At 41.1% G+C, this 223,663-nt stretch overlaps 6 protein-coding genes across 19 annotated transcripts; 3 read left to right on the forward strand and 3 right to left on the reverse strand.

Annotated features, from left to right (window-relative positions):
• Positions 1-4,623: 4,623 nt before the first annotated feature.
• SLTM (SAFB like transcription modulator) lies at positions 4,624-28,215 on the reverse strand. 8 transcript variants are annotated; one of them, XM_063412741.1, is made up of 21 exons: positions 27,924-28,215; positions 27,191-27,278; positions 20,483-20,556; positions 20,005-20,190; positions 19,503-19,550; positions 18,483-18,510; positions 16,668-17,136; positions 16,058-16,107; positions 13,733-13,851; positions 12,017-12,166; positions 11,817-11,926; positions 11,650-11,729; positions 11,163-11,254; positions 10,782-10,945; positions 9,525-9,699; positions 8,825-8,949; positions 8,141-8,311; positions 7,041-7,355; positions 6,476-6,626; positions 5,582-5,733; positions 4,624-5,277 (listed from the first exon to the last, which is right to left on the reverse strand). In XM_063412741.1, exons 1-21 carry the CDS (start codon positions 28,113-28,115, stop codon positions 5,169-5,171), a joined length of 3,048 nt encoding a protein of 1,015 aa, XP_063268811.1. In that variant the 5' UTR covers positions 28,116-28,215; the 3' UTR covers positions 4,624-5,168. The 8 variants fall into 8 exon arrangements, with proteins under 8 accessions (XP_063268811.1, XP_063268806.1, XP_063268807.1 ...); XM_063412736.1 differs by having other exon boundaries at positions 11,569-11,729; positions 27,924-28,214; XM_063412737.1 differs by having other exon boundaries at positions 11,569-11,729; positions 20,492-20,556; positions 27,924-28,213.
• A 9,173-nt stretch (positions 28,216-37,388) lies between these two features.
• On the forward strand, positions 37,389-82,167 carry RNF111 (ring finger protein 111). 4 transcript variants are annotated; one of them, XM_063412872.1, is made up of 14 exons: positions 37,389-37,659; positions 47,082-47,977; positions 56,773-56,899; positions 58,569-58,732; positions 61,409-61,606; positions 62,470-62,789; positions 63,592-63,847; positions 66,447-66,798; positions 68,383-68,508; positions 69,125-69,251; positions 76,601-76,693; positions 77,603-77,698; positions 78,547-78,674; positions 79,220-82,167. In XM_063412872.1, the coding sequence occupies exons 2-14, from the start codon at positions 47,101-47,103 to the stop codon at positions 79,335-79,337; spliced, it is 2,982 nt and encodes a 993-aa protein (XP_063268942.1). In that variant the 5' UTR covers positions 37,389-37,659; positions 47,082-47,100; the 3' UTR covers positions 79,338-82,167. The 4 variants fall into 4 exon arrangements, with proteins under 4 accessions (XP_063268942.1, XP_063268946.1, XP_063268943.1 ...); XM_063412876.1 differs by having other exon boundaries at positions 78,571-78,674; XM_063412873.1 differs by having other exon boundaries at positions 63,595-63,847.
• Positions 82,168-82,638: 471 nt separating this feature from the next.
• CCNB2 (cyclin B2) lies at positions 82,639-87,594 on the forward strand. The gene is made up of 9 exons (XM_063412878.1): positions 82,639-82,793; positions 83,695-83,823; positions 83,903-84,028; positions 84,437-84,607; positions 84,728-84,886; positions 85,188-85,424; positions 86,219-86,359; positions 86,904-87,014; positions 87,326-87,594. The coding sequence occupies exons 1-9, from the start codon at positions 82,680-82,682 to the stop codon at positions 87,425-87,427; spliced, it is 1,290 nt and encodes a 429-aa protein (XP_063268948.1). The 5' UTR covers positions 82,639-82,679; the 3' UTR covers positions 87,428-87,594.
• A 1,363-nt stretch (positions 87,595-88,957) lies between these two features.
• Positions 88,958-167,049, reverse strand: MYO1E (myosin IE). Of its 2 annotated transcripts, XM_063412871.1 has the most exons (30): positions 165,769-167,049; positions 165,555-165,704; positions 144,548-144,557; positions 135,786-135,929; positions 133,088-133,177; positions 132,112-132,206; positions 125,556-125,643; positions 123,819-123,908; positions 122,902-123,033; positions 121,512-121,646; positions 120,250-120,382; positions 116,699-116,895; positions 115,413-115,493; positions 114,942-115,028; positions 113,613-113,699; positions 112,423-112,590; positions 111,625-111,710; positions 110,558-110,639; positions 109,668-109,774; positions 105,726-105,824; positions 101,925-102,069; positions 98,634-98,748; positions 97,781-97,950; positions 97,496-97,641; positions 96,853-96,999; positions 96,197-96,354; positions 95,673-95,765; positions 93,225-93,432; positions 90,520-90,689; positions 88,958-90,038 (listed from the first exon to the last, which is right to left on the reverse strand). In XM_063412871.1, the coding sequence occupies exons 1-30, from the start codon at positions 165,861-165,863 to the stop codon at positions 89,962-89,964; spliced, it is 3,585 nt and encodes a 1,194-aa protein (XP_063268941.1). In that variant the 5' UTR covers positions 165,864-167,049; the 3' UTR covers positions 88,958-89,961. The 2 variants fall into 2 exon arrangements, with proteins under 2 accessions (XP_063268941.1, XP_063268940.1); XM_063412870.1 differs by lacking the exon at positions 144,548-144,557 and having other exon boundaries at positions 165,543-167,049.
• A 4,994-nt stretch (positions 167,050-172,043) lies between these two features.
• Positions 172,044-190,187, forward strand: FAM81A (family with sequence similarity 81 member A). 3 transcript variants are annotated; one of them, XM_063413019.1, is made up of 11 exons: positions 172,044-172,183; positions 173,546-173,678; positions 174,197-174,556; positions 175,849-175,916; positions 177,230-177,503; positions 178,284-178,402; positions 183,416-183,545; positions 184,836-184,942; positions 186,010-186,145; positions 186,519-186,714; positions 187,097-190,187. In XM_063413019.1, exons 4-11 carry the CDS (start codon positions 175,870-175,872, stop codon positions 187,234-187,236), a joined length of 1,149 nt encoding a protein of 382 aa, XP_063269089.1. In that variant the 5' UTR covers positions 172,044-172,183; positions 173,546-173,678; positions 174,197-174,556; positions 175,849-175,869; the 3' UTR covers positions 187,237-190,187. The 3 variants fall into 3 exon arrangements, with proteins under 3 accessions (XP_063269089.1, XP_063269088.1, XP_063269087.1); XM_063413018.1 differs by lacking the exon at positions 173,546-173,678 and adding an exon at positions 175,083-175,158; XM_063413017.1 differs by lacking the exon at positions 173,546-173,678.
• Positions 190,188-195,828: 5,641 nt separating this feature from the next.
• CA12 (carbonic anhydrase 12) lies at positions 195,829-220,418 on the reverse strand. The gene is made up of 10 exons (XM_063412832.1): positions 220,202-220,418; positions 217,500-217,520; positions 211,245-211,424; positions 208,583-208,725; positions 207,667-207,762; positions 205,569-205,632; positions 204,955-205,112; positions 203,999-204,125; positions 199,621-199,705; positions 195,829-198,937 (listed from the first exon to the last, which is right to left on the reverse strand). The coding sequence occupies exons 1-10, from the start codon at positions 220,362-220,364 to the stop codon at positions 198,853-198,855; spliced, it is 1,122 nt and encodes a 373-aa protein (XP_063268902.1). The 5' UTR covers positions 220,365-220,418; the 3' UTR covers positions 195,829-198,852.
• Between the last annotated feature and the right edge of the window lie 3,245 nt (positions 220,419-223,663).

Raw genomic sequence — 223,663 nt, forward strand, 5'->3', positions numbered from 1 at the left:
CATTTTGGTCAATGTCAGCTCCTATCACTGTGAGCTGTCTTTGCTGGAGAGTTCTCTCTAGAGAAACTGAAATTGGCTGAAATTTGCTGAAATCTGCCTTCCCCATTCCTTTCCTGGGTTGTAGGATTACTTGTGTTCATGGAGAAGCTTCATGTGCTGAATTGGGCAATGCCTTGTTTTTCATTGTTAAAACCTTTAAATACTCAGTTAATTATCATTGGAAAGTCAAGATCTCAGGCTTGCCTCTATAGCATAGAAAATCGTGCAACATCATAATGCTATTTTTGGGAAATCCTAGGGGACAATTCAGATGAGGTTTCAGCAGTCAAAGTAACTGAAAGGTTTGCTAGCTGGGTCTCAGCAGTGCTTATGAACAGTGTAACACTGCAGAAGTCAGAGCTGCTGCTCTGAGCAGTGCAGACAGGCCTGAGGCTCTGCCTGTGGAGTTTTACCCTCAGGGCAGCAGGGCCGGGGCTGTGTCGGTGTTGCTGGGGCCAAAAGGGAACGAAATGGGGTTGTTTGATAGAGTCAAACACTCAGCCAAGTGTACAGAGACCTTGGGGGTGGACAGGGACACAAACTCAGCCAAGTTTTGTTATTTTTTTTAATTACTTCCTTTAGTGCTGACCCAAATTCAGTTTAGGTCCCATCCACGGTGAGTGACACCCATTGTGAAGCATATGGGGATTGATCTCATAGTGTCTCATGAGCCAAAGCCTTTAGCTGAGACAAACTGAGGTTCTCCATCACAGAGCTGGATGAAATCATGGGATACTTGGTCTGTATTGAAGTTCATGTTCTTTTTCCTTGTTGAAGCCTGTAGGAAAATTTGGATGGGCTTTTTGAGTTAAAGCTTCAGCTGTAACTTTGAAAAGTTTAATTTATGCTAAGCAGTTTTGAAAATTTCACCTGAGTTTAGCATTTTTGGATTTCTTCTGAATGTGTTTCCAAAAAAGCTGGGATAACTTGTATTACTGTCAGAAACCTTGTGATGGCTTCTGTTCCTGTTTACTGGCCAAAGAAAAGGTCAAAATTGTAATAGAAGGAACACCAGTGTGTCTTAAATCACTTCAAGAACTTAAATCAGCTGAGTAATGGGAACACCCTTGGGTTTGCTCATCTTTTGTTTTGGGGAACTTAAAGATAACTAGGAAAACAGACAATTTTCTCTCTAGTATTTTGTTACCAAGCCAGCAATAGGTCTATTAATTTTAGGGTTTTTGTTACTGAAGATTAACGAGAGCCAAAACCTGGTTTATCTTAGTTACTGTTTTGTTTACAATTGAGTTTTAGTGAAGCCCTTCACACAGAAAGTTTGAAACCAGGTCCTCTGTGAGATAACAGGATGGGGATTTGGGCCAATTGCATGGGTAGACATTACCACTGATTCTATTAACTATAGGAAAAAAGTATTGCTGTGCAAATAAAATCCTCTTTTGCTCAGAAAAGCACAGTAGTAGGTCATGTCTTTAAGACACTGCAGATGGATACAGTGAACCAAGAAACCTGCTTGTGGACTTCAAACTTTGTAATCCAGCTTTTGCATTTTTTATCATCAATAGTTACAATAATTACATGTTTGCACTCCATATACTTGGGTAACAGCAGTATGCTTGTATTTTTGGATTTTTTACATGCTTTCTCTTAGGGACTGGCAAGCAAAAAAAATGTGGAGAACCCCTTAAAAAGTGACCATAGGTACAATGATTTTTTCAAGGGACAAACCTATTGTAGCAAGGGTTTCTTCAGCTATGTTTTGATAACTCTTGAAATCACCATTGCTGTAACATTATGCTGAAATCAGGGAGTTACAGTCCAGACATTGATGGATTAAGCAGTTTTGGATATACTTTGTTTTGCAAAACCAGCCCCAGTTAATGCAGGTTGCTGTCACACTGTACTGGACAGGTCATGGCACCTGTGAATGTTTTTCCCTGTTTTTGCAGTGTGTGGTCACTGTTTACAGGCTGAGCCTCACAACTTTGAGAGCAGTTCCTAGAACTATAGGAGCATCAAGTATTTGTGCTGTGCCACAGAAATCGAGTCTGTTACATCTTGCTCAGTATTATGTTAATTCCTTATAGCAATTTCTTTATAAGGGAGTGATAAAACTGCCAGCAGTTTCCCCACAATAACTTGATAGAGCTTTAATGTTAAATTACAGAGTTTTGGTTTATGTTACAGCTTTCAGCCAAACAAGTTCTTATCAAAGTTTGTTTTTTTTAATAATTTTCAGTTATCCTTATATCTGGTCACAGCTGCATAGCCCTTATTTGTACCACTTGTGATAATCACCTTTTACACATCCATGTAAGCACAGTGAAGAACTGACTGACAGAACACACAAAAATGAATCCTACAAAAGTCACCCCAAGGTCTCCAGTGCTGAGTCAAATATTTGTTAACTGCCTTGACTGGGTTTTTTACAATGAAATGTTTTTTAAAAAAGCCCCACACACAAAGTGTTAGTAAAGTTCCAAAATACTTCCAGATTAGTAATGTCTTCAAGATGCCACCAGAATTGTGCAATTCCTGTGTTAAATCAGCAGTTTGGCTGGGAGTCTTTTAGTCACCCAATGCTTACCTAAATCTCTAAATCCAGTCTTAAAAGGAAATGCAAAATAAAGCTGATGCAAGTTGACTCTGGCTTTACCAAGAGAGGGGAGAAGTAATTTTTTTAACTTGTATTTTAGAGGTGCATGACACAATTAAAACTAGTCATGCAGTAGCATTTGTACCAATGTATGTGAATGAAATACTTTTCATCATGTTACACCATTATCCAACACTGTAATGGCATCTACAAGTTCAACTACTGAATGTTTTGCATTTTAAAAGCCTTAATTGTTTATATTGTATTAATGTGTTTTTAAAGACTATAAGGAAATAACATTTTCCTTGTAAATTGTTAAAATAATTTTGAACGCAAATAATTTTCAGAAAATTCCAGTTCTGTATCTTAATACCCCTTTCTGTTTGTGTACCACAAAGCTGTTAAATTCTGTTAACCTTTTCAATAGTGTCTCCTGTTTTCAGCCTCTCTCTAGTTCAAGGTCTTTACCCAACTGAGATTTATTTTGGTTAACAGTCTTCTGAAACTCATTGTATGTAAATAAATTTAAGTGAGCAAACTTAAATAAATATTTCATTTAGATACTTAAGTTCTTTCCTAATAATAAAGGTTCGATGATACACTTAAAAAACCCAAAAAACAATAACCCAACAAAAATTCACTCTGGGAAAGAAAAGGATAGACTTGTGGTGCTCTTAAGCTTTTCATAAATTCAAAGGTTTCGGCAATTTGTTTTCAATCAGGTTTCTTCCCCATTTTCCAAGTTGGTTTTAGTATTTTAAGTGAAACAGCTACATCTGCACCATCACATTTTTAATTTAATGAAGCTTTAACTGTTGGAATGCACATCTAGAGTTTTACAGGGAACCAAGCACATCTCAAGTTTTAGTTTTGTACCTCTCTATAGCTTTGTCTTTTAAGGTTATAAACTTCTGAATTGCCAATTCAATCCATTAGCCACTGTAAATTCATCTTGGAGCAGATCCTTGTTTTGTGTGTGTCGTCACACCTGATAAAGCACAGACTGCAGGCAAATGCACAAGTACTTCTGAAAATGCTCTGGGAACTTGGACTTTCTCTTGGAAACTCCTGCAGCAAAATTCAGTACATTGAACTTTAGATTTTTTCTTTCAAGGATTGAACAAGACATATTAAATATATTAAGATAAGTGACACACTTGCTGAGACAGTGCATTTCTTTTGTTTAAACCTAAGTATTTGTCAGATGTGGATATCCATACAGAACTAATCAGAGATAATGCTGTTACACAGCAGGTTTCTCTCTCCTCCATCTCTCCTGAAAGGCTACTTCCTCAAAACCAGTTTAGTTTAACTCATTCTCTGCTCTCAATTCCCCTGGAACTCTGCAGGTGCTTAGCAGTTCTTCCACACAGCAAGCAGAAAGCAGCATCTTCTTCCTGCCTCATGCCTTAAGAAATGTCCCTTAAATCCTTCTTTCAGAGGCAGTCTGGATCAGTAAACACTTCCAGCTCTTATTCAAGGACTGTTTCCTCAGCTCTGTGTTCTGCTGGGAGTCCCCTGTTCCTTTGGGTAACCACCCCCCACTCGGCTTTTCCACACGGGATCCATTTGCTTTTCTCCCTTGCTGAAAGCAGAGTTGTGACTAACCCTGACCGTGGCTGGGTGATGAACGAGTCCTGGCCTGGCTGCCTGGCAGTTCTGTTTGGGCCTGGTCCAGAGAGGTTTAACACAAACCAAAAGGCTCCACAAGGAGCAGCCTTCAGCTCAAGGCCACATCAGTGAGCAGCTGCAGAGTCCCCAGGCAGAGTCTGTGTGAAGCCGCAGCTGTTTCAAACTTCCACACAGCTTTGCTACACACAAAGAGCAAACTAAAATTATTTCTTTGGGCCTTGCTTGAGTGTTTTGCTATTTTTTGGTTCTAATCTATCTTCTGAGAGCTTCTAAGTTTTCAATTCAGTAACAGTGAAGGAGACAAGTTTTAGTTAGAACCTAATGGCACCCAGGCTTTAATTTACCATAACAACTCTGCCTTCCTTCCCCAAAGACTGCTTTAAAGACTTACTAGAAGCTATACAGAATATGAATGTTTATTTCAAAAGAATACATTTGCAAGAATACACATAAATGCACTCAATGTAACAGTACCTTCTGCAAAAATAGGTTACATAATACCCAGTAATGAAAGAACAAATCTTATTTCTCTACAAATTAGAAAGCAGAGATAATAGCCTGGACAACCTTCAAAATGGAGGTTATTGTGGATGTTGTGAGAAGTAGCTAACTTTAAAGCATGACACCACAGAGATAATGTTGGCAAATCAAACTACTAGCACACAGCTGCAAACTATTCTTTTATACAGAATTAACAAATATTTTGGTTCCAATTTCTTTATACATAGCTCTAGTGCCTCAGGGAAAATGCTTATCAAAGATACACAAAAACTATCCAAAATTACAACGTAACTATTAAAATGCCTCCAAAATTGAGAGGAAAATAATCATGTTAAATTAAAAAAATTTAACCAGGATTTCCAGACAAGATTTCCTGTTCTTAATCAGAGAAAGTTTACAAGAGATTTCAATAAGTTATCTTGAAACCAAATAGCTGTAGATCTTAGAATCTTCGTGGAGGTCCACCTTTAAATGGCTTAAATCCTGAGCCACTTCCCCTCTGCATGGAATTGCCTGTGATCTGTACAACTCTATTAATGGGTGAAGAGTTACTGGAAACAGAAGTTTTAAAAAAAGGGTTACGATACATACCTAAACTGGTACATAGCTAATAATGTTCTAACATCTCCTATCACTCAACTGTTAAAGTTCAAGTCTCAAAAGAGACTTGAAAACGTGCAGAAAAGAGACTTTGCACAGGTCCCTCACTGCTGGGCCACGCTGCCAGCAGCTCTGCCCTGGGGAGCCCTGTGCTGGCCGGGCAGGGGGGCTGTGCCCACACTGCTGCACTTCCCAAGGACACCAAAGCTGCCAGGGGCTCAGCAGGGAACGGAGAGCAGGGAGAGGTTTCTGTACCTTGTGTGTGGGGCCATCATGCCCCCTCCACGGCCGTCCCCCATCCTCCGCGTGTCGTGGTAGCCGCTGCCCTGAGAGCTGGGCCCGTGCCACTCTTTCCTTGGTCCGGTTTCGCGGCTGTGGCGTTCCACGACGTGCCGGTCCTCGTAGTGCTGGGGAGAAAGGGACAGTCGGGCATTCGCACACAGAAGGGGCTGTTCTATCTACACGAAACAGGCTTGGCAAGAAAGGTAAGCTGACAGCTGACAGAATAAACACAGGTCTAGCCCCTTTGAAGATTGCAGTCCACAGGCTGCTCAGACATGTTCACATTTCACATGTTCAGAAATATTCCTGTTTATTCTACGTAACAGAAACTTAGCTGCAATGACGAGTGTGTGGGTATGCAGGCAGTGAAGTTCCACAGACTCACACTTTACTCTCTATTCTGTTCTGATCTCATTATCACTGGCACAAAACTCAGGAAGAAGAACATTAATACTTGTTAAATGCTTCAGGATTTACCAGTGAGTTTATCTGTAGTCTTTAAAGACAAGTCTTGGAGAAAGATTTTCGCTCAGTATCACATTACAAATTACAATTATAAACAGCACTGAAAGTACCAGGCACTGTATGGTTAAAACCCTGAAAAAGTGATGACAAATTCTCAGAAGTTTAATCATCTACTCTCTCAGGTATTGTTCTGACCATAAAGATGGCAGACAAAGAGAACAGGGTAATTTTTCTGCATTTCTTGAGCTATTAAAAAGGAACCATTAACATAAAGAAAACTAAGTTGAAAATATGCAGAATGCTTGTGAATCATTTTGATGATGCTGTATGGCCATTTTTCCAGCATGACTCTGCCTTTTCCAGCCTCTCCTTCAGGCACACAGACACACGAAGGTGACTCACTTGTCCTCCGCCTCTGTCTCCCATCACGCCCCGTTCTCCTTCCCTGCCTCCGTAGCCGGAGGCGCTGCTGCGGCTCCCGGGAGGCGCTCCCCTCACGTGGCCCGACACTTCCCTGCCCGACCGATCCGGCCGATCGCCTCTGTAAAAATTGCTTTCATCAAAATTTTGGTTTCAGTATGGTTGAACGGGTACCAAATCACAGCACATGTAGACAGCAGAGATTCCTGAGGTTCCTAGCAACCTGCAGCTGACTTCTTAGAAACATTCTTTTAGATCTATGTGGCTTTTAAATAACTAAAGCTCATGTGCTACTCATTTACATCTGCATTCTACACAAAAGCCTCCTGAACTCTGTGTTACTACTCATGATTACGAACAGACTGCTGGGAGTTAACATCCAGTTCCTAGATGAGATTTAGCATTTGATAACCTACATATTTCTTCCAACACTTCTCTTTAGGAGAGGAGGGTCTATTCTCTCTTTAGACACTAATTCTTGAGGAGTTGCTTCTATGGATGAACTCTACAAGAATCAGTTCTTTCAGTGGTTAGTCAGCACATTTACCTGCCATCCCGTTTGTCTGTGCTTATGCTTCCCTCGCTCTTCCAGTTTGTTTGCCTGGGCGGGTTGGAGCCGGTCTCTCTGGGATGTCGGCCGTGTGGTATTTCTGGTCTGTCGTGAATTATCACCGTTCTCCTTTCATCCCTGTCTCCTCGCACCTCCCGTCTGTCCGTGTCCCGCAGCTCACTTCTTGGCTGTGGTGGTTCATTTCTTCTGGACTCGCTGAAGCTCTTGGGATATCTCTCAAACCCTGGCTCTTCTCTTCGTGCTGTTGGGCGAGTCTTTTTGGCTTCACCTTGATTTACAAAACGATCTCGCCTAAGTTGTTAAAGTAGGAAAGAGACATTTGTTTGTTTCCCATTTTCACCTTTCTCTGCCCATGTAAGCACATGCATAAGGATAAAAAATATCACTCATCTTTGTATTACTTGTTTGTTATTATATATGTGGAATAGAAATCAAAGATCCTTCCCACCCTAAATTGTATTTATTTCTACAGTTGTAATTTTGAGCTTGAGTTCTAACAGCCAGTTAAACATTTCTTTATGCATTCATTTGTTCCTATTGTGGTCAGTGTAATTTAAGCAACTATAGGGCTGCCTTTTTGCCCAGTATGAAACAGTGGGAATGCTAGATTTCTAAAGTAAGAATTGTATTTACAATTCTAGTTCACTGCAACCTAAAAGAAGAATTCCAGAAGCTAAAATTATGTGGTCTTAGCTTTACTAGTGGTTACTGGAGATGTTTAATGAAACTGTGAAATTGCATCTGGAAACAGCATTTACTGCACAGTAAATTACACAGGTAATCCACTGGAACTTGTAACTAAACATGTGAAAGAAGAAGGAATAATCCCAAAAATCCTTTTGAAATGTCTCACAAAAAGGCTACAAGGTAGCTAATTTACAGTCCTCAGAGAAAAGCAGATTAGAATCCATTATAAAAGTGGCCAGTCCTGAAGACACAAGAAAGTTCAGGACAGTACTGCAATTCTACTACACCAGAACTTTGTAAAGCCTTTAGCACCGTTCAGTTTTGAACAGCTAAGAGTTAAATCCACAGAGATGCTGGCAGCCAAAACCTGTTCCATTATCTAAACTCACCTATCAAAAGAAGATGATGGAACAGAGGAACCTTCTGGATATCGGCCTCGTTCTCGGTGATCAAAGTCATTGAACCTGTTCTGCTGGCGGCTGTAATCTGAGCCATGGCCAAAACGTGCATCTGTGTCAAGAGCCATCTTCTTACTCTCATTCCAGTAAGGATCGTCTCTCCTTGAGCCAAAACAAAGGAACCCTCATCAGTCACACGTGGCCAAACCAAGGCCAAATACGCAGAACAGTTGAGAGTCAGTTGTCTATTTTAGGAGATGCTCATTTGACCTGGAAAGCCACTGACAAAGGTAGACTCTTTAAACAGTGGTGGACAAAATCATTTAAGAAAACCTAAAACTAACCATCCACTTAGCAGAAATATGAATTCTTAAAGTAGAAGCTAGAAGCTTCAACTATTAAGGCAGAACAGCTTTTCTCAGCAAATGCTCTGAATTGTGGGTTTTTCACACAATAAGAATTAATTTGTGAGATGCTTCTGTAATTTCAAAGCTCCCCCCTACAGATAAGGAGTCTTTCATGTTTGTCATAAACTCACGTCAAACCAAACAAATACCAGAAATCCAGTTCTTCTGTGCAGACCTGCTTCAGGTACAAATGCATTTTCAAGTCTGATACAAGGCTTGTAGCTATTTCTTTGTATTATGTAGTGCACAAGCCCATTTTGAGCATTACCTGTGATCTACATCCCGTGGACGTTTCAGAGCATTCCTCTTTTCCTGTTCGTAGCGGAGCTGCTGCTGCTGCCGCCGGAGCTCCTCCCTCTCCCGCGCAATTCGCTCCGCTTCTTTCCGGCGTTCCTGCCAGGAGAGGAACCACAAACAGAGCACGTCTGTACTAGAGATACCCAGAGAACAGTCAGCAAGGATACACTTATCCCTTGATGGTTTGCTGCTAAAGCTTATCTGATAAAATTCATCCTCGGGTACCATCTAAGGTTAAAGAGCACAGGGAATACTGCTCTAAAAAAGTAGACAACAGATCTGGAGATGCTATGGGCTGTTACATGGAAATGCCTCCAGCTAATTTCTTGTATTACTACTGTGAAACACTTCTTGAAGTTTGCAGTGGTATTCTATAGGAAAAATCCAGTCAAATTATGAAAGAGTGGTATAGACAAAGCAATCTGCTGTACTTCACGTTTGGAGACTGACTTGTATAGCTGCTACAGCAGTAAGCATTTTACATCAAATTACTCCCCAGCAAACAAGCTGAAGATTTCTGCTGTTGTACATTGTGAATGATGTAATGTTTGGCTGGGCTGTATGAAAGAAAAAGGACTGTGTAGCAGAGGGAAGAGCAAAATTCCCCGCAAGGGCAAACCGGGCCGTGCTCCAGAAAGCTCCTGCACAGCCCAGAGCACAACCCCGCCCACCTGCTCAATCCGAACGCGCTCTCTCTCCAAGCGCTCCCGCTCCATCCTCTCCCTCTCCAGCTTTTGCCTCTCGATTTCCAGTCGCTCCCTTTCCCTCTGCAGGCACTCTTCTCGCTCGTGCATTATCCGTATCCGTTCTCGCTCGCGCCGCTCTCGCTCGGCAATTTCTCTTCGCCTGAAGGGACAAACAAAAAAAAGAGGTAGCAGAAATTCATCTGAAAAATGTTGTCATCCAAAACTAGTATCACCTTAGACACAGACATTCAAAAACTACTTCAGAGTAAGCTCTTCATAGAAGCCCTTGCACCAGAAGTCTACTCCTTTCAGCCCCAAGTAGCCAAAGTGGTTTTAGATTATCTACAGAACCATTAGCAGACAACTGATAGGAAAAGTTATTTCAAAAATCATTCCCTGATGTATTTTATTCATAATTTGGATTTCTCATTTGTCACATGGCACACGGTAACAACAGTATTTAGTAGCCAAGAATATGATTTGATCTAAGAAATAAATGCTATTTTAGCTCTTGTCCTCTTCAAGCTAACAAAAAATTTACTTAGAGTTTTCTGTCCAAAAAGTAAGACAGACAGCCAATCAGGACCACTCTGAGTTGCACACAGGTTATTAGAATTGTGAACAGCATCATTCTGATTTCTTCTTTTTACCTCCCATAATACAGGCTAGAGGAAGCACAAAAGGCATTTTCTCCTTTAAGCTTTATACTTGCTCAGAATTCCTTTGTTTAGGAATTGTTTCCCTTTGTTTAGGGAAACCCAGCTAACCCAGCTAGCTCATTTAACTGCTCTTTGCAAGGTTTTGGCTACATGAAAACAACAGAACAGTGTAGCCGTTTGGTCCTTCTATTTAAAGGGTCAAAGATTGTATTATGCTTGATTTGTCATTTAGATATTCAACATTTTCTATTTTAAAACAAACAAACAAATCCCAAACACTACTTTTGGCCCTGTCTCCTAGTCTACTTCTCTCCTTTCCAAAAAGAAAACTGGCATGCAGCAACACTTATGAGATACACCCCCCATTGTAACGAAATCTAAGCTGTGTGTGTACATATATAGATACTAAAAGATTACACAAGAATTTTGGGAGTTTGTTAGTTCACATAAAGATACTATTAGAGTCCCAGACTTTAACATCTGGTTAGAAGGCTTGACAGAATGCATTCTGATTAGATTTCTAAATATAGTATCTGATCAATTACTGTATAAAATAGCCTTTAGCAAAAAGTGGAGTTACTACCTTCGCAGTTCAACAGCTCGTCGTATTCTTTCCAATCGAACCATGTGTTCTCGCAATCTCTGTTCCTTCATCTTTTCAAAAGGCAAGATATCCTTTCTACCCCTGTATTCCCTGAATTTCACTTTATCTTGAATAATACGCTCTTTGTTCCTCAATATCTGTGGCTATAGATAGAGATTACAATGGTTATTTCAGAAGTCTCATTCATTTAGGGAGATTTCTGGATGCTACGTTCAACTATCATTAATGACTTAGCAATCCCAAAGCAGGCAAAGCTGCTATCTAAGCTTAACAGTTAGTGATAGTTTATTGACCCTCAAATATCAACTACAAGGCAGAATCAAATCAGGTAAGGATTGCATCAAATCTATAGATACTTACTTTATCAAACCTTCCCCTTCTAACTGTCCTAGTGTGGCCTTGGTCTCCTTTTGTTTGGTCTAAAACTACAACTTGACCTGGACTTTTACCACCTAGTGAAGGGGGGAAACAAAAAAAACAAAAATGAAAGAAGGTTTAAAAACACACACACGTAACTATTTGCCAATTAGAAATTCTCCTTAGTGAAATTTCTAAATCTCTGAAGTGAACTGGTACTGGTAGAAGAAGCATACCAGCACACACCTGTAATTAAATATTAGTATCAATATGGAAGTAATAAATGTGTTATGGGAGTCTAAAAAAGAACAGGTGTTTAACTGTCTGGTTTCCAGTAAGAGCAAGAACATGGCCTCAATACAAGTCAGACACACAGATTAACAGGAGGAAATATGGCTATATGGCATACTTATTCTTTTCTTTTCTTCAGTTTTTTTAGTGGATTCTTGATTAGGGCCACTTGTTCCATTATCACTCTTCTCATCTTTACCTTCTGTTTTCTTGCCTTCTTTACTTTCTTTTTTTTCAGATTTCTCTGATTTCTTTTCTTCTTTTTTGGTTGATGGAGTTCTTATTAGGAAAAAAAGACACAAAAATCCAATGAGGGAAATTCAGCTTAGAGGATTTTCACCTTTCAGAAGATGTGAAATTTCTTACTTGCTGGCTTTGTCACTTGATGCGGTCTTCTTATCTCCCACGCTCCTACCCGAACTAGACTTCTCATCACTTTCCTTCTTCAGTTCTTTTTTGGAGGGATCACCTTTCACCTAATTTTTTTTTTCAAAAGCAAAGAGATTAATACATATTCTTGTAAAAGATGGTCTATTTTGGGAGAATCCTCGTGTTCTGAAACCTACTTTCTCCACAGAGATCTGCTGTCCGTGCAGCTCTGTGCGGTGCAGGTGTGCGATGCACCTGGCCACCTCCGTGCTCGAGGACATCGTCACGATGCCGTAGCACTTTGCCCCCGGGCTCCGTGCGTTTGTGACCACCTTTGCACCAAGCACCTATGCAAACAGGAAGATTCAGGTTCTGAGAGAGACACTTCCACTAAGGAAGTGATGGTATTCCAGTAATTTTACCCTAATGTCTAAGAAAACAAAATAAACTCACCCCAGCAGCACCATAATTCCCACCCCACTAGAAGGGCTGACTGACACTCCCAAGCTCTCACAAGCTTTGAGAACTTTATCCCAACTTGCACATCAAGGCAGATTAATGCTAGCATCCTGTTTTGAACAGCCACCTCCTCGTGCCCATTATCTAAATGCTTCTCTTCAGTTATTATCAAAATTCATTCACACAGACACCACTGACCTGAATCTGCTGTTTCATCTCTGACAGATGAACCGCCACAACAGAAGTCAGCAGCTGCCAATTAATGGCAGGAAGGTATAAGCAGTATTATGTAGGAGTTAATAAGGGAGCCAATTCTTCAAAGACATCTAGCAAGTGTGGCAGTTAAGCCATTTTAGCATTCAGCTCTGACTGATTCATTCTGCTTCTTGAGAAGGTATTAAGCTTTGTGTTCCTCCTTCTTGCTAGAACTTTTGTAGCCACTGGAGTCAGTCTTTCTGACACAGTCATGCTCTAAAGGCAAGAATTTAATCTTTCTAGCAGACTGTCACGGTACAGTCATTAAATATTTCCCAATCAATTTTAAAACTGGGAAGCTACGTAAATATAAGTACCAACCAGCTTTTCAGTGAAAACAGCCAAATAACTGGAAGTTTCAACAAAATATACTCTCAGGTGTCTACACCTGTGAATGCATTTAATAAAATCACCTACTAAATTCATTAGAAGACTCAGATGTGCCATAATCAATACACATTCTTGATATTCCCAGTGCTCAGGTTCTAACTGGTTCAAAAGATACAGTAATGCCATACCTGCACAGGCTTACAGGAACACTACAAATTCACACAGTTATCAGCAACTCCTTTGGGAAAATGAGAACCCTGGGTTTAGAAGACTGCTTAGCTTTCAAGATTTCCACACTGTTCTATGGAATTCTTATGTTTCAATTAACCAAATTTGGGAAAACAGACTTAATTTAAGCAGACTGTAAAAAAAAATTCATTAAATCATTGAAAGAATCCCTGAAGGATCATGCACTAAATGTTACATTTTTTACCAATTCCTCCCATTCGTAAGCCTTCAGAACACGTCTGAAAAACTGTCCCCCAAAGCAGGATGTTCTATAAACACTATTTGTATTACAATTTTATCAGTTAGTACATTATCTTGCACTCATGGTTAAATGCAGTTGCTACAAAGGAACACAGCCATCATTATTTAAAATGCAGTCCTGACCAGAGTATTCAAGTATTTGTGAAATTTCTTTTGTACTTATCTTACCTCCACAGGAAGAAAAACTTCTTTTAAAATGAACATATAGTTCTTCCTGTAAGCATACACTCTTACTGCTGCAATATGGGGGTTTAGATGGCACTGGTCAGACATTTTCTCTCAAACCTTTATTTAAATCAAGTATTACTCAATTCTGTAAGTGAATAGAGGAGGGGGAATAGACACACACCACACACATGGTATCACACCCCATGAAATACCTTTCCATATTTGCCAAAGAGATTTTTCAAGTCAGCAGCTTTTGTGTTGGAAGACAGTCCGCTAACCCACAGGTTTCTAGTTGAACTTCCACTGCTACCACTAACACTGCTCGTGCTTCCTGAAACAAGTTTTACAAAACAGCCAAAAAATTAAGGAGACAAAGGTACCGCAAATATTTAACTAAAGTGTTGCTGAAAAAAGAAACTTAGCCTGTTACCTCTAAGTAATTGTTTATCTGGTTACCTTTCTTGAAAAGACTTCTATAGAAAAAAAAATACATGCCATAAGATTTCATTCATTTAACCATGTATTGAGACCAACAGCTTGGCTAGCTTGTACCCAAAGGACAGAGACAGAAAAATAATACAAATCTTGGTTAAAGGCATGCTTACTCCTTATTTGGGTATGTACATTTAGCTTCAACATCTGGCTCTTATCATTAGCTACCATCCATAAAAATGGGGTGGTTTTTTTCACACAGTAATTGTTCTCCATCATGATGTCTGTACACTGCTCAAGTTACCACAGACAGCAGAAAGGCAAATACAGGAGACTTGGATAATTCCCCCCTCCAGAATCATGTGGTCAATTCCCACAACTTCTTGAAGTATTGGCTTCATCCAGAGCAGTGTTTTAAAAATACTACTGGATGTAGAACTGGATACAACCCACCAAAATTATTCCCACATATTAAAATATTAAATAAAAAATATTAAATAAGAAAACATTAAATAAAAGCTGGAAAAACATTACGTGCCTTAAATATTCCCCCCACTCCATATATTAGGTATTTTTGCAACAACACAGCAATAAGAACTCAAGAGATTCATGTAATTCCCAGAATTCATTCCCAGTATCTTTTAGTCTTCAGTTATGTAGTTCAGCCTGTTGTCTGCTGCTAAATGTATGAACTGCTTTGGAATAGTTAAAATGTAGCCAGTCCTACAGGCAAGACCAGAACTAGATCTCCATCTTGACAGCTGGAAAATCTGAGGATGTGCAGAGTTTTAAAAGGTAATTTAGCCATCTTGAGAAAAAAGGATAGTTTTGGTTCTTCAATGCATCGAGATTAACTAAGAGCAAAAGGCAACACATCTCAGTTATGGTCATACTAATGTTATCTTGATATTAGTTTAGATACATCAGGAAGAAATAAATTCTTCCCTGTGAGCCCTGGCAGACTGCCCAGAACAGCTGTGGCTGCCCCATCCTTGGAAGTGTCCAAGGCCAGGTTGGGCAGGGCTTGGAGCAGCCTGGGACAGTGGAGGGTGCCCCTGCCCATGGCAGGGCATTGAACAAGATGATCTTTAAGGTCCCTGTCAACCCATAGCACTCTAGGGTTCTGTGACACCCTCAGAACATCCATAAATACCAATAAACAGCCACTAGCCTGGCTTTGGCTGTATACATTAAGAAAGCCTTACAACAGTTACTATTACAGTTATCACATATGCTACAGAAATGAAGACACAGCATATCTGCTCTCAGTTTCATTTGTAAGCACGTAACTCACGAAAAGACAAATCTACAGAAGATCTAATTATGTCTGCCACCAAAATTTCCTCTCAAATTCATTCATCAGGTAAAGTTTCATTCATCCCTTAGTGTTATGCCAAAGATTCTGTGACAAAGGTTTTTGGCATAGGTTTTTGGAGTAGGTAAAATAAGGAGGCACATGAGCTTACACAAACACATTTGTTCAACCATGAAGCATCAGAATAACTGGTGGCATTACTATGCTCTTGAGCTCCACTCTTCCAATTCACAATCGTAATACATGGAAACAGATGGAAACTCCAAGGCAGAAAAATAGGTTCAAATTTAATACATTAAAAAGACACAAGTGCAATTTTGCAAGCTTGCATCTCAGCTATAGTACTTGGTTGAGAGTTCAGTTTATTTAAAAATAAGCTAGAGTTACAAACATGACAAATTTCATTTGCATTACATTTAAGTACTTGCAATTAGTTTTTGCTTGTTTTGCTGTAAGTTACAGCAGGCTTATCTGAAAATTATAGCTTCTCATTAAAACAAAGACTTGGGAAATGTTAAATAGAATTTGCTCCCAAAAGTATTTTGAAACAGAAGAATATATTTTCGTCAAGTCTTTAGAATAAGTATTTTTGATCTTATGACAAACCTGGCACAAGGAGAAACAAAATACATGGACATATACATATAGCAAATGATTCCTGTACCTCTAGTATAATTTACTATAGATAGCTGAGTTCAATCACATAAGACATTTTGTTATGTGGCAAGCAATTTCTCAACCAGGAAAATATTTAGTTCAAGACAATACCACCCTAATTCATAATAGTTACCTTTATCATCCTTTGATGTTGTCTTGCTTTCTTTAGATTCCTTAGTAGAGCTAGAGAAGCAAATTAAAAAAATCAGAAGAAAGTTGAAACTACAGAATTTGGTGTTGCATTTTATACTACTAACACTAACAGACAAGTTAACATTTCAAAAAATAAAAATGAAAAAGGGCCAGACTGTATATTTGAACAAATGATTCCCTTATGGATTCTTGCACTGATTTTCCCCAAGATGCCTGAAGATCTAGATTTTCTGACAACTCTATTCAGTGGATATATGGCAATCTTCTCCAGATTTCAGGACGGGGACTTGACTTCATTTTGTGTTCTTAGAACTGATAGCTGTTCATTACCATCATCACAAGGACATTTAAAAAAATCGTCAATTTGAAAAAAATAAATAAATGCTGACAATTCGACAATGCAATCAGTAGGACATAGTGTCTATACGAAGATCTTGAATTTTTAAAAGTAACTTATGGCGGTCAAAAAACCTACAGGCAGGAGCATAGGATACTAATTATAAGATTCTTGCTGCTACCCCCTTAATGTAGAGTGATCTTATTGAATGCTGGTACTCAGTATCGTAAAGAACTGACATAGAAAAACAAACCTCTTTGCTTGACCAGAGGCCCCAGTAGACGAGGGACCTTTCTTCAAAGTATCCTTTTCTTTGTCTCCAGATTCTGCTTTCTTTGAACCTTCTCTGGCTTCCTTCTTGACGGGATCACCCTTCACGCAGTCTTCCTTCTTACCATCTTTATGGTTCTCAGTCATCTCATAGTCCTTGCCTTCCTTCTCCAGGCTCTGTGAAATGGTATCCTGCACATCCTTTGGCTTACTTGCTTCAGAATCTGTAATTTTCACATTTTTACCTGTTTCTAGGAGGTCATCACCATCAAAATCCAGAGTGATGGCATCTTCGGCCTGGATTGTAACCGATATGTTATCATCCTCAGCTTCTTTCACAGACGTGTTAGCTTCCATCTCTTCATGAGCCGTGTGATCAGCCTCAGCTAGGCTTTCTTCTGAAGGAAGAGGTTTAGATACTTCTTGTGTACCATCACCAGAACCTGCTTTATCTAAGAGGATTTAACAGGAATAAATATGGCAAAACAAGAAGTTTAAACAATTTCATATGCATAAGCTAGAATAGGACCTAGAAAATACAAAGCCAGTTATTAGCACTGATGGAAGGTTAGAAAAAACACAAGGTGTATTAACACAAATATAAATCCTTTACCCAGGATCACTTATTCTTCATGGCAAAACACATTTTCTAGAGACAAATACCAAAACATTAGGAGGGAGAACATGGTTCCATCCTGGAGATACCCGTTCTTCATAAGAAGTATCCATTTTCCAGTTTAGGCGTTAGCATTCCAGAAGAACATAGTTGCTTTGGACGTTCACAGTTTGATTTAATCTGTCTTTGAATCTTCCTGGGTCCAGAACTTCTAACCTTCCCAAATCCGAAAGAATTACAGTCTTGGAGAATTCCAGCCAGTCTTCCATGACGGTGTTCTCTGCTCTTTTCCTGTCCAAGCAGCTGCTTGGCAGTCAAGTGAGCTGTACAAGGCTGCTGCAGAACATGGATGGGTGAGCCTTAATCCAGAGTTCGTAGACAAATGGTCCTCAGTCTTCATCCACTGCAAAGAGTTTCCATCTCAGTCCCACAGAGACATCTCCAACCGTATTCTTGGATTTGCGCAGATGAGACACTTCGGCCATGGGGTCCCTCGTAAACGTGGAGTCTGGAGTTTTGTCCTGTAGCTTCAGTAATGAGTTTATTCCATCTTGTGTAAAGTGATGGTGTTCCATGTCCTTTTGAGTCCACAAAATGTAGAATCCTTATGACTTCTGTCCAGGAAGTCTGTTTGCCCAAATGCATCACATTCCTTCTACAGTTTCACTAATGAGCACAGCTTTTAAAAAATGGTAGCCACTCCACAGGTTTTCCAACACTTGTTTTACCATCCTATGTACAACTGGTATTTCTAAGTGACAGTAAGCCAAGCATATGCTGGTCCATACATTTGTGGGGTGCTCAACTTCAGTGTGAGAGTGCAGCATTTCACTCAACATCAGTTACTGCAGTGCAAGTTGGAGGCTCTGGCATCAGCACTTACCGTGTACTAAAATCAGTCCTTGAATACTATGGGTTTTTATTAAGAATCATAGTATTGCAACGGTGTTATACATCCACCACAGTAACTGATAGGTGTTGTAATCAACTCTTAAGAGTAAAGTAACTCTTAGGAGTGAAAAAAACTGACTGCAGTGCTTCCAGGTGCTGAGCTCAATGAGGAGACAACTGACACTTAGTGCTGGAGATAAGCCTAGTATTAGTAGAGATTGAATATTACAAGAAAAAGTTGCCTGCTCTACCAGAGTAAGACCTGTGAACTCTATTAAACTTTAGACATACCTTTCTCATTTTCTTCATCTTCCCCGTCCTGCAAGAAAAGGAAGTCAACACTAAATGTCTCCTATTTTAAAACTTCAAGCAGAACATTTTGTATATTTCATAGAATTCCTATTGTATGAAGGCAACACTGAACACTGTTTCCAAAGATTATCCAAGAACCAAACTTGTGCACCTCCCTTGTCAAATCACTAAAAAATTTTATGAAACTCCTTTATTAAACAACTTGGCATTTATCTGCAACACTTGTGTTCACAGTTGGTTGGGACATGCAGATATTGTCTTACCCCCTTAACTCAATGGGACATTTCTAAACTATTCCATGTCTTACCAAAGCCTTCAGAATGGATGTCAAGCTGCTGATTACTGCTTTCAGAGAAATGCAAGCAGTCCACCATTAGCTTTAAAAGCTCAAGAGAGAAGTCAGAAACTAGGTAGCATCCCTCGAAGTACTTAAAAATGAAACTCTGATTTTAATAGGTCATTACTTATTTCTCATTAGTTTTACTGTGCAAGAGATGCTGTATGAGATGTCACTTTACAGACACCAGTTCCATGTGACTCAGAGTGAAATTCTGAACTTATAGATATCAGATATTAGTATTAACACCAAAAACCTACACAACCACGCTCAGTTCTGCACTCCCCACATTCTCTGAGGGCAAACTTCTACATTAAACAGAAGTTCTAAACTCCTGTACAAGCTGTAGATACTACAACAGCATCTGGCATAGCCCTCTGGTATGTTTGTAAGAGTGCAAAACATATTCTTTGGGAAGTCTATGCACTGAACACTTCCAAATTGTAGACAGGAATTATGTCTTTAAATAGGTCAACTTGCTTGGTATCGCAATTATCTGCATAATTAAAAATTTGAATAAAAGCTTCCCAGATTGTTTACCTTTATACTCTTACACCATCTGACTCTAACATGAACACTGGAACAGAAAAACCAGTCTAAAGTCATCTTTTCCAACTAAACAGACACAAAAATCAGCTTAACAGAATGGATTTAGAACTCACATGGACAGTTGGAAAAGTGTAATCTTCTATGTCTGGACCTTCATTTTCCTATAGAAATAGAAAAGGGACTAGATAAGTAAACTATTTATAGAACACTCAAACATTCAGAGGGTCAAGAGATTCCATTAGCTCAGTAAACATTTAGGTGGATACACACTCGACAATGTGAACATCACTGAGCAGTTTCCTGATGTAAAGAATCTGAACACTGAACTGAAAGGCACAAGTCAGTGCTAGAACAAGGGACAAGGACCTCTTAGGAACTAACTCTCTATGGACTCTGGTAGAATTTTAACAATCAGTGCCACATTTGTTTCAGGACTATTCAAATACAAATCAAGGCAAATAGAAAGAAAAGAGTAAAGTAGAGTAAAAAGAAAAAACTCTATCTTTTAGAGACAAGCAAGACAAACCAAAAAAGTAGCTCTGACTTCCTCGTAACAAACACTAAGAAAAATGTTCATTTTGCTGATCAAAATTCATGTAAAATATAGCCAAATACCTGACTTTCAGAATCCTTCTCCGCATCTTCTGCTGTCTCCACTGGCTCCAGGTCATGGTATCTTTTCTTTTCTGCAGATGGCAGTCCTTTAGAATTCAAGTTCTCATCTTCAACAGATTCTTTGAAGTCTTTCAATTCATCATTTCCATCTTGATCACTTACATCTTGAGTCTCCAATTCACTTTCCTTTTGGTGTGAACACAAATACTTGGTATAACTAAAAGTATTAGCTTTATCCTGAAAAAAATCACTGCTAGAATCAGTGTTTCACTGCTGGATCGGTGTCTCACGTGCATAATAAAATTCGTATCACGTTTTTAAAAAACCCCAGCTTCACACCCTTAGTCATCACACTGTGAATTACAGTAACAATGTTCCAAATTTCCACCTAAATTATCACAAAGAAACTTGAAGCTTTTTCATTAACTGAAGTAAAAAACTGACCTTAAATACAAAATAGGAAAAATTTTGTACATACTTTTATTACCTTGACAAAAGAGTCCTCTTCTACTGCAGTATCACCAGTCAATTCATCAGCTTCCTGCTTTTTACCTGAAATGATGGAATATGCTGTGACTAGACCTGCTACGTAGACTACACTTTTAATACTGATTATGTGTTTGACCTTACTTTATTATTCTCTACTTGTTCTAGTTTAGCTGCATTGTTCATAGTAACATAACCCTCCAAAAACTGAGTAATTTTTAAGATAAGGAGATAAAATGTCACCTGAGTGAGAATGAACAATCAGTGCTGTTCAATAAACAAGCATCCACATCCAAGTTAGTGATCTTAATACCCATCCTTGTATTTTGGGTGATAATGGAATTCAGGAGAACACTGAACTAGAAACTAAACATTTCTAGAATTACTATGGTTAACTAGACATCATGACCTCGGAAAGGTCTTGCTTTAGAGGATAATTAACATCACCAAGAAATTAGGTTAGAAGGAACCTCTAAAGGTCATCTAGTCCACTCAATCGCCTGCTGAAAATTACAGTGAAGTTCCAAGGACATGGAATGTCTCAGGGCTTTATTTAGCTGCATCTTTGAATATCCACAAGCATGGCAATTACGAGACTCTCCAAGCCACCTTTTCCAGTGCTTTTCACTGGAGGATGAAGATAGAAGAATTGAGTAGGTGAAGCACTTCTGCTTTCTACATATGCTTTACTGTATTAAGGGCCTGTTCCATTGAGGAATTCTGTTCTTCCAGCACAGGCACACTTTTCTTTATTAGAGATGTCTCTGTGGGGACGATGACTAGACACAGTTCCTTTTAGAACCCACGGCATTTCTTTACTCTTCTGAAAAACGAGACCTAAGAACACTAGATAGAAACATCTCCCCACAAACACACCCTCTGAAGAACGCTCTGTCTCGTTCTGACTCTTTGATTCAGTCTATCAAAGATTAGCCTATGCAACAGTTTGCACTAGCACAAGGTACAAAAGCAGTTCTGTTAGGAAATGGCTTTACTCTATCTTCTCCTGAAACTCAGTGTCAATTCAAATGCAAATGAGATGGCAGTCATAATTAGCACTTAATGCTTCATTTTTTGGCATTGCATCTTCTCTCCTCCCTTCAACCTCTAATGAATGGCTAAACCAATTTTATAGTTATTCCAAAGGAATATTAAAAGAAACCATAAGCCAAAGTTCAACACAGTATGGATATCTCTGCTAACTGAAATACTCAATTTTTTCAGATATTAATTTCCGTGGTTTTTCATAGGCAGTTCTGAAATGCATTTCAAAGCAGGAAAGTACTAAACTAGAGGGCAAGAAGAGACACTACTGTTATGGTTTTGCTTGGATTCCAGTTGCTTTTACTCCTTTCTCTGAAAGGCAGCACTCTGACCATACTCCTAGAAAAAGCACATTGCTGTATTCAGTCCAGGCACACACTGATCTCCAGGAAAAGGCACATGGCAGAACCTATTTCTGTGACTGCAAAACGTGAGAATTAAACTTTCAAATCTAAAATCAGTGTCACTGATTTTACTTCACTTCAAACAAACAAACAAACAAACCCCACCAAAAGTCCTGGTTTATACTTGCAATGCAATAGATTTGTGAGATTTTGGTGCAAAAAGCCACCTGCACAGGTATGCTAAGGGAAGGCAGCTCTTCTCAGGAAGAGGACTTACACTGGAAAGGACAGTTTCTGATGTGCATCACAGCTGATGCCTGGAACAAAAACTAACTCACGTTTTGTGTTAGCTTTTTAGCATTCTGTGATAGAATCTACAGATCCCAGGTATCTTCAACATAAATAAAAAGCAATGAGAAGCAGCAAGGATTTCTACACACATTCCACTGCTTTCTGTTTTACCCTGTCACATTTCAGTTCGTTTGTTAAACCTGAAAGACCAAGTTTCTCCTGCATCCCATATCCAGCCAAGCATACACAAAGACAGGCAAGCACACAGATGCTCAACACATTTAGCAACTCTCCAGCACAGACTATCATGAAAGCTATTTAAATAATTTATTTTGCCTGAGGAGATATGGTTGGTGGACTAGAACCGTGACTTTATAGGGAACAGAAAAGAAAACCAAACCAGTAGCAAAGCTGCCTCAAGTTAGCCCCAAAATTATGCAATAGCATCTAGAGAATTATATTTTATTGACTGGTCCTCATAAAGAGCAAGTTACAGCATCCAGTAATTAAGCTGTTTTATCTTTTATTTGCTACTGGATTAAGTAATTATTTCATTAACCCTTCTTTACTATGTCTGTTGTCTTTGTAGCAAGTCCCATTTACTCTGAGTACCCGAGACATTCCAAGGCATAATGAGACCTGAACAATGACCTTCCCTTTCCAAGCCAGGAAATGGTATAAGTTTGCTCTCCCTCTCAAGTTCTGTGCTTCGGGTCACTTCGCTCTGGTTAGAGTTACATTGCTCAAAAGTGGCATTTCAAGGTTCTGATACAGTTTTCAGATGTTGGTACAGTAACTTGCCAAAAAGCCAGTGTCCACAAAAATTCAACAGTTGCCTTGATGCCTTAAGTTCCCAAGGCATCAGTCTGACTGACATTCATCTACAGTGGGCTAGTTAAAGGCACGCTTGGCTCTTAAATTCACATAACTAAAATCAGATTGCACAAAACGACTGTTCTCTGACCTTACTAAAGACCAGTGCTGATCTGATTGAAGGGTAAGTTAACAGAGCCAGAACACCTGAACCTTCTGCAGGCAACAGGCACAGCTGGTCTCGAGTCACACGAGTTGTCAACACCTAAATTTCTGTACAGGTTTACCAAGCAGTTGAAAATGTCAGTGTACATGCCACATTCATCATGCATCTGGGTGCTTAACAACACAAACACTCATTTACCTTGGAGTGATGGCACTCCTTTACAAGCCATGCTCAATCCCTTTTCTGACACCAGGCAATTGCTACACACCATAAAATTGCAACAGACTATTACACAGAGAACAAATATTCTCCTTATAAGTAAGTAGAAGAATTGGAACATCTTTAAAATGTTGGTTTTATATTATGCCGGTTTAGCTTTCATTTCATTTACAAGCCTTACAGCAGCACAAGTTTATTCTATCTATTCAGCCCTCCATGTGAGAAATTCAGGCCATCTGAGTGTTTACAGAATTATAGAAGAGTACTCTGGACAACTCTAGAACTAGATATTTGCATCCCAGACAGAAGCAGAGTGACACACTCATCGGAAAATTCTGGAAGAATTAGTGTTTGTATTTCTTCTGGTATTCCTGCTGAAACTCCCAACAGGGTTCTGTCACACCTAATGTTAAAGATTCATCAAAAACATGGGATAAGAGGTAAATCCTTACAATAGAATAAACTCGCTAGAGCATTAAGAGGTCTAGTGCAATTTGAGAAGTGTCATTTGCCACAATATTAACAAAAGTAAACAGTCCTTTTCTAGTTCTGAAATGGTATAATGAGGTACAGGAATATTTAAGTTTTCTACTATGTCTAAACCATACAGTTCTTAGTTGTTCATTGTTTTCAGAAAGAAAGGACTGTGAAAACCAAGTGTACAACTTAGTTTGCTTTGCTTTGTTCTTATATTTAAGTAACTAAACAGTTTTAATAAATAAGCCAAAATTATTTGGGCAATAGTACAAGCCAGCCACGGTCAGTTGTCAGCCTTTGATCCAAGAAACAGTATTGTCAAACAGGAAATTCAGCTGCAAACTAGAGTGGTACTTAAGACACAAACTAACAGGTATCTAACTGCCCTCAGAAACTTGTAGAACAGCAAATAAACATCTTTGCTCACATTAATTCTCCGAAGTTAAAAATGATCAGCCTAAAATCTGTTCTTCACCCACACTAATTCCAGAACTCATCAGGAAAGTAACTCTCAATAACCAATTTTAATATTTCAACATTCAACAACATTCTTGACTGCAGATCCTTCAAAGGAGCATTCATATCAGAAACATTTGAAAAATATTTCATACTAGTAGTCAGGTAACTTCCTCTAGATATCAGACTAGGCAGCAGAATGGTCAGGCTTGAAAAGATTAGCTTTTTTCAAAAACTGTCATCTTTTTCCAAAAAGAGAAATTCTTCCAAAGCTACTAAATGCTAGGGTGGAGAGGCACAGCTGAGGCACTTAAAAAAGGAGCACTTGGCATTTGCTCCTTTCAAACTTTAATTGGCAAAGCCAACTGATCTTACCTATATACCTGTATAATCTTCTGATCAGCTGCTCTGCAGTTCTTTACCCTAACTATTGATTTAAAGTAGCATCTGGAAAAAGTGTTAAATTTGGACTAACTTTGCACGAGGATGGATCAACGATTCTTGCTGGAGTACAGAATCCTTCTGCAAACATTTTGAAGTTGTATGAAATAAAGTCCTACTCTTAGTCTTTTGAGTATTCTTCCCCCTTTTTGTAAACATACACACACAAAAAGCAAGGAAAGACAAGTGTATTATTCCCTCCCCCACACACAGCCCATTCCCACTCTAATTTGGCCTGTATCAATATCGCAGATCAGGTTTTTGTAATTGGCAGTGCTAGGGAATCAGACATCGCTTTTCCCACAGCCCTTAAGAGCTCCAGTAAAACTGGTTACAAAGACCTTCAGATCTAAACCCTATGGCCACCTGACACACTGGGTGTTTTTTTTGGAAGAACAACCTTCCACAAGGCCCTCCCACTGGCCTCCCCTTCTGGCTGCTGTGAGGTTTAATCACCACTTCCACTCCCTGGCCTTTCCTGAAGATGTATTTTCTTTGTAAATGAGTATCTCATACTCCTACCCTCCCTTGTACAGCAATAATAGCACAGGGGAAAATACTATAGAACTAGTAATGTCATTAATTTTACTGCTGTCCAGCAGTAAAATAATTAAAGACCCATCAGTATTAGTCTGAAGCTGTAAGGTGGGAAAATAAGCATTAGCAAAAAGGCCTAGATCAATCTGTCAGCAATATCAGTAAGGAGGAAAAAAAACGTCACAGTGAGTAGTTAAAAATCAAAAATTATATTATTTCATACAGTTAGAAAAACCAATACAATAAAAAAATATTTCCCCTAGACTAAACAGTGAATTTTTCATGTTCTACCATGAACTTCCCATACTTCTGGTACAAAATTTGTTCATAAGACTTTTGTAATCTAAAAAGTAATGAAGAAAAACTCCTGAGCTTGCAAAGCAGACTGATAAGAACTTCACAAACACTGTGCTTTCCTTTGAGGTTTACCAAGAACGCACATGTCATATGTATGCATCAGGATCTGGTGCACAGGAGGGGTGGCAAGGAAGAGCACCTGAAGCCCTGCCTCAGGCAGCAGCAGCACTGGTTGGCAAACTACCTCAGCAGAAGCAAAATAGCTAACTACCCAAGGAGCCAGCCCAAGAGCATCATGCATATCATGATGTTAGTTTGGAGACTAGGAGGAGTAAAAGCAGCAGATAAGAGAAGTGTTTGTCACAGCAGAACATGGAGCCATTTAGATCTCTAGATGAAAAATTGTGGAATAGTTTCCTTGTTTAGTTTCCATGCAGTTATCTTAATCAGCAGTTACCTTTCTAAAGCAGGGCATAAAGTAATGTCATAGAAAAAAAATGAAACCACATTTGGAAGCTTATTTCCTTTCACTTTTCTAATGTGTGAGAAGTGCAAAGAAGTTATTCAAACTTTCTAAGCAGACAGATTTTCTTACTAACTTCACCAATCACAGTACCACACTGACTGAATAATCACTTTCACCACAACACTGAGCCCGTGACAAGAGACAGCAGTGTAAGACTGTTCATGTCCGAAACAGGGCCCTGCAGAATGTTCACATGTGTGAACATTCTTAGTGTGTCTGTTCAATGAAGAATGCTGAGCATAAAGCAGACAGGTCCTTTCCCAGTACTAACAGATCACAGATGCTCCCAAAACAACTGAAAACACAAACCCAAACTAAAATTCCCCAGACGCCAAACTCACAAACCAGTATTTAAATTCTGAGGCAAAAGAAAACAAAGCTGAAAAATCTGAAAAAAATCACTGCCCAACAGATCAGCACAAAATCTAAATATTAACTTCTCACAACAAAAACACTAAAATCTCTTAATTAGACATTCCACTGTGAGGCTTCAATGCTTATTCAGAAAACTCATGTTTATAAATCCTGTCTTAGTAGAGAGCATGCTAATACACCCACACCACACAGTCCTCTTCAGGGAGTGATTGCCTAGCACGTATTGCTGGGCCCTCATCACCTCCAGCACCTGCCCATGGCTGAAGAACCTGTGCTCTTACACAGATCCTTCAGGACACCACTGAGCCCCCAGCAGCTCCTGCTCCACCCTGCAGCTGTAACACCCCACATCCAGGACCTCTGAACACAGCACACACCAAACCCCCAGCTCATGTACAGCACCTCAGCACAGCTCTCAGGAGCTGCGGGCAGTACAGCCACTGCCTCACAACACACACCTCTTAACCCTGTCATTTCCCATCTATTTATATTTCCCTCGATATATACTGCTCCAGCATCCCCACACATTGTCTACATACAGTAAATGAAAACAGACATGCATTGCAAGGGATGTCTTATATGACAGAAGTTATAAACAGTAAAGTCACAACTGCACCCAAACTACAGACCACTGTCCTTCTTTAAGGTGATACATGCAAAAAAAACCCCACTAAAAACAGTGTACGAATATAAAGTCTATCAACAGGTCCTAACCTTTGCCTTTAGTTGGTTTCTTGGTGGGTGTGTCAGCTGAAACACTTATTTCAATATTATCTGGATCACCTCCTTCCTCTTCAATAGCCTAAATAAGACAAAAAATACAGGTTTTAATGGCTTTCAGTGGAAAGCTGGACAGTCTGACCTCAGCAGATAAGCCAAACAGTTCTTTCGGCATCTCAAAAATATTTGGTAAAACACTTTGGGTTAAACCTTTCAGTTAAAGCAAGGGAACACTAGTGATAAAGGCTGAGAGTTTCAGCTGTTAAAATGACACTTTGGAAGTACATCTTATCAAGGATCCACACGTTTCTCTTTGGAAACGTAGCACTAGCAAGCCACAACGACATCCATAATAGCATTAAGGGCAGCTCAAAAACAGGACAGCAGGAAGCAAAAAGCCCCCTCAGCAACAACCTGCTGCGGGGCTCGCCCGACGAGCTCCGGCGCCCGTGGCGGCGGGCGGGCCGCAAGGCCGCGGGGCGAGCTCCGCCAGCCGGGGCGGGGAGCTCCGCCAGCCGGGACACCGCGCCCAGCCCGGCCCCGAGGGGCCACACAGCGCCGGGGGCTCGGAGGGGCGGACCCTCGCTCGGGCACCGGCGGCACGGCGGGGACTGGTCCCGCCCCCCACACCGGGACGGCGGCAGAGCCGCCAGCGCCCCGCCCCCGGAGCCGGCCGACAGCAGCGGCCGCCGGGGCGGGCCGGGCAGGGCCTGCGCCCAACGCTCACCTGCTTGAGCCGGGCGATGAGCACCGTCTTCACGCCGGTGATGTCCAGGTTGCGCCGCTTCAGCTCCGACTTGAGGTCGATGACGCGCAGGTCGCTGATCCTCTTGCTCTCGGTGGGCGGCGCCGCGGGCGCGGCGGGAGCCGCAGGAGCCCCCGCGGCAGCGGCGGCGGGAGCGGAGGCGGCGGCGGCCATTTTAGAGCGGGCGGGCGAGCGCGGCGGCCGCGCGCACAATGAGCGCGGTGCCCGGATGGAGCGCGGCCGGCGCGCGGCGCTGCGCAGGCGCGGAGCGGCGCACCTGGCCCGGAGCGCCCGCCCCGCCCGGGGCCCGCCCTGCGCCTGCGGAGCCGGGCCCGCCGTGTCCGGGCACTGTCAGCGCCCCGCCGCGTCCGGGCTGCACTGTGTCCGGGCTGCACTGTGTCCGGGCTGCACTGTGTCCGGGCTGCACTGTGTCAGGGCCACTGTCAGCGCCCCGCCGCGTCCGGGCTGCACTGCGTCCGGGCCACTGTCAGCGCCCCGCCGTGTCCGGGCTGCACTGTGTCCGGGCTGCACTGTGTCAGGGCCCCGGCGGAGTGCGGGGGGGTCCCCAGTGCTGGGAAGGGCAGCGGAGCTGGGCAAGGGTCTGCAGCGCCTGTCCTGTGAGGAGCGGCTGAGGGCGCTCAGCCTGGAGAGGAGCAGGCTCAGGGGTGACCTTATCACTCCCTACAGTTCCCTGACAGGAGGGAGTAGCCGGTCGGGGTCGGTCTCTTCTCCTAGGAACAACGACTGGACGGGAGGACATAGCTTCAAGCTGTACCGGGGGAGGTTTAGGTTTGAAATTAGGAAGAATTTTTTCACAGAAAATGTGATTAGATGCCGGAACCGGCTGCCCAAGGAGTGGTGAAGTCACTGTCCTTGAGGGTGTTTAAGGAAAGGCTGGACGTGGCCCTTGGTGCCATGGTCCAGCTGACACTGTTCTCAGCCACAGGGTGGACTCGATGATCTCAGGGGTCTTTACCAACCTAACTATTTCTGTGATTCTTGCGTGTTCTGGCCACTGACTTGTCTGAGTTTGGGAAGTGAACATTTCATCTGTTTGTGTAACTGTTATTGGAAGTATTTCAGAAGCACAATACTAATGTTTTAAATTTTTACCAAAGTACCTCTTCTTATGATTTATTAGGCTGTACTTGTACCAGGTAATGGAAGATGTTACCTTTTAGTTCCATTTCATCCATTTTCTATAGGGAATGCTTGAAGTTATTTGGTCAACAACAGATGTTAAGCTCCTACTAAATCTTCAAATGTGGCAGAATTTAAATACCCATAAATTGAAGTCACAACAGTCCTCTTATTCTGTCTCTTCATTCAGAAATGAGATATAGATGAAACTGAAAAAATGTTTGTTTTATTTAACAAATCTTTTTTAAACAACCTTTTGTGCAAATTAAGTTCTGAATCCTGAGATTTGTTACACTGTTCTCTTTTTTTTCTATTCGAGGTGCACTTGGAAGTGCATTTCATAATTACCTGAAGTAATACTTCAATTAAGTAAAGTTGACAAAGAGTAAAATCTATGTGTTTAAAAGGTAGACATGCACAGAAGTCTTAAAGTACACTTTGGTAATTGCATGCATGTCTTAGCTATGGTATGCTGCTGTTGCAGTTGATACCAATATTTTTATAAAAAGAATAATCTTATAGTAAGAATACATATTTTTGATTTCACTGTCTTTTGTGACATTTGTATTAACATCAAATATAATAGGATTGACTTTGAGGTTAATAGATGAACACTAGCTTAACTTTGGACTACGGAAACATTTTTATGAGTGTATGGAAAAAGACCTATTTTATTTTCACATAACCTTGAATTCAGCAGTGCAGCAAAACTTTAATCAGGGCTGTCAGATTTACTGTGGTAAACTGTTGTGCAAGGACACCCAAAACCTACTGTGTGGGTTCCAGTATTAGTGAAGGCAGGTTTAGTGTGTCTCATTTCTGGAAAGAAGATGAGAGGGATAACAAATACAGCACTGGCACTGGTTGTTGGGGATTTATGGACATACCTGAACCTCAGTGTTTGTTGGTTGAAGTCATGTAGATGTTAAAGCTTTACACTTAACAAAAATTCCCCTCCCCAAATAAAAAGCAACCAAGAGAGCCAAAAGTGACCTTACCTGGATTCTCAGTCATGGTCCTGCCTCAAGGCACAATAAACTATTATGAAAACAACCTCAAAGGATGTTTGCATAACCTGTTCTTAAAGCCTTAAACACAGATTCCACTCATTCCACAGGCAGTTTTGTCTAGTCCTTAACTCTCCTTTTTCGAATGTCTAGATTAAATACCTTTTGCTGCAGTTTAGCTGATTTATTCTAATATGAACAATGTTCCCTTTCTTTTTGCGACACCCTTTGACACAAATTAGGACTGTTACCATATTTTTGTTCAGTCTTTCTCTTTTGGGTTGGTTTTTTATTAAAAGCACAGATTATTTCTTTTAATCAGTTCTGAAACGCCTGACTTTTTGTTTTTGTACCCCTCTAGCTCCCACCCAATCCTTTCACAACTTCCCAAATTTATCTTGATGGCAGCTCTTCTGATCATGCATCTCAGCAGAGTGGATGCCTTTTCCAACCTCATGGACTTGATGTGTTCTGCTTGTGATCCACTCTGCCTAGTGGCTTCTTTTCTGCAAGTTTATTACAACAATTACTCTTTCCTGAGCAGTTGATTTCTTGCTGAGTGCAGGACTTTGCTCTGGTATTTGTAGAATCATCATCCCCCTGTTGAAATGATTTCAAACTCTGCTCTTGCTTCTCTTTGCAGCACCTCCCAGCCAGGTGTCAGCTCCAGGTTTATAAGCGTGGTCTCTAAGCCTTTATGCAAAGAGCGTACAAGGAGTTTTGTTTGATGTAAATTTAGTATTTGTGCAATTTGATACTAGACTGTTAATAGTGATCCTCAAAGTGCAACCAGTTTTGCATCAAATTGGTGGTTTTTCTGTACAGATGAAATTTCCGTATCTTTCTTATGAAAATGTCAGTGAAACAGAAAAGCCTTACTGAAGTGAAGATCTTTAATTTATGTCTGTAGAACCAGACGTAAAAAACTAGGTTGGTTTGATAGACTGTCATGAACAAATCATATTGGTTGTTATTTATAATTTTGTCATTTTTCAGGTATCTACAAATATTTTTTAATTCATCCAGGAATTTTAATCAAGTTGACTGAATTCTAATTTCCTGTTTGTTTGATTGTTGTGTTGTTTGTTTTGTTACCCTATAAAACCCACTCGGTCCTTTACTAATCTCTTGAAACATTTGCTAGTTTTCAAAATAATTGTTATTTTCTACCATTAGGTTCTGAAATTTGTGGAAAGGTTTGACTAGGAAATGGTAATAGATGTCCAAAGAGGAGAAATGTTTGGCCCAGATATTAGTATTTAAACAAGTACAGGCCTGTGCTCCTGTAAATAGTTTTTTGTCTACTTTGTATGTGAGACAGCTGGAAGTGGTCAATGTCCTTAGATTTGTCATGTTTCCCCTGGGCTTTGTACCTTTGTGGGGTTTTTCTGTGTAGATTATCCCAGTTCCAGCTTTGCTGCCCAGTCTGTTCCCAGCCTGCCTCTGAAGCCAATGCAGCAGCAAACACCAGCCTTTTCATCTCTTACATGGCTTAATGCAGTTGGTACCTGAATTCTGAAGTTAATTAAAACTGCAGTTCTAGTATGTGTGGGCTGTGTAAAAAACAAAGGGATATTCAGTGTTTTTAAACATAGAGAAGTAGTTCTTGCCTCTTTTTGTAAGGAAATGTGGCTAGAGCATTCAGCTAGAATCAACAGGCTGTCCCAGTTTCCTCCTCTTCACACAGCCACCCATTTGTCCATATCCCCTTCTGAAAAAAGGGATGTTGCTTCAGGAAAAGGGGAGGGGTTTGGGGTGCTGGCAGGTCACCTCCAAACACAGTCTCTGCAGTTAAACAGAGCCCTGTCTCACTTGAAACACATTTCTCTTTTTTATTGCAAAGATTTATATGCGTCTCTGCTTTACGTTATTTCTTTAAAAGCTTTTTCAGTCTGTTTGCTCTTAACTTTAGTTAACAACAACTCTAACAAGCTTTTGTTTGTTTGCTCACAAAATCCAAGTTTCTAGTACAGACTTTTGGATCTCTTTGGAGCTGACTACATGAAAAGTAGTTATTGCAGGAATTTATGATGCAGTGACTCAGTTCCTTTTTCAGTCTAACTGCTTTTAAAAGAGTGAGGCCAGGCTGATGCTGGATTAACTGAAATAGCAGGAAGAATCCTTTTAACTTTGAAAGACACTGAGTCTTGTCCCAGTTCTCATGTTACATTGCCTGGTTGCTACAATTTTAAACTGCACTATTTCTCTCCACCGTAGACAAAGCAAGAGTAACTATTTGAGACCTTTCAGTGAATGCCTGACAATAGGTACACTTTGAGATCAAAAAAATCACTGGTAATTTAATATGTATCACTGCTATAAAAAAATAGCATTTTCCACTCTGAATGTGTAGTTTGCTTTTTGATGTATTATTGATGTACTGCATGATGAGCAGTCAGAGGAGGTTGTAAAAATGAATTTCTGATCTCTCAATTGCTCCTCTTATAAGTTTTCTAGACAACAGCAGGAAAAGAACATAAATCCAGTTGTAAATCAAACACAAATATTATCCTATATTTTACCGCTGAAACTGTACGTACATGCTAAGAAATGGCTATTGAATTTCTTAGTGTAGAGTCAGATCATTAAATGCAGGATGCTTTTGTTTGTTTTAAACCTTATTGCTCTAAAAATAGCCACTGATTCATCATTAAAACACAAAAATATATTTGGCCCCATTATTGTACAAGCACTGAAAGAATAAATAGGAATATCTCATGATCTTTTTACTAAGAGCTTGGTGACATACTTGTTTTTGAGTAAGAAAAAGAACTATTAAAAATACTGTCAACAAACTAGCTATTTCCAAGTCATTATATACACCACACCTTCTTAATTATATGGCAACTTAAATACTTAAGCTGTCAGATAATCTCAGAAAGATACTGTGAGACCTTAGCAGGGATTTGCATAATTTCTGAAGTCATGTGTTGTGAAAGTGCTGTTTCTAACTTTACAGAGCCTTATCAGGCTGTACCACATGAAATCAAACTAGTGACTGCTGGGTCATTTCTTTATCAACATACTGTAATGCAGGGTACTTTGTTTTTCCATAGATCTTAGAAATATAAATTACCTGAGTGGTGCATGTTATTTTCCAGAGGTTTTGAAAACTCGCATTCAAAAATTTCCATCAGAAAATGTATAGCACAGGCAACCATCAAGTTTTATTTTTTGATTCTGCAAATGATCATTCTTTTCTTGTTTCCTAGTAGCAATTTTTTGTAATATAAGTATTTCTGGAGTTTTTATCTCTTCCCTATTTCTCCCATTTTCAATGGTAAGATCTTCATCTGGGCTCACCGGAGCTATCATCCAGGTATCAATCCCAAAGTTTTTGTGATCTAACACAGAAATGTTCCTGTATTATCTGTATCATGCTCACAACATGCTACAAGGGGCTTTACATTTTATTAATATTACTGGTAACTGTAGGTTGACTTAACTCGTGCAAACATTTAAATATATGCTTAAGTGTGGTCGATGTGAAGTCTACACAGTACATGTGGTGTAAGTGTCAGGGATGGCCTGATGATACCCTGCTGCACGTGGCAGCTCCCCCGAGCACTGTGCGTGTGACAGGGCCACACTCCTGTCCACGGCAGGAGTTCTAGAGGTGGCCACTTTCCATCCTGTCCTGGCCACCACAGGCCTGAGCCAGCAGGGCTGGGAGCAGAGGCAGCCCTTGGTGAGAGCGTGCAGCCCGGCCCTTGGCCCCGTGCCCGGTGGGGCTGTGGCACCGTGTTCCAGAATCACCTCTGCAAAAAGCTGAGCCTTGCTTTCCTTCTGAGCCAGCAAAGTGCTGCAGCAGACCTGCGCAGAGCTGTCCAGCCTGGAAGCCAAGCTGCTGAAGGTACCTCAGAATAAGGGGGTTACAGGTTTTTGTCTTTTTGCCAAAAATGTAAAGTGCAATCTCCTGCTGGCTGGCGTGTTTTGATCTTGGGTAAGATCATTTCTTCTCCATGTCTTTAGTTCTGCCAGGCCCTGGGGTGTGCATATAAATTGTTTTGTTCAGCTGTGGTTAGAAGAAGTTGGAGAGTTCAGTATGAACTGATGACACCATAGCCTGAAAGCCATTCTGAAATTTGTATTCGTGATTTAGAATTGTTCATTTAATCTTTTGGTTTTCTGTACCTAGGAAGTGTGAGAAAGGGAATGTTTTGGTTTGTTCCAAGGAATCAATAATCTATTTTCAAGAGAACTGTCTGTCTCTGCAACATACTAAGATAATGGCAGAAATAACTTACATCACAGGGCATAGATAGAAACTTGGTTTTTTAAAAATAGTGAATAATTCTGGGCACTGAAGTATTTTCTACATCACTTTTCTTTAAAGATCAGGTTAACAACCAGTCAATAATGGACAAACTAATTTTTATCAAGAGTTTGTTTAAGGGCAAGTGGCCCACAATTTACTAGATTCTTGTCAGCTGGTGGTCCATATTGAAATAGGTGTTAAGAAATCTTAGCCAATCCAGATCCTAGAAATTCTGCCTTTATGTTACAGAAAGGTCTGCAGAATCATACACAGAGCATTCACAGATCATTTGATCGCTGTGACTTTGCACTGGGAGAAAATCAAGACTGCATTTGCTTTTTAATTTGTGAACTGAAAATCTTAGCCACTTGTTTTTAGTTTTGAAATGTTCCTTTGCATGCCTTACAGTTGTTGACTGTACATTTTTTCTACCAAGAACTATCTTTCTGTCACCTTTGGCACAAGTGTTGCATTATTACGTAAATAGGTAAAAACGTAACTAGTTGGTGTGGTTTTTTATTGGTATTAGTCTCTGCTCAGCTTATTCACAATGCTCCATCTCATTTCTTAAAGTAATCCAGCCAAATTTTATTAGCTTCCTCTCATATAATCTCTACTGTGTTTCCCTGAGTGTCCCACTAAGATTAATCTTCGTTGGATACATATTTAAAAAAAGGCTGCATAAAGTAGTTGCAATATTACATCACGAATAATTTTTGCAATGGCACTGAAACCTCTCTCTCTCTCTGAAAATTATTTAGACTAAATTATTATACAGACATTATTTGCTTTTTCATGTCTACATCATGTTGTTGACTGATGGTCATTTACTTAATTACATTGGTAATTGAAGTTCACATCCAGCTGCCTTTTACCTGACAAATACCCAGAACTTTTGGTCATTAACATTCAAGTGCACATTCTTTGTATTTGATGCTTTTTCACTTTGCCTCTATTAGTCCTCAGGGTCATTCACTTCTTCCCATATATTGTCTTGATTGTTTTTTCCCCGGCTGATTTTTAATAAGTATTCCAACTTTGGTTCTAGTGCTTAATGGTAAATATTAAAATTGCTTACACAGTCAAGCCACTAGTGACCTCCATGGAGTGATATGACCTTCCCACTGTCTGTTGCTGTCTTCACGTTCTCTCCAGTTTCATTGGTTATTTAATCTGGGGCTCAGTGTCTTTGTTGACTGAAATTAGCTGGATGTGACATGACTTTAAAAAAGAAAACTACCTGACACCACAAGAAATAGGTAGAGAAAGGTAGCAAGTTAATGCTGGATAACCTGTGTTACTGCCTTTATTGCAAACTGAAATGAATTATTGCTTTGCCCAAGGAACCACATGAAATAACCTATGATCCTTTTTCCCACCTTCATTTTATGTGGGTCTCACTTCTGTCTTCTCATTTCACACATAAAGCTGAAAAAGTTTTTATTTTCATATCATTTATGTGCTATAGCACTTTTTGCATTTTGTGCACTTTTGGACATATATTGAAGTAGAGTCTAATTTCCATGTTGTTTTATCCACTTTTGCTTTAAGGGAATTCCATTCAGAAACTCATGCCATTAACAGTGTCAACATGCATTTTTCTCCAGTGACCATTTCTTCTGTAATGATGCGTGCAGGTTGTTTAGCTCCTCCGAAACACGTAGGAGCTGCTGTTTGCCGATGACTCGGCGGTGCGGTGCCTGCTGAGTAAGATCAGCTCCTGGTGGAGCAGACTTGGAGCCTTTCTGCTCCAAAGCCTCGGGGTTGTGTAGCTGTTGGTCAGAGAGGATACGGCCCTTGTCTATCCAGTGTTTCAGCCTGGAGCTGGAATGTGTACCCTGACTGATAAGAGGTCATCTCTGCAGAGAGACAGCCTGGCCCTTGGCAGTTGAAAAGTTAACAAACGCTCGGGCTTGCTGCTGTTTGAGAGCCTTCCCAAAGCCGTGGTGTTTGCTGTGACACACGGCCACTGCACGGGACAGGCTCCTTACAGTGTGTACAGAGTAATGTAGAGGGGAAAGGCTCACCTCATCCCGAGCAGTGACTGCATTGTGTTGTAAAGGCAAATAAATTCTATTTCTAAAGAACTGGGATAGAGAGTTGGGATTTGTTCGCATTTCTTCGCAGCCGCACCTGTCACTGGCTCCAGGACAGGCAGCCATGAGACACTGCGGTGTCAAGGGAAGACAGCGCTGGGCAAAAATTAATGTTTTGGACAAGTCCTAGAAGGGGACATCATAGAAAGGGTCAGGTTGGAGGGGACTGGAGGGGACCACAGCGCGTCCCCCTCTGGTCCGACCTCCCTGTTCAAGCCGGGTCAGTCCAGAGGACACGGCACAAGATTCAGTTCTCGGGTACCCGGACAGCCTGCTCCAGTGCTCGCTGGTCGCACAGTGAAGAAGTTCTTTCTCAGGTCGAGTGGAACTTTCTGTGCCTCAGTTCCTGACCGTTGCCTTGTGCCCTACTGCTCGGCACCACCGAGCAGAGCCTGGTCCATGTTCTGACGACCCCACTTTAGGCATTTACACACAACCGCGTAAATACAGCAGCAGCGAAGGCAGCCAGGGCCGTGCTATCCGTCCATGAGCCCATCCCGACCGGTCCGGTCCCCTCGGGCGCCCGCCCTGACCCTCTCCCGTCCGGTCCCCTCAGAAGCCTGCCCTGTCCCCCTCCCGTCCCCTCAGGAGCCCGCCCTGTCCCCCTCCCGTCCCCTCAGGAGCCCGCCCTGTCCCCCTCCCGTCCCGTCCCCTCAGGAGCCCGCCCTGCCCCCCTCCCGTCCCCTCAGGAGCCCTCCCTGTCCCCCTCCCGTCCCCTCAGGAGCCCGCCCTGTCCCCCTCCCGTCCGGTCCCCTCAGGAGCCCGCTCTGTCCCCCTCCCGTCCCCTCAGGAGCCCGCCCTGTCCCCCTCCCGTCCGGTCCCCTCAGGAGCCCGTGCTGTCCCCTCCCGTCCGGTCCCCTCAGGAGCCCGCGCTGTGGCGGCGCCGCCGGCAGGGGGCGCGGCGGGAGGCGGGGCGCGCGCCGGCGCGGTGCGCTTTGCGGGCGGCTGTAAAGCAGCGCCGAGTGTCGCGCTGCGCTGGGCAGGGAGCGGCGGGGGCTGCGCCACAACAGAGCGGGGCCCGCCCGGCGCAGCGGCGGCACCGGCACCGGACCGGGGGCAGCGGCCGTACCGGCACCGTGAGGACGCTGCGGCCTCTCGAGCCGCGCCGGGCAACGCCGCGGGGTCACTGCGGCGCCCACCGGGGCCGCTTCTCCCCCTCGGCCCTGCGCAGGGCGCCGGCGGCACCCGCCCCTTCCCCCGCGGCCTCGCTGTCTCAGGTACGGGGGGCGGCGGGGACCCCGCGGGTGGGCCCGGGGGCGGCCGGGGCTCCCCGCTTCCCCCGCCCTGCGCCCTGACGGCAGCGGTGACCGGCGGGGCTGTGCGGCGGGTGGGAACTTCACGCAGAATGTATTTTTCCTTTTTTATTCAGCGCCTCGTTGACGCACAAAGCAGTGTCTTCACTGCGGGCAGCCGCAGCACTCTCTGGGTTTTGTCACAAATTTGTCACAAATTTTCCCCTTAGGGAAATGAGTTTCTATTTCTGTGCGTAATAGGGCTTGTTATGACGTCATTTGTTTTGTTTGCGAAGTTAGTGTTCTCTTAACCCAGGTTAAAAAAATCACTATTTTCAGGTATTTTTTGCCTCATAAACAAGGAAGTAACGTTCATTCAGAAATGTAGGCCAGGATCTTCAGACGTACGTAGACTTGTCACTGTGGCAATGGGCAAGTGTTAAGGGTATGTACTTTTTTTAAGTGTCTGTGTTTCTGTGATTAGGGCTGAGCATGCATTCGTAGAATTTTCATGTTGTTTGACTGAGCTCTTCCATGGCTTGAAGTGATTTTAATAAATCATAAGCAAGGCCTCATTGCTTTAGCTGATTAAACAGGACCCTTAATTCCTGATACCCAAGTACTTCTCTAGAAGAGGGCATAATGCAGGAGGTATGAGTTTGCTGTAATTAGAATAATTTGATTCTAATGCAGTTATTTCAGAAACAAAGATTTGACCAAAAAGATAAGAATTGACTGCTCATTGTGTAGATCTGGGTCTGCCATGGTGTCTGTATTATAAACTGTTAAAGGAAAGCTGGGTCTTCAGGTGCAGAGTAAGGTCTCACCTTGTCTTTGTTGTAACTTGTAGAAAATTCCAAAAGTATATTACTGCTGGATACTTAGTAGAAAGCTTTTTCAGGAAAACTGGTATTTAAATAGTTACAATGCTTTGCCACTCTTAAAACCAGAAATTGCATCTTCTTGTTGTTCACATGTCCATAGTTCTTGCTGTCTGAGCAATTTAAGTGGTTTTGCACTTACATTTTTGGACAAAGGGAGGTCTTGGGGCAGGGAGGGAACAGAAGCAAACCCTGTCAGACAGGATGATTCTTGCTGATATGCAAGGATTGATAGGGAAGGAAGTGATCTTGGTTTATTTGACAGAGCGAATGTCTGGTCACCTGTTTTGTGCACTCATCCACAGTACAGAATCACCTATGGAATTCATTGGGTGGGAAAGGCTGTAGGAGCATTTTATCTTTCATTTTAATTAAATAAAAGTATATAATGCAACAAGCTTGTTTTAAAAGTCTTGAAGTCTCGCATATTTAAATAATCTGGTGGTTTTTATTGATGGTTGAAGCCCTGGCAGCTACAGATGAGCTTCTATCTGATGTTGGGAGCTTGAGGGTGGGCAGCAGCTCACGGGATTCATGCATATTTTGCATGTCCTTTCAAAATATGGATGAGAACATTCTGACCTTTCAGAAATATCTTTTATGAAGCAATGGCTTTTGTAAAAGTGTATTAGGAGTGTATCTTGACATGTCTGTGACTCTCACTTTATCTTTGAATTAGTAACTTTGTTGACCTATATAACCAGATCAGTTATAGGAGTTGATTCTCACTGGAGGTGGCTGTGTTGCAGTAACATTTACCTGACAGCAGTTGCTGCCTTCTTTTTCGAAGATGTACAATCTTTCATTTCTGTTGTTTATATTTCCTCTAATGGTGAGGACATTCTTTTGAGAAGATAGAGGTGATAGTGCCCTCCTCCATAGCTAATATATTATAGAGGCTTGGACGTCAAGCAATTAAATAAATAGGGCAAAATTGAAGGGGGGGTAATGATGGAATGAGGAATGGGATGATTTAATTCACATGTAAACAATGGGGATAGAACACGGAGATGGATTTGCCATGGGCAAATGTTCTTTAAAAGGTTTCTCACAGCTTTCCTGATGTGCAACGTCCTTCAAGTGAGTTGTCAGCAAAAGTTTGGGTTGGTGAAAGAACCATTTCCTTTTCTTCCTTTCTTGCTGCTCCATAAGGGTTCTCTGCTAGGCCTGAGCTGAGCCCACCAAGAAAAATACCAATCTGTACTTAACCTTGAAGGAAGTTCACTAGTTAAAAGACTTCAGCTGTGGATACATTTTGTGTTTCTTACAAGAGAGCACTGTAAACTTTGGAAGCAGATATACTGACAAAACTTCCAAGACTACAACTTTGAGTAATTACCCTCTCCTTAAATTGTACATGTATCCTATACAATATTACTCAATATGCATGTTTTTTAACCTTGCTGACATTCAGACAGCCAAACCTCTACAGATCTAGTGATAAACGGGATTATTTTGTTTTATATAGTTTATGCTATTTAGAAAAAAAAATTGCTCTAAATATCTTCCTTACTAAATGTTAACTAAGTGAAATCTGAGAAGGCTGGTTCATGGCTTTACTAGCAAGAGGACAGTAAGGGCTATTTGCTTCTGTCATTATTTTTTTTTTCCAATACAGTTTAGTCCTAATATTTGATTGCTGTTAGGTAAAATGTTTACTTTTGTCTCTGCTGGATGCAGAGTGGAGAAGTCTGCTGCAATGTCCTTTCCCCTGAAACGGGCAGGTCTGCTCAGTTTAGGATCTATAAAATCCCCTACTTCTCATAGGTTTCCTCAAGAACAGCATAAAACTGTCCTAATGGTTAATTTCACAATTCTCACTTGAAAGGCTCTTACTAGCAGCTGTGGCAAAGATCATGTTTCACTTTGGTCCTCAAAGCTTAATCAAGAAGTGTTTGCAAAATGACACTACATCAAGAAGAATTACACGTACTTCAAAGTTCAGAAACGCCAGGGTGACTAAGAAACAAATTTTAAAATAATTTTTGATGGCTGTGTAACTCAGAACTTCCCTCGCTGTCTTGGGAAGCAAAATTCCTAGTTAAGATCTTAAGTTCCAATAAAAAAATTGCATTTTGTTGTCATTTTATAAAACTACAACTTTTTATTCCCGAGTTCAGTGTTGTTATGTTTGTCTTGGAGTTCAGTGAAGCCAAAACATTCTAGATTGCCAAATCATAGTGCTTCTATCTTAAACCCACGATTTACATGGTGTTAATGTAGCTAACTGATTTAAGCCTAGGACAGAGCAATGGCTAGAGTGAAGGATGTGCTTGTGAGCACCGTATTTGTCAAATACACCTGCTTGCACCCATTGTGCAAAGGCAGAGAGATTCCTTGTCCAGGAGGGAGTGTGCATGGTCTGACTTTGAGATGGCTTTGTAAAGGTCAGTAAGGGTAGGACTGTACTTGAAATAACCTTGTTTCACATCCAGAGTAGACTTTCTGAGCCAGTGATGGTTCCTAGAACTGCCTGCAAGGAGTGGATAAGCCTGCCTGCATCGCTGTGGCTGTAGCACCTCTGCAGAGCACAGACAAACCCTTCTGTCTGGGCTGGACGTAGGGGACGGGCTTTGGGAGTCTGTAAGCAAGAACCTGTTTCCAGAATATTGTCACTCAGTTAGTAACTCACACTATGGATGTTATTCTGAAATACTGTACCTTTCTGTAGGGCAGAACATCAGTATTCTGCTCGGAGAATTCTCGAGTAATTTCGTCATTCAGAAATCGAATCATCGCTGCTATGTCTGCATTAAAGCACAGAAAGGAAATTGAGAGTGGTTTGAAATGGTATTTCATATTGTCCTGTAAATAAGGATACATCATATTGATGCAAACACGATGGAATTTCAGATTACCTTCTGATTGTTGCTGTTTTATAAAATGCATAGCTCTTTAACTTATCAGTTGCTTTATTTTTTGCCAAGGATTAATAGACCAATATATAGGATGCTAAAATTTAGGCATTAAAACAAGCTTTAAAAGAACCCTGTTTTTCTAATGAAGTGGTAAAAAATGAAGAGCAACCAAAAGTGAAGAAGAATGCAATAAAATTTTGAAATCTGATTGCACTTGTTTTCCTGATAGTGGAGCTGAATATTAGATGTTTTTCTTGTCGCTTACTCTGCATTGTACAGGCATACAGCTTGTCCCTGCTTGACAGAAATGAAATGAGTAAGGCAGGACTGCTTCTTTTAGGAAAATGAAAGGGGTTTTTTTTTGTGATCTGCTCAGTGAGTTCTTTATTTTGTTGAAGCAGCAGGGCATGGTAGCACTGAGATTCAGTCTCCATGGGATGGAGTTGAGGGTCCTGCGTCTGAAGTGGCTCCTGAGCCTTGTGTCAGCCTCCAGTGTGGCAGGGCAGGGCAGGAATCAGTCTTGCTCGGCTGCCTGCACTCGAGATTGGAAAGCAACAGTGCTTAGGTTTTCTCACTTTGCTGAAGGCCTTGTATGAATTTTATAACCTTTTTCATTTTCCTGTTTCTTGATATATCTAATGGAAAAGCCTTGCTGAAAGAATAAGAATACATCTTTTTAATGAGAGGAAGGAAAGGTTTTTTCATGAATTTAACAGTACTAGTATTAGCTTGTCAGAGTAAAAATGTTAAAAGTAAAATCTGATACAAGCTGCATATCAGGGAAGGGAATTACTTTCCAAATTTAGTTTGGAGTTCAGTGACCATATGCAAAGAAAATTAGTTAGAACTGAATAAAAGGACAACAAATGCAAGGAAATTTTTTCCTAGGTGTTAAAGGGAATTATATTTCAGAATGTGGCTGAAAATACATTTTCTGGGTAATGATATATTAGGTCATATGTATTCATCAACTAAGTTTATACCAAAAAAAATGAGTTATATGTATGTAATGAAGCATTTTACGTTTAAATAGTGCTGTAATGCTACATACTTTGTAATTGCTTATAAAGAAATTAATTATTAATGACAAAGTCCTTTGTTCCATCTTACAACTCAAATGTGTTTTGCTTTGATATGTGATCATAAATTTGGTGTGAAGATCTCTTTAACCTTGTTTTTTGACTTGGCTATTTCCAGGGACTTCCCAGGTTGCATGAATTTTTTGCACAGCTTTATGTTTTGGAATGATTAATATCAGTGGTTTTAAGTGGTGAAAAGAGTGGATAAAAGTCATGTGCACTTCATAATTCTAAATAGTCACATACTTGAGAGGGGAACTTAGAATAACTATTTATAGTTTTCAGGTAGCTGTCTCAACAGCTCTTCTCTGAGTTGTAATGGCTTAAAAGAAGATAGTAAATCAGAACTTGGAGAGGAAATTTGGAGGGCTAAATCAATAGGCAAATGTTTTGATTAGGAAGGAGGAACACTAATGCTGATTGAGCTTACTTCATCTTGCTGCTTTATGGAAAAGCTTCTGAGGACTACTTTTAATTAGAAGTAGATATTGTAGCAACTTCTAAATGTTTTAACAGCAGATTATCTCAGTCTAATGACTTAATTATTTTCATAATATTTTTGTAGTCCCTCTTAAATTTTGTCTTCTGTGCAGAAGAAAAATGGGTGTTTATGTCTAACCACTGAAGATACTTAAAATGGATTGAAATCTAGTCCAGCTTTTGTCTCTTTTTGGTCAAATTTTTTGTTTGGCAGTTTGCAACAGCATTTCTAAATAGTGAAGGAATGGATTGTCATTATTGATTACTGTCATTCACTTCAAAACCACTCCCGTTTAAGCTGTTGTGTGAGTTTGTAGTCCAAAGGCAGCAGCTCTGCTGTGAGTAAACAGTCTTTCAGCTTCTGTACTGGTTAGCAAAAATGAAGAGTTCTTGATAACTTGGTTGAATTTCCATGGTTGTGAGAGTAAAAATACACAAAATATTTGAATTTGTGTTAACTGGCTAGTGTATGGAGGCTGCATGTTGGAATAAAATTAAGCCAGTAAAGTTTCAGCTGCACTAGTTTTCACTGTGTCATAATTTCAGGGTTTTGTCATCTTGCAGTAGTTTGAGGTTTCTCAAAGTGTAAATGTCATTGCACTAATTTTTTTTTGCTGTAACTTAAATATCTATATCTGTATTTCAGCACAGTGGCCTCTGCACTAAAGTAAACAGAGCTTATCCAAATATAATCCCATTCAGCATGCAGCATTTTCATACTGATGGAGATTCCTTCACTTTAATTAAACAATAAAAAAGGGGGATAGCACTCTAATGAGTAGAAGAGAATCCTTTGTAAATCAGCCCCTGGTCATGCTCACATAATGGGAAAATGTTCAGATTTTCATGTCTTAAAAAAAATTAAGGGGTCAATTCTCTTTGATTCTGAAGTCACCATGTTAAAAGGATGGGCAATGGTCATGTGTAGGCTGGACATGTAATACATGCTGGCAATTTATGACTGTATTCAAAGACAATAAGCTTTCTGAATAAAATAATGGTTTTCCCTCAAAATTGAAATATTTTGTGGATTTTCTAAAAAAAACTTGTGATGGAATACACAAGTGTTATTGTGGGAGGGTCTGGGTTGCCTCTGGACTGGGGTGGAGATGGACTAGACTGTTACATTTCTGTAAAACAGTGGTGCATAAATAAGAGCTAAAAGGTGACCTTGGGAGGATCAGTAAAAGGGCTATGTACTGCTTGTTCTCTGTGTGCTTGTGGAAGGTGTGAATACTGTATTCCTGTCCTTATTAGAAATTGGATAAAATGGAAATCTTGGTTTTCATCTCTTCAAAGAAAGATGGTGCGTGTGTGTGAGGGTATGGACAGGCACGGTGAGGGCTGTCTAAGAGCTGGAGCTGAGAAAAGTGCACAGCACAACTCCACAGCTTTAGCAGTCTTTGTTTTCTGGGTAGACTGTTTGCACTCCTAGGGTTTAAGTTTTTTCTAATTTTGCAATTTCTGTTTTTTCAGCCCTAAAGAAAAAGGTAGCCTTATACAGTACATTCCACTAAAACTTACTGCTATAGAAAAGTAATGCTTTGATGAAGTAAGAACCCCTTGTGTACACTGGCAAGAGGAGGTTTATTCCAACTGGCATGAATATAGCTTTTGAGGCATGTCTATTGGCTATAATTCCAATAGAGAGCAGCAACACTTTCTTATCAGAGAATACAGGCCTCATATTTAACAGTAATTGTTACAAATGTTCATAGGATTTCCAGTGAGAACATTCAGATGGGGCTTTTCAGCTGGGGTTCTAGGTTCTGAAAGGTTCTTGATCTCCAGAAAGGTCCTGTCAACTTACAGCTTCTGTAGGTGTTAGTGCTGCAGCATCGATGCCTTTTGCAAAGTTTTTATTCCCAGTTACATCACATGGAGTGTAGTAGTTGTTAGTCACTTATGGCTATGGAGAGAACACAGGCTGCCTGGGATAATGCATCAGTTTATGCCCACTGCAAACTGAAATAAGCAATTCTTTAGGATCTGCTAGGAACAGCTAGCTCAGAGCTGCTCCTGAAAGCATCAGTTTATGAAACATTCTAAAAAATTCTTATTTAAATCTGTTCTGTAGTCTGAGTCTTGTATTGATCTATGACAAAATAAGTGAGAGTGTTAAATATTAGCACTGTATGTAAGGATGCATTCGCATTTTGAAGAGTTTGCAGATTCAGGAAGAGGATTATGGACCTGAGTAGGCAGAGCTGCTTAACCTGTCACAGATCACAGAATCATCATAGAATGGTGTGGGTTGGAAGGACCATTAAGACATCTACTGCCAGCTTCCCTGCCATGGACAAGGACACCTTCCACTAGACCACTTTGCTTAAAGCCCAAGTTTTCCATGAACTCTTCCAGGGATGGGGCATCCACAGTTTTTCTGGGCAACCTGTTCCAGTGTCTCGCCACTCTCACTGGGAAGAATTTCTTCCTCATATCTAACCTAAATCTGCCCTCTTTTGGTTTGAAGCCATTCTCCCTTGTCTTGTTATTACATGCCCTTGTCAGAAGTCCTGCTCAAGCTCTCTTGGAGCCCCTTTAGGTACTGGAAGGTGCTGTAATGTCTCCTTGGAGCCTTTTCCTCTCCAGACTGAACAACCCCAGTTCTCTCAGTCTGTCTTCATAGGACTGATGCTCCACCCCTGGGATCATCTTCATGGCCTGCCTGTGGTCTTGCTCCAGCAGCTGCACATCCTTATGCTGGGAGCTGCAGAGCTGGATGTGTTATTCCAGGTGGAATAGAGGGACAGTCCCCTCCCTTGGCCTGCTGGCCCCACGTCTTTTGAACCAGTCCAGGATATGACTGACACTGTAGGCTGCAAGCACAGTGTCAGGTCATGTGATGATTCTCGTCCTTTAACACCCTCTGAAGTTCTCCCCAGAGCTGCCCTCACTCCTTTCTCTGCCCAGCCTGTATTTGTGCTTGGGATTGCCCCAGCCCAGGTGCAGGACCTTGCAGTTAGCTGTGTTGAACTTGGTAAGGTTCATGCAGACCAACCTCTCAGGGCCCCTCTGGGTGGCTGCTGTTGCTGTTTGTGGATAGCTCAGGTGTTTTTTGTGGCTTCATACATATTCCCAGCTCTACTGCTTAGGCAGCCTTATTCCACTTAGGGTGTTGTTGCACATGTTTTCTTAAGCAGCCTTTTGGTGGTTCAGCACAGCTTGCTGTAAGCTGTCAAGTATCTCCTACAGCCTTATTCAGCTGAGGCATAAAACCCCCTGACATTAGTTACACAAGAGAGTTTCAGTAGTTATCACAGTGGGAACCAAATTGTTTCATCATTTCCTTTTGGGAATTTAAACCAAAGGCAGAGAGGTCAGATGAAGCACATTGAACATGGATCTATTACTAAGGTTACTGTTGTCTGTGTCTTTCAGTACAAAAGTATTTCTTTGAGGCTAATGTTATACATTGGCAGCTTTATATTTTGGCAGGGAGGGGAACCTGCCTAATAGCAACTGCATATGATATGATATACTCAGTTTCTGTCATAGGGTAAGAGTCAAGAGTACATGGACTGAAAATAGCTTTGTACACTGTACTGCTAATGTGATGGATGTTTCATTCCTTTTCATGTCAGAAAAGAAGGATGAATTCTAAGTAACTGACTTTTGTAGCTCAATTGACACCATACAACCCTGTGTATTGTGTTGGAAGTATTTACTGTCCATGTGTTCTGCTGCAAGGAAGATACAGGCCTTATTTAATAAGCATGCATTTTAGTTGATGGCTATGGGAGCTATTCAGCCAAAATTCAGGTAACTTCTACAAGCAGTAGCTGTAGCTGTCATGCTTAAGTATCAGTAAAGCAGATATCATTGGTTTTACAGGTGATGTAGACCAGTATTTGCTCTGTGAAAGTGATAATGTTTTCACTGACCATGCAAATTTTTCCCTTCAATGCAAATTATAAGAGTTCTATCTTAATGAGAAATTACATTGTCAAGGAGTATTTTTAATATTTTGAAGCAGTTATATTTTGGTTACTGTTAGTTTGCCATTCCCACTGGGGGATTAGTCCTAGCAGTAAATGGGTTTTCTCTTATTTTAGCTTTTGAAAAATCTAATGCTTCTTTTCTTGATGCTTATTCGTTTTATTTTCTAGGCCTTTCTTAAATCTTTCCATGTCTAAATGGACTCCTGAATGTAATATAGTTTATACTCTAAAAGCGGATATGAAGAGTGAAGTTCCTTCTGATGCACCAAAGAGACAGGAGAGTCTGAAGGGGATCCTCTTGAACCCTGAGCCTATTGGGGCAGCCAAAAGCTTCACTGCAGAAGTTGAGATGATTGCCAGTAAAGTAGGGAATGAGTTCTCTCACTTGTGTGGTGATTCTCAAAAGCAAAAGGACATGAATGGCAACCATACAGACCAAGAAAAAGGTATTGTGGTGCGAAAAAAGCGCAAGAGCCAGCAGGCTGGTCCTTCATACACTCAAAACTGTCCTGATAAAGAAAATAAAGGAATCTTGGGATTGAGACAGCATCTAGAAACACAGAGTGAAGACAATGATTCCTCTTTTAGTGACTGTATCTCTTCACCTTCATCTAGCTTGCATTTTGGAGACTCTGACACAGTAACATCTGATGAAGAAAAGGATGGTCCTGTGAGACACCCTCAGGCAGTGTTGAATACTCCAAGTAGAACTCACAGTGCAAGGTCACAAAAGTGGCCTCGGACTGAGGCAGACTCTGTACCTGGGTTATTGATGAAAAGGCCCTGTTTTCACAACAGTTCTTTGAGAAGACTTCCATATAGGAAGAGAGTTGTGAAAACAGGTTCATCACAGCGGACACAGAACCAAAAAGAGCGAATTTTAATGCAGAGGAAAAAGCGGGAGGTGTTAGCTCGAAGGAAGTACGCTTTGCTCCCCAGCTCCAGCAGCTCCAGTGAGAACGATCTCAGTACTGAGTCTTCTTCCAGTTCATCTACTGAGGGAGAGGAGGACTTGTTTGTGTCACCTAGTGAGAACCACCAGAACAGCACAGCTGTTCCTTCAGGTAAATTCCTGAGGTATTTTGTATTAGTTATGTTCCATCGTGTACAATAGACTTTTTTATAAGTTCTTGGAGCACTTTTTGGTGAAGTTAATATTGCAGATAGACTTACTGCAAGTACTGTGAACATTGCAACATAAATTCTTGGTGGGGGAAGTACATTCAGATCTCACAGTAGAATTATAGCAAATTAAAATCTTGAATGTAAAAGTTCATGGTTTCTAAAGAACTTAGTGGAAGGTTGCTCAGTCTGATGAGTCACATGCTGCTGAGTTGATCCATTTTTATTTTCTAGGCATTGAATTGTGTTAAAAATTTTAGCTTTGAACTCATTGTGGTAATAATTCTATTTTTCAGAATGCAGAAATATCTACTAATATTTAACTGCACTTGACAACTTAGAAAAATATGGGGAAAAAAGCCCATTGTTATAAGAGCTGAAATACGAGTCAGTTGAAGGTAGCTTTAGTAGTGAGATAATAAGAGAAAAGTATTTTTTATATACCAAATGTTTTACCCAGATAGACTCAATGCAAGGCAGTTGGTTTACAGAGTTATTTTTCTAATATGTCTTGTCACAGTATCTGAATTCTTGAGTGCTTGGAGGAAGACTTTTTGGGGGTGGATTTTGTTTGGTTTGGTTTTCTTTGGGTGGTTTTTCCTGGTTTGTTGTGGGTTTTTTTGTTAATTGGCAGATTCCTTTCTTGTTAAATTTGCCAAGTGAAAGTAGTTGTGCATTCTGTTTTAGTTCAGCTTTTTAGAGAGCATGGGGAAGTAGATAGAACACAGCATGGTGTTAATCTGTGCAACCATGTGTTTTATCTAGTGACAAATATGTTTTAATAAGTGAAACCATATCTCAGGCTGTGCTGATCATTCCTCTGAGGAAATGTGGCTGAAAATACAAAATACAGGACAGGTTTAAAAAACAGTGTGAATGCTCATGTTAGGGCAGGATTCATGCTTGAGCAGAACCAGAGTACCAAAGTCTGGATTATTGCTTGTTACTCGTTGCAGTATGAAATAATTTCTGTGATGTTTAAGTACAAGAAGTAAAATCTTGTAATGCAGAAGTCATGTTACTTGTGCAGTGCTAGGGCTGGGCATATATAACTCTGAAACAGAAGAATTATTGCACAGCCTTAATTATCTTGATGCATATTTGTGGGAATAGAAACTAATTAGGCCTAAAAAAGTTACATTTGAATGCATGTGTAACCATATTGAAGAATATGTTTTGTAAATAATAAATGTGTGAGGATATGCATAAATTCATATGAAAAGCCAATTTGAGAAATGACTGTGAACACATTTGTTTCTAAGTTAATGGTTTCTCACAATTTTCAGAGAGGGTGGAGTTCTATGTAACTAAAATGATGTAGGATCAATAACAACTCTCCCCACACAGATGTGGAAAAGTCCAATGGCTTAGTTTTTAAACTACTTGAAGAGCACACTAGTTAATGAAAGTGTTTATTTTCATCTCATGAATGAAAAAATTGATTAGTTCTGCACCAGTTAATTGTAGATTAGAATACTGAGATGACTTGTAGCTGGAAGAAGGTCTGCTTTAGAGATTGTGTCCTGTCATGCCTGTACTCCAGGACCAACACTTGCAGGGAGCTGAAAAGCAGTTCTGGCCTAGTGTGTGTGAATACTGTGGGGCTTTTTCCAGTGGAAATAGATATTGATGGAAAGTTTTTTTGAGCATTTTGTTTACATTGCAAATATAATGGGAAGTTGAGCAGACATCCTCTGTGAAATTGTCCTATTTTTAGCAAGATAGAAATGTGATTAATGTTTTTCGCAGCTTTGTGCTGTTATATAAGGCATTTCTGGTTATTGAGTTAATTAGGACAGAAATGGGGCCAGCTGGAAAAACAGCTATGCAACTTTTCAGAGTAGTGAGCAAGGGTGATGGGTTTCTGTGTGAGAAAAGGCTTGGATTGATAGTAATGCTACATGAGCTTGTTAATGTTAGGGGAAATTTCTGTGCTCTAAATTGGCACATACCTGCTGAATTTACAGTGTGCTGAAGGACAGAACTCCTGCTAAGAATATGAGGCCTGGGGCATACGTGTAAAGATGCTAGAGGACAGACTTAGGATAGGAGAAGAACAATAATAATTGGAAAAAAAATACAGTTTAAAAAGATGTGGTAGTAACTGATTTTTTAAAAAAGCAGGCTTCAAAGTGATGTGATTAGTCTTGTAGCCTACAGAATAGCAATTTGTATTAAGGATATTGCAGAAAATATTTCTTCTCTTTGAATGCTGATGTTTAACCAAAGATACAGCACATTTAAAGAATTAGTAAGTTAAATTAGTTTAGACTATTCTGAAAACCATTTCTGATTGTTGCAACAAATGAAAGAAACAGACCTTTTAACCAAAGAAGTATTTAGTAAGTTAGTTCTTACAATTAATAAAATTAACTTGGCGAACTTCAGAAAAATCATATGACTGGATATGTGAAGGGGGGGTCGTTTGTTTAACGAAACAAAAAAACCAATGGCATTATATGGGATTTTTCCTCCTGTTCTGTTAGGGCTTTAGCTATTCTTCTGGTGCAACTTTGTGCTTTTGGGGTGTGAGAGTGTGAACAGCACATCCTGACACGTGGGACTAGATGAAATTGTACGGAGTGTGTGCCATGAAGGCATTGTTCTCATTACCCGTGGGATGGCAGCTGAGGCTCCTTCAGGGCACACAGGAGAGGGGGCATGAGGCCAGTGTAAAACCAGCTGGGTGCAGGTTAATGCTCCTTGCAGCTGAAGGTGCAGGGGCTTACAGGGGTGTGTGTTCTAATTGCAGTGTTGGGCTTGCAGTTGAAATGACAGCTAGCAGCAGCATTTTTGCTGGGAAACTTGAATTTTGATTCTATGTTTTGTTTAGGTAGTGCAGAAACCTTTCTTTAACCCTGTGTACACACCAACAGAAACTATCCTCCTCCACCCTTGCCTATGAAAGATGGCAAAATTCAGCTTTTGCTCTTGTTGGATCTCTTCTGTTGTGATGCAAAAGTTCTGCTTCTGGATCTAAAGGATTGGGGCTGCCCTTGGGAGGCAGTCTGTGGAGGGAAATCTTGGAAAAGCTTAAATTGGAACAAATTTTTAGCCTTACATACTCTGATTTGGCAATAAAGCAGAACTCTGGAAAACAGCGAAGTGTTGTTAGAAAAAAACAAGCTGTGTAGAGTTTTGCATTGTCATAAATTGTTCATCTAATAACTTATGATTCCTTCAGGGTCTGACATGTCATTTTATATTTCTGAACAACTAATGCTAGACAGGTTTGTCTTTTCTTAGAACGTAATGCTGATGAGAAGCTGCTCCAAATTTTGTTCAAAGCTTCTTAGAATAAGACAGTGTTAATTCACTACTGTCATCATGATTCTCTAACATTTGTTGTCTGTCTCCCAAAAAAGCATTGACTATAGACATTCAATACTTTGCAAGCCAGGAGCTAGTGGAAAATATTAAGCATATACTGCTTCATGCTCAGATTATTTTAACAGGTTTAAGATAAACAGGTATTAAGTGGAAATGAGCTGCCTGTTGTTAGAGTTGATTCTTTTTCAGTTACTTAATCCCTCCTACAAACTACAGCACCCAGTCCTTTTCTCACATCAACTGATACAGCTCATAATTCCAACCTTTTATTTCAATAGCATTAGTGGATAAGGAAGTGTATAAGTATCCTATTTACCATGCTGCTTACCGGAGAGGAACTGAGAAGTGGTGAGGAAAGAAGCACCTGGCTTTGTGAGCAGTGGCCATTAATCAGTGTTGCTACATCCATCTGCTATGAATTGGGGCTTTAAATAGCTACAGTAATAGAAGTTAGTGTGGAATTCACTTCAGCCCTGCTGCAGCTTTCTCTGATGAAAAGAGGCTGTTTGTAGAATTGGCTTCCTGCGGCATTGCCCATAGGACTGATTTTAGTGGAAGGTTAAGAGCAGTTGGTACAGGTTTGAATTAGCATGGCTTATAGTTTGACAGAATCCCCTAAACTGTGGTTGACTGTCTTTTCCACCAGGGTGCAGACTCCTAAGCAATTTGTGTGCTTTGGAAAGGTTTTCCCATCATGCAGAGCTATTGGAAAATATATTTCAAGTAAGTCTCAGGTACAGAAAAACTGTCGTCACACAACCCTGAGGGAACAAGCAGGTTCTTGCCAGAATGCTGAGAGCACTAAATCCTAGTTACAATTAAGTCTCTCTTTTCTTAGCAGGATTTTATGAGTAGAATGGCACTGGATTTCTATAAGTACAGTCAATGTAATACAATCTGTAAGTAGCATAATACAAACTCTACTCTACCACTAAGTAAAGATTTCTCATCACCTGGACCCTCTGCAGATCAGGTCAAATCTTAACATGGTTTGCTTTATCAATATAACACTCAAAATCTAGACTCAAAAACCATATAAAAGAACATGGGTCACTCACTCAGAGGAAGCAGATGATGACAGAGGTGTCCCTTGTCACCAGTGAGGGGAGGGGGTTGCATTTCTGGTCCAGGTTCCCACTTGGGGCTTGTAGCTGCTGCATTTTCTGGCAGTGCTCTGGGTGCTGTCAGGCTGCCCTGCGCTGTGGCAGGGACATCAACACCACCTGCTTGGCCTCCTGCCTGGGACCTTCAAGGCCGCCAGGGGAAGGGAGTGATTGTCCTGGCGCCCAGGAATCTTGAGACATCTAGGGAGGGAAAGCACAAATGTGTTTGGGCCGTGTGCTCGGTTCACAGGACCTTCAGAGCCTGAGAACGAGCGCAAGGCCACAGATACGTGACCAGCTCTGTCCCAGAGGATGCTGCTCGTGCAGTGGTGTTATGCCAGCAGGGTTAGTGGGGTCAGAGAAGGGCTACCAGCCATACCTAGTTCAAGGCATGTGAGAGGTAAAGGAGACAGTACTCACTAATGCTAGCAGCATATAGTTTTATTCATTTCAAGCTGAATTACTCTCCAAGTCATTATCTTTAATTCACGAGCATAAGTGGCTGTAGAGGCACATAGTCCCACATTCAAAAAGGGATTCAGCTCACTTATTGACAGCTGTCCATGAGCAATGACTAGACAAGAAATTGTGCTCTGACATCTGTGACATTGCTGTGGATGCTGGGTGCTGTGAGAGCTTTTAGTTAAAATTTGTAGCCTGAATTTTCTGCTCTGACTGCATAGTTTTTTGCCTGCTGCAGCTGGCAGAGAGAATGTGTGCCTGAGTGGGCTCTTGGTGTGATCCAGTGAAAGCCTGAAACTCAACATAAGTCATGTCTGTCACTGGAACTTGACTGTTGACTTTAAATCTCTTCTGGTTTCACTTAAGATAGTGATCAGACTGTCTCATTTGAAATTGTATATTGTAAAATTCTTTTATTATCCTACACATAATATTCAGACTGGTTAAACTCCATGTTAATTGCAAAACAGATGTGAAAATACCCTGTGAGAGTGACAACAGTCAGCCAAACATAAATTTGGGTATTACACCAGTGTAATTTATGCCTTTGGTGGGATACTTAGGGGGATGACGATTGATTAATCTTGGAGTTATTCCATGGTCTTTGTTAAATAGTAGTATAATTATATATATTATACATGTTATACTGTGTAAAGCTTAGTCTCTTGCTTACAGCTTCTGGACTATTAAAGTATTTCATTGTAAAGCTTGCTTCCCAGCAAGTACTTGGTCTATCAGTGGCACATAGCAATTTCTGTTGTGAAGTAATCTTAGAACTTTCTAGGGAAAAATATGTCAGTTACTGATCTAAGTATTGGACTTCAGAGTCCAATATTAAATTTATTTTATTATAAAACTTATATTCTGCTTAAAAAAGCACTTCTTAATGATAGATTTACTGTCTTTGTGAGGTAAGGCCTGGCAGAGAGTGTGTTTTTACTTTTAAGGGAGGATTAGAGTTTTACACATGTTCAGATTTGGACTCAAGCATGTGCAATTTATCCCTTCCCCTAGATCAGCTCAGCACTAGGTTTCTATCATAAAAAAAGGCTTTTAAAAGAGGGGAAAAACTTATGTGAAGAAGTTACTGATTATTTTTGATTAATAGTAACATTTAAAGCTTAATTACTAATGGCTATTGAAAGGTCTGAATGGGAAATTAAAAACTTGTAAACTGAAATTTGTTGCTTTATGTGCACTATGAAATATTATATGTAGATGTGAGAAGGGAATAAAGCATCCCAAATTCTGTGGAAACTAACAAAATCCTTGCTGTGATTTTCAAGAGAAGTTTTCTTTTTAAGTAGCTCACTTGAAATGCAGACTGAGTCTTTCAGTGGCGGCCCAAAGGTTAATTTACTCCCAAATAACTAGAGTATAATTTGCTTGCTGTGTTCTGTGATTCAGAAGATGACAGGGAGATAATGTGTGCCTGCAGGAGGATGATTTTCTATTTGTCTTGTAGCCATAGGTATTATTCTGAAAGTTGTACAAAATGCATCTCTTACATCTGTGTAACTGTTTTGCTGTCAACAGTCCAGAGACTCTTCTCCTTGAAATGAGATAACCCTCAAAAACTGCAGGAATAGTATCGTTAAATCTCTAATTATCCAGATTTAGCTGACTTCTTAGAGCTTCAGTCATTTAGGTGATGCATTGATTACTAAAGTATTCATGCTTTAAATTTTGCTTGAAGTTCTTTACAGACAGATGACTGGCCAGTGATTGGTATGTGCTAAAAGAAAAAAGTGAATTATACCTTATCATGTATATTGTATAAAATAATTAAATATTTACATAGTTTAGAGGAGTTGTTTTTCTGCTTAGTTTTGAAGAAAGTATTGGTTCCTTGTATAGGAAAGTATTTCACGGCATAAAAACTTCATCAGTTTGTGCTTTTGACTTAGGAAGGTGTTTTTAGAAGCCTGAACAGTAGGAAATTCCATATATTTGAGCTATGTCTGTGCTATATCCTACTTGGAGCAACTTAGGCTGGTTTTCTAAAGATTTTCTTTGTTAATTTGGAAGTCATAAAACCTGTTCATTTCTGATGTTTTCTACAGTCAGATTTGTGTAGGTGGTACAATCACCTCTCAGCTAAAGGTGTGCTTAAAAAAAAAAGGATTGAATAAAATGAGCTTTCAGACATGGAGAAAGGTATCTGAATTGTGTAGATATTCAGTTAAGGATTCCCTTTGGTTTTCATGGGCTAAGCTTGTGTCAGAATTTCAGGAGAGGTGCACACTGGGTGAATTTCAGTATAGATCTACTTGGCAGATGATTCTGTCCTCAAGGAGAACTTGTTTGTTTTCTGAAGTAACAAAACCATATTTAAGCCTAAATCTTTCTACTTTTGCATCTATCATAAATTTCAATAAATATTTCAAATGAGCCTGAGGATGTGTGGGCTCTGAGGAGTGCTCCCAAACTTACTCCATTTCAGAGAAGTGCAGGTTTGGCAGATGGAAGGAGGAGCTGGGGGTTTTTCCCAGTGACCTTTCCCAGCTGCTTGGCCGGGTAGTTTTGTCTGACAGCAGCTGAGATAGTTCAGTGTAAGGAAGCTGTTGCTTGTTTGCCCCTGATAGGCACAGTGTTTACATTCTTCTGGATGTGGTGATGGCTTTAGCTGCTGCCTTTCACTCCCAGTAATTGTCTTTCGGTGTTTTCAGTTTGGGAATGTCATTTTGTGTTTTTAGACTTTGCAGTATTTTCAGTTTTTCCCAAAATTTTCATGCAGGTTCTGAGAGTTTATTTTGTTCCACACCACTTCCAATTGCTAGAGTTTTGTTAGTACTGATATTTGAAAGCATCACTCTTTACATCTTCAGCCAGCAATCTTTCTGGGATAATTATGGTCAGAAACAAAGGCCATTGGGTCTTTCTTCAAAGCAGAAAAACTGATAAAAATAAAAATGAATAATCTTTCCCACTGTGTAATTCAGTAAAGCAGCTGAGAACAATCAGTCCATACAGGATGGAAGTACTGACTTGAATGAGACCAAATTCTTCAAGCTATTCCTTGAAGCAATTTTCCAAAACTAAAATGATAGTTTGCGATTTCTAAGCTATACAGCTCGTTTTTTAGGAAGTTCTTTTCTCCTCAGTGAATAATCCATAGCTCAGTTTAAGTCTAAATATCACAGACTTGTCACTGCCAGTGTTGCAGCTCTAGAGAAGTATTTTATGTGTCTGCTTGTTAGGCTGGGACTGTAACCATTCTTCCTGAAGTGGAAGTTGTTTCCTAAGAAAACCTGTCTCTTCTGTGGGGTTTTGGTTGTTGTTTTTTACCATTCTTAGTTTAATTTTATCTTCCTCTGTCTAGTACAGATTGTGAATGCTACAAAAAGTCTGGATACAAAGGTGTTTATAGACACCAAGGGATTTTATTACAAATACATGATTGTTGGATCATTCTTCTGTTGTCAATGTTTAGCCTCGAGACTGATACCTATAAAGACATTTATAAAAAAAGCTATTAGTGACAACAAACCATGACTGCTTTGCTAGCTTGCAAGTTTGTTCTGTTTCTGTATTAAATGACTGAATTTTGTTGATGTTACAGATAATAAAATTCAGTGCTTTCAGTGCTTGTAATGCAAGCTTGCATACCTACCCCACATTCAGTCTTCTGTCTCCTTCCTTTTGCTTCAGTGTTTACAGCAGAATAGCTCCCTTTAATAATTAGGTCGTGTATTTGACAGTTGCACCTAAGGTTTTGACATGCACCGTGGAATTCTCTGCCTACATGTATTTTAAATCTATGAAAAATAGTCTCTTATAATGACAGTTGCTGAGTGAATAGATGAAGTCTAGAAACTTTCTTCTTCCTTTTTCCCCATCAGGAAGCATTGATGAAGATGTTGTGGTGATTGAAGCATCCTCCACTCCCCAAGTCACTGCTAATGAAGAAATAAATGTTACCTCAACAGACAGTGAAGTGGAGATTGTCACAGTCGGTGAAAACTACAGGTGAGATTTGCATTTCTTTGTATTAATGAAGTTTTGATTGTCTTCAGGTTTCTCACGATGTTTTGTGCCATTAACAGCCCATAAGGTAATGTCACTGGAATTCTAACCAGAATGCACGGTATGCATTTTTTGATTTAAAAAAACCAAACCAAATCCATAACAAAAACCCCCAATCCTAAACCCCCAAACACAGTAAAGACAAAAAAACCCAAAGCGCAGCTTTGCCAAAGCTTGAGAATTGAACTAATCTGGAGTTGTTGAGGTGGCTGTATTAGTGTGATTGATGTGCAGAGTTTGGGGAAAGCAAAGCTGCACAGTGAGATCCTAGAGAGAGCATGTGTAGGCTGAGTTGACTGTCTAGGGATTAGCTGAGCATTCCTCAGGAAAGCAGCCTACTTTTTTGAAGCTGCTGCTGCTTTATATGCTTTCCTGTTCTTCCAGGAATCTGGAAGTTTTGTTCCATGTTTTCAGATTTTACAGAATCTATTCAAGTGGACTTCCTTGAAGAAAACTTTGAATTCAAACCTATGTAAAGCCAGATGCTTTTGAAAAATAAACAGCTTTGTATATTCCTGGCATCAATAAGATACTTTTCTGTAATAGCCTTAAGACTTGAAAAAATTTATTCTTTCTTCCCTCACCTTCTGTAGTGCTACAGCCAAAACAGCAGTAGCTCCATGGTGATGTGTGCAATGGATTTTGTTTGTTTTTAGTGAAGTCATTCCCTTTTCTTCACATTTTCCTCTTCTGAATTTCTGAAGTCTGAGTACATTGTTTTTCCCAACTGGAAAATGAGAGCCACTTAGTTTATGTAAATACTGGAGAATCAAAGGTTTTTGGGAATGAAATGGTAAATACAATACTGCAAAAAAATTGTTCCCTTAATTAAATACTGTATGCTCCAAGGAGGATACACACTCCAAAGATCATTGCCTTGAGAGTTAGGGTTTGCATGGCTGAACTGAACAGAATGGGTAGTGTGTGTTAAAACATACAGATAAACCCATCCCCTTCCTTAGGTATGGTCACAGGCTTAGGATCTCCTTTCCTCACACCACATTACTTTTCAGTTTAAGTATCACAAAAAGCTGTTCTTGTTCTCCAAAGAGAGGAAGCAAAACAATATTGGAGGGAAACATCCAGAGATTTTGCACAGTCAAGACATTTTGGAAGTTTGAAGTATAAAAATGATCCTCTGAAAATACTCTGTCACAAGTTAACATGCAAAAGTACTTAATGGTTACCATTTTTTATTGTCATCATTTAGACCTGCTGTTTCAGACTGCACAGGAGTAGTATAGGATTTGGAGACTCTTCAATTACTATTTACAAAGCTAAAACAACTTCAGCTATGATTGCTGCTGCCTGGCCATGGTTGTAGGGTTTTACATTGATTTTTTTTTTTTTTTTTTTAAGATAGCTGCATGTACGTGGGACGTGCATTAAAGACCTTTAGCCTCTCCATGCTGGGCATTTGCTGTTAGGTTCTCTGGTAAAGGCTGCAGTAGCATTTGTTAAGTGTGTTTGGTGAAATGGAGTCACGGGGTATCTCAGTGTAACAAAATGCTTTTCTAATAGTAAAAAACTCCAAGTAGCTCCCCAAACAGGAGGAGAAGAAATCAATAATGGCAAAGGCAGGCCAGTAGCTGAGGTGTTGGCCTTTGTTCAGGTCCCGTTCTGCGCTGGGACACTCGAGGTCGCACTGGGGACAGAGCTCCGGCTCGCACGCTGGCCGGCCCGCGGAGCAGCGCTCCCGCAGCAGGATCTCCACTGTCATCCAGCCCCTCAGGCAGAACGCCGCCGAAGTCGTGGACCTCACCGTGGATGAGGATGGTGAGTGGAACTGGCAGAGAAATCTCTGCAGGAGCAGCATGGGCAGTGTAAGGGTGCTGGAGTTAATGGCATCAGATATGAGGTACCCTTCTAGGAGGATATCTGATTTCCAAGCCCGTCAGAAAATCCTCTGGTGCCCTTCCTTTCAAAATTTAAAGTTTAGCCATTTTCCATGGGTCTTTTAGATCTAAAGATACAGTTTTTCTTCCAAAGCTGCCTTGGGTGTGTATCTGAGGGCTGACTCACCAGGCAGAAATTACAGAACAGGTTGGAACTACTTCTTGAAAAATACGCACTTACTTCAATACAGCACTATAAAAGGAAAGTCTATCATTGCCTATGCTTTGGAATAGTGACTGTTCTTTCACGCCTTGAAGTAAAAATAACTTCTAGAAAAAGAAAAAAAGCCCAACCCTAAACTGCTAAAGTGTATTAAGTTTCTGAAGCTGTAACCTTTCATTGGTTCCTAACATTAAAACCTGCTGACACTAAATAAGTCTATTCCTGCTGAAAATTCTAAGAGCAACTTATCAATTATCAAAAAATTGGGAGAAGGAAAAATTGAACCTCATGTACTTTTTTGCACATTTATATTTGCAGATCGTGGTGGTCTTGGGGATTACTTGGGTGTATGTTATTTGTAATATGAACAGAAGTTTGGTCCTGTTGTGGCTCTGTCCCTGAGTGCATTGCAAGCTTAGTATCTTGCAATATCTAATTCTTGAAGTTGTTGTGGTTTTTGGGAGTGGGATGGACAGTCAGAAAGGCTTGAGAATAAGTTTTGGTTGGTTAATGGATTTTAAGGTGGAGGATGAGTTGATGTACAGATGATTTTTTTTATGGATTTACTGTGAGATATCCCAACAGCTCTATTGTTAAAGGAGTGCAGGATAGGTTTCTATTGCTTTAATTTACTCTTAAAATCCATGTTACAGGATTTAATCTTATATTCAGAAACCAAGTTATTTTTAAATTACACTTCCATAATGCATGTGTGTTAAAGACTAGCTGTTTCTCCTGCCTTCTAGAGGAAATGCCTAAAATGAATCTTCCAGGATTTAAGGAGTACTATTTTTGGGTTTAGGCATCAAATTTCATATATGAAGTAGTGTAAAACGATCAGACTTCTGAATTAACACTGTAAAAGGCAGCTGTGCAGTTTATCCCAACTTTACTTGTTTTATCAAAGATACTGTTAAAACTTGGCTGGCTGCTCCCCTGAGCATCCTGAGGATCCTACCTCCTTTTATCTTCCTGGATTCACGTCTGGGCAGTGTGTTAAGAAATTTAGTTTCTCTTAGCCAATAGTTCATGATGGACCAAGCCCCCTGTTCTTCACTGTTTTAGGCAGGGAAAAATCAGAAGTGTTTCTAGGGCTGGTGGGGAACCTGAGCCTGAGGGAGCTCAGGGTGGCCACTGACCTGAGCACTGGCTGATCACTTCTCATTGCAAGCTCTACATGGACTATGAAGTTGTTCTTGTTTTCTAATTTTAAACATTCATATATTTCACCCAAAATGTTGTCCTTAAAATAAATAAAATTAGTATATTGGAAGGCCATATTAAAAGTAAGAGGGATTTAAATGTAGATATCAGGTCATGGTTTTTTAATGTGATGAGTTGGAAGAGTTGCAAGAGAAAAGATATATTTATTCCTCTGCTCACTGAGTTGCTGATACTCCTACTAGATGTAGAGAGAAATCTTGAAAACTACTCATATTTTATTTTGAGAATTTGTGTAAGGGATGTATTTGAAGTTTTTTGATGCCTTTTTCTCCCTGTGATATTCATGCAGACGGTATTTTACTAAAAAAACCCTGAGCTGTTTCTGATAATCTTCCCTTTTATGGTATCTTATGTTCTTAGTCATGTCATTGCCTTTCATTACTTAAGAGAAATTTCAAACTTATAGTAAAGTCTTCTTCAAAAGTAAACTCTAATTATGCCACCAAGTGTGGTTTTAAATTTTAACTTGTTCACAATTATCAAGTAAAGAACAAGACTCATCAAGTGTTTTGGATTTCCAGGATATTGCTCACTGTTAGCTTTGCAATATGTAACATGAACAGGTATGTACCTTTAAGAGAAGTCTCAAACATTGATAATCTGCTTTTAGCATGTATTGAGACTAGAAACCAAGCTTATCTGGCTAAAGCCTTTAGTACTGTGCATCTGGGGTGATTGAAGCTTGTAAAGTAGTACTGCTAGTTTAGATGTTATGCTGTTCTTGGTGAGTGATCTAAAAGTTTTTCTGTTGTTTGTGGGCAGTAAAAAGTTACAGGGATAATACTTAATCATAGAGTAGTTTGCCTGTGGATTCATGGAGGATATCAGCAAGTGTTTTTGTCATAAAGTACTAAAATAATTTAATCTCCTTTATAGTAGGGGTTTTTTATCCAGTAAATAAAACTTAAATGTCAGATTTGGTTGAGAATTGATTATATGTTAATTATTAAAACTTGAGTAGATAAAAAAAACATGAGACAGAAAAAAAGGTAATTTTAATTTTATTTCCACACACAAGCCTGTCAGGTTTTTGTGTTCTGACTTTCTTAGCTTCTGGCAAGGCCAGAATGGAGTATGTCTTGTAAAATACTTCAAGAGCAGGAACAACAATAAAAAAGCCTCAGCAGCTTTTAAAGCTTAAAGAACATGAAAGCTTTTTTATTTCACTAGAGCCGACAGTCGTGCCAACCACATCAGCTCGAGTGGAGCCGCAGGTCGTGAGTTCTGCTTCCACCACCAGCTCCAGTACGTCTACCTCAGAGCAGGCCTCTGATGCAGCTCCCAGCGTGTCCAGCAGCCAGCCCTCTGCAGCACCAGAGAGCACTGCCAGCCTCCCCAGTGGCAGCACTGCTGGGACCTCAACTGCAGGTACAGGATAAGAGCTTTGAGCTGTTGCGTTGCCTCTGAGTACAGAGGAGGTGGAGGACGTTAATCAGCATTCTCTAAATTAAATGCCAGTGAACTTTCTGAACAATACTGAACCTAACAGTGGTAAGCTGAGAAGACAGAAATATTAAAAAGACCATTGATTTCTCCATAAAGATAGAGAAAATTTGCTGGAGCTTTCTGCTTGTGCCTTTGGAATGACTTGGGTATACCTAACAAACCACATCCGTACTTTTTGAGGAGGTGGAATGTAGTTCACTGGGAATTAGGTCTCTCATTGCAGTGTGTTACAGAGGTGTTATTTCAGTGTGTGTTGTAAGGAAGTGCAGGATGTATCTGGATTCCTTGAGTATATCTCCTGCTGTGGATAACCCTCTGGGAGCACATTTAGCACACAGACCTGCAGAGTTGTATATACAGGGAGCACTCATGACATCCCTGAAACAAAGCTGCCCTGTCTGCAAGTGTGGTGAGGGACAATTAATGTGAGTGGACCACAGTTGCACAGGAATTTGAGGTCTCTGCACACTAACCACAGGAACAATTTTTCCTCCTTTCCCTGCTGATGACATGCCTTACATTTGTGGAATAAGGCAAATGTCAGTTCATGTCCTCCAGCTGTTGCCCTGAGTACTTCCACCTGAACCATTTAGTTTTGCTTCATTTCGCAGGTATAGCTAAGTCTTACTTTTTGTATCTAGTTTTTGTTATAGTCCAGATCTGGTTTTCAATTGGTTAAATATGTAATTGTGAGGTACAAATTGTTTTGTTTCTATTTAAGACACTGCTTTACAGTGATCAGCTCTACTAATTTTTTTCACTTCAATATTAACTTTGTCTTCAAGATGAAATGAGAAGAGCTGCATCTAATTCGACACTGGAAACTGGCCCTCCGGCCATGCCAAGGCTGCCATCGTGCTGCCCCCAGCATTCTCCCTGCGGAGGACCTTCACAGACTCATCATGCTTTGGGGCACCCACACACCAGCTGCTTCCAGCAGCACGGCCACCACTTCCAGCATCACCACCACCACCACCACAACCCTCACCCCGCTGTCCCGCTGTCTCCTTCGTTCAGTGACTCCAGCTGCCCTGTGGAGAGGCCTCCTCCCGTGCCCGCCCCGTGTGGAGCAAGCAGCAGTTCTGGCTCCAGTTACCACGAGCAGGCATGTTTAATCCTTGTGACTCAGTCACACCTCGTGATTTGGGATTTCAAGTTGTTCCAGATAGCAGAGAATGGGATAAGGATGCTGAATTAAAAATTGCTCTCTTAGTCTGCATCAGGCATTCTAGAAGGGAACTAAAAGGAAAAATTGAGCTGTAATATATGAACACAAAACCCTGAAATTTTACAGAAAGACATAATCCTTCAAGTAATCGTTTACAGCTGACCTCTTCATGGCTGTAAGATGAGTGACTGCATAGCAAACCAAACATAATTACTTTGAAATATTCTGCCTATCAGAGCAGTTTTGCAATGCAAATTGTTGAGCGGCTTTGAGGGAAGAAAAATACCAAGCCTAATGTTCTGTATATGAAAAGTATAAAAGAGTTGCTCCTCTAAAAGCATTGTTTAAGACTTTTGGTAATTAAATCATAACTGTAAAACAATATAGTCATAAGAAAGAACAGTACTGTGCTAAGTTACAGTATGCAGAACTATCAATCTTATTTATTATAGGGGTTTTTGTTGAGGTTTTAGTTTGGTTGGGGGCAGTGGGGGTTTTTGGTTGTTTTTTACAGAACCTAGTGTAAGGAAGTTAGTCTCTCACCAGATTCATTAATTTAGGAATAAGAAATGTTAACCATATTTAAAAAATGTTCCAGACTCAAGCCGTAAAACGTCAAAATTTGGATCCCAGTTGCTTGTGGTAGTAATTTTCCTTTTTTTGAAATCTGATGCTTAAATTGTGACTTTGCTTTCAATGTCTGGAGAGTGGCTTGAGAAAAGCTGGTTTGTTTCTGCAGCAGGCATTGCCAGTGGACCTGAGCAGCAGTGGTATCAGAAGCCACGGCAGCGGCGCTTTCCACGGGACATCAGCCTTCGACCCGTGCTGCCCCGGCTCCTCGTCGCGCACGGCGCTCTACGGGCACCAGGCGGGCGCGGGGCCCAGCCAGGCACTGGCCATGGACGGCTACGGCTCGGGCATCGTGGCACAGCCGCAGCCACAGCCGCCGCCGCAGGCCTCGCTCTCCTCCTGCCGCCACTACATGCATTCCCCCTGTGAGTAACACTGCTGTACTGCTGTACTGCATGCATTCCCCCTGTGAGTAACACTGCTGTACTGCTGTACTGCATGCATTCCCCCTGTGAGTAACACTGCTGTACTGCTGTACTGCATGCATTCCCCCTGTGAGTAATACTGCTGTACTGCTGTACTGCATGCATTCCCCCTGTGAGTAACACTGCTGTACTGCTGTACTGCATGCATTCCCCCTGTGAGTAATACTGCTGTACTGCTGTACTGCATGCATTCCCCCTGTGAGTAATACTGCTGTACTGCATGCATTCCCCCTGTGAGTAATACTGCTGTACTGCTGTACTGCATGCATTCCCCCTGTGAGTAACACTGCTGTACTGCTGTACTGCATGCATTCCCCCTGTGAGTAACACTGCTGTACTGCTGGCACTGCATGCATTCCCCCTGTGAGTAATGCTGCTGTACTGCATGCATTCCCCCTGTGAGTAACACTGCTGTACTGCTGTACTGCATGCATTCCCCCTGTGAGTAATACTGCTGTACTGCATGCATTCCCCCTGTGAGTAATACTGCTGTACTGCATGCATTCCCCCTGTGAGTAACACTGCTGTACTGCTGGCACTGCATGCATTCCCCCTGTGAGTAATACTGCTGTACTGCATGCATTCCCCCTGTGAGTAATACTGCTGTACTGCATGCATTCCCCCTGTGAGTACTGCTGTACTGCCGACACTGCATGCATTCCCCCTGTGAGTAATACTGCTGTACTGCCGACACTGCATGCATTCCCCCTGTGAGTAATACTGCTGTACTGCTGTACTGCATGCATTCCCCCTGTGAGTAATACTGCTGTACTGCTGGCACTGCATGCATTCCCCCTGTGAGTAACACTGCTGTACTGCTGTACTGCATGCATTCCCCCTGTGAGTAACACTGCTGTACTGCTGTACTGCATGCATTCCCCCTGTGAGTAATACTGCTGTACTGCATGCATTCCCTCTGTGAGTAATACTGCTGTACTGCTGTACTGCATGCATTCCCCCTGTGAGTACTGCTGTACTGCTGTACTGCATGCATTCCCCCTGTGAGTACTGCTGTACTGCTGCCACTGCATGCATTCTCCCTGTGAGTACTGCTGTACTGCCGACACTGCATGCATTCCCCCTGTGAGTAATACTGCTGTACTGCTGTACTGTATGCATTCCCCCTGTGAGTAATACTGCTGTACTGCTGTACTGCATGCATTCCCCCTGTGAGTACTGCTGTACTGCCGACACTGCATGCATTCCCCCTGTGAGTAATACTGCTGTACTGCTGTACTGCATGCATTCCCCCTGTGAGTAACACTGCTGTACTGCTGTACTGCATGCATTCCCCCTGTGAGTAACACTGCTGTACTGCTGTACTGCATGTATTCCCCCTGTGAGTACTGCTGGCACTGGCAGCAGGGAACACTCCTGCCTGCTTGCATTGATCCCAGAGCTGGCCTGGTAAAAACATGGGTTAAGAAATAATTTAAACAGGGGGCTTGAACAGGACCAAGATAAAGTTAAAATACTTTCTTGCAAGCAACCATAATAACATTGAGACTTCAAAACTGTATTTACTATGAAAATATTTTTCATCTCCTTTGTATTCTAGCAGTGGCTTTTTATTTCATTTCCCATGGTCGGTTCCTTGTCCCCACAGTGAGGTCTGCTTTAGCAGAATTATTTGTTTGATGGTGATTTTTTTTTTTGCATTTTATTGTCTCTGTAGAATAGTGGAAGGAGGGGGATTGAACTTTTAAAAATGAAACAACAAATATAAAATAATATTAGAAGGGGATTCTGTCCTTCTGTTCCTCCTTCGTGAGACCCCACCTGGAATAGTGATTCAGGTTTGGGCTCCTCAGCACAAGAAGGACAGGCCTGTTGGAGTGAGTCTGTGGAGGACCATGAAGATGCTCAGAGATTGGAGCACCCCTGCTCCATTGACAGGCCAAGAGAGTCGAAGTTGTTCAATCTGGCAAAGAGAAAGCTCTGGGGAACCTTATAGCACCTTCCAGTGCCTAAAGGGGCTCTAAGAGAGCTGAAGAGGGACCTTTGACAAAGGCATGTGGTGATAGGGCAAGGGGGAGTGGCTTTAAACTGGAAGAGAGTAGATTTAGATTGGGTTTGAGGAAGAAATTCCTCCCTGTGAGGGTGGTGAGGTGCTGGCACAGCTTGGCCAGAGAAGCTGTGTTTGCCCTTTCCCTGGAAGTGTTCAGGGCCAGGCTGGATATGGCTTGGAGCTGCCTTGTCCAGTTGAAGGTGTCCCTGTCCATGGCAGGGGCTTGGAACAAGGTGATCTTTGAAGTCTCTCCCAACCCAGACCTTTCTATGTACCTTTTCCAGCTGGTATCACACAGGTTTGGTTTCCTTTTTGTGCCAGCAATGGCAGACAGGATGCTTTTGGCTGCAGAAAATGTAGATTCAAGAAACCTAGGGTATATTTATTAAAAGTTGCACAAACACATATTCCCATGTTGCCACTGTTTAAACTGGTGTAATTATACTAAAACACCTGTGTGAAGATAGTTCTTAAAATAAATTTAAAACCTGCAACTGACCAAATTAAAAGCACCTGATGTTTTCATTGCAGATGCTTCCTTGACCAGGCCTCTTCACCATCAAGCTTCTGCATGTCCTCACTCTCATGGAAATCCTCCTCCACAGCCACAGCCTCCACCTCAAGTGGATTATGTTATCCCTCATCCAGTGCATCCCTTCCATCCTTCAATCTCCTCCCATGCATCTTCTCATCCTGTTCCACCTCCGCCACCAACTCATCCCTTGGCCAACGCAGCTGCTCCGATACCACAGCATCTCCCTGCCACACACCAGCCAATCTCCCATCACATCCCTGCAACAGCACCTCCGGCACAGAGGCTGCATCCTCACGAAGTGATCCAGAGGATGGAGGTCCAGAGAAGAAGAATGATGCAACACCCAACGTATGTCACAAATGTACTCAGAACAATATCTAAACATATAATTCATTTCCCTCAGGTTTGTAAAATGTTGCATGTGAATCTCAAACTGTTAATTGCATGGTTAGGAGCTGTTAGTGTTAAACCATGGCAAGAAGTGTCTTTACAAATCGTCAGAGTCACATGAGCGTTAGGACCGACCCTGCTGAGTTACATTTCTCAGTGGTGTCTCCAGGTAAGGCACAAAGGGGACATGGAAGATAAGGGGAGCTTGTTTCTCTTGCCCATTACTCCGGATAAAAAGCAAGAATTCCTGGACAGCCTGGAGAGTACATCATAAACTGGTCAAATGTCTCTTGACAGCATGTTTTACCTTGTTGATGCAGTTAAGATTCTTTTTATATAACCAATACTTAAAATAAAATGAACAAATTGTCATAAGGGACCATATACTATGTTTCATTCAGATTAGATACTTATATATCGTTACTATGTCTTTTGCTTTTGAAGAGGAGGAGTCTGAGAATTTAAAGAATCTGTAATTTAAAGATGTTTCTTTTAGATTAATACCTAGTTTAGGGAAAATGAGTCTATATGATGTTCAAGTTTCATGAAACCATGGAACTTGTTTTGCTGTGTTTTGTTTTTTGTCTTTTTTTAAATTAAATTGTGCTCTTCCAGATTTTTCCCTATAGTTACTTGATAAACTGCAGGGAGGTGAGACTACAAGTATATTCTGCTGATAGGTCTGTTCCAATGTTATCTGTACCACTGCAGAAAATGAACTGTTCTCTCATAATTTATACGAGCTTGACAGATTTCTCTGGAGAAGTGTCACTTTACAGTGATTAGAATAGTTGGCTGTTAAGTACATTTTTGCCTCTCTAGACATGTAAATTTACAAAATGTCTGGTCTACCTTGTCAGGTAGTTTAAGGTGGTACTGAACCTGGAGAACATATGAAGCTTTTGGTAAAATCTAAATTTTTTGGTTGAACAATAAACCATCCTTTCTGCTTTGAAAGCAATGTAAAGAAAAATCCTAATCCATTTATTTCTGTGGTAAAGTGGGAAGTGGGAAAGTAGCAGAAATCAGTCAGTAGGAGTTCTTTTTTAAATCCGTAGTTGTTCTGTACCAGCTGGCACAGATAAAAACTGTGTGCCCTGTTTACCTGAGCTATTATGCAAACATGTTTCAAGGAAGATGTCCTCTGATTAGTGTGTTAAGTTTGCCCTAATTACTTTTGGTGATAGTTTTACTAGAAATAATCTGCAGCAGAGCTGTGAATGACACTGAATCTGAGCATGAGTGTCTCATGGCCCTCCCTTTCCTACCTGCCCTTTGAGGTTAGGTCTAAACACTTTTTCAGTCTCTGCAGTCGTGGCTGCCAAGTGAAGGGCAGGTCACTGTAGCTGGCTGTGGCTTTGAATGCAAAATCTGTGTTAAAATTAGTTTGTAACTTATATCTAAAGTAGAAATTAAAATACTCCATGCTGAGTTTCTTATTTTAAAGGTGCTGTAGTTGCTTGGTCTTTAATTTCTCGGTTATGGGTGTTTCTTCATACAAAAAGTATGTGAAGTTAACTGTGGCTGTTCTTTGTTGTTTAGACGTGCTCATGAGCGGCCTCCTCCACATCCTCACAGAATGCACCCCAACTATGGTCACGGGCATCACATCCATGTGCCTCAGACGATGTCTTCCCATCCTCGACAGGCTCCAGAGAGATCTGCCTGGTGAGTGATCTGACACTGTTGGAGCTCTTGGGACTCTGGACAGGAGACCATAATGTGCTAGTAATGCTGACTGGTTTTAAAAGCTGCTGCGTGTACCTGGAGCTTAAAGTTTGTAGAGCTTTGAAATACTGCTTTGAGTACTCAGTATCTTAAATATATTTCTAGTGTTTTTTAAGGTGTTGTAGTACAAACTAGTATATTCTCTCCCCTCTTTAACTTATTTACAATTGCATCAGGCCCACTTATGAAGCATGCATTTATGTTCCACAATATATTTATTATTAAAAAAAATATTGTTGGCCATTAGTGAAGAGATGCATGCATGACAACTGCTGTTCCCACAGCGTGTGCTGCAGAGAAGACTCCACATGGATAATATTACTGGGCACAGTAAATGTGGAGTTATCTCGATTTTTTTCATACTAAATCTTTGCAGTTGTTTTAAAAATAACCTTTAGTAATGATAGGAGGATTTTTTAGCAAAGTTTAAATATGGCTTAAAAAAATATTTTACCTAAGGCTGTTGTTGTAGCTGTGCTGTGTTGTAGGCTGTCCAAAGCAGTGGGATTGTACCAAGCTGTTCTTTAGTGTAATGCCACTCTCGTTCGTGTGACAGGGAACTAGGAATTGAAGCTGGTGTGACTGCAGCTACTTACCCTCCAGGGCCCCTGCATCCCCACCTGGCCCACTACCACGCACCTCCTCGACTGCACCACTTGCAAATAGGGGCTCTTCCTCTAATGGTAAGGACATAGCTTATGGAAAATTATGGTCATTGGTCATTTTATCTTGTTTATCAGGAAAATAGATGTGTACACATTGCTGCAAAGTGCTTAACTGAAATGTGTCACTGTGTCTGTCTGTGTGTTACTCCCAGCGAGGGAGCTTGAGCAGGCCTATTGTGTATTGAGGAAACAGTATAGGGACATCTATATATTTCTAACTTCACCTCTTGTAAAATGAAATGTACTTGAACTAAATTGTCACTTGCATTGCAATGCATTGACCCTCTGCATCTGATTTTTAAAGTTCAGATTATTCTTTATTGAGTTTTGGATTGTTAAAGGTACCAACTTTGCACCCAACGCATGAGAATTAGCACTGATTCTTTCTTTTTAAGGTGTGTATACACACAACTAGAATCCCATCTAGAGATTTGATTGTTTTCAAATGATGTTTATTATTCATCAACCTAATTCTGTGTGATAAAAGTATATAACTTTGTAGCATGAAGAGTTATAATCTGCAAGAAGTGTGAGGGTAAGGTCATCCCCTGTTACATATAATTTTTTAATCTACAGTAGAAAACAAAAACAAACCAGTATATCTTCGATATTGAACAGAGTATTATTTTTGAAAGAATGCTTCTGGGTTTAGTTAAAATTTTTCTTAATTTTGTTTAATGAAAATTCACAGAGAAACAAATTTAGTTTGAGTATATTTAGTGTTTCTGTATGGTCAAGCAATAATGTTTAATCATCTTAAAACTAGTTAATCCAATCAAATTTGTGATATTCATCTGTAAATTAATGCTAAAATTATAATTTAAAAAAACCCCTGCAAGTCTCCTCCTTTCAAAACTCCTCTGTTAGTAGCCTGAATTGACATTTTGGGCTTGAAGTGTAAATTTACAATCAAATTGTCCTAACTGTCTCCAGTCTGGTCTTGCATTGCGTGTTCCTCACTCTCTCACCACCAGCCACGATGATCCTTCAGTACCTCCCTGATGGATGAGGGTTGGTCACTCGTGGCTGTTGCTCACATACTTAGCACAGACTTTCTCAGGAAGTTTGTAGAATTTGATATTTTACTGTAGCCAATGAGATCCTTATTGCATAACCTTCTCCTGTGCATCATCTCTTCAAATAAAGTTTTTCTGCATTCTTCAGTTAGGTGTCTGCTTTTTCGAGTGGATGAAAGATGGCTTTACTCTCTCACATTTATTTCACGCTTTGTGCTGTAACAGGTAACATCAGCTGCTTTAGATTCCCTCTAAAAGTTCAGGGAACTGTAACTGTGTTAGGAGACAACAAGTTAAATCTGGGCCTGTTTTAGCTCATTTTCATCAGGGCTAATAAGTCATGTGTGGGTTTTACTTCAATTATCATTGTGAAGTTTCTAGAAACTTAGGAGTTCAGATAATCCTTTTATTTCAGTGTCATGAGAAACTTTTAATTGTATTTTAATTTTAATTGGGATATTCCTACAGCTAAAATATTACATAAGCAAATAGTTGAGACCCCACTCTTCATCTTTTTAGCAGCAGAGGAGAAGAAACCTATGATAGAGAATGTTCAGAAGTATTTCCTGAATGTGTGATAAAATATTTTAGGGATTTATGCCCTTCTGCTTGGTAACTGCAGCTTCTAATTGGTAAAAGTGGCAGATGAAATAAGGATTTTTAAGTCTACAGAAATTTGTGCAAGTGTTTATGTAGGGGCATTTGATCCTTACAACAGTAATTAATGAGTGCTGAGTGAAAGTTGAGTTTGTGTTTTGGGGCTTTGTACACACTGCATGTGTACATGTTTGTGTACATGTTTCATGGGGAACAGACTGCTCTGAGCAGCATTTCCTCGAGTGTTTGGGGTCTGGTTTGGACCTTGCTGTGATCAGATGCAGCTCTGTGACTTTAAAGTTGTGTAGTTTTTGACTAAAATGAAGTGTATTCACACACTAGAAGAACATGAAGACAGGTTAGAGCTCTGCTAGAAGTTATATATACAATGAGTTCAAAGCATTGAGTTCAAAGCATGCCTTTTGAAGACTCTAAATAAGGAAAGTCACAAGTTTTGTTCACACGTGTGCGAGAGTACAGCGGATCTGTCAGCAGAACTTATTTTGAATACAGATCCAGTAGTCAGTGAAGTTTTTCATCTAACAAACTTGACTGGATTTGAAACAAAAGTGCTGTTTTAGACAAGAGATTATTTGCACCTGCCACCTGTTTTTCCCTTTGTAACTTTAGGAATAGGGGTGGGGGAAGAGAGGCTGAACTGTGATCAGAGTCCCTCTGCAAAGGTGTTAATGTTCAAAGGAGTGCTTTCTTCTTCAGTTACAGAGGGTACTAAATAGAGATTTCATGAGTCATATTTTTTGATGCAGATATCATAAACTATTCTTTTTTTAAGACAGGGTTGTCTTTTAAAGCAGCTGATGCAGTCACTCAACTAAGCATTTCATTAGTAGTGAATCCACTTTGTGAAATGGCTTGCAGCACAATTGGCAGTGTGCCTTTTTTATGTGGAGTAGTGAAACCCGTTCAAACTAGCACCAGACTGTAAAGGACACAATGGATTATTTGGGCTTTAATGACATTAGTACTCTGTATCACTTTCTGACTTAAATTAGATGCAGATAACCCAGTCTTCATCTACTCAGTGCTGGAATGCAGACTGCAGTTTTAATCCTCAGGGAGACAAAATGATAAAGATGTGTGGGGGAAGATAATCAGTGTTCAGCAGCTTTGACAGTCCAAACAGAGGGTTGGGGAAACAAAATCTTCTCTTCTGCTAGTCTGGTTGAAAAGACTTGTACCTGTTTAAGTGTTGTTTCAGGAGGAGTCCTAGATTAAAAACAGTTAGGAAGAGCTTTCTTCATATCTTTGTATCCAAGGGTCAGGCTGCTTCCCTCCTTGATTTAATGTAATTAGTTTGTGACCCTGGCTTAGACTTCATGTTTGTTACTGTCTTAAGGCCATGTATGTGCTGAGGAAAGAGCTGTCAAATGAAATTCTGGACAAATACCCATTCTGCTAACTGATCATTTTTAGGGACACCCAAGTGAAGATCAGCATGTGGCATAACTAATGGAACGTTAGACAAGAAGGATGAAGGACACAAAGGCTTTTTATCTGTTTCTCTTGTTTTTCTCTGATACCAGTGTTTGTTTTTAGATGCCACTTCTATTTCTGTTTACTCAGGGTTCCTTTGGCCGCTCCTTTGGCACTGTTAATGAAAGGCTTCTTCACTTGGGACTGTTTACCACATGAGGGTGGGCAGGGTGGCAGTTTCTGTAATTTGTTGTGGAGTATGGTGTCCAGATTCCTGACTCCAGCTTCTTCTGCCATTTTGAGTAATGTCCTGTTGAATGTGGATTTCAGGGGTGAGGAGTGGTGGGGGAAATTATTTGGACTATGTAGTTTGCTAGGTATGCTGTAATAAATAGAGCTGATGCAAGCTTTGAGAAGACTCCTTAATTTATCTGTCAACCTGCAGCATTTCAGTCTGGGGGAGATCTCTGGATCTTATTTAAAAAAAAAAAAAAAGACAACAAACCAACCAAACAAAAAAAAAACCAAAACAACAACAAAAACCCAAACAAACCCCAAGCAAACCTAAAGTTTTTTATGGTACTTTAATATCTCTCAGGTATTTCACATCCAGCTTTCAATGTGCTGTGGCCCCTTTTTCTTCTACTGCAGAGCCTTACTGTTTTGTTCCTTTCCCTGTGGATTGATTCTAAGCTTTTGAGGCTGACTTTACTCTTAGTTGTGAAAATCCTTAGGGATTTGGAGGTGTAAGCCAGTAGGTCCCAGCACGTTATGGTAGTTGTGTGCTGGTCAGAATAATATTGCTCAGAGTGCAGTCGTACAGGAGTTGCAGCTCAAAGAGGTGCAGCTGTTCTGTGCTCCAAAAGCCAACAAGTTTCTGTATAATACCTGAACACTTTGTAACTTAATGTGATGTAGTAAGAGTAGTTCAGATGAACTTCAGCTTTGAAATAGCCTTGATTAGCTGCATCAATAGAATTGCATTTTTAAGAAAAAGCTTATAGGTTTTTTTCTTAATGTAAACATGAAATACTGTTCTTTGGTTTTTTGTAGGGTAAAAGCTATTGAAGAGCATTCATTTTATATTCCCCTAAGGCACAGGTAAAACATTGGATTTTATCTGTGCAGCAGATGGTACTTCATTGGGTTCCTTCACCCAATGATTTTTCTGTGAAAACTGCAGCTTTTCCCTGTTTGTATTTGGCTTAAGACATTAAATGATGAGTTTTACTCCTCTTTGTGTACTGATAGTAGCTGAGCAGTTAGTTAACTGCAAAGGCTTACACTGGGGATTTGTTCTAATACATATGAAATCATACTTAATGTGAGTCATGGAGCCTGGGGTGGACAAGATAAGCAGAACCATACAGAGCTGGAATCTCTCCACTGACTGGCAGCTGAAAAGCAGAAAGATCCTGCAAAGATAGAGGGTATTTAAAGGAGAGTAGCAAGGAAGAAAGGCTTCCCTGAAGGTTAGGTGCCTCAGACTGTTGAGAAAGTTTTGTTGTAAATGGTTCAGACTTAGCCTTGAATTGTTTTAGTTGCTGCAGATTTTTGTGGTCATGGAAAGTATCAATAGAAAGTGCAAAACAAGAAACAAGTGATACTTGTGCAGTTCTTGGCAGATTTGTGCTGGAATTTGCAGGTCCAGAATATATTGCTTTAAAGAATATGTTTTAATTTGACTGTATCCAAAAGAATATATACAAACACTTAGTGCAGACTGGCATTGCCTTTAATTGCTTACATTCTTCATTAGCTTTAACCTTTTCCTTTCTTTCTTGCATTCTATTTGAAAACTTACTGAAAACTAACGTCCACTTGTATGTGAAGCTCTTCAAGAGTGCTGAAGTCTTTTTGCATTTGAAGCTTGGTGTAACTGTCAAAGGGATTTGAGTAAGACTGTTCTTAGTTGGGTATTACTGATAGTTCTCTCTTAAAAGTCTTGTCTCCATCTTGTAGTCACAAATGTGCTTAGTTAAGATCTTGCTGTGTTAGGAGACTACTTATTCTGCAGATGTGAAAGAACTGTTTTATTTTTTCTTTTGTTCTTAGAGATGTTTTGTCAGAGTAACATTTTACCTGACCAGAAATGTGAGCTGTGCTCTCATTTTATAAAAGACCCTGTACTTAATGTGTGTTCAGGTAATTTTGCAGAGGTGTTACGCCATCCCCAGCAGGATAACATGAAGGCCCATTTGGTAGCATGAAAACATTGTCCCACACAAGATTTCTGTTGTCTTGAGTTCAGTAGTTTGTTGTGGTAGGTGCTCTGAACAGTTTTTGGGTTTGTACTGTTAAATTTTGTAGGTTTCTCAGTCTCCAGTAGCAGAATTTGTTCCAAATAGAAGACCTATCCAGGTGCATGTCTCTGCAGTTGGTAAACTGACTGCTGAGGCAATTGGAACTATAATTATGGAATTACAGCAATACATCTGGTACTTTGTACCTCTTGTAATGAGGCAGTATCTGCACTATCAGAGGCATTGTTTTCCGAAAGACTCATTTCAGATCCTGGTCAATAGGAAGCAGGCATTGAATACATCTTCTGAGACTTAGGTTTAAGTTTTGTCAGGAGTTCCTTCCTCTGAGTGGTGGCCATGGATTCCCAATGCTACAATACACAATAAATTTTTCTAAATTATGCTAGACAGATCTATGTCTAGTGAAAACCTGGCACAATAAGTATGTTCATAGTGTGAGTGAATGACCTAGTTCTTTAAATGCGTTTGCTGTAATTGGAAGCTGAAGTACAATTACACGCTAAAATGCAGAATGAATCATAAATCAGTGATTATCTGAGATTTCTTACAAATCAGCATGTTTTTAATCTGTGCCCCCAAATTCCCTTAGTTATAGCCACAGTTCATATTGTCAAACAGTAAGCCCTATGATACCAACAAATACTACTTATGTGAAGTATTTTGGTATGCACATTAATGTGCATCTTTGGTTTCTATTACTCCAGTTTAACATTTAAAACCAGTATTGTGGCTGTATTTGCAGTGGATGTTGGCACTACATTTCACAAGCATTGTCATTTAACAAGCACCACATAAAGTGCTTTAAAATAATCAGATTCTGCCTTCCTTTTCCAGAAAAGAATTATTTAGGGCAGAGGAATCTTGTCTATCCTGTCAGCTTTTAGGTACAAGACTGGAATTGAAAACTGTAGAAAGGCAACTTCTTGGTCTCTTATTTAATGTGGGTAGCTTTGTCTAGGTCTGTGCTTTTCCACAATGCATTCATTGAGTTTTACACCTTTTTATATGTTAAACTTGGACATGTCTGATGGAGAGAAGAAGAGCAACACGTGAATGTGTGACTTCATGAATAGTATCTGGGATATCTGATTTGTGGACAGCCTCAAGAGATGAATGTTGAGCTGTCATATACAGCAGTAGAGACATTATCAGCTGATAGCACAGAAAGGAAAATGGTACTCAAGTATTTCGAAGTGAATTGCTGCTAAACAGTCTTCCTGTCGGTGTGTAAACCAAATCTGCTGATCAATTTGTGGTTTTTTCACCTGTTCATTAAAAATTGGGATCTTTCTGACAAGAAGTCAATACCATTATTCACTCATCTTGCTGGGGTAAAAAGGGAATTCAGCAGCCTGCTGTGGAGGTCCCTGCTATATTCACTGTCCTTCAGCTCTACTCTATGAAAAGTGCTGGTGCTTGAGGGGCCTGTGGGATATAGCACTGGACACTGGTCTTTTGTTCACTGCTTAGATCTCTTACCGTGCAAGGAGGTTTAGTGGATGCTTGAATGCTGTGTAGAACTGTGACTTTAGATGCGAGTTTTGAATGTTAGTTTTTATTGGCCTCTAAATTGTAGGTGTGTCTGAAGATGTTCCGTTCTTTTGAGGCAGGAGAGTATCAGCTGCTTTCTCCAGACTGAGTTTTAGCCTTGTTTCTTCTGTGGTACCAAAAGCTTACATTTGAGAATCTGTAGTGAGTCCTTTTCATAACTGCATGTGTAGCTGTTAGGTTACAGCTGTTAGCTGTTTACAAAAATAAGTAGACATTTATGGTGGTTTATATCTTGTAGACTGAGGTTTTGAGACTTGGGCACTGTAATGCAGATGTGGAGCGATTACAGGAGAGGATCTAGTCTCACTTCTGCTTTGCTTCTGATTTTGTTTAGATGTGTCAGAGTGGTGTTTGTGTTGTGCTGTCAGTTGAAATTGTATGCTCAGGCTGAGGAGTGCAAAAAGTGATTCAATGAAAGCAAAAGGAATTTAAATTTTTCAGAGTGAACAGTAAAATACTGAAGCTGTTCTGAATAGGTTTAACTGAACGTCTGCTGTTTGAATAGGTACCAGACATGGCGGGCTACCCTCACATCCGTTACATTTCATCGGGATTGGATGGAACTTCATTCAGAGGCCCTTTCAGGGGCAATTTTGAGGTTTGTAATAGCATAAAACTAGATATGTGTCAAAATGTGTCATGAGGGAATATGGGGGGGTGTATGATAGAGATAGTCCTATATATAGATAGAAAAGAACCATAAAGAAAATGCTCTTTACTTACAGAATGCCCTCACCATTGTGGAGTGGGACAAAAGCATTTTGAAAAGGTGCCCTGTGGACAGTGCAGGTTAGGTGGCAATTACCTGACAGTACATCTTGCTCTGCCCACCAGCCATCAGTTGGACTGAGTAGTCCCATGACATTCTGGGAGAAGGCAGTGGTGTCTCTGAACTGTGCCAGGATCCTCCAAGTGAGGCTGAAACTTGGCCACACTAACAGTGCTGTCCTGTGTATAGTGCAGGAATTGAATTGGAGTAAAGGAAAAAAACCAGGAGAACAGAAAAGGTATCAGATGCAGAGAGTTAATGACCTAGTCCACTGAAAACCTCTTCAGTGACATCTCATGGTTCTAAGAAACTTATTGCTGAAATATAAAAATAAATCAGTCATTGTATTTCAACTTAATGGTTTTTTTCTTCAAAGCCTTAATGACTGTTAGAAAGCAAATATTTACAAAGCATACTTTAATTGCCTTTTCCTCATTAGATACAGAAGTATGTGTGAACATACTGATAGACATTCCTAGCAGACAAACACTCATTTTTTGTAGTAAAATAGTATTTCCCTAGAGCTTAAAATACCAGACCATGTTGTGTGGGTTTTTCTACAGAAGCCCATCACTTTTCCCACACAACATACTCTTTTTGGCTTTGCTTATATTTAATTCATTCAGGAAATAAGAGGTTTTTAATTCTAAAAATGAGAATGGGTTAGGATAAAATAATACTTCCTCAATGTAGTTGAAATAATAGTTTTTACACTGTTTATTCCTTCATGATTTTTAGGAGCTGATTCACTTGGAGGAACGACTAGGCAATGTTAATCGTGGAGCAACACAGGGAACTATAGAAAGATGCACATATCCACATAAATACAAAAAGGTGAGGATTTCTCAAATTGTGGCCTGTCTGTGATATTTCTTTGATCTTGTAATAATGTAATGGTTAGCTTAAATCTGCAGAAATGTCAGCTTCAAAGAGGGCATGTTTTCTGTATCTTGAAATTTCAAGGATTATAAACAAAGCTTACAATGCCACTGGTTTCACAAGGAAAATTTAAAATTAGTTCCTTAGATAAAGAGCTACTGTGACGTGATAAACAGAAGCAGTTTGATATGATTAACTTGTCCAGCAGTTACGAGCAGCCTTGTGAATAGTGAAATAACTGCTGGAAATAGCAAACAACAGGGTTCAGTGGTAGCTCTCAAACTAAAGCTTTGTGTTTGCAGTAAACAGTTCATGGTCTTAGCTGCTTGGTATATATCGATTTAACCTTTACTTTGAACACATGGGGAAGACTGAACACCAGGAAGTTTTGAACTGGGGTACTCAGTTTTGATAACTGAGGTTGTCTCTCAATTGGAGTTCAGTCTATGATAGTATACAATCCCATCCACATGACACTGTTCTTTCATACTTGGTAAATAGTGACAAGACCCTAGGTTGAAAGGATTTTTGTTTGCCTCTACATGATTGAAATTAGGATAGTTAATAGACAGTAAGTAAAAGGACTGGTTGCAGCACTATGAAATTAATAGTCCAGTAGGCTTTTGTAATTAACAGCAGTTAAATCTGAAATATCTGGCTTTTGCTCCAAGTGCTGGTTTTTGATTAATTTTGGTTCAAATACATTTTAATAACGATTACAAAATGTTTTCAAAGAAATGTATTGAATATGTATCAAAACAGATTTTACTCAGTTTGTCAATAATGTCATCTCTACTAATAAGGTAACAACTGATTGGTTCTCACAGAGGAAACTGCACTGCAAACAAGATGGGGAGGAAGGAACAGAAGAAGACACCGAGGAAAAGTGCACCATCTGCTTGTCTATATTGGAGGAAGGTGAAGATGTCAGGTAAATAACACTGAGTATCAGAATTTAATGGTATTGTTCTCCCTGTGACACCACACTTGAATCTGGTGCACTGTTTGCTTGCAGTACTGCTTAGGTTAAGAGTTCCAGGTAACTGCTGTCATTGAACTAATACAGTAAAACAAGTTGCAGTGGAGAATACACATTGTTCAGTCTGTATTGACATTAGATAGAGTGTAGGTTATTCTATCACAGTCTGCTATAGTTTGACTGCCTGTGTTATAACATGAGCCCAAACTGATGCCCTGAATTAATCAGGACTGTCAGTGTCCCTGAAGTAATGCTGCTTAAACTCCAGCAGGTTTAAATAGTCCAATAGAGCAGAAGGCAGTCGATGCTTGACTTCATTGCCCATATCCATTTCTTTTGGAACTAAACAGAATGCCTGTGCAGCTGGAAAGGCTGTGAAACCTGTGGGGAAACAGCAAACAGACCTCAGTAGCAAAGCCCACATTGTGTTTTTTCCAGTGGGTTTGTTGATGTGGAAATGCTTTATTAACACTAATGTTTTTGTGTTCTGATGACAGGCGCCTTCCGTGTATGCACCTTTTCCACCAAGTGTGTGTAGATCAGTGGCTGATTACTAACAAGAAGTGCCCCATTTGCAGAGTGGACATTGAGGCTCAGCTGCCCAGTGAAAGTTGACACTGCTTTCCAGAACTCTTGTCCTCCCTCTCGCTCCCTCTCATCCTTCCTGGTACTGCAGTCAACCAAAGATGGCATGACTTACCTGCGCAGATTTGGAACATTGACCCAGAGTGCTGGCTCTGCTATATGGTACAACTAATGCTAGACCTACCCTTCATGTAGAAGACAGTTGAGTTTCAGTGTATTTATAAATTTGTTTGTTTGTTTTACTTTTTTTTTTTCTTTAAAGTCATTACTGTATTTTTGCATGGTCCCTTGTATTGCATTTGTTTGCACATATTATGGGCTTTGTGACCCCAAACTTGCAGGCGAGATTAGCTGCTTTAGTAAGTAGAATTGTGTGGTCTCTTTTTTGGTTTGTTTTATGTAGTATCAAGCTTTGAAAGTATGATTTCACTCATTACTAACCTTGAATTCCTTAATTTAATCGATCATATATATTTTAGTTAAAATGTATAAAGATCATCTAGAAAAGGATAATATTATGTATTGAGACATTCCTTAATTAGGAAAAAATGGCTGCTGTATATTTACAAGATCAGTTATGAGTCAAATAACATCCTTAATACTGGGAACAGAATTTGAATTATATTCAGTTTGACTGATACATATAGCATACTCATCACCAGAGTTTTTTGTCTGATTAGATTTTTGTGTTTGTTTTTAAAATTTCAGCACAATGCAGATATATTTGAATGTCAATATTAAACATTTAGACTGCTGTTCAGATTGTATTTATCATTTTCTTCAATGTCTAGAAATTTGAATCCCTAACTTAAATATATGCTGCTGTGAAACAGCTCTTAGTGAACACTAAATGTTGATTTCAGTTAGCTGGATTGTAGATACTTGCAGATTGAAAGAATTATTAGAGACATGGAAAAAGAGCTTAGAATCTGTTTGGTCTTCTGCTAACTTAAGTTGAAGTATCTGCGCACATTGAGGGTTGGTTTCTTTGGGGTTTTTTTTTTTTTTTTTTGGCTGTGTTTTTTTGTTTATTTGTTTGGGTTTTGTTGATTTGTGTTTTTTTAATATAAAACCATTCAATAAGGACTTAAAGCTGCAGGGTTTTTGTTTGGGTTTATATACATGAATTCATAGAATTTCTAAGAATTCCAGGCTTGTCTTGGGATTTTTATTAGATTTAAAGTTAATAAAGTTAGCTAAATCCACTTGTCTCTTGTTTTTATTTTTCATTAGTAAGTTGAAAGCCTGTAAATTCCTGTAGAAACTGAGACACAAATTGTGTGGTTCCCTAGTTTTTGCCTTGATCATAGATTCCTTCTTTATAAATTACCAACAGTCCATCACTGATTGAAATATTTTCTATAGTTAAGATTTGCTGCATAATATAGTATATAGAATTAAGTTATAATGTACTAACATTTTGCCTTTGAAGGAGGTTTTAATTCCTATCAGGATTCAAGTTGCTCATCAACATTCTTTCACATCTGATAGATATAGTTTATTTAAATGTGCTCAACATTGCAAAATGCAAATGTACAAAAACGTTGAGACAGTGTTACTGTCATTCTGGAAAGGATGTTCCTTGGGGATCATATATGAACATGTCAATTTAGCTTGCATTAAGCCACCTGCTTTGTAAGTGGATTGAATAATAAATACCTTCAGTTTCTCTTGTCTTTGTCTTTCATGATCAGATTACATGTAAAATGGTTTACAGTAAACGTAGAAGATAAACTGTTATGTTTACACTAAAAAATCCATTTATAAATATTACCTTATCTAATTTGATGCCTGTTTCTGTATGGTTAAAGCTGCTTCCCTTTATTTTTTTTACCTGTTAGTAGTAGCATTTGCGAGTACAGTGTCTATTGCTGGCAACAAACTCCACACCTCTGGCACTGAGGCTTTAAACAGAGAGAAATTTTATTCCAGCATGTGAGAGAAACTGACCTTTCCAAGCTTAATTGTATTGCTAAAACTGAACTTAAAACCACTTTGCGCTTGTATGATGGGGGATACGGGAGAGAGGCAGCACAATTGGACTGCTTCAAAACCTGACTTGGGTTTATGTGAAAGCTTCTTGAACATTTTGACTGTAGGAAACTGAAAGTGACTGCAGAGTTGAAGCTGCATTAATTTAGTCATTGCTAAGAATGAATAAAAGTAACTGAAGGACTGAACAGACACTTTGTGTTTTCCAGTGACTTTGAAAAGAAGTTAATTGACCACTAATGCTTGAGGACTGATGATACTGGTTTCTAAAAGTTTCCAAGAAGGTACTTGAGAGATATGGGACAAAACCCCCAGGGCCTCTGAAGTGACTGAGACCCTGGGTCTGTGATAGAATCTATTTTGGCTTCCTTACAGGACAAAGAAGCACAGGTTTGGGGGATTTTTTTTTTCTTTTTAAGGAAATATTTTATGGGTCTAATTTGAGTGCCTGGTACTAGAGGTATTTTAGTGATCCATGAATTGATTTGTTATATAATAGCTACTGATACTGTCTTGCTTTTTAATGTATGCATAACATTGTAATGTGATGCTGAACACTTAGGTATTTGTCAGGAATCAGTGTTCTGATCTTAATGCTATTGCAGGGGCTAAAAAGCTGCAGCTTACTTCTGTTCCAGAAGGTTGTGACTTAACCATAGTTTAAGGGAAGGAGAAGGAATAGGCTTGTCATTTTGAAAATTTCCACCACTTACTGTGCTTTATATGCTTAGATGCATTGCCTTAAGTTTTCTGCAGCATCTTTGAAAATAAGATTCTCAACAGTATGCATCAAATTACTTTTCATATAAAATTCCATTGTCAAAAGAAATCCTTTTGTATGCAATAAATAAAATGTTAGACTGGTATCATTCAAAATCTGTTTCTTTTGCAGTTTTTTCCCCCTTCCCTTGTTTTGCTCTTGAAATCTTGATCTGTAAACACTTCTGTTTACACGTATTAATTACTGCAGGTACTGCATAAGAAAAACTCTTAGGGAAGGATCAGCGTTTAGCTGAAGTTAATTATCCTGCTAAATGGAGTTATCTGGGACCTTCAGTGCTGATTTTAAGAGACTGGAGAAGAACTGTAAGTAAACTTTTCTGTCGGTGTAGGCTGAAGTTCCTGCATCCCGAGACTCGTTATGAGCCCCTGGTGCCTCAGGGCCGCTCCCCGCGGCCCCGGCGGCGCTCGGGTCCAACCCCCGGGCCCGCGCTCGGCCCGGCCCCGCCTGAGGGAGGCTCTGCCCCGCCGCCCGCCGGAAGCGCCTGCAGCCGTTTCCTGCTGAGGCGGGGCCTGTGCAGGCGGACCAATCAGACGCGTGCATCGTACGAAGTTGTCCAATAGTAGCGCAGGACAGGGTTTAAAGGGAGCCGCGGCAGCATGAGGGAGCGGCCGTCGGTTTGGCTGGGAGCGGAGCGGTTCTGTGCGGAGCGGCGGCAGCGGCCCCCCTTCGTGTCCGTGCCCATGGCGCTGCCGGTGACGCGCCGTGCCCCTGTGAGTACCGCCACGGGCGGCGGGGGACCGGGGGGGCCTCAGAGGAGCAGCCCGGGGGGGCCTCAGAGGAGCAGCCCGGGGGTCGAGAGAGGGGCCGCCGGGGGCCAAGGGGCCGCGCCGTTCTTTACCCTCAGGCGGGGCGGGGGCCGCGGGCTGGCCGGGCGGGGATGGGAGTGGGGGCAGTTCTCGGCCCTCAGACCGGCCGGGCCCCCCCCGTACCTCGGCGGGTGCGGCGGCGGCCGGGCCGAGCCCTGCCCAGCGGTGGGAGGGGGCTCCGTTATGGGCAGCGCGGGCGCTGCTCCCGGCCCGGCCTGGCCTTGGCCGCCCGCGGCTCCCCCGCAGAACAGGGGGGAGTGTGGGGGTGGGAACACTAAAGCTGCATTAGGGGGAGGTGTAAGACGGGGCTACAGGAGCCTCTGTTCTGTGGTGATTGTCTAATGGTTTAAACTGAACTCTACGAAAAACATGAAGCCTGGTGCTCTCATTTCTGCGCATAACAAAGAATATTAATCTGTGTGTGCAGCATGGCTTTTAAATTTATATGGCCTATCGGTAACAAGGAATTTGGTTTATGCATCCTCTGGGAGGCGCTGCTAGAGTTACAGAGTGTGAATATAGTAGAGTTAAATAGGCAGGTGAGCACTCTGACCTTAAAAAGCTAGAGAGTATGAGATAGTTTGTATTGCTTAATTTTACAACGCCGTTCACAAGTGCAGTGCTCTGAACCTGGAGAGGAGGCTTCTTCCTCTGAGCGTATGTGACTGGCTAGGAGGTAAAAGCTGGTTGAGTAATGCATCACAGGCACGGAGGTGCACAGGTACAGTGGTGGTAGGTCTGTAGGAGTCAGGTATTGGAAAGTTGTTGGTCTCTGACTCAAACTTTTGCAATTTTATCATTTTAGATCGCAAGAGGGATGGAGAATGCTGTGTCTGACCTTAGAAGTAAAGCGAAAACTCACGGGACTGGCAAAAGGGCTGCTTTAGAAGAAATAGGAAATAAAGTTGCAACAAGAGGAACACACATATCTAAGGTAAAAGAACATTTGAAATCTCTGTATGGGAAGAAGTTAGATTGCTGCTCTATACTAATAATAATTGTTTTCACAATAGAAAACAGAATGCCCCAAAGCATCCATAAAGCCTGTAAAAGGATCTAGCAAGATGACAAATGGAACTGTACTGTCTAAAGCTCCAGCTGCTGTAAATCAAGCAAACAAAGAAACTGATGTTCCAAAGGTAAGAAGTTATGATACTGTTCCAATTTTAAATCTGATTTGCAACTTTGAGCTCTACCTTCACAATAGTTTATCTGTGGCTGTATCTCACTCCCCTGCCAAAAAAGCAAAGCCTCGGTACTGAGGTTTTGGCTTAATGCAGGTTGCACTTCAAGGCTGACGTTCAAGTGGCAGAATGAGCTGGTGAAGTACTGCATGAAGTTTCTGCTTTAGCTGGCAATTAGTAGAACATCTTGGGATTCTATCTTTGTGCTGTCAGTGAAAACTTCCTGCACTGGAGCCCAAGCTTGGTTTCCTCTTCCATCTAAAGAAATTGCATTAGTGACTGGTGAAATATGGAAGCAAAGGAACATTGAAATTTAAATGGTAGATCCATAAGATGTGCTAACAGATATGATCTGTTCCTTAGGTTCTGTCTCCTGTCCCTATGGATGTATCAATGCAAGAGGAGGATTTGTGCCAAGCCTTCTCTGACGTGCTGCTCAACAACGTGGAAGACATTGACGCAGAGGACTGGGAGAACCCCCAGCTGTGTAGCGACTACGTCAAAGACATCTACCTGTACCTGAGGGAGCTCGAGGTGAGCTGGCCCGGGCTGCGGGGGCGCCGCGGGGGCTGACCGCGCTGACCTGCGCTGACCGCACTGACCGCGCTGACCGCGCTGACCGCGCTGACCGCACTGACCGCGCTCTCCCCACAGCTGCAGCAGTCGGTGCGGCCGCACTACCTGGACGGCAGGGTGACCAACGGGCGCATGCGCGCCATCCTGGTGGACTGGCTCGTCCAGGTGCACTCGAGGTTCCGCCTCCTGCAGGAGACGCTCTACATGTGCGTGGCCATCATGGATCGCTTCCTACAGGTGAGAGCTCCTTCACTCATGCCCAGTACTTAGTCAGTTACCATGTTTGTGAAGGGGTTCAGGGTTTCCAAAAACCTGACAATCTACAAAATGTGCTCTGTGTTTAAGAGCTGTTACAGTGCAGCATCTTAACTCTGCTGCCTTCTTTGAGCCTGTCATTATACAGACACCTTTGACTAGAGTGAAAACCTCGTTTATAGGAATGAACACTGTCATGCTGGGATTCTAAACTGATAAATATGAATCTAACTATCTAGAGTTTGACACTTCAGGGCCTGCATTTTAAATGTCTGTGTTGCAGAGTCATCCAGTACCTCGCAAGAAGCTTCAGCTGGTGGGTGTAACAGCACTGCTTGTAGCTTCAAAATATGAAGAGATACTGTCTCCTGACATAGCAGACTTTGTTTACATTACCGACAATGCCTACACCAGTAATGAAATTAAAGAAATGGAGATGACTATTCTTAAAGAATTAAACTTTGACCTGGGGCGACCTCTTCCAATTCACTTCTTAAGAAGAGCATCAAAAGCTGGGGAGGTTGGTACTTGTCCTCATTTTCTGGCACTTTCCTGTATCGCTAAAGCCTCTCAGGATGGCTTCTGGTGTTTTTATCATGTGATCTTACCTCCTCCAGCTTAAATGCTGGATGAAGAAATGCTCAGCTCTGAAACTCCACCGTGTGGAGTAAGAAGACAATGTCACTGTGGCAGCCAGTAGTATTTCACATTTCTATTTACTGAGGCCCGTGTTCAGCCTTAGTGGCAGCAATTTTACTGTTAAACTGAGAACCCTTGCTTTTAATCTCTTTAGTCCTGATCAACAGGATACTTTATTAGTGAAACACTAGCAGCATTGCAGTTCTTTGTATCTTCTGGTTGCAAATATTGTGTTATTTAAGAATCAAAAGAGAAGCTTTCTCTATGGCCCAACCCTTTTTTTCTCCTCCTCAGTAGTTATATTCAAATGACTGTCCTCTCTTGAAGTGGGCTTCAATTACCTCAGCAGACCACTGGGTAACTCAAATAAGGTTTTCCTTATGTTATTTTACACATTTCCTCCTCTAGTTTGCATTACAGAGGCAGCATTAGTGTCCCTAGTTGGGCACAGCAGTACCTGATACTGCAGTTTTCTGTTAAAATCCCTCACTTGACTTGGTGTCTGAATTCCAAATGCCTGCTGGTCTTGATTTGGAGAGGGATGTCTGTTAGAAAGGATGGTCCCTAAACTGTAGTGAAGATTTTGCTATTTTTGGTTCGTTCTTGAACACAATAACAATTCTGAGTGATTGTGCTAAAGTGGAACTGTGGATTAACAAGCTCTCAACCTTCCAGGCCGACGCTAAGCAACACACTCTAGCAAAATACCTGATGGAGCTGACACTGATAGACTATGACATGGTTCACCACCGGCCCTCAGAGATCGCAGCTGCTGCGCTCTGCCTGTCTCAGAGGGTTCTGGGGCACAACAAATGGGTGAGCATTTTAATCAAACTCCTTCTTCACTCAATGGAACTGAACCAATAAAGAACATGAAAAATTGTGCTTATGTTGGTAGTAGTGCTGGTGCTGGAATGGTGGTTGGACAGACTGATGCATAGTGGCAGGTAGAAAAAGGAATGTACCAGTAAAAACTCAATTCTTTTCTGTGCGAATACTGGGGTACAAAAGGATTTTTCTCATGAAAGCATTGAATTACTGAAGGCTACGCTGTAAGTAAAGCTAGATTTCCATAATTCCTGCATTATATGTAGGGTAGTGAGGTTGTGGACCATGAGTAGTGAGCTGTAATTCAGCTGCTAGTTAATTTTTTTATGCTCTGTTCAGTCCAGAAGCATGGTCCTTGAAATTGATGTGTTCAGACTTCTGCCCATCAGGTTACTCTGGATCTGTCATTTAAACTGACAGCTACGGTTTCCAGCACTTGAATCAGCTCAGGGTGTTTGCTGCCTGAAGTGAGCGTGCCTCGAGCAGCAATTCCCCCCTCACAGATCTCAAGTTTGTTCCTGTTCTGCTGCAGGGTACAAAGCAGCAGTACTACACTGGCTATGCAGAAGACAGTCTTGTGATGACCATGAAACACATGGCCAAGAATGTGGTCAAAGTAAATGAGAAGTTAACAAAATACACTGTAAGTATAACTACTTAAATCCTTTCTCTAATGTTTTAAAAATAGCTTTGCTGCATATTGTGGCTCCTTAGGTAAATACTCCCTATGTTAACTTGAAGCATATGCTGTTCTGACAAGCCTCTGAGAGGCTCTTGCACTAATGTTAACAGCAAAACCGTTTAGACGAATTGTGCTCTTGCTACTTTGCAAAGTGGTTCAGTGCAGCCTTATTGGTTTGCTTGTTTTCCAAGCAAGCAGGCAAACTGACCCAAAATTATTTGCTTAAGGCAAAAATACTGTATGTGTGAAACTTGTACCTGTGTTCTCTGCAGGCTATCAAAAACAAGTATGCAAGCAGCAAACTACTGACCATCAGCACCATCCCTCAGCTGAACAGTGAGATCATCAAGGACCTGGCTGCGTCACTCCTGTGAAGCCCTGGGCAGCCAGGGCCTGATGGGGTGTGCACTTTGTCTCTCTACTGCTTTTGTACATAGCATTCCAGCCTCCCACAGACAGTTCCGACTCACACAGAAGGTGACATTTTAAATTGCTTTGTAATACAGCTTTCTATCTAAAAATAAAACTCCTTTCTTTTAAATCTTGAGAGTGTGACTCTTTAAGGTACAACGTACACATTTGCAGTCTAGTGTCCGAGTGGAACATTTGACTAAGTAGGTGATTGTTACAACTTGCAGTTAAATGGGCTTGATTATTCTCTATGGCTGTTTCCAGAGAGAATCTCCAAGCTTCATATATTGCATTATATTTATTAACTTATTTTCACTCTAGGCTTAAAGAGGAGGCAGACAGTGCATAGTTTTTGTTGTACCTTAAAGAACACTAAATCTACTTTTTTTCAGTGCCTTGTTCCAAGCAAGTATACTGGAATTTATTTCTTTGTTTGGAGTTAGCCACCTTCAAGTTGGGGAAAGATGTAGGCTGTCTTTAACAGGTATTAACCTTGTAAATCTTTGTGTTTCTGTGTGCTTAAAATAAGGGAGCTAAGGTAGAACAATTGGACATCTCCTGTAATGCTAACAGCTGTGCAGGGAATACAGGTGGAACTGAGCCATGAGACCTTTTGAAAGCAGCTCAGCTCTTGAGACCTTCTCCATGTCCTGAAAAGAAGCCCCTTAGGTTTTTCATTACCTGTTTGCTTGCCCACATCTTCTTTCCCCCCCTCGCTGCTCCAATAAACCTCTACCTGGGATTATGGAGTCAAACACAGGATAAGGCAGTTCTTGTCACTTCCTTCCACTTTGCCTGCTTTTGTCTTTGTTTCCAATCTAAGTGTCAGTACCTGTATGCTCAGGGAATACAAGCATGTAAGTAATGCAACTTTCTGTCTCAATACCTCATGTATGTCTATTTGTTAAATTAATCTTGTATGAGTAATGTTAAATTAGACCATTTGATAGTCTCCAGGTTATCCTGAACTCAGTGCCTCCCTTCCACACTCAGCTCTTCTATCATTGCTCAGCATCTCCTCTTCATGAGTGTGCTGGCTCTGATGTAGAAGGCAAGAACACAATCTACACAACTCAGTGCTCCCCTGGGACAAGTAAGCCTAGCACTTGCTGCAAATAGTGAATATTCTGAAAAATGTGCTTCATTCCTTGGAGTGAGGTCCTCATTTCTGGCTCCCAGAAATGGCTTCTACAGAAGATGGAGTTTGTGTACCTAAGTTAGGCAATGATTTAGGAGGGAGGGATTCAAGATTTCTAGCTACATCTTAAAGCTTATGCAGCTTTTTAATACCAAGATATGCAGGGCTTTTTAACTGCTCTTGACATGAGAGAGTGAAATGCACAGCACTTCAGCTGGACATACGGAAAATAATTTGGTTTGGAGTGAAGGAAAGGGTTTTTTCTTTAGAAAGCAGTGGAGTAAAATCCTGAAGCCAGTGTTGTGAAGGGATCTGTTTGTATATGTGGGAACAAACTGTACAGAGAACAAACCTGTTGATCATTCTGTGTTTTATTTTATGGAGGTTCAAAAGGCAAAGCAGGAATTTTCAGAACTGCGGGGCAAGCAACAGCCACACTGCTGGGGGAGGCAATCAGACTTGGGCAGTAATACCTGTGCTTTTGCTATTTAAAAGGAGGAGTAGTGCATATCTGTAAGTACCTGCCTGGCATAAAAATTCTAGCAGTACTACTTCATAAGAACAGTAAACTACTGCATTATACATTTATACATGTTTCTATCATAACCAGTTTTTATATACAGTATATTTCTGTAAATGTACAGCTCGCATAACTCTGCATAATCTCTTCTATAACAGGTAGAGTATTAAACATAAATCCAACATGGGCCAGCCACATTATAATATAAATCTTGAAGGCAACATTGTTTAGCATACAGTACTATGTAATTTTCTGTTTTAAATTCTTACAGTGCCTGTTGGAGTCCCTAAACACACCTGCAAACACAAACCAGTTCCATTACATCTCTGTACAGAATTAAATAGACCATCACAGTAGTTTTTTAGATGGCAATATCCCAAATGAGCCTAAATCTTTTTGACATGTAGCAGCAGCATACTTCTTAACATGTTCTCCAGAATGATCTGCATTAGAGGAAATGTGCATTTAATATTATCTTCAGTAGATAATTAAGAAAGTTGATATTCAGCTGAAGGCACTTATTAAATACACCCCTTCTGAAGTCCCTGGTTCCAGACTGCAAGTCACCTGTTTCAGGAAGATGGTAGGTTTGAGCATTCTTCACTTACCAGGTGTTAAAACCAGGTTTTAAATATAATAAATAATTGGTCAGTTCATTGCTGTATGGTGCTGAGACAAAGATCAAAGTCTGTACTGTGGGTAACTCTTCCTGCTCATACACAATTTACTGGTGAAAATACTGCTGAGAGTGGCAGACCTTGGAAGAACAATGTCCTGAAGGCAAGGGAAAACATCTTCAACCACTGGTACCTTTACACCAAATTTTCTCTGAGAGTCTTTTAAATCTTGGTGACGTAATTGTTGGGGAACAGACCTTGTTTCCCTCGTAGTCTTCCCGTCCACCAGCCAGAAGGATCTGTAACAAGGACAGCAAGGTAAGAAGGAGGGAGGCTCTGGAAGCCTTTCTGTGTACCTGGTGCAACCTTGCAAAGCTGTGCTAATCCAGAGAGAGCCTTCTTGGGAAGAAATGAGGGGACAGGATTTTGGAGTGTGTTCATCTTTTGACCACATCATTTTGCCTTGAGGAGAGTGCTTTAGAGACCTAGAACTGGAATTGGTTAATTCCATTTTGCTTCTTGTGCTACAGCTTGGTTTAGGCTAATTTTCCTCTAAAGCCAGTGACAGAATTACTGTCTCACTGAGTTAGAGCCCTGCAGTGCCAGTGACAGGTCTTTGGTCTCTGACATGCTCTTGAGTGAAGGGGTTGGACTGGAGTAGAGGTTTCTCTCGCCCTGAGCCATCAGGGAAATCTGCCCGCCTAACAGAAGATGCAGTGGGGTGGCTCTGGGATCCTGCCCAGCCCTCGCAGTGTCCCCACGGCCCTGCTGTGCCCGTACCTTCCTTGACGATGTCGATGACGTCGTTGGCGTTGAAGCTGAGCTCGTCCGTGTCCTGTGCATCGTACGCGTAGAGCGCCCGGCACTGCGGCACCTGCGGCTTGGGCTTGGGCTGCGGCTTGGGCCGGCCCCCGGCCGGCGGCGGGCGGTTCGATGTCTGCCTGCGGACACTGCGGACAGCGGGCGCGTGGGCCTGGGGCTCGGGGCCACACCTGAGCTCACAAACCCCTCTGAATTCATTTTAAAGAACATCACAGAACAAGGGAGCACACATCTTCCTGAATGTCACAACCATTAACAGTAGCAGTGCGAGACTTCCCTCTGAAAGGGACAGAGTCGCCATGTGTTTCCTGTGGAAATGGATGAGTAGGAACTTGCCTACAGCAGTTCAACTGCTTAGGAGATATTTAGTGTCCAGGCTGAAATGGAAGCGAATGTGCACATGCAGTTCATGCATATCTTGGTATCTACACAGCTCAGGCTGTGTCTCTCCCCTTGCCCCACTGTCACCAGTGATTTAGTTTTTAGCATTGAAAACAAAGTTCTAGCTCACAGGTTTGCTACTTTACCATTCTTGTGACTAAGCTGTAACAGAGACTCGCATCTCTTTTAAGTTGCCTCAGATTCCAGGGCCATCTATGGACTTGTTCTGTTACAGCCAACTCTGAAGCAGCAGGGGAGATGCTGCACAAACTGTCACAGCTGTGACCACTCCAGAGATTAGGAGGGGGAAAGAGGGAAGAAATGCATTTTGCCAGCTCATCAGCTAATAAAGGCTGGAAGAGAGAACAGGTATTAGACTCAGTATGTCGGTTTAAAATTAATAATATATGTGCTGAATGACTAAAAATGTAATGATGTGGAGGAGAATGAACTGTGATCACGTCACATAATGCCAAGATAACATAACACAGCTTTTGCAGAACACGGTTATGGTTACTTACATGAAAGTCCTAGGCTTAATTTTGTCAATACACCTCTAATTCTAACTTTGTAGTCAACTGCATCAGAATATAAGATTTGAAATACGGATTATAACAGCACTTCAGTTCTCAATCAGTCTATGAGGAGAGAGATTTTTCTCCTGTTCTTCAGCATCTCAGGATAGGAGACGTGAAACCTAGATCTATGTATGGAAATGAAGGAATTCAGCACAAGACTTGGAAAAATAGCTCAGCTTTTGTGCAGCTACATTAGAGCCTACAGTATCTTAAATGAGATGTTTTGCTGCTGGGAGGAACCTGCTGCTTTGAATCTTGGTCTTGTACTGGATTATTAGTACCACTGCATCCTTCTTGGCAGCTTTGCTAAAAATAAACTTAATTGCACTCCTTAAAAATGATACCTGCTTATATATGGCTGTGGTTTTGAGATACTAAGTTCACATCTCTTCTAGCTCGCAGCTTCCTTTTGAAAAAGAACAGGCACAGAAGTGTGTCTGAAATCCACTGGTGAATACAGTTACGTTGTTTCTTTTCAGTGTACTAAAGGAGCTCATAATGCTCAGGAAGGCAGCCTTGGGAATGTCACTTTCCTTAGGTTTGTTACTGCTGCAGAACACCTGGCATCTTTGGTTTTATCCTGTGGCCTGTGTGGTTTTGTTGTTACATGAACTGTAGTCTCAAGACAAAGTTAAGTCTAATATTAGTAAAAGAGTTTAGGAAGAAGCTGACGTGATAAGAACATTTCACCACTAAAATCCAAGGAAGTTATTACAAGATGGAAATGTGTTGTTATGTGCTGATGGGTTTGAAGGTGGTAAAATAAGTAGCAGTGGCCACTTCTTTCTGATTTCTTTCTTATTTGAAGATTTAACAAAAAAAATGCTCTAAATATGCCTGAAATAGCTTATGGCTGACACTTGGCATAGTGGGGTAAAATGACTGCCATTGGTACAACTGCAAAGACCTCTGTACATGCCTAACCTTGCTTGAGGGCTCCACATTTAGGAACTAGAAAGCTCCTAAGGAACCCTGTGCATTTTCAATTCTCAAAATCTAATCAACTGTGAACATTTATGTTACTATTTGATAACTGTGAGGTGTGTAATGCTCACTAACACTGTAACTAATCTACTTAATAACCAGCCCCTTGGATCACACAGCAAAGGAATGGTCAGGCCAACAGGGCAATTTAGTGCAGAACACCTGCAAAGGAGCTTGTCTGCTCACTGACAGCTGAGACAGGGCTGCTTGTACAGAAAGTTGCTCTATTTTTATAGTTTTATATACTTTTGCTGGCTCCAAGAACCCCCATTCATGCACATCATGGGAGTCATCAGCAAACTGCTGCTTCTAAATTAAACTTTCTTTTGTTTCCTAGAACTGCTGAGTAGGCAGCAGTCTTTGACAATTAAGTGACACTCAAGGCTTCCACTACAGTAAAGCTCTACTAATGTTCTACAAGGGAGTGCAGTAAGGGCTGAGTTAAGGTAGAAACTGTTGGGTCACTGAAAACCCCTAAACTTTTTTAAGGCTTTCAACATTCAGATTTAAGGTATTAAACTAGAACTGCTTCACCATTATTCCTATGGACTTAGGACGGAGTATGTTTTGGAATCTGATGGAATGGATGATACCTTTGAGTACAGCTCAACAGCGCAACCTGGAGATTGATGCACAGAATACATCAGTCATGGACAGTTTGAGTGTGTAAAACTATTTGCAAAAATGGATATCCTTTTAGGAATCAGTGTAAAATCTTACCCAGCTGCTCCTTGGTCAGGTACTTTCAAGAAATCCAAGCTTTGTGGCTGCTGTGAAATCTTGCCTGATCCTCCCGACATTTGCCGCGGTAAAGCCGGTCGTGTCATACTTGTGTACAGCAGGTTCTTCTGATTGGCCCATTGACTTCCTGGGACCTGGGGATGGGCTGCAGACTGAGGGGGGTTTATTACTCCATTCTGCTGCTGCCCTAGAAGGAAATGAAGTGTGAGTGCACGCAGCCCAAACTCCAGCTCAGTAAAGGTAACCTGTGATGGCTCAGCTGTCACAGAGCCCCACCTATCAAGGAACCCAAAACCAAAATCATGTTGAAATGTTGATTTATACCCAGTTTCTGTCTGCTGACAATCTGTTTTGGGTTCCCAACTTCATGGACTTGTGCTCAGATTTAAGACTTGTGCCCGGGTGTTCCAAGCAAGCACGAGGATTAGCTCTCAGCTGAATTCTAGTTTAGCTAACATGGTAGCACCAGCTCCTCTCTAAAACACGACACAACATTTTATCCAGATAAGAGTTAATCCAAAGTTAGCCAGAATTTCTTCTTTTTCTTTTGAAGTTCAAACTCAGTCTACCACATACTCTAGGAATTTGACTGTTTTTATTAAGTCACTATAAATACTTGTCTCTTTTCACAAGCATGTGGGGCAGGTCTTTGGGCTCTTTTATTGTTTTGTTTAAAAATAATGCCTTGATGCTATTTTGATAGTTGAAAAGGAGTTTGAATTTTCTAGGACTGACATGGTATATGCCTTTAAATAAATAATTATGCCTCCAACTTGAATTTAAAGCAAATCCACCCATGTCTGAGCTACTTGCAGTATCAGGGCCTAAAGTCTGCATGCTTTACATTCCTAAAATGCCTATGGAACAAAACTGGAGCTATACTTCCATTAAAAATCAGTTTCTTCCATTATCTGGGTGACCCTCTCCTCTGCCACTGTGATTCTACCTGCTAACCATCAGCAGAAGGAGCAGCTGTGCACAGGAGAATTCATAATCACAGCGCCTGGGAAAACCCTACTGCCTGCAACAGCTGCTCTTTGCTTCTGACAGTCTCTGGTACTGTGGCAGAACTTAAGGGTCATAAACTCCTGTGTAAACCCCACTCTGCAATCCAAACCAGCACAGCACATACATTATGGTGATATAAATAAAGTTTTGGGTTATTCTGAACCTGTATGGAACACTCTGTTCAGTTACTGCACCACTGACTTCAAAACAAGATTGAAAATAGCAGAAGCCAGAGAGAATTGCTTGGGAATTTCAAGGAGAAATTTGCCCAAATCATGACATGGCTTCAAAATCCTTGGAAATCTGGACATTTTAACTGGAACTCTTTTGTCACACCTGTCTGCAATTTTGACTTTACAGCTATGTGTGGCTACTTTCCAAGAGAGTTTAACATTCAAAAAATATCCAAAGAAACAAAAAGCCATGTTACTGTAACCTACAGAGGTTTGTGGGAAAGCCCTCTACTCACCTTTTAAATGTGACAGCCCAATGCCTGAGGGTCAACACAGCGCTTACCTTCAGCACTAACACTTCTAGCTATAAAACTGCTGAAAGAGTGTTTGAAAATATAAACCAGACTGTCCGTGCTTTAACTGATGCTGTACAAATACTATCTCTACTGACAGGTCAGCTCTTACAGTAATTTCCCACTTCACTACCAGTTCTGGCAGATCACACAGCCCTTAGTTTGACTCATACAGCTGTGAGGATTTGGAATTGTCTATTTAATCTGGTAACCCAGACTGGTCACACCCCTAACTTCCACCATTAGCATTGTGCTTCTCAATAAACAGCAGCTGACTGAAACAGGACTCTTTGTTAAAAAGAAAGTACTCTGGCAGTGTAAGTAAAAAAAAACCTCTTGGGAAATGTTGGGTCAATGGAATATTGTTCTCCCCTGTGAGTTCACAAGCAAAATTAATCATATCTGCCCGGGGCAGAGGTGGAACACCCCGATGACATCACCCCTGCAGAAAGAGCCAGGCTGTTCCCTGGCACAGCCGCTGTGTGCCAGCACTCAGGCACACGGGAGCTGTAACATGTCTGACAGGGCAGGACAATGACACAAACTGCATTCTGTGCTGTGCTGGCCCTGCAAAGCATTGTCTGTGGCTCGATAAGCACACAGCTTGTGCCCTGCACAGTGGAGAAGGCCACAGGGTCAGGTTTACATTCAGTGGCTTATACCAAGAGTCTGAACAAGTCACAATCCACGTCAAGCAGGACAGCCCCAGGGGAATATCCAGCAGGACACTTCACAGAATGCCTACAAACAGATGCTTTCCAGGCAGGATCATTGAAACAGAAATTTAAACTGTTACCATAATTTTTTTTTATGGGTAAAAATTGCCTGATGACAGGAGAAAACCAAAAGCCTTCATCTGGAATTCTGTTTTGCCCAAGCTAACAAGGACTTACCTGGAGGAGGTGGTGCAGCTCTCATTGGATAAGTCTGATTTTGAGACCTACTGGAATATCCTCTGCCTTGGGTAAGGTTCCGTCTAGTAGGTCCTAGGAGAAACCAGCAACACTCTGTTACCCCTTCACAATTTACATTATTTGGGTAAGTCCTGCTGGCTGCCAGACCCCTGTTGTGTGATCAGAAAGAGCTGATCTTCAGGAATAAGGAATCTGACTCCTGCAGGGCTGGCCAGGCTGTTATAAAGCACTAAGTGCAAAAAGGATGACAGGGATATTCTCCCCTTTGTGATGCAGTTCAGCCCCAGGATATAAAGCAAAGCCTTCTTGCAGCTACAGTAAGCAAGGCCCAGAACACTGACAGCTGTAGAGCAGCAAGGAACTCTGCTGTGTCCTTAGGATCTTCATGTGTTACAGAGAAATTAATAAAGGACTTGGTGAGGCTACAGCCAAGCATGCATAGAAAAAGTCATTTATTCTCTGATTTTATAAACCCCTGATTCCTAGAGGAAATTCATACTTACGGGAATTCTTTGGTAGCCCTGGTCCAATGCTGATCTGCAGCACCTTGTTACTTGGTTTGAGAATGGCTACATCTCCTTGGCCTTGCATAAACTGCACTTGTCGAGAACCAGCACTGCTCCAGGGCCCCCAGCTCTCCTTCTTCAGCTTCACTTCAAGTCTGACAGAAGCATGTGAACACACGAATGAAAAACACCCCAGAATTGCTGCATCAAATCAGGGCAGTATTGCTTAGTAGCAAAAAAACCAAAAACAAACAAACAAAGCATTTCGAACTGCTACATCACATGGCCAGAACTCTTTCAAACTCTTCAATGAGATGTCTGCACTCCCTGGTGAAGGAGTGGGAAGAGGATGCTCCCTGCTCCTGCCAGAAGCCTGCAGTGGCTGTGCAGAGGCCCTGCCCTGTGCCAAGGTCAGGAGAACAAAGGCAGCTCTCCATGCACACCACAGTGGGAAGTGTCAAATGGCCCTGGTAAATCCTAACCTGTTACTCCGACAAGGCAAGCACACAGTCTGGTCTCCTTGCACACACAGGGTTTTACACTGCTACCTCCTGTTATTGTAAATAAAGTACAACTTGCACTCACTCATTCGCCTTGGCAGCAAGAACAAAACATTTATCCCCAGAAGCCCATTGAAAAAAGCCGTAACTCACGTATTGCTAAATTTCAGAGGTAGTTTTCTTTGTGTTTTCTCTTCGTATCGTTTGGATAAGAGGCTTAAAAACTCTGTTTTGAAGACTGATTCGAGCAAACTATCGTATTCCTGTTCATGTAGAATGAAAATGTCATCCTGCATGGTGCTGCAAGGAAATCAGAATATACAGCATCGAGTTTAAAATGCCATCAGCAAATACAGCCAGCATTATGATATTTGCAGAGGACTCATGGTCAATTTTTAAAAACATAATGAAGTCCAAGCAGCATTAACTACAGAGCCTTGCTTTCTGAGAAGAAGTTTGTTTTTTTTCAGGAGTTGATAATGGAATAGCTGAAAGAATCCCTTTTGAGAGACAGGAATACTACCTAGTCATTTTACAGTAATGACTGTTAGCAAAAACCCATGTGCTATTAAAGTTACAATTATAATCCTTCTCTTCAATAATGATTCAATAATTCAATAATAATTTTGTGACTAGAGATAAATTGGAAATTCTAAGGTTACTGAAGCAAATCTGAAACCCAAAGCAAGCAAATTAAAAAAGAAAGCTTTCAATTCCCACTTCATCAATCAACTTATTTTCCCTGTCCTACATGACATTGCTCTGTCAATGGAAAAAACACATTCCAGGCACTGACCTTAAGGAAACAGAAAGAATTCTCTCCACTTCCATCCTTCGCTTCAAGACTTCCTTCACCTGGCCCTTCTCTGGGCCCTGCTTTATCTTTTCACGCCCGATCAGGTAAATGCACTTGGGAGTGAGGACGAGATCTCGCTTCACGCTCTGAAACACAACATTGGAAATACACAGCCGTGTCCCGCGTGCTGTGACCCTGAGCTGGGCACTCCCTGGGGCAGGATGGTGCAGACAACTCTGACTCGCAGCAGAACTCGTCTTTAGGGGATGCTGCTGTTCCACCCACCTTAAACCGTCTGTCATATTTAGTTACAGTGTCTGCAAAATCGATCTTCTCCCGCTTGCCCACAAACTGGCGGAGCTCGGGGCGGTCCTCCATGCCTATGTAATCTCCCACAAAATTCCTGTTAATGCTGTTCCGTCTTCTCTCTTTCTTGTTCAGCAACAGATCTGAGGCTTAAATACAAAACAAACACATTCATTAAGAACATCTACTAAATTTTGTAAACTCGTGCTCTCAAAGAGCCAACTGTTTCACACAGAATTTCTTGGGTAGTGATAACCAAAGTGTTTCTAGTATTGAAAAACAGTGAAGCACTGCTACTAATCCTTTAGATAGGGATATATGTCATCACTAAATTCATCCCTAATTAAATACACTGATGGCAAGCTCAGTAGTTCTGGTTAATTGGGAGCATTTTTGGAATGAAGAAATTTCTCACTCACTGCTAGAAATTAAAGATTAACCCTTCCAAACCCAGCATGTTCATTCACATGGCCCAGGTCACATACAGCTGAGTTCCAGGAGAGTCCATGGATTGATCTTATCAACTACAGATTATTCAAACCCTGCATAATTGTGGGAGGTTTTGTTTTTTGCTTCCCCTGCAGCATCTCTGCTGTCTGTCCTACTCAGTCTGGCTTTGATTTGAGAGCAAAACATTGGGCAGTCCAAGAGATCTATGCATGCAGAGCAGTCAACCTCATTGTTAGGGTCCAACAAAGTGGACTCATTCTGAGACAGTTACCTGCAATGCAAAGCTACAGAGAGGGAGAGATTTCTTTCCCCTCTGTGTCCCCCTCTCTGTTCCTGGCACCATGTGTGTGTGAAGTCCCTGCCATCAGAAGTTCTGACCTACCTTCTTCTCTCATCTGCACATATTTTTTCCTGGCTGCGTACTTCCTCCAGGCCTTCTGGATGGCCCTGGCATACCCATCGTACTTCCTCTCTCTCATCTCTTCTAACAGGAACAGCTGTACAAAGAGATGGTGGAGGCCATCAAACATTTTACATGCAGAGCTCAAGAAAAAGCTGTATTTTATTTTCAACAACTCTCCAGTGCATTTCACTCTAGATCGAAGCTGGTGCCTCTTCCACAACTGTGGGATCTGAGAATGGAATGTTAAGGTCGCCCTTCTGGAAGAAATCTCTGATGCTTGAGTGGCTGTGGCTCTTCCCACTCTACCCCATGATGAAGGAAGAGGAATATGGATTCTCCCTGAAATATTCTACTGGTGCCACTCAAGGTTCTCCACTGGCCATTTCTTCAGCCTGCATGCACACATTCTCCAGAATTCCCACTTGTCAGAATGTGACCATGTCTGTGGGATCTGTGCAATGTGTAACGTAACTGTCCACAAGCAACTCTCTTCCCTGGCTGAGGTTCACACCCTCGTGTCCACTGGCTCCATTCTCCCTCACCACTGAAGGCTGTCAGCTGGCTGCAGGACTTGTAACTATGACCTTATAATTCACAAGTATGACACAGTAAGATTTTTGGGTCTAAAATTTCAGAAATGAAGAGAAAATACTGTTTTATTAAAACAGGAATGGAAGGTGCATCCCCTTTTTTGAGAATTTCCCAGGTCCTAATAAAATACATGTAAATTCAATGCATTAGAACAACTTCATCATTATTGTAGGTTACTGTAACCTTTTACATCACTTAACTAGGGTTTTTGTCTTGTCAGGAGCACAAGCATTTGGCTGAATTGCAACATTTAATCAGTCCACTGACATAACTGTTGCTTAGTATTTCCCTGCATTGTGTGTTAAATATTCACAGACGTTTTCTTCTAGCTTTCAAGAGATAAAATTAGTAAAAACGGGTATATGGAGAACCAAACCTGGGCTTTAGGATTTTTTTCTTTTTTTACTTTGCTGCTCTAAACCATGCAAATCTAGAAAAACACTGTTGTTCATACTGATCTGAAAAAGGAAACTCGATCTGGTGCAAACCATTTCCACAGAATGCCACTCGCTCCTGTACAGAGTTATTTATTCAGGTGTGTGATGGAAATGTAAATAATGAAGCCTTTCTGCCACCCATAAGACCTTATTTCACAGTTGGCAATTCTCCATCTACAGCAAACTTATTAAAAAAAAAATCAAAATCTCTTCCTGAACACAAGCACTGGCTGGGGTTTCAGCACAGGCACAGAGCTCCTGGTGCAAAAACATCCTCAGCTGCAGCAGGGGCACGACCAAGCCTTGTGCAATTCAGGTTACACTGACAAAATTGATGCTGTCACTCAAAACACTCAACATTTATTTCTTTCACAATAATGCTAATTGCAAAATCTCAGTGCAAAATAATCTATCATCTGCAGCTGAAGGTCACCATTAAGGGATTTCAACTAAATCATTGAGCTAAAACACAATTCTTAACGTATAGAAATAAAGATACTCCATAAACCCTTTCCTAAAATATGTATTATAAAGCCTCCCTTTACACTCTCAGGCAAATCAAGTATTTTTCATCTTAACCACAAAAGGTGCTCTTTTTGGTGGAAGAAAGAAAAAATCATTTACCATCTAAAGTATTATTTTTCTCAGAAGCAATACAATCCTAGCCAATACTTTAGTAATATAAGATGAAAGATGACTGTCTTTCTTAATAAAAGATAAATCACTCTTTAAAATACTCAGTTCATAAAAACATTTTCAACATGAAATAAAAAAAAGCCCAGAATAATGTTGGTACTTATTTGAGAAGAGATTTCATAGCATTAAAAAAAATAAAGAAAACATATACAGTAATCGAAAGAATTAATTTAAATGAAAATCGAAACACAACCCCCAAAAAATTTCCAATAAACTCCATGTTGTCCTGAGCTGCAAAGTTGCCCTTCAGTAAAACTCACAGATACATCATGGAATGACACATCCATGCAAGCAGGACTTAGCATCACAAAAATGCATCAGGATGGGAAGATGCTTCCACTGGGCAACAACATCATCTTCTCAGAGGAACCAGCAGCACGTCGTGCTGGGGGACACATCACAACTGACTGAAGGGGAGCTGGACCCATCGATCCCATGGCAGCACTTGCTGCTGAACAGGAGACACACCAGGAAACCACACCAACAATCTCCAGAAAGAAATCCCAGCTGTGCTCCAGAGGAAGCAGGCAAAGCTCCCTCTCCCTCAGAACTGCCTGGCTGTTGTTGCCATGACCAGGTAGGATTAATCCCATATCAGCTTTCTGCTCTGCCAATATGCCACCTGAAGTACTGTAATAATCAACATCTCAAGCACTGTATGCTGTGGTGTATAAACATCTCTGAGATGTAGGCAGGAATGTAAATCTCATTATTCCTGAACAGTATCCTGAACTCTTTTTATAGTAGAAACAAGTTTTCTATTATGACTTGGAGAAGCATTCTCTTTTTGCCTTTAACAAATACCTTCCCACATGATTGGACACAGCAGTGTCACTGCCTGAATTACTGTTGTTCTACAGAGAAAAATGTATGTTCCTGGAACAGCAAAGGATAGCCATAGAAGTGCTCAGCTTTTATTTCAACAGGTAACGTCAGACAAAGCACCAAGAAATCAATGCTCAACTGCAAGATGTGCTGCACAAACTAAGCCCCACTGCTTCTGATGCATCAGGAATACGTGAGGGTGAGTAGAGCACAGATTTTCCTTAACAACTTTTCTGAAAAGCAAAGTAAGAAAACTTTTTTTCCAACAGATTTTGCACAATTTAGAAGCCACAGGATAAAACCAGCCTTGTGATGCCTCCCTAATGTTCTCTTTAGGATTTCAAGTTGCAGTCATTCTGGAACAGTGATTTACTCTGTGCTGTGTAACACATCCTTACCACCCCTGGGACTATTCTACCTTCATCACTACTTCTTGTTACAAAAAGAGGACCAAAGCATCTTGATGTTCTTGATGCCAAAGCATCTTCATAACCCATTTTTCTTCTTCTTGATGCATTTAATTCTCTTGATATTAAGTGTCAAAACCCTGCAGTGGCCTTAGACAGTGTGCCCTTTACACAGACTCTGTGATAGACATGCTCTTGTCTTAAGAGTTTTACACCTCTCCCACCTCAGCAGGTATCACGCTCAACTTGAGCAGGCAGGACTTTAAATTCAGCAAACAGTGGGTATTTAGAGAGTTGTGTTCTGGCACACTTACAGACTCTGGAGCTTTGATGAAGACTTTGGACTTCCCGAGCTGGTACTGGTCAGGATCCATGTTGACTGACTGAAGCAGGTGGAGGACTCCTTGCTTCTCTTCTCCTTTCCACGAGGGCCAGGTTGCTTTGGTCAGAATGGCATACCTTAACCACCAAGAGAAGAGATTAAAACCTGGGGTCAAACAGCAGCAGCAGAACAGCACGGACTCTTGGCCAGCACTGCCCGGGGGGAGGTTGACAATGGCAGCAGGACTCAGAGCTTGGTGTGTGTGTGAAGGTGCACAGTATTAAGATGTTTGTTGTTTAGTGAGACCAAACAACTGAGAAGGACAACAGGGCCCTGGAGTCTCCCATTCCAGATGCTCAGTTGCTGTCTGGTAACTGCAGCAGCTCATTGCAAAAAGCTCTGCTGGAATCTGCTTAAAGTCCGGGAGTACCTACATCCTCGGTATTCCAAACTGATTCCAAACACACGTCCAATGTCTCACTCAAGCCTTCTCACTCCTACAAAGTCTTACTCTTTTCTGTTTCTGAGCAAGTGACCAGCTTGTGCTCCTAACCCACCTGTTCAACAGCTGGGCTGCATCTAGCAAGAGCCATTCCCGGCTCCATCCCAGGAAGCCTCTGGTGCAAGAAGGGAGCAGCAGTGATGTTGGTGCTGCCTGGAGGGCACGCAGGGAACTGCCCCCACAAAGGGGCCCGAGGGAGCAGGGAAGTGCTCTAACTTTGGCAGAAAGAAGCACAAAGCTTTCCTCTCTCATGGTGTCCTCTGTAAGCCTTGAGAATGAAGTAGATGCCAGGCTGCAGCCCCTTTTAAACTGCTGACTTTTCCAGCCTCCACTTGGGCTTCTGGAAGTGCCTGGCTGGAGTTACAAAGTTCCACTGCTCACCAAAGGAGCACTGCTGGGCTGTAGCTGCCCCAGCATTCTGTGGGTAACTTCTCTGGCAGCACCTGTTTAGGCTCCTTTGACAAGAGTGAAGAACAGCTAAATATTGAGACAAACTTCTCCCCAAAATCTTATATTCTTTACTCTTGACAATTTCCTTTTAATGCCTTAGGCATACTTAAGTTATGTAAACTACATCATGCTTATTAGTAAAATTATTCAACGCATGAAAAAAGTGATCAAGTATGCAGGTCGGTTTGTTGTAATTCTCAAGTTCTTAACGTGATTTAGGCAGCTCCTAATAAAATGTCTCAAAAATCAGATAAGGAGTCATTGGAAAATACATTAAAAGAATGTTGATTACCCATTATCATCATATCTAAAATGTTATCCAGCCAAGAAGCAGGAACAGTGTCATGCAATTTATGTAACAATACCACACAAACATATAGCAAACAGTTATAAAGAAATGTATCACAAAACCCAAATAAACACCTTTGAACAGAAAGTGCATGAAAAGAGAGTAACTTCTGAATAATTCAGTAGGATTCGAACCACTGATGTTCTCATGTTCAAATCTTTCAGTTAACAAATGCTCAGGTACTCTGCCTCATGGTGTAATGAAGTAGCTCTTACACCACCTTAAACACAGCAGTGTATTATACACAATCTGTGTTTAGAAAATGTGTGCACTCACATATTTATGTGGTTTATCAGTATTATGGGATAAACAGACACAACCCAGTAAAGAGTTGTAAGTTAAAGTAACTCCCAGCTTATTTATTTACCAGCCTCTTTTGCAGGCTCATGATGTTCTGCCAACAGTGCAGCTGTGTAGGTGGCTCTAACCAAGTCTGAAGGTACAGGAGCTGAGGTGGATAAAGGTGTTTGAAGCTGCCGCTTCCACACAAGAGACTGTGCCATGACATTTCAGCATGCTACAAACTGTCTCTGCATCTCCTGAGCTGCGTGCAGAGAAACGTGATTCAAAACCTTTTAATAATACGTAGAGCTCTGGGGTACAAAGTAAGAGTAGATCTGAAATTCTCCTTTTTCATCAAATTAACTTCATACATTTTACTGGTGTGGCAAGTCTACAGGGCAGAACAAACAGATCATTCTCTAACATGCACTATTTAAGCATTTCACAGTTTGCTAACGTGACAACTCTGTTCACTGCTGTTTGGCAATGGCACTTCAGTGTCCTCGTGCATGCTTCCCATGAAACCACTCACGTCACCATCCATGGGGTTTGTTACCCTTGTGTAAATTGATCTTGCAGATGACTGCAGTACAAGTACTAAATGTGTTCTTAACATGCTTCTGAAACAACGTCAAACCATGACTGCCCCCCAGGCAGGAATTACAAACTCCCAGTAAGCAGCGAGGTCTGATGGCTGAGCAGGGAGTGGGAGCTCAGCCTTCACACTGGTTATGCTTGGGAACACACAGGCCTTTTCAGTGACTGTGGCTTTTTGCATGCAAATGTAAATTTTGTACATAAAAGTCTATTCAGCCCAGCAATCTCCACTTGCATGGAGCTGCCAAGGAAGGCCCAATGAAAACAAGTGTACAAGCATGCATTTCCTGTCCATCCCATGCCTCAGCCCGCTGTTACTCACTCGGACTCAGGGGGTCAGAACAGAGCTTGTTCTGGATGCTAGGAACTGTGAACGGAAAGGGTGCAGGAAGAGTTTTACTCATAACAAAATATTAAATTTAACAAAGCTAATTAATGTGAAACAACAAGATGAATTCCGTAAGAGGAGTTTCAGTTGCCTGTGGATCCAGAAGTAGCACGTAGCTTTCCTTTGTGCAGAGATCTCAGGGCCTGCCCAGCCCTCACAATTGGTGTTCAGGCTAGATTTAACACACAGTATAACTCTGTTATTTGTCTCAGCAACAGTCTAAGCAACATAGCCTGTAGCATATTCATGTTTATATGTCTGGCCTTGAAGGTCATGAAGAAAAAGGAATTTAAAATTGTTCCATAATGAAAATGAAGTCCATAATTTCAGAGATTTTAGTTCTGACTGTTGCTACATTGTTAGAATATTCTTGGTATTACCATGAAGTGTTACTAATGGCTTTGTACTGTGCTCTCTAATTAACTATACTCCACTCCTTGCAAAAACTGATTGGGTTTTTGTTTGATACTCTCAAATTCAATGCAAGGACTTCCAACAAAAGCTGATTTATCACAAAAAGCCTGTTTGGGCACTTATTAGCTGTGTGTCTCCAGTTTCCGAAAAACAGAAGCTGAATGTTATATAAATCTTGAAACTGCTCTTATTTAAGAGGATTTCATTAGCTGGTGGAGGTAGTTAATCACGTTAACAGCTGTTCCTATGACACTGAGAGCAGGATTGATCTTCCAGAGCTCTGACTGGCTTTCATTCATTCAGTGAGCAGCTGCAGGGGTTTGTACCCATTCCCAGCTGCTGGAACACAGTGGCAGGAGAAGGAGCACTGTAAGCTGAGGTTACTCTTTACACTGCAGTGGCTGAAGGGTAGGAGTGGGTTTCTTTACCTGTCTTCTGTCTGCTGTGGGGAGAGCTGCGAGAGCTGGAGCAGCAATATTTTAGACAAGGGCCTGCAGCTGGACACTCAGATTTCAGGCACTGCAGTGGTTCCTTGAATTCTGTAACTTTGAGGAACCCTCTCACAGCGCTACAAACACTGAGGCCTTAGGCAAGTTACAGAACAGATGAAATACTTTCAATAACAGAAAACCAGGCTCTAAAGCACTTTGAAATCTCTGTGTAATCGAGATCTCTGAGCAAGGCACATGTGGAGAAATGGCTAAGTGGGAAATGAGAAGATTTCCAAACTGGCAACCTCTTGCTTCTCTCCTCATCATGTAAACAACCTTGCTGTTGTTCACAGCAATTCTTCTAAACAACTGTTGCCTACCTCTGCAGAAACTTCTTGAAAACCCGTCTGTAGGCGTAGCCGGCTCTTCTGACTCGAATATTTTCTTTCAGACCCAAGTATTCCACTTGATGTTTTACCCTGGGGACAAAAACAATGCAAGGCTTAAAATCCATTTAATTTCAGCATATTTGTGGATTGAGGCATTCTTAAACAGCTGAATCATGTTTAACTGTTGATTGCTAAAATCCATGCACAGGTAAAGGAATCTGTTTTTGCACATTACGCTGCACACTGCATGGTAGGAAAGATACTCCAGGCAGGTAGACTACAGCATTGAGATACATGTTGCAAGTTAAACTTAGCATTTTTCCTAGTTTAACTTCCCATCTCCACAGTAATTTGTGTATAAATTTCTTAAGGTAATAATAAAACCCATAAAAGGCCAAGCAACTGTATTACCTGCACAATTACATAGCTGGTATCCAAGGGACTGGGAAATTGTTTTGTGTTCTCTTACTGTACATTTTCCCTATGCTTTACATAGCTCAAACAACAACACAGTAACATTTTTTTCCTTGTTGTTATGGAGAAAAGACCAAATCTGATGGCTGGAAAAAGCCCCTGATGCCAAACCTCCACTACACAAAGAATCACAAAGAAGAAAGCCACGTCAGCATACTGATGAAAAGCTAGAATTCCTCCTAATTTTTCCATGCTGAGAAGGAAGGATTCAAGGATAGGCACAAGGGTGGCTGAAGCCAGTAATGGATGACTCATCCACAGCACGTTTTAAATTACAAACAAAAGCTGAGCTGGTACCAGTGCCACAGAAAGTGTTAATGGCTGTGGAGGAACTCGGGTGCACACGGGAACTGAAGCAGAATCATTATCAGAATGATTATTATTATATATTATGAATCATTATCAGAGCTGCCTCACACCAAGCACTTCCAATTAGGTTCTAACCAGGCAACAACTATGTGCCCATGAAATGCAAAACACAGAAACAGCAAAACAAAAAAGCTTTTGCACTTTTTGCTCCTTCTAGACCCATGGCACACTGATGTTTTTCTGTTTCTTCTTACACATCCTGCTAGTCTACTACTTAAAGTGTGGTAATTTTATTTGAAGAATGTCAGTTGCTGATTTCCTCTGCATTTCCTTAATTTTCTCATCTAAGTCATGTGTTGAAAGAAGTAATGTCAGTTTTTCACTCTGTTGCTGTTCTTCTATAGGGCAAAGTACAAAAGCTTTAGCTTTCAGTCTGAACTATAATAGTTGTTAAGATTTTAGTCCTGCAAGTTTAACAAACAGTATATAAAAGAGCATCTGTTTACACATAATTTTTAAAAAGTGAGCCTGTAAGAAACCATTTTGTTTTGTTTTGGTTAGTGTTTCTTTGATTTTACTGAAGATTTTTCAAATCCTGAAACACTCTCAATTAATTCAATGTTATTTCTCTAGCTATTCTGGAGAGTTAAATTTGAATATAGAATGTACGGCCCATTTTCTTTTTGTTGAGACATTTTTTTCAAATGACTCATAGTATGAGGGGAAAAATCTTTTGAAATTCCTTGCTACAAATGACAAAATCCCTTCAGTTATTTCTTCTTTTTGAAGACCACTTTTGAGAGGTGTTTTACTAAATGATGAGTGATACTGCTCTTTTAGCTTAAAATAAAGACTACTACACTTTTTAATCTTGCCATGTTCAAGGAATAAAGTCTATTTTGTACCCACTCCAAGAATTCTGGTACAGTACAAAGCTGGTGGACAGAAATACATTTTCCTGTTTATAGCTTTCCCTCCTATTCACATCTGGAATAATGCACTGGAGCAACAGTGCTACTCCCATTTTCTTACTGTCCTGCCAGTATCAGTGTCCAGCACCAGAGAATTTGAGACATTTTTCTGTTTTGTTCCTTTCCTTTCTGAGAAAAGACACACTGAAAATCTCCCTCCAGGCAGTAACCTCAAGCAGGTCAGGGTCTGGGAATTCAGCTAATGCAGCACTTTTGAACACAAGTCCAAGCGGCTGTGCCAGGACCTGAACAAAAACACATTTCAAGAATACCCCAATTTCTGGACCAACTAAGGTATTATACAAGGTTTAGATATTACACAAGGTCTGTGTTTCAGTGCTAAATATTCTGGAGTTACTCAACAGCACCAGAAAGGTGGAGTTCTATGGCTTCTGTGAGCGTGAAATACAACCAGATTTGTGAAAGGGTTTTTTTCCTTACTCAGTATTTCATGGTCTAGTAACCTGCTGCTAATAAGCAAATTGCTGTTCCCATTCCACTGACTAAGACAGCCTGTGTATGATGCAGCATTATGTGACCACACCAGAAAATAAAACAAACAAACAAATTTAAAAAATCAACCAATCAGCAAAGTATCACATAACCTCAATTATGTTTTATATTTCCCTCAAAAACTTTTTCACAATAAAACTGAGACACAACAATTTTAAGCTTAACTTTGAATTGTCAAATGCATATAAATTTCTTTTCCCCAGCCCTGTCACTAAGTGCCCCAGTGAAGTCCTAGTACAATAGATGGGCAGTCACAGATTGAAATGGGAGCATGTTGGGATTTTTAACCAGGGATGAAGGATTACCATTGTAAGCAGCACTTCCATTTCTGTCTGAGTTTGATAGTATACAATCCTTTGTATTTCACTTGGCAAATACAGCAGCTACTGATAACACACCACCCTCATTATAGGAAAACAAGAAGAAATCTTGCCCATTTTTGCTCCTAAAGGGGTTTCCTGAAAGCTTTTCTCAGGACTAGGACTGTATTTGTTTCACTGGTTTCCTAGCAACACCTTCCACAATAACAGGCCTGTTTCCCAATATGCAAATGATTGATTTTAAAAGCCCCTCAATTTTTAACTATAAGTTTTATAAATACTTTTCCCAGGATCACTTAGTTTCCTCCTTTGGTCCCCCCCCCGTGTCAGCAGAAAATGAAGTGCTGCACAGTAGGATTTCCAGGGTGGAAAAGCTGAACAGGGTCTACATTTACTGCCAAGCCCTCGCTGAGACTCTGAAGTGCAGTCCCAATAGCTTCTGTAAGTGCTCCCCATCTGCATGTGACTGTGCTGGAAAGGCAGGAAGGGAATTCTGCTGGGGTTGTCCAAGAATGCTTTTTATCAGACTTTGCAAGCAGTTTCACCATGATAAAAATAACCACTTGCTTTATCAGCAATTGTACCCCTCTCATAAATCCTGGGTCTATGTAATGAAAGCTACCTACACGAGGCCCCCACACAGTTTGCACATCCTACTGAGCACCCACCCCAGTGCAAAAAGAGCAGCAGCTCTTCCAGAGAAGAGGAAGATGCTATAAGCACCACATAGTTAAATATGCCTTAAAACAGAGGTGATAAACCAAATAGATCATTTAGACATCATTTAATGTCTATATAATCACCTGATATGATATTCCAGTCAATTCTTTTTAAAGAGTTGGCTACTTAAATTTAAGAAGTAAAATAGGAACCTTCCCCATTGTTGGGTATAGACACTTTTTGGCAGGTTTGATGCATAAAAGCAGATACAGATATCCTATTGGCTTTTTAGCTTTTTAATAATAGAAGCTGTTTTCAAAGCATAAAGCCAAAGTTAGAAGTGATAATAATACATTTGGAGTATTATTACAATACATGTGCACATTATTAGAATACATGTGCACATTCTACATGGAAAACTGAGTCTTTAATACACTGGTTGTGTTACTCATGCAAATGTTGGTTACTCATAACTGCATTACACTGAGCTGCATACACTAAGTGCTGACTTAGACCAAGTGACCACCACTCATGTTCAAAGTTGAGGAGAGGTCATGCCAGATTTCATTTCTAACGGTTTAGAGAATGTAGTTCTGTTTACAGGCTGTACAATTACAGATTATGAATTTCTGTGGCTTCTTTTGACATTAGCACTGCTTCTCCTCACACACTCTGCTCATCCACACCTGCTCTCCTCCCAGTCTCGAGACTTCTTGGTTTCATTGGGTTTGATGCAGCGGATGTAGTGGGGTGTGCACTTCATCAGGGTGCCAACGAGGTCATTGGCTTGTTTCTGTAAAACAAAGGAAACAACAGGACATGAGCTGAACAGGGCAAATCCTGAGGGAATTCTACAATTATCAACCAGCTGCTGATGATTCCATTGGCTAGACACAGTGGCCTTTGGTCTTTCCCCAACAACCAAAGTGACTTGGGATAATATGCACCTCAGAATAAACTTAGCAGTAAACAGAAGGCACCATTATCTCCAGCTATGTAATACATTTAAACTTCTATACAAAAATACGGAGCAAATGCATCAATTGAATGCATCAGGGTGAAATGTGAGGAAAGAGGTTGGTAAAATACTGATTTGCAAAGTCATGTGTAACATAAGTGTGCATTCTACAATCAGTCCCCAAAAAACCATGGCCTTGCTGCCTTAGGCAAGGCACCCTGTGGTCAGTAGTGAGACTGCTGCAGACTGGGGGGTGTTGGTCAGGATTTCTGCACTGCAAAGAGACAAGTCAAGAACTGCAGGACATCAGAGGCTGGGTGAGGTGGCTCGTTCATTATGCACATTCAATTATGCACATTCATTATGCAATTGTTCCTTTTAAAAATTCACTACTATAGGATGCAGCTGAATACAACATTTAACGAACACTGATGCTGGGCAGAACAATTCTAACAATGCTGAAACAATGCACCTCTTTGCCATGAAGATGCTCCTAATACCCATCTTCAAAAACACCAGGATGGTTAAAAAAAGAAAATACTTTAAAAATTTATTTAGCTATTCACACACAAACACGCAACTACATACACACACACCACCACTGTAAAGGAGACATACTTTGATTTTGCTGCCTGCAGTGGTAGGACGACCCTTCTTGTCCACTTGAAGATTTTCAGGAAACAGAGCCTTTATAAAAGGCCTAGGAAAGAATTTATAAAATAGGGTTGGCATAGAAAAGATGATTCAGTGCAGGCATGTCAAGGAATATGCTGTAAAAGTTGATAGTTGAGCAGAATATAAATAGCTATTTCTATTAATCTTGAGTTATATCCAATCTATTTTAAGATTAGTACTTTCCATGAGCCTCATTCCTCACAGAGACCCCTTGCTATTTTAGTGAGCACTGAAAGACATGACACCAGACATCCAGAAGACTTGAAGAAATGCACACTTCTTAAAAAATAAGCATCAATTAATTAAAATACATCACAAAAAGATGCTACTTTGTCAAAACAGTGCCTGTTCCGAGAGGATGCCAGAGCACTGATGGCCTTGCTTGAGGCCAAAACAAAGGCTGCCAGTACAGCATTTGATCCTGACACTGTAGTGCCTCCCTTGGTCCAGTTTGTAAAATGAAGGTCAGGGTGATGCAGTGATGCTGCTCCACTGCAGCACTGGGTTATTGGCACGGTCACGGTCACACAGAGGAGCTGCAGGTGCAAAGCAGAGAGGTGAGAATGCAGCTAGAGCAAAGCAGAGAGGTGAGAATGCAGCAGGAGCAAAGCAGAGAGGTGAGAATGCAGCAGGAGCAAAGCAGAGGTGAGAATGCAGCAGGAGCAAAGCAGAGAGGTGAGAATGCAGCAGGAGCAAAGCAGAGGTGAGAATGCAGCAGGAGCAAAGCAGAGAGGTCAGGATGCAGCAGGAGCAAAGCAGAGAGGTCAGGATGCAGCTGGAGCAAAGCAGAGAGGTGAGAATGCAGCAGGAGCAAAGCAGAGAGGTGAGAATGCAGCAGGAGCAAAGCAGAGAGGTCAGGATGCAGCAGGAGCAAAGCAGAGAGGTCAGGATGCAGCTGGAGCAAAGCAGAGAGGTGAGAATGCAGCTGGAGCAAAACAGAGAGGTCAGGCCCTCAGTGCCCTCCCAACCACCACGGCATTCCGAGCTTGAAGCAAGTTCTGCTTACGTACAAATCACTGCTCTGCATCAGCTCAATCAGGTCTGTGAACAGCACATCCCGATTTCTCTCACAGAATCCATCCATGTCGTAAGATACCTGGGCCAAAGTGGAAATTGAATGTTTGTGGTAAGTTGAGAACTCAATAATTAAAGAGAATTTAAATTCCGTCCTCATCAGTTGCTGTCCTTTACATTTTGGTTATTCTGGTAACACTCAGACACTACAATAAGCACTAAATCCTGTCATGTATTATTAAACTTTTTCACAACAAACAAAGGAATTTCAGCCTTAAATATGAATTCAGATTAAAGTCAAATCTAAAAAAACTTATGGAACTACTGAATGGAACATGGCAAGTGAATTTTATAGTGAATTTTACTAAGAAAATTTTTTGCATAGTAGGGTTACTGCTACTAACTGCAGAAAACAATGAATACTCTGAGAAATAAAACCAAACAAGCTAGAACTGCACCTTGTATTTCCAGTTTTATTGGTATAGCATCACCTAAACTTAATTTTTATATCTCCATTCTTTAAATTTACTGCTACTGTAATACAGTTAATAAGTCATGGGGCACTCATTTATTTCATTTAAGTGCTGGTTCTGAGAGCAGCAAGGCCCAGACTCCTCTCTCCAGCACAGGCCATTTGTGAAGGCATTTCTGTCCCAGACTGCCTGCACTGTGAAGGGACACTGTCTCCTGAGAGAATCAAGCCAGCCCTCTGCAGGGCTTCCCCCTTCCTTTCATTACTGCTCTCTTTCCTCATAAATACAATACAGAGAACTCAGTGACGATTTTCACGTTACCTTTCCAGCATAATGATGGATGATGAAGCCCTGGTTCCAGCTGTTGAAGTGTTCGTGAGTCCCAATCTGCATCTGGAGCTTCTGGAGCAGTGTCTGGTCAGCCCCTTCTCCCACCGCGTGCATGGTGGCACACACGTCATCTAAAATGCTCATGATCCCTGGGGGGTTCTAATGAGGGGGGAAAGAACAGCAGCTCCAGTGAGGGGGAAAGGTTATAGTGCCAATTGTTTACCCCAAACAGAAAATTGGCCTTGCTACAAAAACATTAGAGCCCAGTCAGGAAGGATTTCCCTCCAATCAACTGGGATGAACTTTTACAGCAATATTGAAATAGTTCAAGGAGAGATGACACTTCCTGGGATGACAGTGACAGTGGGAAATGATGGAGGAAACAGTGATTACCATTGAAAACACTCACATTAACAAAAACATCAAAACACAACATTTGTTTAAAGTTTCTTTCCTCACTCCAGCAAAGAGTAAATCCATGTCTGAGGGAAGTATTTAAATGGATACGCTGTAGTTTGACAAACTTAGAGCTAAACATCTGAGACTGGAAGTCTTATTCTCTTCCTAGTTATCCTCATACAGACAGGAAACGGGCAAAATCTGATGTGCAGTTAAGCATAAGTCACTCCAGTCTTTCAACAACTGTTCTGGCCTACATAAGGCTAAAGAACTATCTGAAAAACACCCTACTTCTGACCCAAAGGACAACATTTGTTGTCACCCCAAAACAGAACACAAAGACTTGAGACTACAGAACAGTCTGTGAAGCAAATCCACAAAATTTCTTTTATCTACGATACTTCAGTTGTTTCTATTTGATTTGCAATAGCACCTCAAAGGAAAGTGGTGCTGTAGCTTCCCCAAACTGAATTACACCTCCAGTGACACAAAAAACATTATCTGATTTACAGTACAATTGTTTTCCCATTATTTTGTTTTTTAGTCACATGTCAATCACACTGTGGTATAGTTCTCTTTTTGGATGGTATCTTACATGACATATCTTATGTCTCCTATAAAACATCTTATGTAAGATTTTTATATAGACTTAGTATGACTCAGTAACTGAACAGCAGTTATTTGCATTTTCCTATGAACCTTCTTTACAGAAAAAGCATTTGCCCAAATATTTAAGAAAAAAAAAATCTTGTTTTCTGCACCTGATTGTTCTAAATACTTACCACTTTGTTCTCTATAAGGTCACACACTATTTTGTTGTTGAAGTATTCTATTGGTGTCCATCTAATTCCTTCTTGCACATATTCTTCCTGTTAAGTAAAAAGAAACAGATGCAAACATTCCTTTGCACTGTAGATGTAGCACTAGATTTACAACACGCTCCACAGACACAAACTCTGCACCACTCATGCTCAGGAGCACTTGCCAAATGTATGACTGGGTGGAGGTGGGAGAAATGACCCTCCTGATAGCTAAATCCAGCTCTCTGCTGCCTAAAGATGAATTGGAATCCTCCTCTCTTCTCCCCACACATTCCTTTGTCATTCACAGCCCTTCGTAGTTACTGACAACAGCAGGAAGATTTCAGCTGCATTTATTGTCAAAGCGCTTTGCAAATAGTAACAAAATGACTTTTACAGTCTCTTGACAGTGCACCTAAGTATCCACATCCTGATCTATTTTAAAAACTAAGATTGTGACAGGCACATTGAGGATCAGATCCCCCAGACAACACATTTAGAAACGTACATGAAATGAAGACGCAGCTTTTTATTTCTGTGTGTATCCATAAAGACATTTAAAGAAAGACTGGGCAAAACCCCATATTAAAATTCAGTTAAATTGACCCAGTCAGTTGCCCATACAGGGCTCAGCAGACACTCTGCAGGTCCCTTGTGCACCCAGTGCCACCATGACTGGTTACTTTCCCACCAAGTCCATTGTGTCTGGGCATTCCTGAAAGCTCTGTCCAAAGCTGGTGCCAGCCCTGAGCTCAGGCTGCACACAGGGCTCCTGTCTCAGCTGCATCCTGTCTGCCCTCCCATGCAGAAACAAAAAAGGGACATTTGGCAGTACGACTGTGAGCAGAGAACTGCAAATGCTTTCACCATTATTTTTGTATTTCTCTGATCTATTTCACTCTTACATATAAACACACATATACATGTATAAATACATTTTTTTTAAGACATAAAGGTGTAGAGGAAATGAAGGAAAGTATCCCCCAGGAGAAGTGTGTGATGCTGAGGGGAAGCCCGGGGATGGAGCCAGGCTGCAGCTCTGGAGGCTGAGTCAGACTGCAGCAGCCCGGGCACGGTCAGATGACTGCACTGCCACACGAGGGGTGGCTGCCTCTGCACTGCTCCACCACAGAACAAACCCTGCAGCTGATGGGCTTCAGGGCCAACCAGCTACAAAGATTGTTCTCTTTCCCTTTTGTCTTGCTTAACAAGGTAGATTTTACTGTTAACAGATGACAAAACCCCGATGTTTCCACCAGTTGGAAAAGGAATGGCTCATTTGTAAATCCAAAGTAATAAATGTCCAGTTACCTGTTCTGCCTTCAGTGTTAGCTCAATAAAAATCTGCTGCAGTTTTTCATTTACAAAGTTGATGCAGAACTGTTCAAAACCATTTTTCTGTAGAAACGGAAACAATGTAAAAATCAGTCTCCTGCCTTATATACAATAATTCTTAGTTCTTATGCTGGCAATAAGCTTCAAAGAAACACTGTCAGTGACAGATGGGTTGCTGACTTTATAGACATTTTGTGGAATCTCTGATCTTTCTTTTAAGATCAATGACTTCATTTCTTTGAAGTTTCTTCAATATCTCATGTTTATTAAGTGAGACATTAAAAGTGAGATCACAATGGCCAGGAAGATGGGTTGGGATTTTTTTTGCTTTTATTCTGGCCATAGGATCTGTGATTTTTTTTCTGATTTAAATTTTCTCCCCTCTAAATTACACAAAAACTCTCCCAGGTCAGATCTGCTCAAACCCCAAGAATTCCATTGCCATACCTGAAATATTTCAAAGCCATAAATATCAAGGACACCAATGTTATATTCTTCATGGTCCTTCTCCATAGCCTTATTAATAGACTAATAAAACAGAAACAAAACATAAAACGAAGTGTAGTTTATACAATTAAAATATATTAATATTCTTAAATATTTATATTAAAATGCTTTTAAAATAATATATTTGAATTGAATACAAATGTATAGAATAGGCTGTTTTTCTTTCACTTTTTAATGAAGTGTTACTGACAGTTAGGAAATGAACAGTGTGCTATCCTGTTTTCCAGGTCAGTGAGCCTTTGGATCTACTATCTATAAAAATCTTTCCTCTTCCCTGTAATTGGCTCAGTTAAATAAAATGAGCCAAGAAAAAGAGCAGCTTTCAGTCTGCTATTTGATGAGTTTTGCTGAGGGAACACTGAACCTCCTCTCCTGCCTGTGTGCCCCTCCAGTGCAGTGTCAGTGCAGCACAGTGGGGTGCAGGGCTGCAGTGAGGGGCAGCTGTGGCTCACTGCAGTGCCCTCGGAGCAGATCCCTGTGTGCCCATGGAGCAGATCCCTGTGTGTCCCTCCAGCGCAGTGTCAGTGCAGCACAGTGGGATGCAGGGCTGCAGTGAGGGGCAGCTGTGGCTCACTGCAGTGCCCACAGAGCAGATCCCTGCAGTGCTCTCCAGTGCAGTGTCAGTGCAGCACAGTGGGGTGCAGGGCTGCATTGGGGGGCAGCTGTGGCTCACTGCAGTGCCCACAGAGCAGATCCCTGTGTGCCCCTCCAGTGCAGTGTCAGTGCAGCACAGCGGGATGCAGGGCTGCAGTGAGGGGCAGCTGTGGCTCACTGCAGTGCCCTCGGAGCAGATCCTGCTGCCCCAGGAGCCTGCAGGCTCCCAGTCCCCAGCCTAGCCCAGCCCAGGGTCCCACTCTGAACAAGAGAGGATTTCAGCACGGAGAACAGAGCTTGGTCCCTGGCTCCACCACCAAACCCGGCTGCTGAAGGGGCTCCTTGCAGGGAAGGGGGATCAGAGGGCAGGGGAGCAGCTGATCCAGCTCTGAAGTCAGAGTCAGAGAAGTGCCCATGCTGGCAGGAGGGAGATCAGGATCCCACACGAGACAGCCACGGCAGGCACAGCTCCTGTCACAGGCAGTGCCGTGTTTGGTAGCCATGGTCACACCCCTGCACGGGGGGCAGGCTTGGGCAAAGCACGGACAGGCAAGAAAAGGCCTGCAAGGAACACTCCTAGTGCCCTTGAACTTGTTTTGATACCTCAGTAGAATCAAGCAAATCCAACTTACATCCACCAGGTAGTCAAAAACACGGGAGTGAAGGGCCTTGGCCAGCGCATCCCTGGTGTAGCAGGCTTGCTCCACATTGAGGGTGACATTGATGGACTCGGATTTGCCTCCCCACTTGCTGTCCATCTGTCTGCTGGTCAGCTTCTCCTTCAGGCGCTCCTCGTTAATTCCCAGCAGAAAAGCAGGGAAAGCTAAAACTGCAAGAAAGAGCAGGCTTGCTGGATTATGACTTACAGACTAAATACACAACAAAGAAAAAATTAACTGTGTCTGGAACAACAAGAAAACTCATGGAGTGTGCAGCTAAAAAGGGAAAAGAGGAGCGATTTATGTCTTCAAAATTTCCCTATGCTCCTCAAGGACATTTTCAACTCTTTCTTTACATGGATTTCAATTAAGATAAACCACCTTGAAGTAAAATTTGTTATTTCTGTACCTTCAGTTCTTCAAACATGTAAGCTGCCACAGGACACAGCTTTGAACTGGGTGATTCAAACAAATCACTCTTGGAGGAGATGTCAATAAAATGTACAGCTCACACATGAAATAAAATTGACACCATTGAAAAATTTTGGAAAAACATGAAAGACTTAAAATGTAGTAAAAAGTAGGCTATCTGCTTCCTAATATCCTTCCTCTTTCCTACTGTAAATTAGGACATTGCAAAAAGTTTTCAATTACCTTGCCTTTTATTTTTTAATCCCTTATTCTATAAGTACCTTCCAATTCTGTTTCCCCTAGTTTAAAAGAAAAGCACAAAAACACATCTGGGTCTGGTATTCTCTGCACTCCAAGCACATGGTGCAGATGTTACTGCAGTTTCACACACCCTAGGGAGCGGAAAAACAGAAGTGTCTTGAAAGCAAACAGGAACAGCTCCTGAGGAAAACTCTTGGAGTTGGTATTGCACCTCCTCTAAGCCACATGAATATCTATCAGTGTTTCCTCCACACTCCATTGGTATCAGATCTACTTTTCTGGTGTGAGGAAGATGCAAAATAATCACTAAGGCAGCAGCCACTTGCATTTTACACCACTGTAATGTCACAGCATGACTTCACTAAACCCTTTAGTACATTATTCCAAAAGTACTTTTAAAATTGGAAATAACCACCAGCTTTCTAAAATGTGATTTATTACCATCAGCAAACGGATTAAATTTACTCTGGGGTACCACGAACCACACAAAGTCGAGTCACTGGCAACCTCTCAGGGAATTCAGAGAACTCAGGCTGAAGAGCACATGAAAAGGTCAATCATTATATGCTTTAACTTGGGAAAGAATGTAGGCAGCTACAGACCAGATATGCTCACATATACTGTTAAAACGCCAGGAAAGATGCTTAACCAATACTACTGGTAAGAATTTATGGAGACAGGCTAATGGCAAGGAGCACCACGCAGAGCTCAGAAAATCTTCCTTCCCAGTGCTAATGATTTACTGTAAGGGAAGAGTAGCTGGCCAGCACTTGATACAACTTCACATTCTTAAGATGCCTGATTGTTTTCCCTAGTTAGGGACCATAAAGTTACAGTCTGGAAATTATTATAAAGCAGGATATGCATGTAATTGAAAAATGATCCTGAAGAGTCATCAGTAGCATTCAGTGGAATAGTTTTAAATACACTCTGTGAAGGAAAGCTGAAAAGACTGGGCTTGCTTCCTGGGCTTCCAGGAAGTGAAAAACAACCCTTCCAATACAATGCAAGTGTAAAGAGGGAGGGTTGAAATTCTTTTCTCCTTCCAAGAAAGAAGTACTATTATTTGCCATGATTTGTAGCATGGAAGATTTCCAGCAAAAAAACTTTTTTCATCTATTAATACAATCAAAAACTAGAGCAGATAGCAATCACTGGCAGCTGTAAAGACATATTTCTCTAAAGTTTCTGTCAAGAATGTTCTGTATAGATTTGATTCTGACTCTGAGCAAGAGAGCAGAGTTTTTGGTGTCCCAAAGAAAGGCTTTGCATGTTTTTCTGCCACTGGCTGTGTAACAACAAGAACATTATTGACCAAATTCTTAAACTTTTTATTATTTCAGGCCTACACAAAGCAGGACTGAGCAGTGGTTGTTCCTTGTGCTTTATCTTCTGTGGTTATGCAGGCTATAAATGCCTTACTATTTAGTTGGTTAGGACAGACAGTAAACTGGGGGGAGGACTAATAGAGAAGTGAGCCCAACTTTCATCTTCATAATGCAGAAACTGTGCTAGACATGGCTATTTCTCCTTTGACTTCTTTAAAAACAGTATCTTTATGGGTAAGTTTGATACTCATGCTGCTTTCTGACTTCTCCCCATGTATTATTCATACACAATTTATGTATTTGTATCCCAGGGAGCAGGAGAAACATGGTGGACATGGCTCATCACAGAAACACATTCATTTCTAATGATTTCGTTTCAATTCCTGTCTTTGCCATTTGTTATTTTGATGCAACCCACTGTATCCATTTTGTATGGCTTTTAAATGTCTTGATTTGATTGAAAGATTTAACTCTGTCATTTAAATTGAAGCACAGTAGTTCATTTGGAATCAAAAGGTATGTAAATAGAACACCAAAAAAATGTTTTTCTTTGGGTTCACTTAACTTCTTAATTTGAGAGACTAGGAAGGTCAAAAATTAGTAATTTTTGTTTCCCAATGTCATAAAACAAATAGCAGGAGATTGTTAATACAGTTGAGTGTGAAGCTGACTGCATAAGATAGGTTAGTTATGAATAAAGTATCTAAAACTAAACAAATGCAATTCTCCTAAATGTAAGACCCATTCTGAACCAAGAATTAAGAGAACACACAGGTACATATAAGCTACTGTTGTGTATGTTCTGCTTATCCACTCTGTCCTTAAACTATCCAAGCAGCACAAATCCACATTAGATGCAAGGTGTAAATCACACCCAAAACATTTCAAACTCCAAGTCCATCAACATTCCAACACCTTGCTGCTGTGGGCCCGGCTGCTGCAGAACAGAGCACGTGCTGAGGGAGGCAAGGACAGGGCACTGTGGGAAAGGGAATTGTAAAGGAATAGTCACTCACCAGCTGTAGCTAACAATGAGGTAAACTTGAGACAGGAAACCCAACTGCAGAATGAAAGGTCTGCATTTCAGTTCAGCACCTCTGTTTACAAGGCTCATGCTCACACCTGTATGGATGCCTGGGCACCCTGAGCCTGGGGACAGCCACAGCTGGAGCTGCTCTCAGGACAGGGAGGCCACACAAAGCACATCATAAATGGGTTTATGGACATGTGCTGATGCACCAAAAGGAGCAGAGTTCAAGCCCTTCTTACAGTGCCTATTATTTCATACTCAAAGTTTGGAACAGGATTCCTCAAATTCAAAATCACACTCTGTTAAGTCCATGGCCTTTTACAAGACAGAAGAGGGGCCTCAGCACCTGGTTTTGGCAGAGACTCTCAGTTGGCAGCCTCACACTCCAAGAAACGATGCTCTGTTTGGATAAGCAGCTCTGAATTGCAGTTCACCCTCTGCCATCTGGGCTGCAGCCCGCTGCTGCTCCTCTCACAGTTTCCAGAGGTACTTACACTCCTCGCTCTCCACTGCTGCGTAGTTGCCAACTTCTTTGAAGCTGATGTTTCCCAAATGCAATATTCCTGCCACTATCTGCAGAACCAGTGCCTGCTCCTCTGCAAAGATCCCAATCACACTCATTGCGTGCTGGGAACAAAAACAAACAAACAAATTTGCATCAGTCAAAGACTCCTGTCTTAGAAGTCCTTTTAAAATTTTGGTGTTAAAAAGTAGAGTCATTCAAAGCAGTTCAAATTCCTAAGGCAACCAATGTCATTAAAGCTGCAATGAAGTTTCAAGGGGTACCAGATGTCCTACTTCAGCATTTCTGTATTTCTTTTAATTAAATACAGAAGCATTTACACTTTTTAGAAGGTGTATTAACAAAATGAGTTCCAGAAAAAATAAACACCTGCTTTTAAGTGTCACACTAAAAATAAATAGTTTCATTGCAAACTGGGAAACAATGAACCTAAGAGATAATGATTTTATTCCTTCTACACAGTCAGTTTAACCACCAAGACCAAGAATTGTGAAGCTGTAGTCAATGACTATAAAAAGCAGCCCAGTGTCTGACTTAGGCTGTGAATTTCAGCCAATTACTAGAAAACCCCCAGCACCCCTGCACTTCAGAATTCAGAATACATGACAATTTACAGAATATCTTCTCAACAAACTATGTTTCTAAAACACTAAATAAGCTCCAATGCAACAGTAGCAATTATTTTTTTAGGCCTTTAAATGTGCTACATACATAAATGTGTTAATACACCTACTTTAAATAATAAATTCCTAAGAACAGGACACCAGCAGTTGGCAGGTCACACAATGAACTGGCAGCAGTGCTGGATAAAGATCCCTGATCTGTGTTTTCACACTCTTTTCTCCAGCTTTTCAGCTGTACTGTTTTAAATAGGCATGGAAGGTCAGCCAGCACTGGGAATTCAGCTAAAGCAGGGCACTATTTTACAATTTTTTTCTAATTGCAAGTTCTTCGCTGTGTTTGCATTTTCACTTTTTTCATACTACAGATTATCTGTACAAGTTAAATTTCATTAAATTTGCATTCTTCTGGAAAAGAACAAACTGAAAATCACAACACGTTTCAACAAAACCTGTCTTCAGGGTTAACATCCTCCTCCTCAGGGCAAAATACAACTAGAATAAGTTATATCTACGTTAATTTCTCATTAATAGACCAAACATCTTTGCTAAAAATGAATGGTGAAATGAACATACATACACCACTACGCAAACCAGATGGTAAAGAACTCACCAGTGTCTCTTGGAAATCTGATTTGTCATTGATGTCATCGACTTTGTAGGACCCAGAGAGACTCAGGTAGTAGTAGTAGTCCATACTGGTAATGCCAAGGCTGCTTTTTTGTTCTGGGGAGGCCCCTTCAATTAGCTGCAGAATAAAAACCCCCAAATTAGGTATCACCCACCAAGCTCCAGCAGAGATGAGCAGGTCACAAACAGGTGACTGAGTCTGAAATTACTGGCAGAGATATGGCTGGTGCTGTGCCAGGGATGTATCCTTCCCACCTTCTGGTAAGTGCTTAATCCAAAAAACCAGGCTCTCACTCCCATTCCCACAAATGCTTTAGCTCTAACTTCACAACTAATAGCTAAAAATGTGACTGCCTTGGATGCCTCCCATGACCTTTAACTCATTAGGAAAAGGCAAAGTGTGTTTTCTGCCCCACAATGTGCTCCCTAGATCCTCAGGAGCAATGTGCTTTCCACACCTACTGCAGGGCAGGCAGAGCTGACAGCACACTCAGAAAGCATCACCTGCAGCTCTCCCTGCGAGGAAAAGCACCCTGAGCACTCCTCACACCCGTGCAAAGGCCGTGCAGCCATGGACACAGGGAATAAACCTCAAAACAGAGCTGCCAAAACCCCACGGGGCCTCTCTTAACCCTTGTGTCAAACAAACCTCTCCAGGCCACAGGAAAAGCAGCAGGACAGGGTAAATTGTGCATATAGCTCGGAGAAGGAGAACACACAGCTCCTGGAGCAATTCCAGTGCCAACTCAGCTTTCCCTCCTGGCAATGGCACTTTATTGTATGTGAAGCTGGCTACAGTCACTTACACAGCTCTGTCTTGGCCCCAGTTTTGTAGAGCTCCATCAGCAGCACTCTAGCAGGTGAGGACCATGCACATCAAAGACCAGTGAAGTCTTTTCAAACACAAAAAATGGGAATACTTGGACAATTCAACAAAGACTATTATCAAAAATATCTCAGAAAAATAAAATGAGAATCAGGTTTCTCTTTCACAGGAAGTACAGGCCAATACAGATATAATAATATAATAAACTGGCCTCTCTCTATATATAGGTCAGTTTAAAAAGAAATCTGCTGAAAAGTTCTCATTTTCTATTATATCCTCCTAGACTTTTCCATATGGGAGTTCACAATGCACTTCCAAGCAAGGCTCTGAAATACTACAGTATTGTGTTCCGAGCTGAAAGGCAGCCAGGCAGGTCCATGGCAGATGGAGTCTCACCAGGCTGTGGAGCTTCCCAGCAGGGACCAGGCTACCTCTGCAGTGTGCACTCAAATCTCACTGCTGTGACAACAACTTTGCCATCAAAAGGAGAAAACAGCTCCTCCTAGATACTTTACATAACTCAAAAAGGACTTAAGACACTTCTGACCTGGTAGAAAATGTGAAAACTCCTCTCTCCAGGATTCCTCATTACAACTCGAGATTTTTCCAGTAGGAAGTTGGAGATTTTCCCTCCATCTGGTTCTCCACCTGGACTGAACTGTATTTCAAAGTATTTCCCCTGCAAGAAATAATTCAAGCTGTTAAATGATTAGTAAATGCAAATTCAAAATTGTGCATTTGTACTGTATTCCAAGCAAGGTCACAAGGATATTTCATCTTTATGGATGCCTCAAGGTACAACCTGAGCTCAGACTCTTGAACCACCAGGTCTTTTCTGCATTTGTACAGCTTTACATTAACAAATCCCATGTTAATGCAAACGTGGAGAGAAGATCAGTGGCTTCTCTTCACTGCTGAGACTCTTGCTTAGAATAAAGGAAACCACAAGGCTCCCCTACACAGCAGTCAGTTCAACAGATTCCCAGCAGCAAACTGTTCTGCCTGGACACAAAGCACAGCCACCGTCGCTTGCTTTCAGGGAGACATTAACTGCATTAACACTCATGTTAGCCAAGGAACACATCTCACATTTTAAAAGCCTATGTGTTACTTTTTAAAATGGAAACTGTGGTGTGCAATTTAGTGAGCAGTTATTTCATGAGATTACCTTGACCCTTCTGGAGTGAGAGACTGAAGGTAATTCCTGCCTGCTGCCTGTACAATATTAGTAAAGGCTGCAGCCTTGGTGCTTCAAAAGCTGTACCCAGTACATATAGAGAAAGAAATGCACAACCTATACAGAATGAAACAGAAGCCTCTGACATCTACCATCATTTAAAACACACTTTATATCTTATTCAGATTTACCTCTCCTGTAGTAAATTTATATTATACCCTGAATACTGTCTCTGTAACAGCACAGAAGTGGAAGAGTGAAGTCATCTCGAAGGCAGAGGGACTTACAAATCTGCTGGAGTTGTTGTTCCGTACAGTTTTTGCATTCCCAAAGGCCTCCAGTAAAGGGTTGGATTGTAGAATAATATCTTTAACATGCTAAAATTGTAGGAAACAAAAGAAATGCAAATTCAGAAACAGATATTTTTAAAGTCCTTACAGTTTCTCTAAAAAAACCACCCCGATCCATGACATATAAATTATACATTAAAACAGCAAGAAATACTGCATCTGTAAAAAAATTCTCTTGATCATATAAGGAACAGAATCCAACAATTTTTCTTCCAGACCTTTTAGTTCCTATTTTTGAGGAAAATCCTACAGAATTAAACAAAATGCCTGAGGCTAAAACCTGGTTCTTTTGTGCGTTGTTCTGCCAAGCAACACAGCCGATAAATTGATCTGGTTTGTTCCATCATCTTCATTTTAAACCACGCTTACACATTGAGCATTTAATTTTTGGGTGAGATCTAGAACCACAACCAATGAAATCAGAATAGATGAAATTTAGGAATCTGCAACTGCTTCAGCAATCTGTTTTGGGATCACTGATAATGCCATCCAGTTGTCTTAGAAAGCAAAGTAACGGGTTACTATTGTCTCTTTAACTAGTCCTGGGAGCTTGAAACATGGAGAAGACATCAGCTTTGGAAAAATCCCCATGCATGCTGGGTTGTGAAAAGAAGATGGAATTTTATTTCAAAAGAAATGCTCACGGCAACCTACCAACCTCATCAACCCTAACTCTGAAATTACTAAGAATATTTTTCAATTTTGTACAAAAAGCTGAAATCTTTTAAATAAAACATTTACTTATAAATTATCATTATATTTATTGCAAAAATAACACAGTGCACTCTCTCTGGATCATTCACTTGGTTACTGAGTTATTCTCTGCAATAGTTCCAGTGTCACTGTTGCACAAAACTATGCAGAAAGAACACACTCAACATCAGAGACTGCAATAAAGTTAAAATTACAGTAAGCTCTCAACAGGAATGGACTGGTAAAAGCAGCCACTACCTACCAGTGCCTGTCAGTGAAGGACTGACACTGAAATGTCATTAAGGGAATTTTTACAGCTCTTTCACTCAATTAGATTTAGTTTGTAGGTAGAAGAGACATCAACAGAATAGTTATTAACAAAAGCAACTATTTGTTTTCAGGCAGCTTTCACACACCCTCATTTTGCCTAGGTAACCTCATAAAACAAGATGATGTTTTTCCTGTGCCTCTTTGATGTGTACACACAAATTAGAAATTTAAAGGAAGCAACAGAAGCCCAAAAAGCAAGGTCAGTTTTCAATAAAATGCCAACACAGGAGGAAAAAAACCACACATCTACTAAAAGGACTGATTGTGTTCTTAATCTGGTTCAGAACAATTAAAGTACCTCTTACCACTTAACTGAAAACAAACAAACAAAGCCAAGCCAAAACCCTACAGAGACAAACCCCACCCCTCTTGCAGAGACAATTCAGCACAAGGGCTGCAGCAGCTGCAGCAGAGCAGATTCTGCCCTGTGCTGTCCCTGCCTTGGCTCCCTGGCAGCACTGCCCTGCAGGTGGGCACAGCTGCCCAGCCAGGGCTCCCTGCTTGGGGGCTTCTGGCTGCTCATCCCCAGGACAGCCAGGTCAAAGGAGCCTCTGGTCTGTCAGCATCTGCCCCAACACCACCTGTCCTTCCACCTCCCAAGGGAATCTTCAGACTAAGCTTATGCTTCAGTACTACTGTGTACCAACTCACCTGTACTTTAGGACCACCTCCTGAAATTTTGGAGATGTAACTCATGATGTATTTAGCAGCTACAGTCTTCCCAGCACCACTTTCCCCACTATAGAAAAAGAAACACAAAAATGGACATGTTAGTTTTTAAGTGACCCTACAGTGGGTTAATTTGAAGTTCATCTTGTCCAACCAAGGTGAGGTACCCTAATTAAATGCAGCACACTCAGACTAAGCTGGTAATACAGATTGTGATCTAGCATGGTAGCATCACACTTGGGTGTGTTTGTGAGTACAGAACTCTGAATACACCATCTTGCACAGACACCAGAACCTCTGTGAGGTGCCAGGGTCAGAAAAGTACGTACATTGAGAAATATCTGCTTAAAGCAAGATGCTCAAAAGAGACTGTGTGTTAAAGACTCAATTCCCATCTCCATTTAGGGGCATTTCAGGTCTTGACATAAAAACTTATTTGAAAATCTGAGCTGTGCATGCCATAGCAGATACCTACTTCATTTTAGTTGTTTTTTGTTTTAGGTGTTCCTGAATAAAATAATGAGGCATTATTAATCACATCCTGAATGACGGAAGAACTACCTTCCTGTTCCTATGCCTCTTGACACAGGGTACAAGAAGTCTTAATATCCCGCACTAGCTCTCACAATTCCTTCCTTCCTTCATTTATAATATTTCCCTTCAGTGGTGAATGGTGTTTACAGCACCAGCAGCCCAGCCTTCTTGCAGCCAGTACACTTCTCAAGAGGCAAAGAAGACTGGCATGCCAGCCTCCCTTCACTTCACCCCTTAAAGCTTCTTCTCTTTATTTCAACACAATTCCTCCAGACTTGGTAAACCTTGGTGCAAGTCAGCTCCGACCTCAATGTCCCTCCTGTAACCTGGACAACTACACCAAAGCAAAAAGAACAACACACAGATGTTGGATCAATGTCACAAAAAGAGCTAAAATAGCTTTCTCTTTTGTGAGAATCTGTGCTATCTTTAAACTCCTGGATAATTTCAGTGAATGTTGTTGACTCTTCTATCCTGCGCCCACTTGTTCCTGGATGTGGATCAAATGCAATCTTTTCCTGCACAGATTTTGGCCACATCTGCCAAAGAAACATCAGCATGTCCTATACAGGAAAGGGACTCACCGAGAGTGAACAACTCAGAGCTCCTTATCAGCATGACTAATAGACACATTTTTACAGGTTTCATTCTGGAAAAACTTCCCAAAACTGCCAAGCTGCAAATGTAATTTTCTATCTTTAAAGCTTCCACACAATACAGAAATACCTCAAGGCTTTTAAAAATTATTTTTCCAGAAATGTTTTGATGCTTTTGTCTTCTCCTGACTACAGTTTTACACATCAAACTGAAAACTTGAAAAAGTACTTACTGAGCATCCATCTGTGGAGCACAGACCATGATTATTATTATTCTTCTGAGTCATCTCTTCCCAACAATCAAAAAAGCCTGTATGATGCATATCTACTACATTCACAGGGACAGAGTTTGATGAATGGTAAACTGCTTTTAAAAGTTCAGATCATGAGTAGTTCAATAATTAAAATAACATTTCTTCAGAATCTGCTGGCAGTAAATTTGTTCTTCCTGTTGTAAAACCAGACAAACCAACTGAACTTGAATCATACCCTGAGCTTACAATTTGCAGTTTTCAACTGAGTACAGGGGAGGATCCAGGGCCAAACACTGACTGAAGTTGATCAGGTATTATTTCTTACACAGTTAAAATATAACACATTTCTGTAAGATTTTCTTTAATGCATCCATTACCCTTCTCCTCCTTGCTCAAATGAAGTGTGAGTTGTATTTCTTACTCCATAGTGTCTGCCAGAGAACTGATCTGGAGCAATAAAGCTCCATTTTATTGTTAGCCTCTGTTTCAACAGAAATAGTCCTTTCTAGTAAATTAATTTGGCCAAAAGATTGCCTTCCAGAGTTTGCTTTAGATTTATGCATGCATACACTGTTTTTCAGTTTCAGGGGTTTTATTGATCAAAGACCAGCAAATTGCTCCAATTAAACTCGAATAAAAGAAGAAGATGCATTATTTATGAACCAAAGCAGCTTTATCTGATGGGATGGTATCCTGCCCCCAGTAAAGCTCAGGTATTCAAATGGAACAGAGAAATTGTAGCATTCGTGCCAAATGGTTCTCATGCAGCTGCTTCACATAAATCTTATTGCTCTGCTGCTATTAAAACTATTTTAAGAACATGTAAGAATCATCTAACTTGGTAGTTTGAAGTAGGTTCGATGGAGGTTTTTAGAACTTGAAAAAAATCTAAAAATGGCTTAAAGTGATTGTGGTATTAACAATTTTCTCAGAGACTTTTCTTGCTAAAAATAGAACTAGCACATAGTCTCAATCCCTAGCAAAAATTACAATGCCTTGAAAGATATATTGTTTCTTCTAGCAGTATTTGCCACTTCAGAAAAATGACATTTTCTTCCACAAAGTCAATGAATACTTAGCTGAAATCAGAATAAGACTACAAAGACAGAAGGAAATGTTTTTGCTCCTTGCTTCCTTCCCAAAGGAAACATTCAGTAATTAGAGAAGCAAGATCCTATACACAGCATCATCCTTCTCTCTAAAGTTAATTTTCTGAGTGCCACTTAATATGGTATCCATGGCTGTAGAACAATACCAGTGATGCTTATCTTCAAGGCCAGGACAATGCAGAAATTTTAATACCAAATATTTATAAAGAACTCTTAGATCTGCCAGTAAAGAACACTGTATATGTAAAATACTCTGATGTGTTTGGACAAGTTTTTTAGTTTATTTACTTTCTTCAATTATGTTCAGAGAAAGCTCAGTAGCATGATTTCAGTGAAATAGTTTTCCTTTCTGAATCAGTGCTTTGACCTAACTTTTCTTACAGTGTTAGATTTACATTTCTACCACTTCCTTATTAAAACTCAGCTGTATTTCCAGTCAGGTTCTCTCCAGACATTTTAGAATGATCAGTCATTTGAGTCTTCTGGAAAACTGAGATTATAGAAGCTGACTAGAAATCTCACATTGAATTTTGAACTTAATAGATTTAAGATACACATGAGCTGTTCAGTAAAAGCAGTTCTGGTGGAAAATGATCTTTTATTAACACCTATTTGGAGTAGATAAGATGCACTGTCTTTTCAGATATGCAGCCATCATACACTGCTTTCCTGGACTCAAATGTTGCCACACAAATGGCAAATGTAAACTAAAACTACAAACAAGAAAAACTCCTTTAAAGCCACAGCAACATCTCCTGGCAGGGATCACAGAATCCAAGGGAAGAAAAAGGCCTCAGCTTTATAGAAAGGTAAAACCTTAACAACACTCTAAAGAAATGCATTTATTGCTACATAAAAGAGTAACACTAATTCTATCCTCCACTCTCTCAATTAAATGACAGTGATAGCCCAAAAGGAATTAAAAGCCATGAGAGACAATTTCTTCATAATTAAAATTTTGACTGGACAGCACCTTGTCAATAATTTGGGAAGGCTGCCCAGTCACACGGGGGAGAAATGCCAACAGTGTGTTTAATTGCCACCAACGAGCTGAGTTCAAGAAAGGCCTAAATTCAATGTCATGTCTCAGTACAATACAAATTGAGTGAGAAATGAAGTCCAGTGCAGCTGTGTCCCCCCTGTGAGTGAACTCCCTCTGCCCTTGTGCCATGCACACGGGGCCAGGGAAGAGCTGGGGCACTGCTCCCTCTGCCCACCTGAGCACACCCTGCTCCTGCACTGGCCCAGCCCCGGGGCAGCCCATGAATAACCTCATTGTTTATTTACTCTGCAGCAGCATCGCAAAGCAGCTCAGCTATCATTAGACTTGTGCTCATGGAACTTTCTTAACATGTATGCAAATATGCTGGAATTACTTCGCTAATGAAAAAGCCTTCCTTGGCCTAGGAAAGGTTGTTTGGTAACAGTTTTTCTTTTAAAATTATTATTATGGCATGAAAAGAGATTATTTTTGGTTGCCACCTATCCAGCCTTGCAGAGAATTGCATTTTCCTTTGGATCTGCTTCCCCCGTTCATTCACTGACTTTTGAGGAGGATGAGTTTTTTCTGTCAGTGTCTAAACGCATTTGGAGTTCATGTCTAGTAAAAGGTGTTCTGCCTGCACCAGGGAGCCTCCTTCACCTGCCCAAGGCACACGTCTGGTCTGTGGAACACAGGTCCCTCCCAGGTTTGAGGCAGATGCCACAGGTGCCCCCAGCACAGGTGGGAGGACACCGCAGTGTGCCCCTGCCCCTTCCCCACCGTCCCTCTGCCTCCACATGCAACAGAAGCCAGGCTCAGCCCTTGTGACCTGGCTGTGAACAGGGCCCCTCTGTACCTTATTTCTTACCTTCTCTCTTTGCAAACCTTTCTGTACAGGGAAATCTGCTACATTGACAAGGGAAAAGGAGAAACCTGGGTACTGGCTAGTTCTGCTCCTTCTGTTCTACCAGGGATTTTCAGTGGAGTCACTCCAAAGTCAGACTAGTTATGAAGCAGAGATGCAAGAAGAACCTCACTGTAACCATATTATCATCATTCATCTTCCACAGTAAATTTTTTACAGCAAAAACTATGTTTCACTGACCACAAAGGTTCATTTGGAGCTGCTTATGCCCAGCAGCTTCTATGGCATCGACAACAGCCAGAGCCATGTCTCAGTTTTTTGAGAATCACCAGTTTGGGGGCAGAAATGGTAAAGCCCTGGCAGCTATTATTGAAACTGGTGGAGTGGTAGCAGACTCTGAGAGTTAGGCAGAACACCTAACTTTGATTTCACTCGAGAGCTGCAGCATCCTGGAAGCTGCCAGTCTGCAGCAATTCCAGTGCCTTCTGATCCACACAATAAAACATAAAGCAAGCAAACGCCAAATTTCAAGAAACTTCCTTTTAAAGCCAGCCCAGGTTGTTGGAAATAGTGATGACCTTAAATCAAAAAATACAAAAGATATCTAAACAGTTAAAATCAAATGTTGTCCAAAACATTAAAACATCAACCAAACAATATCAATTTAGTGAGCAGCTGAGTTACTTGATTAATAAATAGAATATATAATATTCTATTCTATAATAATATATATCTTTATAAAAAGAATTTTAAGTGTCCTAAAAAATCTAAAACCATAATGAAAACTACTTGTAAGTCTAGTCCAGTTTCTACAGTGTTTGCAATAAAAATATCAAAGGAAAAATAAATGTGTATGAAGAAAAAAAGCCTCTGAAATGCCCCTTGCAAACATGATCCTTGTTGTTTTAGTTTGGCAGCAGATTTCAATTAACACCTGCAGACTTTGAATAGGCTGTGCACACACTGAGAGAAGTTTCACTCTGCACATACAAAATGCATATTTCAAAGAACATTCAAGTACATCAGCCAGAGTTCAAGTACAAAAATTCTCACATAAAATTAAAACTCTAAGTTTGTATCTCAGATCTGCACCTCAGCTCCCTCACAATGTGACTCTCTGCAAGCACTGCACTGTGGGGCATAGCACAGGATCAAAAAGTAGGGGTTTTATTCACAATCCACAATAGCTCAAAGATCTTCACTGTAAATTTAGCTTCATGTGAAACATCCCACTCTCTGGGATGTTACTTTATGCCAAATGCAAAATCCCAATTTTACCCATTCCTAACAGGTCTCAATTTGACTTCATGTGCCTAGTAAACCTCAGCACAGCAATGGGCATCAAAGAGACAGACTGAGCTCAGGGAACAACTCAGCCACCCCAGTGACAGGCAGGGGAGCTCCGGGCTTTTTGTTTCCCGTGTCCCAGGGGCCCAGGAGGAGGGAGGCCCTCCTTGGACCAGGCAAACTCTCACCCCCTGCTTGGCCATTTCAGGTGTAAAATGCCTGCACGGCCCTGGAGGCCCCACCCAGCTGGGGACGGGTGAGGAGCAGCTCCGGGTGCTGTGCCCTGACCCTCCCCAGCGGCCCTGCCACGAGGGCATCCTGCAGCTCCTGCTCTCCACACATTGTCTTTGATCACACACCAAATAAACCCAAAACCCACAGAGGAGAACAAAGCATAACTCTGGTCCCAAAATTCACTCTGTCACTTAAATAACGCCTGTCATTAAAAAAGTTGAGTAATAATTCTGCAGTGAATTCCATCGCTTAATAATTAAAATAGATTAACAGCAAAGACAAAATTAATTTCCCAGTATCTTTTGCCTCTGAGTGAATGCAAGTAAAATTCCAAAGGGAACAAAAGACCATGATAAATGCAGTCCATGTGGGATAGCTTTGAACAGTATCTGGCTGTACAGCTGTTAATCCAGCCCCCTCATGTAGTCATTCAAGCTGTTATAATTTTGGTATTGGACAAAAAGCTGGCTGTGTGAGTAAGACATTTCTTGTGGTTAAGCTATCGTCAGAATTTTACTGGAAAACAAAAAGGAGGCTCAGAAAATACTTAGCTGTCCCAGAAAATCCCAAAATGTGAACATGGACTGAACATTTTTAATGATATAACAAACCTTTCTGCTTCTTCAAGTTAAAACACCATTAGAAGACGAAATATTTTTTAGCAATCTTTTTCTTACCTAATAATGACACACTGATTTTCTCTGTCAATTATCATGTTTCTGTACATGCTGTCTGCAAGAGCATAAATATGTGGTGGGTTTTCATACTGTGCCTAGGAGGAAAAATAAAGAACAATTTTTCAAGACAGCATTAAAAAATGCAGAAAGAGCAAAATAAATTTGTATTTAAATTGGAACAGTTATTTCTCTGGAAAAAATAATTCTGAATAGCACTTCATAGTGAATTTTCCCCAAGAATTCTTTGGTACATTTAACAAAAACAAACCAAAGTCTCTAGACTTTGTTAGTTAACTTTCCCTAATCCACAATTTTCTCCTAGAAATACCCTGCTCTAAAAATGGCTTCTCTAGAAATGTATTACTTGTCCAAAGGAAACTCACAGAGTTGAAGCCTCTCCCACCAGTGCTCAGGTGCTAACAATGCTCTCCCCCAGCAGCACTCAGAGCCTGGTGCCTCAGGTCCCATCTTCATCCCCTGGGCCATCCAAACCCAGCAGCTTCTCTGGGTGGACACACCCAAACCAGGCAGGAAATTGAATTTTAAGTCCTTAATGTTCTTGTGCTGACTCTTCAAGCTGTATTTTCAAAAGCGGCCTCTAATTTTGGCACCTCATTTTTTATTGTTCTTGTCCAGTTAGAGAGTTCTGAAATCAGAGTCTCCAAATCCACTAATGGCCATTTTGTGCATACGACAGCTTAAAAACTGCCCTTGCAGGAGCAGGGACATGTCAAGGAGAGATACCTAATATGGATCAGAGCTAATCAATACAAGTATTTTCTTAAAATACTGATCTTACATTGCAGGGAGTGCAATCTGAAGACTCAGTCTATGACAATGACTATCTGCCAAGCTCTCCCAGGCCAGCACAAGGCTAGCAAACCCAGAAACAAATGCTTCCAAGTGTTAGAAACTGTGTAGAAAAATATTTCTAAGCCCCTGAATACTGCACAATATTTCAGACTGCTTTACTTACTGCTCCTTGGTACATTTCAATTTCCTTTTCCCCAAAATATGGCATTTGCTTGAAAGGATTCACCGATATTAATACAGAGCCAATGTATGTCTGCATTCAAAAGAAGTTAAGGTAACAACAGTTTCATAAAGTATCATCCTACTGCTAGTGACAAAGAACTTTTCCACCTATGATATAATAGTTCAAATAATGGTAAAAATCACCACAGCTTACAACAATTGTTAATAATAATTAAATTAGCAGGTTTACAAGAATATGAACATACCATTCAACTGGGATATTTTCGTACTATCTTATTATAGGACAAGCTAAGTACAGAAACATGTATTAAAGGCCAAAATATGACACACCTTGAATAAAAACACAGACAGGAAATGGCACATTCGAACTGGTTTTAGTCCTTTGTAACTGAAGAGGTTGTATTGTCAGTATTAGACAATATTGGTTTGACCTTTGCAGAACACAGTGCAGTGACACATTCTGATCTCACAGGACAGTGCTGAGCAAGCAGAGCCGCATGGAAGCAGCCACGGCCAAGCTGAATTAGATAATTACTCACTGCATGCACTGGGGCTGCTGGGGGAATTGGGTAATTCAGGCTGTGGTGTTATTTTATGAGTGAAACTATTAACAGTCCCTCCGAGTCCTCTCCTGCAGGCTGCCCTGTACTGAGACACTCAACTTCAAGCCATTACTAGATTTTTTGCAACATTTTTAATACAGTATTTCATCATTCTGCATTCAGCTGCACATGCTCTGCGTTTCAAATACTTCATAACCCTTTGGAACTACAGCTGCAGTGTACCCATTACCTGATAGTAATTCACAGGTACCACTAGCACTTTTCATTGAGCTGGGAGTTAGCAATGAGCCCACACTTACAGGTCCAAAACGTTGTACTGCAGGTTTCATTAACAATCTGGAATTGTTCACAGGCAAACTTGCTGTCTAAGCTTTCTGTACAAAGTAGGAAAATTAAAAAATCTATCCTGCTGGATTGTCCTATGTAGGAATCTCCTACTGTGGTGCCAAGGCATGGTAACATGTTAGAGAAGAAGAACTATAACTCAATGAACATCATTTCTATAATATTTATTTGCAATGCTTTCTTCACACATTTTAATTTCATTCAAAAAGAGTGACAACATCTGGATCTTGGATATAATAGATCAATTACTCATTGTGTCAGTATAAACACTTGAAGTGACAGTTTTCTGTTGGTAAACAATACCAGCATTTTCTGGGATGATTCCGTCATCTCTGTACAATGTAGAACTGAGAAACGTTCATTCATGGGTGGACATGCAAACAATTCAAATATTCAAGAGATGATCTTCATCTCTGAATGAAAAGCCTTCACAGAACTGCAAAGCAGTCCTGCTCCCTAGATGAGGTAAGACTGATCCCTCAATGTGACCACTGGTCCCCTTGGAACACATCCTTATTCCAGCTTCAGCAGAAAGATCATCTCCATGTTAATCTCACGATTTTCATAAAAAACAAAAAGCAAAAACCTTTCTTGTGCACAGAGCACTGAAGTCTCTGTGCATGCACTGCAAGGAACATGCAGCACTCCATAGGCCAAAAGCACCCCTGTTCTCCTCTTACTACCAGGAAGGATTCTACAGCTCATCCTTCTACTACAGTCTGGTAAATGCTGTGCAACTTCATCCTATAAAGCAATTTTAGTAAGAGTGTGGTACTTCAGTGTACAGAGGATCCAAACCCACGTTCACACACTTATTAGAAATCTCTGCAGTTCGTGATGGAAACAACTGCAACGTGAACTTTCCTCTATCAGTCCTTGCTAAATTGAGCTGCTACACAGCTCTTTACCATCTGATTATATGGAAACAGCCAGGAGAGCTTATATTTCCTCCTCTTTCTGCTAAAATATGTTCAACACTTCAAGGAAACTCTTCTCCACATACAAGGAAGTATGAAAACCTGGCTAAAGCAGAATGAACAGTGTAACTTTCTAGTACATAATCACTGACTAGAATTTAACAAATTCATTGCTGCAGCTCATGTTACATCTTGTGAAACCTGAAAATGAAATAATGACTATTCTTATCTTAAGAAATTGCTTTAATATAATTTTTTTTTAAAAGCAAGCCTTGGGTACTGAAGTCTGTTCTTCCTGTTAGGTTGCATGTTCAGGTATTAAATTTTCTCATTTTCATTAACCATAGAAAAAAAATTTAAGTGAGGACACTGAAGATTTACAGATGTTGACACATTCATCTGTTTCCATCTTCCCATGATTCACAGCATTAACAATTTCAGAGTAAGTTGTAAATGGGGTTATGTCACAGAAGAAATGCTATTTTGATGGCATTATAATTTTGGAGGTATAGAAGACAACACATCAATAAATGTACACACACCTAAAACCTATTAATTCCTGCTCTTGGAAGTAGCCTTACCTCAGGAGGCTTCAGGAGTCACATGAATGCATAAATATATGGAGGTACAATCTTAAACGTATTAAAAAGAATATCTTAAAATAATTTTTGCTATCCTATTTTCAACCCTCATAATTAGCTGAGTTTTCAAAGTCTTTTCTGTTATCTCAGGTGAAGTGCCACATAAAATGTTCAGCATCCTTGAGTAATCTGCTTAAAGGGAATACATACATACAATTAGTGTCACATTGGCTCAGCAAGGCCGTGGGCCCCACAACACCAACAAAGGATACAAAAATGTAGTCATCCATGTATCGTTTCTTTAGGTTCTCCACTATGGAGTCCTCGGTGATTTTGGAAAGCAGGACCATATCATCCACTCCGCTGTGCTTGACATTGTGGCTCTGCCAGTGGTATCTGTAGTGTCCTTTGCTGCCCTGCAGGAAAGCACAATGAACATCACAAAGGTTACTACATTTCTCATCAGCACTAAGCAACTGAAAACCATTATATGAGTTCCAACTTCCCAAATGTTTTTCTTTCATTGAATTCTATTCTTTGATGCAGGCATTCTATGAAAGCATATATAAATGGTGTCAGCTGACATGCCTCTGCACTGCCCTCCAAAACTAGAAGGTAATTCCATGGGGTTTTGTGACCACCTACACACAGAATGGATTTCAGATGGCAGACATTTTTAAATGTAGTAGAAAAACACCCCAATTATTCCAACTGAGATGCAGCTATTGGAAGCTAAGGATGCAAAAATTACCCTCCTACACTGTAACTATTAGCAGTGAGGGTAATTATGATCACCGCAGTGAATTCCTTACCCCTTGCAGTCTTTTAAGTCAAAGCTGCACATAAGCTGTTCTGGGAGGGAAGCTGTGAGTCTGCTGCAATTAAGTATTCAGGGATGTTCTGCAAATTATGTACCCCTGCTTGTCGGCTGCATGCCTTCAGTCCCTTTTGATCTGTTAGTCACCATGCCTAAGTGACATCTAAATAGACACTCTCCCCACACTCACAGACTACTATTTCAGGATGCTACTGAAACATGTGACATTTCATGCTGTACCACTTGAAATCAAAATCTGTTTTTCTTCCAGCTGATCTGAACAGTAGTTTGGTTCCATGGATACACCCACAAACAGATTTAAATCCAGTCAACATCAAGGCTATTAATTCAGCTATAAATCTCTCTCCAAACCCAAACCTATTTTCTGTAGCCTAGCAGACAATGCTAATGGGGTTCTGATCTCTTCCTTTTTTCCTACTTCATTTTTGCTTACACAATTCTGAAATTAGTGATGCTGGAATTACCACATTTAACACTGAGAAGTGATCAAGTATGCTGCCAGGGAAGATGTGGCCAACAAAATGCCAATTCTGCAAATTCCCCTTCTTTAATGCTACAATTTGTAACAATGTGATTTAACTACAATGCTATGGTGTACTTCATCTGAGACCAAGTCATCACATTCATCAGGATAGAAGCAATTTATTATTATAAAGTATATGCATTATTTTATTCTGCAAATATTTTACAGATTAAAGAAGAAAATTTAGGTATTCTGAACACTTCAGCTGCATTGGTATTTTGAAATGGGACATCAACAATTTACAGACAGGCAACTTTTGTGTGTACACAGTTCTGCAGGAGCAAGTGAGCCACATAACTGGGCTAACACCAAGTGCTACACCAGGCCTACAGTTTGGCTTCATGCTGACTGACATAAAAGACCAACTGAATTTTTATCTTGAGTTAAATTAACTTCCACTAAACCCTGCTGCTGGAGACAGCACAGAAACTGTAGGCTCTATGTGTGTTTCCTCCTAAGTCTCCACACACTGCTACCCTATTGCAGATCCATTGCCAGTGGAGAACACTTGCAAACTTAAATCAAAAGAATGCTTTCAAATATAGTACAGCAGAGATTAAAATGTCTGAAAACACAACCTCAGCAATTTATTTGAACATCCACAAGTGTACATGACCTTCAATAAAATAACAACCTTAAACTAGCTTAGCTTGTGTGAACCTCATTGATTTTCTATACGTACAATGGAAGCAGTGATCTAGAAGCACTGAGAAAACAAAGAATCAAATTTTTAATTGTCATAAAACATATGACTGAAAGTATTAGTTGAAGCTTGGGTTTTGGGAGAAAATAGAAGTCCAATGGAGAAGCATAATTTCCTTCCATGTATTCATCAGCTATTTGTGATATTACACTTAGAAAAAGGAACTGGCAGGATAGACAAAAAGATACAGTATCAAAATAAATATGGATAATCAGATTGTTCACAAAGCTATACAGAATGTGGTTTAGTATCAGATAATGGAGTAATCTACAGAAAATGTGTAAGAAATGAGACTGGGAAAACAATCCAGCTTCCCTTTGGAAGGCATGGCATCAGACCCAGTGAGCTCAACAAGCACAAAGCTTGCAAAGCCATGGGATACGGGGAAAATGTGCACACTGTCTGCAAAACAGCAGCTTTATGCAAGTCACTGACTGGTGCTGACTGTGATTAAGCTACACACAGGACCAGGCCAAAGGGTTCTTCCCCAAAAGCCCTGGGAGCCAGCAGGGAAGCAAGAGGGCAGTGCCAGGGCAGCCCAGCTCCCCTGAGAGCAGCTCTGCCCTGCGCCCCTGCCCAGCTCCCACCACAGCAGCAACCACAGCTGAGCCACACGACTGCGGACACTGCAAACCCTGCCGAGAGGTTTGACAAAAAGGCAGCAGCCTGAACACCCAGTTTAGAAGACAGCTGAGAGTCATGGCACTAAGTAGTGCCATCACATTCAAACTGTAACTCAAGTTAAATGGCAGTTCCATAGTAGTTTGGAATTACCCTTTTCCTTTCAAAACACGGCCTTACACTCAAATGTGCAGAGAAGCAGCAAATCACCAGATCATTGTCAGACTTCTCCCTGGGATCTAGAAATAAGCCCAAGCTTCAGCAGTGCCTGACCAGCTGTGGTTAGGTTTTGCTCTCACTCCTCCTCAGGAAGGTAACACCTGTGAGATGGCTAGGTGCAGTGGCTACCACCTCTTTGGGCAACAAAATAGGGAGTGTTTTGTCTAGAGGACACCACTCACTTCCAACTTCTTGCCCTTCCAAGCATGAGCAATGACTACAGAGTCTAACCTGCATTTAGCAACTTCAGTCACTTCCGACTGGTACTATAACCATGTCCCACCAGCAACTAACTGTTTTTTACTAGAGTTTTGAATTTTAAAAAAATAATAATTTAAAAAAACTTCTTATAATCAATCATCTGAAAAAATGTCACATCATAGCAGTTATAGAAGCAACTCTTCATCTTACTTCAAGGTTGCATATTTCCCAAAGGTCAAGGCTATATGCTTAAAAATTACACTAATGATTTGTTCTTATTGCCTGTTTCTTGAGAATATTTAAACTTTTTTTTTTTTTTTTTAGCCAGAGCTTTCCATCATCCATAAAAATATTCAGCACTGTAATCTGGAGACAATTTACACCTGAGCTAGTTACCTGGTGTTCACTTGAACCTGCTCTGCAGGGTGCACTCAGGCTAATTCTCTCAGCTGCTAATTGCCCTCTGCTGTCCAGCACACAACACTTCTCCCTGCACGCCTCTCTAGTCGATCATCCACACACAAGGCCAGGTGTCCCGGCAGGTTCCTCAGAGCCAGCAGGGCAAGGCAGGAGCTGGGAGCTCCCACAGAGCTGGGACCGGCCAGACCTGGCCGAAGAGCCCGAGGTCCAGCCCCGGGCCGAGCCCTGCGGGTCAGATGTCAGCAGACGATACTTGGCTCCTCTTAGGTTTTCTCGGTTAAAGGTGTGGTCTAAGTGTGTAATAAATAACCAGATAAAAGTCGTTGTGTCAGCACTAACAATGCCTGAGCAGCTGGAAAAAGATGAGCTTGGCAGATTAGGAAAAATACAAAACAAAACAAAACACCAGCCCAAAACAAAAGCACATCTCAAGAGGCTGCTGAAGCCGCAGCAGTGGAAACAGCAGTGTGGAACAGCCCGGCTGCCAGGCCGCCCCCAGGCTCTTCCCGGCCTCCAACCCCAGCGGCTGACGTTGCACAGGAGCGGAGGCTGCGCTGGCAAGGCGGCAATTAAAGGCGTGTACCACGCTGCCGTCAGCTGTTATAATTCACTTGGTTGCTGTTTTAGGCTCAAAATCAGAGCTGTTCTGCTCTGACAAGAATAATATTTACGAGTCACGGGCTGACCCCGTGAGCCCGGGGCCTGCAGCCTGCGGAGCGCGGGCACGGCTGGCCCGGCTGCAGGGCCCCCTCAGCAAGCCCGGCACCTCCAGCACCCGAACCTGCAAAACCCATTCTGCTCCCGCTCCGTGCGTGTCCCTGAACACCCACTCATCGACAGATTAACACTACTGCTACATTAATACCAGCAAGGGGGATGCAAAATATATTCTATGTACTAAATACTGTCTGTGCTTCCGCACTACTTTTGGTACTGGCAGTACAATATGGTTAAAGCAGATCATGTGTGGAATGAATAAGTATTGACAAGACATTTATTTACAGAATTTCTTTTTGCTGCCCTCCATCTTGTGTTATAGTAGCAACTGCTGGTTTCTTATTTTTGCCTTTATTATTGTTTGTATATTCTTACATTATCCTAAGCAACACGTATTTGATGTAGCTATAAAAAGATAAGAGTCATGCTGTGTCACAACATGGATTTTCTTTTAACTGGACAAAAAGGCAAATATTTTTGTATTTCAAGGTGTTTAAAAATAGAACATCTAAAAATAAAGCACTGAAAACAAGAGATCAGAAGAGACCGCACATTCATTGCCTGAGAACATTGTTACTCTTTGTCCATCAGAACTCTCACTAAACTACAACCACCTACACGCCATCAATAATCATTCTTCATTCCCACAAAGGGAAAAATTGCCACTCTGAATCTCCAACAGCTTTTTTTGGTAGCAAACATCAATGTCCCATCACAGTGCAGAAGGGATTCTCAGCCTCCACGAGGGAGTAGGAGTGTCAAGTGATCACAAGCGTGACCATTTCTTCTTCCCCTTTTCAACTGGCACAGTACTACTGCACAAAATCCTTACAGTTCTACCTCCTCAGCTCAATATTATGAACACACCAGTAAATGAGACACAAACACATCAGCCAAAGATGCCACAAAACTGACAAAGCTGCACACCATTTACTTTAGACCTGACATCAATGCTTCTACCAAGAGGCCTATCACCAGTCCTATACGCACATAATTTGTATCAGTTTTTCCAGCTAACAAGAAAACAAACCCATGGCTTTCTGCAATTATATCATCTGTCAAAATCAGTAAACTTCTCTAATCCACTTAGAGGAATCTTCAACATATTTCTAAAAAGTGAAAGGGTCTGCTGTTCCCAGAGAATATTGCATAAATACTTAATGTGAATTTTTGTCCTTCACTGGGATAATCAAAACAGAGAAGCTATAGTGAACAAATGTGCTCCAAAATAGCTCTCGTATATCTTATGTCAAAAAAAAATACTTATTCACTGTGATGATGTCACCATATTTCTGAAAGGAAATTAAAGGAAGACTGCAGAAGCAGCAAGATGGACAAAGATAAAAGGCCATTTATTTAAATTTAACATGAAGAAAATATTAAAGGAGACGAAAGGCAGTGCTTAAACATTTGAGGAAATAGCAAAGCAAAAATACTGAGCATCTAAGTAGCAGGATAGACATCTTAGACAGAGACCTAAAAATACCAAAAATGTATTAAGGAATAGAAACTAGTAGCATGTTAATATCAAAAAAAAAAAAACCCACACAGCTAGGGAAATATAATACTGAGAAAAAAAATTCTGGGGGAAAAGTCATGTTTGCTCTGAGACAGGGGTGGATTCAGCCCAAAATGACCTGAAGGACTGACCCCAGAGCTGGCTGCAGGAGATGCCATGGTCCAAGCCCCTGCTGCCATCAGCTCCTGTGCAGGTGCTGCTGCCCAGCGGGGCCTGGCCCCAGGGCAGCTCCCCATCCTCACCTCCTGCTCCGGGCTCCGGAGCCAGGGAGCAGCCAGGCTCTCCTCCCCGCAGCCAGGGCCCAGAGGAGGAGACAGACAGCAACCACAGCCTGCTCACCTGGACAGCAAATGCACTCTCTACCATAACAGGAGTTATGAGAATATGAGAGTCTACAGGATTTGCACATCATGCTCATTTTCAGGAATCAGAAACAACATCAGCATTCTTTTAAGATAAATAACAGTACATTGCCAAAATAGGAGTTATCTCAGTATTTGACCACAGGGCTCATCTGTTGCATTAGTATTAACTTTCACTAAAAGTTTTGAAAGATTATTTTTAATAAGGTACAGCTACACAACCAACTGAAATAAGGACAGGAATGAGCTCCAAAGTGGATCGTGCAGATGTGCCTAAGATTTTGAAACACGTTACAGAGACTGCAGGCAGATAGTGGGAAGTAGTTAATGAACTGTAAACTGCTATTTACTTATCCCACAGCCTGTTGGGTGGCTTTGTCCTGATGTTCCACGAAATAATTTTCCTAAGGAAATGCAGTAAAGTTAACAACTCAATATGGTTGACTTGCTCTTAGACATTTATTGTTTTATTTCACTTATTGAACAGTCCCCAGAGCTGGTCTGACTTGTTCCTTGTGGCACGAGCAGTAAGCTTTCCTGGGACTGGTGGATCAGTGAAGGCCCTGGCTGCCTTGCAATAACAATTTTTAATCCATGTATGTGTGAGAATATACACCACCACTACCCCCCGGTATTGCAGTCATTGCACTGAGCAGCATTCATGCACACTAACTCTTGATCTGTGAATTGTATACACATGATATACCTATCACGCAATTTAAGAAATGTAAGAGAAATTACAACAAATACTTAGATCTTGGCTGTGTCAATCCTTAAAGTGTAATAAAGATTTTATGTGTGTCACTCTCCACCATTAAAGACAGGTTTCAAAGGAGTTTAAGCAATCATACATCTTATACGTAATATTATTATGTTTTTAATTGAAAAATGTTGTTTGAAAACTCCATCAGAAGATTCAGGAAACATCCCACTGCCTCTGCCATAGCAGAAGATGGAAAATATTTTCTCCTGGATCATCCTGAAACTAAGTAATAAACTGAAGTGCACTGGGAGTTTCCCATGTGCTCTCCAGAGGGAGGAATCTCAGAGCAGCGTGACTCAGAGGCTCCACGCGTGGGACCAGCACCGCAGCACGCGTTGGAGTGGGAAGCACGTGGGTGCTGGGGTTCCTGCACTGTGTTGGTGCCAGTGGGAAATTTCGGAGCCAGTAAAACCCCTGGCACATTACAAAAATACCATTCCGGCCCTGTCCTGTTCTAGCTGATGTCAACACTCACTCCCCTGCCCCATCTCACAGCTTTTGGAATCTCAGGCCGCAATCACCGCAGTGGATTCCTTTCTGCTCAGTCACTGCCCTGTCTGTAGGGCTGCAGCGTTCCTGTTCCCCTGCTCCCAACCCTTTTGTTCACGGAGACTGAGGACATTTGTTTCCTCATCACACCGATACTGCGAGCCACCCTGAGAGCTTAGGGCCAAAGTCTGCCCCGGCTGCGTCCCCCAGCTGACAATGCTGTGCCAGAGGGTTTCACTGGGAAACAAACGCCCGGTTCCTGCTGGAGTGTGCAGTGACAATTCTGGGCTGGCTGCTCCATCGGCAGGCTCGAGGCTCACCGAGGTACCAGCAACCACTTCAGTGGCTGCTCCACCCAGACTCCCCTCCTATCCCTTCCCTGCACCACAATGCTCTCCTTCCAGAAAATAGAGTGGGGCAATATCAAGAAAAGAAAAATAATTCTTTTAGCCTTATTCTTTAGCTGCAGATTTGAGTGTTTATCTATGCAGAACACAAACTAAGAGCACTGCAGTATTTCTGAATTACTTAGCATTTAAATTGATAACAAGACAACACTGAAGGATGAAAGGATAAATACATTTTTCAAGTGTTAAAAGGTGGAGAAATCATTTTAGAATTTGTAAGATTTCCAGAGAATAAAACGGCTCCTGTTAAAACACCCTTTCAAGAGCACTCCACTATAGCTGGAGTACCAGCTACATCATTTACACTCTGTCTGCATCTACCAAATCCATTTCCACTCATGTCACCGTCACCAGCACCTTCAAATGACTGAAAAATCTCACTCCCAATAACAAACGTTTACATAATTAATTCAATGCTTAATTATAAGCACAAAGATACTATAATTCTAAAAGAAATACTAAGTTGTATTTTTAGTTAACTTCTCAATAAAATTACTGCGCATCTATATTTTGTTGGGTATATATGTCCTCACCAGTTACTACTGGATTGTAAAAACAGAACACATTGAGCAGACTACAGACCTTGCTTTAATACTGCTTTTAACCAAGAATATCAAATAATATGTTTTTATGCCAACAGTTTGATTTAGTTGAGTAACCAACAGTATGTAACAATTCCACAAAAATTGAAAGACTAATTTCTAAAATAAGCATTAGCTAAATCATCCCCCTGAATAACAATTTAATTTTAAATAATTTGGACAAACTACAGCTGAGTCTCTTTCGGTTTTTTAATAGGTTGGTTTTTTTTTTCCTTTTGAAAAAAGTCATTTTCTGAACTTATTTACAAACCAGAGGGAATACAGATTTTTTTTTTAAGTGGAGACTGTCATGTAGTCACATGCCTGCGGCAGTTCGGGCTAAAGAAAACACTCTTTATTGCAATAGGCATGATGAAACTGCAAAAGCTGCAACACAGTAGAAAACTGTGGCCAAGACTGTTTTTTCAGCAGCATGTACCAAAAATCACCTTTGTGCTGACATCACCAAACTTTGTTAGTGCAATGCACTGCTCAGAGTTGTAACATTTAACTGTTCTGATACCACAAACAAGGTATGCAGTCCACTGCTTATTTCTTAACCGGGGCATTAGCGTCTCATTGGTTTCAAGTTCACCTATTTTCGAGGTATTTGCTTTGATCTTCCCTCCTGTATGCATAGTTTCAAGGGGGATCAGTGAGCAGGACAAGACAATCACTGCTCTGTGTTCCAGGGTGGAGCCTGTGGTAAAGAGCTTATCTGCGGCAGACCTGCTTGCAGAATTCCAATTGATACTGTTAGGTTTACACAGGATTTTCCCAAGCAGGTGGCTTCAAGAACGTCTGCTTCCATGTCTGGTGAGAGCTGGGTAACCTTTTCTCGGACTGTGCTAGATGTGGGGCTCCGGGCAGTGTTTCTGAAGAGCTCACTGTGCCGGGGTGCCTGGACACGGAGAGCACAGGAAGCACAGGCCAGCTGTGGCAGGTGGGATGTGCAGGAACAGCCGAAAGCTTTTCCTGCTCACTCAGGAGCTCCCCGCACACCCCAGCGCGCAGCAGCTGCAGCTCCCCTCACTGCGGACAGCGGCTACAGGAGCGTGCGTCAGGAGGAACTCCACACTGGGGGAGGTTCTGATGCGAAAATTGCTTTCTATGTTTATTTTAATTTCACAGAGTGCTGAGTAAAGGGAGTCAAAGCTCCAGGACTGCAGCAGTTTCCTGTTTACCTCTGGCAGCACTGGCTGGGAGCAGCAGGGCCAGGCTCAGGGAGGGGTGCTCCATGCACCTACAGCAGAGCCTGCACCTGGGTGGTAACACGCATGTGGCTCAACACGAGTCCTTTTTATGAGCTGTCGTGTTTTGATACTCGTGCAAAAATCAGATTTTACTTCAGACACTGTGGGAAGTAAGGCTATTTGATATGTTGACTAAACCTTTAATTTAACTTCAAAAGGATCCAATCATAATATTTATTTCAGTGTATTCAGATACAAAGGTTTCTTTGGTTAATTATTACATAAATACAAACACAAATTGGTTTGCGCATTCCACCTCAGAATAAGTTACACATCTTGCCAGTGGACCAAATTTACAAGTTCACTTCAACTCCCAAGAAGTTAATCAAAAACCAACAGGAGGCAAAATCTTGGGAGAGGCAGAAAACATCAGACCCAACAAACCTCACACTGTGCAGAAGACTCAAGCAGATACTAACCCAGTTTCTCATCTGTGCATTCACCTCATGCACAGCTTCATTCATCCTTTGTCAGGGCAGTGCTTTTACTTTAACCAATAATTACATTATGCCAGGGCAAGCAGGTCCCATTGAGTGTCCAATGTCCACAACAGACAGATTCTCAAAACCAGATTACCTTCCATATGCAAAATCCTATGTTTCAAATTATTTACTCTAATTTGTATTAGGCTTTTATCTTGGCTCTGTAGACCTTCATATTTCCGTAACAAGTCCCCCAAGAAAATTAAACTAAAAATCAATATACATGAACTCCTCTAGCTCACTGCACTCTGTCAGTGAAGCTGATATCCCAGAAAGGTGGAAGCCCAGAAACACATTGCAAATATGAAGTGTTCATTCCACTCTAGGGAACACCACAGTTATTAATGGAAGTATGTAAAAAGTGACTGGATCATCATGTTTTAACACAACCATCAACTGCTAGGAGACCTTCATGGTTCTTATCTGAGCTGTGTATTACCAATGCATGTGTATGATCTCTGCATCCTCAGGATTCTTTTATTACCTCTGGGCAGAAGTTCACTCAATAGCTAAAGTGATAGTTCCTATTAGTCTGTGGAAGAGATCTTAACACAGAAACAGCTATTTCCCCTCAATCTTAAGTATGAGAGACTGTTTAATATTAATTTTTAGCACTCAAATTATTCCTGAACCAAGAAAGCTAACAGAAAATTAATGTGGACATCTAGCTATCTTTGTAACTCTAGGCTTTTACCAGATGTGTGAACAAAAACATTATTTGCAAACTACCCTTCCTCCTCCATTTGCTGGGAGAAACTGATGCGATCAGGACATGCATGAGATTCAGTCTCATAGATGTTGTGCTGGCATAATTATGCTCTGAGCACAGATGCCAGCCAAAGAAGCTGTTTCACAAAACCTGTAACTTTATCACCAACTTGGCAGTATTATGCAAAAGACCAAATTTAAATGCCTTTTAAACCTTTCAATTCAGCAACAGCGTCATAAATATACATAAGATTCCAACCATTTCTGTTAAAGGGGGAACCAAGTAAAAAGCTAAGTGTCAGCTTTGAGGAGAAACTGCTTCAGACCACTGCAGACTAATACCCTAGTTGTATTTAAGAGAACCTCTGTAGTGGTGCAGTGTGATGCTGCATTTTCTTCTCCCTCAAATTTCCCGTATCTATGTGTTTAGCAAAATGCTAAACTTCATAATGGAAACCCAGAACAGGTGAAATTCATGCTAAATCACAAGGTTTCAAAATTGGACTAATTGAGAAAAACAACTGAAGTCTCAGATGCTGAACCACATATGGCTGAAGATTTTGGCTTGCAGCACTTGGACACAAACCTACATTAAACTGAAATGCTTGCGAGGTACCTTCCGACTTCTGGACTCATTCAATTTCAGACCTCTGACTCAAATCCACATTAAAAGAAATAATATTGAATTAAAATATTAAATAAAACCACCTGAATTACTTATTCTAAGCATAATATTCTGACTCAGAAAAGACAACTGTTCAGTGAATAGTGTCTCGTTCCCTCCACCTCAACCAACCTGGACGTGAACAGATGCTCAGATTATTAAAACCCTTTAAATTCTGGCTGCTGCAATTCATCACACTGGTGAGGCCCATAAAGCAGCTTTACCTTTTTCCACATTCCATGTCACATGCAAGATTTGTGTTTCTTTAAAAATAAAGTTCTGGCTTACAAAGCAACTTGCACTCAAGTAGCCTTTTTCTAAGCTTACATGACAGCTTGATAAACAACATACTCCTTATGACCCCACCAGGACCACAGGAGCAGCTTGAAGTCTTTCAACCACTCTATAAATGCTGCCTTTGACTCCATTTTGTCTGACAGAAATATAATTTTAGGTGGTGTGCTAAAAGAGCAACCCAAATGCAATACATCTAGCTGTGCCTTTAGGCTGTAGCAGGTAAGGGTGCAGGGCTGCCACACAGCCCTGGCTGAGCACCGTGGCTGTGAGCGAGGCACGAGGTGAACACACACACTCCATGAACAGGTACCCACTGCTGTTCAACTTCACCTTGTTTGTAACTAATCTGCGCAGAAGTCCAATTGGTTTTGACACATCATTCCAGTTCAGTTTCCTTCCACAGTAGTTCCTTTGCCTTCCTCACACCTGACCTAGAAACACTGAGGCACCCCTAAGTTACAATGAGAATCAGAAGGAAAACAAGAAATGTTGGGAGCATTCCAGGAGCAATACCAAAACCAACTTCTTAAAAAACATCGACACTTTCTGCAGGCTTCCCCAATGCTGACTAAGGGCTGAACATGCTGTATTAGCATTTGGACAATCCTAAACCTGCAGACACATTTCCAAGGCTTTTACTGTAGTTGCTGGAAGGGACCAAGAGTTTTGTTCCATTTTCAAGTTGCCCAAGATCAATCTCCTATTCTGCTACTGGCCAGCTGCCCAGGTTTGTCCCTTTTACCTGTGAGCACTATTCTTTCCTGTCCTGGCCGGCCTTTGGCTCTGCAGCAGTGGGTATGCAGGGCTCAGGGGTTCCCAAGCATGATCCATAACAGGCAGCTCCCAATCCTGACCTGGATTCAGGCATCCCTCACTGAGGCTCAGCAGAGCACCAGTGCTTACATAAACATAGCTAAGATTCTGCCAAATGTAATTAACCACAGAATAATTCTGAATAAAGGAATGTGGTAAAGTTTTTTTTAATAAGTTGCTTGAGGTTCTTTGGGACATAAACAGTGTGTAAACAAAGTTCATCATGAATTATTCAACACCTAAAATACTGAAACTCATTGAGGCTTTCAAAACCAAAATTCTTCTAATTATGAACACACAATTAAAAATGAACAAAGAATCATGAAATATTCAGGTATCTGTAATAACTTGCCAGTTTTATTTATGCCTATTAAGGTTTTGTTCAGAAGAAAACCATTTGCTTGTGCAAAAAGCATTTAGGCCAACTATCAGTTGTAGGACTGCACAGAAAGACAATTTCAAGACAGCCTATCGGTTTTCAAGGCTAGTGTCCTTTTTAAACTATAATTTTTTAAAAAAGGACACAATCCACACATCTTATGTCTTCCTCCTTGTCTGCACATCTCAGATGACTAACTGAAACCCTACGTTACAGATTCCATCTAATCTGCCCCACTGAAATGAAGGACAGTTTGTTCCACTCCTTATAGAGCTGCATCTTCAAATATCTTCCAAGATAATTTTACACAAACACATACAAAGAGAATCAACAAAACTAAGTCCAGTAAGTCCAAATCCAACAAGACCAGAGGAACTCCTTACACATTTTTTTTTAACAAGCAGGGTTTGAAGGCTGCCAGCAGCTAAACCAATCTGCAAGTTTTTGCTATGTTGCCATTGAGAATACAATTTTCAGTACTTCAAACTCACTCCTTGTTAATAACCCAATTAACGAAAGCTATCAGAATCACCTATGTTAAGGAAAACCTCATGGTTTTCTCTTTACATTTTTTCAAAATAAAAAAGAACACAGCAGCAGGAAGTGTTCTTTAGTAAAATTTGTAAATTGTTTACAAGCAACATAAAATAACCCCTACTGTAGGTCCTGTTGCACTTAAATGCAGAAACGCAACCCAAAGCCTGTGCGCACTGGAAAGTCTCATCTAGCTCAGCCTTTTAATAGATAGATGAATAACCCCACTTTCCAATTTCCTATTAAGTTTTTATATCCAGTACTGTAAGATCTTATTTTAATATTTCAGATATCTATTGATTTCATTGCAGTTTGACTTACTGAAAGACTGTTTGGTTTTGGATTGCATTTCTCACATTAGTGAAGCATTCTGAGACAGTTGCAGGAGTGAAGTTAGGCAAAAGCTCCCAGTTCACAGTGACATCATTTCCTACGGCTTCAGTCCTGCCAGGTGTGGTACCTCTGTTGGGAAGTGGGACCCACCAAGGTCACCTGAGGGAACCATGCCCTACAGGACTTGAAGCATATGCTGGAAAAGGGAGTAAAGGCACTAGACACAAAATGCTTTAGCCCTTTCAGTAAATCAGGTGGGATTTGAAGCTCTGAGGTTGATCATTTAGCAACACATGTTTGGGAGTCTCATTCCCATTCTCAAAACCTCTGCTAAAGCCATAGAATCAGGATATCCTGACTTAGAAGGGATCCACAAAAGTCAAATTCCATGTATAGGACATCCTCAAGAATCCCACCATGCGTCTGAGAGTGTTGACCAAACTCTCTCCTGGCACTCTGTCAGGCTGGTGCTGTGACTACTGCCCTGGGGAGGCTGCTCCAGTGCCCAGCCACCCTCAGGGTGAAGAACCTTTCCCTAATGTCCAAACTAGACCACCCTGACCCAACTTCAGGCCATTCCCTCAGGCCCTTTCACTGCTTACAAGAACAAAGAGATCAGTGTCTGTCCCTCCTCTTCCCCTCACGAGGAGGCTGTACCTGCAATGAGGTGTCCCCTCAGTGTCCTCCATCTTGAACAGACCCAGTGCCCCCAGCTGCTCCTCACACAATTCCCCCTCACCATCTTCATCTTCATGCCCTGCTTTGGGCACTCTCTAACAGCTCAATACTGCGGTGCCCAGAACTGCCCCAGCACTGGAGGTGAGGCTGCCCCAGTGCAGTGCAGAGCAGGACAATCCCCAGCTGGCAGTGCTGGGCCTGATGCCCCAGGACATGCCTGGCCCTCATGGCTGCCCTCATGTTCAAGCCAGGAGCCCAGGTCCCTTTTTCTGTGGTGCCATTCTCCAGCCTCTCACTCTCCAGTCTGTACATACATCCAGGGTAATTACCATATTTCAAATAAACCTGAGCACGTAAGTGAGAAAAGCCTGTATTCTACAACACATGCACAGTTCTATGTATCATATAGTGAAAAAATACATCACACATAGGGCATGTGTGTGATGATCAGCCATCCATGCCATCTGCCTGTGCCACTTTCTTTCCCTTACAAAACACTAATTTGAACAGCTATGTTATGCAGCTAAGCATGTCTCATCCAGTTAATGAAAGCACCTCTTAAAATCTGTAAATTAAAGAATCAGACTATTAGGTATGCAGATGTGCTTCTGCATACTCCTTTTGCAATGTCTGACTGCCAGAATCATTTTTTTTCCTGCTGAAACACAGAAAGAGGAATAGGAAGCAGCCTGCAGCTATCTTGCTTTGCAATTTGCTCCTGTCAAATCTCAGTGTTTAGCAAGGGTTGATTTACATAGCGCTTGCATGAGAGAGCATCAGGTAAAGCCCAGATTTCTAGAGAACAACAGCCGTAATTTAGTCATGGATGAATCAGTAATTGCCAGTTTAGCAAAAGGGCTATCGAAAGGGACAAAACCTTGCAAATAAAGTGTCAGAGTTTTTGGTTATTTGTGGTGAAAAAAGGTGCCATGGAACATTTTGGAAGTAAAAGCTCAGTCCAGCTGTAAAGCAACTCTATTGCTTCTAAACAGTGTTGAGAGCAGGTTCAAAAATGCTCTGCATTTTAAATCATTCGATGACAGCCTGCATGACAGAAAGGCTTCCCTTTATCTCCAAAACACACCTGTGGTCTGTGGGATACAGGCAATACCTAACACCAGCTATTCCACAGATTCCTACTAGAGATCTATCCTCAAGGATGTTCTGCCTATTTAGTGCTAACATACCAATGATTTATATATTTTATTGCACTTTGAAAAATTGTCCAACACTCGACAGCAATAGCTGTAAGGACTACTACGAATATAAAAAATTATCTGTAATCTACTGCTAAAGTCACACATTTTATATACAGGCATTTAAGTAATAACATGACATTCACATAACCATGTTCATGAATTACAAATATACATTTATACATGCATTTTCATCTCCATGACCTTACTGCAAAGTACAAAACAGAATTTCTTTGCCTTTATACAACATATTTCATTGCAAGTTTCCCAGTAGTATGTACTGCCAGGAAAATCTGCACTTTAAAAAGGACCAGAAAAATGATCCAATGTTTACACACACCATTGCCTGAGCAAGCTTAAACCTGTTTAGAACTACTAGTAAAAGCATAACTTAGACATCTCATTATGTATTTACAGATAACACTTAAGGGACAACCCCCCAAAATCACACTGAAAGCCTGTAATGAAGTGGAGCATGTCCTTTGGCATTTGCAGCTGAAGACACAAGAGCTCTGCAAAGGCTTGCTGAGAGTTAAGGATGTAGAAGGGAGGGCATGAGGAAGGCAAGTGTAGAAGGTGAGAGCTAAGACGAGACTCAGGCAAGTATTTCAAGGCCACATGGCTGATCTGTGGGTAGGGAGGACAAATACACATTTCCTATATGAGGTTAGAATCAGAGAAGGTGTCAGACTGAACCAATTCCATCAGCAATATTAAAGGCTTATGAACAGATGGAAAGAACACTACTAAGGTAGAGCTGAAGGAGCAGAACTTCACATGGAAATTGGAAGCAGCTTGCCTGGACCAGACTAGGCTCCCACCATCTTGCCAGCCCAGACCATTCCACCATTCCCTCTTAGATTTCTCTGAGAAAATTCTGTCACTCAGCCTACTGTTGACCAAGTCACATTTCCCTCACAGAGGGCACATAGTCTGCATGTATCATCTGTCAAAACCAGCAGAGGATTCCAGCCCTCTCTCACACTACAGAAAATTTAGGCTCCACACTACAGATAATTCAGGAGAGCTCCACAACACAGTCAATGGCAGCTGTTAGGGACATGCCTCTGATACATTCCCCACTCCATCTTTATTAAAATGGCACCAAAACAAAACAACAGCCACAGGGTGATCACAAAGGCTCTGCACAGCTTTGGTACTTCGGGAGGTTCTCCCACACTGTCACACTAGAGACTGGAAGGCAGAACAGGAATAAGGGGGCAAAACTGCATGCTTTACTACAGGTATAGAAGCAAATGGATGGATCAACAGAAAAGTACTCTCCCCACCTGCCAGTTCTAATACATACAGTGTCCTGACCTGCCCTGACTTAAAACACCACCTTAAAAAAACAAAAACGAGTTCATTTTAGTTTTTGAATCTATTCCAAAGTCTTCAAAAATACAAAGAAAAATAATAGCCTAGGCATCTCATTGAGGTGTGATGCAAAAAAAGTAGATTGGTTCATTTAAATGAGGCTGACTTCTACTAAAGAGTTTCAATTGGTCAGGTACAATTCCAAAACAAACCCTAAAAGGACACAATTAGCTACAGAATCTAGTTTCATTGTTCATTGTATCCTGTTACCAGCCTGAACATAATTTTAGCTACTAAATTTGAGCTTCTTTGTTTTAGCAATCAGATGATATTAATTTCCCCTCTGTTTTTTTCTTTTCCTGTTTGTACACCTGCAATATCAATGAGCAAACAGCAACAGAATTAGTATTTTATAGTTAATCTACTACTCCACATCTGTAAAGAGCAGGATGATAAAATATTTTCAAAGGCTTGGGGTAAAAAAAAAACATGATCCAAAACAAACACCATAACAACCTTGACTTCTATCTTTAAGATCTCAGAGTCGTTACCAGGCAAAATAACCTTGAAATAAAAATGTATATTCTATGTCTGCTTCAGATGTAAAATGAATGACCGTAGTTACCTCACCACAGGTAGTTAACATCACAATTACTGACTCTACACCTACATACTTTGAAGTGCAGACTAGGAAGAACTCCCCAGCGTCTTAAGTGCTTCCAGAACTGTAAAAGTTAATACTGGTATTTTTGATTGACGTCTCCCCTCCCTACTAAGTTAAGAGCTATTTACCCATTTTTGAGTATCAGAGACCCAGTACAAACCACAAGAGGTGGGTTACAGTCAAACTGACAGGACTGGTTTTGCTCACTTTGTCCCTCCCAGTACCACGCTGGACTCTAGCCACACTCAGAGAAGACCTCACAGAGCTGCAGGGTAAAGCCTGCTGACAGCTTCATTTCAAATGTATTCTGGTCTCAGAACAGAGCCACAGATGGGACAAGTCAAGCGAAAAAGTCACCTAATGGCCTCAGGAGCAAAAACACCTCAGCCTGCTGTATCGTTAAGAAATGACTTGAACAAAAGAAAACCTGATTTCAGTGGGTGAACACTCTGGAGGTGTGTCAGACTAAATAGCTCTTCATGACTAATTCATTAATTGTGGTAACAACACACTCCTCCATTACAAACTACCACCTTCAGAACATCCATCAGAACATCCTCAGTGGTTTATGAAGTACCTGCCTATACTGTAAGGGTACAGGTTGTACCATCAGTACAGCCCAAACAGACTTGCTTCAGCATTTGCCAGCTTTCACACTGTTAAGCCTCTTTTCAGAATAAACAGCTCTTAAATTCCTCTCCCCAAAAGAAATGCTCAGCTCTGGGAAAAAAACCCCAGTTGTTCAAGTCTATAAACTTATCCTGTGGCACTGAAATAGGGATTTAAAACTCTGTGTTACGTTCTGGTCTTCTGGATCGATTTCAGACATTCCTTTCTTATTCAGAACTGGAGGTTTTTAGTTCTGTCAAGACTGTATCCATAAAGGATTAATTTTAGGCATTCTAACACATGCAGCTGAACTTATTTAGTCTCAGTTCAAGTACAGATTGTAATAATTAAGAACAAGAAAAGGTCAGTCTCAGGACTAGTAAATTAAAGATTCATTTCTGCAGTCCTTAGTTTATCTTTCCACTGGTGAATTGCATGGAAGCAGATAAAGTAGCCAGCTACTGCAATGGTAAGCAGTGCCTACACTGTCAGTGATTACAATGCTTTTTCTGAAATATATTGTATCTGCTTCTTTCCCAATATGGTTTTAATAGTGACTATTTAAGAAAGCAGATTTAGGGCTTGGGGTTCCCTCCTCACCCCTAAATCCATACACAAGACATGAGCCCTTTACAGTAAAAGTCTCAGGAAAAATACCAAGGAGAAAGTTAGGAGATGCAAGTGAGTTGATGTTCTGAATATTGTTTCCTTTTCCACAATTAAACACTTGAGTGCTCATTTCACTAAAGTACTAAGTAACACTCACTAATTCCACCTCTTTATAACACAAAATACACCACTGCTAACGTGTAGACTGAAGGAAACCCCACTGGAGAACAGAAATTTGTAACCATGTAAATACAAGCTTTTAGTATTGTGAGAGTCAGGCCCACCTATCTGGAGGGACCCCACCAGTGCCACCAACCATCCCTGTAACTCCAGGCAGAAAACTGCACCATGCACAGCTGCAAAGGAAATGGACCCCTGTGACTCTGCCAAGACTAAGCCATGGCTGGAGGCAGCTTAGATTGCCCAGGAACACTGCATCAGCCCTCTCCTTCAGTGAGGGATGTCCATTCCATCTAGAACAATTCCAAATATGGGAATAAGCAGCCACTGCCACGCTTCCTCTCAAGTGCTCCTAGAATGTACCAAGAATAAAAACACAAAGTAAACGACAGGAAGAAACCACTGCTGGTCATGAACTTATTCTGCATATTGAGATCAGGTCTCTGTGGACTGGGTGTGCTGGTATTTCAGGCATTAAGAACCCTGGAACCAGAATTCCTATCACCATTAGAAAAGCTTTAACAAATAGTACTCATGGGAACAGCATTAAGGCTCCTGGAGCGGGCAGCTGGGTTACTGACACTGGAAGCTACACACCAAGTACTCCTTCCAACATTTGAACTGGCAGTTACCAACAGTCCTATCTGTGTGAAATAATTAATTCATAATTAAATAATTAATTAGTGTGGAATAATTAATTACCAATAGTCACACAATTATGTGAAATAATTAATCCATTCGCTCTCTGCTACTGACTTTCAACCCCTCTGTAGCCTGACACACTTCATTACATATTCCTGAGACTGAGGTCAAAGTCACTGGAGGCTGTAGAGAACACACATTCTGTGTGCTTGAAGGCAGCTTCAAGCTAGAACAGATTCATCTCCTTCATTGTATATACTTTTTAAAACCACAACAGAAGCCATTTCAGTTTTATCAAATCAAGTTTTGCTGACCACATACCAGAGTATATGCTGATTTGTTCTTTAAAGCAAGTATCAAATTGGGCAAATTCGTATTTTCTCCAGTACACTGAATCTAGTCCTTTATTGCTATGCAGATATATATTACAGAATGCTGAGAGACAAGAATGACAATTACAGACAAATATCTAAGCTGCTTAAGAAACCAGGCTCAGTTGTTAGAAACAGGTACTCAACATTATCTCCAGTTTCAGACACTGGATACTCAGGTACTGCCAAGTCCTCTTGCATTTGTAGGTACACTTCTGACCTGACCTGCTGTGCTGAAGACCTTTCCCTGCTTTCCTTCTCATCTGAAAACAGTTCATGCTTCAAACTGTGGTTGCAACTCAATGCTGAGACAAAAAACAACTAAAGCACAGCAAAACAGCAAAAGCAGCAGCCTCTCCTACAATGAAGTCATTCTCCCCACTCCCAGCTCTGCTTCAAATGGAGCTCGAGATTTTGGTCATTAAAGGCCAGACCTCAGCTCAGACCTCCACAGACATACACAGAGCCGTAACAGGATCTCCATTTGTTACAAAACATCCCAGCTCACTTTTTTCCCTGGGTCAAGTCTAATCCTTCTTTAAAAAACATAACAAATAGCACAGTCTGTAGAAGTTAGTCCAGCCTCTGTTTGCTGGCAGTCTCTTCCCATAACAAGAATTGCCAGCGTGGGCCCTGGGTCCTGCCAGGGCTCTGAAGCACTGCTCCTGCCAGGACTCTGCCCTCAGCCATTGGCAAGCAGTGGCCACCAAACGCCCAAGGGGTGCCGAGTCCCACCCTGAGCTGGGAGAAGAAGGTCCCTCCTCCCAGCAGCACTGTGTGCCACCACGACACCCAGCAAAGGGGCTGCACACAGCTGGGATAATGAACTCCCAGCAGCTACCCCAGGAAAAAGCAGGAAGGGACGCTTGGCAAAGCCAACAGCCACGGGAGCAAATAATGGCCAACAGTCTGGGTACAGCTCAGGACACAATTATGTATTTTTAACACTTTTTAACTAATTTCTCAGCAGGTTTACACTGCTCCTCCATAGCAGGATGCTGATGCTTCCCCCTCCACCAGGGCCAGTCAGTTCCAAAAAGGCACCTTACTTCAGTCTACTCAAGTCCTGCAGGAAACACAAAAAACAGCCAGGATCCCCTCGAAAACTGAACACATCCTAATTGCCCTACTCTGAGAAGCTATTTTTGCTTTTCCACTGCAAAGACCAGAATGTTTTTGTAGGAAACTTTGGTTTGCTGAATCTAGCAATTACTAACCAATATAGCAGTTCCCAGTGTATACTTGAGGGGAAGCAATGAAAAAGGCTTTGGAGACTACCAACAACACAGCATCAACTCCTGGAAACATGACTGTGAGAAAGGCACAGTTTTCAAGTGGAGAAAATAAATCCAGCTGAAGTAATTCTGTTCTTAGTGGATGTACTATATTTTAATTGGCCAAGTCAAATATTTGTTTTCTTGGATTCAGGCAATTCAGAATCCAAGAACTAATCAAGTTTACATGTGAAGTGGAATATTTCATGGTACAGGAGCTACATGTAATAAAATCATGCTTAGTAATATATCAGCTTTCATTGTAGCCAAATTTTTAATTCAAATATGGTAGAAAAAATATCAGAAGTTTCCTGACAGGACTAGTGTATTAATTTAACCTGCTCTTATAAAAATTGCACTATCAAGAGTCAACAAAAAATATAGAACTAAGTATGAAACAAGGGTCTAATATAACTATGGACTCTTATGACTAATTTTTTTTTCCTAGCATCTTGCATGCTGTCACTGATTCCTTCAAAAACAATCTATATTTAGGTAGACAGCAGAAATAATTATGCAAAATAATTATGCAAAATGTTTCTTTTGCCTTACTGGAAGATATCATAGATTCATCTATGAATTCAGAATATGTAGACAACTTATACCTCTGTGCTCTGAAAGCAAGAATGGGTGGATTTGTAGCTTTATATCCCTTCTGGAATGAATCTAACCCCATTTTTAATCCCCCAATTAATTTAAGTATATCTGTAGTCTAAGTGTGACTGTTTTCAATTACTGTTATAAATACTTATGCACATTTTCTTTAGGTATGTACTGAATACAGGTGGGTATCAGTACAGGAAAACATTCTTTCAGAATTAATAAATGGAGAAATCAAATTTTCCTCTAATACTGAAAGAAAAAACACATAATTAAACTTGAAAGTATGCACTTGCATTTGAGTCCCATGAAATAGCTTTTCAGATTAGGTTTAATGAAAGCTGTCCTTCAGTATGCCTCAAGAACACTGCTTCCACTTAGCACAAGAAGTATTTTCCAGTTCATACATCAAAACACCTGCAAGAAGTCCAAAACCCAAGAGACCAGGAGGTCACCAGGCCAGTGTGCCAGAAGGAGCACAACAGCTGAAAGATGTTCACAATACCAAGGTAAACTTTTCCCCTCAGAATGTTCCCACTACCCCTCAGAGCAGCAGTATTTCCACACCAAATGAGCTATCAAGGAGTCCAGGGCTCATAACCCCAGGGACTCCAAATGCGTTGGCTGCAGTAAACACACTTTGCATCTGTGCACTTCTTAAAGTTGGGAACAACACAGGGTTGCAAATTAATGCAAAAGCAAATTTGGAAGCACTTAGGCATTTGTGCAGACTTGTATTCTTCAAGGCAGGAAAAAAAACCCAAAACAAAACAAGATGAGACAAGTTCTTGACTACCGCTTGGCACTGCAAACATATTACTAACAAGAGGTTCCAACTTCCATCTTTCTGTATTGCTGCTATTAGCAACATCCAACTCAAAGCACAGGAAAAGACATCAATCACCGTAAAAGATAACAGTGTGTATTGGTAAACTGCCTAGAATTTAAAGCCTAACAAATGTTGTGGAATGTCAGACTGAAAACAGAAGACTGTCCTAGGGTGCAAGATCAAACATCAGGCAACATATTTTATAAGACACAAGCAGGAAAGACTTTAAAGCTGTTGAAAACATTTTGCTTGTTTTATAGAGGGTATCACGCTGCATTGTTCAGACTTGAATATGACTTCAACACTTAAATTAGACAAGGCTGACCAAGAAGTGGTTACAGACTCAGGCTCAGCTGATGACAGTGATTCAGTGAGTGGTTCTGAGCTGGCAAGGAAAAAAAGCCCCACACTTCCTGTACACGGACAAGTGCATCAAGTCACTACTAGACTGCCAATCCTCTCTGAAGGACGCCAAAAAACCCTCTCATTTAGACTTCAGATTGCTGAAAAAAGCATGAAAATAGCTTCTAGAAGCACATGTTTTTGCACAAACTATTTATGTCCCCTTTTTTTGAAGGAGTCTAAAGAAAAACATCTATCATCACTCCATCCCAAAGCCATTCCAGCGATCTCCTGAAAGCCAGAAGTGGCTTTCACCAGACACTTCTGGCAGCTGAAAAATCACACACATGACAGGAGAGTGGAGCACCAGACCTATTTTATAATCCTTTTGACACTTCCAGGACAGTGTTGATCACAAAATATACTCAAGATCTGCTAATATCTGGTTTTAACTTTCAAGTTCACATTTTTTAAGTTATGTTAGTAGATAAGCCTTTGTACCTTAAAAGCACCTTGTAAGTAGGCTTCCCAATAAGCATCACTTCTGATAGCTCTGACTCACACTCCAACTGCCAACATTGCTTTCCTTGTCAGCTCTCACATTTGTTTTTAAAAAGTATTTTCAGTTCCAACTAAAAAAAAAAATCTGAATTTTTTTAAAAATTACATTTTATAGTTTATGAACCCAGTCCAAGAGTGGTTTCAGTATCAATTAAATGCTGCTGTGTCTTTGGAAAAAAACCTTGATCATACCCTTCTTCCCAGGCTGCTTATATTATGAGTTTTGGGTACTTGCTTGTGTAGAGGACACCATCAAACCCCAAAGCTATTTCCAAGAAGCATATTTAACAGAAGGGGAAGAAAGCACCTGCGAGGTTCAGTGTGTGGAAAAGCTGCTGACCAAGCCATCTTTTCTGATCACAGCAATGACTCAGTCAAGCAGAGGGAACAGATCCCATGCACTGCCAGGACTTGACTGCACACCTGGCATCCCCAGGGGGTGTTCACAGTTTTGAAGTGAAGAAGGGAAGCAGTAGGTGGAGGATAGGAAAGCTGAAGATGAGGATGAGTCAGGAGAGGAGTGACAACCGTACTTCCTGGGCAGGACAGTAATTGGCATCTCAGGAATGTGGGGAAGGAAGTAGGAGATGGGAAAGACTGAACCCAGCTCAGGAAGGTCTGACTATATTACAGTTCCTCACACCCAAGCTGCCCCAGGAGTGCCACGGGAGGCTGAGTTTGAGGTGAACATCTGAGCAAATCCTCAGAGACAGCTCTCCGTTCTCATCTGAAGGGAAAACATTCTTGTTTACTCCCTGCCATATTTCTCTGATATTTACAAATACGTTTACAGCCATAGTAGGAATAATAAAAGCTAACAATACACTGCAGCTATCCAGAGTCCTCTGACTACAGCAGCTCCTAAAGTCAGCAGGCACCCATACACCTGAAACACTGCCCCACACACAGGCAGTACAAAAACCTGCTTCCATCAGAGTTTAAAACAATGCTGGTCATTTGCTAGGGACCAGCATCAACCAGAAAAGCTCCTTGGCAGACCATAGGTCACGAGGAAGTGAATGGTGTTCAACAGATGAGAAAATGTGTGAGAGAACCTTTAAATGATTATCCCTGAAAGGTTTATTAGCCTTTTGTGCTGAGGTAAACTTTGCTGCTCATATTCATGGTCAGAGTTTAGATACCACAAAGTGGCTTAATTCAAAGAGCTACCAGTAATGCAAGCCAACCCTTTCTTTCCAAGGCCTATGCCTGGATTTCTGTGCTAGCAGAGAACTAAAATATTTTCCAAATCCTTATTTTTGTAGTGCACACATATACAAACACGCTCCTCCCCATTCCAAAAACTGCTTCTCGTCTAGCACAGTTAACTCCCAGAACAAAACCAGGTACAAACCTTGTTAACCAGGTGCAAAATCCCTTTCTAACACAGTTCTTAATGCCTTCCAGTAGATCTGGAATGCAGCTTCCTAAAAAAAGCAGACTGAAGTGTTGCGTTACAAGAGTGCTTTAGGAAACTGAAAAGGAAAGCAGATTAATTTGTAATTTATAAGCCATTTATTGTGGCAATAACCAGAACCAAAGGGTAAACAAACGCCTGACAACTTGCAGGCCAATCCCAGCCTGGTCTCCATCTCCATTCTCCACAACTACAAAGATCTGTGTCAGAACTCTTCAGGTAACTACAGGAAACTCACTCCCAGGGCTAGCCTGGCAAAGTAGAGCTGGGAGCCCAGGAGGAAAAATCACCTTTTTGCTCCCTTCCTCATCACAACATGCAGCAACTAAGTTAGGCTTTATTAATATAAAAGATTCTTCTGTAACTCTGAAGATGTTAATTTACATGTTCTACACCTTAGTATCAATAATGTACCAAAACCTTTATTATTTATAATATACCTTGGATAGAGCAGTGTATGACCATTTAGATCAATGACACTTTTAGATTAACTCCTACAACTGAGAATACACTGGTATTTATGAAGTCAAAATAAATAAAATTATTACAAAAGGTGATAATAACAGTTCTCTAAAGAGATGTACAACTTTTTAGTGTTTCAAGCAAGGTAGCTACAAAAACTATTTTGATACATTCCATGTTATGATGGGAACATTACTAAGATTTTACTGAAACCTTGTAAAAGCTTAACATTCCATGTGCTAACCACGACAAAACTCACTTTAACTTCTCCCATGCCACATGCGCAGCAATGCCTTAAGAACAAGGCAGCAAGACTGGTGAATGTTATTCCTTTAAGTTAAGAAAAAGTAGTTGCAAATAGTTTGGTTAAACTACTAACAGCATTGCCACCCCATTTCCTTCATAATAAGTATGTATGTAGAACAGAAAAAAAACATATCTGGAAGGCAAAAGAGATGATGAGAAAACTGCATAAGAGATGCATACATACACAGTCACATGTTCAGTTTCCAGCTGCAAAAGTTGCATATGAGTACCATTCTGCATACATTAGTGTCTTGTGAAAAAGTGCTCTAACATACAGAGTGTATCTGTAATCATTCTAGAGGCCTAAACTAGAAACAAGCACGTATATGTACAATGCAAGCCTAAACAAAACACATCAAGTACTACTGTGTTTTAGTATATTTGATATATCAGCCAGAAAGAAACATCATCTAGCTGGAAGATTTTCCATTAATGCACCTCTAGACATAATGCAAAGCACATGCTGTTACACTCCCTAGTATTCCACATTTGGCAGAAAGCAAGGTTTGAGCTTAGGCTACTGTCAGCAGCACCAGACAGGAAAGTACCCTTCAAATACAGAAGCATCACTGTCTTCCTTGGGACTTCCCTGCAGAAAAAAAAATACTTAAGATAGTATAAGCTCCCAGTCCCCATCACACATTCACTACTTCAGGACTGAATCCTAAAGGCCAGCAAGGCTAATCCAGTCCATTTCTGCAGCCTTTCATAGGGACTACATGGAATCAAGACATCCTCAGCTTCTTGCTGGACTGAGCTATAAATATCTGCCCTCTTCTGATGTCAAACTGCTGTAAAAAGGTTTCTTTTTAAAAATCAGCCTTCCATCTTTGGTGAAGAGGTGGAACCAAGAAGACACCAAGCACACCCAGATAAAATGCACATACTGACTGGAGTGTTACAGAAAATTGCTTAGCACTAAAATACTGGTTAAAGGTAACACAGAAACACATTGGGTTTTTTAACACAAGTATATTAGACAACCCTGGCTTGCTCAATAACTTGTGAGCTAATCCAGATACTGCTGATCCTGCTTTCTCTCTTGAGAGCTTTCCCTTCTCACTCTGCCCAACAAATTGGTACAAAGCCTCAGCAGAGGTACTCTGGAACAGAGATTATGCCAAAGCAGGCAAACTTGATCACTGATGGGATTGTTGTTCAGGTGCAGCATTTATTTGATTTTGTGGTTGGCCTTTTTCTAAATATAGTAGCAGTTTATGCCTTAGAAAATACTTGCTGATAGACATTCAAAGTTTTATTCTTAGGAGAGTTAAAAGCCAGCTGACAGTACTCAGGGGAACAATCCCTGAAGACTAAAGAACTACTTTAAATGAAAGGTCCGAGATCATTTTTGTAACATGGTACAGTTTCTCTATCCAATTCAAGATCCCCCAATGCATCTCCATGAACTACCCATGACACAAAGGTCCTAACTCACAATATAACAGCATAAAGCTCAGCTGACCATATGTATCCCATTCCAGCTAGTTCTAGCTGAGTTTCACCATGAGGCTTCCTGCATATTATGGACAGAGTTCTTCACTGGAGTGGGACTACTTGGCACTGACATAATACCCAGTTTCTGAAGACTTAAAAGCCTCAGCTAAGCTATTAGAAGCTTTTAGGATTTTTCTGTATTGAATTTAAAACATTGAAACACAAAGGTAACAAAATGGATGCATTTCAAGAGAAAAATGTTAAGCTGGCAGCTGCTCCTTAGACTTGTCAGCTTTACTACAGTTCTGCCCTGCTCTTGCTCGTTCCCACCTTGCACTGCCATGTACAACCACAAAACAGCTCATCCATTCCATGCTTGCACATTTCCTCCTGAAAGCACCCTGTTACCCTGACACAGATATTGATCTGGATTAAAAATAAACCAGCAAAAAGGAGCAGACATACTGCTCAGTGCAGAGGCTTTGCCGTGTGCCAGCTGAGCTGGGTGGGGCCATGCACCGTGGCAGACTGGCCAAGGCACCAGTGACAGAGCAGTGACACCGGTGTCCCCTCTGCTCAGATGGCCCCAGAAGCACCAACAGCGCCTGGTGCCAGCAGCAACTCAGCACCCTGCACTGGAGACCCTGTCAGAACAGGAAAGGATCACTCTGAGGTCTGCAGTGACAAAGGTACAGCAGGAAAGACTCAATTTAGAAAACACAGAACACTTGTAACATTCAGCTTCGTTCACCCTCCAGACATCAAAACTGTTAAGACAAAAAAAAAGGGGGAATAATGCGAGTTTTTTATACAGCACAGAGAATGAGTAAAAGTTTCAGGGTACTAGTAGCATGATTCATGTTGATCAGCAGTCATTGTAAGTCCTGCCAGGCAATCCTTCTGCAAACTAAGTTACAAAATACTACCTTCTGATGACTATCAAACAATTGTTTGGGTATAATTATTGGAAAAATCAGCACTTTCAAAAGCATTATTTTCTCGTTTTGTTGTAATAATTACTTACCAATAATCTAAAAATGCAATTCATACTATTCTGAGATATCACAGTGAAAAACTATTTCAGTATCAAATTAAAAGGTGGAGAAAAACTGTCTGAATACATCCTTAAAAAGTGTATCTTGTGGAATAAACTAATTCTCTTATTTTGACAGAGTAAATCTCACAGAGTATGTTGCCACTTAGTTATATGTATTTACAAAAGTGACTTTGATTAAAAGCTTTCATTAAAAAGGAATGAATGGAGCCCACAGCAGATCAACTAACAGATTGATCTCAAAGTATTACTGGTAACAGGCAGACACACCTGAAGCACCTGCAACAAAGACTTCCAACCCCATTTAACATGTCAGCAGCCCAAGCAATGACCCAGCCTCTGCCAAGGAGCCCGTATGTGCCACAGGTGTCTGTCACACACAAGGTACTTGAGGAGCAAAGATTAAGACTAACCAGTTGATCTGAATCACCTGGCAAAACAATCAGCCCCCAGGGAACACAAGCACCTATCTCATTCAAAGCTCCTTACCAAAAACAGGTTTATAAGAGCAAGTTGGCATCATTATCCCTGACTTCAAGAGAAGTTTTGGCTTCCTAACTTCTGCAATGTTTTGTTTACAGCAAAGATTTGTGCTCCACATAGATGTAACCAGGTACAAGTTTACTTGCCTCAGGAAGTCAAAGCAGAGGCAATGGCAGTAAGAAACGCATCCTTGAAAAGGTATTGGGAGTGAAGCTCAACACACAAGAACTAGGCTGGTCAGTCTATAAATCTTAACCTCAGTAAAGCTTTAGCACAAATACCGAATAAGTTTTCCATGTATCTCAGCACTCATATCTTTAGTACCCTGCTTTAGAATAGTTTTAAGTAAACTACTTGTTTAGAAGTTATGGATTTTAGCCTAGTTTATTACCACATAGGATTCTTCACCACTTGTTCTTAGTTCTTGTGTAACAGGCAGACATAATCGTTACTTAGATTACTTCACGACGAAAGCTATTATCAGTCATCAGGAGACAATCACTAAAGGCAAGCCAGGTTCACCTGCCAGTTTTCCCCCAGTCCTGCATTGAGGTGTTTTCCTGCCATCGTCCCCTGGTCACAGCAGCAGCGCACAGCCCCAGCGGCGCCCCCGCTCCCGCGGCACACCTGAGCGCTCCTGACGCCGGGAGAGGGGCCCGGAGTGACCCCGGACTGGGCACGGCGGGGCCGGCTCTGCCCGCCGAGACCCCTCCGCCAGCGCCCTGGGAACCGGAGGCGTCACCTGTTGTTCGAGCACTCCCGCTGCCACGGGATTCCTCCTCCCGAGGACACCGACACCCCGAACCACTCCAGATCCCGAGCGGCGGGAGAGGGCGGCAGGCGCGGTTCGTGCTCCACAGGCGGCGCTGGCCCTGCCCGCGCCCCGCGATGGGACGGGCGCCTTCGGGACGAGACTGAAGGCACCGGCCCGGATCCGCAGGGCCGGCAGCCGCTGGCCCTCGGCAAGTGCCTGGCACGGCCCGGCTTCCCACAGGCCGGCGCTGCTACACAGCCGCTCCCTGGCCAGCAGCGGGACACGGAGCGCTGCCGCGGCCCCTTCCCGGCACCGCGCGAGGGGACACGACAGCCGCGCTCCCGCCGCCGCCCCGCGGGCCCCGGCCCCGCCACAGTGGCCCCGTCCCGCTCGGCCCCGCGCCGAGCTCCCCGCTCACCATCGCTGCTGCTCGGCGCGGCGCTGCCCGCGGCTCTGCCCAGACACGCCGGCGCCCCGGGACGGAGGGGAGGGGGCCGCGGCTCCGCCCTCCCCGCGCGCGCAGCTCGCGGCCGGGCGGGGCGGGGCGGGGCCGGGCAGGGAGCGGCGCGGAGCGGGGCCGGGGCCGGGCCGGGGCCGGGCGGCGCGGGAAGGGCACCGGAGGGGAGGAGGGGACCGGAGGGGCGAGCGGCGCGGGGCCGGGGCTGCCCCGCGCGGGCCATGTGTCCATAAATGGAGAACTCGCCGCGGCGCAGCCAATGGCCGCGCGCCGGGACGTCATTCCCTGAGGGAATCCCGGCGCGCGCGGTTCGCCAGCTCCGGCCCGGGGCCCGGGCGGCCGCTGCTCCTGGGACAAGCACAGACCGGGACAGACACTGGGACAGGCACCGGGACAAGCACCCGCCCCAGGGCACTGACGGGCCTGCAGCCAGCGGGGCGGCCGGACCCGTGCTGCGTGCGCCGCCCTGCTCCCGCGTACCCGCAGAACTGAGGTGCTGCTGATCCCTGGAAACGCTGGAAAGTACGATGCATCTTGTCACCGAGTGGATGCTGAAACAAATCCCACAGGCATCTCACAGCCGCGAAACAACCCCGGTGCCCGCAGGCAGCCGGCATCTGCTGCGCATTGCTCAGCTCGTTCTGACCAGAACACAACCAGCACAACTTCCCGGGGCTGCGCTTCCTAAGCGATCACACCAGTGAGCCCGCCCGAAGCTGACTGCTGCAGTTAACAAACCTTTCTCCTCAGGCTTGAAGCCCTGCTGTTACCTCGAATGGGTTTCTAACGCCACTTCTAAGGCAGAATATAAATAAAGTGGAAACAACATAATGTAACAATCATAACAACAGCCAGACCCCGAGTCACATGTTGATACTGCTTCCAAACCACTTGGAAAACCACTCCTAATGGGTAAAGATCCCGGCTTTCATCAATAGATTGTACTGGGATTTCGTTTGTTTCTGATTAAAAAGAAGTACAGTTACTGGGAAAAATGTATTCGATTTTCATTGTTTTTATGAACAAAATGAAGACTCGTGTCCACACTAATTTAGAGATCAGGCATAAGCGGATTGAGTTGTGTCTTTTCGGGGGAGAACGCTGCTGTGGCGGCTCCGGGCCAGGCGCAGGCTGTGCAGTCAGGTCTGCCAGGGCAGAGGAAGGACAGTGCTGTCCAGCACGGGGCTTTGTCCTCGCCCATCTGCCTGCAGGACCGGTGTGATGGCGTGCAGACATTGAACACACAGCTGATCAAGTGTTACAAACTCAAACCACCCCGACGTGCACAATACAGAAACGGACAAAATTTCAACTATCCGCCTGCCCCCTCTCGTGTCTCACAGACTTTGGTGGTTTGGATGAAACACAATAGTCCTTTGGGCATGTTTCATCCTTGGTTTTGAGGAATAAACAAAACACTTCTCAGGGCAGCTGGGTTTGCACTGTGTAATTACTGATCATGTAAAGCTTGGGATTTCCATAGTGGATTACTTGGATGTTGGCTGACATTGATAGGAGGGGTAGGGAATATTTTTATTGAGAAAATATCTGGGTGGCAAATATGACCTGCAACAGCTATTGAAGCAAAAATATATCTGATCGTGCTAATAGTGCACAGAACTTCACAGGAGATAAGTTTCACACTTTGATTCTCTACAGAAGGTGAGTACAGCAGTTTTATGGAAATAGGACAAAAATAATTTGCCTAGTATTTCATTTGAATATGGAAATTTACATAAATTATGAGACTGTTAAAATGAAGTGAGAACAGTCCTGCAAGAGTCCAGAAAGTGTATGTATACTGGGCCAACAGAAGATAGAAAATCAATACAGGTTTTGTAGGCGTTTCTATTTGCTTTGGATGTGGGTCTGTTTAATGTGCAGGTTAATTTTCTGAAGACATGTATATTTGTATGTATATGTGTTTACATACATAGAAACATCTTTATAACAAGTTATGAATAACAAGAAACAAGGCTGTGGAAGAAAGTTAAAAAGTGCATCTACACTGGCCATCTAATGGAGAAACCGGTCCTGAGTTCACTGAAATGAACATGTGCCACTGGGTCCATCTGCTCTACGTGGACTGCAAGATGACTTAGAACAAAACTTCTGGAGCTGAAAGAACTGGTGCTGTGCATCTGCCTGAACCCTTGCTAAGCACTGGGTGTACCAAGCACCTTCCAATTCACAATAAACTCTTTTCATGCTTTTAAACATTCTACTTATTTTAATGAGAAACATCTAATTCCCAAGCTGCCTATATTAACTGAATGATACTTATTCAACATCCTTGCTCAGAAGCAGGGGAAAGCATTTCCCCTTGAATGTCAGTGGTGGCGTGCCTGAATGGTCTGCATACCTGGGCTCCTCCAGCCAAGAATGTACAATTCATCCCTGAAAAAGGCAGAACCCACATTTTCATACTGAGGAGTTCTAGAATAGTAAAGAGGAACCTCTATACTTTTAAATGATGCACCAAAAAAAAGTGGTGGCATTTCTATCATCACATTGGTATGGACAGGACCTTTCAAGACCTAACTTAAAAAGATTTAAGAAAAATTCCCCGTGTCAAGAACTCCATCAAGTTTTTTTCAGTGCATGTATTGTCTGACAGTCTGTCTGGTTAGTAACACCTACAGCTCATGCACAGAAGTGCTAACATCAAGAATTATTTTGAGGATATTTTCTAGCTGCAAACAGTTGCTCTGCTTGATTCTCCTGATATTGATCACTAGTGCGAAGCTTTGGACATATTTAAGGACAAGCTTCCCTTCCATGCCTCAGGAGGTTTATTAGCTTGGCATTTGGGACTTGCAGGGGATGCTCCAGGCTCAGCAGTCTCTGCAGTGAGTCCATGGTGCAGCTGGCAGCTCACACGAGCCTTTCCTCCTACCCACTGCCTGAGCCACGCCGTGTGCCAGCACCAAACAGGATCAGCCCGGTGCCAAAGTGTGCAAAGACTGAACTGACTGAAAAAGAACAAGGTCTTTATCTCTGGAAAAGCCATCGAATAAAGCTTTCCCTTGCTCTCCATTCTAAAAACATTGTTGTGGCTTCAGGAAGAAACAACTCTTATGGGAAGTCAGTGAATCTGGAAAGGATTAGAAATTGTAATGAAATAAGCACTGCTCTGACTGCTTTCTAACTGGCTAAAAGTGACAGCAAAGGGGAAAAAAAGCATCAGTGCTTTTCTCTTACCTAAAGACTATAATTGAAATAAGTTTTGCAAGTCACATATTTATCTTCTGTTGACCAGAATAATTTAATGAATAATTTAATTAATGCTTGAAAGCTATTAAAATAAGGCTTAATACCCTTAACAACATATCATTCTTTTAGTTAGAAAACCACATAATCTGGTATTTCTTACAAAGATGAAGGACTTGTGTAATAGAAAAACAAATTATATTAGATTAAGAAAACTTTAAAAATTCAGTGTAGTTTAGTTTCCTTTATTTACCTTCCAAAAAATAAAGACAGTTATGAATTGTAACATATTCTTCCAAAATGCAGATGGTTACACTCTCCCTTCAGTTACACTTGGAGCATGTAGAATTCTAGTTACAGGAAATAAAAAATGGATTCAGCAATTTCTTCTTGTGAAATATAGGGAGGAAAAAACAAAATGGCATGTATAAAACAAAGGCAGAATTTTATGATTTAAAATGTGTTAAAATCACTTTAGTGATTAGGACAGGTGGGAAAATAGTATAATCATTGTACCTTTCTTTAACTCTCTGTGCCTCATAAAATTTCTTTTTTCCTCTCTGTTGTTGGCCTCAAATGAGAGCAACATTCCTGTTCAGAAAACATGCCTTTAAAGTGTCCATCCAAAGCACCACTGGAATAAAAGGTACAGTAACAAAGTCACCAGCCCTTTTACATCCATACATTGCTTGGTTTGAGGCTTTTTGAGGAAATATAGCACGTCTCTTTCACTCTGGATCTGATTAACAGAAGCATCAGATGTAAGAGATACTTAGAATTCATGGAGTTGAATTTTTCTCCAACTGCAAACCAAAACCTATGAATAATGCTGTTATTTGCAAGGCTGGTATAAACCTGGAAGAAGTCCACAAAGACTTGGTAACCGAGGAGTTCTGCCTGCTGTGTTCCTGTGACTGAATTCAGTTAAGCTATGTACATTCACAACAACAAAATAACAAGGATTTTTTTTCTCTCAGAGGGAGATTTTTTGCAACATTACACAAGCTTTTAGGATGAAAACTTTATGCTATGATGGGCAACCTGATCCAACATCAAAATTAGCCTTGGTCTGAGCAGGGAGTTGCACCATATTCCCTCCGAGGTCCCTTCCAGCCTAAATTGCTCCATTCTGTATTTCTGTGATTATTTAAGTGGGGCTCAATTAATGAGTGAGACAGTTGAAGACTCCAGAATAAATTAATGTTCTTAATGTTGTGCCTTGATAAAAAGATTGTGATATGAATTTGCCTTTAAGAAAATAAATCTACGTGTTCAGTATGAATTACACTGAAGATGTAATGGTATAAAATACAATAGAATATAGCTTTAGTTAGAAACATCAAGAAAGTGATACAAGTACAAAAAATAATGATCTCTGATAACACAAGATGAAAAGAGCATCCCATATGGGTCAAACCAAAGATGATTCACCTCAGTTCCTGGTGGTGTGGATGCCTTGGGAAGAGTGCAAAAACAGAAAAGAATTTACATGTCCTGTCCCTAAGGCTTGGCCTCCACTGTTGCCAGAGAAGGGCCAGAGAAAGCAGGCTGAGAGCTGAGCATGCAGGTACATTTAAATGTTATTATCTAGACTGCAGTAGGAGGTACAAATGTTAAGTTTTTAAATTAAGATAGCTTCAATTGATTTGCTTTAAGTAACAATTTGGTTTCAAGCCTTGCTCTGCAGACATACATACTCAAGAAAGCACTGGGTATCTGAGCAGTCCTTTAGGAAGGAAAAACCACTAGATAGGTGCACAAACACTACTCAGGGACTTGTATTTAGTCTAGATACTTGCCAGGTACAGCTGTGTACATCAGTCAGCTCGAGCGAGTCCAGCAGAGGCCAGAGAGCTGGTTGGGAGCTGGACCCCTGAGGATGCAAGGCCTGCTTAGCCTGATGAGAGCAGACTTTGGGGGACCTGGCAGGGCCCTCCAGGATGTATGATGGAATCACCAAAATGGCAAATTTGGATTCTCCATAGTGGCACATGGTGGGAAGACAACAGTATAAATGCAAACAAGAGAGGTTCAGGCTAGGTATAGAGAAAATGTTCTCTCCTCAGCAGCCAAAAAGCATGAGAACAGGCTGTCCACCAAAGCTGGACAGTCTCCATCCCTGGAGATTTTCAAGAGTAGGCTGGGTAAAACCCTGAACAACTACATTTGGCCTCATCAATCACCTCACTTGGAGCAGGAGGTTGGACAAGGGTTCTCCTGAGGTTTATTCTCAGCTGAATTGTCCTACGGTCTTAGGACTTTCAGTTCAGAGTTTTCAAAGCACCTATGGCATGTTTTCTCTTTGGCCTGATCCTTTGATGTGGGAATTACTTAAATAAATAGGTCAATCAGAGTGTGGATTTAGACTCCACCTTGCTTTTTATAATAGAGTGTGCATGGTATAATCCTTTTATCCTTCACATCTACCAGATCCCTAGTGCTGCGGTGGTTTTGCTATACAACATTATAGGATGTCGCATGGATTTTAACTAAAACAGAGACAATTTGCTATTTTAGAGTGAACAGGTGCAGTAAGTTCTTCTCAGATTTCACCTACACTTTGTTTACCCAAGGTGGCTATATCAAAATCCACGGAATGGCACAAGCAGGAAACAAAAGTGAAGGCAGACACACCCTCTGTGGACTTTGTTTTTCCAGCAATTCTTTCTCTCAGCTGACACGCCTCTGCTGTGCAAGCAGATGGATCTTATTTGCTGTGATATATGAAGTTTTACTGAAGCTGCATGTTAGCTCTTGTTTGAAAATGTAACATGGAAATTTTATAAACAAGACTAATATTTGTCATTGATTTTAATGATGTTGTATTCTGACAGGATTTGATATACGCTCTGGAAAAGCCCATGCTTTCAGTCATACTCTCGGCTCCTTTCCACCACCAGAAACTCGGAGTCACCGCAGTTTGTCACCGCCGAACTTTCGTCCGGAGGCCGGCACGGCCCCCGCTCCGTCCGCACCGCCCGCCCCCCGTGCCGCAGGGAGCGCCGCTGCTGGCGGGGCCCTTCCCGTCCGTGCCCGCCTCCCGGGCCCGGGCAGTGCCGAGCAATGGCAGCGAGGAGGGGGCGATGCAAGGGCTCCCCCCGCCAGGGCGGCAGCGCGTTCCCATGGTGACGGCGTCCTGGCAACCGCTCCCGCTCCCGCAGCCCGGCCTGCGGCGGCCGCCCCGCTCCCAGCCGCTCCCATCCCATCCCCTCCGCTCGGCGCAGCCGGCCGGGAGGGCGGGCGGACGGAGCCCCGGCCGCGCTCCGGCGGTCACGGCGCTGGGGAACGGCCGCCGCCGCGGCGGCAGCGCGCCCGGAGCGGAGCGGGGCTCGGCCGGCGGCGGGGATGCGCGGGAGCGGCGGGCAGCCCTGCCCTGCCCTGAGCCAGCACCGGTGAGTGAGCGCACAGGCTGTCCCGGCACCGTTCTCCCGTGTTGCATGGCCATGGAGCGGTGCCTGCACCGCGGTGTCCTGTCGGCTGTCGGACACCCCGTGTCCCCGCAACCTTCGCCGCACCCACCGGTGACCCCCGCACGGCGGGGCCGGGACCCCCGGCGGGGCCGAGCCGCGGGCAGGGCAGGGCAGGGCAGGGCAGGGCAGGGCAGGGCAGGGCAGGGCAGGGCAGGGCAGGGCAGGGCAGGCGCTCGGCCTGGCGCCGGTGGGGCTTGGTCGCGGTCCCCCGTCTCACGGCAGCTCGGCTCGGGCCGGCAGCGGGGTCGATCGCACCCATTTCCCCGGAGAGGCCCGGGCCGGCTCGGAGCCCCCCGGGCCGGCTCGGAGCCCCCCGGGCCGGCTCGGAGCCCCCCGGGCCGGCTCGGAGCCCCGGGCACGGTGACCGCGCTGCCGCGGGAGCCCCTCCGGCACCGCGCGTGTCCACGGGTGCCACAGCCGCGCACGGGGCTCGGCGCGGTCCGGCTCGCCCCGGCGCTGCCGGGTCTGACCCATCCCTTGCTGAGCTGCAGCACAGGGACTTTCCCGCTTACTCCGAAGCGTTGCCCCAGCGCACTCCAGAGTAACACTGGGAAGGATCTGGTGGCTGCCGGGGTGGTGCCGTCACACGCTCCCTGTGCAGCAACCAAAGCGGTTTCTATTTTAAGAAGAAAAGAGTGATTAAAGTGTTTGCCTAGGCAGGTATTTCAGTCTGCTTTGGTTCCCGTGTGACTTGTGGCAAGTCACATAGCCTGCCCCGTGCTTCACTTCCCTACCAGCAACAGAAGGAAATTATATTTTCAGGGATAATAATGCTTCCTACCTCACAGGCGTATTGAGAGAATGAACGTGAAAAACACTCTGAGGTGCGCAGACATTACAGCATTATTTGTAGGTTATCATGGAAGATGGGGAACTGAACACTACAGATATGACTGTCCTTCAAAACAGGAGAAATGGAGATCCCACAGAAAATAAACATGCAAGGCAGTCTGAGATGTGGGGAAGGGAAGCCACAGCACAAATAGCAAGGAGTGAGCTGCACATTGCTAGAAGTGTCTCTTCATCGCATCCCATGGATGATTTTTTTTTCCCAAGCTTTTACACTTCTTATGTCAGTGATTTAAAGAAATGCTAAGGAAGCACTCTACAAAACCTGCCTTAAGTATCAAGTGAACTGTTATCTTTGGCAATCAAGCACATTGTTTACAAACAGGAAAAAACTTTTATCCTGTCCATGTGTCCATATATTTGGAATATTCAGTAACTTAAAACAGTCAACCCAAATTTACTGAGTTAATATATCACGACTTAAATTTCTTATAGCAGTATCAAGCAGGAAACAACATCATTAAAAACAAACAAAAAAAAGCACCTGTAACCAGTATTTCAACTGGTATCTTCTTGACTCCAGTTTACTCCCACTGAAAGAGCCAGGTGAAATTATACTCCTCTGAATGTAAGTATTAGAACATCTTATGGCTTCTATTTACTACTCTAAGTTGGTATTACACTCATAGAGAAGGAATTTGTCATTAGTTCTGACACGTATTTGTTTATTGCAGATATCTCCAAACTGCAGGAAAGTTTTGTACAACTGCCAGTCAAGGTCTTAGATTCTTTCTGTTGGATCAGATCAAGAAATTTGATATCTGATGATAAGATGCTTCACTGTGTACCGAGCAAAGAGAAATGAATGAGAAGTTAATTTGTGTAACTTTTGTTTCATATCCACACTTACTCCAGATATTTGCATTTAGCTGCATTTCTTATGGTAGACGGCAGAAAGAGTTAAGACTCATGCAAACCTATGCTTAGTTTGCTTCAAACATTATTTTCCAATTGATAATAAATGGGTACCAAAGCCCATGAGACTAAAGCACTGTTTGGCTGGTTTTTATAAAGGTGTATTTCACTAAATTTCCCTAAGATGCTGCTAGATGTACAGATTTTAATATTTGTTCTTTGTTTTTCTAGGTAGCAGCCCGTGCTTTGCTGCTGTGGTGCACATAGCTCTTCCCAAATCAGTGGGATCATTCCTGTGTTTACAGCTAAATTGTGCTTAAAAGCTTCAATGCATCGAGATGGTTAAAATGTGTTAAGGCACAGAGGTCTCAGGCCCTCTGAGGACCCGGTGCAGTGTGACCGGAGGGACTCTCGCAGAGTGCCGGCATTCCTAAAAACCCAGCAGCTGGGAAATGACGAGGGTGAGGAGCACACTGCAGAACTGGACATTCAGTGTCTGTGCAGGACTTTGAATGCAGAAGGCACCACAATGATCCCCAGCTCTTACACTGTGCTTTTGACTTACAGCCATGTAAGAACCTAAACAAGGAGGTAGGTATGGTTCTCTCTCTTACAGATAGGGAAACTGAGTCGTTAATCATGGAAAGAACTTGTCCAAAGTCAACAGGATCAGAGATTGAGCAAGGAATTCAATTCAGACCTTCTGAATTCCTGTCTGGTGTCACTGCTGCTCAGCAACCCAGCTTCTCTTAAAACTGTTTTTTTTTTTTCTAATTTGTAGTTTCCGAAGCACCGTGCTATAAATAGAACACACACACTGTGACAATGTTTGCTCTCTGCTTTCAGGCAGTGCTTTCATACATTTCTAAAGCACAAACACGCTTTGCATTTTGAGATCTCAAAAGGTAGCCCTGTTGCTTCTTCACTACCCATATTTGACTATTGTATTTCCATAACCCCATCCTTCCCAGATTGCACAGGATTTCATCAGCAATTGTAAACTTCTTTTCATGCATCAGCCTTTAGTTTTCAGTGAGGATTTTAGGTTCCCAAGGAGATGAGGCTCAGGCCATACTACTTCTCTTTATACTTAAAAATTTTTCTTTGTTTTATGTAGGGGAGATTAGTTGGATTGGACTGAGGCTAATATCTTTCTCATTAATTTCTGTCAGTGGACAAAGCTGCTGAGCCAGGTACTGGTCCCACAGTAAGACACTAAAATATCTTTCTGAAGCTATTTAATAGATCTACTCTGCTGCAATGTCTGTCACTGGCTGGCTGGCTTGTCTAAAAATTAAAACCAGAATTTATATTCAGACCACAGAAAAATTTATTTACAACATAAACTGTGATCATTTAGATTTGAAGACAAATTAATCCAAGACTCAATTTTGATAAACTGTGCTGATGTCACACATTTTAAGTTTCTGACTGCTAGTGTTTTTAAGAGAAAAACATCTTACTCCTAATAATCTGCTGTCATGAAACACTTGTATTTGATTATCCAGTCAATATTTTCTTAAGTTTTATGATCATCCTGTACACCTTACTTTATTATTCATTGATTCATGATGTCAGAGACGTAGAAGATTGGGGACAAGAACTTTGTTTACCTCTGCCCTGCAAAATTAGTTCTGTAGGTCAACAGCAGATTTCAGTTTCAGGGCTTGTCTTTTCAAGAGTATCACTTTCACTATAAAAAACTTTTTAGCAATTTTTAATCTTCATTCTTTTGTATTATTTTTATTTATTGCATTAGCAATATTTGAATGCCATGATCACTGATGTCACTTTACTTAAAGGTGCACTGAAAGCAAAAGCTTTAAGTTATTTCAGTACTAGATATAAACTATTCAGTAATTCAATTTGTACTTTTTCAACAGACATAAATTATTGACAAGAGAATGGCTCACCGAAGCCCAATCTTCCCAACTCTTGCCCCTTCTGAAAGGTACAGTCTGGAATATAAAACCAAAAATCTTCATATTGCAGAATATTATGTATCTCTTAATTATATACATATATACTTACTTATATACAGTAATTATATACGTACATACTCTACTTATATACAGTAATGACCTGGGACTTTGGCATTAGTGTGCAAAGCAAAGTGAAATACCACAGACATTCAAATCATAGCCCAAATCACAAATCCTTACTCAGCTTATACTTAGCCATCTCCCAAAGAAATTAAATAGCTTAAATCTCACTGACTACAAGTCCAAGAACACTTTAGCCAGTGTTTGGACAGCATGGAATGAGTTGTGAAAACACAGAGCCAAAAGTGACCTTTGTTGGAATCCTACAAAGAGAGATACATCTCTATCCATATCATCATGGTCAAACTGAACTGCTAATTTGGCTCATTTACAGGAAACAAAATGAGAATAAATAGTAATATTATAGAATAAACAGTAAATAACAGAGTTCCTAGAAAAAAGATCTCCTCTTCCAAAGTGAGGTTAAACTTGTATCCTCCACTTATGCTTCTGAAAATGTTGTTATTCTTTGCAGAACATAGTGGCAGGAAAAGGTTGCATGCATTAGCAGCCTCATTTTATTACTTTCAGCACTCATGAGCGCCACTGCTTTCCATGGGAACTATGCAATGCAACTCTTCAAAAAGTATAGATAATTATTCAAGGTGCCCAAATGTAAGCTATTTTTGGGGGAAATTTGACTTCTAAGACAATGAGAAGCTTTTCATCATTTTGGTCTCACCTCAGTTTCTATGCCCACATATGCTCCTGTCCAGTTCATGGGGAAACAAGTTTGTGTATTGTATTACAGGGTAGCTATAGAGATAGAAAAGGGATTGACTTTTCATTTTTAATCCTGATCTGTTTTCATTTAATTTACAATACCTACCTTCAACTGTTACAGCTTTGATTAAGCCTGAAAACCATAAAGACAAACAACATTAGTTTTGAAACTCAGTAGAAGGGTTTGAATTTGAATTCTTAATCAAATTATAGTTCTGATTAGTAACTACTTCTATTATGCTAATGTCCTTTCCTTAAGATCCAGTGCTTTTGTAAGCTTCCCTAAAAGTATGAAAAAAGCCTGACCTCCCTTTGTAGGAGACACACAGTAGCCAACACAGCACCCACTTATTTGCAGCAGTGAGTGCTCTCTCTGGGAGTATTCTGGGGCTTCTCCCCAGCACTGCCAGCACTCAGGTAGTGTCACACCATCTCCAGTGCAAAGGCATGGCAGAGTTTTGTGAGAATTTAACAAGCTGTGGGTGCTGTTCCCCTGCAGGCGGGTCCGGAACATCCCGCTGCACAGCCAGGCGCTGACAGCGGTGCCGCTGGCGTCCGCCAGCCTGGTGGATCAGCTGGAGGACAGAATCCTGAGCCATGAGAAAACAACGGCGGCTCTTGTGGAACACGCGTTTCGCATTAAGGAGGACATTGTTTCCACGCTGCACAGAATGCAGAACAAAGGGGGGGGTGACCGGTTGGCAAGGCAACTCCTGGAGGAGCACATCCGAAACATTACGGCCATAGTGAGGCAGCTGAACCGGGACATCGAGGTACGGCAGGAATGCGGCACGGCACCGGTGCCAGCTCAGCTGCTCAGGGCTTCTCATTGCCCAACAGAGTTTACCGCGGGATAAGGAAAGGTCAGACAAGGTCTAAAGATCCTGTAAGCTTGTAAATTGTTTTTACAACTTGAAAAAGTGTTTGCAAATTACATAATTCTTTCGGTGGCTATGAAAATAGCACAGGATATTAGCATATAAACACAGGAGCCTTTGTGGTTCTAATAAGCTTGCTTTCAAAAGCTGCACTGGAAAATCTTGAAAAAATGAATTAATGCGACACTAATACCCAGCTCAACTTCAGTCCAAAGGCTGTGCTGTATAAACACTAGGAAATGCCTTCGCTCCATAATAAACTTTCTTTCCCTTCCGACTCGCTGACGACACGAAGTAACCAAACCCAAGTGCTCATTTTTATGACCTAATCAGAGGCAGACACATGACTTCATGTCTGACCTCTGCTGCTGAACAACACGGGTGTGGTGGGGAAAATGAAAGCAGGAAAAAAAATTAGGTCTCCATTTCACTGTCAAGTTATACTTTGTATATTTATGGTAGTTGTGTGCAGATTGGACATTAATAATAAGAAATAACAGAATATCTAAAAGGTGTCTGGCTTAGTACATTACAAGACTGTATCCAAAGCTTTGGATACAGTAATAATAAAATGGTATCTGAGGATACTGAATTACTGAAAAATAATGAGTGACATTTAAAGTGTACATTAAATGTGCCATACTGAGTTTGTATTTGCATATGAATGCTCTGTAGATGCTGCAGGAACAGATACGTGTCAGAGACAATCTCAGCTATGGAACAAATTCTACCCTGAAGAGTCTTGAAATGCGGCAGCTTTCTGGCCTGGGAGATCTTCGGGGAAGAGTTGCAAGGTAAAAGTCCCCATGGAACTGTGTTTGGGGGGCTAGCTAATCTTGTTTTCATCTGAAGTATTAGTGATAATGGATTGAATTCCACTTTGGCAAAATTCCAAGAATAATTTTGCTCTGTGTTTTCAAGGAAATGAATAATAATACTTTGCATTCCAGTATTACATATTAAATTTGACAATATCACCCTTAATTCCTAAAATTCCTGAAATTAGTTCTAAATAAATTACTTCAAATTCCCTGGGAATTTGGATTTGGTTCAGCTTTTAAAAAGTACTGGTTAGACTCATGTGTCTTTGAAACACGTTAATTAGCACAATTATAAAGGCAGCACAGAACAATCTGCACTTGTGAAGAACAAAATAGTTGCACATTTTTGCATATATTTTAGAAGTAAAAATCTGCACATTCAGTTAGTGGTTAGCCATATTAAATCCCACATGGGCTACATGACACATAAGGAAAGAAAATAGAATAACAGAGGTTTTACAGGCTGCCTGAAGCTCCAGGTTACAATTCTGCAGCCACACAGACTTCAGATGTGCCATCAGTGACATTACAAACCCCAGCACAACATCATTTGCTTAAGTGCCTGTAAAGTTGAACATAAAAGACAGAGGATATGTACAGCTACAGGAAAAGGACATAACCTGGCCTACAGCTGCTTGGGTAATAACTTTGGTGGAGTTATACTTGTTCTGAATTTGACCTGTTGTCTATATTGTACAGGTAATTTTGCTTCCTTTTCTGCACGTCACCTGATTTAGTGATAACCTTCAAAAACATACAGAAACAGTGAGAGATTTTCACTGCACTAAGGTTTTCTCATTAAATTACTCAATTGTCTGAAGCTTCCACTGTAACCTTCATAGCCTGTTTTTTAGAGGTTTCCAAAAGAAATAAACATTTAGTAAGTTATGCACCATCCTTTAGCAAACACAAATGAACTAGTTCATTTTTTTCTAATCAGAAAATTGAGGGAAAAACCTATAGAGAGATACACAAACATATCTATCCTGCTGAGAAATCCCCCCAAAATGCACATGCTTAGATCTTCTTGCTGCTTTTTACAGAAATACTTTGAGATCATACTACATCCTGAGAGAGGTTCTGTGTGGAGCAGCCCTGTTAGTGACACCTTGGGAGGGAAAATGTGGTGCTTGTGCCCTCAGAGAGCTCAGGAGAAGGAACTCATGCTGCTGTGGGTGTCACTGCAGCCCTGCCCTGGCCCAAGCACTGGGTGTGGGAGGGTGGGGACAGGCACAGGCTGTGCCAGGGCTTCTTTTATTTCCTTAGGGCACCACCCTTGTGCTGTGCCTGGCTTGTAATTTATCTGTAAATTGTATGAGATTATTCCCATGTGCCTTATGTCAGACCGTGTGACAAATGCAGGTTATTTGTATTCATTCCCGTAAGAGAATCAGTTTATTGCCTTTTAACTGCTACCTTCCATTCTGCACCCTGTGCTTCTATTTAGAATGCTCTCTACAAAAAAAAAAAAAAAAAAAAAATCCCTAATGAGGAGAAAATATCTTCCCTTTATCAGAAAGCAATTTAAAGCAGTGGTCCATGAGAGAAAGCTATTTGTGTTAATTTACAAATATATTCTACTTTGAAATCAGTGTTCCAGTGAATAATAAGTGATTATAGCTCTAGCTGGAGGTTATGGTCAAGACAGTGGTTTGTTGTGCTTTTGACACAATACAGAGACTTTCCCTGAGATAAACACTTTCTGATCACTTTAGCCTATGTTCCCTCTATAAAATACACTTTACTCACCAAGAGTACTTTTACCTCTAGTGGTGCTAGCTTCCAGATGAGTTCAGAGTGAAATACTAGAAACATGATCAAGTTACTGTGGGTTACCAGCTTCCTGTGCATCACCTTTCAGCCAGGTGAGGGTACATGGAGAGCTCAGGCTGGAGCAGCTCTGAGTGCTGTGTTTGCTCAGACTGGCAGCATGCAGAAGGACAGGGGGGATCAGTTTAGACAGTCAATCCCAAAGCCTCAGCCCTTTGTCATGTAATAACTTTAGTGTCCATCTTAGCATTCTGGCCAAATTTCAGTTCCAGTAATTTCATGCATACTAAACAGCCTATTCAACTTCATTATTGGAGAGGGGTGTTGATTTCCTAACACCAACTGTTCTGTAACATGTCAATATATCATTAAACAACTGTCTCATGAATTCTTGAGAGCTGGTGCTGTTAATGATGGGAACAGGGGTTCCCACAAGCACATGCAGCTCTGAAGCACAGCTTCAAACCACAGTCCCCACAGCTCTGCAGGAGTGAAATTCCCCCATACCTCACTCACATTGCAGAATCAACCAATATTGCTATCAGAAGATGACAGAATATACATTACAGCTCATGTCTCTTTCTCAAGAAGCACAGTTTACTGATGAATTTGTAAATCGTTATCACAGCCCTGAATTATTGCTAAAAATCATCATTATTATTAACTTCAGGGAAAAAAATATTACCTCTACAAAATTCAGCAACACATTTAGCAGAAAATTAGATCGATGCCAGTAAATCAAATTCTCCAGCCTCCTGTCCCTTATGTTGTCAATTTTATATTACACAGATTTACCAATTCTTTTTCTTGTGATAACAGATGATAAAATTCCTTAGTGTTTTATCATTTATTTAGAGAATTACTTGTGGATAATGAGCATTTGTCTGGAAAGTTTAAATCCAGCAGCCTGGTTGGAACGATAGCAGTAGCTCTTCCTAAAAGCTTCCTGAGAGCTGAAACATTCAGAGAAATGGCAATTATGTGTGTTCAAACTGGGCCTGCTTTGCATATATAGACGGCTTTTTTATCTACATTATAGAGCTGATTCATCTCAGACAACCTGGACTCGTTACACGTAGGCAGATTTTCCTGCTGCACAGATGATGAGTCTGGTGCATCTGGGCTGCCCCACACTGACAAACACAGGAACAGGAGCGGTGCTGCTCCCTGGCACCACCAGGGAGGGCAGCTCTGCGCTCCCTGCCCCGGGACAGCACAACCCACCAGCTCTGCTGCTCTGGCCCAGTGCCCCCACTGGGCATTTCTACTTGCTTTTCACTGCCTGTTCTCCAGCCACTTGGATTTCACTGGAACACTGGCATTTTAATGGAAACATCTCCTGTTACAATAAACCAGGAACATTAAAACTCTCTCCATACCACTACAGCATATGCATATAGCAGCCTGCTGCAGGGTACTGCCACAGCTCTCACTTTATCTATGCCCCAGTGATACTGAATGGAGCAACTACTTGTCTTTTGATTTCTTTGATGCTGAACACTAATATTTTCTTTCAGGTCAAAACCAATCATGGGTTTGTGAGTGTGTACAACAGATACAGAAGATAAACCAAAATAATCTGACCTATGCAGACCAGGCAGACGTTAAATTCACACAGTCAGAATTTTAATGTTTTGGTTACCATGGAACTACATGAACCCTTTGACCACATAACTGAATTCCATGAAGAAGAGAGATGCTCTGTGATTAAACCCAAACCACTAACTTACTTTAAAAACAATTACATGTGCTTGCTGATTACATTTGCTTCAACAGTTTCAAAGCTGTTGCTTTTTATGTTTTCTGCTATGCTAGAGAAACAAAACTAACCATTTTTTGGAGCCCACAACCTTTTGGTGACTAGATGCAAGATGATTCTATTCCTCTGATTCTGTCTGATTATAACAACATGGAGAGATTTGGCTGCTCTCATCTTTCTATAGAAGCTGCCTGATTGTGAGCCCTACACGTTTTTCACTGCTGTGTAAACCCCAGCCAGGCTTCCTGCAGATACCACTAATGGGTCTCACAATGCTGAACTGCTACACTAGAAACTAATTTCCTTAAGTTTTATAATGCCTACGTGCTATTTTACATTACTGATTATTTTCATATTGAAACTGTACCATAATAATAAGCAGATGCTCCATTTGTCATTTTAGCTTGACTAAATGTGACTTTCCGTTCATGTTTAATGATAATGGCACTTCCTGTAACTGAGGGGATGAAAAAGCATGTTGAAACGAAAGCTTTCAAATGGAAATGTGACTAAAAAGATGACAAAGTGTGTCATTGGTTTAGGTAATGACGTAACATGCCTCAGCTTGTTCCATTTTACTGCCTTTTTCTCCCTCAAATTGTAACTGCTGTCTGTTCTTCATCAGTTTCCTATATCAAATTTGGTAACACTGATGATTACATATTTTCCTTAGCAAGAAAAATATATATGAGTCATACTTCAGAGGTCTTACTCCTGAAATGACAGTATTCATATTTTTACAGATCAGTTAGTGCTTTTACTGCATTACTGTAGACGGAATCCACCTGATCAAATTATTTTTAAAATCTGGTAGCAAACACACATGCTCTATAGCATGTTTATCCTGAAAATGTTACAGCATCAACAATGTGAAGAAAAGAAACAGTAATTATTATGTTCCAGGACTTCATTTTATAGCCTGAAACAAAATTGCCATTGCTTTCTATGACAATTTATTTATTCACCTAAATAAAGACTAAGAACCAAAAAAATTGCCCCACACTGCTAACTGCACATATTAGCTGTATACTACTATTTCACAAATAAAAATGCAAAGCTACAATAGTGAATAAATGGTCCTCAGTTATTTAAGCTACTGATATGTAGGGGAACTCATACACACCTTATCAGATATCTTCTGGAGTATGAGAAAAAGCCATGGAAATGGAATTCTGCATCTTTACATTCCTGTGATTCCCCTGTGTAATAGCACAGCCTGTCCATATCATGTCAGTGCCAAGAACAGTGGAATTTGTGTATCAAACGACCTCGAGGTCTGTTTGGGAGCTCTTTGCTGAACACTGTGACAAGTATTGCCATTCTTACAGTCTCAAAGACATTGCTTCCCTAGCCAGCCAGGAATTCCACAGAAATGGCCACTATGAAATGGATAATTTAAAAGCCTGGACCTTATATTCTATTTGGCTGGTGCTTTGGTTTTTTTTCTGTTCAAACAGGTGTGATGCTGGGTTAGCCAGGCTGTCTGCAGAGCACAAAATTACATATGAAAGACTTCAGAGTCTAAGTAAAGACCAACACACCTCCAAGCTGATCTTAGAATCTAAAATCAAAGAGGCAGAAATACAGGTATGGTATTTAGACCAAGGCAACCCCTGTACAGGTAAGAATTCCAGTCTAATTCACACAGACTCCATTGCTGTTAATTATTATCCTGGGAGGTCACAGATTTACAAATGGAGAGGTGTATCTGCTCACAGTCCTTGTGACATTACCAGTGGTAGATGCATGGCTGCACTGCTCTGACTGAAGAAGGTCCTTGGTTTCTGCCTGCAGCATGCTGTGTAGGAGGGATTGGTATAAATTGGTATATTTTACCCATTGGTATATGGGTAAAAGCTCAACCAAACTACAACAGTGCAAGCCTGTGTCTTTCACTGTAAATTTTGGCCTTCCCAGGATGATCCTATATGTATTTGAGCACAATTTTTGAAGGTCTACGAAACAAAACTGGCTTTGGGTTCTGTGAATCCATTAATCTGTCTGTAAGGTTTCTCTTCCATTGGTTTGAGAATGGAAGTGAGCACTAGATAAAAGCAGAGACTTGGAGATACAAAGAATCCTTTCCCTTAATGTCATATCTCAAGGCCTTCCCATTTTCTTGCTCAACAAAAGTATTTTACACCTTCATTTTGTGGTCGGAAAATGGCTAAAATCCGCTTTGCCTTTCTCAGAAGCCTCAGTGTAGTCCATTAGCATGCCAGGATCATGTTGTCATGCACCTGGTAGTGAACCAGGACAGTGTGCTCTGGGATGGCTGTTTTGGTGACAAACATTCTCCTGTAGTAATGACCTCTCCCCGGTTACACCCACTAATCTATATCTATATCTATATCTATATCTATATCTATATCTATATCTATATCTATATCTATATCTATATCTATATCTATATCTATATCTATATCTATATCTATATCTATATCTATATCTATATCTATATCTATATCTATATCTATATTCTATCACTGCAGTGGCTGTTATACACAAAGTGATGGAGCATATCCCTCAGTACTGCTGGAGTGCTTTGGCACTGGTTTATTCTAATTATGTGGCAACTTGGAGATGTCCAGATCATGCAAATTCAGCTGTCTCAAGGGGGGAGCAGGCAGAGATTGTCTAGGCAAAACTATTCACATTATTTAAGGCAAAAAAATTTTACAGTTTTCAAAATGCTGATACTTTCATATTGAGAGATAGTAGATTTTCATGATAAAGTAAAATACACAATTCAATAATTTTTGAAATGTTAGCAAATGTGAGCTCTCTGTAAGACCTCCTTTACTGTTATGAAAATGTCCAAAATGAAACTGTGATGAAATGCTGTTGAAAACTAGTAAATTCTGAATTCTGTTTCAGATTTCTCATCTGCTGAGCAGAGTAGAGCAATCGATAATGCAACAAGAAGCAAAGCTGAAGATTGCCTACAAAGAGAGCAACCAACAGCTGCAAGTCCTGGACACAAAGTGCGTGCCTGGGAAGCCTTGCTGCTGCCGTGTGCCTGGGGAGCAGGGCCTCAGTTTTCCCAGTCTGACTGGTGTAATCTCCAGGCCTAGAAAAGCAGGAACATCTATGAATATGTGTTTTTGCTCCACAGAGATTACAAAAGCTGACTGTCAAGAGGTCAAGAGGGACTTGCTTTCACCAAGAATTCTGCCCATAATGTGGTTGGGCAAATCTGAAAAGTTGATGAAGTTCCTAGTAAAGTATTCAGGCAGAACTTATGTTAAAGGACACAGCTAAGGGTTTCTGCCAGAGTTGCAAGAACTGTCCAAAGCAGTGAATGCTGGAGGTGGCTGTCCAGAGCAGGGCACAAAGTTCAACTGAAGCAAGCAGGAAGCAAGGCACAGCACTCACAGAGTGCTATTGCTTTAACCTGGCTGCAAACATAACAGAAATACCTAAATTATTAGTGATAAGATACTCTGTACTACCAGACTTTACATGGGCTCATTATATTCAATTCAGATGTTAACTCTCTCCAGGCATTTCACTCAGTAGCAGTCCTGGTATAAGCCACGCACATCCTCATTTCTCCCTGCTCATTGCCATCCTCATGCAATCCAGGTTTCACATATTCACTGGGGGAAAGAAACAGTTTCACTGGCACAGCTGGTAGGTGTAAAGCCGAGGTGGGTATAGGCAATGTAAGTGGAGCTACAGGAACCAGCACTGTCACCAGAATAAGTGGCTACCAAATCTTTGCTCAGATTTATCACATATGGACAGAAAGTTTATAATCTGAATGGATGATCATATTCTGTTTTCAATGTCACAATCAATTTTCATCTACCATGATTCAAATTTTGTAATGTGTTTCATATCAATTTGCTGTGAACTTTCACCTTTGTTTTCTAAAGCAGTGTTACCATATCCAGTTTAATAGCCTTAAAATTCAAAGGCTCACCTTAATATGGTGTGAAGAATGTATTACATTGCCCTTTTGTGTTTTTATGAACGCGTTCACTGAAAAGTCACTGTTGAATGACCAGTTCTTCTCATTTGTACCTGCTAATTTCTATTGTGCTCCTAGATTAAAAGATGCTGTTGAAGAGCTCAGCAATCAGATTTTGTCTGCACGGAGCTGGCTGGAACAGGAACATGGAAGAACTGAAAAAGAGCTCGTGCAAAAAATTGACCAACTCTCACTAACTTTTAAGGAAAGCACTGTAAGTTTCATTCAAATGTCCTGTAATACTTCTCAGGGAGCATTCAAAAGCATTATTAATAACTAAGATGATGTAATTGAGATATTGAGTGAGATTTTCAGATAGCCTCTGAATTTGCCTAAGTCTCTTCATCAATATCAAGTGTAATACCTAAAGCCTGAGAATCTTTAAGTGAATCGGTTACTGCTAAATAGATCAGTGTTTTAACCTACAGTACTCAAGTAATTGGAAATGATTTAATGAAAAATTGCAACTCCTTACATTTTGAATTCCAGATAAAAGATTATTAATCAGTATCTCTTTAATATTTTTAAAAGGCCACTGTTATCCCCCATGCAGAGTAAATCATTAAAATTCTTTTTCCTGGCTCCAGGAAATGAGTGAGAGAGGTATTGAGATGAAATTCAACCAAATGGCAGAAAAAATTGAGAGAATAGAAGAAATGCAGAGGATAACCATGGAAGCACATGAAACAAAACAGACTGAAGAAAAGATAAATATTCGCATTGTCAAACTTCAGAATGAGATAAACGAAGATATAAAAGAAATGAAAGCTGAAGTTAACGCTGGTAGGACCATAGTTATCCAGTTCTTTATTCTGAATTGTGGTGACAGTGATCGACCCATACTAATACGCAAAACATCTTTTATCAAAGCAGTTTAAATACTTTTGGGGCAGATGTAATGGCTACACCTGTGGCATTAAGAAGGACTTTCATTAAGTGTGAAAGCAGAGCACTAAGGGGTGACAAGTGCTCTCCCCAGAACAGGCACAGCCATAGCTGGGCTGCCATCAGGGCATTTCTGCCATCAGCACACAGTTACATCCCATTTTCCTTCAGAACTGTGTTCCTAGTGCAAAGCAGGGCATTGTGGAAGTGCTTTCTGATAGCAATGATGTGATACTCTTGCTCTTCACGATGAACTAATGTCATTCTCACCTGCAATTAGGGTTTGCAGCTATCTATGAGAGCATTGGGTCTCTACGGCAAGTTCTAGAAGCAAAAATGAAGCTGGACAGAGATGAACTGCAGAAGCAGATCCACCAAATGAAGCAGGAGGTTCCAAGATGGGGAGAGGCTGGACCATGACTGCACGATTTTGTCTGAGAGATCAGTGTTTACCTGGCTAACTAGGCAGACCCTAGTGTTGTTCCAGTCTGTGATGCCAATTACCTGCATGTACCAAATGACATGCTGCTGCTGCTGCTGCTGCTGCTGCTGCTGCTGCTGCTGCTGCTGCTGCTGCTGCTGCTGCTGCTGCTGCTGCTGCTGCTGCTGCTGCTGCACAGGTGCTTGCTCACAGCAGTCAATGCAAGCTGTTCATGGATAACTGGCAATGAGCCCTTGGAGCTGAGGTGCTGCTTTGCCACTGCACTACTCCAGCTGCTGTCAGGAAATGGAGCACTGTGTAAAACTGGAGTAATACACTGGTGAAGCTGGCACCTAGCTTGCTAAAGGCATTCCAGTTCTGCAGGCTTGATCAGGCAGCTCTGTGCTTTTATATGTACCTGCACCCCTCCACCTCTAAAAAAAAAGGCAAGTTGCTATCATTTGCTTCATATGAATTTGGCAAGGTTCTCCACCTTGAAACAAATTACTTAGTTGAAATCAATGGATATTTTTACAGTTACTTTCTCTACTTTGGACTTCCTGGGAAGACAGAATTGGCACTAAACAGACCATTCTTCAAAATCTAGACACCCTCAGGAAAGCTTTGTTTAGGTTTGCAAATACCCTGTGTGTGAAAACTAGATAGTGTTACATAATGTGGTTATAGACTAAGATGATTCATAAACAACACAAGAAACTTAATTTACATGATCTTAAGTATTGTAACCTTCTAAAATTAATAACCAAGGGGAGCTGACACAAGGTAAAAGATGTATATAGAGTATTTTTTTACTGGGCGTGTGTTCCTGTGACTTGCTTCATTATATTAATAAAAACTTAGAAAGGTTTGAAAACAAAAGAGGTGATAATCTAACCTAGTCTGGAGACCGTAAAATAAAATGCAGTTTATCATCTCAGAAATTTTCACTGAAGTAAAATAGTTGATTCATCATATTTAAGTAGACTTAAATAATTTAGCAGACTCAAATTGCTAATTGCATTCACATTATTTCCAGATAATAATTTCCATTCCCAGAAGAGATTAAATAATGAAAGTCAGCACCCATGTGGCACATTATCTAGATGGGAAAATAAAATGTTATTTTTACTTCTTCATTCATAGCATGGTATATTGTTCCTCATGTTTGTAAGCCACGCAGGATTAAACCCTCATGAAAAAGACATTATCCAGCATCCCATTAATTTATACTATTAATAGTAATTAATATACTATTCTGTGAATTAATATTAATTCATAGAATTTACAATACTGTTAACCTAAATAAATTAATAGGATGTCTCTACACTGCCATTAATGAACCTTTCATTCAGCTAGTATTGGAAATATACATTTTTAGTTGGAAAATCAGTGGCAAATATCTTCCATAAAAGACATTTTGGTCCATAGAGTCACACAATCAAGCCCACAAGAGGAACAAGGTAGTGAGGCAGTGTGTGTGGGTGGCACTTGAGCAACAGAATGAGACTTGGGAAAGTGTAATACTAGATGTGCACAAAACACTATTTAAATCACAAAGTTCACTGACACAACCATAAATTCACTGAAGGAAGGACTGGGAAGAGCCTTAGGAAGTCATCTGCTCCACCTCTCCACTTTGAAATAGATCCAACTCTACCTAAAATGTTTGCCATAGATAGTTCTGTAACTTGCTTATAACAATCTTTAAAGAATAAGCCATTGATTAATGCAGTCTATTCCACTGCTTAAAGAAGATTGCCCTGCCACCCAAACACCTAAACTAGGACAAGACATAATAGCCTTAAATTTCAAGCACAGAGGACACAAAACTTAACTCATTACATTTTTTCCAGCATTTTCATTAGTTTTTAAAGACAATATGTGTTTAATAGATGATTCAAATGAAGCTTCACAGGGATATTTGCCCAATATTTCTAAAGCTTTTTCTCCTTCCTACATCCACATAAAACCCACCAAAACCCAGCAACACCCAACCCAAAGAAACCACCCCCACAAAACCCACAAAACAACCAAAACCAGCCCACTTGCTCTCATGAAGTTTTAAAATGTTTCTTTTGTCAGCTGTTTCACATGCATGAGGCTTAAACCACTTGCAGTGTACAGACCATACTATTCAGCACATGTAGCCATGTGCTGGGTAGCACATAGTGAGTGCCATGAGTAAAACTCACTGGAGAATGTTTAACTGGGGTACATGGCTTTTACATTAGCATGTGATAACACAGTAGAACCATGGTAATGTGCAGTGAGGGACTTGGCTGGAATCAGAATTATGTCAGTAATTACACAGCAATTGTGCTGTTTATACTCATTAAACAAACCAAAAGAATGGTGCAAGTAAGAAGTTCACAGGATGACCCTAACTTCCACATGCAGTTGTTTATGTAGTAAGTTTTGTGTTGTGGATACCTTTATATTGTGGATATCTTTGTCACTGCAACCTGATACAGTTCAATAGACAGTTGCCATGTCAGAGGAAAGCAGTATGAATGAGAATGAAGAGCATTGTATTTCTGTAAAATCAATTTAAACTGAAATACAAAATTTTCCTCTTTTCTCAATTTCTGTTTTGTGTCCCACCTCCACTAGCATCTGGCCATTTGGGGCAAAGTGTTGTCTGTATCTAAGAATTAAAGTGCTCATTAGACATGTCTTCCACTAATGGAAACGTCTAATAAGAGACGGATGACAATCTGATGACGCCCTCCTGTGTGTAGGGGAGGAATTCCTCCTGTGACACTCCCCGCGGTGCAGGAAATTCGGAGGCACATTTGAAATAAAGGGAGGAAATGGGGCGGACGGCTTCTATTCCATTTGCCACAGGGTGTCACTGTTACTCCTGGCAAGCGAAGGACGGCTCTCAATGTGTCTGTGTGATCCATAGAGGCTGCAACCCCACTGGGACCGGGCTGGAAGCTTTTACCATGTACTTCGACAAAAGAAAACAAAAAGAATAATCTAAAGACGTCACTCTGTAAAATCACAATGAAGGCAGATGATTAATTAAGTAAAATATTCTGAGAGTGATTGTGATGCTCCTGTAGACATTCTGTGAAGACTGCTGAGTGGGGACCAAAGCTCCCTGCTGCCTGCTCTGTCAGCAGAACTCTGGTCATCACAAACCATTAAAAAACTCCAAACAAACTCCCAAACCCAGAAAAAAATCGGAGACAGTTCTAAAGCACTAGATCTTAAATCATGTACAGCTCAAAGAGCAACGTGCCCTTCACACTGCTGCAGATGTGCAGAAGGAAATCCTCCAGCACTGCCTCCTGCTCTGAGACTGCCTGGGCTGAAAGAGCACAGGAAAACCTCAACACTTACTACCAGATGAAGCTCTGGGCCCAGTACAGAGAGCTTTATTATTATAGGATATAATGCAAGGATTATTTCAATAAATAATACAGTATAGCCTCAAACATTGCAAAATATGTGAGGGAGCCATGACTTTTTCAGCACAGATCAGTGAAAAAATGCTTTGAGCTCAGTGATGTACAGAGAGAACCAGCATCAAGTTTAAGAAGCAAACGGAATAGTAATTGTCATAATACAAAAGCCTGAAATGTATGAGAGGGTGAGTAGAAATTGCTGGTGAGAGAGGAGAAAGATTTGTTTCTAGTAGGAAAGAATGAAAATAAAACACATCATGCACTGCTGCACATACTCCAAACAGTTACTCTCATTAAACCTGACTTCAGCTTCTGCTCATTTTCCAATGCCAGTGCAGTAAACACGCTTCCATTCTCCGTGGTTGAGGTAGAAGCAGACTGTAAATGAAGATATATTTTGGTGCCTGTGCTGCTCATTGTTGTATCAGGACAGCGAGGCAGGCACCCACCCTGCCAGATGGCCTTTGTGACCTTGCCATCTCTGCTAAGAATACCTTAAAGGTTCAATAATTGCATATTAGAGTACATGTAAAGCTCAATAAATAACACTGAATTTCCATGTTGTCCATGCTCTTTAATTCTTCACTAGCTTTGAGAATTGTAATGTCAGTACATTCCAAGTAACTTGTCTTATATAAATCATTAAATTCAAGAAAGGTATAATGATTCAAAGCAGAGCTTTTAAAATGCAAATAACTGGAAACAACAAAAGTTAAAACATACTTTATGCCACTGCTGTGCTTTGAAAAGATAAATGCCAGCCTATTTACTACTATAAATAATAAACCTTGTTCACTTTACAAAGATCTTACGAGGATTGATCACTTTGTATCTTACACAAGCTTGAATATGTGAAGTGCTGTGACCCAGTTCCACATATGCTTTCCTTTCTGAGATTAATCTTCCTAAAATGAATGTGGCAGCTCATAGTGTAAACTGCTTGCTTACCTCTTTGCAGGTATAATGTCTTATGTTTCAAAACAAAAGGGACTTCTAGTCTCTAGTATGGTGTCCCAGTATCTTAGAATCATAGAATCATTTCGTTTGGAGAAGATCTTTCATTAATAGCAAGATCTAAACCATTATCTAACATTTTGGGTTTCCAGTTATTGTGGACTAACAAGACAAAAAAAAATGAATAGTATAACATTGTCAGTGTTTATTTTAGTAATATATCTCCATTTTCCAGAGGGAAGAGAGATAAGGAAAATCCAATACTGACATCATGAGACAGAGCACAGTGGTGGAATCCTGAATCTCCTGATAGATTTTGGGCTAGTTTGGGCCCATTATCTATAGCTCTGTGCCTTTTATTTCAGTAAACTACCTTGTAGTAAATCAATTATTTACATTTATGAGGCTACCCAGACTGTAGTAACTTCCACACCATGGTAAATTAAAAGAATATATAATGAGTAAAAAGCAACAAAGGCATTGAGTATTATTCTGTCCCTGAGGCCCCACTGCCCCTGATGTCACTATTCTTGTCAGGCAAAGGAGGCAGGCAAGCTGCATGTCTGCAAGAACTGACAGCTCTGAAAAGGATTTCAGCAGGTAGAGAGCCCCAGGGAAAGTCATATAAGTTATTTCACTAAGTCAAAAGATTATGCCTTATGGACAGCACTTGTTAAGACAAATCCATTAACCAGGGCAAACACAGAAATTCAGTTAAGGGTGAGTCTCCTTGAAGTCCTCTGGGGATAGGGTGGCACTGCCTGACAGAAATGGGCAGGAACTCCACATGGCAAACACCACAGAGGGCAAAACGTCCTCCTCCCCTTGCATTACTACAGCTCAGTCCCCAGTAAAGCAGGAGAAACTCCACAAATAAGAATCTGTCTGACACACAGAGTGAAGCCCAGGTAGAGACCAAAACACCTCACACATTTAGTGCTGGCTGTGAAGATCCTCCTGCCTGTCATTGGCTCCAGAGAGTTCTCACTGAGCTACAGGGGAGCAACTGAGGATGCAAGGCAAGACTGAAGTGACAGGGACAGGAACAGAGTCACCTGCACACTGAGATAATCATCTGCACTTGCATCTGAAAGCTCCAGGGAATATTATGACATTAGGAACAGAACAGCAAGATTTTCAGTGAGAAGATATTTAAATTGTCACTCAGAAGCAGAAGGATAAATAAGTAAAGTGCCCAGCAATGCTCACTTGAGAGCCTTTTGCTTCAAGAGCAGGCAGCAGCACAAGGGAGGCCTGAAGGAGCATTGGCAGAGGGTCTGGCTCTCTGGCAGTGTGGTGTGACTGTGACTAACTGCACATGGTTAACAACTCTTATATACACTCTGGCTCACAGAAGCACATAGTGGTTAACACTGACATGTCTATACATATTTACAGGTGGCATCTAAAATAGATTTATATTTTGCATCTAAACAAATTTGCCACTTTGTGCATGATGAACCTGGTTTTCACGAGCAAAAAACATTTTAAATACTTGGCTCACCTGAGCTGTCAGATACCTTTCTGTAACTCTGGTTTTAATTATACTATTGGCCAACAAATCACAGTCCCAGAACATGTTTTATTCTCCCTAAGGTTTCTTGTAACAATCAGTCAAATCCCTATCTCTGCACAAGGTTTAAAAAAATAAAAAAGTATGAGAGAAACTACTGGCCCAGTTTAGTACTTATAAAAAAACATTGCAAAATAATGTTTCAGACAAGTAATGGTTATTTTTTCTATTTTTTTTCTCCTTTACTTAAGGCAATTTAATTTGTATATTAACGGAGCCTGATTAGCCACTATCTTGAATTCACCCACTGTGGAATCTGATGGTTTCAAACTCCCTGAAGCAGAACAACTCCTCAAACATGTTCTTGCTGCACTCCAGCTCTGTGTCAGCACACCAATACGGTTTTGCTGTACAATAAAACCACTATCAGTTTTACAATATCCCTGTTAGACAGGGATTACAACAATTCAGGTTAGAGGGGTGGCACACCATTACCTTTAGTCATCTCTCAAGACTACACGGCGCAGCAGTGACACAGAAAGTGTAACAGTCACCCCAAACACCAAACTTTCAATTAAACCATGGCAAGAAGTGAATGCTATTTATACAAAGCTTGCAGCTTGACTGTTTTAGAAATGAGTATGTGGGAAGCAATGTGAAATATCAACTGATAGTTAATATTTAAATGGCTGCTCATTTACACTTAAGGCAAGTTTCATTGCTATTTGCAGAGAGTTTCAAAGTTCAGAATTCTGTGATTCACTTCAAGAATTTTTATAAATAACACCCTATTATATGGGAAAAAAATAAAACCAACTAGTGATGGATAAAACTTTCTCCCAGGAGAAAATAATGTTTTTTAAAGACAGTGATCATTTTTTTACTCATAGAAAGAACAGGCTCTTTGGTCTTTCTTAAGAAAGCATTCAAGAAGGGGAATGCTTCTGTCCCAGGTGCCTAACCTTACAGAATTCATCCAGAAAAGTCAGGAAATTGATTGTACATAGGATAATCTGCAGTTAGAAATAACAATGCCTTTGCAATGTCATCACTCACCCAGAGGGTGGTTGGGCACTGGAAGAGGCTCCCCAGGGATGCGGTCACAGGACCAAGGCTGCCAGAGCTCCAGAAGCATTTGGACAATGCTCTCAGAGCCACGGGGACTCCCGGGGCAGTTCTGTGCAGGGCCAGGAGCTGGACTTGGTGATCCTTGGGGGTCCCTCCAGCTCTGGATATTCCATGATTCCATGATCATGCTTTAACTAGTGACAGTTTATGCCATACACATAAACATGCCTTGTTATTCAGACTCAGTTCCACCAGTACCACAAGCATCCATTGAAACAATCATACTCATTTTTCCTAGTGAATTTGAAATCCATTTCTATGAGGCACTCCAGATAGACAGACCACGGATGCTCTTAGCACCAATGGAGAGAGAACAGCACACTTGAGTCCTGCATGTGTTCCCAGTATTTCTTCACCACTCTGCCTTGGCTGGCTCTCCACCCACGTACTGCTCATCTCAGAGCCTGCTCCAAGCTTTCCACATGTACCTACCTTAATGAAACTGGGGAGCTTGAAAATAATCCAGATTCCTTTTGTTAGTTCCTGATCATTAAAGTAATGAAGAGGACATTGAGAAGCAGAGCTCTGCTAAATATTTTACCAAACTTCATTTCAATCCTGTTTTGTTTCTATTTAATGGAATTTTCCTAAAGGAAGACTCTCTAGAATCATGTGGTTCTAGTAAGATGTTCAAAGAAAAAAATTCAAACCTTACCTGGCCATCATCTTCTTCCAACCTGCTTTGTGTCTCAGCCCCACCTTTGACAAGGAAATTCTAATTTTCTTCAAGGTCTGTGCAGTCCCTGTTGAAGAAATGGGAAGCATTGAAAATATCTCAAGAATCCTCACTGGTTTATGAATTACAGGAGTACATTTCCTAAATTATTAACCTGAATATGTGCTAACACCAACAATAAGATGCTCTGCGAATTCCCAGATGTGATTAAAACAAAAAGGAGAAAAGAAGCTTGAAACCAGCAGTTCTGTAATTACTTAATTTCCTAACAAAACAAACATCACTGAAGTTTAACCCAAATTCCATTAATCCTTTCACTTAAGATAAGCCATATTAGCTAAGCAGATAAGGGTTGAACTCAAAAAGGGAAAAAAATGAATATATATATAAAGAGAGTCAGCATAGCAATAAAGGCAATGATCTCAAGAAAGAACCTCTGTCTCTTCTGTTCCTGTCCTTAATCCTAAAACCCAATCTCCCTCAGGTGGGAAACCTGTCAGCATCCTGCCCTTCATCACCTGGGCACTTCCATATTCCACATTCACAGAACACGTCTCTTTCGTCCACCTCCTAAGAAACTGCTATCACTTCCTCTCCAAAACTGTGCATGTTCCTGATGTCAGATTATGGGAGACATTTGGCACTCCAAAAGCAGCCAGAGTTCCAAAATGTGGAATCTTGCATGTGGGAGAAATCTTGAATCTTACTGCATTTTTGCAGGCAGAAGCCAATGTGGCAGGCTGAGGGTGGTGGACACGAACGGTGGCCCTTTTTCCATGGGAAAGTAAACTCACTTCCCCATGTTCCTTATGTTATAAATGTCAATACAATATTCCCATTAAGATAATTATTTGGTTTATTAACAAAAGGTCGAATTACAGAATTTTGGTAAACTCACATACAGCGGAGATACTTGACAGTCTTTTTCCCGATAAAATGCCAAGGATGAACCTTGAGACACAGAACCTGGCTGTTTGCTGTCTCCCCCTAGGTTCACAAATTTGCCCAGTTCGGGGCTTATTTTTTTTATACATTTTATTCTGCCCTTGGCTATATTTCCTCATATTTCCCTTTGTGTCCCAGCTAGCTATTCAAATCCAATGGTGTCTCCAGCTAGGCTGAAAAGAGTTCTTTCTCTCAGTTATGTTAATGTCCAATTTCTACAGATCCTCATGGCTGATGGATGGTCTGAGATGTGGATGATGATGCTCGATGCTCGGTGAGGGTGTTGATGGTCCTGCCGCCTTATCTTGATGGGTCTCCTCCCAGGGATTGAGGACACTGCCGGTTTTCCATAAACCCTTTGTCTATTTCTGAATGTGAGCTTCTGGGGTGGTGCCTGCCTTTTCATAATTTGGTTTAACAAAATGTTACAAGGTATCCTGAAACTTATACTTTCATACAACACACACATATATATATAGTTTTTATAGTTTTCAATTTTTCATTAACCATAAGAACATGAATGAATCATTTCACATTTTTCACATCTGTGAGGATATTTGTATTTGCTGACAGGAAGTGAATACTCTGAGATTACACAGTCGTGCTGTGAGGGTGTTGTCACACACAGGAGATGGAAGGAGAGCTTTACATGCCTTGTGGCATCTTGTTCTTCCACTGTACTGGCCCAGGTTATTTAGCCTTCATGTCTGCTATTGGAATGTGAGAAATGGGTCATTCCATTTAAAAAATAAGTGAATTGAGATTTTTTTTTTAAACTTGGTTTAATTAATTGTGGTAGCATGTTAGCTACAGCTTTCTTTCTGATCATGCCTGGTGTTTTTCTTGGACATATTGTGTGTGTAAGAGTGACAAAAGAAATCGGCTGGAAACTATTAAAAAAATGTGATCCTTCAATAGGTTTATTAAATGACAGTGGTTGCAGAGACCAGAACACATATGGGCTTTGATTCTTTCAGCTTAGGGACCACTGGCAGTGCAAACTGATAATACAATATTAAAGAAAAACAATAATTTCCATATGCTTGCATTTTGAAAGGCAGCATAGATTTTATAGAAGGCCTCTATGCAATTAGAGCGTGTTATAAGTGGGAGTAGCAGGAAAATTATTTGTGTGAATTCCTCTTCAGTTTGCAGTTTTGCTTAAGAAACAATTCTGAAGCAGATATTTTCTGCCCAATGGTGTAATATGTTTAATATTTTTGCTGATACTCTGACATTTTCCTAACAGTAAGCATGTAGTGCTTGGCTGAGGTCTTTATGCTTCTTTTTACAGGTATCAAGGATGCTACGTGCAAAACAGAGTAATTAATGGATGTTTCTAATCAACTGAGGTAAAGATTCAAATACACAGTAAAATGTTACTTTTCTAGAAGAAACAAGAGAAACCAAAGAATTATGTCATTTTGTCTTTAAACACCTTTATTCAAAGAGTAAGTTATGTTCCCTGTAGCACACAAATGCTGCTTTTAAAGTAATTTCAAACATTTCAACAAGATCATCTTTATTGTGCTTATGTGGGATAAAATTGCTGGCATACACAATGTACTCAGTTGTAAGATTGTGCTCCTTAATTTCATGTACAGTTAGTATTAATAAATTATTTTTTCTTGCTCTCAAAAGCCTACTTTTGACATCACACAGTTTTCTTGGGGATGGAAGAGGAAGAATCTAAAGCACTCTGTGCTGAAACAGTCTGAATCTGCCATATTGAAAGGAGAAAACACGTACCATAAGAGTTTATTTCTTTAAAATTACAGACGTGGTGCTACAATTGAATATAAAAGAGATCTAAGTGTAAAGTTCAGATTGAAATTTCCCCAGTAGTGTTTAGCAGCATTCAGACCTGAAATTATTTCAGGTATAATCCTGTGTGCATACTGAAGTACAAGCATTTCAGATCTGCACTGTAGATGTCAGATTGAAGAGGAATTCTGTATGCATTGGAATAGGCTGGATACACCCTATTCTTCCTGAAGTCAATGACATTCCACATTGTCTGCAGTGGAACCAGATTTATTCTTCTCACTTCCAAAAATGCATAATGAAACTCTGAGTATCTAGCTAATGAGGTTTGAAAAGATAATTTAGATTTCTTTCTAGGAATTAGATTAGTAAGAGAACTAAATCAGAAAAAAAGTCTACTGTGTAATTGCAGCTGTAATTTATACTGTAAAATCTGTTAGGATTTTGTGGTTAAATGACAAGTCTGCTTAAAAGCAGCAGCAACTACATTATCTTCACATCATTCATATACAGACTATAAATAAAAGCAGGATAATAAGACAATCTTCTCTAACTCCTGTGATAGTGAGGGGCTGACTTCCTTAACAGATTTGTGAGGTTCTTTAATAGCTGGAAAGTGAGCTGTTTCTCTAGCAGTAGTGTTTTCTCAGCACTGAGTTCCTCAGCTTGAACCCCATTAATAATCCATGTGGCTTTCATTGCATTTACACTTTTCCTCTAATATTACAATTCCATTCGTGAATACACTGGCATCATATCCTGTGCTTTTCAAAACTGTATCTGCCAAACAACACAGTTCAAATCCTGATGTCAAATACTGTTTTCCCTTTATCTTGTTTCTATTCATGCTGCTAAAACCAATCTTGTTTTAGCAGGAAGGAGTGTTTGTAGCATTATGAATGTCTTCAGGTTTGAATACTTGTGTGAAAACCTGTGCTAAACAAACCATAAAACTGGAATTTAGGATTAACTGTAAAATCAGTTAAAACATCCAGACTCAGTAAGCAGCAGACATGAAAAGAATGTGATGAGGAATTCAGCTCAGGGACATTCACCGATCATGTCTTTCTGGAAAACAGAAAGGGCTACAGAAAACTTTTAGCTGGTATGTGTTATTAGAACTCTCTTGAGGGTTATTATTAGCCAAGAACAAGAGATGTGTTTCACCAATCCAAAAACCATCAGTGTCATGAATGAAAAGGGGCTTTTGTGACAGGGTAGGGCATTAAATTTTGGAGATATCTTCTTCCTCCTTGTACATGCCTGGTTTGTAGATGACTCCTCTGTTGTCTTCACCTCCCATTTTGCAGCTAAAATAAAACAAATTTATTAAATAATTGTAATGCCGATTAAGGAAAAGCACAGTTGGTTACTTAAAGTTGTCCATTATGCACGTATGAGATTATTTTTCTCTGTACTGGTGAAAATGTCACAGTAGCTTATTGTTTCAAATATTTCAGGAGAACACATGATGTATACAAGGTCAAAACTGAATGCAAAGGGAATCAGGTGGAAGGAAAATCTATAATCTTGGTTTTTTGGGGTTTTTTTCCCCCAGGATTTGGCTTTGGCAAAAAGCGGCTTAATGACCTTTTGGCAGTACATTTTTTGTCCTCTAAAATGTTGCAACCTTTGGGAGAGGTTTTCCTAAAACTCCGTTCTCCTTGTTTGACTGACGGTTCCAGGAAAATGAAAGGATCCAAAAAGCAATTAGGAGGAGCAGTACTAGCAAAAATAACAAGAAAAGGACAAATGGCATTTGAGAAATAGAAAAATTTGGTCTGTTATTGACCGAGCCTGATATCAAACAGGGGAAATAATGTCTACAGTTATAAAAACCAATGAGTTTTTGTAGGAAGAGATCATGTATTATAAAAGACCAAACCTTACCACTATAAAAAATCTGCAAAATTTTGGACAGGTGAGCACTTCTCTATGTCAGAGGAAAAATATGATTTGAATTTTTTTGTGATGTGATAGATGGAGATCTTACCTTTTCTTCTTGAGTAGCCAGAAGGCTGCTGCAAGAATGATGAGAACTCCAAGAATGCACACTATCACAACAGAAACCACAAAACCTAGGAAAAGAGGGAAAACATGCACAACTGTTAATATTATTGCTTTGACTGGAGAAGGCGATTCTCTGGTCTGTCATAACATTTGCATTCTGCATCTGCAGCCTTTCTACAGTGTGATCACACCACTTTGTGACTATGAATGGGTAATTTTGCACAGATGTTCTCTGGAATTTCCCAGTCCCACAGCTCACAGTGCTGTGATATGAGACACGTGCTGAAGTCACAATGCCAGTGTGGAGGCACTGGCATAGGGTCATAGGAGTATGATTTTTATGCTGTAATAAATCAGATATCATAAGCAAACCCAAAGAATTAAACCCAGGCAATCAAGGATGTTAAATTCAATGCCTTTTGTTTTCTCAAGGAGAACATCACTGAATGGGACAGATGAAGAATGATATGCTTTGCTGTTGAGAGCATTGCTTAAAGGCGTTAAAGAGGCAATAATTAATTCATGATATTAATATGAAGAACTGAGTACTCTCTTGTTTGCATAAAGATTTAAGGATTATCATAATGCTATATTTGTTAGCTTAATGTACATTTTTGGCAATGGAAGTAATTTTTATTTATTTTGGCCTCCACAAATATCCTGGAGGTGCGCTCCCTCTTCTTAACTGTATTTTCTGATTTTTTTTTTTAATATTTTATCAAATGATTGTTCCTCTCTAAGCAACATCAGAGCTCTTTTAAAGTCAAACTGACAGGTTTCATGTTTCCATCTAAATATTTTCTTCTATCAAATCGGCTGTTGGTAAAACACAAATGTAAAATGTGGAGTTCAACCACATTTGACACATTAATTTGAAGTCCAGCTGAGTGGAAGAAGCTTGCAATCCATGGAATTGAAGAAGAACTGTTTTACAAAGGGTGAGTTTTGTTATAGTAAAGGTGTGTCAAATGGACACCAAAATATAACACCAAAGAGATAACTGCAGAAAACGAGCTTGTAGTTTGTAGAGGAAAGGTAGGGAGCCCTTCTGTCTGATGAGAGGATCTTCTCAGAAAATTTAGTTAGACAGTATTTCAGCATGGTACCCTAATCAAAACTAGACAGAGTTCCTGTTTAATTTGTGGGCAGTGGGTGGTTTGAACATCGTAGCAAATTCCAGCTGCATGCATGTGAAGGTGATTTTATTGGAATAAATTGCTGATAGACAAAATGTATTATAAACACATGTGAGTTTAGCTGTGTAATCCTTAAAGATTAGAGGTTTTTTGAAATGTGGTTCTTATAAATCGTGAGCATGAATTTAGTTACTCATTACTGGAATCAAAAATGTTGATGACTGAACGCCTCAGTCATTTTCAATTTTGATATAAAACACAGGTTTGCAGCCTCATCCTGTGTCTGTGCTCAGGTGAAGGTGGCAGCTCTCAGGCTTGTCAGTGATACGGCAGAAAAGTTGTTCTGAAAACCTGCTTAATAGGGGCCTAGGTGTGCACAACAGGATTTCTTTTACAAATTTCAGTGATTGCCTGGCCCAGCCCTTGGCTCTGTGCATGGCCTCTCCTGTTCTTTTAACAGGTGTGCTCTGTTGAACCATTTGAGGTGCAGCTGACTGCATCAGGCTCGGCCCTTGCAGCACCCAGGTGTACTTCACTGGCCTTTGACAGGAGCCTTTTTTCTTCTTTTTCTTTTTTTTTCCCTTTCCTTTTCTTGCCCTTTAAGGTGAGGGGCTACACCTGTGAGGGAGCTTTTGTGACTGCAGTAAGTGGAATGTGAGATTACAGGGGCAATGAATACCCTTTTTGAAATGGGTTGAACATTTTTTCTATGGTTCACTGATAGAGTCAATGAGCTTTTGTAATTAAATGTACTTAGACTCAATGGGATTTCTATTAAAGTAGCACTGAGCAATATCTTTCATAGCCATTGAGACCAGTTCTGGGGTGTGAACAGCTGGATGGGCAATAACTGCTAGAGTTTAACTCTGCTAAGTCATGCCAGCTTTAAAGATACATTGAAAAGGCTTTTATGGTTTGGTGTCTTCTGTGCATGGGAGACAATAATGTGGCTTAGCAGAGGGAGAGCCAAATGTTATTTGGTTTGTCTCTGGATCACAGCAATAATATTGAGAAAGTCACATCTGGGTCAAATTTTCTCCATAAATGGAAATAATAATGCTTACACTATTTCTGTGAAGCGTTTGGAGATTCCTGGATGACAAGTATAGTGTCTGATTTTCAGTTACTGGGTTCGTGGGTTGTAACTCTCTACCTTCTACTAGTAAGTATTGAGTGTGATTTATAGAGAGAATATAGTCAGGTGCTGAAAGGTCAGCTTAAAGAAACAGATGGAAAACTGCATTTCTCATTTCCGACTGACCACTCAGACTCAGCAGATCAATGGCTTTTATAGTTGTGGTTAGGAATTGACAACATACCCTTGCCAAGCCCACCAGGTAGTGAATTTTGATAAACAGAGAATGAGGGTAGAAAATGTAAAAATTGAATCACTAGGATTCTGTGGTGAACCTGTTGTAATCACAAGGGAGCTGCTCACTCTGGAACTTCTGGTCCTTCAGGAAGCGTTTCTGCAGTGGCATTGCTACAGTAGATTGTTTGTGCAGGCATTTAAGACCTGCAGAAGAAGCCTTAGTCTCAGAAGCTGTATTACAAATTCTGCTGGTTGAAATCATTGCATACAATCTGCCTTGAGCAGAGATTTGAAGAGGTTAATTAAAACAGCCACTCTGGACCCAACTAGCTCTCTAGTCAGCAGCCAGTGTTTGAGCCAGGAGGTTGGAGAAGAAAGTTTTAACCTCTTTGTAGTCGCATATGAATACCACAGGGGACATTCTTCTGGCTGGCCAGAAAAAAGGCTGGCATACTGTAGTTCTTTCCCTCTTTAACTATTCAGCCATCTTTTCATTCGCTCAATATATTGTTTGTGCAACTAGTATCAGTTTGTATATTAATCACAGATGTTAACAACTGTTGATAACTTGGTAAATTTGTAATCTTCTTAGGTATTATGTTTAGAATCTAGCAATGAGTGCAATTCTCATTTTAAGAGATCAGCCAACTTTTGGTGACAAATCTAAATCATCTCTGATTTCAGAGAAGTATTTTGCCCAGGATTTACTTCTGCTGATCTGGGTTTTTTTCACTTTTCTCCTTTATAGCTTTCTATTAGAAGAGATATATTATGAAAGGGTCTATCTGTAGAGGGGAATGGCAAGAACAGCTACTGCAGTGTGCCTGCAGGGAATTGTTTCTATTGTGTGAAAGTGTCCAAAACAGACCACTCCTGTGTTTTCTGTTCTTTCATCTAAAGAGTGAAGAAAAGGGCAGGCAAAGTTTCAGTTATCTGCTAACACATTTTATTAATTCGAAAGTTTACTGCTTTGCTAATCTTTTTTGTGAAGTCTGCTTTTTCCTTTAGAAATCTTTTACTCTCAGTTTCAAATAGTGTAGTGCCTTGCCTGGATTCATCTGCCTTGATTGTACATGCCAGCTTCACAGATCCTTAAGAGTATTTGTTTGCAAGGCAACTAAAGCTGGAACAATACATTTTGCACAAACAGTGTACTCAAACAAAGGCCTTTCTGTGGGGTACAGCTCACCTTCTCACCACAGACGTAGACTTTTGTGCAAAGCCCTCCACCAAACTTATGTGTTGTCATTGTGTAACACTGCAGAGTTAAGCTTTTGAATCAGTTCATCCTCATAAAATGCTGTTGTTTTGGGTTTTTTAATTTGTAACACTGAATGCAATCCAGTGTTATGAATTATATTTATTTGCCAAGTTTGAATTTCTCAAGGACCTCTTTGGATTCTGTGTAATTTCCCCAAAACAGTGTCCCTGATAGGCAAAATAGTGACTCCCTTTAAATGTGTGCTCTGCATAAGATCTAGCTTGACCTTGCTGAGAACCAGCAAATGTCACTGGTGAGACAAGGCCATCTTCAGCACTTACACTGGCTCAAGCAGCTCAGCTGTGGAGCTGTTCAGTATTTAGAGTGACAGCAAATTGTTCTGCCAAGCATGACAAGGCCAATCGTGTCTTCCTTCTTTTATCTACCTGCCTTTGATCAGAAGGGTTGCAAGGCTTGCCTGATTCCCACTGTGGAAAAAAATTCTTAGCTACGCTGGGAATACCTTCTTCTTGTACAGTTGCCCATGCACCAATGCAATATGAGAAGAAAAGACAACAAAGTGAACTGCAGGGCAAGGAGACAGCTGTGGTTTTGTAGTGGTACAGTGCAGCAGGACTGCCATTCCAGTTCTTCATGTTTACACAGATCACTGTGCACCATTTCTTTGCACAGAAGCATTCATACAACTCACCTTCATGGAAGGAGATAAAAACCAGTCTTTCATGGAATTCCTGAACGTTTCTGAAGTTATCAACCATTTCCAGGGGTTCTGGGTCATCACTCTCTGTGCAGTACATGGCTGTTTCCAGTGCCAGTAACTATAAAGGGAAGCACCTGTTCAGCTCCCAGAATACAGAGGAAGCAGTGCCAGTGTGTCATCACTGGGAGTGTTTGAAAAAAAACCAGGTGTAGTCAAAGGGCAGGGTATACATTAAGTAATAATGAGGTCTCATGTGGCCTGTTAACCCAAATACAAAATAATGTGTAAACAGTGTGCTATCTCCAAGTCCGTACCTGTATTTTGTTTACATCCCGACAAAACCACTGCTTACTATCAGATTATCTGCCAGGAAAACTGGATGGGAGGAAACATGGTAAACTTTTCCAGCATGCTCTTCCTGGCACAGTCTAACTCCTAAGCAGTATTAAAGGCTACTTTTTGAAAGAACTCTTTATTTTGGTAGAGACATAGTCTGACAGAAAGGACAAAGGTGAGAATGTATTTTCAAAATGAGGAGCTTGCAGTAATTTCATCTGAGATTGGATAATCTTTTCCCTCGTGTCTATAACGAGATAAATCAGAAGATAGTGATTGTGAGTTTATAGTCTAGGTAAGTGGCCACCTATGAGCAAAAGAAGTTAATTAGATGAGCACAAAAAATGTAAGTTGGGAGAAAAGTTAGGGAATTCATGATGGATAAATAGCACAACACAAGCTTTTAGAAACTTTCCAACCCACCCATGTCCATCAGGATCAAAGTAGCACTAAAATAGTCGGTGAATAATGTTCAGACATGGAGACCAAACAATAATCTGCAGGTAACCCTTGGAAAGCCTTAGAGCAGGGAGTAAGTACATAATGAAAATCAAAATTCATCTCACTTGACTGGGATTTTTTAAGGCTGATACTGTACTGTTGGAACTTACCTGCTCTTGAGAAATTGTGACGGGGTGTCGGAAAACCGTCCAGAGCACGCTTGGGTAGCAGGGAGGAGTTGTCAGGGATCCTTCATAGCGATAATACTCATCCAGTCTCTCAGGAAGCAGTTCTTGAATATTGAAACCAGGGACCATGGCCTTCTGATCTAAAAAAGGGGGGTTGTGTTAAATATTGTATCCTGACTACACAGGTTGTGTCTCAGGGAAATTAATTTGCTTTTCAGTAAGTAGGATATTTTCAGTGTCATATCACTAGGATAAGAAAAATACCTTTTAGTAGAGATGATCCCAGTTTAATAAGGACTACAGCTTTTTAAGTTTCCTATGCATAAATCTTATCTGAGACATCAAATCAGAGTCCTCTAGGATAAACTGTGGCCATATTAACTAAAAAACACCATGTGGAAGAAATAAGGCCCAGTCAGAATCATATGGGGCATGAGAGCCATAGGCTCTTCCCAGGAATGCACTGCATTTGGAAGCCTTTCACAGTTTGTGACAGATTTTCCTGGGATCTCTGGACTGTATCTTCAGCTGGTTCAATCCCTCTCAGGGTGACATCTGATACTCTCAGCCATTCTCAATTTGACTTAGCCACTCACCCTTGTATTTCACATTCCAGAAGTGCCTGAAGATCTTTTCATAGGATGGGTTGAAGGGTCCAATCTGCAATGATCACATTATCAACAGCTGTGCAAATCACCAGTCTGAATATTGGTCTGTGCTTTTTGCCTGTCCTAAGGCAAGTGCCTCCACCATCCAGATATTCATGTACTAGAATGGCATAAGTATTTTATTACTGAAAACATTCCCTCTTAGAGCCATAATAATATTCCTGTTCCAGGGCTGTTAGAGCTGCTGTGTTGTATTGCTGCCTTTACAACTGCAGTGCAGACATTTTGTGTGCACTGACCCTGTTGCCCTTGCCTGCTCAGAGTGCTGTGCAAATGAAGAGAAGCCCTTTCCTTTGGGAGCATTGCAGGCAGAAGTTCTCAGCTGCCTGGCTTCTCAGTTCATCTCCTGGTTTCCAGTCAAAGCCACACTTCCACCCACAAACATTTTTAATCTGCTGCTCCTCACAGTCCAGGGAGGTAAAGAATGACATTGTTGAGTACCATAGGGCCACAACTCAATTATCTGGCAAAGGCTATAACTCATCTATCACACAAGACTATGTTTTTCAACTGCTACCAGCAGCTTTTCAGTCTAATAACCAATGCCTTTTTAATGAATTCTTCAGAGCTGGTGCTTAGTGACTCCTCTTACAACCAGACATAGTAAACTGGTGTCCTTACATTAACTGTAACAGCCACCAGCTGTCTGAGAGGACTTCCAAGACCTCCATTGTTCACTAATTTGATTTTCAAACACCATTGTGTTACATTGGGGTCACAGTTTTTGAGACAGGTACACAACAGAACACACTGAAAGTCATGCGACAACAGCCAGGATTTATTAATGGACACCCCCTTTTATAGAGGATTCAAAATTCCTGCACTCACACACCTGACAGGTCAAGGTCTCAGCACCACCCAGCTCCCTGGCCAGTCTGCATTGAGGATTGAATGGGATTGGCTGGGGTCCCCTGTTTGAGTTCAAATCCAACCTATCATTATCATACCCGGGGACTTGGTTACTTCTACTCTTTAATGAGCTAGGCTAGTTGAGTTGGGCTTGGTTATGGCCAAATTTATCTATGCACCTTCAGATCAGCGGCAGCTGTCACACCACTGCTTAGAAATAACCAGAATCCCAGTATTATTCCCTAGCGTAATATACAATACTCTGACTCTGTTCACAGCTATGACTTCCAAATGAACTGAAATTTAACACAAAATTACTGTCAGAATCTTAGACATGCTAGGAAGTGAGCTTGGGTAATATTAATGAGAGCTTTGTTTGCTAACATGAACATTCTACATTTTGATAGAAACATGGAAACTTGCAGTTTCAGTTTGTTATGCTGCAGAAAATCCTCACATTTAAAACTTACCTTTACAGTGATCTTATTGAGGAGTTTTAATCCTCAAGAAAAAGAATTCTATATGTACAAGCTACTAATTTTTTTTCTTTAAGATTAATATTATCTTCATATGTGGAACTTAGCAGAGGAAAATTGGAAAGCTGTCCTGATATCTTAAAATGTCACTGAATGTACTCGTTTTCTGTAATCTGTGATTCAAAGAATCTGGGAAGTTAGCAGGGAGAAAACTGTGATTAAATCCTAATTACATACAGTGGTCAAAGGCAGGGTTGTGCCTGCCTGTGCCTCTCTGATGTGTTCAAACTGTTTCATGCTACAGTAGACAGCTTTGAGTAAATGAGCTGGAAATTCACTGTTGCCTCTTATTTGATAAACACTACTAGTCATTAGTTTGGAAATGAATGCAAAAATGAATTTAACATAGCTGAGGTTAATTCACTGAAAGTCATGAGGAAATACTCAGAATTCCTCTTTTTGTAACATTTGCTCCTGGTTTGGTATGTGCTGCTAGAATCTAGCTTCTTTTTTTCTTTTTTTTTTTTTTTTTTTTTTTTTTTTTTTTTTTTTTTTTTTTTTGAGAGGAAAGGAAGAACTTTTATTCAGCCACTGTATTGTTAAATGATGTACGTAATTTTGTAAATTAAAGGTCTCTCATAACTGAATGACTGAAAGCATATTCTAAACAAACAGAAAAAGAAAAAGATTCTGCATCCTACCTCGAGGAGAACAGCTAAAACAGCCAGTCCGTCTGCTTTGTCCATTGCTGCTGTTATATCTGCATATTTCTCAGAGTTGTAATGTACAATATGCAGCTACAAAGGAGGAGATACTTTGTTACAATAACATCTGGGTCATGCTCACGTTTATGCTTCACAGTTAAAAAGGACAGTGCAGCTAACTCAGGGTAAGACAATGCAGGAGGGTCTTTAGTGATTTCTGGGTGCAGCACTAAGATATCTTTTTAGAGAAAGCCAGAAGGTCCTGGGACTTGCAGCCCTGCTGCAGCTGAGTTAAACACAGCCCACACATCCCCCCATAATGAGGGGAGAAAGAGGATTCATGACTTCAGCTTCAAGACATCTTGGCTGGAGTACTAGTAAATTTTTCTGAAAAAATAACACCTTAGCACTCCAATATTTGGGATGCAAACCCCAGTGTTAAATATAGCTAGAGAAGAAATGGATTTCTAAAGTGCTGTTACGCAAGCAAATTATTCTAAATTTTAAAAAATAATTTTGAGGTGAATATCTGATTGATACTGCTTATCAAAATCTATTCCCAAATCCATAATTTAGAAATTAGAAAAGATAAACCGTTCATCACTGTATAGAAGAAGGTGAGTAAAGCTGTGTCATGCAGCTAAAAGTTACCTCAAGTGACCTGGTGCCCGTTCTGAGTTTAGAATCTAAATTCCAGCTCCCTGACTAAGCATATCCAAATCCATCTTTTTTTGTGATGCACAACCATTTTTTTAGTATATCCCCAGATCATAAATAGTTGGCTTATGTCAAGAACCTTAGAATCTCACAGCCTTTTACAGTCATTTACTGAAAAGACAGATCCCACTTTGAAACCATGGGACCTACCCAACCTTCTTTGCTTCTTTGCCTCATCTGCTCTGGCCTGCCTTACCTCTGCTGCAAAATGCTTCCCACTGATGGTATGCTCAGAGCCTTCGGACTTGTTTCGGTTTCCCCAGTGCAGGTGAAGCTGAGATGCAGTGTATTCAAACGGGAGGTTTCTGATGGACATAGCAGGTGACAGATACATTTTCACTGTAAGCACACCAAAACCAGATAGGAACAAATGATACCACAGATCTCAAGAACACGGCAAATAAAAATACCATGTCCAAGAATATTATATATGGAGCATGAAAAAAGAAGATTCTTAACTCAAATCCATCTCAGTCTCTGGATGGAGATAAACACTTTTGTTGTCTTTAAGCCTGTCTTGGTAGATCAGGATTTAGAACATTTAGAACATACACACTTCTATTTTCCTAAATACATGATTTGAATATGGCAATTGTTGCTAGTGGGAATCTTTCTTCTCTCTGAAGAATGCGAATTTATCTCAGAGATATGTCAAAGCAAAATTTAGGCTCATGTACCTTCTTTCAGTCCTCTTATAATGGTTGAAAATGGCCTAATAAATTAACATTTCTCGTGGTAATTTCTATATCTCCTGTTATATTGAACTTTGCTGCCTCTTAATCTTCTTTTAAGAGAACATGACAAAACCAAATAAACTCCCCCTTTTCCTTGCTGCTCCCAAAATCCAGAAGACTGATGTTGAGCAGCAGGAAAATGCCAGGCCTTAAGAATGAGTGTTTCCTCTCTTGACTGGCTGGAGGGAGACCTTTGTGTGCATGACCCTCCCTTCTGCTCACTAAGGCTCTCTCAGGGGAAAGGCAGCCTGGCTTGTTGGGGTTCTTTTGGCGTAGAAATTACAGTAGCAATTCTCAACCAAGCAGAAAAGTCTCAGTTGTTCACTTGGAGCATATGGTACTTCATAAAAGGCTCCTTTTATGAAAAAGCAAAGGCTCAAGAACAGATCAATTTCTTTGCAATTTATCTGTATTATTTTCTAGAATGAATACAGCTTGTTTCTGGACTATCCTGACATGTTTTTCAGGGGAAACAAGGCTCAAAACCATAGTGAAGTAACAGCTGTGACACTATGTATTTTTAGGCTCCTACTGAAGAGGGTTTTTTGAGCTCTACTGTTTTCTGTCTAGCTGAAGTAGGTAATTGTGTCTGGATGAACTGGCTGGTGAAGAACATCAATTATATATAGAAATGACTTGACAGCACAATACTAAGCATTCTACTGGTTTCCTATAGCTGAAAGAGAAGGTGGCAGCAGATGGTATAATGATCAGTCCAACAGAGGTTAATTTTCTGTTGCTCAGAGGTAAATTAATTTGTATCTAAGTGAGGTTTCTAGTGTAGGGTGCATCTCTACTGTTCTCTAGGAGGGCACTGACCTTGGAAATGAATTCCCATTTTCTTGAGATGGTTATATTTTTGTCTCGGCTTTCTTTAGGAAATAATAAAACTTCATATTTTAGGGGTGAGATCTGACAGTGGTAGTGACTTATGTTCTCCAAGGAATTTGCTTTCACCTGTGTGACTGTTTTGGGAGGAACAGTGCTGTTCTTTTGGCTCCTTCTGCACACTGGCACTCCTAAAGTACACAATGACAATACTTCCTATTGCCTGTCACATCAGCCTGGTGCATTCAACTGTGACAGTCCAGTCGTTCACTCAGGACCAAGAAGGACTTTAGGAAAAGAAGGCTCACAAGGAAAGGGTGTTTCAGCCATTCATAGTCTAAAGCAACCTGGTTTTAAAGGAGAAAGTGATCAAGAGAAAAACCAGGAATCTGTCCCAAGAGGTTGGCCCTTACTGAAGAATAGCTTATGATGTTCAGTTGAGCAGGTCAACTTCACTGAAGGAATGATAAAAAAGATTTTTGCATGTTGGTCAACTCATGACCAAGCATGTGAGTGCAGAGGCCATTTTATAATGCAGGTTATTTTGATACTTAGGCAATGAAGGAGGGTACAAAGAAGGAGGGTTTTATAACTGTTCTTATTCCTATGTCTTCAAGTGTTTTAGGAAGGAAATGAAAAATGCTGGTGCTGACTCACTGGTATTGTGTATTGTGTCATTATAGGTGACTTTATGAGACAGCATCATCTCTGCCTTTACTGTACCAACACTCATTTAGTGCTACTTTGGGGACGGCCTGTTTGTACACTATTCCTAATTATTTGTCTTCTTACCTATCACTGTCTGTCTTACCTTACATTAAAGAGGTTTCTATCTCAAGTCAAAAACAGAATGATGCTCCTGCATTTTTTTTCCTCTTCCCCACGTCCCCACATAATTCAGTTGAGCTGCTTTAAGGAATTGAAGAGATCCATTGCTCATATGTTATCAGTTAAACTCTTTTTAGCAGAATCACAAACTCTGATTCTGTTTTGGCACACCACAACCAGAGTAATAAGAAAACCTTGGGCATTAATTCTGATATGCCTAGAGTTTATTTTCAATTTCTTTATTTAAAATTTAAAATTTTATTTAAAATGGGGATCCATTTGTACTTAGTACATTTCCAGGTTTCTCTAGCCTGTTCTGTAGTTGTAGATATGATGTGAAGGCTTTCTTATCTTATTAGCAGCTCAATTTCATCTAATAATCAAAGCAGTCCACCCATGAAGTAAAAAATCACTGAGTTCCTTCAACTATTTTTTTTACCATTCCTTGCTATCCGTGAGCTTCCTTACCTGAATGGCCATTATTGATCAATGTAAACTGGTCAGTGGAGGGTACATTATAGCCTATGAATTCTAAAGGCAAGAGATTAGAATCATACTGGAGAATATCTTTGTGGAAATCAATTGGTGATTGGAATACTCCTCCACAAAATGGGTATTTCCTTGGCCAGGCCTCCTCTCCATCAGGACCTGTGTGAATTAAGAAAGACACATTTGTCAGATCTTTACTATGCAATTAATGTAGAAATTCTCCTGTGTCAGTCTTCACACAAAATTGGGAAAAGAAGCCTTTTCTGAATTTTTAAGACTTTTTTTTTAAAGGACCTCATTAAAACAGAGGTAATGAAGGATATGGTCATTTTTCTGAGGGTTTTGTGACCTGAGGCAGGTCTGATTACATCAGACCCTCAGACTTTTCCTTACTGTACAAAATGTCTGTAGTACAATCTATCTTACCAGGACTGCATAACCCACACTGAAAAAATCACTTGCAAAAATGGAAGGTGTTATGGTAGTTTGACATACAATCATTTGCTCAAACACTGGTGAATCTTTTCTTCATTACAGTCTTTTCCCTGAGGTAAGATTTGCAAAGAATAGATAATAGCAAGAGAATTTTAATTGTGTCTTTGATTACACATTAGCAGTTAGCAGCTGTTTGCAAACCATATGATGAGATGATCTGTATTTAAGTACCAGAAGAGGTACTTGCAATTTGTATTTCTGCTTGTCTCTGAACATTCACCATGATTCTTTCCAAGGCAAGAAGGTCCTTAGGGATCACCCAACCTGATCTGTACAACAAAGGACTCTGGGCTTGCCTGGATCAATTTCTACTTCCATGAGGCCATTTCTGTCAGAAGGGAATAAACCTCTACTCTTCCTTTAAGCATTGCAGATAAAAGATACTTCATTAGTGCCCAATAGATAATTATTCTCCTTGGCATCTTGCTTTTCACTGTGAGCCTGCTGTTCCCATACTTTTGTTCCTCATTGAAGAACTTATAATATAGAGGAAATAGTTTCTCACTTTTCTTAAACTATGTAGATCCAGTCCCTTGGATCTTTGATTAAAAGGCTTCTTTTCCAAAACTATAATAATCCCAGTGACTTCTGTGAAGGTCAGGTCGTCAGTGGCAAAGCAAGTTCAGATTTTTCTGAAGGAGATTAACAGGTGGTTAATGGCAGTTCACTTTATTTACATGAAAGGCAGTTGCCAAGTAAATGGATAGGGGGGGTGAATCTGACGTAAACATCGAGCATGTGACAGAATCAACAAGATCAATTCTGGTGCTTAAAGACATAAAGTTGTTTCAAATTATTCAAGATTAGCAGGTAACATTGTAGTGTGGATACTCAGACTCAATCAGTGCTTTTCAGTATAAATAGGCTTTACTGTTTCTGTGATTTAAATTTTTGACTCCAGTTCACTGACCATCACATAAATTTCTTTCTTCTTACACCTTTGTGATATTACCTTAAAGTTGCTGAAATTCTTTTAAAACCCTGATAAATGTTATGCTGACATTATAGAAGCCTCTCCTCTACCTGTTCTTGGCAAATAAATACATCCAGAAGAGCATAAGTTCCATACTGTGGAACACATACTGAAGAATGTTTCCCAGGAAAATATGCATTAGGATATATCAAGAAATGACAGTTTCTTAGGTTCAAACTTGCCATGCAAAACATGAATGACATGTCATGCAATGACACTGAAATTTAACACTTTACAAGGACCTAAGATTACAGCAATGTCAGAAAATTGGTGAGAAGCCTTTATTGTAAAAAGACTTCAATAATTTTAAAAGTTTTGATAAGGTAGTGAGTTTTCAAGAAGATTTTGATATATTACAAACATAGCTTTGGAGACATGATAATTAAATTGGTGATTGGGATATAAAATAGAAGTCTAGTCCCAGCCAGGGAGTCATGAAATACCAATCATTTTTTCAGTACTATGTCTGGATGACTTGAATGTCTGGAAGAGTTGGAAACAGAATATTGGGGAACTTCACACCTACATTGCCAGTTCAGAAGGAAAACTTCTGTCTTTTTTATAAAATGATGCAATTGTCACAGTCTTTATCTACCTTGACCTTTGCTAGCAGTTATTCTTTTCTTGACATAAATCTGCAACTCCACTCACAAGCCTTTAAGCTACAGAATGTTTTGCTTGTTTCTCATTCCTTCTCAATTAAAAAAATCCAACAGAACTAAACAAGACTTCTTTTTTGCTACAAACCCAGTTTTTATAGAAATTCTGTCTTTTGTTACGTAGTCTTTCTACTTTCAGTGCCCCAAAACTCCTGTCTCAAAAAGGTGAGCTCACTGCAGCTTAGTTTTGCATGTGAAATTGAAATTTCCAAGGTAGATAAGCCACACAGCTGGAAGGCATTTCTCAGCTAGGTCTGCTGAAAATGAATGATTGATTGTGAACCAGATTTTCCTTTTTCTATGCCAGTACACTCAGATAAATTCAGTGGAAGTTACATTGTGTTTACAAAGGCTTTGTCTGATCACTACTCAGTAAAGAACAGCACGTGCATGTAAGATTGGCCTGTGCTACAAGTCCCAGAAGATATTAACATAAGAAGTATTGCAAAATTATCTTCAAAGTTAATTTCCTTTATGTGTAACACATTTGTGACCCAGGCATTTCAGAAGTGTTTGCTGCTATGAGGATCCCACATAGCCTGTGTCAGCAGAGTACGCATGCCATGGGCCTGTTCTACCCCCTCAACACTATAATCCAGCTGTTGGGGTGAGCATTTTAAGGTAGGGAGCTGCTGGTGACAGTGGAAGTAGGAGTTCCTGCTACTACTGCTCCCAGTGCTGCTAAGAACACTCCCTGCCCTAAGGAGTGCTGCTCAAATCCAGCTCGTGGACTGCTTTGCTTGACACAAGTTTGCAGGACCATGTTCCCTCACCACACTGAAAATAGCCCTGAGCCTGACTGTGTCCTCACAGCTTTTTCATAAAAGATGTCTGTAAATAAAGCACTAATAATTCTCTGGAGTGTCTTGCTGCCCAATGCTCAATGAGCTGAGCAAAGTAGCCTCAGCACTGAGGCTGCACGTGTCCATCATACCATCTCCTTTGACAGTTTTGTGCTTTCCAGCCAGCCCCACAGCACTGGTGATGCTGGGCAATGCAGTACAGATATTCCTTCATGAACAGTGGTGTCTGCTCCCAGGATGTAAACATTGGACCATTTAAAATAGGGAGAAAACAGCCCTGTGAGACACCAGTGGTACCAGCAGACTGTTGCTCTCATGACCAATTAATATTCATGTTGCTCCAGCTTCTCACAGTCTGTGCAAGTTCTCTTGATCTGAAGTAAAGTAATGTAGTAAAATGCATTGAGTCAGTAACACAGGGAATGCCTGTGGTATTGTGGTATTTTTTCAGCCAGGCAAAGCACTTTGCCCTGTTTTCAGCCAGCTGGAGGCTGTAAAGCTGCTGTTTGCCCAGGGCTGAGGTGGTGATGGAGGCTGAGCCTGGGCTCCCTGCCATGGTGACACGACCATGTGGTTTCCATTTTGCTCAGTGCTCAGTAATACCATTCTGTGCACACAGAGCCAATATATGTGTATCTTCCACACATGTGTCCAGAGGGAAGCTTGTGAGATAGAGGAATTGCCAAGGGCTGTAGCTGTAGCTGTTATTGCACTCAAGTATGTATGAGGAATCTGGGGCATATTCTAGTGTGTTCACTAAAGCTGGCATTTCTGAAAGGGAAGTGGAAGGGTCTTAGCACAGGTTCTCAGCACCTCACTGAATTGGAGTATTTGGCAACAGCAGAATAAGAGTTTTCAAGTACAATTAGCCAGATGTCTGTTACCAACAGTTCTTGTGTCTGCATTGCAGCATGAAGTTCTCTTCACATACTAAAGTACATTAATAATCCCGTTTGCACTACTACTGCTAAAGCATGTTAACATTTCTGTTAGCTCTATTACCTTAAACTTATCTGCAAAGCTAGTTTTTGCATTGTAACTGCTTGACCACTCTGGAGGGATCATTCTGGTTCTGATTTCATTCCAGCCCACTTACACTGCAGAAACAGAGCCAGAATCCAAAGAATTGAAGCCTAACATCCACTTATACCAGTTTTTTTCTGGGGCAGAAGACTTCAGCCTGCACCTCACAGCCACACAGCAGCATCACCAAAAGCTGCCTGCTCGTGCTGTCTCGAGCTGTGGGGCATTGGAACCACTCTTTTAGTTCTTTAATTGAAAACACTTTCCTTATGATACACTCAATCTACTTTGTCCATCTTACAGAAGGTAGAGCCGCCCTTCAGAGAATACAAAGCAAATTGTCACCAGTGTCATGGAGGGTGGAGGGCTCAGGCCTCATTGCTCTGTGGTGTTTATTCCAGGCACTTTTTCTCAGGCTATGTACAAAGGTAGTGAAAACAGGAAAAACAAATAGCACTGCTGCAGTTTGGCTAAGGAAGAAGCAAACAGAGGAGAGGTTTGGCCTTTATATTTGATGTATCTGATTCAGTAGTTTTGATTACAAACAAGGGAAATTCACATTTCTTCAGAAAGCATGTGCTGAACAGATAAGGCCTGATCACATGTGGTGTCATCTTGCTTTGCCACCATGGCCTGAGGTACTAACACTGCATCAGCATTCAGTTTTACATATTGTAAAATATGTAAAATACTCATCAAATAGAACTCTCTGACAATGAGCACTCAGATTTCTCCTCCACCCTTAATCTTGTACCTTGGCCCTTATCTTGATATCAGTCTGCACTGTGGTTATATTGGCTTAATTTCCTTTCCATTCCTATTGACTTAATTTTAGTGAGAGGCACTGCAAAGTGTTTCAGGGGCAAAGGTAAACAGATTTAGGATGCCATAAGGAACCAGGATCAGTAGAAGAGTGTGGAGGTGCTCTTTCCTGGCTTAGCACAGTCTCTCTAATAGGTGTTTTTCTCTGTGGGGATCAATGCTCTACCTCTGCTTTTCTGTACTATTCTCTACAAGTTCAGTTGCCACTTCAGTTTTTTGAAGTTGCTTTCATATATTTGCTTTTATATGTTTTCTAGGTATGTTTTGAAATCAGTAGTTGCAGGAAAAAGATACTTTGTTTTGTGAACCTTCTCTCTATCCTCCATACATTTAGAATGTAGAAATCAGACTGCAGTATGGAAGAGGTTAACAGGAATTAATGAAGTTGGGCACTGAGAATAACACAATTTGAAATCAACACTAATACCCAAGTTACTAGGAAGGGAGAAGTAACTATTTTAAACAAGGATTACCCTAGGAAGGAGGGCAAAACTTCTGCTTTCATGGTAGTAAAAATGTCTTGTTTTCCTTACTATCCAGCAGGGTTAGATTTATCTGATGGCTGCTATTAAAGTGGAAGACCCAGGGTTTTATTAAAGCTGTGCCAAGCTTTTTCACTACTGAGAAAGTGAGGTCTATGTATGGACACTGGCAGACAGACAAGCAGCTGACAGTTCTCCTTTTGTGAGTCAGGTAAACTGGAGCACAGCTAAAGGGAAAAGTTCCTAGCAGCAAGTTCAGTCTCAGAGGTTCTTTGTGTTGTCTTGCAGCAGCACCAAAAGCTTAAGAACAAGCTTTTTTTTTCTGAGATTCTCCATACTGCCTACTTCTGTGTGGGTATTTGGAATGTAAAATGCTACTCTGGATGAGGAAATACCTGGCTGAAGGATTTGATCAGTTAAAAGAAAAGTGCTAGATTATTCTTTTCCTGATCAGCCTTCTGATGTCCTTCTGAGTTAGTAGATGAATAAAAGGATTAGTTACAAATTAACACTGCTTTCCTAAAGATGATTTATTCAGCTTTGTCACTGCTGGGATCTTCAGGGACCTGAGTTTCCACTAACAGAATACAGGTGACTTGCTGAACTCTGATTCTACTTGAAAAAGAAGACTCGTGTGGGTAGGGAGAGAATTTTCTCTGCAGAACTAGGCTGGACTGTGCTGTTGGCCTGTGACTGCTGAGGAAACAGAGGGCTTTGGAGACCCTCTGCAGCTGTAGGGCCAGCTTTAGTCTGCTCAAATTCCTGTCATTCCACAAGGAAATTTAGAACTCAGTAACTGATTCTCAGTCTCCTAGATATAAAACCTGATGGATGAATAACAGATTTCAAGAAAATTTACCAGATTCACACCTGGATAAGGATTGTGATCCCAGTAAGTACTCATCAGAATACATTTGGCAGGTTGTCCTTAAAGTACAGAAGACAGCCATTACTTGTATGTATGAATTAGTACTTACCAATATAAGACCATTTGGACCCTGTTTAAAGACAAAGGATATATTAGTGTATTTGAAATCATTCTTACTCTGTAAAGAAACAAATTGCTACTTAAACCTATGTATCGAATGTTGCAACACTTTTATCTTTCTAGTCCCAGCTGTTGAGCAAAACATAGCAAAACATAGATTCTTTCAAACTTTTTGACACTATGAACCTTTCTCACTCAAATTGTAACTGTAATTATCCCTGTGATCCTCTCCATAGGAATGAATTTCTTGTGGTCACTTAAATCTTGGGGCAAGACTGCTTTCAGCACTTTATTTTTTTAAAATTGTAATATCTACAGACTTTGTCTGTAGGTATACCCCTGGGATTTTTCTTTGGTTAAGAAGCTAAGGAATATAAGTGGAAAGTAACTACAGTGAGCACTCCTATGCCTTGTTGAGAAGTTTGACAAACATCAGTGGATTGCCAGTTGCTACACTGAGAAGTGATGGACAAAAATGAATAGATGGACTTTGATAAAAGGGAGTATGACACATGAACCCATATAACTCAGAGAATCCCAGGGAGGGTGAGTGAGTGTTCAAATGATCAATACTCATCCCCTGCTTAAGGGACTGAAATTGGACAGTATTTCTGCATGTTTTTGGAAATTTCTTGACCTATTAAATGCTCTTTTTAATAATTTCTTCCTGGACCTGAAACCTACTTAAAATCCCTCAGCTTGCTACATAATTAGAAGTGCTCATCTTAACAGACCCGAACAGTTTGGATTATCAAGCTCATGCTGATCTTTACTCTCTGCAAATTTAATTTTATTTCTGCTTAGAAAACAGTCCTGGAATACAAATCCTGCAAACTCTCACTGTGCCTGTGTGTCTGTATGCATGCGAGCAAATATTTATCATTACATGCACTTGTCTGCTCAATACATGGTTCGTGGCAGCATTTCTTGTGCTCTGATGTGTGGTCACACATGCAGCTCTTCCCTAAGAATGTTGTATTGAAATGTTTGGATTAATTTGTAGGGATGTGCAAACCAACTGTACTTAGCTCTTTTGTACTGGTATGTGCTGGGAACGTGAAACTCTCTGCTTTCAGTTTGTTTGCACCAGTGTGCCTCATTCTTTTAAACTGGAAGTTTCAAAACAAGGTCTGCTTAATCATCCTGGCTCAAGTCCTCATGTTCCTCTCATAGAAGAATTCATGTTTCAGATTTCAGGGTGAGAAACCTTATTCTCCTCTTGCCTTCTCTCTGCAGGGGATTATTTCTTACTGGATTTTGGGGGGGGTTGCTTGTGTCCTTTGGTCATTCTGTAGACAAAACTTGCATAAAGATAAAAATGACTGGCAGTAGGTTTTAGAAATACCCTGATTTGAGCAGAGTTTGAAGAAATACTGGCTTAACTAAATAGCTACTGTGTTCATGCTCCTATTGACCACTAAAATGTGTATGTGTCAAAACTATGATTTTTGTCATCTACAGCAACCTTAAGACAGTCACTGTTACAATCACTTTTACATATTTACAATATTTTGGTCAGTTATGCCACTTGACACAAAAGTAAGTGAAAGGTTCAAGTCTTTTGCCAAGTGAAATATTCCTTAACCTGTGAGCATTTTGATGCTCTGCAGTTCACTACCATTATGACTTTATGGTGAGCACAGCCAAAGAACTGCCACAGGTAGGGCTGAGGTACATTTATGAGGTACTCGTTTCATCTTGGATCAGGAGATGAATCAATGATCAGATGGCAGAACCTTCTTGATTTATTCTGAATGAACATAGATCCCTTCAGGATCTTTTCAACACATCCTTTCAATTCCAAACCTTCTGTATGGTCACAGAAAGCACCTGTAAAGCATCAAGCTTTATTTATTCTGTTGTTCTGGAAAGCATCAAGCTCTAGGAACCTCTGTCCTTCAGGTGGGAAATTCTGCTATAGAATTTTTCAGAGGACATATGCACAAAATAAGAAGATGACCTTAGAAGTTTGAATTCCATACCTTTTGCTGCTCATGCAAAAAACCTGGTAAAATGCTTGTCCTGACTGAGATCTGCATGAACCAAAAGCTCTTTATTATGTTTGAACTTCCTGGATTTTTGTCTCATGAATATACACACTGAGTAAATGCTCTCACACAAAACTTTACAATTCCCTCATATCCTATAATAACATTGGGTAGATTATAAGTTGTTTGAAAAAGATGAAAATTGATTATAATCAGCTTGAATAGATGAACACTGACTCCTAAAAAGAGAGTGAGGAGTGCCAACCTGAACTGAAACTAGTCTTGTTTCAATATAAGAGAATGACGTCTAGTGTATGGGATGCCTTACAGGGGTTGCTTTTTTTCTCTTGGGTTTAAAAATAAACAGGCAAAGGAAAAGATGTGATGCTTCCACTAACTGTGACAGGGTCAGTCTCTGCTTCATTTCATGAGAAATAAAAAGATCACTAAGCAAAGTATACTGAGCATGCAAGAAGTCTGTAATGCCTACTTAATCAGAGGACTAATTTCTCTTCCCTGTATATGTCAGAATACCTATCTGAGAAATTGAAATAAGGACACTAACTCCAAACAACAGCAGAGTGCAACAATATACAACTTTGAGCATGATATTGAATAGTAATAATTAAAGGACACCATTTTCTGCATAAATAGGTGCCCTAAGACTAAAGAGACAATAAAATAGAAAGCTGAAAGACTTTACCATTCAGCGGCGCTTGGATTGAGAGCTGTATCTTTAGGAAGAAAATCAGCACAGTAGCGACTGTGACTATACTGAAGCTCTTGGCTGACATCTCAAGGAAAGACTTATAATATTCCAGCAGTTCACAGGTTTCTTTGCACTTAAGAAATTCCCTTGTAGACATGTGGCAAATAGCAGAATGCACATATACAGAGCTTCTGCTAATGACTGCCCTCCCTCTCCCCTTTTCTCTCACCTTGTAGTTAGGACTGCTTTTTATAAAGCTTCTGAGACTCAAACAAATGATGTAATCAGACCTGCCTTTATATCACAACACCCTCTGAAAACGGATCATACCCTTACTTACCTCAGTTTTAATGAGGTCCTCACAGGGCAGACTCCAGCACTTAGAGAGGGAATTTAAACATGGAACTTGAGAAATTATTTAGCAGAGACAAAAATGCTTTAAAAAACTGTACTCCTATGGGCCATACCACAGCAGAGTTTTTCTAGCCTGTTTCAGAGAGCCTCCCTCAGCTCTCATTTTTGGATCAGTCAGATGTAGTATAATGGCCCACTGTGAGGACTGGAGAGAAGGGAGGAGAAGTGAGGCTCTGTGTGGGACTGGTAATAACTCAGAGGGACTGTGGACATTTCTCATGAAAACCATCCAACTTCTCAGGAACAGATTTTTTTTGGGGATGAAGGCTCTTGGAACCAGGAGGACACATGAAGTAGGGAGGACTGAAAATTCATGAAGCAACAGTCCCAGAATGGGATATTATTCAGGACATTATGGAGAGGGGTAAAGAGGAGCACAGGGTATAAGTTAACATCCTCTTCTGTCAGTGATAGAGGAATAAGCTCTTAAAGTGAGGATAGCTGAGGAGCAGAAGGGGGGATTGAAGAGAGTATTGGTTTTATTTGAGTACCTTATTATTTATAGTTGTTATTAACTGCTTGCTCCATGTCAGTAACAGCTTTATCATGTATCAGTATTGATTGGTCACACTTTATTTTCAACATCTTTATTTATCAGCTGCTGTGTAACTGCTCAGTGTTATTAGATGTGCTTATTTTTTCCTACCATTTATGAGTTGATAAGGGGAAAGGAAAGTTGACTGGAGAGTGGCTCGCTTCTGCCTAGATCCCAGGCAGGGCCATGCTGTAAAGGTCTATTGTTGCTGTTCATGTATAGCCCAGCCCTCCCTGTCTAAGTAGAGGGAGTCTGCAGGGAGTAGAACAACTAATTAATGTCCTGTAGCCTTTTAGAAAGCAGCTGTGGTTAAGAATACTTCCTCTCATACTTCTACTTAGCATTTTATAAGCCTAGATTGTAATCCTGCTTGCTTTGTTTCAGACAGATGTAATCAAGAGGAAAAGGGTTTAAGCTATAGAGAAAATGTTTTTAACTTGATTTGCAAGTGCCACTGTCCAAAGCAGAGGGACACTGTCTGCCACACTGGTACAAAAGGCATGCTGAGTGTGTTCAGCATGAGAGCTATCAGCACACAGCTGTACCTGCATGCAGGACCTTCGTAACCTGATGGAAATTTGGAAACACCGTTTTATAGGTTTGTGTAGAATAAGTGGTTTTGTCATCAGCCTTCGCATAGCTGATAGCCTGTCTGACAAGTTGCTAAGGCTGGTATCAAGAGCTGAAAATTACCTGTTCTACAAAAAGACCTTATTGTGTAGGAGGGTATGGACTGAGCTACCTGCCAAACTGTGTTTTCTTATCTCCTTCCTTCATCTTTTCTGCCAGTGTTCTTGAAACATTCACCATGGTAAAGTATGCTTTGATTCTTAGAATCTCCCTCAGACCATTTTTGCATTTTCACAATTTGTACCTCTCCTCCCCCAGTTCCTGCTATAGCAGAAGACACTTTGGCTTCACATCTGAGAGGAGCTCAAGGCAGTGCTTGTGCTTTCAAGGATGGCTGGAGAGAAAGCTCTTTGCTTCCAAAATATAAGCCATGGAAGAACAGAAAAAAACCTCTGACAGTTTCCTGCCTGTGTCCTGCACAAACCATGTAGGGATTGCATTTTATTTTGGCTTTAAGAAATTTTAGGTTGCTAGCAGTCGGTTTTTATTTCCACACCAGGCCAAGGCAGAGACAGAGCAGGATTTTCATGGACTTGGGGTGTTCATAAGAAGTAGTAGATTTATATCCCAAGTATAAAAGGTCAGGCTAAACTTCTTCAGTGTGGGTTTCTCAGTCTTTAGCTTGCACTGTCCCCTAACCTAAGTGGTTTTGCCAAGGCAGTAGTAGTGCACAGGCTGATGTGATAGTGCAAAGTGTACAGGACAAGTTCAAGGCAAATGGGTGAGATGAGGCATTCTCATTAGACAGTACATTTGGAGATTTTACTTGCAAATTCTGTGAGCATTTGACTGACCACACTCACTCCCTCTTCCTGGTGTGTTTAACTTCAGAGGTGAAGCTATAATAAAACAGAAAATAAGGTCCTCTTGCCAGCCATTCAGGTGGGGCTTCCTGCGGCCCTCAGCGGTGTCATTCAAAGACAGCTCTAGGGTGTGCAGTGACCTGGGGCGTGGCACATCTTTGAGGGCATGGCAGGTCTTTGAGAGTGTGGTACATCTTTGAGGATGCAGCACATCTTTGAGGGCATGGCAGGTCTTTGAGAGCGTGGTACATCTTTGAGGATGCAGCATATCTTTGAGGGCGTGGCGTGGCAGCTTGCACAGCAGTTCGCCCAGGCAGAGTTGCAGTCATCCACCTGCTAGTGGGCTTTTTATTTTGTGTTGGGGTTTTGTTGGTTGGTTGGTTTTGGCTTTTTTTCAGCAATGGTCTCCACGCGATCAAAAACTATAGCTAGTAAAAGTGTACCAACCCAAGCAGACCCCACCAAGAAGAATGCATTTGTCCAAACCCCTTCCTGTAAGGGGTGTTTGAGCCTGTCACTAGCACCAGGGAACAGTGCAAACTGCCTGTGGTGCAAACAGGTGAATGATCTGCTCTGCCTGGTGGCCAAACTTAAGGATGAGGTAGAAAGACTAAGAGGTATTAGGGAAAGTGAAATGGAAATAGGCTGGTGGAGTTTCCCCTTTTCATCCCTTAGAGAAGCCCACCTCCCACGCTCCTACAATCAGGCAGGAGGAGGAGACCTAGTAGATGAAGGAGAGTGGAAATGGGTCCCTCCTCAGGGAGGCAATAAAAATTCCTCCCGAGCCCCACTACCTACCCAGGTGCCACTATAGAATAAGTATGAGGCCCTGGATCCGGAGGGTCAGCCAGATGACACAGAAGAAAATAATCTGCCTGGAGAGCCTCCCAATTACACTTCATCTGTTAGACAGATTACTGCCTCTAGCATTAAAAACAAAAGGGTAGTGGTAGAAGGTGATTTCCTTCTGAGGGGAACAGAGGGCCCTATAGGTCAACCAGACCCATCCCACAGGAAGATCTACTGCCTCCTTGGGGCCCGGAGACACTGAGAGACTCTTATTATCCACTGCTG

This window comes from Prinia subflava, chromosome 15 (assembly GCF_021018805.1).
Source record: "Prinia subflava isolate CZ2003 ecotype Zambia chromosome 15, Cam_Psub_1.2, whole genome shotgun sequence".
NCBI lineage: Eukaryota > Metazoa > Chordata > Aves > Passeriformes > Cisticolidae > Prinia > Prinia subflava.

Excerpts from the sequence above, each read along its gene's own strand:
- SLTM (XM_063412736.1), bottom strand. The coding sequence starts at position 28,115 with ATGGCCGCCGCCGCCTCCGCTCCCGCCGCCGCTGCCGCGGGGGCTCCT. Across the intron at positions 17,137-18,482 it reads AGATGAAGAAAATGAGAAAG|ATAAAGCAGGTTCTGGTGAT; the intron begins GTATGTCTAAAG and ends AAATCCTCTTAG. Across the intron at positions 8,950-9,524 it reads AGCGCGTTCGGATTGAGCAG|GAACGCCGGAAAGAAGCGGA; the intron begins GTGGGCGGGGTT and ends CTCTCCTGGCAG.
- CA12 (XM_063412832.1), bottom strand. The coding sequence starts at position 220,364 with ATGTCTACAAGGGAATTTCTTAAGTGCAAAGAAACCTGTGAACTGCTG. Across the intron at positions 211,425-217,499 it reads GTCCAAATGGTCTTATATTG|GTCCTGATGGAGAGGAGGCC; the intron begins GTAAGTACTAAT and ends TAATTCACACAG. Across the intron at positions 208,726-211,244 it reads GATCAATAATGGCCATTCAG|TGAAAATGTATCTGTCACCT; the intron begins GTAAGGAAGCTC and ends GTGTGCTTACAG.
- RNF111 (XM_063412872.1), top strand. The coding sequence starts at position 47,101 with ATGTCTAAATGGACTCCTGAATGTAATATAGTTTATACTCTAAAAGCG. Across the intron at positions 61,607-62,469 it reads TGCTGGGACCTCAACTGCAG|ATGAAATGAGAAGAGCTGCA; the intron begins GTACAGGATAAG and ends TTTGTCTTCAAG. Across the intron at positions 68,509-69,124 it reads GCTCCAGAGAGATCTGCCTG|GGAACTAGGAATTGAAGCTG; the intron begins GTGAGTGATCTG and ends TTCGTGTGACAG.
- FAM81A (XM_063413019.1), top strand. The coding sequence starts at position 175,870 with ATGGCTCACCGAAGCCCAATCTTCCCAACTCTTGCCCCTTCTGAAAG. Across the intron at positions 177,504-178,283 it reads AGCTGAACCGGGACATCGAG|ATGCTGCAGGAACAGATACG; the intron begins GTACGGCAGGAA and ends AATGCTCTGTAG. Across the intron at positions 183,546-184,835 it reads TCAAAGAGGCAGAAATACAG|ATTTCTCATCTGCTGAGCAG; the intron begins GTATGGTATTTA and ends ATTCTGTTTCAG.
- MYO1E (XM_063412870.1), bottom strand. The coding sequence starts at position 165,863 with ATGACGTCCCGGCGCGCGGCCATTGGCTGCGCCGCGGCGAGTTCTCCA. Across the intron at positions 111,711-112,422 it reads TCCATCATTATGCTGGAAAG|GTATCTTACGACATGGATGG; the intron begins GTAACGTGAAAA and ends ACTTTGGCCCAG. Across the intron at positions 105,825-109,667 it reads CGAGACTGGGAGGAGAGCAG|GGTAAAACATCAAGTGGAAT; the intron begins GTGTGGATGAGC and ends TTTTGTCCCCAG.
- CCNB2 (XM_063412878.1), top strand. The coding sequence starts at position 82,680 with ATGAGGGAGCGGCCGTCGGTTTGGCTGGGAGCGGAGCGGTTCTGTGCG. Across the intron at positions 82,794-83,694 it reads CGGTGACGCGCCGTGCCCCT|ATCGCAAGAGGGATGGAGAA; the intron begins GTGAGTACCGCC and ends TTATCATTTTAG. Across the intron at positions 85,425-86,218 it reads GAGCATCAAAAGCTGGGGAG|GCCGACGCTAAGCAACACAC; the intron begins GTTGGTACTTGT and ends TCAACCTTCCAG.